The sequence below is a fragment of the Hemicordylus capensis genome, chromosome 3 (genome assembly GCF_027244095.1).
Source record: "Hemicordylus capensis ecotype Gifberg chromosome 3, rHemCap1.1.pri, whole genome shotgun sequence".
NCBI lineage: Eukaryota > Metazoa > Chordata > Lepidosauria > Squamata > Cordylidae > Hemicordylus > Hemicordylus capensis.
The window spans coordinates 84457537-84707084 of NC_069659.1; the positions used below are offsets into that span (position 1 = coordinate 84457537).

Genomic DNA, 249548 nt, shown 5'->3' on the forward strand with positions numbered 1-249548 from the left:
GACAACTTACATATCCCACTACAGTATTGATGGCACTGAGTTTGAGTCTCAGTGTGGGTACAGCAGATGCCATCAGCACTGCAATTTCTGCTATTTCCATTGCATGAGTAGGCAGGCCATTGCACCAGATCTAAATAACTATCAGAGCAGCCCTGGAGGGGATGCATGGGTTCAGGGCTGCTGAACCAAGGATTCTTTAGTATATGGATGTGCTTGAAATGCAATTCGGCTTCTGAATCACTGCACAATCTTTTAAAAGCTGAGCGTTTTAACAGGGGCAGTGGAAGAGAACAAATATGAACATAAAATCTGGCAAAGGAAATGCAAGGAGACCATAAAGGATGCAAAAGGAGAGTCTGAGGAGCATATAGCCAGAAGTGTCAAAGAGAATAACAAAAACTTATTTAAATATATCAGAAACAGAAACCATGCCAGGGAGGCAGTTAGACCCTTAGATGATGAGGGTGTGAAAGGGATAATGCTGAATGAGTTCTTTGCATCTGTCTTCATGGCAGAGGATACTGACCATATACCTTTTCCAGAACTGAGCTTCTCAGGCTTGGAGGCTGAAGAACTGAACAATTTGAGGTGACAAGGGAAGATGTTCTTAACTGTTTTGAAAAACAAACAAAAACAAACAAACAACAAATTGCAAGGGCCAGATGGCATCCACTCAAGAGTTCTGAAGGCACTCAAATGTGAAATTGTGGATCTCCTAGCAAAGATATGTAACTTGTCCCTACAATTGGGCTCCATACCAGAGGACTGAAGAGAAGCTAATGTAACTCCAATTTTCATAAATGGATCCAGGGGGGATCCAGGAAATTACAGGCCGGTTAGCTTAACTTCTGTGCCAGGTAAATTGATGGAAAGCATACTTAAGGACAAAATTGTTAAATACATAGAAGAACAGGCCTTGGTGAAGATGAACCAGCATGGCATCTGCAAAGCAACTCTCCCCACACTAACCTTTTAGAGTTTTTTGAGATGTCAACGGGTATGTGGATAAAGGTGATCAGGTTGACACAGTATACTTGTACTTCCAAAAAACCCTTCACAAAGGTCCCCACCAAAGGTTCTTGAGTAAACATAGCAGTCGGGATAAGGGGACGGGTTCATGTGTGGATTGGTAACTGGTTGAGAGACAGGAAACAGAAGGTAAATGGACAGTTTTCACAATGGAGGGATGTAAGAAATGGGGTCCCCTAGGGATCTGTACTGGAACTAGTGCTCTTGTTCCTAAATGCTCTAGAAGTTGGGGTAAGCACTAAGTGGCCAAATTTGCTGATGACACCAAACTATTTAGAGTAGTGAAATCCAAAGCAGATTTCACTACTGGAAAAGGAGCTGGAAAAGGATACCTCCAAACTGGGGGAATGGGTGACAAAATGGCAAATGCAGCTCAGTTAATCTATGGAATTATCTGCCACAGGATCTGGTAACAGCCACCAGCCTGGATGGGTGTAAAAGCGGCTTAGACAAATTCATGGAGGACAGGTCTATCAATGGCTATTAGGCTGATGTCTGTGGGCCACCTCCAGGCTCAGAGGCATGATCCAGTTGCAGGGGAGCAAGAGCAAGAGAGAAGAGGCATGCACAGCAGCCATTTGCGTGGTCAGCAACTGACCACACAAACTGCCACCGTGCATGCACAGAGGCCATGTGCGTACCAGTGCCATGTGGGGGCAACTGGGGGAGAGTGCAGCCGGCATGCACTGACAGCTGGGGGGAGCACCACCAGTACAGAAGTGGTGGTGAGTGGAGGAGGAGCAGGGATTGACCTGCTGTCTTTTGTGTTAAAGGGGCTGTGGAAGCCCTTAGTTTTAAAGAATTGTGCAGCGATTTGAAAGCAGAATCATGTTTTGAGCACATCCCAGGAGCCAGGGGCGTAGCTAGGGGAGAGGGGGCCCGTGTTCATCCCTCTCTCGGGCAGCCCCCCAGAGTGAGGGAGACAATGAAGAAAATAGGGAGGGATGGAGCTGGAGGGCCCTCAGGAGCTGTGGGCCCGTGTTCTTTGAACCCTTTCGTTCAATTATAGCTACGCCCCTGCCAGGAGCTGTTAGGGCTTCCAAATGGCAAATACAACAGCTTTCCATTGGCCTGGACCGTCTTCTATTATTTGAAAGCCTCATTAGATGTAGCTTAAAATATCTCATGACCAGGTTATTAGCTTCTTCTGCAGGTATCTTAGAACCTACCTCAAGGATTCTCACTTTCCAAATGATGGAAATCTAACTTGATTTTGAAAACAAATTTTGAGGCTGTTGCATGATGTTTGTTCTATAAAACTGTTTTACAGTTTTACCCAGTTGCACACTTATATGCAGACTAATTCCTCTTATTGCAGCACAATGGTGTGCAAAGCCCCACTAAAGAAAACAATAGCAGTGTACTCCGAACTGAAACTTAGATTCAGCAATAATCTTGCCTTGAAAGTTTGTTGATGGACCATTTGTATTCCCTAGGTTCTCTGTTTTGACAGTCTTTCCATAGTTGGTGGCAAACTATGGGCCAATTAAATTGGCCCATTTTCTAGAAAGTGCTAAGATATTTGATTGCTGATTTATCCCTGGCCCCAGGAGAAATACCTCAATTATGAAGATTTATGACTCATCTAGTTCTGTGCAGCCAAGTACCAGGATAAAGTTGAAATATGTTGCTGACACATGAGATGAAAAGACTCTTTGTAATTGCTAACTGAAATGTAGGTTTTGCATGTGTAGGAAAAAAATTGCCAAGTAAGGGCAGAGGAATTTTGCAGTTAATTCAGGCAGACTTTTCTTTCCTGTAAGCAGCCCTCTTGGCACAGGGGTGTCAGTAAGTTTAATCAGTTGTAAAATAGCATGTGGTGCCATTGTAGCATTGCTTAGCTTCTGTGGGGACTTCATGGGGCGGGGGGAGATGCCTGCTGTGTTCCGCTGGCTGACCAGTAGTTGAAACTGGCATATTGGCAGACACAGAGTTATCCTAACAGATGGCCACGAATGCTTCCAGACCAAAGCCTATAATCAGAGCATCAGATATACAGTCCCAGGATGGCTGCCCCTTGTGAGCATCCATGTTAATGGCTAATATGACACAACATCATTAGTCAAGATTATAAACTAAACGGTTTTAAATTAGCATTCTCTGAGTGGAAGTAATATGAGATAATAGAAATGTCATGTTTTTTGGAAGACCCCAACTGAACTGACTTCAAAATTTTCCGTTTGTAGGCTATCATTGTGGTCCAGAGTCTCTATATCTATTTCTACTGTTGCATAAACTCACCCAGCACGATTAGGTCTTTATTCCTACAGGTCATCTTTACTGCAAAATTCAATTCCCCAAATTGCATGTTAAATGTAACCAAAAGGAGCAAATTGTACATTGCATATTAACATTATCTAACCCTGACACCTTTTAAAAATTATTTTTAAAGCAGATCTGCTTCTGGAGATAATTGAAAGTAGAGAGCCAGAGGGGAGCGGAGGGACAGAATCAGAGGAATATAGGAAGCTGCCTTATATCAGTTCAGAGTCTTGGTCCATCTAGCTCCATACTATCTACAGTGACTCGTAGTGGCTTCTCCAAGGTTTTAGGCAGGAGTGTTTCCCAGCCTACCTGGAAATGCCAGGGTTTGAATCTTGGACCTTCTGCACACAAAGCAGATGCTCCACCACTGAGCTACAGCCCAATCCTTTCTGCATCCAAAATCATCATGGTTTCCCCACACATGAGCAAGATTTCAAATGAATGTCGAACAAGTTGTTTTAGTAAGAATATAATCTGCCTACTTTCATTTCACTATCCCTACAATTGGTCAAAATTTGGTCCAAATTGGTTAGGCAATTCACAGGTTAGCCCAATTGCACCTCAAACGTTCATGCATCCACCATTTTGAATCAAGGTGGATGACATCATTACAAACTACGCCCATCATTACAAACTACGTCCCTACACCTGCAGCAAATTTTGTTCAAATTGGTTAGGTGGTTCACAAGTTAGTCGAATTGCACCTCAAATATTTACATGTCAGCCATCTTGAATTGTGGTGGATGACATCATCACAATCCACGCCATTGAGATCTCCCTATGTGTCACTCACTACAGCTGTACCAAATCTGGTTCAAATTGGTTAGACAGTCCACAAAAAAGGCCACTTCCGCCTCAAACGTTTATGCATCTGCCATCTTGAATTGTGGTGGATTAAATCATCACAAACTATGCCACTGATGTGTCTCTATGTGTCCTTACAACTGTACTCAAGTTGGTTCATATTGTCCAGGCATTGTGAAATTAATTGGGGACAAACACACACACGGACACACACTGGAAAGCAGAAAGTGGAGAATTGCAGCAGAGAAATGGCAGGCAGGGAAATGTCTGCCATCTTGTCTCTTTTCTTCTGTCCACTCCTGAAGCATGACACACATTTTTATATGATGAACACAAATATGAATTTACCATATAATATGTAATTAGCCTTTAAAATACACACTAAAGCCAATACAATGAATGTGTTTGAATATGCAAATTTGTGAATACATACTTGGGGGAAGGACTATTAAACTTTGGCTGACATGTTGTGCATCTTTACAAGGGTGGTAAACCAGCTGCCCTGTAGGTTTGTCTCTTGGAGCAGTGTGGGTAGGGGATGGAGATGTGATTTTCACCTTTCTCCCTTCTGTAAATTCTGTTTGAATGATATCTCCCATAATGTCTAAAAAGTAATACTGAAAGAAGAGACAGTTGTTTGTGTTTTAGTGACAACTGAGTATGCAATTCTTAAATAGAATGGCAAATCTAATTTCCATCTTTTCCATTTCCTTCCTCAATCTAAGGAAGCCAATCACTTATATTGCAAAAGAGAAACATTCAGATATATATCCTGTTGACAATAATTTAAATCACAGTATGGCAACAGACATAACTAGAACTAACATTTCCTTCATCTCCTTCAGAAAGTGGATAAGTCACGCTTATCTTCTGCAGTCAATTTACATTTCTTCACTAGCATTTCATGAGTAGCTGTATTGCTGCAGAATGGGGGTAATGTATGCAGAAACTATTATACATATTGCCATATTTTAGTGGCATCAAAATAGTCAAAACCTATTTTTGAATATTAGGTTTATATACCCAGTATATTATACTCTTTTAAAAACACATATCTTTTAACACAGACTAAAAACCTGTGACATGTCTTGCACAAGTAAGATCCCCATTCATTTCAACTGAAGAAACAGATCAACAAGTGAAAAGGAATGCATGTACGGATGGGATCCCTCTACTAATCAGGAAGCTGTGGGACATTTCTGAATATGCATCAGACTGCTGATTACCGGAATGGGACATTTGTATTCTGACATTTTAATCAACATTCCACTTTGAGAAAGCCAAGCAAACTTAACACAACTCTCACACACATTCCACAGTGAAAATGCATACTTCACTTATTACTTAAATGTAATCAGTTCTAAACCAGATCTAGGAGTTGGAATGTAGTAAAGTCAGCCACTAGTGGAAAATAATCAACTCTGTGATAAACTCTATATTCTGTATTATTTAATCTAGAGCAGGAGCGTAAGGAGGCTGGAGTGGGCCCAGAGACAAAATTTTAAAATGGGCCCCTTACTGATATACACACATACTCATTTCACACGTGACTTGCCTCTGGGGGGCCCCTCGAGGCGGGGGGGCCCCAGGCAGCCGCCTCCCCTTGCCTAATGGTAGTTATGCCCCTGATCTAGAGTAAAAGAGTGGTAGTTTCTCTCTAGGGGCAGAGGAAATAGAGACTTGTTATTTAACAAGGCATAGGAAATGGGAAGGAACATTTCTTGCTCTGTGGAGTTTCTCTTACTGAAGTTTTCAGAGCCTTTCTTTTCTTCTTCAGTTTGCAGTTCCTGGTGACTCTTGGATGCTAAAGATGCCTCTTCAGCAGTTTGGTTGTGAAACCTAATGACTCTTCTCTTTATCGCTCATTCTCTGTCAGGCAAAGTAATACTGCTATAATGAGGATGATTACAACCAGGTTTACCAGAGTGGGATTACAGAAGAGAAAGAGAAGGGGGAAAAGATAAAGTGCAGACATAAGAGTCTGCAATAAGGATGCAAATGGAAATGCTAGTTGTATAAATGAATGGGAAGCTTGCTCCCAAAATATAATACTCACCGGGATGATGGGAACCAGAAAGGGCACAGTCAGACATCTTTCAAAGTATGGTGAAAATGGTTTGAACATACATTCTCTGCCCTAAAAATAAAAGTTGTGGTATTAAGTAAGTATATTTTTCAACTTTCACCACCTTTTAGAATATCTGTTTATTTCATCCTGAAGGCCAAACTATACGCTACTAAGAGTATAGTGACGCAGCAGGGAAATGCTTGACTAACAAGCAGAAGGTTGCCGGTTCAAATCACCTATATCGGGCAGCAGAGATATAGGAAGATGCTGAAAGGCATATTCTCACACTGCGTGGGAGATGGCAATGGTAAACCCCTTCTGTATTCTACCAAAAGAAAACAAAAGGGCTCTGTGGGTGCCAGGAGTTGAAATCGACTTGACGGCACACTATATCTTTAAGAGTATGTTAGAATTCCATAATCAGGACTCGTCACATCTTGTCTACCAGAAGGCTTATTTAAATCTAGCCAAGCAGAGCTTCAGGAGAGGGCAATCTTCAGTAGGAAAAGGGTGTGAAGAGAAAGGATAAACTCCCCTCACTCCTGCCATGCTGTCATCATAATCCAAAATGGGGCTAACCTGCACCCTCAGGAAACATTTGTAACGGGAAAAAAGTGGGGAATCCAAGACATAGGATTCCAACATGCTCCTTAAGTATGTCTAGTTTGGCTCGAAGTCTGAACACCACAGGCTCAAATTTTACAGGTGTGCCTTCACTGCCTTAAGGACATATATGTGGCAGCCAGATTGATCTCTGCGGTATTCCAGAGAGACCACATTATGCCACATTATTAAACAGTTGCTTTGGCTGCCGATATGTCTCTGGGCAAAGTACAAAGTGCTAATGGTTATTACCTTTAAAGCCCTGAATTACTTAGGTCCGGGTTACCTGAGAGAGCTCCTTTCTCTACAAGATCCCCACCGCTCATTAAGATCATCAAGTGGAGATCATCTTCAGGTGCCACCGGTTCAACAGGTGGTGATCTGGGATGGGGCCTTCTCAGTTGTCATCCTTAGGTTGTGGAATGTACTTCCCGTGGACATGAGATAATTATCTGCCTTGGAGACTTTCAAGAGAGCTTAAAGACCCATTTCTTTTAGCCTAGCTTTTAATAATATCTAGTTTTATTTTTAATCTTTTTTTTAAAAAAAATTAATTTTTTTTAATTATGTGTTTTTTTAAAACTTTACTGTAAACTGCCTTGAACAACTTTAGGAAGGGCGGTATATAAATTGAATGAATAAATGAAAGAAATATCTGGAAAAAGGTGGAGCAAAAATGACTCTACTTTTGCCCCATGCATGCTCTGCTGCTTGACATTGGCGGGTTGAGCTTACTTGTCCCATTAATTTCTATGGGCATACTCAGTGCTAATTTTCTGAAGCCTGTCAATCAGGCTGAGAGGAAGGGGATGCTGAACTTCAGCATCTTGCCAGCCAATCAGAAGCAGAGGAGGAAGCTCTTCACCCTCCTCCCTCCCCTTTTGCAATGGACACCTCGTTGAAAATGTATCAGCTTCAAGCTTGTGATCCTTAGTTGGAGAACCAATAGCATTACTATAGTGATGGAAAACAGAAGGGCTCTGAGTACCCACTGAGTCCCAGACCTGAATTGGTCTCCTCAGACGTTTAAAAGTGTTTGCCCAATATTGTAGTGATAACCATCTTTCCATTAACTTTGCTAAATCTAAGGTGTTGGTGTTCTCGAATGCCAGGAAGGTTTACAGCTGGAGTATCAACCATATTAAGATCAATTAGGTTTTTAAGTTTAAATATCTTGGTATTTATTTCCAATCAAATCTTAATTGGAAATCACAGCGTTTACATGTGATGCATACTGCATGTTCCACATTGTATGCTTTTCTCCATTTTTTCTTCACTAGGGGTGGCCAGTACATAGTACCTATGGCTCTCAGGGTGTTCTGAGCCAAAATTGTAGCTCAAATGCTCTTTGGGGCTCCACTATGGAGTCAGGGGATACAGTCGGAGATGGATTCTATTCAGTCCAGATTTCTCAGAGCTTTTAGAGTGTCTAGATGTGTTTCCTATGGTGCTTTGTGTTTGGAGTCGGGTTCCTATTTCATTGCCTGTCGGGCTTGGGAGCTTACACTAACTCACTGGCTCAGATTTTGCCTTGGGTCTCAGGGTCCATGATATATTCAACTTATGTGGAGGGACAACTTCCCTAACCCTTGGTTATCTGTGGTTACCAAAAAAGTGTTGATTTGGGGGCTTTCTCCCTCCAGTTTATTGTCTCTGTGTTTTACCAGCACTAAGGCTACTATGATCCAACATCTTAGAGACATTGAGTATCAATGCCTTGTCTCCTTAGCGAATAGATGCTGCTCTCCCATATATCTCGGTATTTCCCTCCCTGCTCGAAATCACCCTGCTAAATATCTCTCCATGCTCCATCTGGTTAAATTGAGGTCAGCCTTTGCAAGAGCCAGGCTGAATGTTTTACCCTCTGCCTTGGTCCTTAGAAGGTTTTGCAAGGATCGCCCTGTTTCAGGGCTATGTTCTTGTGGAGAGGGCTGTTTAGAAACAGTTGCTCATGTGCTTCTGTGCTGCCCTTTGTTCCATGACTCAAGGAAAGAATTATTGACCACCCTTTTTTTTCAGTTCCCAGGAAGGTCTGAATCATTTTATCTTAATTTGTGTCTTGCTGATGTTAATGTGGGTATTACTGAACTGGTTGCTAAATTTTTATATGGGGCTATGAAACTGACCTCTTGTCATGGGGTTTTATGAGGCTGATTGTGTATCTTTTAGTTATTTTATGCTGTATATTTCTCTATGGTAACTGTCTAAAGTTTTAATTTTGTTTGCCTTACGGCCGTAAATAAAATGATTGATTGAGTACCCACTGGAAGCCCTCCAAGTACCTCTGGAGGTACTATTACCTTCTGTTGAGAACCCCGGCTTAGTGTATCCATTCAGTGTTGAAAGGATTAAAAGCAGAACTATCCCCTTTAGAATCTTATAGTAGATATAGAGAGCAATTTATGAGATCATCATGATATATATTAGCTTTTGAAGGCATGCAACATAAAAGACCAAGTGCCCTGGACTAGAGGGAGTCTGAATTGAATGGCTAAATTCTGATAGATCAATGCTAGTGCCCAAAATTGCCATATTGAACACAACATAAGCAGCATGTTATAATATGGAGTATTATAACCAGCGAAGTTTCTTAATTAAGCAGATGTCAAACCACTGCCCATGATCCACTAGGTATTTAAATATTTTATGATTATTACTATCAACACGTTTTCTTGGAACTACTGCATATGGTTGCCTGAGAAAATAAGCTGACTTCAGGCTTATTATAAACTATATATGCATAGATGCAAAAGATGTTGCGTTCATTCTCCATAGTCTGGAGAGACAGCTTTCAGTTGTGAGTATCCAGATGCAAGTACTGCAGGTGCGTAAATGCAAACAACCCCTATCAAACTATTCAGAAAGATCTACAATGTTGCAAACCCCTCTACTGAGAGAATACAGGCAGGTAATCAAAAGAAGAATGTGGCATTACAAGTTCAGAGGACATTGTGTCAGCTGTTCACTGTGAGAAGTGTTAAGCTTGGCTGATCAGAAGAAATATGATACCCATTTTTATGCCAAGCAGATAAAAGCGAGTCAGATTGCAGGAGTGACTCCTCTACTGTGTTGCTATCAGAAGAAGCAGGCAAGCTGCAAGTTACTCTTGGTGAAGCAAGTAGAATGACTGACAGGGCTATATGTACTCAATCAATCTCTGTGCCAGTTGCAGCCCATGCACACTTTTTGCACTGAGGCTGCTGCTACTGCACAGCAACTGACTTTGGTTTCTACATGCACAAATGGTCTGTGTGTAAATGAAACCTAATGCTGTGATCATCACTATTTTTCAAGGGGAGCCTATTTCCTACTGCACTGACCATCTTCACAGTGCTGCCCTTTTCTCTTCTCTTAAGAGCTCGGGGCGGGGGGAGCACTGGGAAGGGCTCACTTAGCAGCACTCCTTGCATGCCTTTCAAGATGGTACAGAGGTTCTTGCTGTGCAAAGTATTCACCTTTGTCTGAAGCTTTGTCTGAAGCTCAACAAAGAGAGCCACACTCAGGGTTGATGGGGGCTGCCACTGGCCCCCGGACCCACTGACCTATTGTATTCTGTGCATGTGCTAGGACTTTCCAGTAAAACATTGCTCACGTCTGCTATGTGTAAATTATGCAGTTGAAGAATTTCAACTCTGCTGTAGAAATTGGAACACTGAGAATCTAAGCGTGGTTTGGTTTTTCAAAATACAGACACAACAAATACTTCTTGTCTTCAGTGTTCTAATAAAAAGCTTGAAAGCATGAGGGAAATTGAGCAAGGCCTTGGGGGGGGCAAACTGTGGCACAGATAATAGGGATTTGTTACACTCATGCACAGATGCAATGCTTCTAGACGATACTTCTGCTTGCAGCCTAATGTAGTAGACTAGAAGCAACCCCCCCCCCAAAAAAACCCCACCCCAAAACTGCAAGGCAGGTGAGACAGGTCTGGTTATAAAATTGCATGGAATTTCATTTGCCGTTTTTGTTGTCCTTCCAGCCAGCCAGTTCAGGGCAATCCTTTTGAGCTCTTCACAGTTTGCTCGAATTTCCGTCATGCTACATAGTTTGTTGTTATCCACAGACTTGGCCACTTCACCCTGACTCCAGATTATTTATGAATAAATTAAATAACATCAGATCCAACACAGGCATGAATAACTTCAAGGAAAATAGTATAAGACCAATGTAGTGCTTAAGTTTCTGTATCATATCAGTGGTGGTGATGGTTTTAAAACCAAGTTGATTATTGTCCAGTACTAGGGATGTGCATGAACTGCAGTTTGAGCACTAAGGAAAATTCAACCAAGAACTTTAAGAAAAAGGAGAGCCGGTCCTTACCTGCTCTCCATTGCCCCATCCAGCTTCCTGCTGGGGCGATGCGCCTCCCAGTAGCCGGCAGGGCCAGCATGCAAATGGCTTCTGCATATGTATGGGCACCATGTGTGTGGTCAGCAGCACCATGCTGACCATGCAAATGGCGCCTGCACAAAATTGCAAAAATGAGCCAATCCAACCAACTGAAAGCTAAGAATACATGGATGAGCACTCTTAGTTTTACCATAAAATAATCTGCTGTAACATTCCAAGGTCTGACTAACAGACCTTGTAGTTTATAGATTCATCCAACTTTTTTCTTGGGAACAAAGTTATCTATCTTTTAATTAGATTTATAGTTATTTTAAATGTTGGGTTTTAAATGATTTTAATGTTTAAATGATTGTAATGTTTAAATGATTGTAATTGTTTAATTAATTGAATGTTTAAATGATTTTAATTGTAAAGCGCCAAGAGATGCAAGTTTTGGGTGGTACAGAAATATGTCAAACAAAAATAATAAATAAATATCTGTAAAACAAATGGCCCAAAAAGTAAGTTTATGGAGAAATTTCAGTGCAATTGTTTCTTATCTCTCTCAAGTTTTCCTTTAACACTACCAGGAAAGCAGTATGAGATAACGAATGCTTCAGAGAATGAATCACTGTAACCTTCCTCTGAAGTGCAGTGGAGAAAAACTGCAGAAAACAATGAGGTGCTGCATGCAACAAGACCTAGCCTAAGAAATGAAACATGAAAGAAAATACATCCAAGTTCTAGATTTAGAGATATATTTTACAATCCTTTTTCTTAGTGCTTATAATGTAAACTATTAAGAGACCTCTGCTAACTAAGCAAAGAGACTACGACAACGACAATGACTACTACTATGATGGATTTATATACCGCTCTTCAACAACATTCTCAAAGCGGTTTACATAGAAAAATTAAAAAATACATAAATAAGACGGCTCCCTGTCCCTAAAGGGCTCACAGTCTAAAAAGAAACATAAGGCAGATACCAGCAACAGCCATGGGAGGGATGCTGTGCTGGGGCTGAATAGGGCCAGTTGCTCTCCCCCGGCTAAATCTTAGAGAATCACCACTTTAAAAGGTGCCTCTTTGCTCAGTTAGCAGAGGTTACATCTTTTAGTGGCAGTTCTCTTATATTTAACAGGAGGAGAGCAACTGTCCCTATCTAGTCCCAGTCCAGCATCCCTCTAGTGGCTGTTGATGGTGTCTACCATATATTTTCTTTTTAGATTGTGAGTCCCTTGGGGACAAGTAATCATTTTACTAATTTTATTTATTTATTTATTTATTTATTTATTTATTTATTTATTTATTTATTTATTTATTTATTTATTTATTTATTTATTTATTTTTATTATTATTATTATTATTATTGCTTTGAGCACTTTTATTTTATATTTGTAGTAGTAGCAGCAGCAGCAGCAGCAGTAATTCTAACATTCTAAGTATGTACTCCACAATTGTGCTCCACACAATGGGCATTGGTGGGGAGGCCCTGGGTTTCAGGGTCTCATGTTCTTGGAAGTGTATAGTAGAAGTGCACGGGTGACTGCCCACTTCCCCACCATGCAAGGACTTCTGCAAGAAATGCACAAACCAAGAACTAGACCTGGCGATGAGACTAAATTTGGAAGGATCTAAGAACAAGTTTATACAACCTTTTGGAGCTTATTTCAAAATAGGTTAAAATCTTACATTTACATGCACTGAGCTGGTGTGACCATGATAACCGTCAGTAAGTGGTTGCCCAAAACAAAAACGTTTCTAGACCGGTTTGAAATTATCCTAAAAGAAGGCTATGTGAAATCAGCTCTCTTTTCATGTGGCCTTTTAGGGTATAATTGATTCCAGGATCTGAGAGTTAACATCAACCTCCTCTGGAGCAGAACTCAGGAAACGCTGAAGCTCTTCTCATGATTGGTGAGAAGAGCTTCTTCTGGGTCTGTGGGGAGAGCTGACTTAGCCCACTCTGCCCACAGACAAGCAGCCATTCATAGCTGGGTGGTGGCTGGATAGGCTGTCCACACGGCTGCCGGCTCCGTCACAGAGATGGCAAGGGCTGCGGGGATCAGGGGCCATGTGGCCACTGGAAGTTCCAGGATGCCCCGCGCAAGTGCAAGTGCACGGGGCATGCTAGAGAGACCCCCGAGCCTGGGAGGCTGTTTGCAGGGGTCTACTCATTGCAGGGGTCTACTCATGTGTTGCCGTGCACCGCAGCGACACATGATCAAAAAATGAGGTTAATGGAGCGCTTGCTCCGTTAACCTCATTTAAAGGAAGGGGGAATTAGGAGAGCTAGTCGCCTTGAGATCACTGGGCTTGCCTGTGAGCCCAGTGGTTCTCATGATCCCTGGAAAGTGGGCTAAGCTCCCTTAGGCTGCTTTTCAGGGATCGTGGGAATAGCCTCCATGTCACTGCCACACTTGGAACTAAGCTTTTTTGAAAAAACAATTAATTAATGTTTGCTTTTGGCTTGGTACTGATGTTGTTTTGTGTTTCATTTTCAAGATTGTGAGCCCCTTAGGGACAGACTATTTTTTAAAAAATGCTGGGCAGGTTCACACATAACAACAGCAAGTAAGATTCTGCCAAACTCCAGTTCCTGTCAAGCGCACATTTTTGGTGTGAGTCGCAAGTTCCACTCCTGGCATGTTGCCGGGTTCACCAACTGCACTTCCCTCAAGGAACCTGACAACCATAAACAGGTTCTGAAGTTGGTTACAGATGTCAGGTTCCCAAAGAGAAGTGCAGCTGGAGAACCTGACATTGGTGGGTTCACATGACATGCCAGGAGCAGAACTTGTGGCTTGCACCAGAAGCACATGCTCATCTGGAACCGGATATTAGCAGAACCTTATTTGATGCCCTTATGTGTGAACCTGTCGGCTGTAAGTCTGTCAGAACTTATGGGATAGAGTAGGATATATAATAAATATTATAAATAAATAAACAACACTGTCTATTGAATTAAGAAAAGATAATCATTCTATACAGTACAGTTCAGTTCAGCATCCAAACAGTTGCAAAATTGCCCACTTTCATAATAATCTTTAGATTATTTTTAGGGAATTCTACCTTTACATGCATGTATTTGATAACATCAGCTTATTCATACAGTGTCAGGCTATTTGTCCTGTAATCTGTTTGTTTATTTAAATTGTTGTTTTGTGTTTCATTTTCAAGACTGTGAGCTCCTTAGGGACAGACTATTTAAAAAAATGATAGGTGGGTTCACACATAACAACAGTGAGTAAGATTCTGCCAAACGTCAGTTCCTGGCATTTTTAAACCACACACATGCATAGCAGTGATGCAGGAAATACACAAATGTGGGACTGTGAGTTAGGTGTTACATGTGTAGCAACCTAAATTAACTCCCACGTCAAATGGCAAAGGGCCATTTCGGAGAATTTAACTCTGATTTTAGACACAGGACTAAATTGTTCAGACAGAAGTGCCTCCACATGCTGGGAGTTTATCGAAGATAGAATATAAATTAGAGTTTCCTGTTTGAGATTTTAAAACCACCTATTGTGGATGTTTCTGTTTATTTTTCATTCTCACAAGGCCAGTAATTTTTTATATTAACTCTAATATCAGCAGGAACATTCTTGTTCCCATTGACCATCACAGAAAGATGATATACAACATTTTATAGTGAATAATAACTACCATATCTACACAGAGATTGACAGACAAGGCTTCCATCATTCAGTAAAAAGGCACAACCTGTTTTGAAAAGTTTCTAGTTTTTGTTGACCTCTACGTTTTACTACTACTGTCTATTTTTATGTCTTGGCTGCATACCAGACTTTATTTAGGAACTCTTTTATTGCTAGGGCTTTGGAAGAATGCCAGTTTTCAGTTACAATATTTGTCATGGTTAATAAATTAGAAATTAATAATGAATAGCTATTTGTCTTTTATTTTCTGTTTTAACAATTCCAGCTATGTAAACAAAAGTTCATACAGTAAAATATAGATAGTAATTTTTAAGAGACTCTCATGATTCTTCCAGGAAGCTCTTATCAGACACGTCCACCACACATGCATAAAATAAGCAGAGAATGCATTATATTTCCAACATTTATGTGAAAGTATATGGAGAGTCATCAATATGCCTGCTAGACATTATTTTATACTGACTTTCCAAGTTGATACATATTAATTTTGTTGAACCCTCAATAAGCATTATACTCCAACTGCATCTGGAATTAAGGCTATTAATACTGTTAGTTTTGAAAATGAAAATGTTTATCAATTTATACGAAATGTTATCCATTTATGTATCATTTTCAATTTATAATCACAGTAATAAGCAAGCAAGTTTGGACAAGCTATACTTCCTTTTTCTTTAGATATTTTTAGAGTAATTTTTTTAGAGCAAAAAAATTCTGCCTATCCAAATGAATATAGAGCATCTTCAGCCAGGATTGCAATATTTTTGCAGGCATTGAATAGACTCCTTTTCAAAAATATATAAGAATTTGAGGAGAATATTGCTTTTAATTACAAGAAGCTGATACGACTAAGAAATAGTCAGTTTTCTCTGTCTATCAGGGCAGGGTGCACAATTCAAATGCCCCAATAGACCAGAACTAAACATGACTTTGTGTGGGGAGCAGTGTCCCTTCTAACAGGGAATTACAGATGTTTTTGACTAAAATTCCCATCATCCCCAGCTGCAATGGCCTTTGTTTGGGAATTATGGGAGTTATAATCAACAACATCTGGGAATTTCTGGGAATCACTGGTGAGTAGCGGAGGTCAATTTTCAGCACGTTAGTTATTACATTATAATCAATTATTAAAAATATTAATAAGAGCACTTATTAGTTACTTGTCAATCCTCACCAAAGATGATCCACAATTTTAAACCGAGGTTATTGGTCAGAAAAAAGGCCTTATCCCTGCCGAGCGAGTGGGGCACATGGAGCGCATGCCAGCTCCAAATAAATGCCAAGTCCTCTCCTCTCCTAAATTGTTGTTGCTTTCAGGCTGCAATCCTAGGCATGCTTACTTGGGAGTAAGCCTCACTGGATCCACTGTGGGATGTATTTCCGAGTAAACATGCATAAGATGGCACTGCAAGGCAGTTTCCAGCTCCTGTGTTGCTGCAGGATATTCCTATCTGAGGGCCAGTAAAATAAGTCCCTGCTGGAGGGATCTGGCCTCTGGGCCTTATTTTGTGCAGGCCTGGTCTTTACACTTTCATAATGTAGTATCATTATGAAATTGATCTTCCAAGGTTGGTTATTTTTTAGCAGCTGGGTCAATAAAGGTCAAGGTTGGTTATTTTTTAGCAGCTGGGTCAGAGCTGGGTGGCTTTGGGCCGGTCGCTTCTCTCTCGGCCTGGCCTGCTTCGCAGGGTTGTTGTGGGGAGGGATCTGGGTGTGTAGTGCACCGCTCTGGGCTCCTTGGAGGAGGAGTGGGATATAGAATGCAAACAAACAAACAAACAAACAAACAAAACAAAACAAAATAACATAAGACACAAAAAGCCTTTCATAATATAGAGGCAATTATGATATTGGTGTTCACCTACTGATGCTGATGGTCCCTGTCAGATAGGGCTGTACATGGATGAAATTATCAGTTCCAATAAGATGCAAGTTATTATAGAACTGTGCATCCAATAATACCACCTGCCCCAATGTAATCATTCAGTGCATCGTTATCAGGTCAATAGATTTTCTAACATGTTGTTGTCTCTGCCAGTAATTCTGTTGATGCCCTGGTGGAGAACTGGAACAGCAAACCACCAGGGCAGTAGCCATGATCATTCCTATGTGTTCTCTCCAACGCGCTTCAAAATTGGCCCCTTGGTATACGGATGAACCTGGGGTCTGAAGTGGCAAAGTAGACTGGAGTGAATATGACACATTACAACACAGAGCTCATTTAAAGACCTGTGCTCTGGTAATACATGCAGCAAATAAGCAATTCTCTTCTGCCCATATTGCATCTGTCCAGCTCATGTCCAGCAAAGTTGTTTAGGATTGCAATAGAGCTAGTACATGTCCATCATCCCTTGAATCAGAATTTAGAATTACCCATTGTGTTGTTTTTAATGAGTTCTTTGTGGATAAAATCTCTCATATCCGGGCAGACTTTGACTCAGACCCCACAATTATTGCAGAATCTACCGCGGAGGTATCCAGTAACTCCTCTTATGTGGTTAGGCTGGATCAGTTTCACAATGACTCACAATGTGATGCACCATGATGTGGAAAAGCTGCTTGGAACAGTTCAGCTTACCACCTGTTCTCTTGACCCTTGTCTGACATGGCTTATACTATCTGGCAGAGTGGTGGTTGTAGAAGCCCTAGTAGATATTATAAATGCTTCTCTGAGGGAAGGCAGGATGCTTGTCTTAAGAAGGCAATCATTAGACCTCTTCTAAAGAAGTCTCCATTGGATCCTTCAGAGTTAAGCAACTATAGGCATATCTCTAACTTTCTGTGGTTGGGGGCAAGGTAAATGAGAGGGTTGTGGCCTCATAGCTCCAGACAGTCTTGGAGGAAACTAATTATCTAGACTGATTTCAAAATGGTTTTCAGGCAGGCTATGGGGTGGAGTCTGCCTTGGTCAGCCTGATGTATGATATCCAACAGGGAATTGACAGAGGGAGTGTGACTGTGTGACTCTGTTGCTCCTTTTGGATCTCTTGGTGGCTTTCAATACTATTAAGCTTATTATTATTATGGACTGTCTGAGAGGGTTGGAAGTGGGAGGCACTGCATTGTAGTGGTTCCACTCCTACCTCTCAGGCAGATTCCAGATGGTGTCGCTTGGAGATTGCTGTTCTTTAAAATGTGAACATTTATATGGTGTCCCCCAGAGCTCCATATTGTCTTCAATGCTCTTTATTTACATGAAACTGCTGGGAGAGAGAATAAGAAGATTTGGTGCATGGTGATCAGTATGCTGATGACACCCAAATCTATTTCTCCATGTCAGCATCATCCGGCGTAGAGGCAGCGATGGGTTGGAAGAGGGATAACAAACTGAGACGGAATCCAAATAAGAAAGAGGTACTTATTGTGAGGGGTCAGAATGCGAAGAATGATTTTGATCTGCTGGTTCTGGATGGGGTCACACTTCCCCAGAAGAAACAGGTACACAGTCTGGGAGTGCTTCTGGTTCCAAACCTCTTCCCGGAGTCTCATTGAGGCAATGGCCAGAGGTGCTTTCTATCTGCTTCAGCTGATACGCCAGCTGCATCTGTTTCTTAAGATAAATGACCTCAAAACAGTAGTAAACATGCTGGTAACCTCCAGACTTGACTACTGCAATTAGCTCTATTTGGGTCTGCCTTTATACATAGTCCAGAAACTGCAGTTAATACAGAATGCAGCAGGCGGGATGGTCTCTGGGTCATCTCAAAGAGACCATATTACTCCTATATTAAAATAACTATGCAGGCTACCAACATGTTTCCAGGCAAAACACAAGGGGCATGTTATAACCTATAAAGCCCTAAACAGCTTAAGCCCAGGGTATTTAAGAAAACATCTTCCTCACTATGAGCCCATCACCCACTGAGATAATCCAGAGAGGTTTGTCTGCAGTTGCTACCAGCTCATCTGGTGGCTATACAGGGATTGGCCTTCTGTGTTGCTGCTCTGAGACTCTGGAATTTGCTCCCTGCTGAAATAAGAACCTCTCCATCTCTGACAACTTTTTAAAAGTCTAAAAGATACATTTATTCACCCAGCTTTTAACCAGACTTGTGGTTTTAGATTGTTTTAAGGTTTTAATTTCTGTCTGAATTTGTTTTATGTCGCTGTTAACTGGGGTGGTGCACAAATAAGATAGATAGATAGATAGATAGATAGATAGATAGATAGATAGATAGATAGATAGATAGATAGATAAAATAAAACAGCCCATAGGAAATAATGAGAAAACAGAAACATTTTTATAAAGATATTATTGTATTTCAGAATGGGATGAAACTTTCAGGCATGGTAGCTCTACCATGCCTGAAAGTTTCATCCCATTCTAAAATACAATAATTTAGTTCGTGGTAGACCCTTGTATGGGTCTTGACACCACCTCAATTTGCAGAAGTCCCAGTCCTTCAGAGAAGCAGGCAAATCTTATCCCCTACACTTCTGCTTTGCTTGGATGCTTAGATACTTGCTTTGCTTAGATCCTTGGAGGCATTAGTAGCCCTTTCTGAGAGAACTTTGTCCTCCAAAGTGCAGGCTGCTTTGCGCCAGTGTGTCTGAGAAACACCCACCCCTTCACATTTCTACTTTTCTTGGATAAGATTGAGGGACAAAGCAGAATTAATACAGAGGATGGCTAGCTGGCAGGCTATGATATGTCCTTCTCTGCAAGCACTGTGGCTGGAAGGGAACAGAGAAGCAGATGAATCAATTGCAGCATGCTTTGAGCAACCCTGAGGCATTGAAGCACAGATGTTAATCACATCTCTCTTCCCTCTCTGCATTTTCCACATCATTAGATTTGAGAACAAGCAAGTATTGTGACATCATCAGCAACAGAAAAAAACCATGTAAAGAGCCATTTGATCATTGGATGGAGTTTGATACACTCCAATATAATACAGAAAACATTGAATCGGGTACTATTTATATTAACAATATTGCATCAAAAATGATACAATGAAAATGTGGCCAGTAGGGACTGTATTGAGACAGATTTGTTTTATTTAATAATAAATAATAATAAACTTAATTTGTTAGTCACCTCATAACAGATTGTTCTCTGGGCAGCTTACAAAACAACATGGAAACATCCAATTAAAAAATAAAATAAAATGCAGCAAATCACAACACACCAAAAATAATGCAAAATGCAGTACAAAAAAATTTAAACTTGTTTTTTAAAGTCAATTTTTTAAAAAATCTAATTTTAAAAGCCTGAGTAAACAGAAAGGTCTTTACCTGGAGTCTAAAAGTACAAAGTGATGGTGCCAGGTGAACCTCACTGTGGCGGCTGTTCCATAAATGGGGTGAAACCACCAAAATATAAAATATAAAATACCACCACATAAAATCTCCATGAGATTTACAATTACAACCCAACAAAAATTAAAACCTAAAATCATATAAAAAAAATTAAAAAATTTATTTCTTTATTTTATTTCTTTAACATATTTTCATACTGCCCCAAACCTACATCTCTGGGTGGTTTACAACAAAAAATGACAACAGAAAAGTGAAAACATCGCCTCAATAAAACAAATAAATGACAACAAAGACATTAAAACACTGGTTAAAATAAATGACAACAAAAAGTTAAAACATTACAACAATTTAAAACCTTTAAAATGTTAAAACTATTAAAACAGTATTTAATTAAAAGCCTGGGTGAACAAGTGTGTCTTTACAGATTTTTTAAAAATTTTCAGAGATGAGGAGGCTCTAATTTCAGCAGGGAACATGTTCCAAAGCTTTGGGGCAGCAGCTGAGAAAGCCCATCCCCGAATAGCCACCAGACGAGAGCCGGTGGCAACTGCAGATGAAACGGACCTCTCTTGATTATCTCAGTAGGTGGTAGGGTTCATGATGAAGAAGACGTTCTCTTAAATACCCATTGCTCAAGCCGTTTAGAGCTTTATAGCCGTTTAGGGCTTTATTATAATGCCCTTATTCAAAACTATGGTGCGACCACACTTGGAGTACTGCGTACAATTCTGGTCACCACATCTTAAAAAGGACATTGTTGAACTGGAAAAGGTGCAGAAGATGGCAACCAAGATGATCAGGGGCCTAGAGCACCTTTCTTATGAGGCAAGACTACAACACCTGGGGATTTTTAGCTTAGAAAAAAGATGACTGTGCGGAGACCTGATAGAGGTCTATAAAATCATGCATGGTTTGGAGAATTTGGAGAGAGAGAAATTCTTTTCCCTCTCACACAACACTAGAACCAGGGGTCACTCCATGAAATTGATCGCCAGGAGGTGTAGGACCAACAAACGGAAGTACTTTTTCACACAACGCGTGATCCACTTGTGGAACTCTGTGCCACAGGACGTGGTGACAGCCAACAACCTGGATGGCTTTAAGAGGGGTTTGGATAACTTCATGGAGGAGAGGTCCATCAATGGCTACTAGTCGGAGGGCTGTGGGCCACCTCCAGTCTCAAAAGGCAGGATGGCTCTGAGTACCAGTTGCAGGGGAGTAATGGCAGGAGAGAGGGCACGCCCTCAACTCCTGCCTGTGGCTTCGAGCAGCATCTGGTGGGCCACTGTGTGAAACAGGATGCTGGACTAGATGGGCCTTGGACCTGATCCAGCAGGGCTGTTCTTATGTTCATATATAACAATCATCAATAAAACTTTAAAACATTATAAACCCAAATCCTGATAAAATAGTTGTATTTTTATAAGTTGCTTAAAAACGGCCAGAGATGGTTCTGGTTTCATTTGGGAACATGTTCCAGAGCCCTGATTATTGTTCCAATTCAATGCACAGTCCTCCTGTATGATACTGCATGCTTACCCCACATCTCTGTATTTACTGACTCAATGACGAAGGCATCACAACTGTTGAGATACTTCCACAGAAGGCAGAAATGAAATTTAATACATATATAGACAAACACATTCTGATTAGGGATGTGCAAACTGGCTCGAGGTTTAACTGGTTCACCATTGAACTGGGCCCAGTTTGGCTCGATCTCGAGACGAACCTCCCAGGCTGGCTTGGAGCTGGTTCAGGGGTTCTAAGTTAAAAGAAAACATTTTTAAAGGACTCGCCACCGGGTCAAGGGGTGCTGCTGCAGCAGGGGAGTCTCTGCTATATCCCCCTCCCCAGATGACCCCCCCTGCTCTTTAAAGGGCTGTTTCAGCACACTTTGAGGCCCTTCTGGCCCTTCTTCTGGTAGTGGTGGCTATTTTGGAGGCTACCACGCATGCACCCTGACCATTTATGTGGCCTGGGGGCTGGGGCACATGCGTGGAGGCCTCAAAAATGGCCATCACAACTGGAGGAAGGGCCGGAATGGCCTGAAAATGACCCTTTAAGAGTGGGGAAAGGACAGCGGGGGAGGGGGAGATGGCAGAGATCTTTCCACAGCCGCGGCAGCACCCCTGGACCTGGCAAGTCCTTTAAAAATTATTATTTTAAAACCTTAGAGCTCCGAACCAACTTGAATTTGAGCTGAGCTGGGAGTCTGTTCGGGGGGCACAAAATCAAACATGCCTGGTTCAGTTCGAGCCCAGCTCAGACTCGAACTGAACTGGGCAGACCGGTTTTGTGCACACCACTAATTCTGATTACTAGGAAATCTGAAAATGCATCTTATTCCTTCAAAACTCACAACATGGATGTCCATTATAAATGGGATGAAATGCTGGATTATGCATAAATCCTGTTTACACACTTGAAGCAGTTTGTGGGAGAGGAGTTAGCCGCAGCCAGAAAAATAAATGGAAAAGTCGGAAATAAATATAGGCTCAGGAAAAAACATCTCCCTCCCTATTTCCAATGTACCAACCCTAACAAGTTATATTCCAAAGGTTATTTCAGGATTTAAAAAGCAGCAAACCATAGCTGTAGTAGACAAAGAGAACTTGAGACAAAATGCATAATTGCGGTGATATATAATTATTGCTTGTTCCAGTTTGAAAGAGCTGGCATGTCACACAATTCATCTTTTGAGAGTATGTAACCACAATGTGGCTATTCCCCTCGCCTTTAACAGTTGTTAAAAGGATTCAAATGAAATTCCAATGAAAAAAGCAATGTGGAAAATGTGAGGCCTTCGCCTGAAAGGCAGGATATAATTTGAAATAATACATACATACATACATACATACATACATGAAGGTAAGGTAATCATGTTCAGGGACAGAATACTCAGTAGAGAGGGTGCTGATATTTCCATGAAAGATAAGTACAGATGGGATTTACATGCATAATATGTAACTATAGTGCTTTAAAGGCAATGCACATACAGGTGGACCTCATTATCTGCAGAGGTTTTGTAACAAAACTGCAGATAAGGAAACCTAAGTCAATGGCAATTGTGGGGTTAGGTTCCTGGAAGGCTTTTTTTTTTAAAAGGCAGAAATTGAAGAAATAATGGACCATGCCATGTTCTTCAGGTCCCCATCTGTCCAACTACACCCCGCATGCAGATTTTCTGCAAAAAATCATGGGGATGGTTTTTAAAGCAAGGAGTCACAAAATGGCTCCAATCAGCAAAATGGTGGCCAGATATGACCTTGGACGTAATTTCTGTCCACCTAGGAACCACAGAAAGGTGAATTTTAACCCTTGTACATCCACAAATAATGAGGCTGGGTGCAAAGGGCACAACCACGGATACGCAAAGCAGCAGGTGCCGGGACTGTGGATATAAGTTCCACCTGTACAATGAACAAACCTAAACATGATCCATTTCATTTAAGGGCCAGAGGACATTTTGCATACAAATGCAGTGGTAGCTTGATGGATCAATTTTTAGAGCAAAATATACTTTGGGAGAGGAGAGCTGATTCTTACTTTTGCACTTATATGGCTGGCATTCATCAGACCAGGACAGTGAGGATAGAAGTGGCTGCTGGCAGATGTTCAGAACTTGATTGCTATATATCCTTAGGGCAGTTTCTAACTGAAACTGAGTAATATACATCCTGATCTGGAATTTAGTCCAGTTGTATTTATATAATTGTTTATTTTACTTATTTCTAGCCCACTTATCCTGGCAATGTTACCATAGTTTTAGTATCTCCACTGCTGTGAGGAGAGCTTCTCATTTCCAATCTAAGTCACACCACCCTCCCCATGATTCCCTCTTCTAATGGGAACTCGCATTGCCACTTGCATTACATTCCACTTCCTCATGAAGAGGAGGACTGAGCAGAGAACATACGCTGCTGGAACAGGAAGTGGCTGTCCACCAATTGAAGGGGAAGACTTCCACCAATGCCACTGGATCCAATAAAGCCTCCTCCTCCTCCATATTCCAAAAGCCAGTCAGGGATCAGTGGTCAAGAACTGGATCCATGATGAACAGATGCTTAGGCAAGACAATGCTGTCTGACTTTCCTGCACTACAGTTCCCTTGTGGTATTGTGAGAATGCACATGTACCAAAACATCACAAACCATTTTATTTTTTTAAAAAATCATTTGCAGGAGAAGCCCAAAAATATTGGCCAAAACATGATTTGAATAGGGTCGGGAGTTCTCATATCACTGTTTTTTATTTGCAATGTTCTTCTAATTTATGCTTTATTCCATTGTTTCCTTGTTTGTGAGGCTCCCCGCAAACAATTATGAGGCAGCCAATAAATAAAACCACCACCATCTCCTCCTCCTCCTTCTTTGAAAAAATGTCTTGTGTTTAAGATTTATTTTGTTGTTTTATACCAAAGTCTCTGCAATTGAAATCTTGTATTTTTAACTTTTGTACACTATAGGGGGGAAAAATCTTCATTTTCATAGTTTCAGTGGCATAGGCTATAAAACAAAACAAAATTCATTGTCCAGTTCGCTTTTGTGGTTTTCCATTTATGTTCCTACTTTCTGTACCTTATGGAAACACTCTTGAAGTGTGACTCTAGTGAAAGACCACAAAGCCCAAAAGTGGACATTGAATCCTGTAGCAATCCTGTGCAAGGTAAATGGGTGTGGGCTTGATTGATGCTGAATAGTAGACCATTGCAATTCCTATAGAAACCACTTCATTTCTAAGGATGTGGTGCAATATCATGGCATACACAGACACACATGCACACACTGTCATGGCTCCTACCAGAGCCAGAGGAGGTAGGAGGAGTTCACTGGAGTGAATCCTTGACTGTAAAGGGATTCACAGTAGGCTGCCACCATCCACTTTATTTTAATGTGGGACAAACCACTTTCTCCATATAAGATTCCTGTGGGGTAAAGTGTAGAACTCTCCATGTGACTAAGGCAGACCAAAAATGAAGAGTAGTATTTCTTCAGAAACTTCACCAACAAGGGTGTATTATTAATTAAAAGAAAAACAAGACTATAAGAACAATGGTTGCTTTATAAAGCAGATTTTACGTTAGAGAAGTTTTCATTAACCAGGCAACTCAGATTCAAGCAATATAGTAAAGGAAAATAGCTTCCCTTACACATCTAACTGAACTGGTCCCTATCTTATTACTTACCAGCAGGGATCTTCCTGCTGTCTCCAGCCTCCAGGCTGTGGCCTTTCCATATCTCCAGCAGCTTCTCAGCCAGTTGCTTCCTCGGGGTACTCTTAGGACAGAACAAACAAACAGAACAAAGCTTTCTCTACTTTTGATGTCTGTGAATATAGTCCCCACCCCCGCCAGTCCTTCTGTTTTGATTTTCCTGGGCTTTCCCCCTTATATTGGAAAGGCCCACCCTCTCAGCAGTTGCTCTAAGTGAGGCCTAGTCCTCCGTCAAATCCCTTCCATCACCACACAGACACACAATACATTTGCATGTGTGTGATATTCAAGACAATATCATGGCTTGACTCAATTTCAAGGAGTTTACTATGGACTAAACTGGCTAGTACATCTATAGATCAAAGGCTTTTATTATTGCTCATCAAGCTCCATGAGAACTCCTCTTTAAGAGTACGTTTAGACACTGCCGGCAATTTCACCAATCCAATTCCAACAGAGAAAGGTGTGCAGCAAGGGTGTGTGTTGGCCCCTTATTTATTCAGTCTTTACATTAACAATCTGATTAAACAGCTGCAAAATGCTGATATCCACGCACCTAAATTAGCCAACAAAAAGATCCCGATCCTGATGTACGCGGATGACACGGTTATTTTATCTCAAACCAGGGTCGGGCTCAAAAGAGATTTAGACGTTCTAACATCATATTGCCAAGAGGAACACTTGAAGATCAATTATAACAAATCTAAAATTATGTGCTTTAAAAATAAACCAAGGAAATTTACATGGACCTTGGATGGACATAAATTAGAACAGGTCAATCAAATAAAATATCTTGGGGTGGTTTTTCAACAAAATGCTGGGAAAGCGGCACATATGAGAATGGTAGCTGACTCAGCAAAACGCAGTGTGGTGGCAATTAACAGATTTTTCAGAACGCAGGGAGCAGGTTTTATTCCTGCGGCTTTAAAACTATATTTAGCAAAGGTTATCCCTCAGCTGTTGTACGGGATCCAATTGGGACCTTATGCGAACTTTGATATGCTTGAAAGAATTCAATCCGGTTTCTTGAGAGCTATCTTTGGGACTACAAGATGCACCGCAAATGTAATACTGCGTATGGAGGCCGGCCTCATAAAGATCGAATCTCGTGCCTGGCTATTAATCATTTACTTTTGGTTGAGAGTCCACCTACGCCCGGTGGGCCTAATTCCTCAGTTTCTATCGTTAAACCCACAACCGCAGTGGTGCACTGTAGTTAGTAAAAAGCTTGCTGCTCTAGGAATAGACCCTGAACAACTGCTGGAGTTAGACTTGGGAAATGCTAAAAGAATAGTAAAACAGCGTTTGAAAGATATTGAATTGCAAAATAACTGTGCCTCTTTGACAGAATTCTATAAAGGAGTAAGAACTAGATGGGATCTTTCACCAGCAAATTATTTGTCCCATATTACACTCAGCAAATTCCAGTGGGCATTTACAAGGGCAAGAACAAATTCTTTTCCCTCTGCACTATTAGCCGGGAGATACAATGGTGTTCCCCTGGAAGAACGCTTCTGCAGATGCGGCAGTGGGGAAATAGAATCTATTGAGCATATTCTATTATCCTGTAAAATACATAGGCAATCAAGGGGGCACTTAATTCTACCTCTGGTCTGTATACAGACAGACCGATCTGCTGAACAAATTGTTAAATTTTTACTCTCTGATGAAAATGTTTTTAATTTTAACTCTGTAGCTAAATTTTGTTATATTGCTTTTAAGATGTATAATGAGAACCTATAGAGTTTTTATAAATTGTTCTGCTATTTGTATGCATGGATTGTTTGGTCTAGGACCGTAAATAAAACTTGACTTGACTTGACTGAATATCATGGCTTATGCCCCACTCCAACTTTTGGAACAGATGTATAGTATTTTACAAATGACAGTTTGATTGATTCAAGAAGTCTTCCAAGCATTTATCTAATTCTGCAACATCTCCTGAAAACATTTAATGCATTTCTGCCAGTTCATTTCTAAAGATATACTGCATTTGAAACAGTATTCATTCAGAATACGGTGTCCTTTTGTCCATTTGACACTGCCACCAAAACAGGCACTGGAGTTTCCCTCCAGGTCTGGCCATTTTGGCAGCAGATGTGATGGCAATTGCAATGCCTCTATCTCTTGCTGCCAAAACAAGCCCCAGCCATCTCCTCCAAATCTGCAATGGGTGATGAAATCCCTGTGGTTGCTCAGGGCCCTCCACAGTCCAACTGGGACAATCTAGTCTGTAAGCAAATGTACAAAGAACAAATTCCGTAGGATCCATGACGATTCACGTATAAGCTGGGTACCATTCTTTTTGTTAGAGCATGGGGAATCCATTTCTGGGTGGTGATGGGCTCCATGCCCTGGCAGATAAAAGTTATGGGGGGAAACAAAATGGACTAATGTTTCACAAAATGCATATAAAGCAGTATTTTGTGCATTTATGTGCCCTAAAAATTATTTAAACACATTTAGTCATTCAGAGACATTTATTAGTTTTACATACCACAAAAAACATATGTGGTACAGTTACAGGCATAAATGCAAGTAGAATCAATCGTAAAAGTAATGAGTAATAATAAAGTAGTTATACGAAAATGTATGACATCATCATCACTAATGTTAAATTCTATTTCATCTTGATGAATAAAGCTGAAGTTGTCACAAACCTCGGGGTCTCCTTCACAATTACACATTTCGGTACACCTCAGACCACTTGTCAGACATGTGCAAGGTGGAGAACTTCTTTGGCTACACGAACAGCTACCAGGGTTGGCTCAAGGGGTTTTGGTGCCCTTGGCCAAAATAGTCCCTGGTGCCTCCAAGTCACAGCCCCGTATCTGATATCACCAAGCCACACCACGACTATGCTGCTGCCACTCCATACAAATATGATGAATATTTATATACCACTTTTCAACGAAAGTTCTGAAAGTGATCTCTCTTTGGGAACTTTTGCTGAAAAGCGCTATCTAAATATTCATTGTAAATATACAGGGGGGGAGCAGGGGCGTAACTGTAATAGGACAAGGGGAGACAGTTGTCTGGGAGCCCACAGCCTTGGGGGGGCCTCCCAGAGGCAAGTCACATGACTGACTCCCTCCAGCCGTGCACCCGCCCAGGCTTCCTTCAGTAGTATTCATCCTCCGAAATCGATGTGAGTGTTAAGACCTGGAGCTACCAGAACAGCATGTCTTTCTCTAGTACCATTAAAGGACTTGCATTGTCCACAATTTACAAAACCTTTTAAAAAATAATAATTTAGGATGATGTTCTATTGTGGCACATAGGTTATATGTGCCACAATTTTACTATGCTTTTTGTTACCACTATTCAGCCTCATTTAAGATTTCTTTACTTCATGAGCTGAGCTTCAGTGAGGGGGAGGCCCATTTTAAAAACTTGTTTCTGGGCCCACTACAACCTTGCTACGCCCCTGGGGTGGAGGTTCGGAGCTGCTGACCAAGTCCTATGCTCCAGAAAAGCCAGGCATTTACCCTCTGCCATTGCTGCTGCTGCCAGGCATAGCGAGCAGCCACCCCAGTCCCTGTTCACCCTCACAAAGCACTTTGGTAGATTGGGCTACTGCTGTGCTTCATCCAATACATTATCCCTTCTCTTTCTCTCTCCTCACTTGCCACAAGCAAACCTCACATGCATTTTCTGGGCTGGCCGCACTGAGTTCCTCTGCTCCCCAATTCGGCAAGATCTGGACAGATCTGGACAGTAAGATCCTCTTGTTCCACTACTGGATTGGTCTCTGGGTTAACCCTGGGCAATGGCTCTTCCTTTTGCATGGAATCACTGGTACTTGAGAGTGATGCAAGTGGCTGGTCCTCAATGAGGTTTGGTGGGTCTGCGAGCGGGGCTTCTGGATCCCTAGCTGCCATCTCATTAGAGCTTGCTTGAGCCTGGCTGCCTGTGACCACACTGACACAGGCATGTCAGGCAACCTGGTTGCTCAGATCATTCCCAATCAAAACAGCAGTTTGTAAATCCTTGTGCACAGTAACTGTCCAGGGACCCCTTACTTTAGGCAAATATTAGCAAGTGGGAGGTGCACCACTGCACTTTCAAATGGTTTAACTGCCCAACTTCTCTCAGGCACAATCATCTCTGGTCTTACAAGGCTTTCATGTATGGAGGTAATGTCAGCGCCAGAGTTTCTTCATCCCCATTCCACCTTCCCATTTATAGTTATGCTTTCCTGATGCTCAGCAGGAATGGCATTTGAATCTGCAATGTGAACACCCACAAGGAAGTCTTGTTGGGGGTTGTTCAATTTATTTGAGGTCGGGGCAGCTTCTGGGGCCCAGCTAGCCGATGGGGTGGCTTGCTTAGGAAGGGCCCCAGCAAGGATCTGCACCTTACTGAATCCTCCAAATACCCTGAATAAAACCGAACAGAAATCACATTAATCAGTGTGTATATTTACTCCTTTCCACCTTTTCTGTGCAACCTGGTTCTGGCTCTCAGTCAGCTTCTAGCAAAATCCTTGCAAAACAATTCAATTTTGATCCCACCCGCTGCCAGCCAATTGTGAAGAAACGGGGGTGACTCTATGCTTCCCTGGGACCTACCCTCAGTAGAAAGATTGCTCTGATCCCAAATCTAGGAGCATCTAAGCTCCTTCAAGGTAGGCTGCCAGTTGCTCTAAGCCACCGACCAGGCTTAGACACTGCTTCAACAACCTAGAACTGTCTGGTTTGGGTCTTAGAGGCACTGTACAGAAAGAGCCACTTTTACGTATCCGAACTTTATTAAGAAATAAGAATTGCACACAGAATAAGGAATTGGGAGAAAGTAGGTTGAAATTGGAAATAAAGAAAGGCACACAAGAATTCAAAAGAAAATACTAAAAGCATTTATTAACTGACTAGCATTGAGCTTTGTCTTAGTCTATCAGTAGGCAGGTGCTTAGCTGAGAGAGCGTTAATCTCTACAGCTTCTCCCAGTGGAACATCCATTTGCAAATGAAAAAGGGTGTGGGGGCGAGCTTCCACCTGTCCTAGTTCAAAGAGTATTCAAATTTCCTCCCCTCTGGGTGGTGAGATGTAAAGTGGCCCTATCTCCTGTGTCAGATAAGATTAGGGAATTGGTGAAGGAAGGGTCTGTTAGAGTAGATTGAGATGATGGAAGTCTACTTTGCTCTTTTTGATGCTCATGAACACTCAATGGCCCTTGTTGAGGCCAATCTGACCAATGGCTTGAGCCTGCCCTGAGAGCTACGCAATTCCAATCTAATGGGAGGACTACAGGACATTGTACATATTATTGGTTCGCATCCATCTCCCACTTTTTCCAAACCTAGTTTTGTGGGTGGTGATACATCAGGATGTGGGATGATATCTCGATTCCACTGAAGTGCCTGTAGGTTTGCTCTTAGAATGGCTGGTGAATGTAAGGTGATAACTATCACCTTATATCTTCAGTATCTGTCATAGTGGTTTGTGGGACATAAAGCTGACAATCAAAGTTTTCTATGGCATCCACGAGGTCTTCAATACTAGAGGGTGTGGTACCCAATTTGGCCAAGTTTTCTAAGATGTAATTGTTAGTCAAATGCCTTCCACCATATCAATTTTCCTTTGTTGAAGAAGGAAACGATATTCATCCTCTCCAACACGCTTCAAAACTGGCCCCATGGTATATGGAAGAATTATGGGGGCTGAAGTGGCAAGGTAGACTGGAGTGCACAAGTGGAGAAAGACTCAACTCGAATCCAACAGATTGCAACATGGAATACATTTGAAGATTTCCTGCTGAAATTAGAACATTCCCATCTTTGAGAACTTTTAAAAAGTCTTTAAAGATGCATCTGTTCACCCAGACTTTTAATTAAATACTGTTTTAATAGTTCTAACATTGTTTTAAAATTTTTAAATTGTTGTAATGTTTTAACCTTTTCTGTTGTCATTTATTTTGTTTTGTTGTAAACTGCCCAGAGCAGTAAGTTTTGGGTGGTATAAAAATATGTTAAATAAATAATAAATAATGCGTGCAGCCCTGGCAGTGTGGAGGCCTTTATAGGACCTAGTACATTGTAAATTGGGGCAAGATCAGTGTACCATTTCATGCCATATCCCACCAAAATTCCAAAGTCTGGTGGAATTGTAGGCTATCTTCTAGCAGACAAAACCAAAACTTAAGTGTCAGGAGAGTGTATGTGCTGTACATCAGAGGAGGGTACTTTATTCCTTGACATTCTAGGTACACTGCATGAAGAATAATCTTAGTGCCTGAGTCCTCCTGGGTGGTTGAAAGGGATGAAACATTGATGCCTTTCCATAGTCCACTAAATGGTGCACAAGGAAAGTAGTCAGGTTGTCTTTTGTTTTGTCATTTGCCAGTAGTTTTTTTATGGGAAGCCACCATTTTACATCCTGCGATGCTGGCATGGAGGACCTGTATTTTGAAGTCCAGGAAAAGATGCATGAATACATTAGCAAAGGACAGGTCAGAAGAGTCACGTATATGAGAAACCTGGAAACAAGTCTTGTATTTTTGCTGAGTCATGCTGATGTCCTGAGATTGACTTTCTGTACCAAAATCTCCTTAGCCTTCCTGAGACTGATAAATTAGAATCCTCACAGCCTGTCTGTTTGCTAGAATAATACACTTGATTGCATTCCTTCCTGCATGCCTCATTAACTACCCTGATCTCTCAGGATTGCTCAGTCACTGGGAAAACAAAAGGGCCATCTCCCAAACTATCTGGGTGATTGTTCTAGCTGGAAAAGCCCATCATCAATATGCCAACCTGGTGTCAAGGTTGGCACATTAACATATACTCTACTCAACTCCATCTTCCTTTGTCCTGGTGCCCCAGAGGGCAGGAATTCTCTTGAATTTTCCAGACATATGGTTTCTGCCTCATTTAAGGAAACTTCACTTTCCCCTTGCCCAATCTACCAAAGTGCTTTGTGAGGGTGAACAGCTGCATTTGGTCATACATTTGGAGTCTCCACTGACACCAAGTTAAAGAACTGCAACTAGGATGGCTTGAGCTCCAAAGCAGATGTGGGAGAGAAGAACAATCAGCAATAGAATCAGAATCATGCTGTTTCTTTTTACACTTCTAGTCCAAAGTCCAAAAGAAGAACTTGCACATCTCTTCTTCCACAATGAAATGAGTGAGCTGCATCTGCATTTAAAGCAGACATAAGTCAAGGGTTATAATGATTTCAAGGGAAAATATATTTTTCTATCCTTTTACCAAAATTATAAGTTTAGTCAAAAACAGCATTAAAAGAAAAAAACATGATTTCTATAAAGTGATAGGAACATAATGCAATATTGCTGAAGCAGAAAAAGACATGCATTACAAAGAAGTAAATACCACTTATCTCAGAACCATGATATTTTCCTATTTTTTAAAAAAGTCATTAGAAAGCAGACTGCAGGTGAGACAGGAGTTCGCTTATCCAGTATTTGATATTTTTAAAAACGTTTTAATGCAACATTATGTCAGACTTGATCCTTCATTAGTCATCCTTCTAGAGAGGCTGGGGGGAAAAACTGCTTTGAAAATGCTTTTTCATCTTTTTTACACTGTCCAAGTTCTGCAAGATGGTTCATGTAGCCACTTTATAATCACCCACATAAATCCTGTGGCATACTCAAGCCTGACTGCACTTCAGTTCATTTGCCCTTACTTGTATTTGTAAATATTCAGGGACAACTTCAAATATTCTATTAAACCAAATGTAACATAGCATGGATGAGTCACAACTGTTATCTTCTGCTGTCAAGCCATATTTTACCCTTTGGAGTTAATGCTTTGCTTGAATAAGCTGCTAAGCTGAGTGAATATTTATTTTTTTAAATGTATTTATTTTACATACTTTATCAGTTTTCAGGCAAAAACTTCAGAAAGCATTGCACACAGAAACAATTTAAAAACAGACATCAGTAAAACTGTAAAAAAAAACACCAAGCAAAAACAAAAGAAAAGCAAAAGCAAAAGCAAAGCAGAAGAAAAGGAAAAGGAAAAGAAAAGGAAAAGAAAAGAAAGGAAAAAGCAGCAGCCAAAAACAAAAGCCAGAACAAGTGAAAGAGTAATCTTTTCTTCCTTGATTTTGTCCAGGTCCAATGCAAAAAACAAACAGAAAAGTAAGGCAAAGTTACACTCCAAAACCCAATACATGACTAGGTCTGTAAAAACAATTCAATCTCCATATAATTTGTTCCCAAGATTTTGCCATAGTATCAGCAACAACCAACACACATATTGTGCTGTGAGAATTTTGGGGAAAATACTACAAAATTGATACATTTTAGTATTATTTCTATGTGTAAACTGCCCTGAGCCATTTTTGGAAGTGCCTTATAGAAATTGAATAAAATAATAATAATAATAATACCCACAGTGATGCACTACCTTGGCGTGGTTGTGCGGCTTGCGTGCTCTGAGGAAGGTGAGAGCTATGCCAGAGGTCCAACCATGCTGGACAGGTCTCACCAGAGGAGCCAGACAAAGAGTGCCTCTCCCATCAACAATATGGTGAGACGTAACTTTAATATATCTATACCGGATCGGTCGTCGCCCGGGTCAACAAGGACCGCGCCAGGTGCTGGAGTCTCTGGACATCTGGTGGCAAGTGGGCAACAGGACTCAGGATCTTCAGTTGAGCAACCAGGGCTGAAGACAGCAAAGTTACTGGAAGAAACGTCGCTTAACCGAAAAAAATATACGAAAAATGCCAACAAGGAAATAATGATCTGCTATTACAAGTCTAGTCCAACTAGAAGAGGTTATTTAAAAAGAATGTACCAAATTTGGAAAGAGAAGCATCCAGATACAGAAATAACTGAACAAAGGTTAGCAGACCAGAGAAGATTCATAATAAGAAATAAAGTATTCACAAAAGTTGAGTTGGAAGAACTGCAAAGAGCAACACAAGCTCAAGATAAGGAAAAAGAATTACCACCAACTGAAACAGTTGCTCAGGCTCAGGTGAAGGAGGTATGGGAAATAGAGGATACCACTGTTGCTGAACTGTTTCAAAATTAAAACCAGGCAACCTCCCCTTTGCCTTCACCTCAAAAACCCAAATGCTGTTTAACAGAAAAGCAACAAGAACTAAAGCAAAAAATAACTGAGCACATGAACCAAACAACCACCAGGGTTCGACTTCCAGCTCTAAAAACAGTTGCCAAAAAACAACTTGCTCAGGTATTAAAAAATGTCAATGCTGCACTTGCAGAAATAACAACCAATCATTTGCAAGAAACAAACCAACTAATATACAGTGCAGCAGCAACAACAACACAAGAGCTTGGATATAGATCAATGGACCTGTAAAAAAAGAAAGTAGTACATCACCTAAATGGAAGATTAGATTAGAAAATAAAATCTCCAGGCTTAGATCAGATGCTAGTAAATTGAAAGATATGAAAGACAAGAAGCTGAAGAATGAAAACACCAAACAGTATCTGATCCAAAAATACCTCCTAGATTCAAGGAAAATTAGAGAAGTCCTGGAAATAATAAAGCAGCAAATAACAGCAGTATCAAAGAAGATTAGCAGATATGAAGCCAGAACTACACAACACAGGCAGAATCTCCAATTCCAGTCGAATCAGAGACGTTTCTACCAAAGCATAGAAGGAGAAACTGCAAGAAACCTAGAAACACCAAATCAAGAAGAAAGAGTGCAATTCTGGGGGAAATTATGGGACAATCCAATAGATTATAATAAAAAAGCAGGCTGGATGAAAGAGGTCAAAAAATGTAACCAACAAATGCAAGATCTAATAATAACACCAGAATTAATAAGTGAAAGAGCAAAGAAAAGTAAAAATTGGACTGCGCCAGGCGACGATGAGCTGCATGGCTTTTGGCTTAAACACCTAACAAGTCTTCATAAACAACTATCCAAGCAGCTCAATCACATTTTGCAAGGAGGTGATATTGAACAATGGCTAACAACTGGGAAAGCTCATCTCATCATGAAAGACCCAGCAAAAGGTGCAGTTCCAAGTAATTATAGACCAATAACCTGCCTGCCAACCATGTTCAAATTATTAACTGGAATAATAGCAGATGAAGTGATGCAACACTTATTAATTAACAAAGAGCTTCCAGTTGAACAGAAAGGAAATTGCCCGAACACCAGAGGCACAAAAGACCAGCTGCTGATTGACAAAATGATTTTATAAAATTGCAAGAGAAGAAAAACAAATCTAAGTGTTGCATGGATTGACTACAAGAAAGCCTTCGATTCATTGCCTCACACATGGATACTAAAATGTTTAGAAACAACTGGTGTCAGCAAAAACATTCAGATATTTATTTAAAAAGCAATGAGCATGTGGAGTACACAGTTAACAATCAATGGCGAGGCACTTGGACAGGTTAGCATTAGAAGAGGCATGTTCCGAGGGGACTCACTATCCCCTCTATTGTTTGTAATTGCCATGACTCCACTTTCACAAATACTAAACAAAACAGGCCTTGGATACCAAACATCTAAAACATCCAGTAAAATCAACCATCTGCTGTACATGGACGATCTGAAGTTGTATGGAAAGTCCCAGTCAGAAATCGAATCACTGCTAAGCACTGTCCATATATTCAGTAGCGATATAGCAATGGAGTTTGGACTAGACAAGTGTGCTGCATTATTAATGAACAGAGGGAAAATAAGAAAAACAGAAGGAATAGAACTGCCCAATGGAAGCAAGATCAAGAACCTGGAAGAGAAAGAACGTTACAAATACTTGGGCATTCTCCAGGCTGATAACATCGCACACACTGAAGTTAAAAGAAAAATTGGAAGTGAATACATCAGGGGAGTTAGAAAAATCCTCAAGTCCAAACTCAATGGCGGGAACACCATACAAGCCATAAACACCTGGGCTATACCTGTTATCAGATACAGTGCAGGAATAATAGACTGGACCCAGGCAGAGCTAGAGACGCTAGATTGTAAGACCAGGAAAATAATGACCATCAATCATGCTCTGCACCCCCGCAGTGATGTCGATAGTCTCTACCTCCCTCGCAGCTCAGGTGGAAGAGGAATGCTGCAAGTCCATCAAACAGTAGAGGAGGAGAAAAGAGGCCTTGAAGAATATATCAAGGAAAGTGAAGAAGATGCACTTCAAATGGTCAATAACGCGAAACTATTCAACACCAATGAAAGAAAGCAGGCCTACAAGAAAGAACAAGTCAAGAACCGAGCAGAAAAATGGAAAAATAAGCCACTGCATGGTCAATATTTGCACAATATAAGTGGAACATCAGACATCACCAAGACCTGGCAATTGCTTAAGAATGGCAACCTGAAGAAAGAAACAGAGGGTTTAATACTGGCTGCACAAGAACAGGCACTAAGAACAAATCCAATAGGAGCAAAAGTAAAAAAATCCACCACAAACAGCAAGTGCCGCCTTTGTAAAGAAGCAGATGAAACCGTGGACCACCTAATCAGCTGCTGTAAAAAGATTGCACAGACTGACTATAAACAAAGGCATGACAAATTAGCAGGGATGATACACTGGAACATCTGGAAAAAATACAAGCTACCTGTAGCCAAAAATTGGTGGGACCTTACCATTGAAAAAGTTGAAGAAAATGAAGATGTAAAAATATTATGGGACTTCCGACTACAAACAGACAAACATCTGCCACACAATACACCAGATATCACTGTAGTCGAGAAGAAAGAAAAACAAGTTAAAAATAATCGACATAGCAATACCAGGGGATAGCAGAATAGAAGAAAAAGAAATAGAAAAAAATCACCAAATACAAAGATCTACAAATTGAAATTGAAAGGCTGTGGCAGAAAAAGACCAAAATAATCCCAGTGGTAACTGGCGCCCTGGGTGCAGTTCCAAAAGACCGTGAAGAGCACTTCAACACCATAGGGGCCACAGAAATCACCATCAGCCAATTACAAAAAGCAGCGTTACTGGGAACAGCCTATATTCTGCGATGATATCTATAACAATTGACAATAAAATTCTGGCATCCCAGGTCCTTGGGAAGGACTCGATGTCTGGATCAAACAAGCCAGTCAATAACACTTGTCTGACTGTGTAAACAAGAAATAATAATATCCATAGAGTCTAAAAAACAGAACAGAATCTGTGTAGTGCTAAAGCACATAAGCCTGATTCATACATACATGTTCATCACTTGATGATTGTAACATCAAGCGGCAACTTACCCATCAGAATGTCATCTAGATATAGTAGAGACAACATGGTATAGCATTTAGATAGGACTGGGGAGATACAAATTCAAATATTTGGTCCACCATGTAGATCACTGGATGACCTTAGACCGACAGCCATCTCTTAGGCTAATCTACCTTGCAGGTTTGCTATGAGGATAAAAGGATAAACGTACATTGCCCCAGCTCCTTGCAAGGAAGGGCAAGATAAACATATAATGCATAAAATAAACATCAGACAGAACTTTCATATAACTTCAAACACAAAGCTTTTTCATTGAATCAGTTCAAACATTCAACTTCCAATTAAAATGTGAACTCAAGTGATGTCTAAACGAGCTCATCTTCTTTTCCACTTGTAGTTGCAGATATGCAAGAGGTTTAGTGTCTAATCTTAGTGATATGATAAGGGTTTTTAAATATATATATTTCTAATTAAGAGTTTTAATCTGCAAATCAATCCATGGTCACATTTAGCAATTTTTAGTATATGGATTTATGTACAACATGCTGTATTTTTTTCCTTTGTCATTCCTTGCCTTGTTATAATTTGTCTATCTTTATCTATTCACACATGGATATATGTGGTTTAGTGGAACAGACATGCTCTACTTGTCTATTACGAAATGCCATTCTTGCCCCATGGTTGCATGGTATGTGCCATCTCAACTAATCATATATTTAGGACATGACACAATTAGACTTATTAAGAAAACCAACCAAATTATTTATTCCTTCAGCTCTTCAATTTCAGAGTAGCATAATTCTGTCATACCTCTTTAGCAGGTTCCTATAGTACTTTTTTGTTGTTTTTCTGTTTACTGTTACTCTTCATTAACATTAAATCTACTCCAGATGCCAGGTGATAGTGACTGCAAGGTGACAGAATATCAGACTACTTAATTGTTTTTAAACAAGCAGCTGATTACCAAAGATGTTCAAAACAAACAAGTAAGCCAGGAACACTTCAACGCATTGCCATGCTATGTATAAGCTTGAAAACCAGATTCTTAGTCTACTTATAGACCAATCTGTTTATACTTCAACACTCATAAAATGTGGTCGCATTTGCATGGAACGTGGAACCAGAGTTGAATGGGTTCCAGTATTACGTGCAAATGTATTACATGCAAATGTGTGCAAATGCAGTTCTGCACAGCAACATACCCAAGGTTTCAGTTTTCTGACTCCAATCTTAAAACGTATTTGTTTGGCCTGGCTTTCCAGGGTTTTAAAATTGGTTTTAATATTTTAACCCGGTTTCAGGGTTTTTAATTATTGTGTTTGTTTAATTGTTGTTTTAAAATGTTTTTAAATAGTTAATTGTTGTTATTTAAAAAACAATTTAAATTTAAACAATTTAACAATTTAAAATTGTTTTTAATTTTTGTTTTAGCGCTTTATTGTTTTAATGGTTTGTTTTAATTGTAAACTGCCCCGAGCCATTTTGGAAGGGCAGTATAAAAACCAAATAAATAAATAAATAAATAAATAAATAAATAAATAAATAAATAAAATAATCTAAACCCTTGGATTGTATTGGTTTTTGTTGCTGCAACCCAAGGTTGGCCACAGTCTGCATTGTGTCTGAATGCGGAGCCGCAGGCTGCGTCCCCTTCAACCAGAGTTGAGGGTGGAAGCTCCTCCCTCAACTCTGACTGTGCTTGGCTGCAGGACTGTCCAGTCAAGAAGGAAGAGCACACAGCAAGTTCCCCCTCCTCTCTGCAGTTTCGCTGAGTGCAGAGTTCGCTATCCGTTACATGCAAATTAGGATGGGAGAGCGGGGGTGGGGAGTAGAACTGTGGGTCCATTGAAACTGCATTATGTGTGAATGCGGCCCGTCTGACCTTTAATCAATCAATCAATCAATTAATTAATTAATTAAAACATTTAATATACCGCCCACTCCGAAGACTCTGAGCGGTGCACAAAAACATGCAAAACAAGACAACATTAAAAATTACATTCTAAATTAAAAACTAAAGTAACTAAAAAAAGGGGAGGGAGGACAAATAGGTAGACTACAGTGCAAAAGCCTGGCAAAAAGGAAAAGCCTTCAACAGAGATTTAAAAATCAGTAAGGAAGGGGCTAAACAAATCTGAAGGGGAAGAGAGTTCCAAAGAAGTTGGGCAGCACCCAAAAAGGCCCTTTCACGGGTCCTAGCACCCTGAACCTCATGGACCGACAAAAGGGCCATAAAAAATTAGATTATAGATGAGATAATCTAACTGGACGGGATGTAACTGGATGGGAGAGGCGAGTCGCTAGATAGACAGGTGCCAAACCCCGCAAGGCTTTGAAGGTCAAAACCAGGACCTTAAATTGAACTCGGAAGCGAATAGGCAACCAGTGCAATGACTGTAAGAGAGGTGTTACCCTGTCATGTTTTCTGGCACCCATGAGTAGGTGAGCCGCTGCATTCTCTTGTAGCTTCCCAATCATCATCAAAGGTAACCCTAGACAGAGAGTGTTACAATAATCTAAGTGGGAGATAAGAAGGGCATGGGTCACTGTCATTAATACCTGCCAATCAAGGTAAGGGCGTAATTGGCGAATCAGATGAAGCTGGGCAAAAGCATTTCTGGCTGGAGCCTCTATCTGCTGTTAAAGCAGGAGGCGTGATTTGGGGGTCCAAAGGGACCCCCAAATCATGAGCAACCTCCTTTGGGGGCAGTGCCACCCCATCTAAAACAAGGTTCACATCCGGCTGTTGGCTGGTACGAGGCTGAGTAAAAGTAGTTCAGTCTTAGTGGGATTCATTCTGAGCTTGTTTTGATTCATCCAAACCTTAACAGCTTCTAGGTATCGTGTAAGCATCCCCAGAATGGTCTGGGATGGCAATATACAGCTGAGTATCATCTGCATATTGATGAAATTTCACCCCACACTGGGAAATGACCTGACCCAGCGGCTTCATATTGATATTAAAAAGGACAGGGGCAAGAACTGAACCCTGGGGAACTCCATAAAGAAGTGGCCATGGGTCAGAGCACCTGTCCTCAATGCATACCAACTGGACACACCCGCTAAGGTAAGAACGGAAGCACTGTAAGACAGTGCCCCCGATACCCAACCCATGCAGGCGGTTGAGAAGGATAGCATGATCAATAGTGTCAAAAGCTGCTGAGAGATCTAAAAGGACCAAGAGATGGACACTACCCTCGTCAAGGTCCCAAAGAAGGTCATCTACCATAGCAACCAGTGCCATGCTGAGGCCTGAAACCTGACTGATAAGAATTAAGATAACTAGTTTCTTCCAAGACCCTCTCAAGCTGGGCACATACAACTCTCTCCAACACCTTCACTAAAAAAGGGAGGTTGGAGATCGGTCTATAGTTGTCAAGGACCTCAGGGTCCAGGGAGGGTTTCTTAAAGTGAGGGCGAACTATCGCCTCTTTAAGTGCTGCTGGCACGGAACCCTCATGAAGCGAGGAGTTAACCATCTCCCATAGCCAAGAATTAACATTCCCACCAGCTGTTCTAACCAGCCAGGAGGGACAAGAGTCCAAGCAACATGTTGCCGCAACCATACCCGAAAGAATTGTGTCCATATCCTCAACCAATTCAAAGGTGTCCCATGTAACGTCACAAGACAGAATCTCCTCTATCTGATCAGATCCTATAGAAGTAGAGTCCAACTCTAGCCAAAGGCGTGTGACTTTATCAGCAAAGAATTGAACAAATTTATCACAGCGGCCAGATTGAACATCTACCAGATCCACTCTCCTAAGAAGGGAGCGGGTAATCCGGAATAAGGCCGCTGGATGAGAGTCAGCTGAGGTGACAAGAGTGGAGAAATAGTGAGATTTCACTGTTCTTATCGTCCTAGAATATTCCTGAATATAAGCAAGTAATTGCATTCATTCATCTTCTGCACCAGTTTTCCTCTGACGACGTTCCAAGTGTCTTTTGGTCTGCTTCATCTCTCTAAGCTCTGCAGAGAACAAAGGGAGCCGGGATCCATAAACCTTAAGAGGACGCTTGGGAGCAATTTCATCTAATGCTTTTGTGGCCTCAGTGTTCCAAGATTCCACGAGCTGCGTTGGAGAAATGCCCACCAGATTACAAGGAATGTCCCCAAGAGCCTCCTGGAATCTGACAGGATCCATAAGATGCCTGGGGCGGACCATCCGTGTTGTAATGCTGTCCCGGTGGAGACAGGGGGCCACCACAATCTGCATATTAACCAGAAAATGATCGGACCATGACAGGGGAGAGATGACAATGTCTCCCATGACCAGATCCGCCTGCCATTGCCCCAAGAGATAAACCAAGTCCAAGGTATGTCCACCCACATGAGTCGGGCCCTAAATGATCTAAGATAAGCCCATGGTAGCCACAGAGCTCATGAACTTCCAGACCATCCAACCCCTATCAGGAGCCAGAAGATTGAAATCCCCCAGAACCAAAAGTCTAGTTCGAATGCTGGAACAGGGACACTGCGGAGCGAGGCTGGTGGCAGCCCGTGTTTGGCTGCTGCTGTGGCCCCTGGCCCCGCCCGCCACATCTGACATCAGATGCAGGGGCCTGGCTAGCCATGCCCCCGCGTCTGACATCAGACGCAGGGGAGTGGTCTCCCTTCCATGCGGCCCCGTTTGGAAGGCTGATCAGCCCATTCTGCGTTGAGCAGCGCGGGCTTGAGTGATCCTCCCTGCCTTTTAAGGCAGGGAGAGTCGCTCCAGCCCATGCTGCCAATGTAGTGTGGGCCGATTTTTCCCCAAATGGGGCTGTGCAGCTCCTGATTGGCGGCGGCTTGGATTCTTTGTACCCATTTGCCCAATAGTGGCTCTGCTCCTGAACAGGGATACAACTGTTCAAGATGCAGCTCCTGATGGCATTGACTCCTAACACCAGTAACCCTATTGACCACTAGGGGCACTAGGGGTAGAGACAGTGAGCAAGGGGATTCCCTCTCTGACTATGCTTTCTCTACTTATCTTCCCATTTGTTAGACTGATAGTCTCAGGTTTCAACCTCTCACCTGGAGGTTTCATTCTCTCACCTTTTCCTACTTCTCTCTCTCCTCTTCCTGTATATAGCTAGCAGTAAGGCATGTAGGTCATATCTGTTTCTCTGGTGGGATTTCCTAAATAAACTACTTTATTTAGAACTTTAACTCCATGTCTCCAGACAATATTAATTAGCAGTGCTATCCTTACCAGTGCATTTCCACTGCAGCTGAAGTAGATAAAGAAATCTCCCCTCCAAGCTCTCTAACAAAAACAATGCTTTAAGATCAAGTGTCTTAAAATAAAAGTGTTGCAAAGTGTTCCAAGAATGTGCTAGTGCAAACCTAAATCCCAAGACTATAAAGATATTCAAATTATGGAACACCCTGATTTTCTTAAAAATTGTTTTTTCATCTCTTTAACCTCAACATCTCCTGAGAAGCAGCAACTCCCTAAGATATTTCAAAAATTGCCGTTACAACATCCTACAAGGAATTGATATGACACTTGTCTTCAAAAAGGCTATGTTCAAAACTTAGGACAATTAAGAACATAAGAACAGCCCTGCTGCATCAGGCTAGATCTATCTAGACCAGCATTGTATTTCCCACAGTGGCCTGCCAGATGCCTATGGTAGGAATCCCACTTTCTAAACCAACATGCCAATCGACCAGTTGATCACCTGATGTAATCCTAAGTATCAACAATGTATAGGGATTATATTAATTTATGGCAGGTGAATATTCTTATGTTTTACTGTGTCTTGAACAGGAAACTGAATGTTAAGGATAAAAAGTATAGTTGATTTTGCTAGGAAACTATGCTCCAACCATAGCAGCTGCCAGTCATGGACATACATTCATCTCAAAGCTTATCTGATTTCTTGGGCCATGGTTCTTCCTAGAGCCTACATTAGTCTGGAAATGCAAGACACCTTTGGCAGGAAGTCTCCCCTAAACTGCCAAGTTTGGAAATAATTGACAAATTGTGAGAGTGGGGGTGCTGTGAACCTTTGCCCCCAATCTTTGTAGACTTTTAAGCTAATTATGAATTCAAATAGAGCCTTCCCAAGATTCCTGGACTGTTCCCTTCATTTCCCTAAGCCAGGGGTTCCCAAACTGGCTTACGGGTACAAGTTCCCAAACGTCCCAGCTATTGCTGGACTATAACCCCACCATCCCTAGCCACAATGGCCAAAGGAATTGTAGTCCAACAACGTATGAGGGCTGCAAGTTGCGAACCCGTATCCTAAGCTACCCTTTATCTCTAAATATCTCAACAAATGCATAATAATCATATGCTTGTTGATGACCAAGATGCCATCTTTGTTTTCTTTTTGTCCTCAATATCACAAACAAGCCTGTGGGCGAAAGAAAGGTTATGTTTCCTCATAGAACTTACAAAATGATGTGTTTTCTGCCTTAATATCAAGGCAGTTGATATTAAACTGCCAACAAAACAACCTAAAACAATACTGAATATTGTTTTTCCTGTAAAAGCTTTTCTAAAAGCAATCACCCCCATTCCTGTCCAGTAGAAAGCCATTTTCTTCCTATGTTGCTAAAAGTGAGTAAAAGTGAGTAAAAAGACCTTCCCAGCTGCAAGGTGGGTAGATGTCATGGAGAATTAGGCATGCAACAAATTTATTATGTATTTTGAATAATTGGATTGTTTGTGCAAAATAAAGTCATACTTCCCAATGACTTACATATACCAAATTTTGTTAGTGGAATGCACCACTTTTTACACTGGAATATGCTCAGTGAACATTTAAATATATACAAATATATAAATATATATTAATATTATAAGCAATTCTGAATATCATATTTCCTGACTAACTACAGATATAAATTTTTGCATGTACAAAATTTGTTAATGCACTGATTTTTACACTGGAATATGCTGGGGAAAACGCTTAATTATGGCGGGGGGGCATGTTTTAGAAGAAAGTCTGAAATCAGCAGATTTTAACTGTTACTGTTCTCAAAAGATTTTTAACACTCAATAATCAGATCAGTAATTCAAAAACAATATCATGCCCAAGAGAAGCAGATCTTTCTCAAAATAATTTTTTTTATGATTCAATAACCATATATTGTAATTATTCAATTTAATGAATAATGTTTCAAGTTAAAATCCTACTCTTATTACCTAGTCCCATAATTATTAAGTAATCGCTTTTCCTACTTGTTCACTCCTATATATGGCATTTAATTCTTGCTCCTGCGCTGAAAATGTATCACATTCAGTTCAGTTAACACTGGTGACAATGACCTGATCTTAAAAGACCATAGAAAAAAGACCAACAGAATAATTAATTGCTGATTTCATTAAATTTTAAAATGAAACAAAAACCTCTGCTGAATGAGAACTCTGCAAGTATCCAGTTAAGTTTTATCTCCTGGTGGAGATCCCATTTTAAGTTACTGTGCTAAGTTACTGTGCAATTTATATTTTCCATTTCACCAGGTCATGAAAGATTCAACAGATTGCTGAAAAAAATTGTTTAAATATGCAAATCTTCAGGGTATTTAGTAATATTTCTCCAAGGATTCTATCCCAGTGCTTCGTGCCTTAACGCTCAAAAGAACATGAATCGGAAGAGGAGGTATATTGCATTTTAATTTACTACACATTTATTTTAGCAGTAGTTAATGCAGACAGCATAATTTTCTTAGAGCTCCTCTGAGAAACATGTGACTCTTTTAGAATAAAGAGGAAAATTGAGATCCATTCAGTCATGAGATGGCACATAATACTAAGATGGTATATTATACAGTTATTTGTGGTTTGATTTACTAAGTGCCTAGGAAGCTACCAATTTCACTTAAGTCGATGGGAGCTGCAAGTGCTGAGTACTCCAGAAAAACAAGTCATTATTGTATGTAGTATTATACAGTAATAGCTATTAAGGCCTCATAAAGTTGCAATTAATGGACTGCAACACGTACCTGTTATAAGCAATGAGTACTGTATTTCTATTAGCGTTTCTACATTATAATACAGCCTTGTAGCTTGCAGAGAAGATTTTGGAATGTTTGTTCAGTATAATACCTGTCAAAACAATTTTAAATAAGAATTCACAGTTCATTCCAGTAATGAAGCTAAGGTAACCCAAATAGTCAAGTTCACAACATCTGATGCAATGTAAGGCAGTCCCAAAGTTATCCAACTTGTTCTGATATTTTATTTTAGACATGATATTTTATGTATTGCACTCTGTTTAGACATATAATCACAAGACAAATGATAACGCAGGGTCTCAGTAGCAGCGAGTCAAAAAAGGGTTAACTTTTCACTTGCCCTCTCCCAGCCTTATTGGTTCTACTGGAGTCTTGTGTTCCTCCCCCGCTTGGAATGAATGAATATATATATATAACATATTCTCTTAGGCGTGCCTATCACTAATCTAATGTGTGGCAGCTTTCGCGAGAGTTCACGAACAGCTTCTGGATAGTGGTGGGGATGGGCAGACGGCGGCCAGGCCAGGCAGTCAGCTGGCGGGGAGGGAAAGAGGTGGCCAGGCTGGTGGGTGGGTGGTGAAGGAAAGCGCCGCTGGAGGGCGGTGAGAGAAAGTGGACTGGGAGGTGGGGGAGAGCGGACCGGGGCTGAAGGGAGGGGGGAGCGGACCGGGGCTGAAGGGAGGGAGATGAAATGAAGATGGGGGGAGAGACAGGGAGAACTAGGAGCTGAGATGCTCTGTGCTGGATCAGCTAGTTTGTGTGCAATTGCAGAGCCAAGGAAGCTAGCTGTTGGGCTGGGGGTCTCCCTCTGAGAAGGCAAGTAAAACCAACCTTTTAAAAAACCAACACTTTGCTGTTTGTTTTGTTTTTGTTTCCCTTGGTCAAGCCACCATGTTTCTCTCTCCCCCCTCCACCCCCATGAACCGTGTGTGTGTGTGTGTGTGTGTGTGAGAGAGAGAGAGAGAGAGAGAGAGAGAGAGAGAGAAATCCCACCCCGTGTGTGTGTTTGAGAGAGTTCTAAGCTTCTTTTTAAAAAAATCATTTTCAAAGCATGTCAAAACTGTTCTAGTACAAACTTGTAAGAAACCCCCTCACCATCCCAACGGTATACCTTCTTATGAGGAAATTAGTCAGTAAAAAAGTATTAAAAGCTTTAAAAAGAATGGGGAGGTGGGATGCTCTGACAAAAGAGATCTGTTTTTGTTTTGGTTCCCGAAGATACACTGCTTGTAGCTCTAATCTGGTCTCTGTGTGTGGGTTTCTTTCTCTCTCTCTCCCCCCGCCCTTATTAAAAATATTTATATGCTGGTTTTTTTTTTAGCAAAAGAGTTCCCAAAATGACTTAAATAGCAAAATATTAGAAAATGGTTATCTCTCTCAACATGTTTCCCCTTTTAATCATTACTATTTTATTTTGCTTTGTGCTTGTAACAGTAGTTAATATATAAATTACTCACATATTGTCTTTTTAATAAGCTTGTAAAGGCTTTTTACATTTTTAATAATTTTAACAATTTGTTTTAATAACTGTTTTATGCTGTTTTTATTGTGTCATGTATTTTAATCAGTTTTGACTTTTAAACATTTTAAATTTTGTACACCGCCTAGAGATGTACATATCAGGCTGTATAAAAATATGATAGATCGATCGATAGATAAATGGACTAAAATACTCCAATGTCTTAAAAGCAGCTTCTCAAATGGCTAAAACAAACATTAAGCATTTTCCCTCCCCCACTAAAAGTCTATTTTTGTACACTTGCTTCAAAATAAGGCTTTGCAAATGAGATCACAAGAAGCTCATTTTAAGAACTGCCTTGCCCATGAAATACAAAAAGAAATAAATCTTTCTCTGAATGTATTCTAGTGTTAAAAGTAGTGAATTCAGCTAATTTAAGTGGCAGGACAAGGTGGGGCAGAAAAAAAGGAATGAGAGAAAGAGCAGAGAGGAGAAGGAAGACAGAAGGTGGCGTGAGGTGGGCGCAAGGCTGTGTGTGGCTCCCCAGAGCGGCATCAGAATCTAATCTGGCCCACCACCAGATTTGAGTTTGACACCTGCTGGCATAGCGCATTTGCAAGAGAGAGAAAATCCAAGCCCCAATATTTTTATATATGGGGGGGGATCTTTTATGGGGGCAAAAATTCCTGTTGTACTCCCTGTAATTTCCTGCTGGATCCACCCTAGTGCATCATGCACAAACTTGACAACAGAAGAATCAAGTGCCAAAGGCAAGAAACTGGAAAACATATGACCATAGACTTCCTTCATGTGGATCTCATTACTGATTTAGGAACATAAGAAGGGCCTTGCCCAAAGCTTATTTAGTCCAGCATTCTGTTTCCCATAGTGGCTCACTAGATGCCCCTTGGAAGCTCACAGGGAAATGAAAGCATGCCCCCCTCTTTTTGCTGTTGCTCAAACTTAGATTTAAATTTGGTTGTTTGGCTTTTAAACAAATTTCTTCTTTCACCAGAAGAAAGAAGGTTGTAGGTTTCTATCCATCATGATTATTTAGAAAACCCGCAACAGTGCAGTGTTGGCTTTCTCCTCTTGTAGCTAGCTTTAGACAAAAAGGTTGTTCACACGACCAAAATAACTTCCCTCACATGAGTAAGGGATCCGCAGTGGTGGATTTAAGCAGAGGCAGAGTAGGCACTTGCCTATGGTGGCAACATCTGAGGAGCAGCAAATTTTGCCGCTCCTCAGATTTTGCCACCTCTCTCTGGGGCAGCGAGGGCAGCAAGAGAGAGCTCCTTCAATCTTCCCTCCTCCCTCCAAAATGACTGCACATGTGGAGAAAGGCCTATAATGGACTGCAGACGGCATGTGCAGTCATTTGAGAGGGAGGAGGGGAGATGGAAGGACATCTCCCTTTCTGCCCTCATTGCCCATGCAGCAGCTTTGCTAAAAGAGTGAACTTTCCCCACAGCCCACTACCACCCTCCCCACTGCAGCTGCTGCCGCCCTGTCACCTGCATGGCATTTTAAAGCTAGAGGGGGAGTCTTCCCCTCACAGCCACCACTGTGTGGCCTTCGCCGATTTTATCCCACCATGCACAGTGGTGGTTTCTAAGGAGAAAAAAGTGGAGCTTTCTTCCTCCAACCCCACTCTCCCTGTAGTGGCGAGGGCGGGAAATCCTTGGCTGGCTATAATCTGCCCCTGGAGATCCACCCACACTCTGCTGGACCATGAAACCACATGACTGGCACAGTGGAGCTGCCTGCAATAGAGATCTGGAGGAGGAAGTCCTCCAGTATCCTACAATGCATTGCACAGTCAGTGGATAGGTTGCCTGTGTCAATATAGCAGCTCCTGGCTTCCTGGCTGCTCTATAGGCAGTACTCTAGTACTCTTCTGGCAGAGCCAGCCGGGCTGCCAGAAGTTGCTGTGAACAGCCCCAATCACACACACAGTTGGGACTGTTGAGGTAAGATGGCTTTGCCCTTCTTACCTTGGTTAAAGGCAAGGTAGAAGAACAGGTTAACCCTGCTCTGGAGCAGCAGGGTAGGAGTGTGTTCTGTGGCTCCACACGAGCTTCTGCACCTGGGTTTTCCTGCTCCTACCCTACTGTGGCTGGTCATGTGAATGACCTTAATATGTTCCATCACTTATCATACTCAGACTGAAACTTTACTTCTAAATTTTAACGATAGCACTTCATTCTAAAAATAGGAACATGAGTAATGCTCATAAGGAGAAAAGATCTGAACGCAAATATCAATTAACCTGATGACATGAGAAGCTGTGAAGGCATATATTAAAACATCTCCAATGACTACATTAGGGGAAAGGCAATGCGTCATCATTCTCCAAGGGTTTAAGATCTCTTATTGGCAGAAACCAGGAGTCAACCATATTAGACACTCTTCTAAAATGACTTAAAAAAAAAAAAACTATTTAAATATACTGCACAATGGCCCTGTCTAAACCAATTTGTTCCACTAGCTATAATGGTTTACAAATTTTTATGTTAAATAGAGCAGAGGATTTCCCTTAAAACAAAAAACCTGACATATATATATTACTACTTCAAGCAACTGAGCTTACAAGAATTCCATTTCAATTAAAACATCATTAATTATTCGGACGGAGAATACAATGATCCATGTGAAAGATATAGTCCATGTGAATGATCAACAATACATCCCATATGTAAGATCAAATCCCTACAGCTGTGTTTTTCTGGATTTTTGCAGAAACTTTCAAGAGGTGTTTTGTTTGAAATCCATTTGATTCTGGTTAGGGACAGCAAGAATACCTAGAAGCTATTCTCACGAGCAGCTGAAACTGGGCTAAGGGAGCCCAGACTGGTTTCAGCTGCTCATGTGCAGCAATGGGAGCTGCACAGCTCCCAGCGGCAAGTCGGCCTATTTGCCCTTCCTTAAACAAGGTTAGTGGACTGAATGCTCTGCTAATCCCATTTGTTGTTGTTGTGTGTCGCTGTTGTGCGGCTCCGTGTCGCAGCAACTCATGAGTACACCCCCGACCGGTTTTCACACATCATTACTTTCAGTGGGAGTCAATCATTTCTCCCAGCTAAGAACTTCTGACCTTTATAACCAGAGATTTGGTCTTTTTCTTTCTGCAGACCACTACTAATGAATACACAGCTGGGCACAGGAAGATCAAAAGAGGCTTTTAAGATGCCCATAAACTCAATAATTAACTAAATAATTTAGGCACAGCAATTCTCTCAAGGAACCCCATATTGTAATGACCTACTGGCCGGCTGCCCAGCCGCTGAGAACCGCTCTCTTCAGAGGGGACGGGAGAGCCGCCAGACGCAGTCCAACAGGAACAAAGACAGAGCATAGTCACAAAACATTGCCAAAAGTCTGCACTGGGAATTCCACAGACATCAGGATCAGGAGTGAACACAATTGTAGTCAGTACAAACAAACAGGCTTGGTTTTGAGGTCAAGGTTGCCCATGGTCAGGGCTGTTCACCATGGACATTGGTTCCAGCACAGATCCAGCTTTCAGGCTGCTCTAAATAGGCTGTGTGCTGACAGTCCCGCCCCTCACTGTAGCTGAATCTTGTCAGGGAGATGCAGCCGGGTCAGAGCTGGAACACCTGTTCTTTCTGGCCAGCCTTTCCAATCTGTGGTGTGCCTCCCTTTGAACCTGTACTCTGGCCAAATGTCACTGCTGGAGATCTGGGACAGGCACCTTGACTTCAAGTACCTCAGAGGCTTTATCAGGAGGAGAAAGGGAGGGAGGCAGAGGAGCCTACAAGCCTGTCAGTTCTGGCTCTGCTAAGTCAACCGGAGTCTCAACCTGTTCCGAGTCTTCATCTGAAGAATCCTCCTCCACACACCCAATGGTGGTTATCACACATACATCTCAGAAGAGCTCTGAGGATCATCACTCAATACAGCAAGGAAGACCAGCTGGAAATAAACTACCATAAAACCAAAATCATGGCCTTGGCTAACAGACCCAGACATACTCCTGGTGCATAGATGGGCACAAAATTGAGCAGGTCTTGTGCTTTAAATACCTGGGGGTGGTTCTCCATGCCTCCTGCAACAGAAAAGCTCACAGCAATTAAGTTGTTCAAAATGCATAGAGGAGTACCTCCACTATTCCTAAATTATTCTGGACAAGATGTGGCTTCTACATACCTGCAACCCTCAAACTGTTTGAAACCCAAGTCGCTGGTGCAGCTTCTCTATGGTGCCCAATCTGACCCCTTCTCCAACTTCACCCCACTGGAGCTTGTCCAGCACAAATTCCCAAGAGCAGTTCTCCAAGTCCTGCGGTGTGTCTTCAATGCTAGCCTACATCTGGAGACAGGTCTGATTAAAGTTTGAATGGCCATACTCAACCACTGCTAAGACTGTCCCTCAGCCCAATGGGTCTAGCCCCCCTTACGCTACAGGACAACTACCAGTCCAATTGGAAACAGACACTTCTGACAAAAATGTCATCTCTGGGACTCCCCCCCCACCCACCCAACTTGTCATGGGCTACAAACAGGTAAAAACCTCATCAAACAGCACATAATGGACACAGAACACCAATCCAATCTAGGCAGGGCCCTGAACTTCCTCATCAATGAAAGACAAAGATAGAATGTTGGTCCTACCTGTGAAGGGTTCTTTTTCTCAGTGTCTGATTTTATCCATAAAGATGGGTTGTGTTCCTATATCATGCCTCAGGAAGACAGGAAAATGCAGTTAAATGTGCATGTGATATCCAGTAGGTTGTTAGGTGGAGCTCCCCCAGACTCCAGTTTCGGACGGTTGAGCCATGCAATAGCATACACTAGAGGAAAGGAGACTTTAGAAAAGAAAATAAGTCAGGGAAACAAGAGAAAGCAGACAGATTAGCAGAAGGAGTAGTATCAGCGGTAAATAACCATCTGTAAACCTGGGAGTCACCACCTCCCACTAGGAGAAAGTGAAGGAAGTCTAAACACTAGTCCGCAGGGGGGCAGATAAAATCAGACACTGCGAAAAAGAACCCTTCACAGGTAGGACCAATGTTTCTTTTCCCACAGTTGTCTGGTTTTATCCATAAAGATGAGACGTGCCCAAGATAGTGAACCTGCATAATAAGTAGGGGAAGCGGACCCTAAACCACCCTTTGGAGGACGGTGTGTGCCATGGCTGCTTGATCAGCATGGAAGGAAAAGATCTTGTAATGTTTAATGAAAGGTGATATAGATGACCAGATGGCCACTTTGCATATGACCTGGAGAGAAGCGTTCCCAAAGAAAGCTGCTGAAGTACTTGCACTGCGTGTAGAGTGCACCGTGATCCCCCCTGGGATGGGAAGTTCGAGGGATTGGTAAGATAGGCAGATAGTGGCCTTAATTCATTTTCCTAGAGTAAGTTTGGACGCCTTTAGACCCAGTGACCTGGGGTGGAAAGACACAAAGAGGGCATCTGACTTGTGGTGAGCGCTGGTACGTTTGAGATATACCCTAATGACCTTGCATATGTCTAGGGTGTGCCCGGCTTTTTCTTTAGGGTGTGTAGGTTTGGAGCAGAAAGAGGGGAGTACCACTTCCTGAGATCTGTGCAAGGTGGAGTTGACTTTGTGAATAAAGGTTGGATCGAGGCACAGAATGACTGTGTCTTTCGAGAAGGTGCAAAGATCCTTGTGGGCTTAAAGTGCTGCCAGTTCAGATACTCGTCTAGCCGAGGTGATGCCGACCAAAAAGAGTACCTTGTATGATAGAATCTTAAGGGGAGTTGTGCTAATAGGTTCGAATGGGGAGTGGTTACGGGCGTTGAGGACCTTGTTCAAGTCCCAGGAAGGGAATCTGTGCACCTGTGGAGGGGCTAAGTTGTTCGCTTCCCTGAGGAAGCAGGAGAGGTGAGGATGCAGCAAGGAGGAGCCTCTGATGTTCAGAGGGAGAACCGTTGCTAGGGCTGACACCTGTCTGATTAGGGTTTTAGGACGCAGTCCCATGGTCAGGCCCTCCTGGAGAAACGACAGGACTTCAGATATACCCACCGTGAAGGGAGAAATTTGTTTCCTGCGTGCCCACCTGGAGAAGGCGGCCCAAGTAGTCTGGTATATGCGACTCGTAGATGGGCGTCTTGAGGCTAGTATGGTTATCTTGTATATCTTGTACGGCTAGCGAGTAGCCTGCTTGAGCTAGTTTGGCGCGCTCAATCACCATACATGAGTAGTTGTAACCATTCTGGGTCCGGATGCTGGATGGGACCCTGACTGAGAAGGTCTCTCTGGCGAGGAAGAAGCCAGGTCTCGTACTGAAAGAGACATTAGATCTGCGAACCACAGATGTCTGGGCCATCTTGGGGCTATCAGAATGATGTTCTCCCTTTCGATTATCAGCTTTTGAATCACCTTGGGAATGATGGCCATCGGGGGGAACGCGTAGAGGAGGATCGGGGGCCAGGTCGCTGTGAGGGCATCTGTCTGTTCGGCTGAGTGCGAGTTGTATCTGGTGAAGAACTGGGGGAGCATGTGGTTCTTCTGAGATGCAAAGAGGTCCACTATGGGTAACCCAAACACCTCCGTGACCCGTTGAAACACTTCCGAGTTTAGAGACCACTCTGCCACATCTATGGTCTGGCGACTGAGCCAGTCCGCTGCTAGGTTTGTCGCACCGCTCAGATGCTCGGCCATGATGGAGGCAAGATGGGCCTGAGCCAGGTTGAACAAGAGGGAAGCTTCCCTCATCATGGTTTTGGATCTTGTGCCGCCTTGATTTATGATGTAGGCTTTGGCAGCCATGTTGTCTGTCCTGATCAGCATGTGATGGTCCTGGATTAATGGAAGAAAGCACACAAGAACCAGGCAAATGGCTTGCAATTCCAGGAGGTTGATGTTCTTTGAAGATTCATCGGGAGACCGTGCCCTGAGCTAGATGGTGATCGTAATGGGCTCCCCAGCCGGAGAGACATGCATCAGTGGTGATTGTGATCCTGCATGGGGGGAGGGGTTTAGCGGCAGTCCCTGGTGTATGGCTGGTGAGAGCCACCAGGGCAGGGAGCGGATGACCTTGGTGGGAATACGGAGCACCTTGTGCATCTTGGATGTGATGAGCTCCTGGAAGGTCCTGAGGAACCTGGAGGGGGCTGGAGTGCCAGCAGGACCATGGATTGCACTCCATGCAAGACACCATGGAGCCCATGAGTTGAGCCAGAAGTTGAAGGGCTGCCCGAGGGCTGCGAAGCAGGGGCCTGATCAGATCCTCTATCTTTGATATGAGTTCCAGAGAGAGGGATATGGTGCCCTTGACAGTGTCAAGAACTGCTCCTAGATGTTGATGTACTACATAGTTCAGTTTCTCTTTCACAACAACCCAGTGAAGTAGGTTAGGGTGAGAAAGAAGTGACAGTCTCAGACTAACCTACTTCACTGGGTTGTTGTGAAAGAGAAACTGAACTATGTAGTACACCGCTCTGGGCTCCTTGGAGTAAGAGCGGGATATAAATGTAAAATCATCATCATCATCATCGTGAATGCCCTGGGAGCCGATGAAAGGCCAAAGGGCATGGCTGTATACTGGAAGTGCTTGTTGAGGACCTGAAACCGAAGGAACCTGCGATGGGGGTGGGGTGTAAATGGGAATATGCAGGTATGCCTCGGAGAGGTCTATAGATGTCAGGTATCCCCCTCTGTGCACTGCCTCCTTGGTGGTACGAAGGGACTCCATTGGGAAATGGCGCTTCTTTATAAAATGGTTTAGGTGCTTGAGGTAGAGTACGGCCCTCCATAAGCCATCCTTCTTTGGCACCAGGAAAAGGAGGGAGTAGACGCCTTGTGATAGTTTGGCCGTAGGCACCGGCTCGATAGCGTGGATCTGGAGCAGATGACTCAGAGCTTGAGACATCAGCTTCTTCTTCTCTGGGACCTTGGGGGTGGGAGTGGTGGTGACGAAATCGGGTGGACAAACCATGAAGTCCAAGCAGAGGCCATTTGTTATGGTGTTTTGCACCCAGATGTTGGGAGAAGACTGGCTCCAGATTGGTGAAAATAAGCAGAGTTGGCCTCCAACGGGCCAGGAGTCATTGTTTCTGGTTCTGCTGGAAGCTTGTTCCTGAGGACTGTTGGGTGGACTCTGTTATTTCCCTGGAATCATTGAGGACTGTTGGGTGGAACCTGTTATTTCCCCGGAATCATTGGTGTCTCTTTTGTCACCAGTTGCCTCTGTAAGAGGTATTGAAGGAATGGTGGTCCCTGGAGGGGTTAGAGTAGGAGTGGAAGCCGAACCTGTAGGGATGAAAATAAGGCTGGGTAGTGTGTCACGAGTGTGGGAAGTCCTTGAGAGGGGTAGGCATAGCCTTCTTTTTATCCCTGGTTTCCACCAGGACCTGATCTAAAGAGTCCCCAAATAATTTGGCTCCCGAAAAAGGGGAGAATGCCAAGTTAAGCTTGGACTTGTGGTCCACTTTCCAGTTTTTTAACCAGAGGCACCTCCGGACCGCTACTCCTGCTGCCATGGACCTGGAAGCGTGTTGAACGCAGTCGAGACTGGAATCGGCTGCAAAGGCGGCTGCCTTGGCTAATTTATTGATGCCCAGTCTGAGTTCCTTATTTTCTGGGGGAACGAGTTGGATGAATAGCTTTGCACAGAGCACGGTGGCCCTGGAGAAAATAGAGTTGGCTGAAGCCGCCCTAATTACATTAGCTGCCCCATCATGTACTTCCATAAGGAGGAAATCACATCTTTTATCTTCCGGTATCTTCAGCTGTTCGTCCTTGTCTTTGTTGATCAACGTTCTGAACACCAATTGTGCCACTGGGGCATCTACTACAGGAGAGACCAAGAGTGACATAATATCATTGGGTAGACTGTACAATTTCTTTGGACATGGAGTAACCAGTCTAGATGCAAAGTGCATCTTCCTCTCAGCCATCATGGTGTCCTTAAACAGAGGGGGCAAAGGGACAGAGGAAGAGGAAGAGGATGTGGATGGGAAGACTGCCTGGTTGAAGGAAGGGGGGGGGATAGCATCTGGAGATGTGTCTTTAATGACCCTGCGTGCTTTGGCTAACAATACCTCAAAGTCTGACTGTTGAAAAAGCCTAACTGAGCTAACTTGATTAGGTTGCTCATCCTCCTGTGATAGTTCGCCTTCCTCCGTGGAAGAGGAGGATGAGGAATCCTCTGACTGGGAGGGAAGAGGATGGGAAGGAGGTGGAAGCATAGGGGCGGGGGGGGGGACAGGCTCCTGAGGAGCTGTAGGTAAACATTATTTATATGTAGGCGGTGGCAGGTGTCCCTCATCCAAAGAGGAGGAAAGTGGCAATGGTTCCACAGGCCGTTTGGACTTGTGCGACTTAGGAGGCCTGGGCAGGAATTGTCCCTTCTCATTGGGTGGAATGAACCCTCTGGTGGGGCTGGATCCTGGTGATGAGGACAGAAAACTGGGCTTATTGGCATGAAGCGTAGTCCTAGAGAGGACGGGGGGGGGGGCAGCCCCCATCTCTGATCTAATAAAGGATCTAAGCCAGGCTTCAAATTCAGGTGCTGGCTGCTTAAACTGCCTCTCTGGCATTGTAGTAGAGTTACTCAGGTTTATGGGCAGTTGCCTCATGGTTTCCAATGCAGCTCCAGCCTGTGCAGAACTTGGGCTGGTAGTATTGGAGCTTGATGACTGGGATATGGGGGGGGGGATAGCCAGCAAGCCGGGGTCCCTCTCCCCCACTAAGTTTCCAGCATCATTCATCGCAGGCGTGAATGAGGCACCCGTCCTGAAATGTGCATCAGTAAAGCCCCCTTGAGTTTGATCTCAGGGCATGCTGGTGAGACCTCTGGAGCCAGGAGGCAGCTTTTTGCCTCCCCTCTGGGGGTCTCCTTGTGAGTAGCCGTGGCACGGAGCTGCGTCGCGGCTACTCATGATTTTTAAAACCAGGTTTGCGGAGCGCTCGCTCCACAAACGTGGTTTTAGGGCAGGGGTACTTAGGTGGGTTACCCACCTAGCAACCACTGGGCTTGCAGCCGAGCCCAGTGGTTTACACAGTGGGGCGAAATCGGGCTAGCCTCCGCTAGACTGATTTTGCCCTATCGAGTGAATAGCCTTAGTGTCTCTCTCCTGCTCTGTGACTCCAATCCTGCTACCACGCATAACATTGCCAAGTTCTGCATGGCAGCATGCAAAATCCATCGGGTCCTGACAGGCAAGACCTAAGCAGCGCTTAGCTTTACAACTTAGTCTTGGCAATCTCAACAGCATTTTATTGTAGCATTTTATGTTTTTTTAAATAGTTTTTACAATTTTAAAGCTTTACAGATTTTAGGACTTTGGGATTTTAAGATTTATGGATTTTGAGATTCTGAAATTTTAAGCCTTTGGGATTCAGGATTCTTGGATTTAGAGTTTTTGGGATTTTAAGACTGTATGCACCATTTTTAAGCCATCTCCGATACCATTAGAACCTACTTTATGCTGGTCGAAGGCCATAATAAAGATAGATCTGATACCGGCACTGAGCAATAGTCAAGAGATTGGGAGTCATTCCAGTGCCATATTTTCCAGACTAATTCTCTGTTCACTGTGGTTTGGCATTCCACCTGATTGTTAACCATAATTAACAGAAATCTGTCCCCTTGCACCAAACCTAGCTTTGAAATGAATTCCAAGCACCCTTTTTTTTTTTGGTGCTTAGAATTTACGAAAAAGAATGTTGGCAGATGTAATGCTGAACCATAGTAAAGAGATGTAGGGGTGCCTGAAAAGTGAAAGGGATGTACTTTGGGGAGGAAGTGCAGTTCTGCACTTACTCCCAGTCCCTTCATCCTTGTTAGCAATAAACGTTGTTACACCTAGAGTATACAAGTCATTTAAATTTTCAAATAAGCAGATCCAGCTGGCTCATAAGGAACTATTTTGTATCTGTTAAAGCCAAATACAGTATAACACGTTGTTTTAATTAGAACTAATCTGCCTACTTTCCTTTCACTATCACTACAACTGGACTAAATTTGGTCCAAATTGGTTAGGCAGTTCACAAGTTAGCTCACTTGCACCTCAGACATTCATGGATCCACCATCTTGATGACATAATCACAAATTATGTGTTTGAGGTATCCCTACAACTGTACCAAATTTAGTCCAAATCAGTTCCCATTTGCACCTCAAAAGCTCATGTGTCCACCATCTTAAATTGGGGTGGATGCCATCATTAGAAACTACGCCCTTGAGCTGTCCCTATGTGTCCCTATACCTGTAGGAGATATGGTACAAATCGGTCAGGCAGTTCACAAGTTAGCCAAATTGCGCCTCAAATGTTCGCATGTCCACCATCTTGAATTGGGGTGGATGACATCATCACAAACCATGTCATTGAGGAGTCCCTTGGTGTCATGGATCAGACTTCTGACTCAGAAGAGTCAGAACAGGAACAGGAGGATTCACCTGCTAGTGAGGGCTTAGAGGCACAGCAACAGGACTTGGCAGGGAGCCCACACTCTGGAGCTGAGGATTCACAACAGCTGTCAGACATGATTTCTGATGGGGAGGAGCCTGGGATTTCACCTGTCTTGAGAAGACGGCTCAAGAGGGAGGCTCAGTGGAAGTCACACAGGCGCAGGAGATCACTAGAGAGGAAGCCGAAGTGCTGACTCAGGGAAGCCTGATTGGCTGCTGGTTCTCTTGAGCCATATATATTTGGTAGTCTCTCAGTTGCTCAGGTGATGTTTCCAATGTCCGCTGGCTGAAGATAGTGTGCCATTGAATTCCCAAACTTTGGCCGAGTTCCAGTTTGCCTTGTTTATGCTTTCCTGCTTTATTCTGTTAATTCCTTGCTTCTGTTGTCCTTAGCTATTTTCATTCCTTTGCTCTGTGTTTTCTTTCACTTATTACTCAGTTATTGTTAGAAGGGGGTACCTAGTTCAGTTCAGGGGACTTAATTCATTTACTGGTTGTTTTTTTTGGTGAGCCTTTTATTTTTCACTCGTGCAATTCCGCTGCCGCTTTCTGTTAACTCACTGGGGAGTGCTGAAGGGGATTGTAAATCCTTTTGGGTTAGCTGAGCTAACAGATTTACGACACTTTGTGTCACTCATTACAACTGTACCAAATTTGATTCAAATTGGTTAGGCTCACTGTTCCCTCTAAGAGGGCCTGTCTCCGTGTGACCACTAGACGAGCTGGCCGTAAGTGGAGACAGACCTCCTCAAGTGACCTCAATGGGCGGTGGGGCACATAACAAAGAAGACATTCTCTTAAATATCTAGGGCTTAAGCCATTTAGGGATTTATAAGTCATAACTAGCACTTTGTATTTTGCCCGGAAACCTATTGGCAGCCAGTGTGGCTCCATCAACAAGGGAGTAATGTGGTCTCTCCTAGATGACCTGGAGACCAACCTGGCTGCCGCATTTTGAACCAACTGAAGTTTCTGGACTACATACAAAGGCAGCCCCATGTAGAAAGCATTACAGAAGTCAAGTCTGGAGGTTACCAACAAATGTACCACTGTTAGAGGGAAGACTGGTTAGGCAGTCCACAAGTTAACCCTCTTGCACATTCAGTGTTCACATCCAAGGTGCTATGTTGGATTGGGGTGGAGACATCATTACAAACTATACCACTGAGGTGTCCCCATGTGTCACTCACTACAACTAACAAATTTGGTTCAAATCAGTTAGACAGTCCACAAGCTATCCCATTTGTGCCTCAAACATTAATGTGTCCTCCATCTTGAACTGGGGTGGATGACATCATCACAAACTACGCCATTGAGTCCCTACAGCTGTTGCAAATTTGGTTGAAATTGGTTAGGTAGTCCACAAGTTAGCCCACCTGCACCTCAAAAGTGTATGCGTCCACCATCTTGTATCAGGGTAGATGACATCATCACTAACTACGCTGTGGTGGTGTCCCTATGTGTCCCTACAACTGTACCAAATTTGGTTCATATTGGTCCAGATATTGTGAAATTGATAGGGAGAACACATACAAAGACACATGGACATGCACACACACACACGGAATGCCGGGTGATCTCATAAGCCTAATGGAAAGTAGGCTAGAAAAGGGCAATATTTCCGAAAGAAGTATGAAGTTTAAATAGAAGATGCAACAGAGAAGGCTGAATTGACACAGATTATATGACTGGCCAGGGAACAAATAAAGCTTGGTGTTTAATTAAAGGCAAACATGAGATTAATTTTTTTAGAAAGAAATATTTGCTCTGCCTTTCCATTCAGAGAATGCTCAAGATGGTTTGATGCACATTTCTATTATATTACTCTAAAACAGTATAACCATAATAGTATGGTTGCCTTTCTGCATCATCAGGTGCTACTCACATATTAAAATAAACAAACATTTTCTATAAAACTTGAATGGCCATCTTAGTTAGTGAAATGGCCACATATCCGAGTAAACTAACTTAATCAGAATAAAAGAGGCAAAACTGTGCAGTTATCTCAGCAGTGGCAAATCTATTGTGACTTTAATAGCACTGCATATGAAAGAGTGCATGCAATAATTCAGCATAAGCAAAATAACACAAATTCAGGTTAAGAGAATCACCAATACATCTCAGAGATGCCTCCTTCTTTTCTGTTTCCACATCCGTCTAGCTTAAGGGCTGTGCCATGCAATACCATGAATACATCTTTCCAGTATGTCACTGGACTGGATGTGGCACCCTAACAGCCATCTACCATACGTTCACAGATGTGCACCTCTCCCATCTGATATACCCATGCAAACCATCCACGTTGGGAGGGCAGTCTAACCTAAAACTAAGGCCTAGGGAACCACAGCACAGCCATCTTAATATAAAGTCCCATAACTCTCTATGCCTCTTCCACACTGGAAACTAAGGGGTTAATTCCCCCAGCCCTTTCTGCCCAGGGAGGTAGCCTTTACCTCTTAAGGAGTAAATCTGCTGCAGCTGTTGAGAGAAACTAGACAAGGGGCCCATATAACTCGCTGACACCTCTAGGAAGATAAGGGAAGGGGCAACCAACCAGGAAATGGAATAGGCTATAAAGGGTGGATGCTGGGAAACTGATACAAGTTAAGGGATGGTCAATTGTTTTGTTCTGATGTAAACAAAGGTGGACCTGCACTGATTATAGGCTTTGCATTCCTTCTAAGACTTTTGTTACACCATGATAGATGACTAAGCTACCCTCTGTGTATAAATACTTACCTGTAACTGGGGGTCTTTGCTCTTGATTTGGGTGAACCCCGAAAGCCTTGCTTGCTAGCAGTAAAATCCCATAAGCTTTTCCCTGTGTGTGTGTGTGTATTATTTGGCATTGTGCACCACCCAGACAAGAACCGGCTTCCATGGTTATATCACATCATACCACCTTTAAGGAATGTTGCTCAGTTACCACATGGGTATGCCCAAACATGCCTCCCATGGAAACAGCCTTACTTACACCATTAAGAAATCTGATTGTGGGTGTTCTCTAATTCTAACTTTGATGGGGCAAATTAAATGGTTATGGATTAAAAGACACATAGGATATGTAGATGCTGCCATCCTCCTCTACAGTAAAATATTATGTGTTTTCATTCACTATTAACAGGCTGTTATAATGTTGATGGTATGAGTGGGGAGTACTTTAATATTCTTCCTCCCCTGTCTTTTCTCTTCCTTTTAACTAATTTGTGCCAGTTACTACTACTACAACTATTACTACTAATATATCGCTTTTCAACCAAGTTTCCAAAGTGGTTTACTTAGAAAAATAAAGAATACATAAATAAGATGGTTCCCTGTCCCAAAAGGGCTTACAGTCTAACAAAGAAACATGAGGTAAACACCAGGAACAGCCACTGGAAGGATGCTGTGCTGGGGATGGATAGGGCCAATTGCTCTCCCCCTGCTAAGTAGAAGACAACCACAACTTTGAAAGGTGCCTTTTTGCTCAGTTAGCAGGGGCAACTTTGCTCAATTAGCAGTTACTGTCAACTATTCCTTACTGTTCTGTTGAACTAGTTTCCTCCTCCTGGAGGCATTTTCAAAAACCAGAACACAGACCAAAAGATGGGGGTGGGGGTGGGGGTGGGGGGGGTGGGGGCTGGGGCTGGGGGTGGAGTAGTTCCTTCACCCTCCACATATACACCAAATCACAATTTTTCAGCAGCAGCAGCAGGAGCTTCCTAGCAGGTATCAAGCAGAATTCCAGTATCCCAGAACACCTTTTGTTTCTTTCAATGCCTCATGATAACACAAGTCAGAGGAAAAGTGGCTCTTAGAACTTGCCTCAACCTACAAAATCTGCATACAAGGCATAAATGTTTCCTTGGATCCCAATCCACTCAAGGTCCTAAGCATTTTGCTTTATTGCTATTCATTATTTTGCTCATATTTATTATATGTATTTGTTTTGAATTCTCACAATATGATATTTCTAGAGTTTATTTCTTATGGTTTATCATTTTAGAATGGCTAGCAGAACTATCTAACAGCTAGCAAAACTGTTTATCAGTCAGATTCCTTTGTTCTATAATTGTGATCATACTAAAAGAGATCATGTTATTTACTGGCAATTAATTAACCATTTAAAGTTTTGCATTACACAATAAGATACATGTATTGGGGAAACAATGATATAAAGAAGTACTAGTATTTGCAGAAAGGTGACCATGTATCAGACCCCACTGTGTCCCCCCTCTGAACTTTTGGGAGCTTTGTAAAATGCATTTGTTTACCAGTAAGCTAAATAATTTTAAATGGATTTATAATCTTAGTTCTATTAACCAGTTAATTGATTAGTCAGTTAAAGTATCACATTCTCTCAACATGGAGATACATATTCTCAACTGAATTATTCATTGTTCTGAAAACCATCTTAATTTCATTGCTTGAATGAAGAACTGAATATACTGGTAACAAAGTACAAGATTAACAGCAGACAGTTATACCCTTTCACACGGCACAGCTTCCACTGAAATGTGATTAAGTTTTTCATCTGCAAGGATCAGAGCCTTTCTTTATAATTTGTATTAACAGCACCTTGTTTTTATGTTCTCCATAAAAACCTAACTAAGAAACATTTTGATTATGTTCTTTTCCTTTGAACAGCAAGGGTTACCCAAGGTTCTAGATATTTTGTGCATGTTACATCTGGTTGTACTTGTTGGAAGTATATTTTTGCCTTCAATGAGCTACAAAAGAACATAGAGGACATTGTTTAATTATCTATTAATGGATAATTAACAGAAATGAGAAGGCAATCACATTTAGTTTAGAAGCTCATTAGATATTTTGATAGTTAATGCATCTACTGCAAATATTTAGGACAATATAAACCAAAATAGTAGTCATGGAAAATCAGAAAGTGTTCGTGCAAATGGAAAGCATGGCTAGAGAGTAGTATAAATAGCTCAGGAAGTAAAAGCTGCAATCTTAGGCACATTTACTTGGGCGTAGGTCCTACTGAGCTCAATGGGACTTCTTTCCATGTAGAGATGTCTAGCACTGCATTGTTAAACATGCTTCTTACATGCATGAACTGTTGAGTGAAATTTCCATTTGCAGAATGTGGTGGGCATTTTAAAATTAAATAGTAACACTGACAAGCAGCCAGGAGGAATGTTTACCAAAACCTCAAAGCTGGGCTTAAACAAGCCCTAATTATTGGAGTAACCCATTACAATATTTTAAATCTCTCTGAAATATATATTTAATCTTAATTCTTCTAGCACCATCACCTCAAATCCTTTGAGAGAAAATTTAACATTTTTCATCCCCAGCCTGAATCAGCAGTTAAAGTTCAACAGACATCACACAAATGATATTCATAATATATATATATAAAGCTGCTTGGGCCTCACTGAGTGACATGAAACTCCCAGACCAAACCAGGAAAGATAAAAAGATGCTGTTTTCACAGGTAGGTTCCAGAGATGCCAGCGTAGAGATGTGGCAAGGCAATGCGTGCAGGCGAGTGCTGATTGACTGAGCTCTGTTTGGCCGGCGGAGGCGCCTGATTGGCTGGGCGTTGGCCTGGGCTGTTGTGAGGAGGGGCAGCCTGGGCTGGGAGGTGGGAGGCAGTGGGAAGACCAGAGGGGGTGAGTGGGTCATGCCTGCCCTGGATTTGGTGGTGGAACTCTAGTGACAGGCTGGGAGAGTTCCGAAGTGAGGACTGAGGAAGAGAGGGGGAAGAAACTGCCGGCAGTGGTTGCCAGCCGGAAGGTGGAGGAGGGGGGAGAGAAAGGTGGCGGCGGTCAGTGGGCGGGGGGAGAGAAAGGTGGCAATGGGCGAGGGGAGAGAAATGTGGTGGCGGGGTGGTGGGGGGAGAGAAGGGCAGCGGTGGGCGGGGGAGAGAAGGGCGGTGGGGGAGCAAAAGGTGGCAGGGGCAGCGGGTGGGGGAGAGAAGGGCGGCGGCGGGCAGCGGAGAGAAAGGCTGCAGTGGGCAGTGGGCGGGGGAGAGAAAGGCGGTGGCGGGCAGCAGGCGGGGAGAGAAAGGCGGCGGCGGGCAGCAGGAGGACGGGAGGGAGTAAAAATAGCGGCAGTGGGGCACTTCTTGGCTGCCCACCGCTGCTCTGTGTAGGGGGAGGAACGGGAGGGGAGGAGGCCTGGAGAGTTTGGGCCAGAGGGAAGGGGAAGAGAGGAGAGACCAAGGCAGGTGGAATAGGGAGGGGGAAACAGCCGGTCCCAAAGCACTGCACAGATGCTCTGTGCGGGGTTGGCTAGTAAGACTAGAGTCACAGATCGATCAGACAGTGGCAGCTGGTGACACTGGTTCCGGGGTTGGGAGGGGAGAATACATTTAAATGGCGAATGGTACCTGGCATCCTGCAGAAAGCCTGATATGCCAAACCAGCTTCCTATAGGATGAGAAGCCCCCACTACTCAGCTGGCCTCTGCAGATGTGTGGTGGCCATTTGATTGGTCAGTACAGTCACTCAACACATGCATTGAGGCCAGCTGAGCAGCGGGATTAAGGCAGCCTCCTGCAGGATGCTACATCAGCCTCCCAGGCTTCCTGCAGGTGCCAGTGGTGGTGACTTTCTCCATTTTCAAAAGGTATTTTCCCCAACCTCGCCACCCCCACAGAACGGCCATCACCAGAGAAATGCTTGTAAAGTGCAAGATGTTTTACTAGTACAATATATCAGTAGCAACCTAAAGAACTGTATATGATCATTCATCTGACTGATAACTTTATTATAGGACAGTTGAATATTAGGTATCTAAAACTCATTCCTTGGTATTTATTGGGAATTGTGTTTGTTTTTTAATTGCTAATCACATTTTTGTGCATAGCCTCTACACTAGAAAATTAATTCTGCATTTCCTTTTCTCCTTTCATCATGTTAAGTATTCACTAAGGGTATAATCAGTAATGAGTTCATTATCAGGAAAACAATAAGTGCTGTATTATGTAGGATACTATGAATTGCTTTGACAACATTATGATGTACTGTACAGTTACTAAGAGATAATTGCAGTGGCTCCATTTGTATCTCATAGGATGGTTAGAAAAAGGAGAATGCTGCTGTGTGCTGGTGAGCTATCCTGTTGGATAAAACAGGATTCCATCCTATCTTGAGGCAGCCTCTGGGAGAGACTGTCCAGAGGTTTGGCATGCAAAGTTAGCAGTGACACCAAGTTCTATTTTTCATTCTCTCAGATTAAGGAGCAGAGGTATCCTCATTAAGCATGGAAAATTAACTTCCACTTTTAGCACATGGGACTAGTGTTCCCTCAAACAGGGATTCCCAGATGTTGTTGACTACAACTCCCATAATCCCCAGCCAAAGGCCATTGAAGCTGGGGATGGTGGGAGTTGTACTATAGTAGTGATTATTTAACAAAACACTCACTTTGTGGTTATTATTCCATCTAAAAAATGTGTGAATTAGTGGCAAAGGTAATCAACACACACACACAATTCTCATGCTGTAATCCACAATTTTCGGATTTAGATAATTATCCTTAAAAAAAACAAAAACAAGCCCCCCTGCAATGTTTAATACAGCCATTGGTAGAAGCAAGATGCACTATCCTTCAGTAAGGTCTAAATTCAATAATCCAAAAACCTTCAGTTGTGCTCTAAAAAGAATGGAAATTGCAAGTCAAGGTGCCCATTTTAACTTCCACGCCATATAAGCTGTAAAGACTTTGTACAGTCTGGTATATGATGACGACTTTAGAAAGGAGGCCCCATGCACCCACACTTTGCCTGGGTCTTTCAGTTCGGCATCCAGGCAGGCACTTAACAGGTGCAGTTTCCCTAATCACTTCCTAGAGATGCCCCTGATGAATTTCTGCCTGATGTATCTCTGATTAAAGCAATGTATGACCACAGGCACACACATGGGCACCCCGCCCCCCATCCGTTCCGGCATGCTCCTCATCCTGGCAAGCCGTTGTTTGCTGCCAACTGCCTGTGGGGAGCACACACATGTGTGAAGGCAATCTGATCTCTGAGGGAAGAAGCTGGGGCAGCCGGCAGGGTCGGGACAGGCTTGCTGGGGTGAGGAGTGCACTTGAACAGGTGAGGGGTACATGCCTGAGCAGAGTAGCAGGCGGGAGCATTCCTTGCCTGATGCCCCACCCCCAAGGCTCAGATGGCCTCTGCACATGTGCAGAATCTGAGTCGTGGAGGCAGAGGCCAGGGCAGCTGGCAGGGAACACGTGGCAAGCAGTGGGCGGGAGAACAGAACATAGGAACAGAAACAGCCATATACTGAGGCAGACCATTGATCTATCTAGCTCAGTATTGTCTTCACAGACTGGCAGCAGCTTCTCCAAGGTTGCAGGCAGGAATCTCTCTCAGCCCTATCTTGGAGAAGCCAGGGAGGGAACTTGAACCTTCTGCTCTTCCCAGAGCGGCTTCATCCCCTGAGGGGAATATCTTGCAGTGCTCACACATCAAGTCTCCCATTCATATGCAACCAGGGCAGACTCTGCTTAGCTATGGGGACAAGTCATGCTTGCTACCACAAGACCAGCTCTCTTCTCTGCTACAGAAGCAAGTAGCAGGGCTGGACAGGGTTGAGGCAGCGAGGCAGCAGTGCAGCAGCAGGGTTGAGGCAGCAAGTCAGCTGCCATGTTTATTGTGGGCAGTGCTGTGGGCACTGTAACCTGAAACTTGCTACTGGACAGACTCTGTTAGCATTAAAAATGGCATTTTTTCTGCCTCTTAAGACCCCACTTTGAGGATCAGTTGTAAAATAACAATCAGTCCCAGGGGGATATACAAAAGGCACTTTTCTGGCATGCAGTCTAAAGGCTGAAACTATGCAAATGGACTACAAAATCATTTAAATAGCACTTCCTCAGTCCAAAAGAATGTGACCAACCCTTTAAACTCTTTTCAAAAGAGAAAAACTTTAAACTGCTCTCTCTAAGCCACTTTCCAACAAACTTTAAGGGGAGGTGTCTCTTTTCACTTAGAGAATGTGTGCTGATGGTCAGGCAAATCGGACAAATGGTTTTGATTGTATATGCAATAGAATATTCAGGACTTATAATGGTGAAATGTGGAAAAGCCTCTTCAGCTTAACTATACTTACGCTATTGCACCAGTTATAATCAAAGATTTCACTCCATATGATTAAAATAATAATATTAAATGAATTGAGACTCTTGGTTAAGTGGCGCTTCCTAATATTTTACTCTGGGTACTATTATTAGAATGGAAATATACTTGTAGGAAGGAGGTGAGAGAACTAAAAAACAACAACTTGTATGCTCAATTTGAAACCATGCTTGTAATATCTGATGCAGGAATGGCAGCTTTCCTCTATGAAACTGGGACAAATCTTTTTGGAATGAATTGTTGCATTAAGAAAAACATTAATCCCTGGGTAGAAAGAACATCTTCTAATTCTCAGATAAACACAGGAAATCCTGAATACGTCAGATTCCTGAAAAAAATCCAGGGATATAAAGAATAAAGTCCGGTCTTCTCATTATCAGATTTTGTGTTTTAAAATGTTTCTAATTTGGTCCATAGCTTTGGATGAACTCTTTATTCCAAGTGCAAAAAGCTTGCAGTTGTTGCCTCAAAATGTATTTAAAGTTGAAACACTTAAATATATATTTATAAATATAATTATATAACATTATATATGTTATATATTTTAAACACACACACCCACCCTCCTCCTGGGTTAAGTGTAGAGTTATAAGTGATAGTTTGCATTCTGAAAATTAAATCAGATGGTGAGGAAATGCTGTTTAAAACCTCATAGAAGTTTTTTGTTTGTTTGTTTTTAACCCTGAACCCTCTTAGTTAACCTTGAACAGATCTTGGCACATCCCTGGGACATATCCCTATGAAGGCAGGAATACTGCTTATAAATTAATTTTAAGACTTTCTCTCATCAGCTGCGGATGATATATTTTGATGTTGACCTTTGGTAGCATCCACTAAATATCAACAAAAGACCTTATCAAATTGAAAACAAGACCAAATTCCAAACCAGAGTAGCTCCTATAAAACCAAATACACAGAAACCAACCATTGTATACCTAATTCACCAGTAAATATTTTTGATCATGATATGTCACTGTAAGAAGGAAGGTTTGAAATCTATTTAATTGTTCTGGACAATGTTACTGAGATAGCCTATTTGGGGGCTCCCAGAAGCACCCCTGCACCTGATTTGGAACTACAGGCTTGTAGTTTCCATTTTTATCTCTCTGAATCCACAGGATTGCAAGTTCATCATTTGGTTCACATGAGCTAACTCATGGCATATGTCACTTGGCACATAGCTTAGAAAAGGTGGCTCTAGGTCAAGTTCAACCCACAGCTGCAGGAGGACTAGCCCTCTGCTTGCCTCTCTGATTCCTATCCAGGTTAGGAAACCAGAGTAGGCAGGAGTTAATTAAACGCTATTCTTCTAAATCCCACCCCACCCCCCAATGTTGGCACATCGGATCAGTTCAAGCTTATCACCCTCATTGGAAGGGATAGATAAGAGGTAACAGGCTTATCTCTTTCTCTGATAAAAGTGTTAATGGTTGGCGGGAGAAGCAAGCTGGTTAGAACATTCCTAGGCACTTCCAAGGTCCTTCCTGGCCACATGAGATAAGCCCTGATACACCCGTTTCTTTTCTCCTTACACAGGTTCCTCAACCTATTCACTTCTTTGTGGTGATAGAGCACACCCAGCATAGTTTGAACAGGATGCAATATATTCTTTTGTTTATCACCATTGTCACCCTTTTCAACAGAAAGTTGTGGTCAGCATTCTGCCTCAGGGCAAGTTGCTGCCTATTTCAGCTCAAGACCACCAAACCATGTGTCTCTTCCTCAGATTAACCCATTATGTGTTTGTGTGTTTGGGAATTAGGTACACCATCTTGCTTTTCCTAGACTCTTGTTCCTGTCCTGCTTGTCGCCTCCAGATCAGCCCTTTTGCCAGGCCGTATCTGTGCAGCATGCTTGGCTACAGCAAGATACTGGTCTCCTGAGATCAGACTCCCTTTGGATTTTTCCTGGCTCCAGGATCCTTGTCTGGTGCTTGGGTCCCTGCCTGTCCCAGAGGAAAAAGGTCCATTGACTTTGGCAAGCTAAAAGGGTCTACACACCCCACCGGACGGACAGGTATAACTAATCTCTGCTCTAAAGTCTTTGGCTCCCCTCCTTTCTTGTTCTTTAAATCCAAAGACCATTTCTCTGGTCAGTCTTGAGTAGATTTAACTCGGATCAGAAGCCAAAGTGCCTCTTCGTGAGCTTCAATTTAGTATTATCAGCCTGGTTAGTTTTGTTAGTTAACATTGTGTTGCTTGCTAATCAAGATTTCTTTCCTATACCCTGAACCCCTAAAATAAACCTGACCTATTTTTGAACTTCAAACTGTCAGTCATTTCCACGACCGAAGCGTTGCACAAATTTATTCAGAAATGGGCTGCTTCATCTAAACTTGCTAGTTCCCCACACAAGACCAAAAGTAGTGGGAGTTATTTGCCAATTCCAACGGAGTAGCGTCATTAACAACAACCTTCCCATGGCCTAACCTTTTATTTGAGCAAAAGAATGTATATAAAGGAATACAGTAATGATGAAACAGCCAAATTTCATCAGAACAATCTAGTTTTTATGGGGGGGGGATTAAGACAAAATTAACAGGAAACTGTATCTAGGTAATGTTTATTACCTAGACACAGTGAACACATCTTGCAATGAGCTAAACTTGCAGTGAGCATCAGTATAATGAGCCCCAAACACAGTTATTTCCAAAGGCATGTAAATACGTATGAGTACATTCCCAATAAAAGCGTAGTAAGAGCAGCAGTAGGGGGTAGTCCCAGCACAGCAGTATGCTTTGCAGTTATTATCACATGAACAAAACTGTCTTCCGCTATATAAAAACAAAATTGAGAATATGAAATTGTGCTATATATATATTTTAAAAAATGTACTCCAACACTTGTATGCCTTATTCCATTTTTAATCTGCCTTCGGAGGCTTGACCTATGTAATTCACATTCAGAGAAAACTCTCATTAACTTAGGAAAATAATCAAAATGGGACAATTCTGAAATGCAGTACAGTATATGGGTTTTTCAGTCTCTTTCCTGTCATTGAACTTAAATAAGAACTCGTGACTTCTCTTCATCAAGGAAAGAATTAGATTATCCGGTGAAACAATAAAAATAAGCTCAGAAAGTGATTTTTCATTGTTTCAATTTTTCTTCTGTGGATTTTGGTAGCCAGTATTCCCACCACCTTGGACCAAATGCGCTCTAAAAACTCAACTCTCTCTTTAGCAGTCTAGTCCCCAAGCATTTCTTTAGGGCATTTCTCTCATTTCTCCTCCTCCCAGCAATGTGTAATTGCAGGGTGAGGAGGGGGTACTGAGCTAAGAATTTCAGGAAATGGAAAAACAACTAAAGGGATATGGACATGAAGAACAAGAAGATCAAGTAAGCGGTAGGTCTGTTATTTGGAGAAGATAGTGAAATAGTAACAGATACAGAAGGCAGAGTTGCATAACACCTATTTTGCATCTGTTTCATCCCTCAAGACAAATGTGGCCCAGGTGGACAACAGATGGACAAATGAAGAAAGGAGGAAAACGTATTTCAAGGTAAGTACTGGTCAAAGACTGTAATAAAGTTTAGCACTTTTAGAGGAAGGTGTAAGGGCTTGACTGTGTGTGTGTGTGTTGCATCACCTGAAGAATAACATGTTCATAGAATATAATTAGAAGCTATGATTAATATTTATGATGCTATTTTTGAACGAGGGTCTTTTAAATGATTTTTTAAAATTAAAATCCAATTAATATTTTAAAAACCAGATATTTAAAATCATTATTTTTAATCGATTTTAATCAACCCTGGTTTGGAACTGCAAGTAGGGTGGAATATGCAGACATTGGTGCATTTGGAGGATATTCCCAATGTTGGCATAGACAGCCCAAAACCGGAAGTTGAGCTTTCAGGCACACTCCGGGAACTGGCAGTGTCCCATTTTCCATGTTTTGTGAAGCCACCCTCTTTGCCAGGTGACTTGCTAGGATCTTTTTAAGAAAGGCGGGATATAGAACAACTCCTGTTACCTGTATAGGTGGCACAAACAAATTAATATTTTTATTTTACAGAATTTATTTTGCTTCTGCCTGTTCTGAGAAGGGATATGGAGAAGGGACACCCTTGCTAACTTGGCAAAGAGGCACCTTTTTAACATGGTGATTCTCTTTATTTAGCAGAGGGAGAGTAACTGGCCCTATCCACCCCCCAGCACAGTACCTCCAGTGACTGTTGCTGGTGTCTGTCTTATGTTTCTTTTTACATTGTGAGCCTCTTGGGGACAGGGATTCATCTTATTTGTTTGTTATTTCTCCGTGTAAACCGCCCTGAGCCATTTTTGGAAGGGCACTATAGAAATCGAATGAATGAATGAATAAATAAATATGAAGGTTTGCAAAGGTCCAGAGTTTTACTCTGTATCCCCCTTGTAGCTCCTGGAATTTCATCAGACATTGCTCACACATTTTCAAGCCTATTTTTGCTTTGAAAACTTTGGTCAGAAAGTGGCATATAAGTATGTGTAGTTGTAGTAATATAAACAAAGTCCAAAAGCTGTGGCTGGTTAATACTTTTATTATAGCTAACAAAAATGATATAAAGTCATTAGCTTTTGAGTTCTTCAGAACTCTGCATTAAGTTGGATGTTAAGCAAAGAGGGAGAGGGACAGGAAGCACCTGGAAGTCTGCACAATTTGCATAGCTCTCTCTCTCTCTCTCTCTCTCTCTCTCTCTCTCTCTCTGCTTTAACATCCAATTTGTTGAAGAGTTCTGGAGAACTCGAAGGCTTGCTGCTCACGGCTTTATGTCACTTTTGTCATGGAAGTTATTAAATCAGACTATGGCTTTCTGACTTTTTTTTCTAACAGACCAACCCCTACCTAATATGTTGCTAAGCAAAGAGTAGCTTTAGTTTTCCAGTAAAACCATCAGATACATTTATAAGCCTCCACAGTGGATTGGGAGAAAGGGATTGGTGTCGAACAGCACGATTCTGCCTTCTCCAACTCCCCCCCCCACTCTTCCTCGCTTACCCCAGAACGACGCCCTTTCAGCTACTCCTGCCACCACAACGCAAAACCCAAGTACTCCTGCACATGCGCTCTGCCTGCTCGCTGACCTGTGGAAAGAAGGGCGCCGGTAGTAGCAGTCGCAGCAGGGTCAAAGTGTGGCTGGACGAAGCGGGTCTCCTGAGACTGAGTTGCGTACATGCAAGAGGACTGCGGACTCGCTCGCTCGCTCTCCCCCCCGCACCTCGCTCGCTCTTTCTTCCCCCTCCCTTCATGTTTTTTTCTCTCCCTTCCTCCCTGAGTTATTTAATTCACACAACAGCCTCCTCCTTCTCCTGAAGGGGCTCTTTCCTCCCTCACAACCCGTCTTTTTGCAGACTCTGCCTGCTGTCCTTTTATATAGAAAGATTCCTCTCCTCTAAAATCAAGAGCATCTTCCGACCAGTAACAGTTGCATTCCAACTGACCTTAAGCATCACAGGCTCCTCCTCCTTATCTGCATAGGGAATCCCCACTGCCCAATCACCATAGTGCCACAAGCTCCTCCTCCCTATCTGCATTTGGAATCGCCACTGCCCAATCACCACGGTGCTTCTGCTTTCACAGGCTCCTTCTCCCTATCTGCATATGGAATCCCCACTGCCCAAGCAGGTGCTTCTGCTTGCAAACCCTGTCAGCCAATTGCCTCCTTTCTACAACATCCCCACGCATGGCCCGTCTTGGAGAATTAATAATATAGATGAAGCAAACGCTTTTAAATATATATATTTTTTAAAATTTGCAGGGTGTGTGTGTTTGGCGGGACCTACATTTTGTGGCGCTGAAGGTATAAATCACTGCAGAGCCATGAGTTTCTTAAACCACCTTGTATTTTTTTCCCCATTTTAATTTTTTATTGGATTTTACCATAGCTTTTACATTCAAATTGCATTCATTTATCTAATTCTACACATAAATAAATATTGACTTCCCGCTTGCCTATCTGTGTGGTTCACAATAATTGTACGTATAAACCATTGCTATAATAATTCAAAACATACATACGCCACAATACTACTCGATTTTACCCAACCCAACCTGCTGTTATTACTATATTTAAAACCCTATTGAAAAGTCCATATTAGAAAAATAATTCTTTAAGTAAAGCAAAAATGGTTCCCAGTCTTCTTTGAAACATTCCAAATTTTCATCTCTTATAAGTGCTGAAACCACCTTATATTTTTGATGATGGGCAGAACAAATAAAAGTAATCCAAAAACCTTTGGTTTAAGATGAGAGTTATGGTGCTTTATATTTTCACTTGTGCTTTAAAAAGAATGGAAATTGCAAGTTAAGAAGCAAGCCATATAAGCTGTAAAGACGTTGTAAGTCTGGTATATGATGATTGCTTTAGAAACGATTCTCCACGCATCCACACTTTGTCTTGATGAGAGATGCATCAGGCAGAAATTCATCAAGAGCATCACTACAAAGTGATAAAGCCATCATCATATGCCAGACTGTACAAAGTCTTTACAACTTATATGGCACGGAAGTTAAAATGGACACCTTAACTTGCAATTTCCATTCTTTTTAGAGCACGAGTGAAAATGCAAAGCATCTTAACTCTTATCTTAAACGGGAGGTTTTTTGGATTACTGAATTTCCAGGCGCTTTAAAAAGGGGAATCTGATAAGACGTTATGAGGAAGGACTTACTCATGGCGGTTAAGTGGAGTCTTCCCATTCTTAGGCAGTATTAGGGTTGTTCATGAAGCAGTTTGGAGGTCCATTCTGGACCTCCGAACTGGTCTGGCGGTTCAGCTGCGGGATTACTTTTAAGGAGCAGGTAGGGTGCTCTTACACACACACACACACACACACACACACACACACACGCATTTCCCCTGCTGGCACTGTCTGCAAAATCATTGGCACAGGGCGGTAGCGTACGCTCTTGCTGTCCTGGTCAGTGTCAGGCCAGAAGTGGCCAGTGTGTGTGCACCCCCCTATGAACCTTAAAAGGTAACACCTGCCCATCTGCTGGTTTGTGCACATCCCTAGGCAGTTTACCTTTGATGTAAAACGTCTGTGTTAAACAGGCAGCCTGCCACCATTTTACATCATCTCACCTCTGCCTTACATTCCCTCTTAAGTACAACTGCCCCCTCATTGCTGCCATACGTGCCTTCACAAGTCCATTCACCATCCTGCCCCCAATGCTTCATATAGCTTTTAAGGACCCCTGTTACCTTGCCACCAGCTTGTGTTTCCTCATAAGCACTCACCCTACCATTCACCCTACCCCCCCAACAACTCTTTGCCACCTCCTTTCATTCCTTTGCAAGTTCATACACCACTCTGCCACTGCCATGGAAATAGTGCTGGGAGGAAATACACTAAGGATGTGCCCGAAACGTTTCAGAGGCCATTATAGAAGCCTCTGAAACGTTTCGGCCACCAGGGCAATTTTGGATTTCGGAGGCGGTGGGGGTGCTCTCTTAAGGGTGGGGGAGGGTGCACTTACCCCTCCCTCCGCATTTCCCCCACCAGCGCTTTGTTGTATCAAAGCCCCGCGGGGCGGCAGCGTACCTCCCTGCTGCCACGTTGCCGTCCTCAGCCGTAAGTGGCAAGAAGTACAGGTGTGTGCCCGTCACATGTGTGCCCGTCGCGTCCAGATCAATGGACTTACTTTCTAGTAATGTATTCCAAGCTTTGCTTCCCCTCTTTTATGGAGGTGAAAGAAGTGGCAAAGGATGAAAACAAATGCCCATGAAATTAAGAGGAGTAGAATGGTTGTTTAAGTATACAAGTGCCAGAGTGCTCATAGACTGACCCTATCAGGCACCTATGTGCAAAACCAGGAAATCACTCACTAGAAATGGCCAGGATTTGCCCCTCCCAACTTTGGCTTCAGAATTCTTAGTGGGCAACTCAGTTTTGCTGTTGTTGTTGTTGTTGTTGTTATTATTATTATTATTATTATTTCTTGTTTACACAGTTAGACGGGTGTTATTGACTGGTTTGTTTTATCCAGACATCGAGTCCTTCCCAAGGACCTGGGATGGCTGAATTTTATTGTCAGTTGTTATAGATATCGTCGCAGAATATAGGCTGTTCCCAGTAAAGCTGCTTTTTGTAATTGGCTGATGGTGATTTCTGTGGCCCCTATGGTGTTGAGGTGCTCTTCAAGGTCTTTTGGAACTGCACCCAGGGCGCCAATTATCACTGGGATTATTTTGGTCTTCTTCTGCCACAGCCTTTCAATTTCAATTTGTAGATCTTTGTATTTGGTGATTTTTTCTATTTCTTTTTCTTCTATTCTGCTATCCCCTGGTATTGCTATGTCGATTATTTTGACTTGTTTTTCTTTCTTCTCGACTACAGTGATATCTGGTGTATTATGTGGCAGATGTTTGTCTGTTTGTAGTCGGAAGTCCCATAATATTTTTACATCTTCATTTTCTTCAACTTTATGGTCCCACCAATGTTTGGCTACAGGTAGCTTGTATTTTTTGCAGATGTTCCAGTGTATCATCCCTGCTACCTTGTCAGGCCTTTGTTTGTATTCAGTCTGTGTGATCTTCTTACAACAGCTGATCAGGTGGTCCACTGTTTCATCTGCTTCTTTACAAAGGCGGCACTTGCTGTTTGTTGTGGATTTTTCGACTTTGGCTCTTATTGGATTTGTTCTTAGTGCCTGTTCTTGTGCAGCCAGTATTAAACCCTCTGTTTCTTTCTTCAAGCTGCCATTCTTAAGCCATTGCCAGGTCTTGGTGATGTCTGATTTTCCACTTATATTGTGCAAATATTGACCATGCAGGGGCTTATTTCTCCATTTTTCTGCTCGGTTCTTGACTTGTTATTTCTTGTAGGCCTGTTTTGTTTCATTGGTGTTGAATAGTTTCATGTTCTTGACCATTTTAAGTGCATCTTCTTCACTCTCCCTTATATATTCTTCAAGGCCTCTTTTCTCCTCCTCTACTGTTTGATGGACTTGCAGCATTCCTCTTCCACCTGAGCTGCGAGGGAGGTAGAGCCTATCGACATCACTGCGGGGGTGCAGAGCATGATTGATGCTCATGATTTTCCTGGTCTTATGATCTAGTGTCTCTAGCTCTGCCTGGGTCCAGTCTATTATTCCTGCAGTGTATCTAATAACAGGTATAGCCCAGGTGTTTATGGCTTGTATGATGTTCCCGCCATTGAGTTTGGACTTGAGGATTTTTCTGACTCTCCTGATGTATTCACTTCCAATTTTTCTTTTAACTTCAGTGTGTGCGATGTTATCAGCCTGGAGAATGCCCAAGTATTTGTAAGGTTCTTTCTCTTCCAGGTTCTTGATCTTGCTTCCATTCCGCAGTTCTATTCCTTCTGTTTTTGTTATTTTCCCTCTGTTCATTATTAATGCAGCACACTTGTCTAGTCCACACTCCATTGCTATATCGCTACTGAATATACGGACAGTGTTTAGCAGTGATTCGATTTCTGACTGGGACTTTCCATACAACTTCAGATCGTCCATGTACAGCAGATGGTTGATTTTACTTGATGTTTTAGATGTTTGGTATCCGAGGCTTGTTTTGTTTAGTATTTGTGAAAGTGGGGTCATTGCGATTACAAACAATAGAGGGGATAGTGAGTCCCCTTGGAAAATGCCTCTTCTAATGCTAACCTGTCCAAGTGCCTCGCCATTGATTGTTAACTGTGTACTCCACATGCTCATTGCTTTTTTAATAAATATCTGAATGTTTTTGCTGACACCAGTTGTTTCTAAACATTTTAGTATCCATGTGTGAGGCAATGAATCGAAGGCTTTCTTGTAGTCAATCCATGCAACACTTAGATTTGTTTTTCTTCTCTTGCAGTTTTCTAAAATCATTTTGTCAATCAGCAGCTGGTCTTTTGTGCCTCTGGTGTTCGGGCAATTTCCTTTCTGTTCAACTGGAAGCTGTTTGTTAGTTAATAAGTGTTGCATCACTTCATCTGCTATTATTCCAGTTAATAATTTGAACATGGTTGGCAGGCAGGTTATCGGTCTATAATTACTTGGAAGTGCACCTTTTGCTGGGTCTTTCATAATGAGATGAGTTTTCCCAGTTGTTAGCCATTGTTCAATATCACCGCCTTTCATAATGTGATTGAACTGTTTTGATAGTTGTTTATGAAGGCTTGTTAGGTGTTTAAGCCAAAAGCCACGCAGTTCATCGTCGCCTGGCGGAGTCCATTTTTAAATTTTCTTTGCTCTTTCACTGATTAATTCTGGTGTTGTTATTAGATCTTGCATTTGTTGGTTACATTTTTTGACCTCTTTCATCCAGCCTGCTTTTTTATTATAATCTATTGGATTGTCCCATAATTTCCCCCAGAATTGCACTCTTTCTTCGTGATTTGGTGTTTCTAGGTTTCTTGCAGTTTCTCCTTCTATGCTTTGGTAGAAATGTCTCTGATTCGACTGGAATTGGAGATTCTGCCTGTGTTGTGTAATTCTGGCTTCATATCTGCTAATCTTCTTTGACACTGCTGTTATTTGCTGCTTTATTATTTCCAGGACTTCTCTAATTTTCCTTGAATCTAGGTGGTATTTTTGGATCAGATACTGTTTGGTGTTTTCATTCTTCAGCTTCTTGTCTTTCATATCTTTCAATTTACTAGCATCTGATCTAAGCCTAGAGATTTAATTTTCTAATCGAATCTTCCATTTAGGTGATGTACTGCTTTCTTTTTTTACAGGTCCACTGATCGTATATCCGAGCTCTTGTGTTGTTATTGTTGCTGCACTGTACATTAGTTGGTTTGTTTCTTGCAAATGATTGGTTGTTATTTCTGCAAGTACAGCATTGACATCTTTTAATGCCTGAGCGAGTTGTTTTTTGGCAACTGTTTTTAGAGCTGGAAGTCGAACCCTGGTGGTTGTTTGGTTCATGTGCTCAGTTATTTTTTGCTTTAGTTCTTGTTGCTTTTCTGTTAAACAGCATTTGGGTTTTTGAGGTGAAGGCAAAGGGGAGGTTGCCTGGTTTTGGTTTTGAAACAGTTCAGCAACGGTGGTATCCTCTATTTCCAACACCTCCTCCATCTGCGCCTGAGCAACTGCTTCAGTTGGTGGTAATTCTTCTTCCATATCTTGAGCCTGTGTTGCTCTTTGCAGTTCTTCCAGCTCAACTCCTGTGAATACTTTATTTCTTATTATGAATCTTCTCTGGTCTGCTAGCCTTTGTTCTGTTATTTCTGTATCTGGATGCTTCTCTTTCCAAATTTGGTACATTCTTTTTAAATAACCTCTTCTAGTTGGACTAGACTTGTAATAGCAGATCATTATTTCCTTGTTGGCATTTTTTGTATATTTTTTTCGGTTAAGCGACGTTTCTTCCAGTAGCTTTGCTGTCTCCAGCCCTGGTTGCTCAACTGAAGATCCTGAGTCCTGTTGCCCACTTGCCACCAGATGTCCAGGGACTATAGCACCTGGCACGGTCCTTGTTGACCCGGGCGACGACTGATCCGGTATAGATTTATTAAAGTTACGTCTCACCATATTGTTGATGGGAGAGGCACTCTTTGTCTGGCTCCTCTGGTGAGACCTGTCCAGTATGGTTGGACCTCTGGCATAGCTCTCACCTTCCTCAGAGCACACAAGCCACACAACCACGTCAAGGTAGTGCCTCAGTGGGTTTATTATTATTATTATTATTATTATTATTATTATTATTATTATTAATTCTATTTCTATACCGCTCTTCCAAAAATGGCTCAGGGCGGTTTGCACAGAGAAATAATAAATAAATAAGATGGATCCCTGACCCCAAAGGGCTCACATTCTAAAAAAAACCACAAGATAGACACCAGCAACAGTCACTGGAGGTACTGTGCTGGGGGTCGATAGGGCCAGTTACTCTCCCCTTGCTAAATAAAGAGAATCACCACTGTAAAAGGTGCCTCTTTGCCCAGTTAGCAGGGGAGTAATCCTGCTACTATGAATATAGCTGGTGGGGGCTGGGGAGTTTGGGGGCTGCGCTGCCCCTGGAATATCCAGTATGCCCTGCGCAAGACTCCCGCCAGGTGTCTACTCGTGAGTAGCTGTGGTGTGGTGCCGCACCGCAGCTACTCACGACCACCCAAACCCCCAAAACAAAATCCCCAAAACATGCTCCACAAACCTGGTTTAAGAGGCGGGCTACTTGAGCAGGTTACCCGCTCAAGAACCACTGGGCTCACAGCCGAGCCTGGTGGTTCTCACGATTGTAGAAATTGGGCTAGCAGAGACTACAATCGTGTGAATAGCCTCTCTCTCTTCTGAAGGAGATTTGGGGTAGAAGACCTGTCTGTAAAGCCTTCAGGTGTTATCCCTTACTGGAGTGGGGTGGCCTGAAAAGCATTTATGGGTTCCCACCAAAATGCTTCATTTCATTTGTTGGCGTTATCTGTAGGAACACACTCTGATCTTCTCCTTATTGCCATTTAGGTGCCTAGTAAAGGGATGCCACTATTTGGGGAGTGAATGGGTATGAACTTTACTATTTGGGGAATTATACTGACTTCAAAAATTAGAGGTGTTTCACTTTTAAAATCAAAAGAAAAATAGGTCAAGCAAACTTTTTTTTTTTTAAAAAAGCAGCAACTGAAGTTGGCTGTGTTACAGACTACATTTCACCAAAGCACCTCTTCATACCTTTGCTGAAGAAAGACTTTATGAAGGTGATTTATGTATGAGTTAAACTGGATGATTGACAGTATCTTATTTCAAAATAATATATTATTCTTTTTGGTTGGTCAAGTCCTAATATTTTTTATCTTGTGCCTCAGTCGCTTTGTGGCATTCGTATCTTGCAGCCTGGAGGGAACAGTGTTGTAAATTACATTTAACATGCAGCACAATGCCAACACGAGAGAGTAATAAGGAAAAATGTTACTTGATAGAAAATTACGCAGCCTATCTGATGGCAGCTGTAGAGGTGCCAATTCTGATGATTTTATCACAAACCTTGCAATAACCTGTGTTTTGTTAAAACCCCAGGGACTGTGTGCATATGTGGAAAAAACCTCCTATTTCATTCCAGAAATCACATCTCTTGGTTTCAGAAAAAAACATAGATGTTTCTCTCTCTCTCTCTCTCCAGAGGGAAAAATCTAAAAGCTTAAAAGCCAAAAATAAGAAGCAAGATATATTTAACATTTCATGGCTTATAGTTACACTTGTGATTTTGGGCTTTTGACTCATATATTTTGATTAAGTACCCTAACTGTAAACAACAGACATAGAGGTCTTTTGTGGCCAAACAGAATTTTGAAAGGATACTGGAGATGTGCTATCGTCCTCCTGATCAAAACACTGACAGTGACTGGGAGTTGCAGCAGGAAATCAGGCAGGCGTCAAGGAGAGGCAGGGCTGTAATCATGGGTGACTTCAATTACCCACACATAGACTGGGTAAATTCACAGTCAGGTCATGACAAAGAGGTCAAATTTCTAGATACACTAAATGACTGTGCCCTAGAACAGTTGGTCTTGGAACCGACCATAGAGAAGGCAACCTTGGACTTAATTCTGAGTGGCACCCAGGACTTGGTGCGTGATGTCAGTGTCATCAACCCTTTAGGGAACAGTGACCATAGTGCCATCAAATTCAGCATACATGTGGGGAGAGAATCACCAAGGATGTCTAACACAGACATTTTGAATTTCAGAAGAGGAAACTTCTCTAAAATGAGGAGTATGGTGAAAAGGAAGCTGAAAGAGAAAATCAGGAGAGTCACTTCGCTCTGGAGTGCATGCAGTTTTTATTCAAAACCACAATACTAGAAGCCCTGTTAGATTGTATACCTCAAAAGAGGAAAGGTACCACTAAGTCCAGGAAGATGCCAGCATGGCTAATGGGTACTGTCAAGGAAGCCATAAAAGGGAAGAAGACTTCCTTCTGAAATTGGAAGGCCTGTCCAAATGAAGAGAACAGAAAGGAACACAACCAACCAAGGGGTGAAGTTAGCACTTAATAGCCAGCTGCCAAGCTCTGTTGTGAATGATGGAGGTTTTGTATAGACTGAATACAACTATAGGCTGGTGATTCTGCTCTCCCCCCTCCCCCCCTAATTTTAAATTATCTCAGGAATTGGAGTTTGCCTCATCATCCCATAAAATTTAGAGATTTCGCTTATTTTGAGCTTTTCTAAGTAGACTGCATTTTGGAAGAGTGGAGGGTTAAGACCTCTAAGAAGAAATTATTGTTGCAGTTATATTCCAAAATACATTAATTCAAGTTCTGCAAAACAATAGGGGAGATTTATTGAATCTTAACATGTAACAGCAGCACGGAAAGGCTGCATCATAATATGGTCCCGAAGATCTGACAAAGCAAAAAGCTCATGCAAGCAAGCAAGCAAGCAAGCAAGCAAACAAACAAACAAACAGTGAGTCTGTTTTCACAAGCAACCAATCCCAAGCCTAAGCAGCCAAGCCTGTGAGAACCGCTGGGATCTGTGTGGATCCGGGTGGTGCTGTGGCACTATACCCAGCTTAAAGGCACAAACGGGCCCTTAACCTTGGCTCTGGGATCATGTGTCAGCATGAGCTGCTTGCAGCTCGTGTCGACACAGAGATGGGCACCTGGAGTGCCTGTGCCCTGGGAGAATCCCCCAGTGCACTGCACTCAAGACACTGTGCACTGCGGGATTCACAGAGGCTGGGATGAATGAGCAGCGCAGAGAGTCATCCATGCTGCTCCCAGCAGCACTGATCGTGTTGCCACACAGCTTATGCACCACTGGGGCTTGAAGGGGTCATTTGGGGGAAAGTAGCTTGGACCCTGCCTTCCACCCCGCCCGACCAGCGACTGCGCACAAGTGCAGTCATGTGAATAGTCATGTGAAGAGAGCCAGTGTGGTGTAGTGGTTAGAGTGCTGGACTAGGACCGGGGAGACCCGAGTTCAAATCCCCATTCAGCCATGAGACTAGCTGGGTGACTCTGGGCCAGTCACTTCTCTCTCAGCCTAACCTACTTCACAGGGTTGTTGTGAAAGAGAAACTTAAGTATGTAGTACACCACTCTGGGCTCCTTGGAGGAAGAGTGGGATATAAATGTAATAATAATAATAATAATAATAGCCCCAGTATCTGACAACCAGACTAAATTACTCATGAGTAATCCCATTCAAATTTATGGGACAAGTCTAACATCTTATTAATAGTTAGAGGGCTTGGAGGGGAGATTTCAACATCTACCCCAGCCACAGCAGAAGTGCACACGTAAGGAAGCACTGCTAATTAATATTGTCTGGAGACATGGAGTTAAAGTTCTGAATAAAGCAGTTTGTTTAGGAAATTCATCAGGGTGATAGATAAGGCCTACATGCTTTGCTGCTAGCTACGTACAGGAAGAGGAGTGGGAGAAGAAGTGAGTCTCTCTCTCAGGTGAGAGAATAAAACCTGAGACTATCAGTCTAACAAAGGGAAAGTAGAGTACAGAAAGCATGGTCAGAGGGGGAATGCCCTTACTGGCTGTCTCTGCCCCTAATGCCCCTAGTGTTCAATAGGGCTGCTGGTGCTAAGAGTCGATGCCTTCAGGAGCTGTATCTCCAACATTAATTTCAAAGGGGCTGCTCATGAAAAATTTAGTTTGGATGTCCGCCAGTGCTTTTAAAATATATATATCTGTATCTTAATTGTAGGCATGATGGCTTTAAATAGACTGATAGAGTAATCCCATGAGCAAGTCCCATGGGTCCTAAGAACATCTTCCATTTAAAGAAGAAGTTACCTTCACACAAAGGGAGAGGGCTGGTTGCTTATGGTTCCACCTGTTGTTACTACTGGCCTTGCCTACTGTAGGTTCTCCCCATCATTTGTTCCAAGTATTGCTACTTTTGGCTAGGGATGTGCACAAACTGGTTCGTGCACTCCCGTTAGGTGGAGAGGAGGGTCCTTTAAGGGGCAGGGAGGGTGCCCTTACCTGCCCTGCTGCTCCCTGCCCAGCCTATGCTCCAGGTTCAACATTTTTCTACAGTGCTTAGTAGTTGTCACAGATTCAAAGAATGTTTGAGTTGCAAGTGACTTTCCATGCTTTGGAAAGTTTGGGAAACTGCTACATGCCTGCTGCATGCCTGACAGAGCGTTGACCAGTCTCTGTTAGACAACCTCTAGAGAAGGAGAGCCCACTGCTGCTTAAGGCATACTGTTCCACTGTAGAAAAAACAGGATATTTCTCCTAATGTCCAGCCTAAATATGCTTCCTTGTAATTTCAACTCAGTAGTGCTGTTTCTGCAGAAGCAACAGAAGTCCTTAGTCTTCTCTTCTCCAGATTAAACATATCCATGCCCAGAAAGATTTGTCATGGGAATTGGTTTCCAGACTTTTCATAATCTTTGTTGCCTTCTTAGTCCTTGAATCTGTTCCAGTTTATCAATGGTTTTCTTAAACCAGTGCTCAGAACATGCCACAATATTTCAAATGAAGTCTGGCCAGTACAGAATAGAGTAAAACAATCATTTATCATGATCTGGACTCTGTGCCTCTTGTTAATGTAGCCCAAGATTGTATTAATTTTTTGAGCTGCTGCATCACATTGCTGGCTCATGTTCAGTCTCAGGGCCACTGAGATACCTAAATCCTTTCCATATGTGTTGCTATCTCCTTCATCCTATATTTGTGGATTTGTTTTTTTCTTATCCAAATGCAGGGAGTTTTCAGTTGTCTCTGTTGAGCTTCAGCTTGTTGGTTTGGATCCAATATTCAAGCCAATCTAGATTGTTTTGGATCATGATGTTGTCTTCTAAGGAGTTAATATTCCCCCTAGCTTCATGTCATTAACTTAACAGATTGCAGCAAGTTTTAACAGGTGGTGGTGGGTGTCACCTGTGCCACGTTCTCTGTGCTACATTGCAGATGGACTGGACAGAAGGTTTGGGTTTTATGACCAATAGAATATTCAGAGCTTCTAATGGTGGAACCCAGTTTCTTGCACCTCACCTCAACTATGCAGGCACTACCATGTTTGAATAATATAAAAGAACAGCCCAATATGATGGATGTCTGCATTTTCCTTTGTTTTTATTCTAATGTGAGCTGTCATAGGAACATAGGAAGCTGCCATATACTGAGTCAGACCATTGGTCCATCTAGCTCAGTAATTGTCTTCACAGACTGGCTGGCAGTGGCTTCTCCAAGGTTGCAGGCAGGAATCTCTCTCAGCCCTATCTTGGAGATTCCAGGGAGGGAACTTGAAACCTTCTGCTCTTCCCAGAGCGGCTTCATCCCCTGTGGGGAATATCTTGCAGTGCTCACACATCAAGTCTCCCATTCATATGCAACCAGGGCAGACCCTGCTTAGCTATGGGGACAAGTCATGCTTGCTACCACAAGACCAACTGTCAGTTTACCTGGGATGTTAAAATGTTTTCTAAGCAAGAATTCACATTATCTACTCCTTCACAAAACAAATATTTGGATACGATTCTTCACATTGCTGCAAATTTTTAGTAAAGTGGAACTGATAAGAAAAGATTTGATAATTTTATCCCGAATGATTAGATGCAGTTTTTAAATGCATTTAGTCCAGTAAATCATTATGAAGCTGAATTTAATATTGATTATATAGTTGAATTGTTATAGATAAAAGGAAACTTACTTGACACGGACAGTTTTAAAAAAAATGTTGGAAGCATCTTTTAACTATTGAACTTTATTATTTCTTTTAGACATCTTTATAGGTCCACAGAAAATAGAAAATACTCCTAATTCTTGGTAGCTGAGGAATAAATCTTCTAACAAGCATTTGTATCAGTCAAGCAAGTTTTAATTTGTTCTTATTCTTGCTTATTCTGTTATCTCACATTATAGATAAATGTGATACACATATGTATCATGTTTTTTAATATAGCCTGTTTCATTTATATTTACAGAGAAATAATTAAAAGATGGAAAACAATACAAGGCTGTACATAATTTTTGGTAAGCTATATTTAAAAACATTTCCAGAGTGATTAATTTAGTATGAATTCACAGCGTAGTTTTAGACTCTGCTTACTGTGCTCACCTAGAAAATAACGTGAGACAGTCTGGATACAGTGGGTAGAAAAGCAATACTTCAGCAATGCACAAATATATGTGTGCTTAAAATGACATATCAATGTTTAAGCATTGTTCTTGATAACTATATTTCAGTGTGGCTATACGGATGTTTCGGGAATTAAGGCAGATAGAGACTGGAGGCTAAAATATTTACCCCAGGTCACTGGAAAATATAGAGTTGCTCCTGCCTTTGTAATGTGATATGCCCTAAGGAATGTGGTTAGAAATATTAAGGAATACCACACAAAAATGAGAAAAATCCACAGGTGCTTTTGTTCATAGAAGACCTGCTGTGGTGGCAAAAGAAAGAAAGATTTTTATAGTAAGTCCTTATTTATTTATTTTATTGTTGCATTTATATTTATTTATATGCTTGCCTGCTCTTATAAACCATCTTACAAATGATTCAAACAGTACTTCATCCCCCTGGATCAGCATGCATGGTCAAGACTTGTGTGCGCCATGACTAAGCAAAGATGTACCTTTTAAAGTGGTGATTCTCTTTACTGAGCAGGGGGAGAGCAATTGGCCCTATCCATCCCCAGCACAGTATCCCTCCAGTGGCTGTTGCTGGTGTCTTTATTATGTTTCTTTTTAGACTTTGAGCTTTTTGGGGACAGGGAATCTGCTTATATCTATGTAAACCACTTTGGGAACTTTGGTTGAAAACATGGTATATAAATATTCATAGGAGTAGCAGTTGTAGTAGTGCACATGTCCTTTCTCCATCCCGATGTGCCAGGGCACTTTTCTCTAATTGCATAGAGGGACGGTTCTTCTGAATTACTCTTCGACAGCACTAGAAATACTAGTTTAAGCTAGTTTAGTAAACTCCTGCACGTCCTGATTGCATGTGGTGAGCTGGGCGGATGAAATATCATGCGTACCTGCCCATTATTGATTGATTGATTGATTGATTGATTGATTAATGTTGTTATCTGACATCCAGACTAACACTGCACTAGTGCAAACATGTTATTTGTTTGTTTGTTTAGTGTATTTGTATAACTCACATCTCTGTTGTCCTAGTGCAATGGTGTTGTGCTAAATAGTTCTGCTAAGTCAGAAGCGTTCCTGACTTAGTAGAACACTTCTGCTAAGTCAGTGTGGCATCAGTGAAACCAGCACATGCACACACACATGTACACTCCTTTTAAAAGATGGTTTTAAAAACTGGCTGTGATCGGGTTCTGGTTTTAATCTGTTTTAGTACTGACTGCTGTCTTATCTTACTTTGTCATCTATTAGCTATTCTATCTTGCTGTCTTTTATTGTGTTTTATTTTGTTGTATTGTGTTTTTATTGTGGGTACTCAGTTTTATTGTAAGCCGCCTGGAACAGCAGTGTGTTGGGGGGCAAGTTATACATATTTTAAATGAATAAATCAATAATCTGTGGCATACCTCATGCTGTGAAACCTTTTCCATACATGTTGCAGGGAATAACGCAAAGCTATCCACTATCCTTGTTACACAAGCATAATGCTTGTGCAAATGGACAGGGACCTCAAGAGACTGAGAGCTGGTCTTGTGGTAGCAATAATGAATTGTCCCCTTTGCTAAGCAGGGTCCTCTCTGGTTTGCATATGAATGGGAGACTACGTGTGAGCTCCGTAAAATATACCCTTTAGGGGGTGGAGCTGCTCTGTGAAGAGCATCTGCCTGCAGAAGGTCCCAGGTTCCCTCCCTGGAATCTCCGAGATAGGGCTCCTGCCTGTAACCTTGGACATGTCACTGCCAGTCAGTGTAGACAATACTGAGCTAGATGGATCAATGGTCTGGCTCAGGATAAGGCCGCTTTCTTCCTATTGTACAAGTTTGAGCATCCACTCAGCCAGGGGTGGAGCCTCAATTCACAGGGGGTTCAAAGAACCTGGGCTGCCACGCTCAGGGGCCATGCTTCACACCCCTGCCACACACCCTGCATCTAATATCATGCAGGGGGCATGGCGAGGGTGGTGGGGGCTGGCGCCGGCAGGATGGACAGGGGTGGTTGCCACTGACCTCCGTACACCACAGCGTTGTTCATTGCACTAGTGCAGCATTGGTCTAAATGGCAGCCATTATTTGCATATCCCTTTTTGACAGTTCTCAAAGCAGTTTACATACAGTAGCAAAAGGAATAAGAATATGGTTCTCTGTTTCAAAAGGGTTTACAATCTAAAAAAGAAGCACAAGGGATGCAGCAGCAAAAGCCCACTTGCAGGACACTATGCTAGGCTGAATAGGAACAGTTGCTATCCCTCTGATAACTATCAGAGAGCCATTATTTTAAATGGCACCTTTACTTAGCAGGGGTTATTAATCCAACCCTTTCAATTTCCACAGTTTTCATGATACACTCCCTACCCACATTCTCAGCTTTTGTGTTCCTCTACTGCCTAGAGAGTCCACCTGTCCACGCAGCACTGTCACACTAGTCTCTAATGAAAACTTCCACAGCTGGAATTAGGATCATAGAGCTAGGAGGGATCAGAAGGCCATCTAGTTCAGCCTCCTGGGGCAAGGCAGGGCAATATATCCAAAAGCAACCCCATCCCTGGCCCACCTATTCAGTTCCACAGCCTGTATGCAGGTATCAGTTTAAGGGTCCTGAAAAAATTATAGAAATGAATTGTAGCCCTACAATTTTGTTACCAAAATAATATAATACATTCTGTTAACAACATTTGCGTTTTCTTGCAAAATATGTCATAGCTCTACCAGATTTATTTTACATATGTGCGCGCACACACACACACACTCCAATGTACTCACTAGAGAAAATAATTCAATTATTTCTCACCCTATTTTCCCCAGTGCCAACTTTTTAAATCTGAACAAATTTAAAATGAGCTAAAAATAAAATGAATTATTAAAATAAATAAAACAGCAGCAACTGCTCTTGAACAAAGCCTGTTGAGAGACTATTTTTTAACTTCAATTCCCATGTTTTCCTTATACCTTTACAACACTTGCTGCTTCTGGAAGCTCACACAACCTTTTTTTATTGCCATCCATCCTTATTAGTACCCTGCATTTCTATAACTGCTTTACAGTTGAAGAAGACCAGAAGAGGAATGAAATTTGTCAGTGCATACAGTCAATCAAAGAGACTCTTATTTTCTTTTGAACTTCTATTATGGAAGTCATTGCACTCTGCCTTATTTACGTAACTTAAGTCTGAACCTTGCAATCGTATTGTGAATCATGTGACTAGCATCAGAGAATAGAGGCCAGTCTGATATAAAAATTATCTTTTCTCACAGCTTTCTTACACTCCTAGTGGCTGGAAATAAGCTGTTAACAGAGGTCATACAAGGTTGTTACATAAAAAGGTCCCATGGCAGTATCTTTGACTATGCTAAGGCACCTTATGACCTTTTCTGTCAGCTCCAGTTCACTGAGAGGTTTCATTTCCTTGCTCCTATAATTTGTAGAAATAACTAGCAAAAATCGTTTTTCAGACTCACATTCACAAAGGCTCAAGGCAGTGGGGGATAAGCATTTCTTACTTTTTATTGTCTGTTGGCAAGACATATTTTGCTCTTCATACCATCTGGTATGACACTTCAAGCATATACCTACAGGAAGAAAAGCAACAGAATTCCTTGGCTTTTTTTAAAAGCAAGAGTGAGGAAATATTCAAACAGACTGTAGGTCCTTTTTTTTTTTTTTTTTGGCTGCGGTGACAACTGGTAATTTATAATTCCATGCTTTTAAAGACTGACAGATTCCATGTGCTTAAAGACTGAACTCTTTTTGTCTTGTTAAACACTATTTAAAAATATAGTCACTCTTGTGCTGTATTGCTTTCCCTAATGAAACATTTAATACACCAAAATTAATCAACTGTGCTTCGTGAAGCAAAGAATAACAACATCTGGAGATAACTTACCAAACCATCTGAGGACTTAGCTTTTTTCCATGGCACAGGTCCCCATAAGAAAAAGTGTTAACTTAAGCAAAAAGTAAGGTAGGAAAATTCTGAGCAAGAAATAAATAAATGCTATAACTAGAAGTTATAGACCCATGACTACTGCTAAAAGCAATAACCCTACAGTTTCCTCTTCACTGTCCCATAAAGATCTAGTAATATGATATGATGCCCATGATAAGATGCTGTCCTATTACAAGTCTCCCTATTCTTGGTATATTTCATTGGCTTCCATTTCCAGGGAAAACTTGCAATGCACTTACATTATATCGCATGATATGTGTTTCTAAATGATGATGTCATGCATTCTGTCTGTCTGTCTCTCTATCTGATTTCTATGACATTCCATAACAGGCTCATTGTGCAGAAAATAGAAAAAATATATTAGAAAATGACAAAGATCTGAATAAAAAGTACAATAATAAAATTTAAAATAATAAAATAAATTAAAAAACAAAACAGTAAAGGTGGAAAATATTGTAATATTGATCAATTGGCCTGGGGAAGGGAAACAGATAGCACATACAAAGTGTGAACTGTATGATTATTTATTTATTTATTTATTTATTCGATTTCTATACCGCCCTTCCAAAAATGGCTCAGGGTGGTTCACATAGAGAAATAATAATAATAATAATAATGATAAACAAAATGGATCCCTGTCCCGCAATCTAAAAAGAAACATAAGACAGACACCAGCAGCAGTCACTGGAAGTACTATGCTGGGGGTGAATAGGGCCAGTTACTCTCCTCCTGCTAAATAAAGGGAATGACCACATTAAAAGGTGCCTCTTTGCCAAGTTAGCAGGGGTTAAAGTGGATGCAAAACTTAAATAGAACAACTGATATGCAACAATGGGAGTACCAATGGAGCATGAATATAAAATTTACAGTAAATAGTATCTTAAGAGAAAATTGGTATAAAATGTGCTTTCATTGGTACATTACCCATGCAACCATTAGAAAGATGGACAGCAATTATCCGGGAGATTGTTGGAAATGTAAGAATCATGTGGGGACATTCTATCATATGTGGTGGACCTGCGCCAAAGCACAACGATTTTGGGAAAAAATTCATACCAAGATGCAACAAATTTTAAATATAAACATCCCCTATTCACCTTACCCTATTCACTTTTTAAAACAAAATTATAACCAAATCTGGTATACCTACCATGCACAGAACTATCTTTATACATGATTACAGCTGCCAGGATTCTTTATGCTGCTAATTGGTGGTCATGGATACTCCCGACTTTGGATGAGTGGCTATTAAAATTATGGGAGTATGCTTCTATGGCTAATCACTGCCTACTTGTGGAACTATTCAGATGAAACATTTGCGCCAACTTGAGAATAGGGGTGTGTCCGAACCGGTCTGGAGGCCATTGTAAAGGCCTCCGAACTTCCAGACCGGTTCGGACTTGGCCGGTCCGGGTCCGGGTGGGGGGTCCTCCTTTAAGGGCGGGGAGGGCTTACTTACCCCTCCCGCCGCTCTGCCCCCTCCAGCGCCCATATTTTACCGAGAAATTGGGGCGCTGGAAACCAGCCGTGAGCGGATTAGGGGCAAAAACTACTACCGCCGCCACCCGCCCTCCCTCCCAGCCACCCGCCTGAGTCCTCACCAGATCATGTTGTTTAAAAAAAGAGAGGAGCTTGCAAACAGAGCTCCTCTCCTTGAAAAGTCTCGGCCCCAACTGGGGCCTTGGGCGCGCGCGCCGCCGCAAAAGACGCCTGGGAGTTCTGCCGGAGGCCTGGTATACTCGGCCTCGTCCCCTGCCGGCAGGTAGACCGGGCCTCTGGCGGAACTCCCAGGCATCCTTTGCGGCGGCGCGCGCGCCCAAGGCCCCAGTTGGGGCCGAGACTTTGCAAGGAGAGGAGCTCTGTTCGCGAGCTCCTCTCTTTTTTTAAACAACATGATCTGGTGAGGACTCGGGCGGGTGGCAGGGAGGGAGGGCGGGCGGCGGCGGTAGTAGTTTTTGCCCCTAATCCGCTCGCAGGGGGGGCGGTGGGGGCGGCTGGTTTCCAGCGCCCCAATTTCTCGGTAAAATACGGGCGCTGGAGGGGGCAGTGCCCCGCCCTTAAAGAAACACCCCCCTTCGGTGCTGGTCCGGACCGCTCCGGACCATGCACACCCCTACTTGGGAACCTTTTATAAATTTCAATATAGCACAAGGTCAGCACCCACACCCGAGATTTGGTTTCTTTTAATACTGATGGTTGATTAGTGAATTACCTGTATTTTTACTTTTTGAATATCAACGGCAAGGGAGAGGATTGATGAAGGGTGGAGGTGGAATTTTGAATTGTCTTTGTAATATGTCTTATGTAATAGTTGGAATTTTGAGTGAACATAATGTAATCATGTTATTGCCTATATTTTCTTCTCTCTAAATAAAAAAAACTCTCATAAAAATTAAAAGAAGAATTGTGAAGTGGAAGAAAAGTGCACTCAGGTGCAGAAATGAAGGAGAAAGCAGGATGTATTCTTGGGAGTCAATGCTCCTATGCATCATCACCTATGCAGGTAACTATTTTTCTACAGGCTTGCTATGACTGTCCATTCCTTTTCCTCCTTGAACATAATTTTGCACTATGCATTCAGGTTAGGAAAAAAATTAGTATTGAGAAAATATTCCTTTCCCACGAATTGGATGACTAATAATGCCCAAAAAATCCAGGAGGGGTTGTATGTAATCTGTCCTCCTCAATATTGCTTGTAGGAATCAGCAGATAAGGTAGAATATATTATGGTCTACCCTAGTAGATTTCCTTCACTTTTGTACTCTTCTGAATTTTTTTAAAGAATTCTTTTGATCTACCAGTGTGTTTTAAATTGACTAATCAATAGGGAATACCTTCTTCTGCTTGAGCCCCACTGCCCACTGAGATCTGCTGGAGAGGTCCGTCTGCAGTTGCCACCGGCTCGTCTGGTGGCCACTCAGGGACAGGCGTTCTCCACTGCTGCCCCGAGGCTTTGGAATGTGCTTCCTAGTGAAATAAGAAATTTATTTTCCCTAGTGAAATAAGTGCTCCCTAGTGAAATAAGAAATTTATTTTCTCCCCATCTCTGACAGCTTTTAAAAAGTCTTAAAAAACACATTTCTTCACCCAGGCTTTTAATTAATGTTGTTTGAATGGTTTTAATGCTGTTTTAAAATATTATTTTTAAATTTTTAAATTTTTGTAATGTGTGTCCCCCCCCATTTTTGTCTTAATGAATGTTTTACTTTGCTTTCATTCTGTTGTAAAAATAAATAAATAAATAAATAAATAAGATCTCTTAGTTAAGGCATAACAAAGTTATATTAAATATGCATCATTCCAAGGCTCACCTAGTTCACTATTCCTGGCAAGAATCCTAGCTAGCATCCGGTGCCAGGTGGTCCACCAGAAATTGGCTTTGGAACAATGTATACAGAACATATTTTTGTAGTCTACTGCATGGGTTGCTGAGCAAGATTTTGATTATCGTGAAGAGGGCACAGCAGATGAAAAAACGTGCTCACGGCCACAGCTGCTGCCTGAGAAACAAGTACCAAAATTAGGTCCAGTAGAATAGCCCTGTGGTGATGCAAGCTGCTCCATCTACTAGTTAAGGCGGTCATTCACACAATCAAAAACTGGGACCATTCACACAACCGGGCAGGCATGGTGGGTGGGTAGGGAGAAACGCTGGTTCAACTCACCTTCCCACACCCAGATGATAGTAGAAATGTTTCTGGGAGTGCGGCTTGCACTCCCAGATGACCCACACTTCTCCACGCAGTGCAGAGCTCTGGAGGCCAGGATGATGCATCCTGGCCTCTGTATATCCCACAATGCACCACACCATGAGCACAGTACATTGACAGGATCCCTCAGGAGATGGGCGTTCTATGCGCCCATATCTGTGTCTGCTCGGGCTGAACACAGCCCAAGCAAACACATGATCCTGGAGCTAGAGTTAATGGTGTGCTGGTGCCCTTTACTTCGGCTAAAAGCTAGGTGGTGCTGCCCCACTGGGATCAGGCCTGATTCTGGATTTCTCTAACCTGGGTTAGGCTACACAGATTTGGGAGCTGTGTGTGTTCCCAGTTTCTGGTTGAATGGAAGCAAGGTAAGAGGAAAACCTGGGTAGAAGTGACTGTGTGGAAGCAAGGTAGGAGGAAAACTTGGGTAGCTTTTCCTTCACCTACCTTGTTCCCACATAATCACTTCTACCCAGGTTTTCCTCTTACCTTGTTTCCACTGGAAACTGGGAGCACACTCAGCTCCCAAACATGGGTAGAACACAGTTTTTGGTTGTGTGCATGATTTCAAGGTATAATAAATCTACATTAAATATGTACTATTGTTTAAGAATGTAAGTGCTGTGCTGATCATTCTTCTGCCTATCCTGCAGCTTTATAAGGCATGGGCCTTATCAGAACAAAAAGATTATTTACTACAATCATTGCCATATGCTGATTATTCAGATGCTTTCTGCATATGGCTAGTGTGGGACATATTCAGGAGCAATGTTAGTGAGTGCCAAGATTGTTCCTAGGAATTCTTCTGCTTTTGTCATTGCTCTGGGAGAGCATAAGGTTTCAATAAGTTACACCAATATAAATTGCAGCACAGCAGCAGCCTTCCTAGCTAGGCTACCAGTTGCTCTCTTTCCCATTGAAACTAACTGGTTTTGAAAATAATGTTGCTTAGATCCTGCCCTTTCTTTGTTTATGCTCTACTGTTCCTCTCCCAACAACCTTTCTGTCCTTCCCTCTTTTACTTGCCTTCCTCCACCTCTCTTCTTGTTCAATTCCTTTTCCTTGGTCTCTCCTGAGTGTACCAGACAACTGTAGCCCAAAGAAGTGGTCTACAAAAAGTCTATAATAACTCACTTAAATCCTTGTGCCTGACAACAATGACTGAGAGGGCTCTCAGAGAAAAAAGAAGCTAACTTCCTGTACTCCTTGTTGGGCAATACAACCCACATGTGGGAACTCAAACAGCTGTCAACAGCTGTCAAGGCAGGAATGTCCTCAGACAGTCTTTTGCTTCATCTGAGAAGGCCCAAGAGATACTGAGGTGAATCTCATGATCATGGAGGACAGCCATAAGGGGGTTTGTGGGGAGTCCCCACAGACAATCGGAGGGCAGCCCTGGGTGGCCAGATCAGCCGCCCACATGACTGCCAGCTCCGTCACGGAGCCGGCGGGGGCTGCAGGGATTGGGGACTGCGGGGATCGAAGGTCTCTCATCCTGGAGAGACCCCTGAGCCTGGGAAGTTGCTTGCAGACTGTGTGCCGCATGTGTGTGCAGACTGTGTGCAACCAAAAAGACAAGGTTTGTGGGAGATGAACTTCCAGTGCATCGACCTTTTGCACCAACTGTCCTAATGACCACTAGGGGCATTGGGAGTAGAGACAGTGAGTCAGGGTCTCCCTATCTGTCCCTACTCTGTGACCCCTGAACTGACTCTGCAGCACTTCCTGTGCTGAGTCACAATCCTTCCTTTCCTCCTAGAGAGCAGATGGAAACCTCTCTCTCTCTCTCCTTACCTATCCACTATGTAGTCCTTTAGATTAGATATAGGTCTTTCCTGTCTAAGTGTATTTAACCAATAAATGTTTAGTGTTTAGTCACACAAGGATCTCCATGTGTTTTCTCTAAAAAGCTGCAATATCCAAACCATCCTCTGCTACCTACTCTGTAACTGGAGTGTGTGCTCATTCCTTAGTGCGCTGCTGTTTTACCTATTGTGGGTAAAAATCAACAACCTCTAACAAGGTTAACGGAGTACTCGCTCCATTAACACCGGCTAACGGGAGAGGTATTTAGAGTGCCTAGCTGTCGGGAGCTGCATGGCTCCCGTTGCAGCACACGATCGCCCAAAAGTGAGCTAGCGTGAGAATCTTTTGGGAGATAGTGAGAATCGCCTTACTGAATAATGGAGCTACCCTTAGAACTCTAAGCTGTCATCCCACATTATTGGTCACCTAATGGCGCAGCGGGGAAATGACTTGATTATCAAGCCAGAGGTTGCCAGTTCGAATCCCCACTGGTATGTTTCCCAGACTATGGGAAACACCTATATATATATCACAGCAGCGATATAAGAAGGTGCTGAAAGGCATTATCTCACACTGCGTGGGAGATGGCAATCATAAATCCCTCCTGTATTCTACCAAAGGCAACCACAGGGCTCTGTGGTTGCCAGGAGTTGACACCGACTCAAAGACACACTTTACCTTTACCTTTAAAGTAAAGTTGTGCCATTGAGTCGGCACAAATCCAGTGCACAGATGAAGAAGAAGAGGAGCTGCTCTTCACACTGCTACCAAGCAGCAGCAGCATAGGGGGAGCAGAATTTGGTACAGACCAGCTCAGGTGCCAAAAGGGCTGCCCTTACCAGTCAATCATAATAGATCCATAGTGAACATTTGGACAAGTCCTTTAACAGTTATATTCCTTGCAATAGGTTATCTGCCAGGATTAATAGCTAAGACACAAGTTATTTTATGATTGGCCAAGGAGGACATTGGTCAAAGAGTGAATATTACTCTTATATGAATTAATATATATGAATATCAACATTGTCACCTCACTTAATGACAGATTCACAGTCCAGGAGGACAGTCCATGTTGCAATCATATTCGTAGTCATTACCCCATAATCATCTGGGAGGAACTTTGTTTGTAAGCCCAGCTGGCCGTTAAGCCATAAGCAATGGCCTACTTATTAAGGCCCTTTAAAATGACTTTTTAATGCATTGTTCCTTGAAGTTTGACAAGACAGATTCCAGCATTACAATAACTTCCTACTTTCTTTAAAATTCTGCACTTTGCTCTGAGCTTAAAACAAGAAATCCCTGCGGTATCTATTAGAGAAATAGATGGTGTGTGTAACCACTAGTAGCCACTTTAATGTAGAATAAAGGATTAACATTTACAACAGAATCTCTACCATCCAAATGTTGGTTTTACTCCACTGTGATCCCATGTCAATATAACCCTGTTTAAATAGCAACAAGAACACTTTTTATAGGCCAGAGTTCTTAGATTATCAACTATATCGCTAGAGGGTATCAAAAATCTATTTCAATTCATAGCAAAAAGTTAACAGGGCTGTGAGCTCAGTGCCAAAATTCCCATTTGTTATATTATGTGCAACATTTTAAAATACATAAGAGCTATAGGAAGAATGTGAGGAGAAATATTACAGAGAAAACCTCTTGATACTAGGGATGTGCACAAACTGGTCTGGCGGTCCAGAGTTTGGGCCAGTTTTGCAGCGGGGGTGCTCATTTCCCCACGGTGTTTCCTCTTTCGGCGCTGTCTCCAAAACCACTAGCGTGGAGCACCAACATACCTCCTTGCTGCCCTGGTCAGTGTCGGACTGTAAGTGGCTGGTGCATATGTGCACCGGGCATTTCCGATCCGATGCTGCCACCCTGTGCCAGCAGTTTCGGACACAGCGCCAGCGAGAGAAATGCGGAGGGGGGAATGAGCACCACCCCCCTCCTTAAAGGTAACCCCACCACTACTGAACCAGCCAAGAGCCAGTTCATGAACATCCCTACTTGATACCTATCAGCAATAACTGTATCAGCTAAAGAGAAAGGTCGTTCACACGACCAAAATCCCTAGTGGCTAAGGAGGGCTGGGAGGAAGGCAGAAGTAAACCTACCTCCCCCCATACAATTAACAGCTTGTCCACACTCCATTGTGCTGCACGCCCACACGATCATCACAGTGGAGATGGTCTGAAGGGACTCTGGGGGAAGAAGTCCTCCAGTACCCCACAATGCATTGCATGGGCAATAGAGAGGCTGCATGTGTCAATGCAGCAGCTCCCAGCTTCCTCTATAGGTGGCATTCTATGGTTTCAAGGAAGCTGGGCTGCCAGGAGCTGTTGCCCACAGCCCTGATCTCACACATGCTTGGGGCTGTTGAAGTAAGATGCGGCTTTGCCCCTTTTACTTCAGTTAAAGGAAAGGTTGAAGAACAGGGAAGCCCTGCTCTGGAGCAGCAGGGTAGGAGCAAGTCCCATGAGTCCACACAAGCCTCTCCACCTGGGTTTTCCTACTCCTACGCTGCTATGGCTGGTCATGTGAACGACCTTAGAGAATATTAGTTGCATCAGAATTAAAGTATACCCAGTTATTAAATAGTAGGCAATGGGCCCTCATTTCTAGAGCAGCATTTTGGCTGGAAAAAACATATCATGAATGGGCTAGAAAAATCTTACATCACTTGCCTTTCAATCATTGGTTGTTCAGATAGCATATCTTATGCACATAGAATGAGAACCTATAAAAAGCATACCAGACTGAGAACATTTAAAAATATTTGGTCTCCTTATTTAAAACGTGTTTTAGTGGGCTGGTTTGTTTATATTCAGGTTGGTTGTTTTGACAAAGGATTTTAGGAGAGGTGTTTATTTGTTTGGGGGTAAACAAAAAAACAAATGCCACTACTAGTAGTACTGCTACTATGAATATTTATAAACTGCTTTTCAACAAAAGTTTTCAAAGTGGTTTGCCCAGAAAAATAAATAAATAAGGAGATCTCCTGTCCCAAAATGGCTCACATTCTTAAAAGAAACATAAAGTAATCATCAGCAGCCACTGGCGGGAGGCTGTGTTGGGACTGGATAGGGTCAGTGGCTAAAGAAGATAATAACCCACTAAAGAACTGATAACCCACTAAAGAAGATAATCATTACTTTAAAAGGTGCCTCTGCTCAGTTAGCAGGTTAGCATTTTACAACTGGAAAAGCTATACTGGTCTATGACCGTAGTAAAGATTGATTGATTGACAACCTGAAAAGCCATGAAGGCCTTGCCCCAGTGCTCAAAATCTGAACAGCAGGACAAAATTAGGGGATGAGAAAGACAGGGAGTAAAAAGGCTCAGCAAAAGAAACCAACAATATAAGAAGCTAAAGCCTGAGAAAATAAAGATTATTCATTTGAATATACACCAAGACATAGCAAAAGAAACACCAGTAGCAAGAGAAGTCCAAGGATACCAGAGAAAGACGAGTAGAAGAACAAGCAGAACTGAGGTCTGGGATGGCATAACAGGATAGCAGAAGAATGAAGAGAATGGAACATATAGCTGAAGAAGAGATAAAAGATAAGGGGGTATGAAGGCTGAAGTGATTTATGTGTAGACACATAGGCTGGCACCCACAAATGACTTAAAGTGGTATGCCTGCTCTTACATTTCTTACATTAACTGAATTATTTCCATTTATTTTGATGAATGTTGTCTGGTTTAAATGCAAGCAAATACACTTTGGTTGTGGACTGCACCTATAACTAATATTTCAGAATAGTCTTTAACAATATCTACTGTATTTCTGCCCTACCCCACAATTAAAACTGCTTCAGATATAAAACCAATGGACTTGAACTATCCCGTTAGGTGGTAAATAGAGAGCTGAATATAAAAGAGATAATTGCCTATTTACCAGATCAACTCTAACTGATTATGCATTGCCATTTTGGTCTGTTGGGTATATAATATGTTTTTTAAAAGCCTAATTACATATTTGGCTGATAGACAAATAGCTCTAGTGGGAGTCATATGGTTTATTAAGTATGAATAAATATGTATTTCCCTAAGATGGAGCAACCATTCTCAAGACTGCTTGCTTTCTACAAAACTATAAAGAATTAAAAGAACAAGGCACATAACCTCATCCCTCCCCTGCATTATCTGCTAAGGATTCTGTTGATGCTCTGGTACAAAGATGGAATAATGAATTCACTAGAGCAGTAGACTCAATTGCTCCTAAGTGTCCTCTCCGACCTGCTTTAAAGACAGCCCTGTGGTATTCGGGTGAGTTACGGGAGCTGAAGTGGCGAGGTAGACTATTAGAGCGCAAGTTGAGGAAGACTCACCAGTCTGATTGGGCACAACACAGAGCACATTTGAAGACCTATGCTCTGGCAGTACGGGCGGCAAAAAAGCAGTTATTTTCTGCCCGTATTGCTTCTGCAAATTCACATCCAGTTGAGTTGTCTAGGGTTGTGAGGGGGCTAGTATGTACCCCTTCCCCCTTAAATTTATACTTGTGTAAGAGATTTTTGGCTCCCCAAATCCCTGCAACCAGGAATAATTGAGAGCTCCAAAAATCCTCACGCTAACCGGGTTCTTTTGATGGCTCTGGCTGCCAAGAATCCCAAGACTCAAGAAGACACGAGGAGAATGAGGGGGTTAAATCAAAACAGATTTATTTTCTTACCAATGTTCAGATGAATCACAGCATACAGCATGCAGCAAAATTACTTCTCTCACACAAAGCAGTCACAAAACTAACAGCCTTGAGACACTGACAGGACAGCCAGACCCTTGCGGTCACAATATACTATACCCCAAGGGAGCCTCGACTTGTTCCTCTTTTTGCTAGATGCTAGGTGCCATCAAATTGATTGATCGGATCAACTTCCTCCTTTCCTCCTCCTGTGTGCTGTGCCTGAGCCACCCTCCCTGAGGGAGAGAGCACGGCTCTCCTTCTATCTTCAAATTAGGGTTTTAAGTATCCTCACCTTTCCCACCTACGCATCAATAGTGATGGGACAAAGAAGGGGTCCTGACCATCCATGACCTTCTATTAACCTGTCCCTTTTGACATTTAATACTATTGGTCAAAGGTGGCCTGTGCGTAAGGGAACCGAAAGGTACAGACTCTGGGCAGCACCAAACTTTCCAAGCGTGAAGTTTGTGGTTAGCATACTCTTACTTTTTAGACTATGCTTTTCAGTGAAAAATGAGGAAGTTTGCCTGAGTTGACAGGCTGGGTCTCTAAGATTAGACAAGAGAGAAGGTGGAGGCTTTCTTGAACAGTGGGCGGGAAATTACTCACTTTGCACTCTGTATAAGCTCTAGATGGGGGCTGTTTTTGACAGCATGGAAGATTTGCTGGAATAGGGGAATTTGGCATGGTCAAACATGGTCAAACAACAGGGGAATTTGGCATGGTCTCATTTCTGTTCAACCGTGGGAGGTCTAGGGACTGGCCCATAAGGAGGATATCTTAATTTGGATGCATTGTGTGGGGTTTGGAAATCCACCTTTCGTGACAGCATTCACTCATGGGTTCATGCTAAGATCAAGGCCTAAACTGTGTCAAGCAAAACAGACTCATGTCAAGCAATATGGCTAACCTATCTATGCACTTATGCAATATAAAAATTAATCTTACACTTGGAACCATCAGTCACTCACTGTGATATCTCTAATGACTTTTTTGCAGATAAAATCTCTCAGATTCGGGCCAAGCTGGATTCCACAGTTACTGCAGAGTCTACTGTGGAGGTGTTCAGCAACTCCTCTTATGGGATTAGATTGGATCACTTTCAGTTTGTGACTCCTAAGGAAGTGGACAAACTGCTTTGGACTGTGTGCCCTACAACCTGTTCTCTTGACCCTTTCCCAACTCGGCTTATCACATCGGATAATCATATTATCAGAGAGGGTTTGGTTAATATTATAAATGCTTCTCTGAGGTAGGGCAGGATGCCTCCTTTTCTTAAGGAGGCTATTATTAGACCACTCTTGAAGAAAACTACGCTGGATCCCTCAAAGTTAGGTAATTACAGACCTGTTTCTAATCTCCCATGATTGGGCAAGGTGGTTGAGCGGCTGGTGGCCTCTCAGCTCCAGGCAGTTTTGTATGATGCAGATTATCTAGACCCATTTCAAACTGGCTTTCGAGTGGGCTATGGAGTCGAGACTACCTTGGTCGGCCGGATGGATGATCTCCAACTGGCTATCAACAGAGGGAGTGTTACTCTACTGGTCCTTTTGGATCTCTCTGTGGCTTTCAATACCACCAACCATGGTATACTTCTGGATTGCCTGGGGGAGGTGGGATTGGGTGGCACTGTTTTACAGTGGTTCCGCTCCTACCTCTCTGGAAGATTCCAGATGGTGTCACTTGGATACTGTTGTTCTGCTAAGCAAAAACTGAAGTGTGGAGTCCCACAAGGCTCCATACTGTCTCCAATGCTTTTTAAAATCTACATGAAACTGCTGGGAGAGATCATCAGGAGGGTTGGTGCTGGGTGTTACCAATATACTGATGACACCCAGATTTACTTTTCCATGCCGACCTCATCAGGAAATGGCATATCTTCCCTAAATGCCTGCCTGGAGGCAGTAATGGACTGGATGAGGGATAACAAACTGAAGTTGAATCCAAATAAGATGGAGGTACTGACTGTGGAGGGACAGAACCCGAGAGATGGTTTAGATCTGCATGTTCTGGATGGGGTTACACTCCCCCTGAAAGATCAAGTACGTAGCTTGGGAGTGCTCCTGGACCCAAAGCTCTCTCTGGTTTCTCAGTTTGAGCTGGTGGCCAGGAGCACTTTTTATTAGCTTCTGTTGAGGTGAATGACCTTAAAACAGTGGTACATATGCTGGTATCATCCAGGCTTGACTATTGTTTTTATTATCATGTATTTTAATTTGTGAATTTTAAATATTTTAAATTTTGTACACCGGCTAGAGATACACATCAGGCAGTATAAAAATATGATAGATAGATAAATAAATAAATAAATAATCAATCAATCAATCAATCAATCAATCTAGCCCAAATAAATAAATCTGAATAAAACAGCTCCCTCCATCTTCTAACTTAGCCCTCTACTACTGCCAGTTTGCTATGCAGACCCAAAAGCTTGTGTCACAAGTTGCTATCTCCCAGCTGAGCAGGACAAAGAGTGATTTAGGCAAGGCTTTGCATTTGGAAAAGGGCATTCTGAATCTCTGGGAGTCTAGCTGAGGATAATAAGCAAATGGGTGCGTATTGATGGGACATTTGATTACTATTATTATTATTTTTTTGTAATGTCATCAAGGCATCTCTACTAGACAATGGGGTTTGACTTTTAAGGCCCTGATGCTCCACCTAATGACGCAGCAGGGAAATGACTTGACTAGCAAGCCAGAGGTTGCCGGTTCAAATCCCCACTGGTATGTTTCCCAGCCTATACTGGGCAGCAGCAACACCTATACTGGGCAGCAGCGATATAGGAAGATGCTGAAAGGCATCATCTCATACTGTGTGGAAGATGGCAATGGTAAACCTCTCTTGTATTCTACCAAAGACAACCACAGGGTTCTGTGGTTGCCAGGAGTTGACACCGACTCGACAGCACACTTTACCTTTAAGTGTGATGTAGTGATTGGACTAGGATCAGGGAGACCCGATCTGAAATCGTTGTTAAGCTGTGAAACTCCCTGGGTGACTCTGGGCCAGTCGTTTTTCTCTCAGCCTAACCTACCTCACAGGGTTGTTGTGATGTACACCACTATGGGCTCCTTGGAGGAGAAGCAGGATATACATGTTAAAAATATATATCAATCAATCAACCAACTATCTGATCTCCAGAAACATTTGGTTACTGGCTTCCTCCTTCAATGGCCTTTGTAATCTCAATGTTATTCTTGAATTCAGAAGCACCTCCTATCTCAGAAGGTGTTTTAACACATTACCATTTTTCTATGTGGAAATAATCACTATATAGAAAACCTGTAGTATCCGATTTGTAGTATGAGTGTTCTGAAAGTGCAAGTAGGATAAGCAATTTGTGGACTAGTTTTCCTGACTAATTTGTAGACTCATATTGGGAAGTGCTCATGAGATGCTTCAGACATTATACTAAACAAGCATTTTTCTTCACTTAGTTTATTTGCATGTGGGGAGCATGTTCATGTACAAAGAAGCAACTGTCATATGCCTAAAGCAAAACAAAAAAGCAGATAGGAAGGGGAAGCTCATGCCCTTCCCATTTATTTATTTATTTATTTAACTTATAAACCGCCCAAACATTCATCTCTGGGTGGTTAACAGTGAAATAAAAATAATTAAAACAAATACAAAAGGTTAAAACATTTTAACAATTTTAAAACAGCATAAAATTAAAACTACAAATTAAAAAACCTGAAAAGGCTTGGGTGAAGAGATGGGTCTTCAATTTTTTAAAAAAATAGTTAGAAATGGGGAGGATCGTATCTCAGCAGGGAGTGCATTCCACAATCTTGGGGCAGCAATCGAGAAGGCCCATTTCCATGTGGCCACCAGATGAGCTGGCAGTAACTGGAGACGGACCTCCTCAAGTGAACTCAGTGGGCAGTGGGGCACATAATGAAGAAGACGTTCTCTTAAATACCCAGGGCGTAAGCCATTTAGGGCTTTATAAGTTATAACTAGCACTTTGTATTTTGCCCGGAAACCTATTGGCAGCCAGTGTAGCTCCATCAACAAGAGAGTAATGTGGTCTCTCCAAGATGACCCAGAGACCAACCTGGCTGCCGCATTCTGAACCAACTGAATTTTCCGGACTATGTACAAAGGCAGCCCCATGTAGAGCGCATTACAAAAGTCAAGTCTGGAGGGTTACCAACAAATGTACCACTGTTTTGAGGTCATTGATCTCGAGAAACCGACGCAGCTGATGTATCAGCTGAAGCTGATAGAAAGCACCCCTGGCCAGCACCTCAACCTGAAAAACCAGGGACAGATGTGGATCCAGAAGTACTCCCAGACTGCGAAGCTGTTCATTTTGGGGAAGTGTGACCCCATCCAGACAACCCTGAACAACTCTGCCAGATGTGAGTTTGCAGAAGCAATATGCGCAGAAAAGAACTGCTTCTTTGCCGCACGTATTGCCTGAGCATAGATCTTTAAATGTGCTCTATGATATAATCTGCCGGATTCGAGTTGAGTCTTTCTCCACTTGTGCTCCAGCCACCTACCTTTCCACTTTAGCCGCCGTAGATCTTCTGTATACCAAGGGGCCAGTTTTGAAGCAGTTCTGAGGGGATGCTTAGGAGCAATTGTGTCTACTGCCCTGGTGAGCAAGTTGCTCCAATTCTCAACCAGGCCATCAACAGTATCACTTACAGAGCCAACATTAAATCCTTCCAAGGCTTCTTGGAATCCTACCGGATCCATTTACTCTGTTCCCAAAAGCGTATTCAGTCCCTGTGTCCTGAAAGTGAAGCATCTGGGAGCCAACAGGGACAAGGGTGTGTGTGTGTGTGTAAGTCAGAATGCATTGAGGTGGTCATGAGACTAGGTCCTATGTCTGACTGGCCATCTGCCATTTAATCTGACCATCTGCCAATCAACTGAACACATTAAGCAAAAAGCATTTCTATTGCTTCAGTTAGAAGTTTCATATGATTGTGAGCCAAATTACTGTATAATATGTTGTATATAAGCTAAAGACGTTGTTATGATTTGTTATCCTTGCAGGACACTATAAAATTTACCATTTGGTTTCTTTCTTGAGAAAAGAGAAAATACAATTCTGATAGTTGCCTTCTTTGCTAGTGTTTTAAAATAAGTTGTGTGTGCCATATGACAATGAGGTTGCCATGGAAACATCTCATTCTTGAATTCTGCTATAATTAATGTAGAAGAATTCAGTCTGTGAGCAATAAAGGTCCACCTTTTTGGTAGGTTTGTGTGTGTGTGTGTGTGTGTGTGTGTGTGTGTGTGTGTGTGTGCAATGGAAGAAGGCATGTAAATCTGAAAACAGACTTTTCAGACAAAGTCTGAATACTAGCAACAATGTAGAAGTACTACAATACAATCTTCATCTTTGCAAGCAACTATAGATCTTACAGATTTTGTGGAGAATATACCCATGCTTCTTCGACTGAATGGAAAGTAAAAGGAGGATGGGGAGCAGGAGATGAATAGCAAAAAGTACGGCCCTTGGCTATTATTAGCTGCAGAGGTGCGCTATGGAGTTCAAACTATTGAATTTCCTCGCTGACAGAAAAGGAAAGGTATCACTGTGCCTATTTTATTTAACTCAGAGAAAATGCTCCAAGCAATAGTGGAGGTGGGAATTCAGCTACCTTCTATTATTAGTCACTTTTGCAAATGTGTTCAGGTGGGAGAGAAATGTAATATATCAGTAAAATAATGTGCCCACCTGTACATTAAAATAGAATATAGAGGGAACCATATATTGAGGGCAGCAGTGGAAGCAACAAGAGGAACACCATGAATTCAGAAGCCAAAAGCAAGTATTTAGAACAAAATACAGGGCAGGGGCAATGGTATGGTGGGAAAAAAGGCAACTGACAAAGCATTCATTAAATCCACTTTATGGTCTATGCATAGTTACATAGGAAGCAGCCTCCTATTGAATCAGCTCAGTGTCTTCTATTCTGGCAGCAGCTGCTCAGGATTCTTTGCTAGCCCGACATGGAGATGCTAGGGATTGAACCCGGGTCCTTCTTCATACAAAGAACTATGGCCCCATCCTCTGAGGTATGCCCCCATTCCCACCCATTTGATTTTGAAATAATTACACTTCCACCTGCAATATGGCTGGAGTTTAACTCAGTATAGCTCCCTAGGCTGGTATAGGCGAAACTAAGGGTTGTCACTGCAGTAAAATCCTTTTATGAATTACATCCTAGATAAAAATCTCCAAATATATTCTTTTTTTAAAAATCAGAAACTCAGATATTCACCTGTTACAGCAAAATTGCCCTAAAAGTCACTGCAAAATCCTTCATTGGGGCCTAATCCCATGCATGCTTACTCAGAAGTAAGTCCCCACTGTATTCAATGGGGCTTAGGCTCAAGTAAGTGTGCATAGGATTTCAACCATAGTATCCTTCCTTGGAATATTCTTAGGAAAATGGGCATCTCAGAACACCTCATTGTTCTCATGAGAAACCTATACACAAGACAGGAAGCCAGAGTCCAGATGGAATATGGTGAAACAGACTGGTTCCAGATTGGCAAAGGAGTAAGATAAGGCTGTATACTTTCTCCTTCTTTATTCAATTTATATGCCGAACATATATTGAGAGAAGCTGGATTGGAAGAAGATGAGCGTGGTTTTAAAGTTGGAGGAAGAAACATCAATAACCTGTGCTACGCTGATGACACTACTCTAATAGCTGAGAATGTGAATGATCTGCAAGCTCTAGTAATGAAAGTCAAGGAGCACAGTGAAAAAATGGGACTACAATTAAATGTAAAGAAGACAAAACTAATGATAACAGGTACAGCAACCAGCCTCAGAATTGACAATGAAGACATTGAAGTGGTGGATAGCTTCTGCCTCTTAGGATCTACCATCAACAGTAAAGGATCCAGAAGAAATAAGCTGCAGTCTAGCACTTGGTAGGACTGCAATGAAGGCCTTGGGAAGGATATTTAGATGCTGTGATGTGTCCACACCTACAAAGATTAGAATCATTTGGACAATGGTTTTTCCAATGATACTCTATGGATGTGAAAGCTGGACTTTGAAGAAGCAAGATAGAAAAAGCATTGATGCTTTTGAACTTTGGTGCAGGAGAAGACTTTTGTGTAGGGATGTGCACAAAACTGGTTTGCCCAGTTCGGTTCAAATTTGAACCGGGTTTGAACCAGGAGGGTTTTTGGTTTTGCTCGGAACCGCCCCCCCGCCCTGGTTTGGTTCAAATTTGAACAGTTTCAAACTGGTTTGAACAGGTTATAACTGGTTTGAACCTCCAAAAGTGGGTGGGGTGGTAGCTGGCACCCATGGGTACCTGCCTTCCAAACCCCAAAGCAATCGGACACTTGTACGATTTTTTATGAATTTTTGAAATATATATTTATTTTTTCTCGTAGGGTATAATGGGACTCGAACCAGCCCATTATTCCCTATTGTGGAGCACTGATGGGTGCCAACAACCACCCAAACCCAAAAGCAATTGGACACCCCTATGATTTTTTATGAATATTTGAAATATTTTTAATTATTTTCTCATAGGATATAATGGGACCCAAACCAGCCCATACCCCCTATTGTGGAGCACCTAGGGGCACAAAAGTGGGGTGGATGGTAGGCACCCAGGAGTGCCTACCACCCACAAAACCCCAAGACAATCGGACACTACTCTGATTATTGGTGAATTTTAAAAGTATTTTGGAATTCCTCATAGGGAATAATGAGGATTGCAGCAAATGTATAGCTTCACGTTGGGGGGCGGGAGGGTGTCCTAGAGTGGTGGATGGCGGGTGGTAGTTCCCAAGGGGGGCAAGGAAGCTATCAGATTTATTTGAAAGGAATTGGGCAAAGGGCTGATTTTTAAGTGATTTTTGAAGTTTATGAGTCTTTAAGGTTAGCAATGAGAGTGGATTCATGGTTTGCCATTGAAAATCTTATACGATACCAAAGAATCTACACTCAGAACACTTCAGAAACAACAAAACCCAGTACCCTATGGGTTAGCAACCCATGGGGGTAGTTGGCACCCTTGCTCTGGGCCACCCCAGCACCGCTCAAGTGCAGTTATGGGGCTACTGAAACCTCCATTCTTCCCTATGGGGAAAAACCTTAAAGCTACTTGTGGGGTGCTGGGGTGGCCCAGAGTGAGTGGTGGTGTAGTGCATAGAAGGTGCTAACCACCCCCATGGGTTGCAACCCATGGGGTAGTGGGTTTTGTTCTTTATGAAGTGTTCTGAGTGTAGATTCTTTCGTAGCATATAAGATTTTCAATGACAAACCATGAATCCACCCTCATTGCTAAATTTAAAGACACATAAACTTCAAAAATCACTTAAAAACCAGCCTTTTGCCCAATTCCTTTCAAATAATTCTGATAGCTTCCTGGCCCACCTTGGGAACTACCACTCACCACATTCCACTCTAGGACACCCCTTTCCCACCAACGTGAAGCTATACATTTGCTGCAATCCTCATTATTCCCTATGAGGAATTCCAAAATACTTTTAAAATTCACCAATAATCAGAGGAGTGTCCGATTGCCTTGGGGTTTTGTAGGTGCTAGGCACCCCTGCGTGTCTACCACCCACCCCACCTTTGTGCCCCTAGGTGCTCCACAACAGGGGATATGGGCTGGTTTGGGTTCCATTATACCCTATGAGAAAATAATTAAAAATATTTCAAATATTCATTAAAAAAATCATAGGGGTGTCTGATTGCTTCAGGGTTTGGGTGGTTGTTGGTGCCCATGAGTGATCCACAGTAGGAAATAATGGGTTGGTTCGAGTCCCATTATACCCTATGAGAGAAAAATAAAAATTTCAAAAATTCATTAAGAAATCATATGAGTGTCCGATTGCTTTGGGGTTTGGAAGGCAGGTACCCATGGGTGCCAGCTACCACCCCACCCACTTTGGGAGGTTTGGACCAGTTTTAACCAGTTCAACTCAACCGAACCACCCAGGAGGAGAGCTGGGTTGTGGTAGCAAGCATGACTTGTCCCCTTAGTTAAGCAGGGTGTGCCCTGGTTGCATATGAAAGGGAGACTAGAAATGTGAGCACTGTAAGATATTCCCCTCAGGGGATGGAGCCGCTCTGGGAAGAGCAGAAGGTTCCAAGTTCCCTCCTTGGCTTCTTCAAGATAAGGCTGAGAGAGATTCCTGCCTGCAACCTTGGAGAAGCCACTGCCTGTCTGTGAAGACAATACTGAGCTAGATAGACCAATGGTCTGACTCAGTATATGGCAGCTTCCTATGTCCCTATGTTCCACCCCCAGTTTGGTTCGAATTCAAACCTGCAGCTCAAACCTGATGGCTCATTTGGTTTGAATTTGAACCATCGAACTACCCTGGTTCAAATTCAAACAGGTTCAAATTCGAACCGGTTCACACTAGGGATGTGTATAAAAATAAAAAATAAAAATAATTTTCAAAAATTCATTAAAAATCGTACAAGTGTCCGATTGCTTTGGGGTTTGGGTGACAGGTACCCCTGGGTGCCAGCTACCATCCTACCAATTTTTGGGTGTTCAAACCAGTCCAAACTGATTCGGATCTGAACCGAACCAGGGGGTGGTTCGAACAAAACCAAAACCGAACCACCCCCTCCTGGTTCGGACCCGGTTCGGATCCGAACCGAACCGGGCAAACCGGTTTTGTGCACATCCCTAGTTCACACATCCCTACTTTTGAGGATACCATGGACAGGCAGGAAAACAAACAAATGAATCATAGAACAAATCAATCCAGAATTTTAACTTGAGGCAGAAATGACCAGGCTCAAACTATCATACTTTGGACACATTATGCAAAACCCCAGCTCCCTTGAGAAGTCCATAATGCTGGGAAAAATTGCAAGAAAGAAAACAGGAGGACAACTAGTAGCAAGGTGGATAGACTTGATTACTACAGCAATGAACGCACCACTGAGAGACCTTAAAGGCCAAGCTGAAGTCAGATCATCCAGGAGAGAATCTATCTATGTGGTCGCTAAGAGTTGACACTGACTTGACGGCACTCAATCAATCAATCACTCAATCAATCAATCAATCAATCAATCCTTGGAACTTGATGAATTTAGGGACATACATGGATTCTTCCTTAGCTTAGCCATGTATTGTTGTCTCTTTTGCACTCAATCTGCCACAAGGGCTGCAAATCTTAAGTATGTTTACTTGGAAGTAAGGCAAATTAGAATCAGTGGTACTCGTATGTTTAGTGCATTGTATTGGATTGCAAGTTCACCCCCCTCCATTGAACTCTGCCACCATAACTGCTGCTCTGAATATTGGTTCAAATCCAGCCATGGAAATGGAGTGAAGCAATAGTGGCAGTTCCCATCTTCCCAGCCAGTGACCACCAGTTACCATAAATCCATTGTTCTGGCTAGATAGGAGACCATTCACACAATCAAAAAGTGTTCTGCCTGGGTTTGGGACCTGTGTGTGCTCTCAATTTTCGGTTGTGTGGAAGCAAGATAGGAGTAAAAGCTATCCAGTTTTCTTCCTAGCTTGCTTCCATACAATCACTTCTACTAGGTTTTATACTGGGTAGAACACAGTTTTTGATTGTGTGAATGACCTCATTAAGTACATCATGTGCTACAAAATGAGATGCTTCTGTTCTTGCCAGGAGGGACTGCAGGGCTTCATGAAGATGTGGTTCATACATGTGCCAGTCTGAGCATATGTTCCTTTATAATTTTTTCCTAAGGCCTCACTGGATCATATTTTTTTTCTTTGAATATTTGAACTCATGGAACATTTCAGAAAGCACTGAATATTTTCCTTACATTAATGCAGATAAATCTGTTAATATATGCAAAGAAACAATGATTGTTTCCAGTCTTTAGGAGAGGTGGCAACCCTACACACAAAGAAAAACCATCTGTACACTCTTGTGCCTCCTTATATTTCCACTGCTGTATAAAACATGTAGCAAAGAGGCTGTGAAAACGAACAGCTGTTTCCAAGAATTAAAATATTATTGGTTATAGGTTTTTCATTAGTGCATCCCTTTAGACCTCTAAGCCTTTGCCTGTTATTTTTAGAAATCTCAGACCTTTAATTAATTACTCAGAGATTCCTGGTTTTGCTAGTAGGATATATGAATTCAGATGCACTGACACCAGCAATAATGTTATTTCTGTTAACACTGGTGATAACATAAGCCAAACTACTTTGCATTTCAAATGAAATCTAGATGTCAAAATATTTTGAATCTATGAAATCACCATTGTCAGTTGCAGAAACATCTATTATTAATGGAATCACCAGAATGAAAATATCAGATTTTGACTATCTGATACAGGCAAATTGCAAAGACTTTGCTTTCTAAACCATTTCAGGTTTGCACAATGACTTTCTGAAGCCAGAATATCAATGTGAAAGGACATTGGAATAATAACCGCAAGAATACCAGGACGCCAAAACACAGACCTTGTTCATACATGCACTCTTATTAGTGATGTGGGAATACCACACATTCAAAAACGTACTTTATTTAGCACAGTGCTTCCTGGATGGTAGATCTGATTCTCCACATTAGTTTCCTTTTTGATCGATTCCCATGAGCAATGGATTGCTCACTGGGTAACAGCACAAAGTATTTAAGAAATGTAGCAACAGACTAGTCTGTCATGACCCTTATGGACAAACCTCCTTCATCTGAAACTGTCCCTGCATACCTACAGAACATTCTTCCATGTTCAACCTGAATATTCTGTTAGAAATTAAATCAAAACCATTTGTCCAACCCACTTGCAATTTGGAACTAATTTATTAGGGGACTAGTGGCACCACCTATCCAAATTTTGTGCGGATCCATTGAAAAATGACTGAGATACAGTTTGAAAAAGTACCCAAAAGAAAAAAAAGAAGAAACAAACCTATTGAGCTCATTTTCCACTTCTAAGTTCAAATGACTTACAATTTTCACTGCTTTGCTGGTTGTACAAATTAGACTTTATGTATCCACATTTTGCCTTGGTTTTTCAGCTTGTTATTGGACTGGGGATGGATGCTTCTAGGTAGAAATTCAACAGGTGGAGTTCCCCAAGCACTTGGCAGAGATGCAACTGATGAGTTTCTGCTTGATACATCTATGCAAGACACATATGCAAAATACCACCACCTTTCATTGCAGTACTATAGTCTTCTGACACGTAAGTAGCACATTAGTTTTATGATGGCAATGACAGTGATCCTAGAAAATGGCGAGGTGTAAGTAGGAGAGGCTGATTTGCAGATGACCCGATTAGAGCTGAGTGTTATGAGATAGTGAGCATGTGAATAGCTGGGAATAATGTATTAAGAATTGAATATGAAGGATCTCATGGCTGAGGAGGATGTTGAAATTTGTTTTAGTATAATAGCATGGCAAAAATAAAGACTGCAGGAAGATGGAGAACAACATATGCCAACGGAAATAGAAATTCTATGAAAAGTATAGAGTGTGTTGGATTGAACAAAAATAAACTTGGTTTGGGTCAGAAATGGAAGTAGAATGAACAATAATATTGAAAGGAATGGAAACTGTTCAGTTATTCTTGGAATCAATAGAGAGGTCAACAAGAAATGTCTGCTCTGTTTCCACCACTAGAAGATTATATGGAACTGCTGTATTTATAGAGATATAGAGATACATATACCAGGTGGTATATAAATATGATGAATGCAATGAATGAACAAATGAACAAATGAATGAATGAATAAATAAGTTTTATTATTTCAGTATTGATAATTGGCCATGTAATGAGTGAATTCTATTTTTAAAAAATCTAATGGGGAAGGAAGAAATTAATGACAGCAAGTGATTCAGATGGAGATGGAAAGCAATAGGTGAAGAAGGTGAGATGGAGGGAATAAGACTGACAAATCAATCATATATTTGTCCCCCTTCTGGTCCTCCTCTGTCTGTGGCCTGCCCAGACTTTCCAGTGCTGACTTGCCCATTCTGACATGTCCATTCTGACAACTGACTTGCCCATTCTGACAACTGAGCATGTTCTGCTGTGTCTTAAGCACACTTATGAAAAATGAATTTTTCACTGGCACCAGTGATGTCATTGGTCCAAATTGACCCAAATTGCTTTAAGGCATTCACAACCTACAATTATACTGAGGAGGAGTCTATGGAACACCCTTTCACAAAACCTACCTTCCCCTTAGATGATCTTTCACCATTGGTGGGAGTGTGGACCATGCTCCCACACACAGCACTGATCTCAGGAAGCTGGGACAATGCATCCCAGATTCCATGTATCCCACAATGCACCGCACAATGAGTGTGGTACATAAGGGGATAGTCCCATGAGATGGATGCTCTAGGCAGGCAGGCAGCACCAAGATCCACACAGATCCTGGCATTGCACATGAGCAGCCTAACCCAGGCTGGGCTGCCCTAGCCTGGGATAGGCTGCTCGTGAGAACAGTCTTATTGGCTGCAGTCATGCTGGAGTTTTCTATAGGCAAAAAACCCTGGATGAAATCCCTAGTTACAAAGAGAACCTTCTGCTCTCATTTGGGAAGATCCCCAAGAAGTATGTTCTTTGAGCAGTGAGTGGATAATGCAAAACACTTACTGATAATGACAAAGCAATAACCAGATGCTTCTGCTAACTGAGTTTTACAACATTGTATTTGATTGAGATTCCAGCTGTAAGAACACACATTGCTGTTAAGACTGCTCCAGCTTATCTTCAGAATGTAGAGATCAGAGATTCAGTTCTAATGTCCACATAGTGAAGCTCTTTTAACGTGCTTTTGCCTCTTGTTTTTCCTCCAGTTCATCTTAAGTATTGTTATTATGATGCCTTTAAAAAACATTATTCTAAAATAACCTAGCTAGCTAAGTTATTCTTCAAACATTATAATTCTCATAGCACACCACTACTATTCTTTTCTGGCCAGTTATCATTTCATGGGTCAGAGTCTGGAATATAAGAAAATGCTCACAGGAAGAAAATACAGAATACCAAGCAAATCCATGTGCCTAACTTAATTAGGCTATCTCACCATAACGCTGCTGCTTCTTCCTACTGCCATGAACTCACAGCCTGTTTATTGCAAAGGTTAAGTAAGCATGGTGACCAAAAGGTGACCTTTCATAAAACAGTATGTTCATCAAACCACAGAGAAAAATATGGTCCTGAAATAATAGTCCTTGAATTTTTGAAGGAATAGAAGAAATCATAAAACATTAAACAGATGTTTATGAGGATAGTCCTATGCATTCTTCAGTTATATTTAAGGAAAAATTCAGTTAGGCATTGATATAAACACAGGGTTTATTAGAATAAAGCTTGGGTTTATCTATATAAATGCCTAATTGATTTTTTCCTTAAATATAAATATGTAGAAGGAAAAGGGGGTAGGGGGAAAACGAAAATGGGGGAAAAATGATGTAGGACCAGGAACACTGATGACAGCCTGTTCACAGCTAACATATGTAGTCATTGGACCAAAAATGGTGCAGAACTGAAGCACAGTACATAATCTGCACCTGCAAAATGTGACTGAACTCACTCACTTCCCAAACCTAGGCCACAAACCAGATGCTAATTCAGCACCTGGAGATTATGCAAGTACCTCTAAATTTATTGATCTATTTAACATATTTATATCCCGCCCAAAACTTCCATCTATTGTAAATGCTATGATGTAAATACCATGTTACATTAGGGGAGGAAGAAGCTGTGGTTTCTCATACCCACCACTGTCCATTCCTGTCATCAGCTCTCTCTTACTTGTCTGCTAGAATAAGCAGAATTCTGTGTGTGCTATGCAGCAGGCAGGGAGTGAGATGAATGACAGACTTAGGGAGGAGGAACAGGTGAGCAAAGCTGCAGCTTCGAGGGCATGTGAAGGTAAATGCATGATTGGCTTGTGACGCAGTTACTCTACAAACCAGCTCTTCTCTGGGTTGCAAAATAGGTGTGAAAGTCCCATGTATATAGAACAGGTGGCCTGTGGCCAAGGAGTGACAGATAAACAAGGGGAAGGAGTGAGGTGCAAAGCAATCAGCTGATTATACTTATTCCCTTTTCTACCTACAATGCCATTAACTAAAATTTTTAAAAAAACCTGCGCACATCTAACACTAATACCAAGTCCTACTAACCTGCTGCTGTGCCTCTCACACAGAGGGATCCTCCCAGCCCCCAACTTCAACTCCACATCTCCTTTGTCTCTCAGCCAGGGGAAGCCCTTATCCCCATCTCCCTCCCCATGTTCCTATCCCTTATTTTGTGACAGTTTCTCACCTATCCCATGCATATTGTACAAATGCCTTTCTATTTTCTTGGACACCTTCTCACATCTCGCTTTCTCCACACCAGCAACTCCCACCTCCCCAATTGCCACTCAGGGGAACCTCCCTGCCTCTGCCTAGAAGTGCCTACTTCTCCATTGAATCTAACACTTAATGATGAAAGGAATGTTTATTACACATAACTTCTGGTTTAGTAGTTGAGAGTGTCTTGCTGCGATCTGAAAACACTACAGATCTCATGCAGTCTTTTCTTAGATCAGTGTTAGCTTTCAGCTCTGATACGTGTCATGGGAATATGATGGGATTCGGTGGGCAGCTAAAGTTAAGTCCATTACTTTACCACCACTGAATTACTTATTATTGGACATCAAAGTGTCATGTGCCAAAGTGGACACAAAATGAAAGTAATAGTAAAATAATCAGGGATCATTTTCAGGCAGAAATTGGTTCACCATGGCAGTTCATATAACTAAATTATCCTGCAATGATCAGAAAGAAGATATAATCTGAAGGAAGCTGAGCTTTTCTTAGAAATCACAATTGCCAGGAACATTTGTTTACTTCATAGTGACATATCAGCTTATAGCGCACCGAGACTTACAAAGGAAGAAAAAATACATGGCTGTCAGGAAGTGTTCAGCAGTCCATTTGTAGCTCCAAAAATCACCTTGGGACATCAGCCGAGAACATAATAATTTCACTAAGGATGGGTGGACCATCCCAAATTTCCAAAATGAAATCAGAGCAACCAGATTATGTAGTTATTTATTCAGAAAACATGTATAAATACCTTTCAAATAAACATTTTCAAAGTGGTTTGTGGTTCAACATGTATAATTTACAGCTGCAAAAATATCAAAACCAGCACTGAAAATGAAAACTATTAAAAGGAAAGAATAAAAAGCTTTTGCCCAGCACTGAAAAGATAACCATGTAGGTGCCAGCAAGCCCCTCTGGGGAGAGAGCTCCATTAACAGGTAAGATACCTCAGTGGAAAATGTTCTCTCTCCGATCACCATCAGGTGGCCAATTACCAAAGGATGATCTCTAAAGACAATCTTAATGTACAAGCAATATGATAAAGGACCAGACCTTCCTTTGGGTATCTAAGTCTCAAGTTGTAAAACGCTTTAAACATCAAGACCAGCAATTTGAACTGTGCTTGGAAATGGACAGGAATGCAAATTAATGTCCCAAATGTTCTCCAGATACCCAGAATATCATTCCAGGCTTTGCACTAGGTCTGGAACAGGCACCTAGGCCCTTAATGCGGTCTTCAGGCCATGAACAGGATCCACCCCATCAGATTACTTATTAAAGGTGGCAGGGGCAACATGCAAAGCTCTATTCAGATACGGAGGCTATTCACACAATCAAAAACTGTGTTCTACCTGGGCTTGGGACCTGTGTGTGCTTCCAGTTTTTGGTTGTGTGGAAGCAAGGTAGGAGGAAAACCTGGACAAAAGTGATTATGTGGCAGCTGTAGGGGAAGAATGGCAGTTCAGTCCCCAAATAGCAAAGCAAAACCAGTTTGGTGAGAAAGCAGCAAAGCAAGAGGTCTTGAGACAGTTCTTTAGTACTGAAGAACTACCAGGATTTGTTTAGAAGTTACAAAAGGATAGGAAAGCTGAGCTTAAGGCTGAAAAGGGAGAGAGAGTAAAACAAGCAGCCACCTCTGGAGAGACAAACTGGAGCCTAAATCTGGAAGAACAAAGAGTGGGGGAGTCCAGCACTTTGATCCATGACCCTACCCCCACCCCAGTGGTCACTATGAGACGTTGCAGTTGAGAGCTGATGCTGCCAGGGTCCTAGCTCCAACAGAAGCAAGGTAGGAGGAAAAGTTACCCAGGTTTCCCTCCAACTTTGCTTTCACACTATCACTTCTACCAAGATTTTTCTCCTACCTTGCTTGCACACAACCGAAAATTGGGAGTACACACAGCTCCCAAACCTGGGTAGAACACAGTTTTTGTTTGTGTGAATGGCCTCCCTGAATGTTGCAGGAGGGCACTGGATGCTGCTTCGTATGGCCAGTAATCCTGGGTACACTGGGAGCAATGGCTCCCTCCCGAATCCATTTCAAACAAAACCTGGACTCCCAATTGCTGACTACCTGATCCTAACTGGATCAATGGGTGGTGCTTCCAAATCTTGTGTTGCGTCTAGCATCCCAGAATAGAACAATGTGTGATCTAGAGTTCTTGTTACAACTAGAAACCACCTTTTTTTGTTTTACCCTGGTGACAATATTATACAGATGGGAAAGAAGGCAAAGGAAAAAATGTTATGTTGTCTGCTTTAATCTGCTTTAGAGAAAAGCAGAAAATTACATTTCACCTGAAGTGTGGCTTGGAAGGGCAGCTACTGTTGGTCAGGTAGGTTAAGTAGTGCAGTGGTAGGTGTGCAAGGTAGTTTCAGCTGAAAAGCATTTGTAATATGAATGCAATTCCTCTTCAAACTCTCCAAATGCCACACACACTATGGACTTTGCTAGAGAGATGCAGGAATGGGGAACACTACATGGACGTCAGGTTCCACAGAAACATTGTGGCATTTTTACTGCCTGTTGAAATGCCTGAGATGAGCAAAAGGAGCAGGGGAGAGCAAAAAAATTGCCTGTAATGTTCCAGCAGTGGTCCCTTGACCTTTTCAAAATAAGCTCATTTGCTTTTCAGGATAGAAAGCTTTGAGATCATTGATCTAAATTCTAATATACCTAAGAAATGGTGCATAACTATATTCAGACCTCAGCAGAAAAATGCTGTTGGTAATTGACTTTGCTACGCTGCAGACCCGAGTGCCCTTGATTCTAGTTTGTGAAGCTCAAGTGCTCCGTGCAGTCAGCTATTCCACAATAATGTCTGTGTCATCAGGTTTTTACCATTCACTTGCCACCATCTGCTGCCAAACACCATCCAGTCACTCAGCCTGTCTCACATGAGTAATCAGGGGCTGATGGCACATCATTCCCATAAATTAGAGCAAGTCAGGAGGAAGAAATTGTTCTGCGCAGTGATAGCTGAGTGCGTGCTTGGGTTTGTGGTGATTGGAAGAGCTATTTGTGGTGAAGAGCTAAATGTATTTCAAATTGCTGTAAGCTTAAACACAACATTCTTTCATACATATAGATCTGTCACCGTTTTAAAGATTCCATAGTCCGTGTCTTGTTTCTCAGCATTTCTCTGTACATCTACCAAATATTACAGAATGTCGTTGTCAAGTAAGAATTGCCACATTGTCCGCATGAGATGTTCAATTTTTCTCAGCATATTGATAGTGTGGATGTGGTGTGAGCTTGGAAGTTCCCAATTCAAATCTCACTTCAGCCATAATACATCATGGAAGCAGGAGTTCCTAACCAGTGCTCCTTCTAAGGTGTGCACATGTGTGCACACTCACAAGTTTTTTGATGTCTGCTCAGTTAATTTTAGATCCCGCTCAGGTTGAATCAGGCCCCACTCTGAATGCATGTGCACACATACGGCCTTGATACTGCTGCCCAGAACAAAACTCAGTTCTATCACAAGGCCACGAGAGAGCAGTGATGTAGTTGCAAATTCAGAAGTGCAGGCACTCTCCATGACAGCCCCCATGGCCATGCCCACCCCAACAGCCAGAGAAGCTGAGAAGTACCGGTGCTCCATCCCTGCAGGTCCCCCCTCCACTCAACCCTTACACAAGAGGTGATGAATTCAGGCAGAGAGTGTACATGGGGTCCTCTGTCCATACCACGGACATCACCCACCAGCCTGCTGCCACCACCACCATCACCACTCCTCTCACTTGACTTTTTTCCCTTCACCTGCACCTCACTTGCTAGCCCCACCCCATCACACCAGCATAGATTCCACCCCTCCCCACTGCTGGCCTTGCCTTCTGGGGCACAGAGACAGAGAGGACAAATTTGGTGCCGGAGGGCAGAGACTGTGTGTGTGTGTGTGTGTGTGTGTGTGAGAGAGAGAGAGAGAGAGAGAGAGAGAGAGAGAGAGAGAGAGAGCGAGAGAGAGCAAGCACAAGCAAACACTGCTGGTGGCTTTGCAGCAAGGTGGTAATGAGGAGAGGCCAGCCAGCAAAGCTGCTGTTGCTGGATGTAAGCTCCACATTCCTCACCTCCCAGAAGGTGAGGTCAGAAGCAAGGGAGAAGAAGGGTGGCATCTGGGCTTTTGATTTGAGGAGCAGGACTGATAAGGGGATGGGACAGCAACAGTGCCCCGGGGAGGGGGGCTGGCAAGGGTGCAGAGCAGCTAATTGTCATTTGTCTTAAGTGGTGAATGGCAATGAGCTGGTGCTGAACAGCTGATGTCCAGAGTAATACTGTGCGTGCTACAAGAAAGTGGCAATTTTCTCCAATCCCCCCCTTCCCTCTGTGCCTCCCAAAAATATGTCCATGAGGGTTGTATGACCCTCATCCCCACCCCCTCATGCAACCCTCAAGGACATATTTTCAGGAAGCATAGTGGGCTTCAGGGAGAAGTGCATATTGTCTCTTTCCTGTAGTAGGTGCACAGCATTAATCTGGATGTCAGTCAGAGAAATTTGCCTCCTTCCACAGGTTTCATTGTGGCAACCTTCATGGATGCTTCCGTGCAAATGTTACAATTTAGATTCATTATTTTATTTATTTCTTATTACAGTAATTTATAACATGCCTTCTACATTAAACTGCACTCAAGGCAAATTGCAAATTAAAATAACAAATCACAAATAAATAACATAGTAGACTGGAAATTAATATTAGTTTAACATTCTATAAATGAGGTAAATATATCAGTGACCCAATATGGCATCTCCTTCCTTTCAGCACATCAGAATTTGTGATCCCCCATCCTCTCTTTGGCATTAGACACTTAAAAAAAGGGTAAGGAATTAGTTGCTTTCCTTTGCTTATTCTTACTTCTTCCTTGAAAGCAAAAACAAAAAGCCTTTGTTTCCCTTCTGAGAGTAGAAAAAGAGTCATAGAAACATGGGAAGCTTCCATATACTGAATCAGACCATTGGTCCATCTAGCTCAGTATTGTCAGTAGCAGCTTCTCCACGGTTACAAACAGCAGTCTCTCTCAGTCCTATCTGGAGACGCCAGGGAGGGAACTTGGAACCTTTGGCATGCAACCAGAGCAGCCCCATTCCCTATGGAAAATACCTTACAGTGCTCACATGTACTCTCCCATTCAAATGCAAACCAGGGCAGACCCTGCTTAGCAAAGGGGGCAATTCATGCTTGCTACCACAAGACCAGCGCTCTTCCCCTATGATCATGAATTTGAGGGTAGGAGAGGGTAAACTCAGTGAGAACCTTCCCCTATGACCATGAATCAGAGGGTAAACTCAGCGAGAACCTTGTGAGAACCCACAGGAATCCAGTCTTCCAAGCCTGTTTAAACATGGGTAGCCTGGTGTTTGCACCTTTATGCTTACTAAGGTAGGATGAAAATAGCAGCAGTCCTACTTCAGGTGAAATAACCATTTCCAGCAGTCTGTGGCAGTCTGCGGCCATGTTTGTCAGAGAGTGCTGTGGCTAGAGGGGCCAAGCAAAGGAGAGCTGATAGTGAGGGCTGCTTGTCTCCCGGGCTTCCTGTCTACTGGGAGTGCAGTGCATTCTGGGATACCTCCTTTAATCCTTGGAAGACCCAACTCCCTTTTTACCTACTGGAGATTGTGGCTGCAATGTTTGTCTGGGTGTGGGGTTTTCAGTGCCAAACTGAGATTCTGTTTGTCTGTCAGGAATGGAGTAGGAGCCCTCCTCTGCAAACCACCCCATATGATCATGTGAATGGCCTCAGTCTCATTTTTCACTCTTTCCTGCCCCTATCTGCTGAGTGATACTTTTACAAGCTTTCACTTCAGTGAAAAGCTAGGTGTTCTGTTCTAGAATTTTCCAAACATACTTGTGAAAATTCACCTCTGGATTTGGGAAGGGCTGGCTCCAGGTTTCAGTGGGGCCTTGGAAAATTGCCTTTCAAGGGCCACCTCCTACCCAGATAGGCTACAATAAAATAATTCTGTTGCCATGAAGGCTACAGGCACAGAGCTTATCTCAGGGATCAACAGTGGGCTCTTCTGAAGTTCCTGGGCACCAGCAGCTACCTCAAAATGCCAACCCTAGATGCCAGCCCTGGGTTTGGGAGCAGACAGGCTTTTGATGTCCCCTGTTGGTTTTCAACTCCTAGGGGGGAAAGGCCATAAAGGATGTGGAAGCTGGACTGTTCCTTTCTAAGAATCTCCAGCATAATTGGGTAATGTGATTAAACAAAATGGCTTCTGTTTGATTTCTAGAAAGTTTGCTGCCTGGAAAACCAAGACTGCAGAGCTGGACTATTCACTGGACAATAAATATGTTGCCCCTTGTACTTAAAGATATGATTTACAATCTTAAAAAACAACACCACACATTTGCAGAATCAATGCTAAAGGAAAGTAGGCTACACAAAACTCTGGGAGACAGGCAATTAAGGGCTTGCACATACTGTAACAAATGTTCAGTGTATTGTTTCACAGTGTTCATTAAAAGGTAATTGATTTGAATCAGGGAATCAATTCCATGATTCTGTTCAAATGCAGAAAAAAAATGTTAAGACTGTTGGACACGAAGTGTTATGAGAGTGAGGCAGGAAGCAACAATCCCTGGTTCAGATATCACCTCAGCCATGAACTCAACCAGAGATATATGTTTGTAGGCCATGGTCCTATGTACATTTCCTTGGGAATAGTCCTGTTGAAGTCAGTGGTATACTTGTGTGTAAGGAGTTTCCTATAAGTCTAAAAGTTAAAGTGTGCTAGGGTACTGGAAATAAGAACTATCAGTTAAGTGAGAAGAGTAAGCATGTGGACTCATGCACTTCTGAGTGGAGTGGTAAGATTGTTTATCCTATTAGCCAGCCTAGTAAATAGCTCAAAAGGGAATTTACCCCACCTTAGCTTCATAAAATAAAATTTAATAACAAGAACAACAATAATAATAAAATTTAAAAACATGTATATCCCATCATTCAATCAAAAACAAACACCCAAGGCAGCTTACAACAAGAATAAAAATTAGGGACGTGTGAATTGATTCGGGTACAAATAGATTTGTATCCAAATCTAGCTGATTCAGGCGATTTGGAGACAGAACAAATTGCCCCTGTGGTCCATTGACTAAATTCGGGCCAGATTCAATTCGTGATTCAAATCAATTCGAGATTCAGAACCCTCCCCAGATTCCCAGCTTTCATTTTAAAAAGATCTAAGCTCTAGCCCTTGTAGAAGTGGAGCTATGGAGCAAAAACCCCTGCTAACTTGGCAAAGAGGCACCTTTTAACATGGTGATTCTATTTATTTAGCAGAGGGAGAGTAACTGGCCCTATCCACCCCCAGCACAGTTCTTCCAGTGACTGTTGCTGGTGTCTGTCTTATGTTTCTTTTTAGATTGTGAGCCCCTTGGGGACAGGGATCCATCTTATTTATTTATTATTTCTCTGTGTAAACTGCCCTGAGCCATTTTTGGAAGGGCAGGATAGAAATAAAATAAAATAAAATAAAATAAAATAAAATAAAATAAAATAAAATAAAATAAAATAAATGTGTGGTTCACTATTTTTAAGTGTTTTGATTCTTTGGTGTATAATAACCTTTCCTCATAAAGAATCCCTATAAGGATTCATTGCACACCTTCATTTCGTCTGTTCATTTTGACTCTCATTGGACAGTGTCAACTGTCAACTGACATGTGCTAACTACACCCCATAACTCCATAACTTTGCTCCATAACTTAACTTCTACAAGGGCTAGAGCTTAGCTTTTTTTAAAAAAAATGAAAGCTGGGGATCCATGTTAGGGTTAGGATAGGGCAACTTCAAATCTCCATTATTTCCTATGGTGGAAATATACAAAATCAGTAAAAACTAAAATATATATATTAAAAATCAACCAAGTGCCCCTCTGCCTAGAAATCTGGGTGGTAGGTGGCATCCCTGGGTACCTACCCACCACTCAAATTTGGTGCCCTTAGAACCTTTATAAGTGGCCCAAATTGATCTGAATCTGAATCAAATCAAATCAAATCAAATCAAATCTGGGGAGATTGGGCTTGGGGGCAGATTTGGACACAAAACAAATCAGGGGTGATTTGATTTGGGCACAAATCAAATTTAAAAATTGATTTGTGCACATCCCTGTTAAAAATAATATCTAGAAGTGAAGCAATAAGCATAGGGATACACACACCCCCACCCCCCACACACCCCAAGGAGCAGTAAATCATATATCTTTCAGGCCAAAAGCCTGCAGGAATCAAAAGGTTTTTGCAGCATGATAAGATGCCATGAGGGAGGGAGCCAGATGGATCTTCTAGGCAAAGTATTCTGTAGGTGCAGTCACTGAAAAGGCCCTCTCCTCTGTTCCCAACAACTGCACTCCAACAGTGGTGGAGCAATTAAGAATGTTTTACCCACTAACCTAAGGCATGGGGGCAGGTTTTTGTGAAAGCAGATGCCCCGAGGTTCATGCCCCGGCTGAAAGCTGAACCGGTTTGGGTTGCTGCTGAGCCAATTCAGCTGTTCAAGTGTAGTGCCGAGGGTGGGGGGGGGGGGCTGCTAGTTGGACCTTTACAAGGGAGTACAGCACACATATGGTCTCCGCACATGCATGGACGACACCATTTGTGTGGTCAGCAACTTGTGTGGTCATGTGTGTGCTGGCACCACGTGCTGGGTTTTCAGGAGAGTGCCACTGCAGAAGGAAGCTGTATGGAATAGTGGGCAAGCAGGTAAGGATCTGCTGCACTCACTGCTGCCCCAGAGTGTGTCAACCTGAACTGGTTTGTCTTTGAACCGGGGCGGGAACCTTGGTTTGTGCACATCTCTAGCTTTTATAGTTTCACGTTCCAGTGGATACTCAGTGTTCTGTATTTGGAAAGTGGTGTGGAAATTTTAAAAGATCCCAATAGCCAATCAGTACTTCTTTTTTTTAAAAGAGGGCTTCATTCTGAAATGCAGTGCTTCAAGTCAAATACCAAGACATACAAAGACAGAATAGAATAGAAAAATCAACTTCCTTTCCAAGACTCAAACATAGCTTTTTGATTGGTGATATGGTTCAGGAATTATTCTGATTTATCTGGCAAGACTGTCGTCCAAATGAATGATAGGTTTAGGAGACTACAATTTATTTTGAAGGGTTCATGTAAATATGGAACTGCAAAATTGAAAATTATGACTTTGGGGCTGGTAAGAATTTACTGCACTTTAGAAAGCGGCATCAGAAATAACTGAATTTCAAGAAACTTGATTAATGTCATACTTGGCTGTGACAGAAAACATATGACCCCTGGGATGATCTAATTTAGTACTGCTTACACTGACTGGCAGTGATCTCCTTGGTTCTTCTTGGCTGTATCTGATTTGTCTACCTAACTTGATTATCTCCATTCTTGGCCTCCAGCTCACCATCTTCCAGTTTCTATGCCCAGGCTGACCTTGGGCTCCACCCCTAACCTACAGCTCACTGCCTGGCTCTGGTCAGCCCACCTTGTTCCTGACCCCTTCTTTCTGATTCTGACTCTTGCCTTCTCCCCTGTCCCTGAGTTTCAGATTGCCTGCCACTGCTGAATCTTCCCAGGCTATGGACCCTGGACCACTGTGAGAAAGCAGCCCACCGCTCAGTCCTGACAATTCCAATTTTCACATGCAGTTCTCAAAAGTCTGAAATCACAAATATTGTTAGAGTTTTTTGCTCTTCCATAGATTTAAAGCTCCAGGGCTCAGTACAGCTGGGATTTGTATTGACAGGCAAATGACATAAGAGGCATGCATTTCCCTGCTACATACTAAGCCATAAAAAACTGTCATTCTTATGAATGCACTTTGTTTCTTTAACCACTTTACCCACCATCATATATATAAACACCTGTCTGTTTTCATTAAAGTGTTCAAAGGATCAAGCTGGTTGTGACACAGGAGATCTATGATCAGGATTTCCTGAAGCTTCTATTTACAAGTTAGCCCCATGGAAGCTTAGAAAGTCAGGGAAATGGCACTGAGGAAAACCAAAAGGGAAACAAAGTGCTTTGTTCCTATACTATTTCCACAGTTTCAATAATCTCATAAAGGTCTACGGTGAAAACACACAGGTGTCGTATAGATACTCATATATTTACTCCACAGAGTTAATAGTGGGGTGTATGTGATTAAGATTTGGGGAAATGGATTAGGGAAAGGGATTTTAAAAATCCACTGCTACTTCCTGAATCTTCAAAGCACTGGCTTGGGGCTGATCAACAGAAAATAAACCACAAGAGATCTTGATCACAGACCTCCTATGTGACTGCATCAAATCTATGATCCTGAGATGTGCTGAATTGGCATGTAGCAGCAAAGTGTCATTTGAAAGCCCTAGAATTGACATAGGTGAGGGGATTTCATGTAGATTACCCATAAACCTTGGAATTGAGTCTAAGGATTTAGATATATCAGGCCAAAGCAGGTAAACTTCTTTATGATATCAGCATGAAAGTCAATGACATCAGAGACTCTGTGACAAATCTGCATGGCCACGGCCCAGTGACCTTAGAGCTGCTTAGCCAGAAAAGCCTAAGTATATAATGGAAGTGGTGAGAAGTAGACATTCAAAGTGTTGGAGAAGTTAATGATGCTCAGAGCCTGTTGTGCCTATTGCTAGTTTCTATGGATTGGATCCTAAGGAGTGCAAGCAGAAGCAAGTTAATAGAGTTAATATTCTCACTCCTGTCTCAATACAACAGCCCCCTGCCCCCCTAAAATGATGTTTCCCAACTGGTGCCATGCCACAATAGTGATAGAATACTGGCCAGTGCACCACACAGATTATCTGAATCAGTCTCTTGCATATGCAACCGTAGGTCCTACAACATAGTCTTTTGTCCAGGAACATGTCTGCACCAAGACTAGCCATACCTGAGGGTAGACAGTACTGTTGCCAAAAATGCCCTATCGCTATGGCAGCTGCATATGGTTACAAAGTTTGCATTTTAAAAAAAACAAAAAAACTTTACTTTTGGTGCATGCTGGGGTCACATTTGTCAAGATTTTCTCTCTAGACACATGAATTAGATTTTTCTTTATAAACTCAGAAGTTGAGATTTACCTGTCAAAGACATTTTTAAAGTCCCCAAGGTAAAACTTCCATGTAGCTGGGGCTTTGTATGCCTACATAGATGAATGCAGCTGACATTATTATTAATGCCCTTTGTTTGATTTTTCAGCTTGCAAGAGATAGTAACACAGTTATTTTCCCCCTCTACTATGTTTCATACACCATAGAGCACAGTAAATTAATAAGGATTCCAAACTCCGGAGATAGTGCTTTCATTACAGTTTTCGTGAAACAAATACTCATAAACTGAAAGAGAGAAATCATTCTGCACTGCTTGGCACAGAATGAGTTCAGCTATTCAGAAAAGGCAGACGATACATCCCTGGCAGGATTGTGCCACCTCCACACAGAGGATTGCATATTTGAATTCATGTTAGAATTCAGTCTCCATGAATTCACAGAAGAAATAGACAAGAAAGTGGGATTGTGCCCATTGACCCCATTCAAACTCAAAACGTTCAGCAGGCAGTCTGAACAGAGCCTATGTGTGATTAAAGACTCTGTCTTTTGCAAAGCCCATGATTATAAAGAGTGCCTACATGTGTACGATCATTCATGCATTTGGCTGAATGCATGGTGCAATTTTGCTTGCTCCTCCCCTTCACATGTTCACCTGAGCACGTGAAAAAGGCTCTTCATTTCAAAATCTCCCATCACTTGAAAAGCTTACATAGCAGAGAGGATTTATTTAGTTAGTTTCCACTAGTCTAGCCTTCAAGCTGGATAAACTAACCTGGCACCCTAATAAACAGGAATGCATTCAAACATGTGTACTCCCACATGCATTTGAAGGGATATAGTCCCATGGAGAGAGCACCGTATACCCATCCTGAACATTTGAAGTGGCACTTAGACCAACCTGGCTGTGAACTGTTTCACCTGAATTGCTTAAAGTATATAATAAATATTATATTTGATAGAGCTTTGCTTTGATGGGATTGGGGCTGATGCTATCAGATAATTCTGAGTGGTTGCCCAGACAGCCTTTGGAAAGGCTGTATGGATGAAGAGGATGAGGCTGTATGGATGTCAGAAAAAGCCAGGCAAGCAATCTCCAAGAGGAAGAAGACAAGGAATCTGATGGGCCTGGAAAGCCAGGTGTGAGGTGTGAGACACATGAACTACAACATAATCTCTGAATATGTAGGATTTATGCTCACTGAGAGAATCAGCTGGCTGGTTTTGCTATGAGAATAAGGGAGAAAATGATAGACAAGCCATCAGGCCAGGTAAAATGGGTCAAGAGAAACGATGGCTGCATTTGCATATAATGCAGAACCGCATTTGAACAGGCACATAAAAGTTGAAAAGTATTGCCTATTTTTGATAGAAAGGGAGGGATATGGATTTTCTTGGAACTGGGGCAGAGCCCAGGGACCATCTTTTCTTTCCCCAGAGAGGGCTGCTACTTTTTTGTTCATATCTTATCAGCTGCATCATATGCAGAACTTCAGCATGGGAAGCTTTCCCCCATCTGTAACGTTTAATTCTGCAAGACTCCATCGGCAGTCTGAAATGGTAAAGTCCAGCCAGAATTGCACCACTTTGAATGTTTCAGCTCTGAAATGATGAGACATGTGTTAAGCACCCCTTAAAGTCTTGGTAATTCCTATACAGTATTGTGATTTTTAAAAAAATACTGTATGTGTTATGCCCTGCTCAGTTCAGAGGTTAAGTAGTCTGCATATCCATAACTAATTATCGCAGCTGTTCTGCTGTATAATTAGCCATTCCAAAATTCATTCCTGTGCAAGCCTTTTGCTCCATCTCCCAGAAACTGATTCAGAATTTATTGAATATTTCTTTCTCTCTTTCTCTCTTTCAGTTCACAATTGAAAAACCATTAAAACATTGACACAATTAAAACAATTTAAAAATACAAATACAAATTCTAAAACCTGAAGCTTTAAAACTATAAACTAAAAGCTTTATATCATTTTCACATTCTATTGGCATACATTTTCCCCCATGAGATTTGAAAACAATTTTTTAACACTATCAGGACAAACCAGATGTGTAAAGAAGCTTTGCTTGCTAAGAGTAGTTTCAATGATGAACAGTGGGAAACATTCTTTTCAAGTTTATTCAGTAAAAAAAAGTTCCTATAGTTCTGAGGTGAGTTCACGAATTTCCTGTTAAATTCCAAATCTTCATTTCTGAATGATAGTTCTGAGCATTCTTATCTTCAGCTGAAGTTCCACATTTCCTCATTCTAATATTTCTAATTTCCTAATACATTTAAAATCAGTATCAGGTAGTAGTCTAGATATGGATGACCCTTAATAATATACAACTTCTTTAGCTCTTAGCTAGATTCTCTGAGTCATTGTGGATAGTTTTGCTTCAGAGAAACTGACTTGCAAATATTCATTCTTTCACACTGAATTAAATATCCAACAAATGTAACTGACTGAGACAATATTGACACAGTCCCAACACTGACACAGTCCCATGAAATGGGTCGCTCTATGTCTTTCATAGTCAGCGCTGTCATTCACTTGAAAGCTAATGAAAGATGTTGCTGTTAACTTTTCCTCTTCTTTATTAAATATGACCATAATCCATCCAAAAGTCCCATTGATTTCAGTGGATAAACTATCCCACATACTGAAGTTTATCACATTAAAAACAAACAGTGGGTTGCATCCAAAATACCACAAAAGCAAGGAAGGTCATAGAAGCAGATTTCCCCTTCCACCCCTCTTCACTGCAACTCCAGCACCCCTGAAAAGCCACATCTTCTTCAAGGAGAGCTTTGCTCATGCAAGGCTTCTCCTGGTTTCCAGGGATTTCCTCTGTAGCCTGAAGCCACATCATTCCTTGTGCCTCAGGAATGATTTTTTTAAGGAGGTGCTGTGGCCTGCAGTGGAGAATAGTGGGGACAATCTGTTTCCACAAGCTTCTTTGTGCTTGCCGTACTTTGGAAGCAACCCTGTGGGATTTAAATGTGATTAACTCTAGCTGGATCTTGCTCCATACTTCAGGTGTCAAGCACCAGGACCAATCATATATAGCCACTGTAATATTTCTGTCCTGCTCAAGGTGTGGCCCAGCATAAGGAGCCCAGGATTAGTATAGCAAGGCAGATCAGATCTTGTCTGGTTCTGTTGATCAGGTAAATCTTGGTCAGGTCAGGTTCAGTCCAGCAAGGATCAAGACTGAGGTCAGGTCTGCTAGAGATCAGGAGCTGGAGCACTTCCCAGCCTCAGAACTGAGCATCCACTCAAGAAAATAGATCACAAAACTGCCTTGGGATACATTTTTATGGAAGATGGTGTGTGTGTGTGTGTGTGTGTGTGTGTGTGTGTGTATACAGATGGACCTCACTGTACGTGGTACTGCTATTAACAGTTCCATGTATCCGCAGTCCAAAAATAGGCACCCAACCTTGGCATATGGAGGTACAGAAAGGGTTAATACCCATGTATCTGTGGTTCCTAGGTGGCCGGAAGTGACCTACAAGGTCATTTCTGGCCATCATTTTGTTTAAAGGAGCCATTTTGTGGCTCTTCTGTTGGGGGGGGGAGGACCCCCCCATAGTTTGTTCATGAAAAATTGGCTAAATTGACAGTTTTGGGGGACATTTACTGGGGAGATGGAAACCAACGGAGCACCATATGGCACCTTCCATTATTTTTGCCATTTTTGGGACTTCTGTTTTCAATGTAGAAACCTAACCCCCTGATTCCCATTGCCCCAATTCCTCATTATCCATGGTTTTGTTACCTGCTGAAATCTGTGGGCATGGAACCCCCATGGTTAATGGGGTGCACCTGTATATATAGATATAGATAAAATGAAATGGGATGCTGCTTCGGCAACAGTTCACTCAGACTGAGGCCGTGAATAGTATAAAACCAGGACTCCTGTCTCAGGTGCCTCCCTTATCTTCTAGGAACTGCAGAGACTTAAATGGGCCAGGAGGACCTATTATGCAGCTGAAAGCAACTACAGGAGGAAAAGGTGGTGCCTCCACTGCAGAAGGCTGAGGATCAAGGGAATCCTTGGCTTTTAAGCAATGGTGTATCTTCAGGACATGACCGAGGCAGTGGCTCAGAGTGGTCCAGGGCTCACTCTGCTGTGTCATCCCCCAAACTCTCCACATGCACCACAGCAAAGGTGGTTGCAGGGTTGGGTTCATAACAATTTATTGCTCCGTTTCCATATAAATAAATGCTCTTCTTGTATTAAATGCAGAACCAGACGCCTTGATCATAACTTATGCCAGTTAATAAATGCAGAAGATAGGGAGAACAAACAAACAAACAATCTTTATTTGTTAGCCACCCATAACAAATTGTTTTCTGGGCAGCTCACAACACAGTATTAAAACATCAAGTAAAAAACCACATGAAATCACAACACACCAAAAACAAAACAAAACAAAGCACAATACAATACAATACAATTAGGGGGAAAAAACTTTTTAAAAGCCAGTTTAAAAAATCAAATTTAAAAATCAAAATTTTAAAAATTTTAAAAGCATGATTGAACAAAAAGGACTTTACCTGGCATCTAAAAGAACAAAGTGATGAAGCCAGGCAAATCGCACTGGGGAGGCTATTCCATACATGGCATGCAACCACTGCAAAGCCCTTCTCCCTCGTAATCACCCACTGCACCTCGTTCAGCAGGGGCACTCGGAGTAGAGCCTCTGAAGAAGATCATGTTCCAAGTCAGGACATATGGGACAAGGCATTCTCTCAGGTAACATGGTCCCAAACCATTTAGGGCTTTAAAGGTTAAAACCAGCACTTTGAATTGGGCCCAGAAGTGGACTGGGAGTCAGTGCACCTGATGAAGCACTGGCGTAATATGATAAAAACATCCAGTCCCAGTTAATAACCTTTTAGCCCTATTTTGTACCAGCTGCAATTTCTGGTCCATTTTCAAAGGCAGTCCCACGTACAGTGCATTGCAGTAATCTAAGCGAGAAGTTACCAGCGCATGAGTAACTGTGGCCAAGCTATCGCTATCCAGGTACGGTCACAGTTGGCATATCAGCCGAAGCTGATCAAAGGTGCTCCAGTCCAAGCCATAGAGGCCACTTGAGTCTCTAGCAACAGTGCTGGATCGATAAGCACCCCCAGACTGTGAGCCTAGTCCTTCATGGGGAGTGCAACTCCATCTAGAACAAGCAGAACATTATTCACTGGGGCACAGGAACCACCGAACAACAGTACTTATGTCTTGTCTGGATTGAGTTTTGACTTGTTCAGCCTCATCTAGTCCATTACTGCATCCAGGCACTGATTCAGGACAGTCACCAGCGAACCTGCATCTGATGAAAAAGAGAGATACAACTGAGTGTCATCTGCATAGATGACCTATGGATGAGCTTTCCCAGTGGTTTCATGTAGATGTTAAGTAGCATAAGGGAAAGAATGAAACCTTGCGGAACCCCAAAGCATAACTGCTAAGGGGTTGAACAGTGACCCCACCAGCACCACCTTTTGGAAACAGATCTCAAGGTAGGAGTGGAACCACTTCCAAACAGTGCCTCCCACACCCAACTCGACCAGCCTAGCCAAAAGGATACCATGGTCCAAGAGAATTAACAGGGTTGCACTCCGCCAGTCTCTCGCTCTGCAATCCAACACAGTGACCAAAGCAGTTTCTGTTCCAAAGCTGGGCCTGAAGTCTGACTGAAAAGGATCTAGATAGTTCATTTCCTCCAAGAGTGTCTGGAGCTGGTCAGCCACTGCATGCTCAAGCACCTTACCGAGGAAGGGAATATTGTTTGCCACAGACCTATAGTTGTTTACATCCTCTGGGTCCAGACTGGGTTTCTTTAGGAGTGGTCGAATAGTAGCGTCCTTCAATGGTGCTAGGACCACTCCCTCTCTCAATGAGGCATTTAGAACCTGGTGGACCCCGCTAAAAATTCCCTCCCTCAAGGATTTAATAAGCCATGAAGTGCAAGCTTCAAGCACGCACATGGTCAGAGAACTGACCTCTGACCACTACATGTCACAAACCAGGTTGTTATTTGCGTGCACATATAACCAAGGTGCAAATATACCACAGTAGCTGCTTTTCCTAGTGATGACTGAAACACCCGCTCTTTATTGCTTCTATCACAAACAGGCTCCTCTGTGCAATGCTATGCTTTCCCACATTTAAGGAGCATTAATGCAGCATTCCTCCCCGCTCCCCCCACCATGATCGCAAACCTTTCACTGAAGAAGTCATTTTATTTTTATTCCAAATACATCATTAGACATTATTTACTAGTCAAGTTGTTTACCAAAATGCAGTCTAAGTTCAGTATTTATTTGGCATTTACTGGTGATATTTAATGCTCTGTCGATTACTAATAGAGTAACAAATCTCATTTTCAATTGTATTCCAGGGATTCATTGAACTTTGAATATTTTGACCTTCATGTGGAAACTGATGCATCATTTTCCACATGAATTAGGTGGCAACACTATTCCACAGTACTGCTGAATGATTATACCTAAGTCGGGTGTTCAATACAATCCTGAGGGGACTTTTTGGACAACAAGGAAACCCTGGTTTCCTATCTCTCTATGTAGCTGGATAGTATGCATTTTTACTCAGATGTAAGTTCCACTGATTACAATGGGACTTACTCTTAAATAACTGCATGCTAATTGCAACCCAGAGCCATAGTAGCTTTCCAGAGGCATCTGGTGGGTTACTGTGTGAAACAGCATGCTGGACTAAACGGGCGTTGGGCCTGATCCAGCAGGACTTTTCTTATGTTCTAGAACTGGAGTGTGGTGAAGAAATAGGGTTCTTGGTTGCACTGAGAGAGCTCAATGTGTATCATTGTCTATCTATGCAGAACTTCAAATGAACATCTGCAGTCACTCCCTCACTACTATGCTGTGTGTACAGTCAGTCAGGACTGAATGTGTGAACTGGATTATTGTGGCCAGGCTATTCATTTCAAGTTAGGCCCTTCCATGGCTCCCCTACGAAGATCCACAAGCTTGATCAGGCCTTCAATGTGTTCTCCCAGGAAAAGAGAGAAGCAAACAACAGGCACTCCTGCAAGGCAACAGATCTCCTTCTTTAATTTATTTATTTTTACATTTATATCCCACACTTTCTCCAAGGAGCCCAGAGTGGTGTACATGGCTATGTTTATCCTCACAACAACTCTCTGAGATAGGATTGGCTGAGAGATGAGTGACAGCCCAGAGTCAGAAACAGTGAGTTTCATGGCTGAATGGGGATTTGAACTCAGGTCCCCTGAATCTTAATTGAACACTCTAACTGCACCACACTGGCTTTCTAATCCACATCAGATCCCTAAAGAGAGGCACAGCATTCCTGAGATGTTTTCAGCTGTCTCACAGCTCTCACTCTCTGCTCCTATCCCTGTCCTATAGTGCCAACTGCTATTTCTCATAGAGTGCAAATTGCTATTTCTCACACCAACATCTGGCCCTTCCATTCAGCTTGATGAGTGCCCCCTTCCCCAAGTAGATATTTCATCCAAACACTGAGAGGGCTGCCAACCATCTGCCAACCATTAACTTCCACTGATGAGATACCAACCAGCAATTTTGGACTTTTGACCAGCAATCTACCTAGTAAAGGAATGGAAACCATACCAATATTATGATCATTTAGTGTAGACCTCTAGACGAGGGGCGTAGCAATAATAGAGCAAGGGAGGACCATTGTCCCCAGGCCCACAGAGTCTGGGGCCTTTCAAGGCCCCTGTAGCCTGCCCTGATCTCTTTCCCAGTCCCAGTCTGGTCCCTGCACAGCCAAGAGCCAACCTTTTTGTGCAGTGCAGGCTTGCTTGAGAGGGAAAGGCTCCCTCCAGGCAAGCTGCTACAGCTCCTTCCCTCTCCGCCTCTCAGCTGTTCAGTGGCTGGGCGAGACTTCCAGAGAAGCCTCTAGTGCAGGCCTCACTGAAGCCTGAATTCTAGTGCTGGCAGCATGGAAGGGAGGGAGGGAGGGAGGAAGGAGGCAGAGCGGCCAGTGCTGGCTGTCCTTGCCCACCACAGCTCTGTGCAGACCCTCTGCCCTGCCCAGCCCAGCCCAGCCCAGCCCAGCCTTTGCCTGTTCAGTAATGGAGGTATAATCTGATTTCCTTTTTGTGGTTACCCCCCCCCCCCCATATTTAGGGATCGGCTTGCCATAGGGCTTTGATATGGGGTGGAAAGGTAGGGCAGATTGAAAAGACTCTGAATATTTAATTTGAAACCGATTGGGGAATTTGTTGGTGTGTTTTTAAATTAAAATAAAATATCAAAAAAGTCCTATAAGTGGCTTTTTAAATGACAGAAAATTACAAAAATGTCTGGAACTGAAGCCCCCCCTTAGACCCTCATTCCACCCCCATATGGAAGAATCTACCCCTTGCCTTCATAAAAAAGGATAAAACACACCCTTTCTGCCCCAGCCTTTAGATCACCTGGAATGACTTGGTATAGGGCTTTGGTACTGAGCAGAGAGGTAGGGCAGAGTAGGAAGAATATATATATTTAAATTGAAGTGGATTGGACAAATTGTTGGTTTTTACTATGCTTTTTGAATTGAAAAAAAAAACCCATCAAAAAAGTCCTATAATTGGTTTGTTTCATGGAAGAAAATTACAAAATGTTCTGGAATCTATCTATCTATCTATCTATCTATCTAAATGCACTGTGCTCATGTTAGTTTGTAACCCAGAAGGACTGAGTGAGAACGATGAAGCATGTGTTGTGCTTTTTATTTTATTTTTGTTCTTTAGAAATGCACTATATGTCCAAGCTGGTTGGACATTTCCAAAAACCTCACTCACACTATTTACAGTGTATGTCATCAATCAGTATGATTCTGTAATGGTATGAAATGTTCAGGAGGCCACATGCAGATTTGTCCCCAGCACATGCGGATTTGCCCCCAGCCCTGCCATCAACACATGTGGATTTGCCCCCAGCCCCGCAGCCCCCCCAGGGATGGCCCTGCACAAAGCAGAGAGCAGAGAGCGAGGAGGGAATGTGCTGGGTGACCAAGTGTGGCAAGACTCGCGGTAGGGCCTGATTTCTTTTCCAGGTGAGGGGGGCAGGGGATGCGGCCAGGCTGTGGGAACTGCACCGCCGCTGGGCAGGGCTTCCACCAGCCTGCCCAATCTCTATTCTGTGCAGGCGCAAAAGGCAACCAGGTCAGGCTGTTGCAGCCTGCCTGCCTGTCTGTGCAGCGAGGGGCCCATTTTACAATCTCATCCCCAGGCCCACTAGAGCAGGGGCATAGTAACTTTGCTACGCCCTTGCTCTAGAGCATAGTCATTTAGTAAGATATGTTGATAGTTCACAAAAAGTCCCATTAGTAAGATAGGAGCTGCCTACAAAGTTGTAGTTCATAGCTCTGGAAATCTGTCATCCAAGTATGTTACATTACCATATTCTTATTTGGCTCATACAGTATTTTCCTTGTGATCAGATTAATCCTTTATTTTACACCCAAACAACTGGGGAGAAGCTCCTTCTGTTCATTTTCTTTTTTAAACTTGGTATTCTGTTTTACTTTCCCTCCCCCACAATCCAAACAACCACCTTTTTTTCCTAAATAAAAGTAACTTACACTTATGATAATTTAGGTTTAGCACAACTCTTCCTTATGGCATGGAAATTAGACATAAGAAAGCTTTCTCCCCTCATCCTTCTATTGACATTAACTCTTATTAACATTAATATGATTATGCGAAGATGCAAAGAGAGATTAGATACCCATTATTCTAAAATTGGCACATCTATCATTATAAAATTGCTTTTAAACAATGATCCCTAGTTTTAATTAAAAAACTCAAAAAACTTCCTTTGAAGATTTATTTTCAGATCCTGGGAATGGTGTATCATATCGGTTACTGCATTTTGCTCTTAAAGTAAAGGACTATTATAACTGATGCCAGTGTCACATGTTTCCTTCTTCCAGTGGTGCAGCTAGGTAATTTTGAAGCCTGGACCTAATGAGCTTATGGGACACCCCCCCCCATTGCAAAATAGGCATCTTCTACACACAAACACACACACAAACACACACACACACACACACACACACACACACACACACACACACACACACACACACAGTATTCTTGATCCACTGGAATATATTAGTGCATCTGTACCCATGGGAGAAAGGGTTTTCTATAGGCACAGGGACAGGAAGGCAGGCACAGACTGAGGCAGCAGCACATAAAGTGCTCTGCTTCAGTCAGCTCCTCCCACCTGATGAACCCCTGAAGGATCCACACTCCTTCTTGTTCATTCACCACAAACCCACAGGGCCAGAGTGCATTTGAGGTGGGGGACGGGGACTATGCAGGCCCCAAAGAATCCACAGACCTTGATGATAATTGATCAGGAACTCTCAGGTCTGGGACAGAGTGCCTTTGCAAAAAAATACACCACCAATGAATCGGATAGATTCTTACACATTCTAGACCATTCACAAACCGACTGGGACACAGTACATGTCCCTTGTTCCATACATCAAACACATACTTACCTCTGCTAACTTGGCAAAGAGGCACCTTTTAACGTGGTGATTTCTTTATTTAGCAGAGGGAGAGTAACTGGCCCTATCCACACCTAGCACAGTACCTCCAGTGACCATTGCTGGTGTCTATCTTGTGTTCCTTTTTAGATTGTGAGCCCTTTGGGGACAGGGATCTATCTTATTTACTGTATTTGTTATTTCTCTCTGTAAACCACCCTGAGCCATTTTTGTAAGGGCAGTATAGAAATCAAATAAATAAATAAATAAATAAATAAATAAATAAATAAATAAATAATTTTTTTTAAAAAACCTAGATTGCAAACTAACTTAGACATATAATCCATTTATAAGGGAACAGTTATAATTATTTTTTGTAATTACATTACAATTATACTAGTGATCCTGGCTTACATGCTATGCAGCATTACACAGGCGGTTCAGAACCACTGGTACCACTGCAGATGTCAAACATGCCTGGTTCTGTTCAACAGGACTCTTCTACAATCACATATCACAACGTTACTTCCATTATTCCCAGTGCATGTAGAATCACACATGAGATTGCACAAGGATAAGTAGTAGTTTTTAAATGATTTTTTTAAAAAAATAAAATAAAAATCAATGCATTAACCAATCCACTTCCAGTTAAATACATAGTCCCTCCACCCTGCCCTACATCTGTGTATCATGTCAAAGCTCTTTTCCAAGCCCTTCTTGGAGATCTAAGTGGGGGGGGGGAAGGGGAGTGCTTTACCCTTCTTTATGAAGACAAAGGGCAGATTCCTCCACATGGGGGTGGAATGATGGTCCAAAGAGTGGGGGTGGGGGGTTCAGTTCCAGAAGGTTTTTGTGATTTTTTTTTTTTTTACCACAAAACAAGCAACTTACAGGCCTTTTTTTGAAATTTTTTAAACCCTAAAATTTATTTAAAATCAAGAGATTGACCAGACTATTTCAAATTAAATATTCAGAGCCCTACCACCCTGCCCAATATGTGTGCCCAATATCAAAGCCCTAGGCTGAGCTGGCCCTGAAATATACCAAAAGGTGGAGGGACACACATCTTCTGGATGCCTCTAAAGACAAGGCAGGCACATGAAACAAGGAGGCAATGATTGGGCAGCAGAGCAGAGGGCTTGATCAAGTCAGGGGCAACTATTTCTGGCCCCTTTGCCTCCTTTAAGCCCAGCCTCTGCTGCTGGACAGCCTGCAAACCGATGCTGCTACAGAGTCATGAGGCAGGCAGAGGCCTCTGGGCAAGCCCTGCCCACCCACTAAACACCTGATTGTCAGTGTGTGTGTGTGTGTGGGGGGGAGTAGCAGCAGCAGCCTGCCTGCTGGTAAGCAGGAAGAGAACATCTCAATGTTCAGCCAGGCTGCCAAGAGGAGGCATTGTGGAGCTTGTGCTGGCTGCTGTGCAGTGCTGGCCACTGGCAGGCAGGCTTCTGGACCCAATTAGGTCCTTGACAATTAGGTCCTTGGACTTGTGCGCCGAGGTCTAGGCCTAATTGTCAATACAACATTCTGAGGCTATTCACACGATGGTAGAAAATTGGGCTAGCCTCCGCTAGCCTGATTTTCTACCATCATGAGAACCACCGGGCTCAGCTGCGAGCCCGGTGGTTCTTAGGCAGGTCACCCGCTTAAGTAGCCCGGTGCTTAAACCAGGTTTGCGGAGCGAGTGCTCCATAAACCCGGGTTTTGAGATCACGACTTGTTGCGGCATGGCTCCGCGCCGTGGCAACTCATGAGTAGGCCCCTGACCTGGAGGCTCAAAAGCAGCCTCCCAGCTCAGGGGTCTCTCCAGCATGTCCTGCGCACTCACGCAGGGCATGCTGGAGCTTCCAGGGGCCGTGTGGCCCCTGAACTCCCCAGACCCTGCCAGCTCCATGATGGAGCCGGCAGTCATGTGGGCAGCTTCTGCGGTTACCCAGAGCAGACTGACTACTCGTCTGCGGGGAGAACAGGCTAAACCCGCTCTCCCCGCAAACCCTCCCCAGGCGGCTCCCACTAATCGTGGGTACTGCCTCTCTGGCTACTTAGCAGGATCAAAACATACTTTCTAGGACTCTGCATCATGTTGGGATACTAACTGGACCCAATTTGATGTGGACCCTAGCAGACAATTTCCCCCCCAGATCAGGTCTGATGAAAAATTTCCCAATAGTGCTCAATCCAATTAGATCTGAAAGAAGGGTATCCAATATATCATGTATTGGATCAAATTTGATCAGTGTGGAGTGGATGCCTTATCTGGTAGCAGTGTGGTGGGCTCTCCTGGTTACTTCTAACTTGCTTGAGAGGCAGCAGAGTTTAAAAACTCACTTTGCTCCCCAACAGCTGGCCTATAATGCCCCAGGCAAAGAAACAACATCATGAAGTTGCATTCTTTCCCTCGTATATTACTGGGGGGGAATAGCTGCTCCCCTGTGAGAAGTAGGTAAGGCCAGATGAAGCCTCCAATATATCAGCTTCATTCCATGTGGGCATTCGCTAGTGCATCGATGAAATAATACACTCAATTGGACTATGATCTGATTTGATCCTGAACTTTCAAGCAATACACAGCCTTTGTTCTTTCATATGTCACCTAATGTTTTCCCTTTGCACTTCATAACCTATCTCTGAAATACTTTCCCCTCAACCTTCCAGCAGTACATTGATCTGTGGCAATGCCTAATTAACTATGTTTAAACATATAATATTTTATGTAGCGTAATAGTAAAAAAAAAAAACACCCTCATTGCATTGTATTCTCATTGTATTGAGAATAGCAAAGAAAACCACTTTTATTGGTTTTCAAAGATATGATCATTTGTTTCATGCTTGTCCTTTCTAGGCAGCTTACAACAACAAAATAAAACAAAAAATTTAACACATTTAAAATTTATATAAAATTTAAAGTTAATCAATAAAATTCAACTAGAAGCATAGGCTAAAACTTCAAATAAAAAGCTAGGCTGAAGAAATGTGTCTTCAGTTGTTTCCTAAAAGCCATCAGGGATGGAGCAGCTCTAATCTCAGCAGGAAGAGCATTCATAGCCTGGGGCAACTACAGAGAAGTCTCACCTTTGAGTTGCCACCAGACGAGTTGGTGGCACTCAGACGAACCTCCCCTGATGATCTCGATAGGTGGCAGGATTCATAACAAAGAAGGTGTTCTCTTCAATACCTTGGGCCAAAGCTGTTAAGGACTTTATAGGTAATAACCATCACTTTATATTTTGCCTTGAAACCTATTGGCAGCTAGTGTAGTTATTTCAAAACAGGAGTGATATGATTTATTTGGGACAACCTGGAGATCAACCTGGCAGCAGCAGTCTGCACCAATTGTCGGCTCCACACTTCATACAATGGCAGCCCCACATAGAGTGCATTGCAGTAGTCAAGCCTGGAGGTGACCAGCATGTGCACCACAGTCTTAAGGCCATACTCTTCCAGGAAAGGGTGCAGTTGGTGAATCAGCTGAAGCTGATAAAAAGCACTCCTGGACACCACCTCCACCTGATATATCACAGAGAGATGCCCAAACTGCAAATCTTTTTCTTCTGGGGGAGTGTAACCCCATCTCGAACCGGTAGACCTATTCCATCTCCTGAATTGCAGCTCTCTACAATGAGCACCTCCATCTTGTCTAGATTCAGCCCCAGTTTGTTATCCATCATCCAGCCCATTACTCCCATCAGGAAGACATTTAGGGAAGTTATGCCATTAAAGTTATTACATATAGTAGTTGGATTGTAAGTCCCTTGTTAGTTTTCTGTTACTATTCAGTCACCTACAGGTAGCCAACATGTGTTAAATTCACATGTGCCCTAGCAGTGACATCTGGAGGGTGCAGCACTACTGCTAGACCACACTTATGTGGAAGGCATCATCTGTGTGAACCAGCACTTTGGCATGATAGTGTGACCTGTGCCTTAAAGGTGCCACACACACATGGGTCACATGAATGTGCCTTATACCAAGTCAAACCATTGCTCTATCTAGTTCAGTATTGTTTACAGTGATTGGCAGCACCTTCCAGGATTTTGGACGGGTGTTTCCCAGTTCATCTGAAGATGTCAGGAATTGATCCTAGCACCTTCTGCATTAAAGCAGATGCTCTCCCACTGAGCTATAGTCCTTCCTCTAAATAATGTAGGAAGTTGCCTAATACTGAGTAAGACCATTGTTACCATGAGAGTCTGTTTGGGGCTCCCTGGAGCACTCCTCTACCAAGTTTGGGGCTACAGGCTTGTAGTCCCCACATTTGCTGCTCAGATCCCATGGGACCAGGAGATCTCCGTTTTGGTTCACATGAGCTAATTAATAGGGCATGTCACTTTGGTGCTCAGCCTGGGATGATAGCTCTCAGGTCAAGTTTAATTTCTGGACTGCTGGTGTATCTCCCTGCACTCGCCCCCTTGATTGCTTTCAGGTGAGGAATGCCAGAGTAGACATGATTGAATCGGCCATATTCTTTTCAAGAATCAGCCAAGTAGTCTCCCTATGTTGGCACAATGGATTAGGTCATGATATCACCTCTTCAAGAAGGTGTGATAGAGTGCAGGTCATCTCCTCTACTAAGGAGTATTTTCATGGTTGGCTCAAAGCACAGGAAGCTGGCTTGTTTACATTTATAATGTAAACATTCTAAAAAAGAGAGAGAGAGATCAACTTTGATGCATCCATCAAAGACACTTCAAGGGTCTTGTTGACCTTTCTCAGCCTTTGTGCAAGAAGAGGTCCACTCCTCACAACAGAATAGAACAATGCCTAATCCTGACTTTTGTCCTTATTGTCCACCTTTTCATGGTGCGATCAGCATAATGCCTTCAGGAAAGAATTTTCTTATAAGAGATAAAGACACAGTCAACCCATATGTCTCCTGTGTCACTCATGCCTCAACCCCAGATTCATCAGGTGTTTCTTCCTTGGATCCACCAGCTTTTTACTACATCTTGGCACAGGCACTTCCATCTTGCCCTGCCTTGACTCTTGCTTTCCTTTTTGCTTTCCTTTTTGCTTCCAGACCAGCCTTCCGCCCCCCACCCCCACCTGGTTTGCACAGCACTCCTGGCTGCGAGATTCTGGTTCCTTTTTGGATTTTGCCTGGCTTCTGGACCTTTGCCTGGTTCCTGGGTTCCCACCCCTGCCTTTCTGCCTGCCTCAGAGGAGAGAAGCCCCTTGGTAATGACCAAGCTGCAAGGGTTCAAAGCATTCCTCTGGGAAGGATAGAGGTAGTATATAACCTCTGCTCTCAAACCTCTTACTCCCTTTCTTCCTACTCCTTCTAAAATACAAATCTGTCTGTTTCTCTTTTGTCAGCCTTGAGTGGACTTCATTTGGAAACTCAAGCCAAATTTGCTCCTTGTGAGTTGTAACAAAGTCCTGTTAATCTCTTAGTCTTGCTAGTTAAATATTGTTGCTCCTTAACCATTTCTCTCTCTTCCTGTACCCCTAAAAACCCTTCAATAAGCCTTATTTTATTTTTGAACTTTAATCTCTCTGTTCAGTTCTTTCTGCGACCAAAGCTCTGCACAAATTTATTCTGAAGATGGGACTGCTCCATTTAAGCTAGCTAATCCATCCCCCCACCCAAGCCTAAAACATAACTCAGGGTCCTCGCCAATTCCCCAGGAGAAGTTCCATTAACACCATCTAGTTCAGTATTGTCTACACTGACTGGAAGCAGGTCTCCAAGGCTTCAGATAGGGATCCTTTCCAGATCTACCTAGAGGTTTCAGAGATTGGACTGGTGACCTTCTGCATACAAAGCATGTGCTTTACCACTAAGCTAAAGCCTGCCTCTGTGACATCATTAGAAAAATGTAGCACTATTACAGAAATGCACATGGTGCCACCAGCTTACACAAACTCAGTCATCTGAAGAGGAATTGAAAGGCAGGACACACTGGCTTGAAGGACAAGGGAGATATTATGCCTGAAGATCCTGATTCTCAGGAGCTGCTTTGCAGAGGTCATAAGTCGATATGGCATGGAGGTGGGTTCTCAGAAAGTCTGGTAGATGTTCTGAAGCTCTCTTTGCAGCTATTTTGAACACACACTTGGTGTTGCCATATCAGCTCGAAATTACTGTGATAAGAGCAGTTTGGACACACTGGTTTACAGATTGTGCAGTACTCCACGGATCCAAGAGTGGGACCTGTACACTGCTTCTGAGACACTGAACAGCTCATCCTTGCTGCTTGCTGCTTGTAAATGTGTTGTTACTCTTGCACATCTTGTCCGTCTATTAATTATTATTTATTATTTTACACAGTCAGACAGGTGTTATTGACTGGTTTGTTTTATCCAGACATCGAGTCCTTCCCAAGGACCTGGGATGCCAGAATTTTATTGTCAATATTGTAGCTGTTGTTATAGATATCGTCGCAGAATATAGGCTGTTCCCAGTAACGCTGCTTTTTGTAATTGGCTGGTGGTGATTTCTGTGGCCCCTATGGTGTTGAGGTGCTCTTCAAGGTCTCTTGGAACTGCACCCAGGGCGCCAATGACCACTGGGATTATTTTGGTCTTTTTCTGCCACAGCCTTTCAATTTCAATTTGTAGATCTTTGCATTTGGTGATTTTTTCTATTTCTTTTTCTTCTATTCTGCTATCCCCTGGTATTGCTATGTCGATTATTTTGACTCGTTTTTCTTTCTTCTCGACTACATTTATATCCGGTGTATTGTGTGGCAGATGTTTGTCTGTTTGTAGTCGGAAGTCCCATAATATTTTTACATCTTCATTTTCTTCAACTTTTTCAATTTTATGGTCCCACCAATGTTTGGCTACAGGTAGCTTGTATTTTTTGCAGATGCTCCATCATCATCATCATCATCATCATCATCATCATCATCATCATCATTATTATTATATGGTGTCTTATTATTATTCACCAAGATTGTCACCTAGAGTGGCTTATGCTGTTTCAGATCTGTTTCAGATCACAAAGCTACACATGATGCATGTGTAGCAGCCTTTTCCTAGCCCTGGTAGTTTAATCATATAGTCCACATTCCAGGCTCTGCCCTTCAGAGAGAAGGGCCAGAAGGAGCTGCAGGTGGATTCAGAGGCTGGCTGAATCCATGGCTGGTAAAGATGCCAGCCATGGAAGCAGCCCTTCTGTTGATCTACATACTCTTTTGGCCCCTGGCAGTTTATTCACATCCTGAATTTTAATAGTGTGTGAAATGCGGTTCCTATCTGACAAATGAAAGCTCAGTCAGGATTTGATTTAAAATTAAGATTTTAGAGTGTAACACTCTTTCAAATACACATTCATATATTTTTCTCCAATCCCATAATGATGCCAGTGTTAAGATGAATCATTGCAAAAACTGATTTAGTGACACTTTAGTCTGAGTATAGAGTGCCACCTAATGGATGATAGAAACAGTGCACCTTTAATAATTCAGTTACAGTTAAGATCACTTCATAAAACCTATATTATAAGAAGCCATGTTTCCCATTCTTACACAGTATACAGTGTATCTTATACTTCTTGCTTAATTGGCTCAAAATGTTCTATTCCTCTTTTTCCTGCCTACTAGCCACCCCCCCACCCCCACCACACACACACACAGAGGCACATTACATTTGTCTAAAACAAGAGCCAGTGTGGTGTAGTGGTTAAAGTATCAGACTAAGACGGGGAAGGGCCAGGTTCAAATCCTCCCTCACCTCAGAAGCTCACTGGATGACCTTGGGCTGTTTGTGCTCTTTCTCTCTCTCAGCACAACCTACCTTACAGGGCTATCGTGAGGATAAAAGAGGAGGAGAGGAGGAGAACTTTGTATGCTGCTCTCAGGAAGGGCAAGGATAAAATGTAATATGTTATCACTCCAGTTTGTTTGTAAAGTAAAATGACATACAAAGGAATCTGAATGCAAAACATATAAGAACTCTTTCTTCACCAAAGCATTTGTGCATCATACAGATATTTAAAGAACATCACTTCCCACTTGTGTCTGGCACAGAGCTGCTTAGCTTCCACTTCCACTGATTATCTAGGCTAGATAGTGAAGAGCAACCAGTCTAACAATTAGACTACAATGGGGACTGAACATCTGCCTTAGTTATAATATACTTCACATGCACGAAGAGTCGTTGTTATGATCAACTGTTCAGAGATGCATAATGAGTGGGATGTTAATAAAGAACTTTGTGCTAGTTCCTCAAGTATTTTTCAACTCATTAATTCATTCATTCATTGCATTGTGCTTCTCATGTACCACAATTATTTAAAGGCCCTGTCCTATTTCTGTGAGTCTTTGTGGAATTGTGATAGCACTTGTTTGATGCTGTAGCAGTCCCATCCCCAAGATCTTGTTTTAAATAGATGTAACAAAAGGCAAATTGAAACCTTTTCTCCATTTGACAAATAAGGAAGAAAACAATTATACAATATCAACTACTGAAGTACGACCAGGACCTAGACATGGCTTTGGAAATTTTGGCATTTTAGACCAAATCCCATCCCCTATCCAATCTGAGATGATGGTCTTGCCAAATCCTTTCTTTATCTAGCGCATTCTTTTTTTAAAAAAAAATGCCTGGCTTTTCTTTTCCTTTAGGCCAATGGGAGCTTTCAAATGGCAACTTGTTGGAGGGGTGGTCCAGATTGAGATGGTGTTGGGGGCAGTGGGTTAAAGCTTCCCTGCTGCCATCCCTTTTGAGTCACACACACCCCCCCCACCTTTCTGCTGCTATTTGGAACATAAAAACTAACAACATCAGGGCCAAGCATGGTATTAATGCAACATGTGGTCTGGTCCTTGAAATATTAGGATTTTAGTAAAATTTTACATTGAGTAAGCCATTCAAAACAAGATTGAGGGATGATTGCTCATTTCATGCTTTTGTTGCAAGAGGCTCATAGGTTCAAAGCAGGAGCAGTTCTTCCATGAAGCCGGATTAGGCAATGGCCTTAGGCAGAAGATTAGCAGGGAACCAGCTGGGTGATAAAATAAGGTGACATGCAACCCGCTACTGTGTCACCTTTGCTGCCCACCACCAGTGGAGCAGTTCTTTGCAAAGAGCTGCTTCAAGACAGTACCTCACCACCACTCTTAAATGCCATCCAGTCTGCTATACACATGATTGGTGCAGACAGAGGTGCACCTAGGTAATTTTGGAGCCTGGACCTAGAGGCCTTTGGAGGCCCCCCCCCCAATTGCAAGTTAAGCTACATTTTTTAAAACATAGGTTCTTGAGGGCACAAACCACACCACCCCGGACAGACTAAAGAGGATTTAGGGGTCCCCAAAGGGTGTGGAGGGTCTGGACTTTGTCCCTGAAGTCCAGGGGTAAGAGCGCCTCTGGGTGCAGAACTCTGAAGGCAGATTAGGCCAAAGACTATGTCCTGTTAGGTGATGTTAGAACACCCATCATATCTGTACCAGTGTATGTTGTGACACTTTTAAGTACACCTTCCTTACATCTTCATCTGGGTTGTAAAATGTCCAGAGACATAAGTTTTGGGCAGTATAAAAATATGTTAAATTAAACAAAAATAATAATTCCTGGTCCTGGTTCTCCTCCACTCCCTTTCCTTCTACATCAGAGTGCCACCTCTCCCCTCCCCACCGCCAATGCTAAGCAAAGAGCAGCACTGCACAGGGCAAATGATGGTCTCCACACAGTGCTGACGGAGACTGTGTAGAGTATTCAGCTTTTGGCAAAGCTTCGCACAGGCCCAGTAAACAATTAGTCAGAGAGTCACATTTAGGGCTGATGGGAGCTGGCACTGGCCCCCAGGCCTTACAATGAAGTACACTGATCTAGAGTGTCTCCCCTCTTACATTTCCTCTTCTGCTCCCTTTCCGTAGCCAGCCCAGTGCGCAAAGGAGTCTGGTGGTGACCCATGACCGGGCTTTCTCTGTGGCTGCCCCAGGGCTTTGGAATATGCTCCCTCCTGAAATAAGAGCATCTCCTTCTCTGTTTGTTTTCAGGAAGACCCTCAAGACCTTCCTGTTCTCGCAAGCTTTTAATTAGAATTTTAATAATTTTAATAATTTGTTTTATTTTGTTTTTATCGTGTTTTATGTATTTTAACCTGTAATTTTAATGTTGGGATTTGTACACTACCTTGGGATTTACATAAAGGCAAAGGTAAAGTGTGCCATCGAGTCGATTTTGACTCCTGGTGCCCAGAGAGCCTTGTGGTTGTCTTTGGTAGAATACAGGAGGGGTTTATCATTGCCATATCCTGTGCAGTATAAGATGATGCCATTCAGCATTTTCCTATATCACTGCTGCCCAATATTGCTCCAGCAGGCATTTGAACTGGCAACCTTCTGCTTGTTAGTCAAGCATTTCCCTGCTGTGCCACTATCAGGAGGTTTAAAATATGATAGAAAGAAAGAAAGAAAGAAAGAAAGAAAGAAAGAAAGAAAGAAAGAAAGAAAGAAAGAAAGAAAGAAAGAAAGATGAGGTGGAGGATGACAGTGTTGATGGTAATTGTTTTGGGGTGGGGGGGGAGTAGGTGGAGGTGGGTGTGTGAATGTGCCAAATTAGGCAGTGGCTACTGTTGCTGCTACAAAGAAAAAGCAGGTGTAGGAGGCACATGAGAAAGGGGGTTGGCATTTGGTGTCCTTAGGCTCACTGAGGATACCAAATGCCAAATGATCCCAAATAAGTGGTTGTGACATTCAGCCACCGGCTGGGTCCAGTACTCGATGAAGTGAGACACTCCTTCTTTCACCTCCATTTATCTTTCCTGTGTTCTATTAAAATGACACACCCCAGTTCCTTCCTACTTTCAGACCTCTCCTCCTTTCTTGTTTTTGTATTAGACAGGGAACAGGAACAGAATCAGTGTGCTGTTGTGCGTTGCTTCCCCTGCTGGCCATCTAGGGGCAGCTGAATGATTCATTCCCCTTGCTGTGCTGCTGTTCAGAATTGGCACACAATCTGCTGCTTGAAGTGGCCCGTTTCATCCTGCTTCTTGATATAGAACTGGCCCTGTGTGAGTCACATACAATCCTTCTGCAGCGGGAGCTCAGAAGAAGGCTTGGTTTCCTGCAACTTACCAGAGAACTTCCAGTTCCAAATAAAGAAGGCAGGAGCGACTGGCCCCTGTATGCACCACCCCTGCAGAGGAAGCTGAGTGTGGTTGTTAGGAGGCCAATGCAGATATTCAGCTTTGAATATCCAAAGCTGAATAGTCCGCACAGCCCCCCCGGCACTGCAGAAAGGCAACCACCACTCATGTCTATTCAATGCTGTGCTTTCCCCAGCCCTTTAAAGAGAAATTGAGCCTTGCCAGTCCCAGCAATGTCTAAGAAGGTATGTGGGAAGTGCTACGTAGTAAAGTCCTTTCAAGCACTTTCCCCATAGAGTTCTCTGAGGAAAGCATGGAAAACGAATTCCCAGCACCCCCTGCGTGCCTCCCCAGAAATCACTGGGGCTGGCAGGGCTCTTTTTCTCTGTAAGGGACTCCACTGGGGCTAGGAAAACCACAACCTTGTGTGGAGGTGAGCAGTGGGAATGATCACCTCTGTGCAGTGCCAGGAGGGTTATGAAAATGATTTGGCTTTGGATATTCAGAGCTAAATATTTGCACAGACCTAGTAGCTAGTCTTGCAATGGTAGGAGGAAGGGAGGACTAGCACCATAAAACAAAATAAAACAATTTTTAAAATGCAAAAGGAGATGAGAATTCTCGTAAAATGTGCTCAAACGACAAATTGCTCAGTGTATTTAAATAACAATAATGTATATTTAGTTCAGTACACCAGCTGAAACAGCTCTTTTATATTCTTTGAGTGGCCTATTTTGTGATCCATGAAGATACTTTGCCCCTGAGTTAGGTTGTTATTGAAAAATGTTTTAACAATACATTATTACTTTTGAGCATCTCTTTGAGGCTCCACTCCTTTTTATCTCATTCTTAGAAAGGCCATGATTTCTCACAAATAAAGTTGTGAGAAAGCATCTTCAGGAATTCCTTTGAAAAGCAGCTTGAGCCTAGAGATGGTGAGCTACAATATTGTCAGTCATCTAAATTTTGTCCGAATATCCATAGAGTATTCCCCGCCCTGAGAATTCATACCTAAATGGTAACCCTGTCAAAAATAAAACAAAGGTTTCCTTGTGGTAGCTTCATCACCTTAGCTGTTCCTGGATTCTGAATTCACTCCTAAGAACATAAGAACAGCCCTGCTGGATCAGGCCCAAGGCCCATCTAGTCCAGCATCCTGTTTCACACAGTGGCCCATCAGATGCTGCTGGAAGCCTACAGGCAGGAGTTAATAGCATTCCATCTCTCCTGCTGTTACTCCCCTGCAACTGGTACTCAGAAACATCCTGCCTTTGAGGCTGGAGGTGGCCTATAGCCCTCCGACTAGTAGCCATTGATAGGCCTCTCCTCTATGAAGTTATCCATTTCTTCTCTTATAGTGGGCAGGTTTTTGGAAAGTAGAACCAGCAAATTACTGGGTCTGGGAGTTCCACAAGATTCTCTGATCAGCTGATCTCTGAAGTTTTGGTAATCTTAAGATCTGCCCTATCTGACAAAGAAGACTTTAGGTAATGATAATCTCATAGTACAAGATGGTAGAGCTTGCTTTTTCAGAAGAGGGTTGGCTCACAATAGGAATAATGCTATTATTGATATCCCGTCAATTTTCCAAGCTTGGGGAAATTGATTTCTCCCCATTGCTCCTCACAATTACTTATCTGCCCATTGCCATCTCTGCAAAATGTTATGCATGCCAGAAGCTCCCTTGCTGTCTCATCCTGCTCCCACCATGAGTTGGAATAATCTGCTCCACTTGAAAACCTTGACTTGACCTTTCCATCATGACAGAAATGTGTGCTATGCCTGCATCCCTCGTGGAATTGGCAGTGCTTATTCTCTGGTTATATTGTGGCTTCTTTGGTCATTTGAGGTTAAGAATTTTAGAAGAAACAGTGTGAAGGCCTCCAGGGCAAAGGATGAGGCTTAAGATCACAGAAGGAAAAGTCGAGTCATTGCTTTATAAATGCCAGGTGCTTATTCTGCTGCCATGCCAGGCTCTTAATAAATCAGGACATATTGAAACAGCAGTTATAGCCAGAGCTGAACCAGCTGAAACAGTACAGTTGGAAAGCATGCCTGTTCCAAAAAGAGAATTCCTAAGATGCCTGCTGTTAAAACTTTCTGCAGCATCAATAGATGCTTTAAGAAAGACAGACACCTGTTGTGAGAAGGCCGGTAATGCTGGAGCTTGACCTGAGCCTGGCAGCATAATCCTTTGGTAGAGTGTGGCTAGGGGGAATAGCCTGAAGTCTTGTTGGGCTTTGAAAGAAAACTAGATAGATCAGAAAAGCCTAGAAATATGGGTCTTATTAGTCTCATTTTCTGTACTCCCCAGATGAACATTTTATGTCCACATTTACAAAGCAGCAGTGATGAAACACTGACCATCAGCTTATACAGAAAGTTCCTACATACTTCAGACCTCCCCTCTTCTCCTTCCAGAACTGCAGCAGTGAGTCTTCCCTCAGCATCAGCTTCCTACGAGGAAGTGAGGTCCCATCCTCTCCTTGCATTACATAAGCAGTGATTCAGCAGACAGTAGCAACCTCTTCTCCATGGTAAGCAACAAGGCTAGGTTTGCTGATGCATAGAACCATGTTGGCCACTTGAGCTGTCCCCCCAAGCACATTACAAGAGAGTTAGGTCATGTTTGGACATACTGCCAAACCAGAGGTAAACATGCCAGAGGTTGTGATCGTCTGAATGCACGAAACCGTGGTTTTGTCACCCAAACGCGGCTCCATTTTCGCTTCCAAACCTGCATTTGAACCCTTGGTTTGTAGTGAGTTTTGCTGCTGAAACCTGAAGTTTGAAGGCACCATTGTATTGTGTGAATCCTGCTGCCACTAAAACCTGGGTTTTGTATGCAAGCTCCTCTCAAAACAATAGAGAGGTTGGCTTGGAGCTGCCAAGAAATGCATCAGTTCTAGGGCAGCTGCATTTTTCGCTGGCCACTTCTTGGAGCTGATGCTCTGCCCTCTGCCTTCTTACTCCTCCTGCCACTGCTTGGCAACAGGGATGCTGTGTCCCTAGAGCTCATGCATTTAAAGGGACAGAGCCACATTGGAGAAAGCCTACTTTCCCCTGCATGTTTTACACCTCACGTGTTCCTCAGAAAAAAAGGATGGGAGGGCAAGATGGAGACAGCAGGAGAGGTCTCCAACAATTAATCACTGCAGTTCTTTATGCACATTAAGCCTTAGTAACACAAATAACTGAACACATTTTAGACCACACACATCTCAATTGCCCTCAGTTCCCCCACCGGAAGAATGAGGGTTTCCACTCGGCTTTATTTTCATGCAGGAGGTTTCCATCCACACGAACGTCCCACCTGTATTCCATGTTGCTTGTGTAACACACTTTAGGAATTTTTGGTTCAAGAGATTTTACCAGTGTGTCAATGTGCTGGTGTTGATGTGCTATTGAGGCCTAGTCCAAGGGATCCCTCTGATGTGCCAATGCACCCTTGGGCTTTCAAAACCAGGGAGGGTTCGGCCAGTGGATGTGTGAGGAGACGCAAGGAATCATACCAGGGATGTCTTTTGTAGGTTTTCTTGAAGAAAGAGGCTTCAAAAATTACAATGAATGTTGGGTCCTGATAAGCAAAGACTAATGCTTGTACAACATCCACAATTTGACATCCACAAAGTCTACTTAGCAAGGGAGAGTTGTGAAGGGAAAAGGGGGAGAGAGGGGCAATTCCCTTCCCTCCATAAGCACCAGCTGTCAAACAACCATTGTTTTTCTTTCCTAGTCCTTTGGCCATCAAGTCTTTTCTTAACACTTCAAAGTGGGGATTTAATAGGGTAATGGGAGAGGGGTGATGTCATAAGCAGGTTTCCCCACATGGGGTACATATGCCAGGCCTTTGGAAGAGTGATATCAGCGCATATCATAAATAACCATTTTGCATATTTGTCCTCATTCTTCCCAAGGCTAGTGCTCTAATACATTAAAGTAACTAATGTGCGGCTCGGGATTCTAGTAATCTAGCTTTCAGAGCCGCAGTCCCCAACAGGCAGGGGAAGTATCATCAGGTACAGCATGGTGTTCCTGTCAAGGTGTGCTCATGTGTAGGTGCAACAGCTTTTTAAAATGTCTGCTTGGTTAATTTGGATCTCTCTCAGGAGGGCCCCATTATGTGCATACTCTGCCCTGATACTGATGTCCAGAACAAAGGTCATTCTGTGCACGTATGAGAAATAGTAGAGGGAACACTTGTACAGTCTTATTTTTAACCAGTAAAAATGGGAAGAAAGGGGCCCTATTATCTTATCTTCCTGCGGGAGAGAGGGAGGGGGCCCCATGTCCTTTCCCCTCAGCTGGGAATGACAGTTTGTCTTTTCCCAGGGAGAATGAAAGAGGACCCCCCTGTTATGAACGGTCCATAGCATATCAGAACCAGAGATACCAACTCAGAAGTATGTGAAATATTGGCCTGTGTATGATTTCATGTTATATTAAGAAATGAAATAATACCTGAACTCGAGGTGAACTGGCATACTGCTCCCTGCTCTGTGAAGGGAGGAGACAACCCAGCATTCTGTTGTTAAAATGGATATGCAAGGAATACAAAGGCTTGGCCTGGGCTACTCATATGCTAAATTGCAACTGACTGTGAAAGAGGCCAGGGGCTGAGTTCCTCTCGTAGCACACACACACACCCCCCGCCAAAACAAGGAGGAATTTCATAGCCAGAAGTGAAAACCATTTTTTCTGGATGTTTGAGCCCAATGCAGCAAGCAGATTCCCCCTAGGAAAACTCAACTTGCTGGTTGTAGACTCCAAAGGTGGGGTGTGGGTTAGCACTGCAATCGCTACTGAGGCGATTCCCCACGACAGCACTTTTTAAAATGCAGGATAGTAAACTGCATGCAAGAATCCATCCTTCTCTTTGAGTTTGGATGCATAAAATGCAGTTCACTCCTCCTGGCTTGACCAGGAACATAGGAACATAGGAAATTGCCATATACTGAGTCAGACCATTGGTCTATCTAGCTCAGAATTATCTTCACAGACTGGTAGCGGCTTTTCCAAGGTTGCAGGAAGGAGTCTCTCTCAGCCCTATCTTGGAGAAGCCAGGGAGGGAACTTGAAACCTTCTGCTCTTCCCAGAGCAGCTCCGTCCCCTGAGGGGAATATCTTACAGTGCTAACATGCAGTCTCCCATTAAAATGCAACCAGGGCAGACCCTGCTTAGCTAAGAGGACAAATCATGTTTGCTACCACAAGACCAGCTCTCCTCTGTGGGCAGGTAACAGTTCCAAGAAACTACAATTAATTTTCATGAGATCTGCCCTAGGCTACAGGAGCAGCTGCGCAGAACTGACACGATGTTACTTTTTCCAGTGGACTGTCTCTTCTCAGAGGCAGATCCAGGGTATGCGTGCAAGGGTACAGTTGTAGCCCCTGTGAATTTGGATCCAGATCAGCAGTTCCACAGCAGCAGCAGCGTAAAAAAAGAAAAAAAGGGGGTTAACTTCACTTCGTGCTGCTAGTCCTCCATCCCTCAAATACCCTTTTGTGAGGAAATTAGCCACTTCAAAAGTATTAAAAGCTTTTAAAAGTATAAGAGAGAAGAAAAAAGGCTCTAACAAAATGGATCTGTTTTTGGTTTTGGTCCTGCCTTTTGTTCCTGAAGATATTAAATTGCTTATAGCTCTAATCTGGTGTCTCTATGTGGGTTTCTCTTTCTCTCCACCCCCACCCCCCAATTTATATGCTGCTTTTTTAGCAACAAAGTTCTCCAAATGGCTTAAATAGCAAAATATGAGAAAATGGTTCTTTATCAACATGTTTCCCCTTTTAATCATTATTATTTTATTTTGCTTTGTGCTTGTAACAGTAGCTCATATATAAATAACTCAAATATTGTCTTTTTAATAAGCTTGTAATGGACTAAAATACCCCAAGTTCTTGAAAGTAGCTTCACAAATGGCTAAAATGAACATTAAGCATCCTCTTCCACCAAAAGTCTATTTTTATATACCTGCTTCAGAATAAGGCTTTGCAAATCAGATCACAAGAAACTCATTTTAAAAACTCCCGCGCCAATGAAATGCTTGGTTTTATTTAAATCCTAAGAAATTGGGGTAACTCCATATATGACATTCTGCTGTCCTGCTTGAAATCAAATGACATTCTGCTGTCCTGCTTGAAATCAAATTGGTGGCTTTTCCTTCTCTAGTATATAGACACACACTATACACTCACTGTATATACACTGTCGTGTATAGACATACACTTACACTATAGTTTCATATGCATTTTGCTTAAATGAAAAGCAAACTGGGCTGTCTGCTGCTGTGATAGGTGTTTAAAAATGCTATTTGAGTTTGCTTCTGATATTACATGTTGAGGATTGGAGTGCATGTGACTAAAAGTCAACATAAATATGTGTATATGTTATAGACACATATATATTATTATGACACATATCCTGTTCTTCCTCCAAAGAATTCAGGGTAGTGTACATGATCTTCCTCCCCACTTTTATCCTCACAACAATCCTGTGAAACAGGTTTGGAGGAGAGAGTGTGTGTCTCACTTAAAGTCTTGCAGTGGGTTTCATGACTGATTGGGGAATACAAGTAGCCCAATCCTAGTCTTAACACTCTAATCACTACTGAGACCCGGTTTTGGAGAATGCACGGGGAGAGCGGAGATGCACATGAGCAGGGAGGGAGGGAATGCACACAATTGCTGGCTCCGTGGCAGAGCCGGTGGGGGCTGTGAAGCTTGGGGCCCGCGCGGCCCCCTGAAGCTCCAGTATGCCCTGCGCAAGTGTGCAGGGCATACTGGGGAGACCCCTGGAGCTGGGAGGTGGCTTTTCACCTCCCCTCTGGGGGTCTACTAGTGAGTAAACATGGCATGAAGCCACACCGTGGCTACTCACAATCTTTAAAACCAGGTTTGTGGAGCACTTAACATTCTGGTTTTAGGGCAAGGGTAGTTAGGCGGGTTACCCGCCTAGGAACCACCAGGCTCGCAGCCGAGCCCAGTCGTTCACACGATGGGGAGAAATCGGGCTAGCTAGATTTGAGTTTTACCCCTGGCATAGTGCATTTGCAAAAGAGAGAAAATCCAAGCCCCAATATTTTAATATGGGGGGATTCCTATTGCACCCTGTGTAATTTCATCCTGCATCCACCCCATCCTTTCTCCCACCCACCTGGTCAACAACTCACTGCCCCCTTGCCCAAATTTCTCAATTGCTGTTCGGCATCCTTTCCCCAAGACCCCATTACAATCTGGAGGTGTCCCTTGCCATCCTAGGGTGTCAGTAATTGTGCTTGTGAATGACCATGTAGTTTGAGAGTTCTTGCAATGTCAGTGGTGCAAGTGGTGTGAGGAAAGGGTTAAAATGTTTTTGCCCTTCTGAAGGCAGTCAATCAGTGTTGGAAATGCACCATTGCACTGAGCATGCCCCCTCTAACATAACAGCCAATGGTTGCCACTTTACTGACATGCTGATGCCTTGCCCCCAGTCTGGCAATACAAGCGGAACGGGATGCAGCCTGGGTGGACTAGAAAGAGGAGGGGTTCCTCTGTCCAGAAGCTGGAGGTTGCCAAACTGCAGTTGATCACTTGTCCACGGCATGATCCCCAGCTTCACAGATTAACCACAGCTTTGTCTACCTGACTCTATTTCCGAACAGGGCCTCAGTATCAAAAGGTTAGCAAGAGATGCCATGCCAACAAAGATAAATAAAAGAACAAGTGGTGTAAAATATCACACAGCAGCTATATCAAGCACTACGGTGTCCTTAGCAACTTTGTACTAAGCCCTTATATCAACAGACAGCTTCCATAGCAACTGAGTGGGGATGTGCATGGAACTGTTCATCCGTTCTGGGAGTGCCCAGCCAGTTCCATGGACTGGCGTTCAAGCCAGTTCAGAGTGTGTGTGGAGGGTCCTACCTGCAGCCCCGGTCAGTGGCAGCCCAGAAATGGCTGGTGTGCACGTCGGCCATTTCCAGGGTGCTACTGACTAGGGCTGCAGGGAGGTATGCTGCAGCCCCATGCATCCGCTTTTTACACGAGTGCTGGTGGGGGGGGAGTGGGGGGGGCGGGCAGGTAAGCAGCGCCTCCCCTCCCCCTTAAAAGGAAACCCCCACCCTCCTGGGTATGCATGGAACCAGTTCTGTGTACATCCCTACAACTGAGCAGGAAATGTGCCCTAGCAATGGCAGAATACCCCTTCTGCATCACTATGATTTCCTTCATCATCACAAGGAAAAACACTATATCTTTGTTGATGTCACTAGCAACAGCTGTCTCCACATATATCCCATTTCATACCCAGCAGCTATTCCTCTTACACCCAAAAAACTGGAAGGAGGCATAGCCAAGTGCAAAAGCATATGTTTTGCATGCAGAAAAGATCCAAGGTTAAAAGGATATGACATCTCTGGTTAAAAGGATATGGGAATGATATTTACTAAGACCTTGGAAATCTGTTACTATGAAAACTATAGCTGGTATTGCTAGATAAACCAATAGCCTGAGTTAGTACAAGGAAAACTCATATAAAGCTACACTGGCAAACCCAGGAAGGCCTGTAGCCCAATGGAAAAGCACAGGCATGCATTGCAGGCAGTTCATTCTGGGCATCTCCAGTAGGGCTGGGAAACACCTTCATATGAAATCTTGGCGAGTAGCAGCCAGTCAATGCAGACAATACTGAGACAGATGGACCATTGGTCTGAACCAGTATCAAACAGCTGTATATGTTAATATATGTTCATCCAGTAGCACCCCTTGAAAGATTTTTGCTGGTTGTCATTGGAAGTGAACAAACACACAATACAGCAATAAACAAGCATTTCACAACCAGCATCAAGTAAAGGGCCATGAAAAGCACATACCACATTGTCCCAGAAACCTCCAACTTACTAAAACCAGAAAACACTCAACACAATAGATGCACTCCACCACAAAGCACAACCCCTATCCTTCAGTCCTGCAAAGGAAAAACACTTCTTCAGGTTCTCCCAAAGACTTAACTAACTCCACAAGATGGATCCAATTTTGACAGCAGCAGCTGTTGCCTTCACCACAACAAAGCAACCACAAGAGGACAAACAAAACAACCCACAGGAGGATGCAAAGGGTAGAGAAAACCGAAGAAAGGCATGTTGTGAGAGGCAGGAGCAAAATAAATTGCACTCATGGGTGGCAGACCATGAGTGTGAGGAGAGAAAGTGATTCATAAAGTGTGAGGAGAGAAGGTCAACACCCCATAACCCATACTGGTCTTTACACCAAACATTGGTATGTGCCATAACACAACTAGGATTCAAAGAGCACCAGGGACCCTGTAGCCCCTCAAAAGATTGTGAATGCTATTCTCTATCAGCCAAATGTTACTATGCAACACAGTTCCAGCACTATATCAATGAAGAAGCAGAATTTTGTGCTAAGTATTCTGGAGTCAGCGGGCTTTTCCTCCTACCTTGTTAAAGACCTGGGTGTAGCTGGTGCGAGACTTCCAACCTGGCAGCTGCTTCACACACAATCTCTGCTGCCACTTCTGACTTTGTTTTTTACTCACACACAAGCAGAAAACAGGAGCTCGTCCAGCTCATCATGAGAACAAAGCAAGCCTATTATCATATTGTGCCTCATACATGGTGGAGTTAAGTTATGATAAGCACTATGGCCTAGATACGTAAAAACCAGCCCTGCTCACTACATGATTAGGGTAGCTTGAATTGCCCTATCTGAATCTCTCTCTCTCTCTCTCACTCACTCACTCTCTCTCTCACTCACACACACACACAGTAAATACCAGAGTAATGTAGTATTTACAGCACATTCAGGGGATGGTTTGAACAAACGGGACCCCTCCATTGCCGCCCCAAGGCTTTGGAATACACTCTCTGCAGAAATAAGAGCCTGCCCATCTCTGACAGCTTTTAAAAGGGCTGGTAAGACACATTTATTCATCCAGGGTTTTAATTAGGTTTGTAGAATCTGTCATTGTTCTAAATTGTTCTAATCTGTAATATTTTAATTCTTGTTTTAATTTGTTATTTTATTGTAAACTGTCCAGAGACATGAGTTTGGGGTGGTATATAAATATACTAAATAGATCATTATGTGATGAGAAGCAGGGCAAAGATGTGCTGAGAGAAGATGTGGGATGCGGTCATGTATAACCTTAATCACATGGTAGATGGTGTTGGCTTGGACATATTGTCCAAATTGGCCTATGCAGAGTCAACAATTAAATCAACAGTAATATGGAAAGCTGATACTAAGACAAAATGAACTTTTTACACACAGGATTCAAGGCCAATTTAGCATGTTGCAGCTTCCAGAGACAAACAGAAGGGCAAATGGATTCTTTCTTCCACTTTGTGAAAAGGGAAGTTGTGTGTCCTCCTACTAATGGAGCTGACACATTTCTCCATGGGGGAGATGAGCACTTTGCACATTGCAGCTTGTGACAGAAGGCAGAAATATGAATCTACACTGACATCAGAATTTGTAACTTGTGATTTGACCCTCTGAATTCTGTTTCTGGTCTCATATTATTTGTTTTATTTATATTTTCACTTCATTTTTCAACATGAACCCCAAGGCAGTTAATTACATGTTAAAAATATCATAAACACAATGAGGTTAAATACCACGTTTGATAGCCTCTTTTATCTGAGCATGTAATAATAATGCTGCCAACAACAACAACAGCAGCTTTATTTATTGGCTGTCCCATAACAATTGTTCTCTATCTGGTTGGTTGAACTTGGACATGTTAGTTACATAGCAGCCCTTAGCAGCCCTTTTTGTACAACTGCTAGTGGGCAGTGAATGTCTATAGGGGTAGTGGAGCAAGATTGTAGTGGTAGGGCCTGCCCCAACCTAACCACAGTTGGTCACATAAATATGAAAACAAACTCTGTAGAAGCTTGTTCTGTAGAAGGTCTGTAAAAGGTCAGGGACCCTCCAATAACTACGTTCCCTGATTGCATGGACAAATCTCGGCTCAGAGTTTGTATGAGTATTTGGGGCTGTTCATATGATCAACTGAAGAAGTATAGCTTGAAGGGGCCACTGCCATGATTCTGCTTTCCCCTGTACATTCACTGAACTCTGAGGGTCTTGTAAACAGGACCAGAGATACATTGGTCACACAGTGTGAACTAGGGATGTGCGGTTCGGTTCGGATCCGGACCGGTTCGTCCGAACCGGTCCGGATCCGGCGGCTCGATCCCGGACCGAATCAGGCCCTCCCGGGGACCGAGCCGGACCGAATTCGAGCCGGTTCGGTACCGAACCGGCTCGGGTTTCCCGAACCGGTTCGGGAATGAAATTGAGTCTCACTCAGTGTCTCTTTAAAGTGTGTCCTCCATTTTGTGTCTCCTTCCCGAAACTTTTGCTCCTCCTTGCATCCATTTTGTGATGCTATTTCCAGGCATTGTATTGGCTGCGCTATTGATCCTTGATTCGCCAGAATGAGTCCTTTGGTCTGGTAGGCTGCTTGGCTGTTGCACTGTTGAGAGCTGGCACCCTGTTGGCCGTGGGGGGAGTGCAAAGGTGGGGGCTCCCAAAGGAGGGAATTTCAATCCTATATAAACCCAAGCCTCTTCTCTGGAAACTTCTCTTGGCTGCAGTTGTGGGATCATCTCTGAGACCTGCTTGCCCTTTGCTGGCTGCTCTGGTGTCTCTGTGAGTCCTGACTGTGTCCTGTGTCTCTCTGTGTGTGCTCTGTCTAATCCTTTGTCCACCTGCCCTTTGTGACTCTCTGTGTGTCTCCTCTCTCTGTCTGTCTCTTGTCTGTATACTGTGTGTTACTTCACTTTACTTTCTTCTTAATTTCCCCCAATTTTCCCTGTTCCTTGTCTGTCTGCTTTTCTCCCCCCCCTCCCCCCCTTTCCCTTCTCATCCTTTGGGCCTACCCTCCCCCTCCCCCACTCCCACCCACTGCATCCTCATTGCTTTAAATCTTCTTCCATTAATTATTGCTCTTTGTCCTGCCTTGTTGTTGTCCAACTTTTTGATTTTCACATTGCATTCCATTGGTTTCAGTTATATATTGCTTGCTGGTTTTGCTTAAATTGTACCATTTTGTTTGTTTCTGCTGACTGCTGCTGCCCTGCGAGTTGGTTCCCTGAATCCCTCCCCCCCACCCCCAGAGGATTCTGTTGTTGTTTCTTGTTGTCCCATATAATCAGTTTTGGTTCCCTGCTCCAAACTTGCCCCTCCAAGTCCAACCACACCCCACCCCAACCCCACCCCATCCAGCCTTCTCCCAAGTTTGCTGCTGCCAAACCGAGTCCAGTTTTCTTTGCTTGGTTCCACTTATTCATTTGCTATTATTAATTTGCAGCAATTGTGGTTTCATTGTCTCTGTTCACTTAGTGGCCCCCCTCAGAGTCTGTGTTTGGTTCCCCCTCCCCACACCCCCACCCCCAAGTTTTTTCTGCTGGTTATAGTCTTTCTTTTAATTTTTTTTTAAACTTCTGGCTTGTGTTCTCTTGATATATATTGCTTTATATATTTTGCTACCCTCCTCCTCCTCCTCCCCCCCCTGCCTGCCCCCCCCACCCTCCCTCCTCCCAGACCCTACCCTAGCCCAGGCCCAGCTCCTCCCCCAACCACCCCATCCAGCCTAATCGCTGCTGCTGCCCGAGTTGTTCCAGTTTCTCCTTTGCTGTTTGTTGTTGCCCCCTCCCCTTCCCCCCAACACCCCTCTGCCACACACTAGCCCCCAACCACACACACCCTCTCTGCTCCCCCCACCCCACCTCTTTTTCTCCTTGCCCCTGACTCTCTCCACTCACCCCAGGCCCCCTGCCACACACTAGCCTCCAACCACACACACCCTCTCTGCTCCCCCCACCCCACCTCTTTTCCTCCTTGCCCCTGACTCTCTCCACTTACCCCAGGCCCCCTGCCACACACTAGCCCCAACCACACACACCCTCTCTGCTCCCCCCACCCCACCTCTTTTTCTCCTTGCCCCCGACTCTCTCCACTTACCCCAGGCCCCCTGCCACACACTAGCCCCCAACCACACACAGCCTCTCTGCTCCCCCCACCCCACCTCTTTTCCTCCTTGCCCCCGACTCTCTCCACTTACCCCAGGCCCCCTGCCACACACTAGCCCCAACCACACACACCCTCTCTGCTCCCCCCACCCCACCTCTTTTTCTCCTTGCCCCCGACTCTCTCCACTTACCCCAGGCCCCCTGCCACACACTAGCCCCCAACCACACACACCCTCTCTGCTCCCCCCACCCCACCTCTTTTTCTCCTTGCCCCCGACTCTCTCCACTTACCCCAGGCCCCCTGCCACACACTAGCCCCCAACCACACACAGCCTCTCTGCTCCCCCCACCCCACCTCTTTTCCTCCTTGCCCCCGACTCTCTCCACTTACCCCAGGCCCCCTGCCACACACTAGCCCCAACCACACACACCCTCTCTGCTCCCCCCACCCCACCTCTTTTTCTCCTTGCCCCCGACTCTCTCCACTTACCCCAGGCCCCCTGCCACACACTAGCCCCCAACCACACACACCCTCTCTGCTCCCCCCACCCCACCTCTTTTTCTCCTTGCCCCCGACTCTCTCCACTTACCCCAGGCCCCCTGCCACACACTAGCCCCCAACCACACACACCCTCTCTGCTCCCCCCACCCCACCTCTTTTCCTCCTTGCCCCCGACTCTCTCCACTTACCCCAGGCCCCCTGCCACACACTAGCCCCCAACCACACACACCCTCTCTGCTCCCCCCACCTCTTTGGACCGCTGCTACTGCTGTGTCCTCCCCCCACACCTGAATCCCCCCTCCCTGCTGCGCTGCGCTTCTCCTCTCTCCTCTTTCTCTCTATCATCTCTCTTTCTCCTCTCTCTCTCTTTCTTTTCTTTCTCTCTCCTCTCTTTCTCTTTGTCCCTGCCCCCCTCTCTTTTCTCTCTCTCTTAGTCTTTTCTCTCTCTGCTCCCCTTCACTTTCCACCTCCTCTCCCACAGCTGCAGCCGCACACAGTAGCCTACCCACCTGGCGGCTGCCATCGGTTTTTTTTTTCTTTTTATAGTTTTTGGTTGATTTTGTCTCTGCTTGGGGGTGAGTTGAGCGACACAAATAGTGTTGTCTCCTCACTTCTGCCCCTCCATCGTTGTTGAACTACCCCGGTTGCCTGTGTGCCTCGTGCGGCCGCCCTGCTGTGTCTCAGCCCAGGGTGGCTGGCTGGCGGCGGCGAATCCGTGACCAGCAGTGAGTGGCAGGAGAAGGACCGGAAGAAGAGGGGTTAGTGCGTGTGCGATTGTGCACCTTTTGTTGCCCCTTTCTCTCCCTAGCTGGCGGTTTTAAATAGGGACACCCCTATTCTGAAATGCATTTGGGTGTGGGGAGGAGGGAGGGAACCTTGGAGAGGAGATGTACTGTTGTAAAACTTGTGTCTTCATGCCCATGCCCAGTAAAGAAATTGCTGCTGTGTGTTGCGTTGCATTGCATGCGTCTTGCAGGTGGTTTTTGAACAGGTGCCTTCCAGAGTGCTTCCTTGCCTCTGGGGCAGTCTGAGTGGGGTCCAGGGTTCTGATGCGATGCTGCCACTACATGCTGGGCCCATGCCATGCCAGAGTGCTTCCTTGCCTCTGGGGCAGTCTGAGTGGGGTCCTGGCTGGGCTCTGATGCTGCCACTACATGCTGGGCCCATGCCATGCCAGAGTGCTTCCTTGCCTCTGGGGCAGTCTGAGTGGGGTCCTGGCTGGGCTCTGATGCTGCCACTACATGCTGGGCCAATACACACGTATGATGATGATCATGATGTTCAATCCATGAGGCTGCCATCAAGTGTTTGCTGCTGCTTGCTTGCCATGGCATTGGGCAGGCAGAGTCACAGAGTGGGTGGGTTCAACCTCTGTGTTGGTGTGACTGGGTTCTGGTTTTGGTTGTGTGCAATTTAGAGTCACTAAATAGGCTGCATTGAGTTTGATGCTCCCCCCACAGGAGCATTACTTGAGAACCACCCCCCAGAACCCACACTTTGTGTTCCAGTTCACTAAATAAGGGTTTCCTCCTTTGATCTGCAGGTTCCCAAGCGTTGACTGCATCCCTCCCCCACCCCCGGTAGGTGCTGTGCCCTCCCCCCATCCACTCTCCCCCCCAAAAAAAGCTAAAAACTTGCCACCCACACCACAACTACTCCACCCAACTGCCCGTGCCACCCTCCCACACCGGGGTTCCACCCTTTAACCCCCTATTTTTCTAAAAAAAACCCCTCCCAGACCCATCTCCCCAATTGGCTTGGTGGTTGACTCCCAAATTCAAAAAGGACACCCTCCCCCTCACTTCGATTGGCTTCCCCCCCCATATCAAAAAGTCTTCCTTTCCCCCCAATTGGCTTCCTTTTTTGAAAACAAACTTCCCCCCCGCCGCCTCCAAATCAGCTGCCTTTTTTTTGGCCCCTAAGCCCCTCCAAATTATTTTTTTGACCCTGTCTGGCCTTCCTCCTAAAGTCTCCCTCCTTCTGACCTAGCAGCATGTCTGAGCGCCGTGTGGCGGGCAGGGCTCGCTCAAGGCTGGCAGGCAGAGGTGGGAGAGGCCAGGTGCGGGGTGCGCCTGCGGCACGGGGAGGGAGAGGACGCGGGGAGCCTGAGGACACCCCAGTTCTCCCCATTGGAGAATTCTTTGCTCCGGCCCCATCTTTGGTGCGCAGGATTCAGTTCCCCACGCCTGCTGCCGCCAATCGCGGCAGAGGCAGAGGCACTGTTAGGGCTGTGGCGGGTCCCTCCTCGCCGGCGGCACCAGGTGCTGCTGAGCTACCGCCAGTTGTTGAGGTGGAGGAGACTGTGGAGTTGGAAGAGCAGGTAGAGGGCGGTGAGGACCGTGCGGCTGGCAGCGATGCAGCCAGGTTCTCCCTCCCTCTGGGGCCCCTTCCCCCTATCCTTTCGCCGCTCAGTGGGGCCCCCCCTCGTGAAGCCCGACACTCTGGTGGGGAGCGGTCTGGCGAGGTGGTGGAGGAGAGGCCTGCCTCTCCGATGCCAGTTGAGCCGGGCCCTTCCTCCGCTGTGGAGGGCGGAAGGGGCGGGTTGGGTGGCAGCAGTGGGCAGGCAGCGGCGGCCGCCCCCCCCCCCTAGGACTGCAGCCACCCTGCGAGAAACGGCCTAGGACGGCGCCCAGGGCGCAGGAGGCCAAGGGCAGTGGTGCATGGGTGCATTTTGAGGTCCCTCAAGATGCCCCATTCCACGCCCGCTGTGTCCACTGCAGGATGCTTGTCAGCCGTGGAAGGGACCCTGCGCACCTGGGTACGACGCCTATGTGGAGACACCTAGAGCGTCACCACCCAGGTCTCAGGGGACAGGCTGGCAGCGCTAGTGCGCCTTGTGCATCTGCCACTAGGGCGGGCAGCGGCAGTGTGCCAGCCAGCAGGCAGGCTACACTGCCCGTCCAGCGGTGGACGCAGTCCTCGGGCAGCCAGCGTATTGTTCGCGTGGACCATCATCACCTCACCCGCCTCATAGGGGAGATGATTTCCACCGATGACCAGCCGTTTCAGGTGGTTGAGAACAACGGCTTCCGCCGTATTCTCCAATACCTGGCTCCCGAATACGTCATCCCCTCAAGGACGACGTTCAGCCGGAACGTGGTCCCCTCCCTGTACCGCCGGTGCAGGGAGCTCGTGTCGGCCGAGCTGCATGCAGCTCCGGCCGGGACAAGCGTGCATTTCACGACTGACCTCTGGACCAGTGTCAGTGGGATGCACGCTTCTTTCCTGGCCCTCACTGCCCACTGGTGGGGACCGGAGAGTGAGGGGACCTCCGCGGGCGATGCTTCCGGGTCCGGCGCGGCTCCCGATGCACTACGGCACAGGTGGGCCGTCCTGCACGTGGAGACGATGGACACGAGGCACACCGCGGAGGAGGTGGCGGCCGTACTCGACCGCCAGATAGAGGAGTGGATTGGCGGGTGTCCACACCTCTCCCGCGGCTTCATTGTCACCGACAATGGAGCCAACGTTACCGCCGCTGTCGAGACAGTCATGGACTGTGTGAACATACGGTGTATGGCACACACGCTCCATCTGACCGTCAGGGACGCCCTTGGCCTTAAGGAGCTGAGGGCGTCCCAGGAGAAGGGGGCCCGCCCCATCGCAGGTGCTGTTGCTGCCACGGCTACGCTTGTGGATAAGTCCCGCAAGCTGGCCGCCCACTTCCACCGCAGCGAGAAGTCCAGGAGACTGCTTCGCCAGAAGCAGGATGACCTTGGCCTTCCTCGCCATCTCATCCCTACGGATGTGGAGACGCGGTGGAACTCCACCTTCCTCCTGTTCCAGCGCCTGTTGGAGCAGGAGAGAGCCCTTGTCGCCCTGGCGAGGGACGAGTCCTTGGATGTCTGCGACTTCTCGAACGCAGAGTGGAAGCAGATGTCCGAGGCGGTGTCGGCACTCGAGCCCTTCCAGCTTGCCACGAAGGGCTTGTGTGGCGACACCACTCCCTTGAGCCAGGCGCTGCCCACAGCTGTTGGTCTCGAGAAGCTGATGGGTGGACTCCATATCTCTCTGTCCACGCCAGAGGGTCGTGCTCTGGCTGGGAGGCTGAGGTCTGGGGTTGACAAGCGGCTCGTTGATGTGCTGGGAGACAGGGAGGAGTATGTCCTCGCTTGTCTCTGTCACCCAGCCCTCAAGGGCAATGCCGTGAGTGCCGACGACTTGCCCAGGTGGAAGGGCATCCTGGTCGAGAAGGTTAGGGAGGAGGAGGCCGCTAGGGCCCGCAGAGACCAGGGTGTTGGTAGTGGTGCGGGGGCAGCCCTCGCGGCCCAACCCGCACCCAGCAGCAGCATGGGCGGCCAGCCGGCGTCAGCTTCCCCTTCCCCTCCCTCTTCCCAGTCCAGCAGCGCGGCATCCCAGGCGGCGCCATCGCAGCAGCCATTTGCTACCGACTCGAGATCCGCCCAGTGGTTTCAGCGGTTCTGCTATGGCGCCATGCCTGGTATGCGGGAGGCTCGACCTGCCAGGCCCCCCTCCAGTGCTGAGCAATGCGTTGCGCAGTACTTGGAGGAGCCTGTGGAGGGAGACGGCGTGGACTGCGCACAGTTCTGGGCGAGCCGCCGCCAAGTCTGGCCGGACCTGGCGGTGGTGGCTGTGCGCCTCCTCTCCTGCCCCCCAACCAGTGTCCAGAGCGAGCGGGTGTTTTCACGTGCCGGGGACGTGGTGACACCCTCTCGCTCCCGCTTGGACCCTGGTCTGGTGGAGCAGCTGGTCTTCCTTAAGGTGAACCTCCCCCTGTTGGGCTACCCCAAGCTGCAGTTTGAGACGGGCGAGTGATTACCGTGGGTTGCCCCATGGTTGGTCACCTGCCTGGCTCGAACTCTGTGCTTATCCCTACCCTCCCCCCTTCCACCTCTAGCTGAGCTGACGTGACAGATGCTGAGCCGTGCCAGCCAGTCGCAGCGTGTAGTGTGCCCACACAGAGATGCAGTTGTAGTAGTAGTTGTAGTGCTGCGACTGGCCAGATGTTTACAATGCCCACGCCCACCTAAAAAGAAACCCAATGCTGACCAGCACAGGCCCTTTATCTATCCACCTGTCAGCATTTGGGGACCTGGCGTGGGCACGGCACACCCCCCCAAAGTAGCACAGCCCACGGAGTACTAGACTTAGCGGCAGCGGCGGGTATACGTTCAAAAATGCAGTGTAGATATGTAAATACTGTATGTAAATAAACATGTAAATAATTTTTTCTTTAAAAACCCCATGTCAAAATCAAGCCTCAAAATTATGCAAAAGAAAGAAAAAAAGGTGACAAAGGGAGAACAAAATGATGAATGCCAAATGAATTGATTTTATTGAAAATGTCACCAGAAATCTTGTGTGGGGGGCTTGGTTTACATGGAGAAGATGATTGGGTGATTTTTTGAAATGAAACGAATGAATTATTATCATCTTATGTTCATCTTGATTGTGGTCACTGTTGATGTTGGCTGATGGCAAAAAACCCAAAACCATCAGAATAGCAATGAACTGGCTGCCAACACAACATATTGATTGATAACTGTGCAGGGGGGGAATTGGGTCTGTGTGTGTGTGTGTGGTGCAGGCTCAGTCTGTCTCTTCCTGTTGTGTGTCTGTCTGTCTGTCTGTCTGTGTGAATGGATGCCTAGCACTGTCTCTGTGTGTGGATGCTTTCTGTGTGTAGTGTGGTGTGTGTCTGTCTACATGTTTTTTTTCCTCCCCCCAATGCCTCCCTCCATCCTTCCCCTCTCATCCTCTCCCCTTCCTCTTCACCACCTTCCATCCTCCCTCCCTTCCAGCCCACCACCGCCTCACCTGCCCCCAACCCCGGTCTGGCAGATGATGAGAGTCTGGTCTCTCCCACCGAAGCACACACGTGAGCACGTGTGTGCACAAATATGTGGCTGACCAACTCTGAGCCGGACCCTCCCCCCTTCAATCCCCTCTACATCCCTCTCCCCCTCCCCTTTCCTCCCCCCTGCCTCCCAGCCTCCCTCCCTGCCTCCCTCCCCCCTCCTAGCTAGCAGCGCACACATACACACACAAAACACCTGTGGTGGCAAACACCACCAGCACACATGCACTCACACTGGTGCCACCACCTCTGCCTTGGGCCTCTGTGTCCTTGAGCAGATATGTGGTGGTGGACCAGAGAAGCATTTCTTTCCAGCAAGGCAAAAGGCATGCACTCACTGCACACACACACACACACACACACGAAGAGGTGAAGACGAGAAGAGGCAACTTCTAGAACCAGCAGCAGCAGGTGAGTGTCGTGTAATTGTGTTGCTTCCCAAGGCCACTGCCCATGCTCAATGCTCAGTCTGCTGAAACTAAAGAACTAGCTACAATCACCCTTCCTCACATGCAGCTCAGCTCAGCTCAGCTCAGCTGCACAGCACACTGACTAACTAGACACTACAGCTGGTGGTAGAAAAAACAGAAGTCTAGATTCTAGAAGATGTCCTGGTGGATTTTAAACTTTCAAATCTGTGCTAGGATTGCCTCGCCCGCCTCCTCCTCCTCCTCCTCCTCCTCCTCCTCCTGCCTGTAATTGTGCCCTCTCCCCTTGCAGTTGCGCCGTCGTGATGGGTTGGTGATGTGCGTGCGCCGTCTACTTGTTAGCTCTCTCCTCCTCATGTTGGCTGGGCTTGCCAGGCACTGGCTGGCAGCAGCTGTTGGCTGTGTGCTAGGCTCAGGCTGTGGCGCGCGTGACTGGACTGGGAATGTTATTGTAGCGGCAACACTGGTTGTGGTGGTAGCAGTAGTAGCTGTTGTTGTTGCTGGGCTGGTGGCTGCTGGCCTGTGCTGACTCTGCGCACTTGGTCTGGTCTGGTCTGGTCATTGGGATGCAGATGTAGGGTGTGTGTGCATCATCCATGGGGAGCATCAGAGCAGAGCAGAGCAGGTTGGCTGGCTTCTGTCTGTCGGGCCTAGTCAGTGGCAGGCACTGAGTGAGGCGGTGGTTCCTTTGGGCATCACGTCACCCATCATGCAGAGCGGCAGGTCTGCTGCTCTGCTGCTCCGCCTCCTGCTTCTTCTCTGTGTGTGCTGCTCTTGTGCTTAGTGTGCTGCTCCGCTGCTGCTGCTGTGCTGGCAGGCAGCACAGCAGTGGCCTTTTTGTTAGATCAGAGAGTGGGTGTTGTCTCTCTGAGTGTCCTCCTCTTACTTGCTTGGATAGGAGTGGTGGTAGTAGGTAGGCATTAAGATGGACTGACTAGGTGTTACGTGTTAGGGCGCCCAGAGAGAGGGGCCAAAAAGATGGGGTGGCAATTGTTGGGTTGCTCCTAGTATTATTGGTGAATTTCTGAAGAAAAATTTTTTTTCCATTGGCTAGAATGGGGGTTCGGGGCTGCCCCAGACCCGCCTCTGTGGGGTGGCAGCACCGCCAAAGTGGGTCCGGGGCCATGGCAAAAATGCCCTCAGTCCCTCCCAGCAATCCCCGTAGAGATAGGAGTGATGGTTCTGTTGTTTTTCTGAGGTGTTCTGAGTGAGTGTGGATTCTGTGATAGCAAATGAGAGTGGATTCATGGTGTCTCATTGGAAATCTCATAAGCTATCATAGAATCTACACTCAGAATACCTCAGAAAAACAACAGAACCATCACTCCTATCTCTACGGGGATTGCTGGGAGGGACTGAGGGCATTTTTGCCATGGCCCCGGACCCACTTTGGGGGTGCTGCCACCCCACAGAGGTGGGTCTGGGGCAGCCCCGAACCCCCATTCTAGCCAATGGGAAAAAAAAATTTCTTCAGAAATTCACCAATAATACTAGGAGCCACCAATTGCCTTGGGATTTTTGGGGTGGAGGACACCCATGGGTGGCTACCACCCACCCCAGCTTTTTTGCCCCTAAGGGCTCCACATTGTGAGTTATGGGCAAAAATTTATTTTTTGAAAAAAATTTGTAAAAAATCAGAGGAAGGTCCAATCGACTTGAAATTTGGGTGGCAGGTAGAACACAATGTCCCCTTCAAAACCAGCCACTTTTTGTGATCCGAACCGGTTCGGTTCGGATCCGAACCGGTTCGAAACCGAACCGGACCGGGGGGGTGGTCTGGCAAAACCAAAACCGAACCACCCCGGTCCGGTCCGGACCCGGTTCGGACCCGAACCGAACCGGGAGAACCGGTTTTATGCACATCCCTAGTGTGAACTCCTCTTTTATAAGTGTAGTCCTATTCAGAGATTACATTGTATTTAAGTATCTGTACACATGTACATGTTTTTGTGTGACTTATGTAAACCTGGGTCCAGGCCTCCTTGAATGCAGGGTACAGGTAGAAATGTACTAATGTATGTACATTCAACATAATGTTTTAACTGTGTGTATATATATATAGATCTATACACGCATACACTATACATAGATTGTATGTGCATTGAATATAATATGTGAATAGGGCTTAATTATTGTGTTTATGCAGTAGGTTAAAACTAAGGCAGACAATTCTAAATAGTGGTGTGGATTAAAATATAGCAGACTGTACTGTGATATCACATTATGTTGGATAACTATATCATTTTTATCCACTTTGGTTTCAAGGGACATACAATAGGGAATCAGGCAAGCATATAAAGGCTTGTAAGAAGACAAACATATTCTTTCATTGGTAACAGGACTATCATATCTGTCTGAGTAGGAAGGAAAGAGAAGGATTCATGCAGGAAAAGGAAATGGGAGTTTAAAGATATTTGTCTATCACAGACTATCAATTTCTCTCACAGTATTATACATGGGAGGGGGACATTCATTGTTATAAATGATTTTTGACCTTCCCATATCCTCACACTCCGAATAGGCAACAATGGTACCTCCTGTCATCAGTTCTCACACCCATCCTCTGAGGTAAATCACTATTTTTAATTTTATAGATGAAGTGATGGGAAGAGGATGCAGAAATAGCAACTTCCTCAAGGCTAACTAGTAAGTTCATGGATAAAGTTGGTTTTCCAGTCCAATTGTTTACCTATTAGATCATACAGAGGCTCTGAAATTAACTGTAAATGATATACGTGTATGTATATGTAACATTATACTATTTTTCCCCCAGTAATAATATTTCAGATGAGACTTGTTAGTTTGGATTCTCCTTCCCACTGCTTGCCTTATGTTTAAGGTTATTACAAAAGGTTATGGAAAACAAAGACTTTTAAAGTGCTATCTTTTTGGCCATCTTAACCACTTCCTAAAATTCAGATGATAATGCTTTCCAGGAATAGACTACGAAGCTATTAATAGCCACCGTTTTTATTGGAATGCAGTAGCAAGCCTTTTAGGGTCTCCCTAGGTCATTCTCCCAGTCCCCTCAAGCTCTTACCATTCAGGGAGTTCAGCTCTGGAGTCAAAGGTCATTAGATCAAAGGTCATTCCTAAACCTTGACCTCTCTCACAATGGTGTTCAGAACAGCTTGGCCAATTTCCTCTGGGTTTTATTTGGCAGGCACAAGACCAGCTTGGGAAGCAGCCTTTCCCACAGATGTTGAGTATAAAAGAAGCTATTTATGAGTGGGAGTTATACATGCTGATTGTGATCAGAATAGGGCAGGTTTGTTTTTTCAGCATATAACACAGGGATTGTTGTTCTGCTAAAGCACTGAATTCCGATAGCTAAAACTCCAAGATATGATTATATCCAGAGATTACATTCTTTGGTTTCACCTGGCAGTGTCATGTGCTCAGCACTCATCTGTGATTCATAGTGTTTGGAGAGACTCCAGCTGTGAGACTCCTAAAGTCTGTTTTCAGAATGACCAGCAGTCTGCTTAACAGGCAAACACTAGTTCCATTTACTGTGTTTTACCATGTATGTGTCCATTTGTATGAATACTACTGATATTATAACCAGTTCTTTTTGCGCAACAGATGTTTTCATTGGTCCTAGTTTCTTGCACTGTAATTTCATTTATCTGATTATCACAATGATATCCTTTCCCCCACTGCTGGCATATGGGTATCCCTGGCCTATGGGAATCCCCGAGTAACTGTGCAGTAGCAATATCTCACCCAGGCAGAGCAGAGGGAATCCATAGCCAGCAGGGATGTGAGCAGAACAGTACGGCATGCACATACATACTGATGTCATCAAACCATGTCAGCCAAGCAGAGATACAGACCATTGTGTTGCAGGGAACTTCCAAAGAGGTTCAACAAGGTGTGACAGTGGAAGTGTTATTGGAAGGAATCTGGTCTCATAGAATTTGGAGTCAAAAGATGTGGATGGGAAAATGGGCAGGAGATATGGGAAGCAGTGAGTTCCCAAGGAGACCAAGGGATGTGTCGAACCGGCTCGACATCAAACTGGTTCAGTTAGACAGTTTGGGGTTGAGCCAAACCACCCCAGTTCAGCTCGACTCTGAATCAAACACCCCCCAGCCATTTGGGAGGGTTTGCAAGTTAAAAACTTTTTTAGTATTTACCCCCTCTGGAGGGCTTCTCCAGGCCATGCGGGGAGGGTCCATGGAGGTTCATGACCCAGGCCATGCAGAGGCCTATTGAGCATGCATGGCAGCCTCCAAAATGGCCACTGCAAGGGGGAAAGGCCCAGAACAGGCCAAAGAACGCTCAAACTGGTTGGTTTTTGGCAAAACGGAGGCCGGCGATGGGAGGGGAAACCTCCATGGCCCCCCTGGCTTTGGAGAAGCCTCCCAGAGGAGTAAGTACTAAAACCTATTTTTTAAAAAACCAAAAAATGCTAACGAACCCCCTGAACTGAACTGGGGGGGGGTTTGATGGGGGGCAAAACCAAACCAGTTTGGGCTCAAACCAAATTGGGCCAGCCAGTTTTGTGCACACCCCTGAGGCAGATGGTCTGGTTTCTCAGAGAGGGACAGACTAGAAGATAAAAGCCCTCTGGAGAGTAAAATAGAACGTGGTGCTGTTGACTCCTTCTAACTGTTGTTCCTGAGACACTCTGAAGGGAGGAAGCAGCCAGGTGGTGCTGGACCGAGGACATTATGCCCATCAAGGCTAATTCACATATTGCATTTTCTGAATCATTTTCTGAATGAAAATGTCCTCAGTGGGACCCCCACATGTGTTTGGATACCATCTTGATAATGTATTGGATCAGATGGTCCACCCAGTGGTGTATGGTGTAAAACCCCAATTCTAGATTGGTAATTGTGATTTTAATGGGAGAGGTAGGGTCTGCTTTTCTGGGAGCATGTTGTGGACAGATGGACTTTTGGACTGGGCAGAAGTATATGTACATCAGTTTCTGTTATGTATGTGAAAATTTCCTCACATTTTCCAAAGCCTTGTTCAGGGTACAGACATGTCCTCATTCAGGCTTCATCTGCACCTTTATATCAATAAGAAACAAGGAACTGCAAATGACAAATCTGAAACCGAGTACAACTAGTTCCAGTTGTATATCCCCTGTGTGCAAAGTAGGTCAAGCACAGGGTTTGAAACTCTGAAGAAAGTCTTGGCCAAAATGTTTTGAACTTCTAATTTCAAATAATTGTAGTCCAACCTTCATTCTGACTTGTGTACTGCATTTGCTTAGTCTCTCTACACAATAGGAAAGATCCTCTTTAAATCGTAGGCTAGGACAGGGAGAGTCATCCTACACAGGGTTGGTACCAGGTTTTGGAGGACCTTGGCAAACCCCACAGGGCCTCTACAACGACATGTGTGCATGCTAAATCTGTCCTGTCATGGTACTTACCTGGGCTATCTGGGAATAGCAAAATGGTGCCAATGGGAGGCAGAGGAGGAGCACAACAAGAGAGGAGGAGGAGGAGGAGGAGGAGGATGGTCTGCTACTGTTCTGCTCCCCGCACCATTACCTGGTAAATTTCCTCATTGATTCCTGGTTTACTGGGTAACCATGGAAAGAAAAGGCAGCAGTAGACTCTCCAGGGCTTCAACTAGGCAGGTGTGGGCCTTTTTATGGGCATGGGCCCTCAGCCTGTGGTCATCCTGGCTGACCACTTGTGTCACCATGATCCTGCAGAGGTATCAGATGTTTCGGGTGGCTTTAACATGGAGGTAGAGTTGTGTAAACTAGCACTTGAAACTCAAGAAAATGCATTCAGAAAGAACCAAGGACAAAATAGCTATTACATATAGCTAAGGCATATATAATTCGCCTTTTCCTCACTATAACAAACATAATGTTTCTGTGCATCTTCACTTCCTGGTTTTACTTAAGATCAGAAACAGATGTATCAACATACAGGGAGTGGGGAGGGGGAAGGAATATTTGTGTGATATTTCTGGCATGCCTGTATCTAGGAAATACTGTGCAAGAGAGTGACTCTACCATTTAGCTCAGTTTGTAATCTGGAAAATTACTTGGGCTTCCAAGCTTTTAAACCTGGAATAACAACATTTATACATCATAGTTCAATAGAGCACTTTAGCAGGAAGCTCTAGTATCTCCAGCATCCAGAAACACCAAGTCCCCTTTTGTAACTGAATCTTATTTCCATGACCTACTATGAACCACAGGAAATTCTACCATTTTTAATAGTCTGCTTTATAACATCATGTGCCGAGCTCATGCTTGACACATAGAATCTCTAAAGAAGCAATGGGTGAAACGTGCAGACCTTCAAGTACTAACTTCACCCAGACTTTTGGCATACCAAACATGACTGATTTATTCATAAATATTAACTCAGGCTAATAGTCAAAACAAGATTTTTGAAGAATTAGATGCATACTAATATATTGCAACAAAATGCATATATATATATATATATATATATATATATATATATATATATATATATATATTCCAGCTGAATCTAAGAACTTATTTTTAAAGCCCTATTCATATGTTATGTTCAACATTCATACAATCTGTGTACAGTGTACACAGGTACAGAACTGTATGCAGATATGGTTATCCATTGTCTGTTGAATGCAGGTAGAGCCTATCTCTAACATGCATTTGAGGGACCTGTACCCAAGTTCACTTTTAAAATGAACCAAGTATAGTCATTCACACAAGAGCACATATGTGCATATAGAGATCTGTATGCAAGTACAACATAATAGGGCAGTTCACACACTGATTACTAACAGCTGTACCCAGCTGTGGATGAAGCAGGAGAAAAAGCCCCCTGACTCAACTGTTGCTTACCACATGATCACGGAAGAAGCCTCCAATCTTGTTTCCCCTTTACATATGATCAGATATCTGAAGCATGTATGGCTCCCGAATGAAGATGGGAAGCATCTCCTATCCCGGTAATCATTGTGTGAGCCAACCTCTTGTCTGAATAGGGCTTTAGTGTAAGATACTTTCAGCTTTACTCAGAGCTATTCAAGTGAAAGTGGGGACTCACCAACCACTGGCGGAGGAAGCCAGCTGGCGGCCCATGTTTTTCCTGCCGGTGGCCTGCCCGTCATGCCCCCTGCATCTGACATCAGACACAAGGGTGTGGCTGGGGCTCTAGGCACGGCCCCTGATTGGTGGTGGCCTGGGTTCTTTGAACCTGTCTGTGCAATGGTGGCTCTGCCCCTGACACTATACTGTCATGACAAGAGGAGGGAAGTGCTAAGTCTATAAAAATATGGGCAAGAGACTTAGCACTTCCCTCCTCTTGTCATGACAGTATTGCTGGTGTAGAGTCCCCACTTTCACATGAATAGCACTGAGTTCCGTGATCATATGGTAAGCAACAGCTCGGTCAGGGGGCTTTTTCTCCTATCTCGTTCAGCAGCTGCATACAGCTTTTAGTAATCATTGTGTGAACTGCCCTATTAGGTAAAGTAAAGGTAAAGTGTGCTGTTGAGTCAGTGCCTGCCTCCCTTCAGCCACTCTCCTAAACTCTTTTTGTTGAGATTTTTCCATAGACATTGAGGCTGTTCTCATGTGCTGCCTAACCCGGTCTAGGGACACCCAGCCCGAGTCAGGTTGCCGGAGAACCGCCAGGCTCACACCTGATCCTGGCAGGCAAGCACCGTCTACCCGGCTTTTAAGTCCGGGTGTTAGCTGAGGTTAAGGGAGCAAGCACTCCCACTGTCATGTGGTGCATTGTGGGCTTCACAGAGGCCGAGACAATGAGCCACAGCCTCAGATCAATCCCCCCTGCTCCATGTTGCACGGAGCAGGGCTGATAGTGTGGGACTGCATTCCATGCTCCCACCAAGGAAAAACCTATTGTCTCGGGGAAAGACTAGGTTTGGGAAGCCTTCTCCGCCACCCGCCACCCAATAGGTCATATGAATGGCCCCACTGTCTCCATTATTTGTATGAGACATGCTTCTCTATTTGGATGTATCTATTGGGGGTGGAGTCACAGTCTTTGTCTGCCCTTCACTTGTCTTGAATTCAAACTGAGAGGTTCTTCCTCTCTCTGCATAAGTGACTATTAGTCTGTCTATTGTTTTCTTAGGCTATGTTTAGTTATAGTTAGTAATAAATATCAAACTCTTGTTTCTCAGTTAAAGTTGGCTTCTTCTTCAATTACTAATAGAGAAGAAATAATTACTCTGCAACACGTTTTTTCTCAGTTGAGTATACTTCTGGTACCAAAGTTTGGTTGGGGAGAAAAACACTTGAAGTGAAATGCCATGTGGACGTAAGCCCATGGATAGGGAGAAAGTTCTGCATTCTTCACCCACACACTCCCTTTGCTTATAATACTGCACACCGATTCCACCTTTTCTGGGAAGCTGTTCCATATTTAAATACATGGAACTACTGCTGATATAACTTTTTAAAAAAAGAAAGATTGTGAACCCTTTGGAGACAGGGACCCATCTTATTTATTTATTATTTCTCTGTATAAACTGCCCTGAGGCAATTTTTGGGAGAGTGGTATAGAACTTGAATGAATGAATGAATGAATGAATATTTGAGAGTACAATCGTAATGGCGGCAAATATGTTTTTAAAAGAAGAAAGTGGGTTTGATTCATTATTAAATGAACTGCCACAGCCCAGCTCTGAAAAGGGGGAAGCTTCTCAATTTTCACATGTAAGTTGGTGGAAATTAAAACTGCTACACCTTCCAGGGGTCTACCCTTCCTGCCACTTGAGAGGGCAGGGAATGAAATAGAATGATATCAAATGTTACATCCTCCAAACACCAGGTCTCCTGTAAAAAAAATGATATCAAATTTGGTTAAATAGTCTACAAAATATCAGTACTTTTGTTTTTAAGGCCTGCAGTGTTCCAGGAGATCAGGGAGACTCTCAAATTAAGAATCTCTGGCAGGAGCTTGAAAATTATGTTAGTTACTTGTAAATCTTTCACCCTCATTCCATGTAGTTATGGGCGGAAACGTAAATGCTAGGATAGGTGCAAATGACCTTGAATTATATGCACATTTTCATTGCTTCCCTCCAGATTGGGATGAGGGTTTTTGTCTACTAACTCGCCAATCTAGGGATAAGATCAGTAATATTGCTGGGTCCTGTCTCACTCAAATGGCAAGCCATATGGACCTTTACATTCTGAATGGGACCCACAGAAAAGGATTGGCCAGGAGAGTTTACATTTTGGTCTACATCTGGGAAAATATCAACTATGGATTATATCTTAGTTTCTCGTAATGTTTTAAATGATGTTGAACATTGGAAAGTGGACTGTCATTTAGATAGTTTTAGAGAACCTTCAGGGAAGACCAATGGATTTTTATGTAACTTATCTTCTTGCAGATAAGATTGTATTTGCTACTTTGTGCCATTGCATACAAGATCTGTCAAGCAATGGCGAAGGCCCCCCACTATCAGTTAGGTAAGGATGTCTCTGATGGGTAATCTCCCTCTACCTAAATGCAACTGTGATATCTGACAGACTGTACCAACTGCATTGAATGTCAACTCTGTATATAATGCTGAAATCTAGTCAAGTACTGTAATAAAAATATTGATTGACTGACATACCTATTTTAGTGCAGAGTGTATTGAGAAGTTAATATATCTCTGAGTTATCAAAACTCTTGAACTTCCTTCTGTGTATTTTTTTTTAAAACCAAACACCTTTCCAAGAACTTTGCAGCTGAGCAGCACCTTTTCTGGTACTTGTTCTTCCCTGTTGCCTTGGTGACATTGAGAGATCCAGTCACAGATCTCTCACATCGTGTCTAATTTGAGCCTTGGAAGGCACTTGCCAGTGGCCTTAAAAACACTGCCAGGGGACTATCAGCATTAATATCAGGTGCCAGTGGAGTCTGTGAACTCCTGTGAGTTAATCTGTCCAGCTGTAACTTGCTGGTGGCTAACCAGTTTGGTTCTAGGCATATCAGGATGATCGGTCAAGAGTAAGGGATTCCAAGATTGCTGCTGAAATGTCTAATCCGGTGTCATTTCTGTATTTTTACTAGAGACAAACAGGGACATGGACCATTATATGCCAACTGATGGATTCAGATATCTGGTCAGCAGCTCATTTTGCAAGAAATCCCCCGTGAGAAAAGAGAGTAGGGATTCCTGGCCAGGTTCCAGCCCCCAGACAGGTCTATTGCTAAAGGTCTCATTAATCCAGATCCCTCTTTTGCTCATATGCTGGCAATAGTAGGAGCTGATATATTGCTCACAGGAATTTATTGATCCCTAATGCTGAATTTAAGTTATCTGGGCTCAGCCTGGGTTTATTTTACATTCTGTGCAGTGCTTAATTCATTGCTGGTGCCCAAATATTCAATTCAATAATAATCCTGCTGAGTTTCTCCCCATATTGGCATTTCTGCATGTTTATAATTTCATATTACAGTATTATACATTATAATTATACTTATAGTAGTATAATGCCAGGTGCAATCTAGTCCAGTTTGTATAAGCCTTCCATAGATTTAATTCGACCATTTCTGAACAACAAAATACATGAATCTGGCAAATAAGCAATGCCCCCTGTGTTTACATCTCTTTCATTACAAGCCTAGTGCCTTGTGTTGTTTCTAAGCCTTTGCTGTTAATAGGCTTGCTCCAGCCAAGAAGTTAAATATAACTTCAATATCTTCTCTTTTAATAAGTGATTTATGTAACAGGTCACGGCAAAAGAGCATGGCGATCATAAGGCAATTTTTAAAACTTCTTTTTTTGATTTCACTAATGATTTCCAAAATATGGTCCAGAACAGAAATTCTTCTATGTGACATAATCACCACATCACTCCAATGAATACTTTCTGTCGCCATCAGCATAATACAAGGCTGCATTTAAACCAAATTGTGTCTTTTGATTGTTGTAGCAGCATCATGAACTTCCTAATTACTTGTGGGAGAGTTAGATTAATTATTGCCTTTATATGTCTGCTTTGGAATATATCTGGAAGATGATAAAAGTTGTGCCTGTGGCTTTGTGTGAATCTCTGCAGTTCACAGCTTGAACAACAGACATTTGCTTCACTGCATTTTCAGAAGCCTTTATTATGAGATCATCTGGGATATATTTGATTCAAGGAAGTCCAGCATTGATTTAAATTAATTAACTTCCTTCCCTCAGTGTGCTTTATTTATTTGCAATTCATCAAAAGCTAAAGGTGGCTTGTAACAAATTTCAAAACAGAAGGAAAATGCAACTTTAATTAGAAGGATTTTCAGTTGCCACAACCGTTTTACTCCTGACAGCTACAGCTGAAGTTACATTATATGGTTGCTGCTTTTATTGCTGAGGTTTGCCATTCCATCCAGAGACATTGGGCTGCAAGCCAATACCCAGCTGACATTGGTGGTATTGCCCTGCGGCAAGTGGGTTGTGGGTTGTGGCTACAGGCCACAAACCTTAAGCCACTTACTGTGCAATAGCCTGCTGAGGTCTGTAGGATTGTTCTGAACAAAATTGCTTTAAATGTTTCTGCCACAGATAGTTGCATTCAGGCAAGACTGGAAACGAGAGTCATGGGGAGCAGAATCCTGAAGTGTTTGAAGGGATGGAGGTTTAAGACTGGCAGTCTGCAAAGCAGAAGGCAGGCCAGCTTTTAATCAACAAGACATATTGCAACAGCAGCTACTCTCTTTGGAATAGCTCAAGCAACATTGTTAGCTCTGTCCCTGGTCACTGAAAGGCATTATCTTGCTGCAAGGTAGTGAATAGTAAGTCTTAGTCATTCTTCAAGGGGCACGGCATGATCCACTTGTTGGGGACTTCTCCTCCTCCAGGCTGGCTTTTGTTGAGGCACAGAGTTATCACCACATGATAGGATCTAGAAGTTAGTAGTGTTTCTGCTATGCCAGGGAAGGGGAAGACAATGAGTCCTGTCTAGGATCTTGCTCATAAACTATGGCTGATTAGACCTGAGATCTATCTCCCTTGGGGATTTCCTTGTCAAGGACTGTGCCCATGGTTCTGTTTCCAGGGATCCACTTTTGTTGGTACGTGGTGGAGTACTCTTACAGTTTGAGGTGAATGAATAGCAGAAATAGGGACAAATTCAGGTTTATGTTTGCAAGTTCATTATATTCTCTTCTGTATTCATCAAGGAAACAGAATGTAACTTCCAGGCACGGATGACTCCAAGGGGTAGCAAGGGTAGCGGGTGCTCCCCACCCCCCAGTTTTCCCACTCCTCCTTTTGCTGCTCCATCTACCAAACTAGAACTTTACAGCAAAGTATCAGACAATATAGTCATAGTATATTACAATCCTATAGTTGGAATTAATTATTCTCAAAGGTCTCCATTGTTTAAAGAAGCCTCATGCACTCACTCACTCCTCTGCAGCAGAAGCCATTGCAGCCAGATAGGGAAGAAACTCCTTTAGCCTCTCAGAAGCCAGGACAACCTCTAAGCTTTCTTCCTGGCAAGGAACCGGGCTGTATGAGACCATGGCTGTATTTGGATGTAATGTGAAACCGGTGTTAAACAGGGCAGAGGTGGGAACTCCATTACGTTCGAATGCATGCAACTGCAGTTTTGCAGCAAAAGTGACCTGCAGTTCGCCTCACCAAATTCCAGTTTGAACCTTCAGTTTGCATAAAGGTTCACTGCTGAAACCAGAGGTTTGGCTGCCACAGCATTACATCCAAATATGGGTGGCACCATAACCACGGTTCTGTGCAGTTTCTGGAAGCACAATAATAGAGATGGTGGTGAAGACACACCTGGGAGAATACCCACTCCATACCTGCAGCACCTCTCACTGGCCTCTCTGAGCACTTGCCCTGCCCCTCCGCTCTCCAATCCAACAAAGTAGTTGCCCGACAACAGGGACACTGCCACATCTCAGTCCAAGCTTATTAGCCTGTCAAATGGCAAAGTCACACAGGGGCATGTCCTCTTCCCACTCTGTCTCTTATGCCCACCTCCTGGCAAGCAGGAGGGAAAGGGGACGGGACGATAGGAAGGGTACTAAGTGCTTTGCTTCCCAAAAATAAAGTGACAAGAATGTATGTTCACAAGCATGCCAGGTGGTAACATAAGCAGGTCACTCCATTAGAGTGCAGGGATGGAAACATATGGCTGGGCGGGGATACCCAGGGTTGGAATTAATGGGCAGCCCCCACCAGGGATTCTTGAATGGCTAAGGTCTATTTTTTGTACAATAATGTTGGGGAACACAGGAAACCCAGCCCCTTCCCCTTGGGGGTAGCTGTGCAGTCCCTAGGCTTACACATGAGAAGGGCCGGTAGCAGGATCAGCATTGCCCCAGAGAATGGAGCAAGTCAACATATGTGATGAAGACAGATGCTAATCCCAAGCGGACTGCCCGCTCATGAGAGTGTAAGGCCATGGGGACACCCCCTCACAACTCATGAGAAGAACCATCTGTGAGGACAGGGGTGTCAAGATAATAATGTGTGATGACATCCTCTTCTCCTATGGACTGCTCCCTCTTGAGAGTGTCAGGCCATGGGAGCCAAATGGCAGGTGCTGCCCAGCCTGGTTGCCCTATATAGGAAAGCTGTGTGGACAGGTACCCCGGCAATTGCGCTCCCTGTCTTGGCGACTGCCCCCAATAACCTGTCAAAGTGTTCCCTCTGCCAGCCCGTCCACCAATTTGGACATGTGCACCCTTGCTTGTGACTCCAAAGGGTAACATCGCTCTCCTGAGGTTACTGGAAATCAGGGCACCCCGTCCTGCAATTCCCCGCAGCAGCAGATCTGCATATGGTGCAACGCTAGTACAACCCCGGGAATTTTGAATGAGAGTTAAGATCAGTCCCTGCACTCTGTGTTTCCCTTGTCTGCACATGCGGTGAGGCTCTGGCACATGCAAGGCTTCCTAGGGGATGAGGGGGTTACAGTGCTGTCTGTCCCCCTCCCCCCCGGCATTGCCGGCTCCGATGTTCCCTCGGCAGCCAAGGCCAGGGAGGCCCCAGGCAGGGTGGTCCAACGAGCAGCCAGGTGAGATGCTGCAAGACCAAGGAGAAGGGCTAGAGGAGCTGGGTGAAGGGCAGGGACGAGTGAGGGAGGAGGCAGCAGCAGACAGAGGTACAGCTGACGGGGATAATGGTGAGAGCAGCCTGATATGGCAGGGTGGAGGTCCAATTAGCAGGGGTGTGGCATTCATCAGTTGTCAGGAGGGATTTAAGGCAGGCTCGGCCAGTGATGAGGGGCAGTTGCAAGGCAAGTGGTGGAGGCCTACGGAGAGAGACTGCCATGGCGACCCCAAGGAGCCTGGAGGAGGAGGAGGACTCTGGTGAACCAACCTCCCTCCCCTCAAAAACTCTGAGGCCCTGCTGGCGGGAGATGAGAGGGAGAAGTAAAACAAGAGAATGGCCATGGAGGGACCAGTGTTATGACAAGTGAAAAAGTTATATCATTAACCAGAGAGAGTGGGTGCCCCACACAAGCAGGTCCCTCTTTGTTGGGTTAGCTCAACTCATGAGTGAGCAGTCCAACAGAAGACTGAGGGTGTTTTACCCTAAGGTCCTCACCAGTAGACTGGCCCTCTCATGAGAGTGCAAGCCCTCTGGCAGCTAGCTGCCAGGGGAGCTGGAGTGTGTTATGGTCTGGATGGACTGCTTTGCCATGGTGAGCCCTTGCAAGAGCATCCTTGGTCACAGTGGGCCAGGACACAGGATCTTTTGTCCTCCCTCATATACATATCCTCACCTAGGAAGTCATCATGTTCCCTTCCCTTTCCTAAGTAACAGGAAAATAGTGCCCTCGCCAAGATCCTCCCACCCCCAGAAATTGTGTTTGTGCAGAACAGTTTTGTGTCCAGGTTCTTAGGAGGATGGTGGTGCAATCGCTGTCAGAAGAAGCTCTGGCATTGCATTGCATACAAAGGGATTTAAATGCCCTCTCCATGCCAAAGGTAGGTGGAGCATTTCAAAAAGGCATGGTCGCACTCAGCATCTCCCCTTTAAGATTGTGGCCAATGGCAGCCACTCCTGTGATGTGCTTCTGCCTTGCCCACAGTCTGGCAATGCCAGGTTGCTGGACCACAACTGGATGAATGTCTGCTATGTGGTTCTAGGTTTAAAAAAATTAACCGTGGGTCCACTGACCTCCAGTTTTTCATTATGTGAGAATGAGGCCAACATGTGCAGGGGAAGCAGGGTCATTTACCCTGCAGATTTCAGCTGGCCTAGCACTGACCTCTCTCCCCACCTCAGTCTTTTCTGCCACACAGTTGCTGACAGGAAAAGGAAATTAGCCTGGAAAGTGGACTGGAAGGTTTGCCCTAATCCAAAAATACAGTATTTTCTGAGTAGAGTCTGGCTGATTTTCTTAATGTTTGAAAATATCAAGCAAGCTTCATTAAGAAAGTCTAAATAAAATAACATTGATTATGTTACCTCTATAAGTATTTAATGTATAGAAAAATCCTCAGTCCTCTAATAACATTTTGGCCACCCCTTTGTTTCCCCAAACTAGTTGTTCTAGAGTCACCCTTGCCACCAAGAAAGGTAAATTTGTAACGTGTGTGTGTGTGTGTGTGTGTGTGTGTGTGTGTGTGTGGAGAGAGAGAGAGAGAGAATTTGCTGTCATTTGCTTCTTACTTATACATTTATCTTCACCACAATTGTACTTCATGTAGTATTTTTATGTGATATAGACAGATTGGCAATTGACATGTCTCTGTCCCACATCTGTTTCTCATGGGCTGAACTAAACACCAGCAGAGCTCTCTAGCATTTCACATAATTAAATTTGAATCAACACAACACATGAATAATACAGAGTGCAAATACAATACATTTGGCACAAGATAGCATTTGAGTGGCTAGTCAGTTAAGCAGCAAATGTACACCCTGATCCTAATAATATTTACTTTGAAAGTATTTCCAATGGAAACAGCTTCCAAGAAACTGTAACAAAGTCTTAAGCCTCAGGAGCTCAGCCTTGACATGTGTTTTTTAAAAAACTTTTTTTAAAAAAAGTTGCAACCATAATAATAAGGCCATTCAAACAGGCCTTATAGGAATGTTTTTGTGTGAATTACTCAACTTGGTTGAGTGGTTTGTGGAGGAGTGGTCATGATTAAATTGGTGTGATAGAAATAACCTCCCCTGGTAGAGTCTGTACTGGTAAAAGGGAGCTATTTTTTTTAAAAAAATGGCAATTCCATTTTTTAAAAAGTAAAGTTGGTTCATGTTTAGTATATTTTAAAGTTTAACTAGTACCTCAGATGTATTTCTTTGAATCATATAGATCTTCTAGCAGCGGGGAAGTAACTTGCCTAGAGAGCAAGGTTGCTAGTTCGAATCCCTACTGGTATATTTCCCAGACTATGGGAAACACATATATCCCCTGCTAACTGGGCAAAGAGGCACCTTTTACCATGATTATTCTCTTTATTTAGCAGGGGGAGAGTAACTGGCCCTATCCACCCCCAGCACAGTACTTCCAGTGACTGTTGCTGGTGTCTATCTTGTATTTTTTTTTTTAGAATGTGAGCCCTTTGGGGACAGGGAGCCATCTTATTTATTTATTTATTATTTCTCTGTGTAAACCGCCCTGAGCCATTTTTGGAAGGGTGGTATTGAAATCGAAATAATAATAATAATAATAATAATAATAATAATAATAATAATAATAATATCGGGCAGTAGCGATATAGGAAGATGCTAAGACGCATCATCTCATACTGTACAGGAGGAGGCAATGGTAACCCCCCCCCCTGTATTCTATCAAAGGAAACCACATGGTTCTGTGGTTGCCAGGAGTCGACACTGACTCGATGGCACCACTTTATTTTACTTACTTGCTCATAGTGTGTAAAGAACAGAATAAGCTCTAATTTTTTTTGGAAATATTTATTTTTGACAATTGTTTTCTTTGCAGGTATCTTCCCTTTTTGTTTTCTTGAAAATAGTATTTGAATTTCCTTTGACCAGTTAGTTTGCCAACAGTCTCATGATCAACCAAGCCATACATTATGTATAACATCATTTTCATGGCATATGGCCCATAATGATTTGGAATGAATTAGGCACTGATTAATCTACATCTTAAGCCCCATTCAGACACTGGGCTGGTTCAAATGGGCAAGGCTCAACATGCAAAGAGGGGCAGGGATGCGCCAAGATTGCACTCACCCCAGTGTCACTTCTTGCAGAGAAGTTGAATGAGCTCTTTGCATCTGTCTTCACAACAGAGAATAATGACAATATACCCTCTCTGGAAATGAGTGCTTGGGCATAGAGGCTGAAGAACTGGGCCAGTTAGAAGTAATGAGGGAAGATGTTCTAAACTGTCTTGAAAAACTGAAAGTTAACAAATCGCCTTGGCCAGATGGCATTCACCCATGAGTTCTGAAGGAACTCAGATGTGAAATTGCTGACCTCCTAGCAAAATTATGTAACTTGTACCTACAATCAAGCTCTGTACCAGAGGACTGGAAAGTACGAATACAAATATGAAGGCTATTTATATACCGCTTTTCAACAAAAGTTCCCAAAGTGGTTTGGGTACAACACTAAACAGAGTGTAACGATCTGCTTGAGGGGCAGAAGTCCTGGGTGTCTGCTCGGTGCAAAGAGCTCCTGGCTTTCAGGGAACAAGTTTGTTCCCTCGAAGCCAGGGTGGCTGACATGGAGAAGCTTAGGGAGGCAGAGAAAGGTGTGGATGAGAACCTTCGGGGATCTGATAGAGACATCCCACTCCCAGGCTTCCGCCTGGGAGACCTCCCACTCCTGTGCTTCAGCTATTATGGAGAATGAGGGTTTCATGGAAGAGGACACTGGTCTGAGGAAGAGGGAAATATTCTCTTCACAGGGACTCCTTTGGGTGATGTGCCTATATCCTCTCACACAGAGGATACACCTTCAGGAAGTGCAAGGGGCCTCCTAGTCATGGGTGATTCGATCATTAGGGGCATAGAGAGATGGTTATGTGACCTGCATGTAAATCACATGGTTACTTGCCTGCCTGGTGCAAAAGTTGCTGACATCACACTGTGTCTAGGTTAACTGGTAGACAGTGCTGGGAAGGAGAGAGCTGTCGTGGCACATGTTGGCACCAACAATGTTTGGAAATACAGTTGGGAGGTCCTGGAAACCAGATTTAGGCTTCTAGGTAGCATACTGAAGTCCAGGACCCCCAGGGTAATGTTCTGTGAAGTGCTACCTGTTCCATGTGCAGGGCAAGCAAGACAGGTGAAACTGAGGGGGCTCCATGTGTAGATGAGACAGTGGTGCCAGGAGGAGGGATGTAGATTTGTTAGGCACTGGGATACATTTTGGGGCAACAGAAGCCTGTACAAAAAGAATGGGCTCCACTTGAACCAAGATGGAGACAGACTGCTGGTGCTTAAAATAAAAAATCTTGCAGAGCAGCTTTTAAAATGACGCTGGGGGATTGCCGACAGGAACTGAGTGGTATCTGCTTCAGCCAGCAAAATCACCTAAGGTGTGAGGGTGCATAAGTTTCAGTTAAAGCAGAAGGGGTCAGAGCAGAGCCAGGAGTTGAGCAGAGGTAAACACATGACAGCTGGCCAAAAAGGTCAAATGATGGTAAGGGAGATAGCACATGCCAATACCAACAAGAGACTTGGTGTATAGGTGTCTATACTGTATACCAATGCCAGAAGCCTCAGAGTGAAGATGGGTGAGGCGGAGTGCTTGGTCACTAATGAAAACATAGATATAGTGGGTGTAATGGAAACCTGGTGGAACGGTGAGAACCAGTGGGACACGGTTATTCCTGGATATAAACTCCACAGAAGGGACAGGGAGGGGAAAATTGAGGGAGTAGTGCCACTACATATAAGAAGGGATAGATTTCAATAAGCTAGAAAACCTAGGTGAACCAGAGTCCTCCACAGAATTATTATGGGTGACAATATGAGGACTGAAAGGAAATGTGTTACTAGGGATGTGCTATCACCCTCAGGATTAAATCACTGAGAGTGACCTGGAGTTGGAGAAGCAAACAAGAGAAGCATCAAAGAAAGACAGGGTGATAATAACGAGTGACTTCAAATACCCACACATAGACTGGGTAAATTCACATTTAGGTAATGAAAGAAAGGCATGCTATGATATTTCTAGACATGCTAAATTGCTGTGCCTTAGTACAGTTAGTTGTGGAGCCAACCAGAGAGATGCCGACCTTGGAATTAGTCCTGAGTGGTGCCCAGGACCTGGTGCGAGATGTCAGAGTTACAGAACCATTGGGGAACAGTGACCATAGTGTGATCCAATGCAGCATATATGCAAGTAGAAAATTGTCAAGGAAGTCCAGCACAGATGCATTGGACTTCAGAAGAGGAAATCTCAAAAATGAGGGAACTGGTAAGAAGGAAGTTGAAATGGAAAGTCAGCAGGGTCAAATCACTCCAGAAAGCATGGAACTTATTTAAAACCACAATACTAGAAGCTCAGTTGGAATGTATACCAAGAAGGAGGAAAGGTACCACCAAGTTCAGGAGGACACCAGCACAGCTAACAAGTAGAGTCAGGGGAGCTATAAAGAGGAAGAAGACTTCCTTCAGAAAATGAAAGTCCTGCCCAAATGAAGAGAACAGGAAGGAACATAAACTCTGGCAAAAGAAATGCAAGGAAACAATGCAAAAAGAAAGTTTTAGGAGTACATAGCTAGAAGTGTCGAGGGGAATAATAAATCATATAATATATATGATTAGTATATCATATATCAGAAGAATAAAACCTGCCAGGGAGGCAGTTGGCCCCTTAGATGACGAGGGCATGAAAGAGATTATTAAGGAGGTTAAGGACATTGCAGAGAAGCTGAATGATTTCTTTGCATCTGTCTTCACGGTGGAGGATACTGAGCATATATCCTCTCCAGAATTGAGCTTCTCAGGTTTAGAGGCTGAAGAACTGGGATAGGTGAGGTGACAAGAGAAGATGTTCTAAACTGTTAAAAAAAAATAACAATTCACCAGGGCCAGATGGCATCCACCCAAGAGTTCTGAAAGAACTTAGATGTGAAATTGCTGATCTCCTAGCAAAAAATATGTGACTTGTCCCTACAATCAGACTCTGTACCAGAGGACTGGAAAGCAGCTAATGTAACTCCGATTTTCAAAAAGGGACACAGGGTGGATCTCAGAAATTACAAAGCTTAACTTTGGTGCCGGTTAAATTGATGGAAAGCATACTTAAGGACACAAACATATAGAAGAAAAGACCTTGCTGATGGAGAACCAGCATGGCTTCTGCATGGGCAAATCTTGCCTCACGAAACTTTTGGAGTTTGGGAGTGCCTACAGGCATGTGGATAAAGGTGATCCAGTTAACATAGTATACTTGGACTTTCAGAAAGCTTTTGACAAATTTCCTCACCAAAGGCCCTTGAGGAAACATAGCAGTCATGGGATAAGGGGACAGTTTTATGTGTGGATCAGTAACTGGTTGAAGGACAGGAAACATAGGGTAGGAATACAGTTTTCACAATGGAGGGAAGTAGGAAGTGGGATCCTCCAGGGATCGGTACTGGGACCAGTTCTCTATAACTTGTTCATAAATGATCTAGAAGTTGGGGTAAGCAGCAAAGTGGGCAAATTTGCAGATGATACTAAACTATTTAGGTTAGTGTATTTTTTCTCCCTCTCTCACAAAGCTAGAACAAGGGGTCATCCCATAAAACTGAAGGTCGGGAAATTTAGTACTGACAAGCAGAAGTACTTTTTCACACAATACATAATTAATCTATGAAATTCTTTGTCATGGGATGTAGTGATGGCCATCAGCTTGGACGGCTTTAAAAGGGGCTTAGACAAATTCGTGGAGAACAGGTCTATCAAAGGCTACTAGTCTGGTGGCAGTGGGCCACCTCCAGCCTAAGAGGAATGATGCCTCTCAATACCAGTTGCAGAGGAGCAACAGCAGGAGAGAGGGAATTCCCTCACCTCTTGCCTGTGGGCTTCCAAGAGCCACTGTGGGCCACTGTGTGAAACAGGATGCTGGACTAGATACGCTTTGGGCCTGATCCAGCATGGCTGTTCTTATGTTCTTATATAAGGCCATCCTGATGTGCTGCTGGAACATCCGTCAATCATGTGCCGAGGCTGTTCATCTGAATAGGCCCTAAATGTGGTCCTCAAACCCCTATGTAAACAGGGATATGGACTGCATGTTTAGGGGCCATTTGGATGAACAGCTACCTCTCCCCGCCATGTGATTGAAGTATGCCCTGACAATGTTGGAATATGTTTCAGTGATGTTGGGGCAGGTGCGCTCTTGGGACGTCTCCACCCCTCTTTGCATGTTGCTGCTATGTTCATTTGAACCAGGCCCATTATGTAATATGCATGTACTTCTGTATACAAGTATATGTTTTTGTATGAATGACTGTACCTGTGTTCATTTTAAAAATGAACCTAGATACAGACCTTTCAAATGCATGGTGCAGATAGGAAGTACTTCTGTATCTGTGTTCAGCATAATGTGTGAGTTACAGTACCTGTGTACAGATCAGCACCTGTGTACACTATACACTCATTGTACAAGTGTTAAGCATAATGTCTGAATAGTGCTGAATAGTCTGAATATAGTGCTGCCACTATGAAGAGTCTTTAGCCTAAATCTTTCTTGGAACTTTTGAGAACATTAATAAATAGTTTTTAAGATTCATCTATAGCCCTTTTCAGATGTTTTACACAAAACTCTGTAAACAATTACAACAATGAAAGCAGATCTGGAAGGCCATTTATTACCAGTGGACTCCCACCCAAATTATATAATATATTTAATATATTTTCATAAGGATCCAGTAACAATTAGATAAGAAATAATAACTTCCAATAATTATCTTCAAAATAAATTATTGTGGTTCACCAGGAAACATATTAAATTCAGTGCAAAGAAAGATTTTCCAGGGACCACCTGGGCCTACCTGACTCCAGATTGTCATCAGACCTGTTAGATAGCTCTATCCTGCTCTCTTTCTGGTGTACTAGTTACCAGTAATGACTAACTTATTACAGTATTTATCTTCCTGTATCTTCTTTTTTCTAATTGAACTGTCTCGTGATGTTTTCACACTATCACTATGAGATCCATTTATTTTATTTTATTTTATTTTATTTTATTTTATTTTGCAGAATTTGGTTGTCCGCTGACAAAAGATTCTTCCTTTGTCAGGGAGCTGGACCAGATCTCAGACTTTAGAACCGTGTTATTTCACGAACTAAAAAGGGAAGCTTCCAAATTGTCAAGGCTCCCAAAATCCTCATTGGTAATTTGCTGGAATGAGGATGCTGCAATGCACAGATGAGGAAGGGACTCCAGTGTTCATATCTTCCCCACTCCTAGGTACGAGAGTTGCTGGGGGAGAAAAGATTTTGATGGGGAAAATACGCTGGTGGGGGGGGGGAGAATAAATGCCACTTTCTCGTGCCACTGTTCCAATCAAATCCACAGTCTACTGTGGCTACATTTCAGTTTAAAAGAACCACCAGATTTTGGGAAACTACTTATATGTTTCTGAAGACATGCCCTTGTTTGGCTTTAAATATACAGAGATCACATTTATTAATGATAAAGAGATTATTCACTTCTGCTTGTTTTCTCCAAGTGACTAAAACTTTAATAAATACATTGTTGGATATGGAGTTCCAGTGACATCAATCTTTTGCACGGACTATTCTAATGACCACTAGGAGCACTGGGAGCAGAGGTAGTTAGTGGGTCTCCTTACCTGACCCTACTTGCCTCTACTCTATGACCCCTGCTTTGACTGTTCTAGTACTTCCTGAGTTGAGTAAGTCCTCTTCCTTTCCTCCTAGAGAGAAGATGGAAACATGTCTCTTTCCCCCTACCTATTCATTATGTAGCTAGTAGATAGGATTAGGTTTTTCCTATCCTGATGTATTTCTCCCACAAATTAGTTAAGTAATTTATACTCTACAGTGATCTCCATGTGTGTTTATTATATAGCTGCCAGAACTAAACTCCACACTCTGTAACTGGAGTGGTAGCTTTCATTGGTACTGTGCTACAATACTTTGTACTTTCCCTAAAGGGAAAGGTAAATAATCATGAAGCCTCAACATAAATGTGGTGCCCCTCCTTCATATTCTAGGAGCCAGAATACTCTGCAAAGGAACAAAACTTAATTGAACCTGAATGAACTGGCAAACTAGCGAATGTCAAGTGTGACGAAAATGACTAAAATTTCTTACAGGCACTGGCAAGGGGAAAATTATGTAACTGCCCTGATGCAGTTTTGCAATTGTCAATTCTGATACCTTTTAAGGGAAAAAAGTCACAACAATCAGATGTTGTATAAGAACCATTAAAAAGCCTTTCCTTCATACGCATCTGCCTCCATTTGCTTTGTCTATGATGCAGAGATTTCATGCTGATTTATAGCTATGAAAAAGGAAATAGCTCAGATCAAGCAAATATATTAATAAAATTGTCCAAGGCCATAACCCCATTATATGTAAATATATATATGCGATGTGGGATCTTTCCAGTGAGTGGAAACAATTAATCTGGGAGCTGAAGCAGGCCCAAATACAGAGAGTGTTTGAGTACACAGTGATCTCACTGCCAGGAAAGGAACTGGGGCTGGCATCTACCAGGCTTTTCCAAAGCCGTGTCCTGATATCACTCTAGCTATTGCAAAACTGTGACTCTGAGCCGTAGAGTCAGGCACAGTCAGGAAAGAGACAAAGGAAGCAGAAAGAATGGATGCTGGGGAAGAACCAATTTGGGTGGTTGGGGGAGTAGGTAAGTAGATCCAGCTAGCTCAAGGAGGGGTCAGGCAAGAGAGGAAGGAGAAGGTGGAAGATAGTATTCTGAAACCCCTTTTTGTTCTAAGCTGAGGCTGGGTGGGGAATATGTTAGAGGAAGGAAGTCATGTGATAGTGAGACTAGGACATTATACAACAGCTACACTGGTGTATTTTCATGTGCTGCCAGAAGAATGTTGATATAAACCTAAAATAATTTCAGGTTGGATCTCAAAGAGCTGCCTCAGATGGGCACCAGCTTCTTCATATGATGAAGCTAGGAAATGTCCCAAGAGTGTGCCTGACACAGTATCGGGAAGTCCTTTACTCACACGAGAGGTGTGTTGATCTGAATTGTGCCTCTACGCAGGCTCCTCTAAAACCCGGGGCCTTGGAGGATTGCCTGGAAATTCTGGGTTCTCATAGTTAGTTCTGCAGGGATCAGCAATCCCAAGTAACTAAGCAGGATTGCCATAATTGTGTGAATGCAGTCACATTTAAACAGTTGGATTGTGCCATATAGCATACTCAGGTTCAAAGGTCATGTTTTTGGCTTGTGATAACTGATGTGGTCCTCAGTGTGGAATACATTTCCATCTCTTGTTGTAGTGTTGAAGGAGAGACTCAGCTGAGCCCAAGACCAGTGTTTGCATCTTTGATCCAATATACAGCAGGAATTTATAAATGAAAGAAGGGGCATCACTAGGCACAGGCTTGGGTGCCCAGATCCATGTGACCACTCTCCTAGAGGGCCCCATGATGTCCCCCAAGGGAAAAGAGGGTCCCTTTTATATTTCCAGAATGGCTTGGACTAGAGTTTTGAAATTTGGCATAGCTATAGGACAGATTATCAGGACTCTGTGTATTGATTTTCAAGCACATCAGTTGATCTTTAAAAAAAATGATTTTGGAATTTAAACAAAATTCAAAAAAGTCATATAAGTGTTTTGTTTTACGGCAATTATTTTTTTTTAAAAAAACTTGAACTGATTTTTTCAGTTCCTCCTCAAACCATCATTCCACCCCCATGTGAAGGAATCTGCCCATTGCCTTCATTAAAAAGGGTACTTTCCCCTCTTTTTTATATTTCTGTAATGGCTTGGCTTAGAGTTCTGAAATTGGTTTTAGATGTAGGAAAGGTTAGCAGGATTCTGTGTATTGATTTTGAAATGGATTGGTCAATCTGTTGTTCTTGAATGATTTTTTTATTTTTAAAAAAATCTTCAAAAAAAGTCAAAGTCCTATAAGTGGCTTGTTTCATGGCACACATGGAATCCAAGATGGCAAAACTCTGTGTATTTTTATTTCACGGAAATTGGTCAATCCTGTGATTTTTAATGAATTTTTTCCTACTGTACTAAAGCTGCCAGAAAGAGATCTCTATCCATAGAGCACTTTATTTAATGAAAATGGAACTAACTATTACATCTGAATAAGCAAACATTTTTTAAACAAATGCACTATGCTCAAGTTGGTTTGTGATCCAAAAGGTGTGCATGGGAACTGTGAAGCAAGGGGTGTGCACTGTGATTTTAATTTTCCCCCTTATGAATGCACTATATGTCTAAGTTGGTTTTGTGTTTGAACTGTGGAGCAAGGGACGCGTGTTGTGTCTCAGTAGTTTGTGAATGGTCAAGAAGCTATGTGAATCCTTTGTTGCTTGCTTAGTTCCCACCCCCACTAGCAAATGCATTCTGGCCCAGATCTGTGGGTTTGTGTGAATGATCAAGAATGTATGGATCCTTTGGGGGTTGTGTAGTCCCCCCCCACCCAAAAAAAATGCATTGTGGCCTCAGACCTGTGAGTTTGTGGTAAAATGAATACATACAAAAAGGATGCTTATTCTGTGTGTGTGTGTGGGGGGGGGGCAATAAACTCATTAGGTCCAGGGTCCAGCTACTTAGCTGCACCTCTGAATGAAAGGGTCGGCATAAACACTTTCCATTTTGGATCACTCCATAGTTACATTTTTCCAAAGCTGAAATTCCATGGAATAGAACACATGTAGGGAACACCCATCTTCTGAGTTCCCTGGCATTTGGAAGTGAAATTGGTACATACAAAATAATATTTTCATGGAGGCACCTAGTTTATGGAAGTTTATTTCCAAGGAGGCCCACTTGCTTATAGTTTTTAGGTAGATCACATTAAGGATTTTTACATTTTTATTCTACAGAGCTCAGGGAATAGCAGGTTACCTTATCTACTTTTGATTTGTTTATATCTTATTCATTATTCCTATTACTTGACGTTTACAGATGGAGTTCAAAGCCTGTCTGTAAGGTTGTTTCAAGCTGTTTCCCATCCAGACACTGACCACATCCACCTAATTAGCTTGGTTGCTGTAACATATGCTTTCAGACCAGACCCCAGGACTATGTGATGTTTGAGAGGTTTTTAAAAAAATGCAGTTCATAGTGTAAACCATCTTGAGGGTGCTGGGTGGGCCACAAGGTTATGTTTAATTGTGAAATAGATTAATAAAAAGCCATAACATAGCAATAACGGCATAAGTGCTTTTCCTGCTAAAAGTAGGTAGTGCACACAAAAAAGCATGTGCATTGTCCCTTTGTAGGAAAAATGTGAAGTATGAATCAGCCCTTACTTGCTGCTTATTCTGTCTGCCTTCACAACACAGCATTTTACTTCCATGGACAACTTGAAATGATTTAGAAGATACAAGGCCAACGAAGCTACGTTCTTTGTATGCAAACATTGGAGCATTAGAGAGGAAAACAGGAAACTGAGTGGAGACTTTGAAAAGAAACAGTCTGGAGAAGATGGAACCAATATGCTTTTATTTCATGTAAAGATGCAATTCGTTGTCAAAAGGGAGTGATAATTCATTGTAAGGAGAATCTAATCTGAAATGCCTATTTTCCTCTCTCATAGATATATAGCCACAATGGGCACTCCTCCCTATTTCAGATCTTTGTCTACAGATGATGACTGTTGTCCCCCACCCCGCATTTTTGGAACATATCTTTGGTTGTGTGTCCTCGGTTCTTGTTCTGCAACTTTAGCAATCAACAAGTACTAACTGAAAAACCGAGGCAGCAAAGTATAAAACACAGGTTTGGGCTCTAATAGCATTGGATATCAAGAACGGCTGACATCCAGACTAGCAAAGCGCTGCTGCTATGTGAGGTGCACCAGTGCTGCTGATGGGTTTGACTAATGCAGCACCAGCACTGACATGCAGCCCTCAAAGACATACTTTTGGGTGGCACAGAACACTTCTGGGGGAAGGGGAGGTCACTGAAATTTGCCCCCCATCCCTCTGCAAGCTCCAGTGCTGTGTTAGTCAGGAATTCGTCAGCAGCACCGGCACACCTTATGTAGTTCTTCGTTAGTCTGGATTAGCTATTAACAAAACAAACCATTAGTTTAACCAACCAAAGGATTGATCTTTTCACTGATCTGCAGGCCTAATATTAGTGGCCATTTTCCCCCCAATTGGTTATTGCATATGGTGAGTGACAAGTTAAAATAATAAAGAACAAATGGTATCTGCATAGCAAATAAATATCTAAAATGTTAAATCTAGCTGTTGTAATGACTATTTTTAAATAGGGTTTGGGCTTTAAAAAAATTTAAGGAAATAAGGTTTAAAAAATCTTTTTTGTATATTATTGGCAGGTCTGAACTTTTCACTTTAACTGGCAAAAACACAGAACCATAACAACTCACTGTCAAAAGAGTTACACAGAGGGAAGAGATGGCAATAAAATAAACATCTATCATTTTAATTATGTTTTGTTATTATTGTAATTTTAATTATATTTTAATGACGTCTTTATGATATCTGTAAATTGTCTTGTGGTATCTGGATGAGAGGCAGTATATAAATGTGAAAATAAATCAAATACATACATACATACATACATGTGCAAATAAATCAAATACATACATACATACATACATATATACATAAATTTTATCAGTGTTAGACATTGTAAATTAACTTGTATCTTGCAACTTAGCCTGCTTTGACCCATTTCTGTTTTATGTGTTTTTTATTAGCTGCCTTGAGTTTGTTAAAACAAGAAAGGCAATACATAATAAACAAAAACATATGTTGATTGACTTCCAGCCCAGTGATATTGGTTGACAGCCAGACTCAATTACTCCCGAGTAGGCCTATTGAAATTATACAGTCCTTTGGAGTAGCTCCTGAGTAGCACTATTGAGTAACTTAATCTGTATATCAGTCACTGACTTCCTAACACTACCTGGTAGTGTTTCTCATTGTAGTAAGTACTGAGAAAAAAAGACACAAAGTTGTCACTACAAAAGTATTGGTATGGATGCTGACATCCTTTACTAGACTGACTGCTGACTAATATTTCAGGATGATCAATTTCAATTCATGTTTCATCAAATGAGAGCTAATTACAGGAAATGTTCCGATAGTTGGGATTCACTCTCCAGCTTTTGGAATGTGATACTCAGCAGAGCTTGGAGATAGCAAGTAAGAAGAGTAACTTGGACAAGGCAAGTAAGAAGTAATTTTAAAGCAGTCTGCAGTTTGAATTTAGAGAGACTGAGAAAGACAGGAAAAAGCTTTGGAGATGTGAGCTGGCTGGAGGTAAATAAACACTTTGGGTTGCAGGGGCTCACTCTGGGGAATCTGCTGTCTGCCTGTTTGCTTCCATAGTGCTTTGTATGTTTGTAAATGAAACATGTATTACAAAGACCACAAATATCCCGTGTTCTATTCCAAAGGGAACTAAATCCTGTTGTGCTGCTCTGGAGCTTTTCACTGCATAAAAGTGAAGATGGGAGTGTATAACATGATCTATAGTAATACCAAGCAGAAATGAAATACCAAGGATTCCTGACAGAACAAGTCCTTTTTCCCAGAATAACATTTTAAAGCTTAAGATGCTCCAGAATATTCAGAAGATTTTGGAATTGCCTAGCTAAGCCTTCCTGTGCCAAAATCACATATATGTAGAATTTGCTAGATTATTTCCTCCTCCCTTACTTTATGATATGGGATTAGCAGAAACAAAGAGCCTTGAGTGCATCCAGCATTTGTATTGTTGTGAAAACCTGAAACCTTTTCTCTTAGAACAGGGCTACACAACTTCAGCCTTCCGGATGTAGTTGGACTACATTATTCTTGACTATTGGCCACTGTGGTTGGGGATGATGGGAATTGTAGTCCCACAACGGCTGGAGGGCTGAAGTTGTGCAACCCTGTCTTAGAGACAAGATGGTTTATCCAAGATTCCTACCAACGGTGTGCTGCCATATTAATATTCTGTGTGTAGATGTAATACAAATGTTGAAAAATTTGAACCCATCACCAAAAGAGGGAAGACTAGCTGCCTTTCAGTTTTCTGGTGGCTCGAGCTCATATCAAGTTGTAAAGTCTGAACACGTGCTTAGTAGTGTAAGCTACTGTGGCATCCCTAAACTAATGCCAACTATCTCAGTTTGGTTCAGCTTTTTTTAAACCTGCTATAACTTTGCATCTGCCATCTCCATCACTTATGATCTAAACAGTATGCACTATTAATATTGGAGACACTAGACCTAATGTGTTGCTTTATTTTTGTGTATATGTCCAAAAACAAAGTGTATAGACAGGGAAATAAAATACCATTAGGCAGTAAAATTACTTTGGAAATCTAATTTGTTATACATGAAAGGGTACTGTAACTTTGTACTTAATAAGAGCTATTCATGTGAGAGGCTCTTTTGATGAAACTGCCTTTTGCTGTATAAGACCATCTGGTTGGTTCCCAAGCCAGCTCTTTCATACTGCAGTTGCTGAGAAGCAATAAAGATGATGAGAGGAGAGCTGGTCTTGTGGTAGCAAGCATGAATTGTCCTCTTTGCTAAGCAGGGTCCATCCTGGTTTGCATTTAAATTGAAGACTACATGTGAGCACCGTAAGATATTCCCCTGAGGGGATGGGACCTCTCTGAAAACTGCATCTGAGGTTCCAAGTTCCCTCCCTGTCATCTCCAAGATAGGACTGAGAGAAACTCCTGCCTGCAGCCTTGGAGAAGCCACTGCCAGTCTGTGCAGGCTATTCTGAGCTAGATGGACCAATGGCAATGGAAGGCAACTTCCTGTGCTCCTATGATGGACCCAGGTTCTCACCAACTATTTATCTCATGCTCCAGGTTCTAAAATGTAAAAAAGTGATCCTCAAAACAGTCAATTGAAGCACCATTAAAAAAAACACCCCAGGATCACATAGTGAATTTTGTAACATTTTTGAGATAAAGCAGCTCAGCTCTGATATGTGGAGGTCAAAAGAGAAGCTCTTGAGAGCCATGTGGTCTCAGGTCAAAAAACGGAGATGGCATAGAATGCTCTTGTCGTGGTTCTTATTCTCATGTTAATTGCTGTAGCCATGGAGCCCTTAGGCCTTGCACAACTGTAGTTATTATTATTATTATTATTACATTTATATCCCGCTCTTCCTCCAAGGAGTCCAGAGCAGTATACTACATACTTGAGTTTCTCTGTCACAACAACCCTGTGAAGTAGGTTAGGCTGAGAGAGAAGTGACTGGCCCAGAGTCACCCAGCTAGTTTCATGGCTGAATGGGGATTTGAACTCGGGTCTCCCTGGTCCTAGTCCAGCACTCTAACCACCACACCTTTGCAACTGATGCTGTGGTAAAGCCAGGCACACATTTCTTGCTCTTTCAGGGAAGCAAGGAGATGCCCTCCGGGGGAGGGGGGCATAGCATTGGCTTCCATAGAGCATTGGCCTGTGAGGACTATTGGGGCAACCCAGTCCCCTACTTTTGCAGGGGTATAGGGAGCTCTTGTCCTCAGCTCCTGAAAGGACCATCAACGGCCTAAAACAACACTACATTGTAAATCTTATATAACTTGTTTGTTTATTATCAGTACTGTAAACTACTTTGGGTGCCTTGGTTGAGGTGGAAGGCAGTAAAAAAAAAATGCAGTTAATCAATCACATAACCCAGATGTAAGTGATTCTTCACTTATTTTGTGCTCCTAATCATACATACATAGAATAATTAAAATACCTCCTGCTCCTTGTATCTCAGGCTTCTGGTCTGCTTATCAGCTTCTTCACACAGTCCTCATCTGACTACTTGTTTCACCGCTGACTTGACTACTTCTTTGACTGCCTATGGAACCATCCAGTGGTTTTAAAGCCATCCAGGCTGGTGGCTGTCACCACACCCTGTGGCAGAGAATTCTATAGGTTAGTTATGTATTGTGTGTGAACCGGTGCTCCCTTTGGTCAGTTCTAGATTTCCTGGCCATTAGTTTCATGGGATGGCCCCTGGTTCTAGTGTTGTGAGAGAGGGAGAAACATTTCTCTCTGTCCACTCTTTTAACTCCCTGCATAGTTTTATACACCTTGACCATGTCTCCCTTGAGTCTCCCCCCCCAGCTAAAAAAGCCCCAGATGTTGTAGCCTTGCCTCATAAGGAAGGTGCTCTAGGCCCTTGATCATCTTGGTTGCATATGGTACAGTGTCATATGTCCCCCCTGCTCCCATTTTGAAGATGCTGAAGATAATGAAAAACTCAGACTGCTCACAGCTCTGGAATAAAGGCGGTGTATAAAGACTATAAATTTAAAACATTAATTTCAAGCCGGGGGGGGGGGGAATCCAGTAATTGGTGCTTCTGCTACAGAATTTCTCCTTTCCCATTTGTCTACCAAAGGATTTTAGTTTAATCTTGTCTGAAATACCATGGAATAGTTTATTATCTTCAGCAAAAAATACAGCCACCCTCTTAAATTATGGTCCTGATGAGTGAGTGGCCGGGTGGCTCATATGTAAACTTTGCCAGCATTTCCATCATAAATTCTGTTGAGGAGGAAGGGGGTGGGTGTAGAATTTTATTACTTCAGCTGACTGAGCCCAACACTGCAGTTTTGGAAAACGTTTTTATTTCTTCTTTCTTTTCTTTTTTTGAAACAAAAATCAGTGTAGAACAGTTTTACCACTTTCAGATGGAAGATAATGAAACAATGAATCACTCTACCACAATAATTTCCATTCCATTCCACCCCCCCCCCAATTCCTTTCTTTCAATGCAAATAGGACTGATTAAGATGTGATGCTGGCCACAAGTTATGCTCCTGAAAACCCTGCTACCCATATCGGAGCACCATGCAGCCAGCATCACATTTGAAACGCTTCTTGCCCAATGCAACACCTATGCTGGTTGAGAACTGCTGGTGTACAAATGCTATCCTGTATGCACAGGTCCATGAGGCAAACACTTCTATTAATTTGATGTTGCCCACATGTAAGCGTTTTCCTGTTGTGCTACATTTTATTTATTTACATTTTATATTTGGCCTATGGCTGCAATAAAAGAATGTACTACTACATTTTCTATCCCGCTCTTCCTCCAAGGAGCCCAGAGTGGTGTACTACATACTTAAGTTTCTCCTCACAACAACCCTGTGAAGTAGGTTAGGCTGATGGAGAAGTGACTGGCCCAGTGTCACCCAGCAAGTCTCATGGCTGAATGGGGATTTGAACTCGGGTCTCCTCAGTCCTAGTCCAGCACTCTAACCACTACACATGCTCAGATTAATATGGTGAGTTTATATGACCTTAATTCTGCCCAGAGGCAGCGTATTGTACTCACTGCCCAGGATACAAATATCAGCTTTAGGCACCCCCAAAGGTTTAGGCATGTCCACTGGGATTTTTGATTCTCTTCTTCTTTCAACATCAGTGCCCCCTCCCACTCAGATCAAATCATTTTTAAAAAACACCCTACTTTTGATCATCTCTATTTCAAAATTGATTTCCCATGTGACATGAGGAGCTGCTTGAACATACAGGAATAATTAATTGTACAGTTCTTTGGATCTCAGCTACTTTGTTGTGGAAGTCTACATGGAACCAGTCTTGTGAATGGTTGTGAATGTTTAACATGTGGTAGTAGTTGTCATCATTGTTGGGGCAAGGCAGCCAAACACATGTTGAGCTATTGCCAAGCAGAGAGTGATGGGTTGTCACTCTTCACTATTCCCAAAGTTGGGATATTGGAGAAATTTCTCCAAGATATGACAGCAAACCTCACTACATGATGTAAATGTGGTTATATGAATCCATTCCTTTGGAATGGATTGTTTAGCCCAGATACCAGTTCAGGGATAGACTTTTAATCTGGCATCCAGAGCATATTTTCTTGGAAGCATGTCAGATGTTCCTAGTTATGTTTAAACATGCTTAAGACCAGGCAGTACAGGACATTTCCAAACACCTAAGGAAATTTAGCAGCAGTGGGATAAGAAGATGGGCTCTCTTATGAACTGGAACTAATTAAAAGACAGTAAATAAAGGGTGGGACAAAACTGGCCATTTTCATGATGGAGAAACTCCAAGGGTTTGTTGTTAGAATGATTTGCAGAAGGACTGGAGCTTTTAGACTTCTTCATAATGCACTGGAAATGGGTAAGGACTATGGCTGCCTGGAGAGAATAGTTAGCATACAGGGTGAGGACTGTCTGCAGCCTGTGGCTGAAACATTAAAAACAACAACAACAACAACAACAGAAACAGGCATAAATAGAAATGGCCATGTTTGGAGATAATCTTGAAATAGTCAGCATAATACTGCCAGAGAACACTTGGGAAAACTCCAGAACAATTTCTGGACAGATAATTCTGTTAGGAACATAGGAAGCCACCATATACTGAGTCAGACCCTTGGTCTATCTAGCTCAGTGTTGTCTACACAGACTGGCAATGGCTTCTCCAAGGTTACAGCAGGAATCTCTCTCAGCCCTATCTTGGAGAGTTGCCAGGGAAGGAACTTGGAACCTAGATGCTCTTCCCAGAGCGGCTCCATCCCGAGGGGAATATCTTACAGTGCTTACATGTGGTCTCCCATTTAAATGCAACCAGGGCAGACACTGCTTAGCTAAGTTTGTAACAGATTACTGTCCTTGCCATAAATACTACATCCATCCTTACAGACAGTGCAGTGCTTCTTCAGGTTTTGAAGGTCCACAGGTAAAGCCCCCCCTGTGGGCCTCTCCTCCTCCTCACCACCACCACCACCCAGTCATTCACCATCTCTATCTGAGCTGAGTCCCCACTGCCACACAGAAAGGCAGGTGAGTGAGTAGATAGCAGCGCCTCCTTCTCCTTGCTCCCACTGCCACTCACTCATAAGCCCTATTCAGATAAGATGTTGCCCTCGCAGTCAGATTTCTTTATGCTTGTACAAGTTTTTGTGTGAATGATTGTACTTCTGTGCATTTTAAAAGTGGACCTGGGTACTGGCCCCTTCAAATGCTGGATAGAGATAGGAAGTGTACTGCTGTATCTGCATTCAACAACAACGTAGTGCCTGCATACAGGTACCTGCATATTTGCATACTACTTGCATACAGAACATGTTTGCCCTGTATAAGATTGTATGAGTGTTGAACATAGTGTGAATAGGGCTGGAGAAGTGGGTGAGCAGGCAGCAATGGCAGGAAATAATAGCAAGGCTAGGGGACTCTGGTGTAAAAAAAAAAAAGGGCTAAAGGTTGAACTGTGGCAGATGCCTAGTGAGTTGAACCCTGATTATTTTGGCCTTGTTTGCAGATAGCATCCTCTGACTTCCAGATGCTGGGGACTAACAAGAGGGGATGGATATTGCCATTGTGGCCAGCTTGTGAACTTTCTTGTAGCCTTATTATCTTTTTAAATGATAATGATGATGATGATGATGATGAACCTCAACAGGCTTATACCAAATCCCACATGATTTTATGCAGATTTTTACATTTGTACTCTTTGTTGCCTGCTTTCTCAACTGCGAAACATGGTTGTGTGTCTTCTTGGATGCATTCCGTCTGGAGCTATGGCCACAGGGACCATCCTTCTTGAGACAAATTATTATGTTCTTTTGTATTGCAAATAAATAGTGAATTATTTATTGCCTTAAAAACACACACATTAGGACAACATGGCACCAAGAGGGCCAACTGTTAGGCTTTTAGAGCCCAGACAAAGCTAGAGCTGACTTACTGCACCAGCCAGCTTTCCCCACACTCAGATAGATGCAAAAAAAGGAGACCTATAAACTAACAGATTTGTTCTACTAAACATAATTTTAAAAGCCTGCATATTTTTGAAATAAGTCTCAATTTTATTATTATTATTATTATTATTATTATTATTACTTCTACTACTACTACACTTTTTTCTGCTTTTCCTCTGAGGAGCTCAGGTTATTTTGAGCTCCTCCATGGTTATTTTTATCCTCGCAACAACCCTGTGAGGTAGGCAGGGGCAGATTAATCTTTTGGCCACTCATATGCAGCCAAAGATTTGCCACCCCAGGGGCAAGAGTAAGGGGGCTTGGCGGGGAGGGAAACTTAACTCTGATTTTTTTACCTTGAAAAACGCTGCTGTGTAGTGGTGGAGGCTCTGCCCGCCTCCTATCATCACAGGAGATGAGGTTGGGCACTGGAGGATTTCCAGTTGTCATTCTCTTCCAGTCAATGGTTGACATAATGGTATGTCAGCTTAGTAACGTTACATGCATGCATGTTGCGCAAATGATGTTACATGGGAGTAAGCCCACTGGAAATAATGGGCTTACCCTCATTTAACATAACTGCACAAATTTTGCATTTGTGCACTTATGTACATGCAAAGTTACTAGGCTGACTTACTGTTGTGCAGTGTCAGCCATTTGGGCCAATTCTCCTCTTCACTGATTGTTTCATATTGTAAGATAAAAAGAAAAAACTGGAGGGCAGCACAAAATAATGGTAGAGATTGTGAAAGAAAATAGAGGGGAGGAGCCTCAACAAGTGTTAGAAAACCATTTGCTGAAGTGAGCCCAATATGTTTTTTAAAAGCTCTTCAAGGAGGGGAGGACCCTTTTCTTCTATAACTTTCATGGAATGGTGTCTGTACTGTCTCCTAGATATAAGGGTTTTACACCACAGTGCACTGGGCTTATGTCAACAACTGTTCCCTGATACTTGTTGAGGCCCTTTCTTCATATTAGTACCTTGAAGACTGCTGACTCCCAAGTGATTCTACCCATCCAACAAGATATGCTGAGAGGGGCTCTGCTCCGTATGCTGACAACCTTGTGGGCTCAAGTGTTGTGCACCTGTGACAGAGCCTTCTCTGTGGTTGCTCCAGGCTATGGATCTCCCTGGGGAGATCTTTTCCCTCAGCTCCCTCTTACCATAGGTGATTACAGGCTGTTTTGTTCAGGCATATTCAGGCATTCGGTGATAGAAAAAACAGCTGAATGCCTCCTTTGTGTAATTTTATTGTGTTTTATGGAGTTTTAAACAGCGGCTGACATCCAAACTAATCCTGCGTGTGCGCAAGCCCCCACACTAGTCCCAAAGCATCGGAGCTCTTGTGCAAGAGTGCATATACTTTTAGAACCCATTCATGTTCCAGAAGTGTTCTGTTAGGCCGGAAACCTGTCCTCAGGCCTTCAGCTGCATGTTTCTGCTCTAACGTAAGATTTTCAGATTATGAGGTCATTCACACAATCAAAAACTGTGTTCTACCCGGGTTTGGGAGCAGAGGTGTATCTAGGGAAAATAGCGCCTAGGACAAGCACTGAAATTGCACCCCCCGTCCAAACATCTGACACCCATCTTTCAGATAACTTTACCATAATATCAGCTGAAAAATACAAGTCAAGCTCATTAATCTTTTAATATTTCAAAAACTATTTAGCAGTGGATGTAGACAGACCAAAACATGTTGGAAAACTACAAATTTCAGTATGCTGGGGCTCATGAAATACCCAAATACTATGTGGAGGTGTACTTGGAAAACTAAACAGAAGTGCCTGTCTGATTCTCTACTATGCATTGTAGCATCACTATTACATAAGTATTAAAAATAAATGGAGAATTTGACTTTTCCCAGATACTCTGAAAATAATGAAAGGATATGCAGAGTAAACTGTGTCACTGCTTGGAATGTATTCTAGTATTTCAGAAAGACAGTTAAATGAGAGAAAGAAACTCCCAGTGGGCCTTAATACTAAGGATTTCACACTGATTCAAAGACAAACTCACCATTAATAGCCATATTATTAAGACATCACATTTAACTCACTTATCACAAGAAGCAAAATAAGAGCAAATGAATACAATCTTAGCTCATAAGTTTCAGCTCAGTATTCACAAGCCCTGATTCTCTGTACATAGTGCCAAACTGAATATGTGTACAGTGACTTATATTATATTAAATTTAAAAAGTTTTTTACCTGTACCCCCTTTGGGGGGCTTCCTAAAGGCTGTGGGGGGTGCCTGCAAAGATTACCCCTCCCCCCGCTGGCCTCTAGGGCCTCGCAGGGACCATTTGAGCATGTGCGGTGGCCATTTTTAAAAATAATTTTTAAAAAACAAATAAAGTCTGCTGAAAACAAAATGGCCACCGTGTATGCTCAAATGGCTTCTGCGAGGCCTGGCATGGCCTAGGGCCTCACAGAGGCCATTTGAGCATGCATGGTGGCCATTTTATTTTTGGCGGCCATTTAAAAAAATATATTTTAAAAAATGGTGCCTCCCTTCAAATGGCGCGCGGGGCACATGCTCTGCCTACTTTACCCTAGACACGCCCCTGTTTGGGAGCTGTGTGTGCTCCCAGTTTTTGGTTGTGTGGAATCAAAGTCAGAGGAAAACTAAAGTAGAAGTTATTGTGTGGAAGCTAGATAGGAGGAAAACCTGGGTAGCTTTTCTTCCTGCCTTGCTTCCACACAATCACTTCTACCCAAGTTTTCCTCCTACCTTGCTTCCACACAACTGAAAATTGGGAGCACAAACAGCTCCCAAACTTGGGTAGGACACTCTTTTTGAGGTCATTCACACGAGCGGGAGGGTGGGGTGGCTGCTAGCCAGTTGGCGGGAAGGCTGGTTAAACTCACCATCCCCACAGACGAATGTTTAGGTGTGCCACTGTGGGCATGAGGAGCTCAGGAGGCTGGGATAACATGTCCCAGGCTCCGGGAATCCCACAATGTACTGCATGCTGAGCACAGTGCATTGGGGGATTTCCCCAGGAGTGTGTGTCTGGGCTGGAAGCAGCCTGAGCTTGCATACAAGCAACAAGCCTGGGTGAAGGGAGTGCTCACTCCCTTAACCTCAGTTAATGGCCAAGCTAAAAAACCCAATCCCGGTGGCTCTCATGCGCAGCCTAATCCAGGCTGGGCTTCCCTAGCCTGGGTTAGGGTGCATGTGAGAACAGCCTCTTTGATTGTGTGAATGACCTCATTGCATAGCTAGTGGTGTTAGGAGTGCCCATACTGCATTAGGCAGGATTTCAGTCGGTGTTTGTTTTGCATTTATAAATCAATTCTATATTGGCTTGTTTTATTGTTTTAACATGTTGTAAACTGCCTTAAGGCTTAAAAAAAAAAGGCTGTATGTACAGATAAAAATACTTTAAAAATGTAAGAGGAGTCTCCCAACTGTGATTCACACTCCTCCATGGTCCCTCCCCACATGTATCTTGACTGAGCCAGGAGACAGAGTGCCAGCCCACCCTTCCAATAATTTCAGCAATATAAGAAGCTGCAATATAAGAAGCTGTCATGTTCATTATTGCTGGTGTGTGGAGTTAATGCAGGAACTGGTTGCTTAGACAGACTGTTTCCATGGGCTCCACCACTAACTTTAACCTGTGGCTTTACTGCCTTCCCCTCCTTTGCCATTCTTGCTCTCTTGCCTATAAAAATATGTGAATCTGTCCAAACAGCAAACGCTTGTGTTTTTCTTTGTGTTCTAGGAATCCCCTAGATTAGAAAATGTAGCATTATAAGAACATGACCAGCACGTACGTTGTTTTCTCCTCACCTACACAGTGCACTCCAAGACATCAGCAAGCTCCTGAGGTTGAAGTGATATGAGGGTGAGGGCCCCAGAATCTCTTGCTCTACAAACGAAGTCCTGAGATAAGAGTGCATGAGCAGTGGTGCTTCACTACTTTTGTTTGTTTTGCTGGTGAGCCTTTGTTCTGCAACAAAATGGAGTATAGAATGCACAATATGAGTCTTCATAAGAAGGCAAAATAAGATTTATAACAGCGTAAAAAGAATATTCCAGTTACATACAAAGCAGACATGATTTTGCATTAGAACAAAACAAAACAAGGTAGGTAGAGGTGAAATGGGAAAATCATAATATACAATTATTTCCCTTACAAAACATGCTCCTTGTACTGTCTGCCTAGAGCCACCTAATGGCGCAGCGGGGAAGCAACCTGCCTAGAGAGCAGGAGACTGTTGGTTCTAACTCCCGTTGGTGTGCTCCCAAGAATATGGGAAACACCTATATCAGGCAGCAGTTATATAGGAAGGTGCTGAAAGGCATAATCTCATACTGTATGGGAGAAGGCAATGGTAAACCACTCCTGTACTCTTCCAAGAAAACCACATGTCTCTTTGGTCACCAGGAATCAACACTGACTCAATGGTGCAACCTAATTGTCTGTCTCCCTCCTTCCTTCTCCCTCAAATATTTATACCCCACCCCTTCAGTGTACTACTGCTCAGGGCAGCTTACAACTTATTTATCTATTAATAAAATAGATAAAATATAGGACAAAATAATAATAATAATAAGTTAAAAGACCAGGCTAAAATCACCAATAAAATAAGTTTTAAAACTGAGATTAAAAGTTATCAGTAAAAAGCTAAACACTAAAAAACCTTCCAGATAAAAGCAGAGAATAAGGTATTTTAAAAGCCTCTCTAAAAAGATGTGTCTTCAGTTGTTTCTCAAAAACACTAAGGGAGGAAGTATGGTAAAGCTTTTCCGGGAGAGCGTTCCAGTTGAGGGGCCACAGCTGGAAAGGTCCTGTCTCTAGTTCCAGCCAGCCAGATCTCCATTAGTGGAGGGACCATGATTAGGGCCTGAGATGTTGAGTGGAGGGCCCTGGAAGGTTCATATGGACAAATGCAGTCCAATAGGTACCCCGGTCCCAGGTTCTGCAGGGCTTTAAAGGTTAAGACCAACACCTTTAATCTACCCTGGAAGCAGGCCGGTAACCAGTGAAGCTGCAGTAGGATGGATGTAATACCCGTGAAGTGACTTGTGCCCATGAACATCCTAGCAGCAGCATATTGGACCAGCTGAAGCTTCTGAACCATCTTCAAAGGCAGCCCCACATAAAGCACATTGCAGTAGTACAATCTGGATGTCACCAAAGCATGAGTGACTGACATCAGCTCCAACTTCAGCTCCAACTTCTCCAAGTAGAGTCGCAGCTGGCATATCAGCTGTAGCTGGTAAAAAGCATTTCTGCACACTGCTGCCACCTGTGCCTCCAAGGACAGTGTTGGGTCCAGAAGCATCCCCAAGTTGCAGACTTTGTCTTTCAGAGGGAGTGTGACCCCGTCCAAGACCAGATTTACCTCATTACTTAGATGATCTGTTTTACCAACCAAGAGCACTTCCGTCTTACGTGGATTAAGTTTCAGCTTGTTTGCTCCCACCCAGTCCAGAACAGCCTCCATATCCTGATTCAGAACACCCATGGCCTCCGTGGTGTCTGCTGACTTAAATGATAGGTAATAGCAAGATGAAAGGTAATTATCTAAATGACAGAGAATTGAGACCCATCTATTTCATTAACAAGTGAGCTCTGCTAATTGTCTTCCTCAGCTTACTATTTTTAAATGGGGTGAAAAACTTTGGTGATCTGATACATGGAGACCTTTTGATGCCTACTTTCATTGAAGTGGGGTAGGGTGGAGGATAAAGGAATATGTCCTGGTGAAGGAAGTAAAAACTCTTAATGAGGCTGTACACACGATCCATGTTTAGAGCCTGGGAGGGTACTGCGGGCAGAGCGGGCTTAGCCCGCTCTCCCTGCAGACGAGCAGTCGTGCAGCCCTGGGTGGCTGGATCGGCTGCCCACATGACTGCCAGCTCCATCACAGAGCCAGTGGGGGCTGCTGGGATCAGGCACCACTTGGCCCCCGGAAGTCCCAGGATACCCTGCTTGAATGCGCAGGGCATTCTGGGGGGACCTCCAATACCGGGAGGCTGCTTGTAGGCTCCTGGTCGGGGGTCTACAGGTGAAACTCGGAAAATTAGAATATTGTGCAAAAGTCCATTAATTTCAGTAATGCAAATTAAAAGGTGAAACTGATATATGAGACAGACGCATTACATGCAAAGCGAGATAAGTCAAGCCTTAATTTGTTATAATTGTGATGATCATGGTGTACAGTTCATGAAAACCCCAAATCCACAATCCCAGAAAATTAGAATATTACATGGAACCAAGAAGACAAGGATTGTAGAATAGAACGATATCGGACCTCTGAAAAGTATAAGCACGCATATGTATTCAGTACTTGGTTTGGGCCCCTTTTGCAGCAATTACTGCCTCAGTGCGGCGTGGCATGGATGCTATCAGCCTGTGGCACTGGTGAGGTGTTATGGAAGACCAGGATGCTTCATTAGCGGCCTTCAGCTCTTCTGCATTGTTTGGTCTCATGTCTCTCATCCTTCTCTTGGCAATGCTCCATAGATTCTCTATGGGGTCAGGTCAGGCGAGTTTGCTGGCCAATCAAGCACAGTACACTGTATACTTTTCAGAGGTCCGATATTGTTCTATTCTACACTCCTTGTCTTCTTGGTTCCATGTAATATTCTAATTTTCTGGGATTGTGGATTTGGGGTTTTCATGAGCTGTACGCCATGATCATCACAATTATAACAAATTAAGGCTTGACTTATCTTGCTTTGCATGTAATGCATCTGTCTCATATATCAGTTTCACCTTTTAATTTGCATTACTGAAATTAATGGACTTTTGCACGATATTCTAATTTTCCGAGTTTCACCTGTATTTGTGTGTCGCTGCGTGCCGCAGCAGAACACAAGCAGGAAAACAAGGTTAACGGAGCGCCTGCTCTATTTATGGGGAGGGTGTTTTAGGTGGGCTGACTGCCTTGGGAGCACTGGCCTCGCCCATGAGCCTGGTGGTTCCCACAATCACTGGAAAGTGGGCTAAGCTCCCTTAGCCCACTTTCCAGTGATCGTGGGGATAGCCTCAATATGTTAGAAATAGCCAAACTGTCATCTCTAAACAAGTTTTGCTGTTTGTAATGTACACACGCACGCACACACACACACCACTTTGACAACACTGCACACTTACTTGAAAATGCTGCACATGATTATTTTCAGCCAGTTGTGTAAGCCACTTCCATTAGAGCTAAATAAAAACCGGACTTCTGGCTATTCATATTGTTTGTTGTGTGGATATGACCTTTGCAATAATGTGTTGGGCTCTGATGCAATGGATGCTATTATTTTTAAGATCCTTCTATTTTGTGCAGGGTATTAATATTTCTTTGTTTCAAATGAAATATGTCCTTAGATCCTGAGCACTTGTTATTAAGAGATCAGTTTTGAAACATAGGTCTGTGCACTAGTTTGATCTGAATAAGTTACACCTAATGCTTTGATGCAGGAATACACAGGATGCTCACATCTATACAGGAAAGTGCTTGAGCTCTCATGTACAGAAACAAATCTGTAACACCACATGTGCAAAGGTGGGTATTCCTAGTATCAGAAACCTCAGATACTAGGGGCCAAAACAGATGTGATGCAGCAGTCTGTGGATTTAATTTGCAACACAGATCTGGCTCAGTTTTAAAGAAAAAAGGGAGGATGTATTTGATTTGAAGTTTTTGAACTGCAAAAGGGACATTTGGATGAGGAGTGTAGAATCCTCTCCATGCAATTTGCCTCCCATAGCATTCTTATTATCAGCTAAGTTTGATACTCAAAGTAATCTCAGCTGAATAAAAGTCACTTAAGGAAAGCGAGCTGTGAATGCCTCTCACCTGTGTGCTTCTTTTGATGTTAAAAACACACGTCATAGAAACACACAGGCGTTAAACTACAGATGCCATCACATCTAGCTAGCACTTGGAAAGAAAGCCCATTGATGTTATGGAAATACATTCCAGCTGGGTACAATCAATGGAAAATTAGGTACATTATGACTTGTTAGTGGAAAAATGTATTTGTACTCAGGTGCAAATGGGTATGGATTCCATACATACTCTAAAAAAAACCCTGTACCCCTAAACATGCTTAGTTGGAAACAATTTTTATGGAATATGTGATGTATTTCCAAATAGCCACATTTGAGGACAGGGTATAAAACAGGGGTGCACAACTCAAATGCCTTGGTGGGCCGAAACCAGCTGTGAGCAGGGGCCAAAATCAATTTAAGATCCTAAATTTAGGACATTATTAAATTGATATTTAATTAATAAATCAAATTAAAATGAAATTTATTAAAATGCATTTAATTAAAATTAAGTTATCTGTTAAAGCTCTGGCAGGCCAAGATTAATTAAACTGAAATTAAATTGAATCTAAATTCATCAATATTGTCTTGCACCTGCATAGATTAAGTATAGACTTGCTTCCAGAATAACAGAGTCACTGACCCTTTGCTACTGGTGAGTCCTCAGGCATCTCCTCTCTTTACTTACTTATTTTGTGGGGAGTTGGCATCAGAATACATGCTGGCCACAACAGTTGTTAGTTTTTTCACAGATGTGTAGAGCCTTCCTGCCTTTGTGTTCTTGCTGGTGGCTGCTACTCATGTATCCACAAGCTTGCCTGACTCTCAATAACAAGTCATTAGCATACCTGCCGCCTCCTTTTTTCACTTTTCAGGCAACATCAAAGTAAAAAGTATAAAAGTGAATGAATATGTAATTAATGCAGTCCAATTTTGTGAGAAGAAATAAATGCTAAGTAGCTGAAATAATCGAGGAACATAGGAAGCTGCCATATACTGAGTCAGACCATTGGTCCATCTAGCTCAGTACTTTCTACACAGACTGGCAGTGGTTTCTCCGAGGTTGCAGACAGGAATCTCTCTCAGCCCCATCTTGGAGATGCCAGGGAGAGAACTTGGAACCTTCTGCATGCTGTTCTTTCCCATGGTGGCCCCATCCCCTAAGAGGAATATCTTACAGTGCTCACATGAAGTCTCCCATTCAAATGCAACCAGGGTGGACCCTGCTTAGCAAAGGGGACAATGCCTGACACTCAATAACAAGTCATTAGCATGCCTGCCTCCTCCTTTGGGAACCCCGACAAATTCCCCACTAAGACATTTTTGTAAAGTCCCTCTGCGTTCCAGGCCCCAGAGGGGCTTGGGAGTCCGGGCAGGTGGTGCACTGCTTGCCTCCGCCCACCCTGGCTCCTAAGCTCTTCTGCCTCCATTGGGTGTGTGCTGGTAATGAGGCACGTATGCACTCTCTGTCTACATCAGGACACATGCACACACCTTTTGCCAGAAAGCTCCCAGCCCTGAAGAAGACAGAGGGGCTTGGGAGCAGGGGTAGTCGTGAGCATTGCCTGCTACAGCTCCCACAGCAGCCCCTGATTAGAGCAGAGCAGCTCAGGAACTAGGTGAGTGGCCATGGGAGGTGAGTGGCGCCACACCTGCAGCAGCATCACACTCGCCATCACTCCTGCCAACCACCCCCCATGGGAGAGGAGTGTTAGCAGTGGCCTGCTTCCATTGCGGGCAGGTCAAAGTATGCTTGCGGGCTGGATGCAGCCCATAGGACATATATTGTGCAGCCCTGGAATAAAACATGCAGATGCTTTTATAACCTCAGTATTGGGATTATAAGCATTTACTGGTACAACAATTTCCTTTTTCTGGAAACAGATTCTTAGAGGCAAATAGCAAAAGGCAAAAAATCCTGGTTGACATCCTGATTAACAAAGCACTTGTGCTTTCAAAGAGATCCAGCCTGATAGAGCGCCGGTGCTTGTATGTGCACAAATTTCAGCTATATTCTTTTCCTCCTAGAGGCCTTCTGTGTCACCTGAAAATATTTCCTTGAGGGCTGCATGACCCTCAGGGACATATCTTCAGGTGGCACAGAGTGTTTCAGGAGAAGAAGAGGTGGTTATCAAAATTTGCCCCCACTATTGAACCAGCAGTGGAGCTGTATTAGTTGAACATTTCAGAAGTATTCAGGGGCATAACTATAATAGGGCAAGGGGAGGCAGTTGTCTGGGAGCCTACTGCCTTGGAGGTCTTCCTGAGGCAAGTCACATGACTGACTGCCCCAGCTGCGCATCTGCCTGGGCTTGCTTCAGTTGTAGTCATCCTCCCAAACTGATGTGGTTGTTAAGACCTGGAGCTACCAGACCAGCATGTATCGTCCACAATTACCACTATTCAGCCTCATTTAAGATTTCTTTGCTTCATGAGCTGAGCTTCAGTGAGAGGGGGCATTTTAAAATCTTGTCTCTGGGACCACTCCAAACTTGCTACGCCCCTGGAAGTATTGGTGCTTCTCCTGTTGCACTGGTGCTTTGTTAGTCACGATATCTTTTATTTGTTTGGCACTGCTGCCCATGAAAGTTTGTGTTATAACAGAAACCTTAGGATACAATACAGGAGATCTTTTGTTTGAATCCCATTTAAATGATTGTGCTCTTTTGCACTTAACATTCAGAGATAAATTTCTTGGTACAAATTTTATTTAAAAGAATGTATTCACCAGAGTAATTCTTATATTTTTCTGCTATGCCTATAGTATGTCCACAATTCTAGAATTTGCTCCCTTTCTTTGTTAATGTCTATTATACACATTTTCTTGGCTCATAAAAGCGAATTTGGGTGATTCATTGTTTACCAACCAGGCTTGGATCAATTTCAGCCCTTAAATCCCTGTATCTACAAGATTTGCCTGTATCCACAAGAACTCTGGTAAATTGAATTCTCCAAATGAAAGCACATACTGTGCAGTGATTTAAAAACATTCTGAAGTTTTGCACATGTAACCTGGCTATAAATGTTGAACATTACAACATAGCCCAAGGTAGGGCTGGGTTGGGATAAAGAGATATTAGCAAACCTTTTTCATTCTTTAAAAATAACATTCTTTTATTAAAATGTTCACATCAAATGAAATAACCCACACACACATTCCAAAATTCATAAAGTTTATTATCTAATATCATATATTGCATAAATACTCTATCCTTGTTATATGTCTTTTTTTAAAAAAAGTGATAACTTAAAAGATCACATTAGACAAGAAATATAAAAATAAATAGGTTCATTAAATGCATTTATTACCAATTATAACCCTTCTCAGAAGAGAAAGAATATAAATACTTATAAAGTATGTATCATCTATAGTAATATATTTTACTATATACAAATGGAGAGCTATATTCTCTCAGTCTATGGACTGGCACAAACTTTTAAATACACGTGTATTGGCATACTGCTGTGGATGGACCCGCTATCCCTCAGCTTAGTCTTCCCTGCCTTACAAGAGACATGAACAGTGTAAAAATGTTGGGTGCCGTGGATTTAGTCCAGGAGCCAGGCCCACAAATTGTGTTCACTGGTACCCTCTCAGGGAATGAATGCTCATAATGACTTTTGACAATGTCCACCCCACTAGAGATAGAAGATACATGATAACACTGTTGCACTTGCACCTTTCTCTGGGTTACTATCCCTACTTTATTCTTACCTCCCCCCCAATAATTAGGGAAAACTGCAGTCATTTTTTGCACAGAAGAAAGAATTCGAATAAGGTTAGGGTAACAACAAATTGGTGTACTCTCCCAGTGGAGTAATCTTTGGCGGACTTTCCTGCCAATTTCATCTCCATTCCTCTGACAACACCAATAAAATATTACAGTCATTTTTGTGTTTGAAACACATTTTGAAAATACCATTTCAAATTTGGCTGTTGCAAGCCTGATGGTCAGGACAGTAAAAACATGATAATATACTGAAAGCACTGGAATGCCATCACCTCTTTTCAATCCCTAGGAGTGTAGACCTTGTCAAAAGTCACAATGAGATTTCGTCCCCCCAGAGGATACTAACCATTCCAGCTTGGTCATGTACTAATTACAAGATTTCCTGTTCATAATGGAATTGTATCAATCTGTAGCAATCCACATGTAAGTGTTACAATTGGCCAGCATATGTAGGCTATATCAACAGAATGGTCAGACCATAACAATAATTCAAATGGCAGCAAGGAGGAGTATATTTTCACAAAGAAATGAGACTATGATTTACTCATGAGACAGACTATGAATACTACTACTATTTATATACCGCTCTTCAAAGTTTCCAAAGCGGTTTACATAGAAAAATAAAGAATAAATAAATAAGATGGATCCCTGTCCCCAAAGGGCTCACAATCTAAACATGAAATATAAAAGGTAAACACAACAGCAGCCACTGGAGGGATGCTGTGCAGGGGCTGGATAGGGCCAGTTGCTCTCTCACCTGCTAAATACAAGAGAATCACCACTTTGAAAGGTGGCTCTTTGCTCAGTTAGCAAGGGTCATGAGACATGCACGTGCTGCCAAGCTAAACTTACAGTGCAATCCTAAACATCTTTTCTCAGAATTAAGTTCCACTCAGTCCAACAGGACTTACTCCCTGCATAGTATAGAAACCTTGCAGGACAATCCTTAGCATGTTTACTTGGAAGCAAGCCCAGTAGGGCTTTCTCCCAAGTAAGCATTCATAGGATTGCAGGCTTAGTTTCACTGGACTGCTTTGAAGCAAATGAGGTGTGAACCACCAGCACATACACAAAAAAGAGCACATTCCAGGCCAATGAGAATGGTATGCAGCTTTGGAACTGCTACCTTTCTAACTCTGCAGGCTGAGCATACCGACAGCAAGGAAAAGACATCTCAGTAAATCAAGAGGTTTTAAGAGCACTACATTCTATTCATCAGGAGATTTATCAAGCAGCCATTATTGTACTTGCTCATTTATGGGTGGAACATATGGCTTTAGTTTTAAATAAAACTATTATCTAAATGATAGCAGCCATGAACAGTATAGTTGAAGGTTCTTTTTAAATATTGATTTATATTTTTTTTGCTCTTTGTGAGGTAGGCAACACCTGACCAATAATTAAGCTTGGAGAAAAACTGTCTTTCCTTCCCCAACTTTGATCAAGATAAGTATTTTATCAGTACCGCAACACAACTCCTGAAGGAAAAAAGAAAACATTGACATGTTTGTTTAAACTTGCTTTGGCCGCTGCCTATGTTTTGTTTAACTTGTAACAGACTTAAAAGAGGAAATTGTAATGCCTCAGGGTTTTATCTGCTGAAGATGAAATAGCTAGTGACATTGGTTTGTCATTTTATCAGATTTTCAGTTGACAGGTTTCTTTTTCTTCCATGATGCAACATAATCTAACATTATTTGCACTGGCCCATCTCAGTGAATCCCCGCTCTGTACATTTTTCATGCAAATTACAATTTTTGCCTCTCACCCTTGTTTTCAGTGCTTTGGTCTGGGGGACAAAAAAAGAGACCTTTAGCTTTCCCAGTCTGTCCTGGTTTAGCTGCAGATTGTAACATTGCAAAGGTCTATTAGAGGTTTAGGTCTCTTTGAAAGGTCACAGCTTTCATCTGACATTGTGCTGCCATCAGAGGAAATACATTTTAATGACCTCTTTTTAAAACCTTTCCCACATGACTTAGAGCATGATGACCAGTCTCCCAGCTGCCACTGTGGGCATGGTGTGTCTGCACACGGTCGGACATCACTTGGTTTGAGTTCTTTTGCACAGTCTACAGCAGGCTGTCCATTAATGCCTCTACACTCTACAGATCTTCTCTGCCGGCCTGATCCACATGACTTTGAACATTCCCCCCATTCTTCAATAACCCATTCAGATAAAATGGTCTCTTTGATTGCGTTGAAGGATTCAATCTTTTTACTGGGAGGCTTCTCAGACTCTGTTTTCTTCACAAAATAAGTATATTTTATTTTAGATTGAAATGAATCACCCACAGAAAGGACCTGTATTGTTAAAGGTTCCTTCAGTGGACTGAAGCTGCGAATTCTTTCCAGAGAAGCAGATGAGCCACTGTACCGCAAAACGTTGCCTTTATGAGTAATGTCTTGTTCCAATGTCGATAATGTATAGTCACCATTGAGAATATAGGCACCATCAGCAGCTTTTATAGCAAGGTAACTACCTTCATGCTTTGTACCCTTATGATTTCTTTGCTTAACTTCTATGTTCGTTGCTCCAGCAGGAACAATAATAATATCCTGATAACCAGGTCTACAAGGAAGAGAGAGAGACAGAAAAAGAACAGTTGAGTCTCCATTACTTCCTTATTTACTTGTAGCCACATCAAGTATGTAGGTAAGTAGGATATTTGGGTTGAATCCTAAGAATGACTTGCAAACATAAGAATTTTGCAACCAAGGAGGGTCAATTATCACAGATTTCACTTTTCTGCTATAGACTCCTGTGCTCCCTAAAAATATGAGGGTCCCAAGAGCAAATGGTTTGGGGGAAAGTACAGGAGGCTGCAGAGGGAAGCAGGGGATTGGTGAAAAATCCACTTTCCCCCACTTGTACACTGGCACTTCTTCTGTTTGCAAGTAGTTCTTAAGATCCAACTCTTTGTAGCTCCAAAGCTAGAGGTTCCTATATATTACAAGTTATAGCTATTCACAAAAATATAATTTTAGAAGGGGAAATTCCATTCCTGAACTGTATATACATGCTCTATAACTTTAACAAAAGCAATATTTACACATTAAGGGTTTTTTTTAAAAGCTTATTTGAAGACGCACCTGGAACTAAAAAGCATGCCAGACATCTTCTTGCAGGTGGATCCATTGCCTCCACAGACACCACATTTATCAAACTTCTTACTGGAACCTATGACGCGATCGCATCCAGCTTTTACACACTGCCCCTGGACACACACTGAAGTTGAATCTGGACTACATAAGGTTCCATCCACTACCTTTAAAGAAAGCAAGGAAGCCATGATCAGAAGGTGTATATCTGTTTTTATCAGAAATAGTATCACACAAACATTTAAAATCAGTGGGCATAATCCAGCCAAAGTGAAATAAAACTGTATTGTCACCTCACATCTTGCTTGTTTATGACAGTTCATTATGCCCAAATGGAAATGGAAAAGGCTTAAGATTACAGGCCAGGAACAGCCCCATCATTATGCTGCCAAGAAGCAGAGTTCCATGGATTCATCGCCAGATGTGCAAAAGTGTGCTGTGTGTGTGGTTCCTGGAGCTATTTTTCTACATTGAGAACTTGGGGCTGCACATGAAGTTCCTGATGTTCTATCAGGAACTGAGGTCCCAGGAAAAAAGGGTGGTATAAAAAATGAAAATAAATATCAGGAACTGCATGTGTGCAACTCCAACAGAAGTTCAGCTTGTACAGACTGGCAGAATACCAGTCATCTGTTTTTGAATGTAAGGAGCGCATAGCTAAATCTAATCTCTCCTTCTCTTCTGCTTCCCTGTCAAAATATATGCCTCTCCATTCCCCCTCTTCTGCACTCTCAGAAGTGACAACAGAAGCCATCAACTGAGCAACAAGGTGCACTGGCACATCAACAAAGTACTGCTGCTTGCCTGTCTTTCTAAGCCCTATTCTTATCTTCTGCATTGGCAACAAACAGACCCTGATCTTCCAAGCACTGTGTGTGCTAGAAGATCAGGTTCTGTCTTCCAGCATCTGGAGCCCAATTAATTGCTTCAAGGATTAGGAAGTCAGCATATTGCCAAGTAATATTTTGGTATGAAACACAATCTATTTCTTACTTTATATTTGATTAACCTTTCAGCTTTTTGTGATGACTAATAGCTTTAAAACTGAAATTAAAAAGTATTCTATCTCTTTTAGAGGTTTAGTAATAGGCATTACTAGGACATAGAGATTGAGACTGAAGGAACAGCTAGATAATACAGAAATCCGGGCACTTTTGTTTAAAAACACCAACAATCACTTTTTAAGAAGGTGGAAGTCAGAAAGAAACAGAATGGATGCAAGGGGTGGTTGTTGTTTTTTTACACTGGTAAGATTAAGTTACCAGAGAAGCTAGGGAAGTGAAGTCACTGGAATAGAAAGTTAGCTTTCATATGAGCGCATGCCTTTCTAATCAACCCCAGGAGAGAATTTATTCCTGCAAAAAGCTTTTTACCCGCACTCACTCTCCTACCTTAGGCTGAAGAACAAAGAAATAGCCAGTGCCTTTTGCAAGGCAGACAAGCTTGCATCTGTCTTTGGGAGAGACTCCAGCAAACTTGGGTATCCATTCCACTGCAGGCCCAGCTCCAAAATGGGATTTGGAAATATCATTGTGAGCCTCACACTGTTCCTCCCTGAAAGTTTTGCCTGTACACAGAAAAGACATTTATTAGGCATTAGAGGTCCATCTTTAATTTTATGATATTATAGCTACATTTTTCCATTTTAAAAAGTAATTGCAGCTTACCACTGTTGTCTGGACAGTCTTCAATATTACAGGATCTGTACTGCACTCGCTTCCCTTCACAGTATTTTCCTCCATTTTTTGGCACTGGATTGTCACACTCTCGCATAGAGTACTGCACTCCACCACCACAAGTCCTTGAACAGTCTCCCCAGAGTCCCCATGACCCCCATCCTCCATGGATAGGTGCCTGCATTTACAAACACAGAAGCAACTTGCATGTTACAACGTTTTGATAAAGCATTGTGCATCAGATACAAGTTTAGTTAAGCTAAATTAAGACAAATATTTACATGTACCAACATTAAAAACTGAGTGCCTCTCAAGTTTCCACTTTTCCTTAGCCATTTATGGTTTTAAATAGTTTTAATGTTTTCAATTGTTGTAATGTTTTAACCTTTTTATTTGTTGTTTTTATTGTATTGTTGTAAACTGCCCAGATTTGGATTAGGGGCAGTATATAAATATGTTAAAACAAATTTAAAAATATTTAAATACATATATACATTATTACTCTTGCTACAATTTATTCAGTCAAAATACTTACATGCTTCTTGTCTGTCTTGTTTACACACTTGCCATTCACACACCACTTGTCTTCTCCACAACTGGTGCCATCTGCCCAAGGAAAATGTTTGGTTTGGCACACCAGCAATCCACCAGAGGTGCCAGTACACCATAAAGTTGCACATGTGCTGGCCGCATCAGGACAATGTTTGGACTCCTCTCCAAATGTGAACTGGCACTGCCTGTTTGCATCATACATTGTTCCAGGTAGATCAGAAGGAAGCTGTAGAGGCTTGTGAGGCTTGTCCAGCAAACACTCACCTGAAAAGGGATGGAGGAAAACTTTGTTAAGAAGTTGGGTTGTGTTTCTTTTAAATAAGATTGTATGGTCCAGTGAACAGAATGTCAGAATTGGATTTGGGAGCTCTCAGTGGCAATGCCTATTCAGCCATGCAAACACAGGGTGGCTTTGGGCAAGCTATCTTTCAAGATCAAGTTCTCAAATATATAATGAATGCAACACTGACTAGCCTCAGAAAGGTGTTGAGAGAATGACTGAATTAATGGCATGGTTCAGATGCAATGCTAAACCATGGCTGAGTACTATGTGAACAAGACTGAGGGAGTTGTGTACTCTCCCCTCCGCTCTTGATCTCCAGAGAAAGAGTGTGAACATTTCTGCCTTTGCTTAAGGGGAAAAACAACAACAACAAAACAACAACACAGCTCCTCGTTACATACAAATTTGGAGAGGCAGTTTATTAAGCAGCTATAGCTAGAAGCAGATCTGACTTGTTCTAACTATACTTAGTTAACAAGCCACAGTTCTTGGAATAAATACATAATAGGGAGCTGCTGCTTGTTCTTATGGCAACACAAACTTCTCTGGTGTGCAAGAGAAGTGGGGAAGAGTGATTCTGTTATGCTTGTCCAAATAGTACTAAATCATAGTTTAGTATTATGTCTAACTACACCAATGATTCTAAAGCATTTGGCACATAAACTATGCAATAAAAATGGCGGAAACAGTGGCAGTCAATATTTGATAAGCTTATTTTTAACTATTAAATGGGAGTTGCTGTTTGAACATAAGAGCCCAAGGCCTATTGAGTACAGGAGGGGTTGGCAGAAAGTAGATCAGAATCTACTGATAGATCTTTGGGCGATTACAGTAGTAACCAAGCAGTGTGGGATAGCAAACCTGTCTGGCGTCTCCTTTGGGAAGCTCCAAACCGGCTCGGGTGCCTGCAGCCGAACTGGTTCAGTGGGCCGGGGAGTGGTTTCTTTAACAAGCAGGTCCTTACCTGCTCCACTGCCGTCCTGCTGCTTTTCCAGGTGCGGCACTCACCCTAGCAAAGGCCATGGTAGCTGCAGCACTGTTCCCTGCAGCCTGCGTGTGCGGCGTCAGTATGCACATGGCCGCCACGCGTAGGCTGCAGGGAACAGTACCACAGCAGCCTTTGCTAGAGTGAGTGCCATGCCTGGAAAAGCATCAGGGGGGCAGTGGAGCCGGTAAGGACCTGCTTCTTAAGGGAACCACTCCTCACCGCCAAATGCCTGCATGAGCCATTCATGCACATCCCTAGTTTGGAAACCAGTGTTCCCTCTAAGGCATGCACACCTGTGTGCTCACAAGTTTTTTGATGTCTGCTCAGTTGATTTTAGATCCCACTCAGGACGAATCAGGAAGGCTCCACTCTGAATGCAGGCCAAGCCCAATAATGTGTCCAAAGAAAGAAAGAAAGAAAGAAAGAAAGAAAGAAAGAAAGAAAGAAAGAAAGAAAGAAAGAAAGAAAGAAATGCTGTGCAGCTTCTTCTATGTTCCTGCCCTCCATTCTCACCACCTTGGCTACATGGTTCAAAACCTGAGCCGAACTGTTAAATTTACGTGCATTATCCAGTATCTGGTGTGCCAAATCACTGAGTTCAGACATCCACTCCAAAATTTTGAGCTCATCCTCCAAATGGAAGCCTGTCAGATTAAACTGACCATGCATCCAATCCAGATCAGTGATGCTATCATCAATAGAGCTCACTATTGTGAGAATTTCCCCTTGGCAATCCTCCACCCATGAGTTGCAAAAACAAAGTTTACCCCTACTCCTTTTGATTGGAACCTTCTTACCAGTAGATAAGGTAACTTGAGAACAAGATTTTTGCAGACAGAAGCATGTTTCATTGACCATATATAACACACAGTGTTAGGAAAAACCCGGAACTTAATGTATGTAACAAGGATAATACAGTGCACACATTGCCTTGATACTGCCACCCAGGACAAAGATGGCGGGGGGGAATCAGAAGGAACACTGGTGGGAACCAGAAACAACCCTTGCCAGTTGTTCAACAACAGCAACAACCCTGCCTCCCCCCCCCGTTTTTTCCTAAATTAGGCTGCTGAAATAAATAATGCTTGGGGCAAAGCCAGGAGTGGATTATTGTGCAAAAGGATTATGAGCTTGGCCATGGTACTGAAGACAAATTCCTGGGCTGAGTGTGCGCATCCTGTTCCTTGATTTGAATGGTATGTCTACCCACTCTTGAGACACTTTTTTGCACCTGGCTCTGGCTGGTACATATCAGGATTCTAGCAAAAAATAAAAGTAGATCCTGCAAGCCTGAAGGCTGCCCACGACTGTAATATAGCATTCACTTTTCATTGGTGGCTGCTGGCCAGAGGCTCCCAGGAAATTTATATGCAGGGCACAAAAGCATCATCCCTTTCTTGTTAGTCCCCAGAATATGCAGGTCCCAATTAGCTATCATGACTAAATAGATGTTTGATACAATTTTAGGCTAAGTAAGATGCCTTTTTGAAATTCTCCCAGTGGCAGGAGAGACCTTTGAAGAGCACCCATGTGGATGGGACAATGTTTAAATAACCCAACCATTTGCATGAGTCCATAGCCAATGATGTAAGCTTTGCCCGTGGAATCAGCACCACCTGCTCCTGACTTGGTGCCAGTTCTGTGGGAAAGATCCACACAATTTCCACCCCCCACACCCATGTGGCTGGGTCAATTAAATCCTTTCCCAGTTAGTGGCAGCAGTACCCATGCAGCAAGGAGAAGACCTAAAGTGTATCTAGCAGCAGTTTTTTATTTGAATTTCTTATGTAGGGTTATTCTAATAAGTAGAAAATTAAAAAGCTAAAAATAAAAGCGATATAAAAACCCTAAGTTCACAGGAGATAAATAGAAAGCACTTCTTACCATGACCGTTATCCAAAAACGTAGTAATCATGTAAGCACTGCACGGAGACCATGGCTGGCTTCGATCCAGGTTGGAAAGCATAGATGCCATCATATGGGAGTCTCTGCTTATGCCATTAATGCTGGCACACTGCTTTGCATCATCGTGAGGCATATTAAATACATGGCCTTAAAAAAAAAAAAAAAAAAAGAGGAGAGGAGATAGCATAAAGTAACCTGCCTACATAAAGAGAGATTCTTTGAAATAATGTTGTCTGCACTCAATCTTGATGTGTACTACAGCAAAGCAGTAATACCTTAGGATATTTTGTTAGCATACATGGTGGTATACCCCATTCCAAGCACACAAATAATGATAGAACAAGCTTTATGTCAGGGCCACAAGGCAGCCACAATCAAAATGCAAACAAAAATTTGAACATAAGCTCATCTATCTTGCTTAATTAGGTTAATTAAACATTGGGGTTTTTTTCCTGCAAGCTGAGTGCAAATTCTGCTTCTTACACATAGCACTGCTCTGTGCAAGCCAAACGTAGATGAGGAAGAATTACAAGGAGCATTATTGGCAGATTGTATCCATAATGATAATATGACCAAGGCTGCAATCCTATGCATGCTTACTTGACAGCACATTCTACTGATGGGGCTTACTTCTGATTAAACATGCATAGGATTTGTGCTGTAAGGCTGTGATCTTAAGTGCAGTTATTTAGAATTCAACATATATCAATGGGACTTTCAGTTAAGGCTGCAATACTGAATAAACAATCCAGACACAGTTCTGGCCAAACACAGATTTACCACATCAGTGAGAACTAGGTCACAGTTACTGGGATAACCATGCTGATTTAATACTTAAAATATAGACCAATATGCATAAGGCATGTATTCTAGAAGGAATATGCTTGCCACAGATCTCCTTTGAATTTCAATTACCTAATTCATGAGTGGTTGTAAAAGCAGCTTGCAAGCCATCATCTTCTATGACAGAGCAACTGCGGTTTGGATCACAAACTGTTCCCACATCAGCCATCCCAAGAGTATCACATGTCTTGGCACCGCAGAGATCCTATATAAGGAAAAGAAGAGCCAGTTTCATTATTATTTAGGTCAGGAGCTAAACCTTGGCAGGAAGATCCTTACTTTGGCAGTGCATCTTTCCTTACGGAAAGAGCATCAATGCTCAGTATTTCAACAGGTATAAAGATAACTTTGCCTTGGAAGATACACAAGATATTGCACAAAGGAATAATATCACTTTGCTACACTAATTATTGCAGTCATGCTGCAAGGCATGTATGATAAAGCAGTTATGTACTGCTCCTGGAGGAACTTTTTAATCTGTTTTGTCAACAAGCCCACTTACTTCAGTCTATAAATTCACATTACAGTTTCCCTCCACCTCTTAGTGACTTTTTCTTACAGTTGTATGGCAATGGAGATCCATTTGGAACTTTGGCATAGATGTGTCTGCTTAACAACCATAAGGCAACAACATTCACAAATTAAACTCTTATACTATATATGCTGAGCTGCTTTTTGTAGTTTCCTCATAGGAGAAACTACCAAAAGTTACTTCATAATAGGTAAGGCAGTTGCACCAACCAACCCAGCAATGACTGAATCTTAATCTTTCCAAAACTGCACATTGGCTACAGCACTTAAAGGTGTGTGGGCTAGAATCACAACACACAGACCTTTTATATTCTTTTCTCTTACCTGTCTGGTGAAAAGAATTGCAGTGTCATAATGTTCAGCAAGCCGGTCACTGGGAAGATTGTGCTGCTTTTGCCAGCTGCAGAAGTTTCTTAAGGTGAGAGCAGCATTTGAGGATACATCAGGCCCTTTCTGCTCATCATAGATGACCATGATTTTCACCACCACCAGGCTAATGGAGTTCCGAATACTGGGATGCTTGTACAATTTGGCTGCCACAGACAGGAGTGTAAGGAGATAGTGCTTCAGTCCACTGCCATGAAACTCTGCCATAGATTGGTCTGCTACAAGCAAGGTCTCCACATAGCGAGGACTTGACACAAATCTTTTCTTCCTCATGCTTCTATTTCCTGTATTTTTTTTAAAAAAATGAATAGCCCATTGAGAAATTATTTACTGTGTCACTTTCAAGTTGTAACAAACAGAATGTTCCAAAGTATTTAACTAATTAGTAATGATGCAACTTTTTATTTATTAAAAACAGATACAGGATGGGAGCCTCAAGTGGGAATTCAACAGTACTGCTTTTTTTGTTTGGCTGCTTCAACCCAGGCACTCATTCACAAAGGCTGTGATAATTGGATTGCTTACTCTGAAATATTCCCACTAAGGACTGAAACATAAATCTTCTTGATACCCTGTGCAAACTTGGCTAACCTCCAGATCCTTGAAACAAAAGGCTAACCATAGGATCAGGTCCAAAGCTCCTCCAAGAGCAAGGATCCATATATCCTACAATGAACGTCAATGCGTACAAGGAGTAGGGCTTTCCCTACTTATTCTGGAACTGGCACACCTCCATGATGATGACAGCCGATTTTGCGGTTTGGAAACAGAAATCCTTGCTTGTTTCTAGGAGGAGTTATTCCTCTGGCAGAGGAGGCTCATTCTCCTGATGCTGTTAACACAGAGATGGGCAGACTTCTGCCGGAAGTACCGTATATCCCTTCCCTCCCAGCACTCTTACTATGCTAGGAATAAACTTCCCTTTGCACAGAGGAATTCTCACGTCTCTCTCCATCACCTGGAAAAAAGTATTTATCGCTCTACTTATCTTCCTGTATTCTACCAAAGACAATTACAGAGCTCTGTGGTCGCCAGGAGTCCACACTGACTCGAAGACAAACTTTACTTTTACTTGTCTTCAGGTAGAGGGGAGTCTCATCTTCCTATAGCTAGGTGTCAGTATACTGCAGACAGACAGGAGTCCTATCTTCCCCATCCACACCATTCTCCTACCTCACCCAATCACATCATCTCACAACAGAGTAAAAAGCTTCCTTTATCTTTTTTCCAAACACAGGGATTCACATGAAAACCAGGCCTCACTGGCTGATATTGTAAGAAAATGAGGGGATTCTCACAATCAGGCAAAGGCGGGCTAAGGGAGCCTAGCCCGCTTTTACCTGATCTTCTGCTGCCACAGGAACCACGCAGCTCCCGGAAGCAAACCCTCCTAATTCCCCCTCCCCTTAGACGAGGTTAGTGGAGCAAGCGCTCCGCTAACCCCGTCTTTTCAATCATGTGTTGCTGTGGCTCTGTGCCGCAGCAACGCATGAGGAGACCCCCGCTGGGAGGCTGAAATAAGCCTCTCTACCCTTCGGGTGTCTCCAGGATGCCCTGCGCACTTGCGTGGGGCATCCTGGAACTTCCGAGGGCCATGCAGCCCCCGCCAGCCCCATGATGGAACTGGCAGTCGTGTGGACGGCCAATCCAGCCGCCCAGGGCTGCTTTCCTGCTCGTCTCCCTGCAAACCCCTTCCTGGCGAGTCTTACTGATCGTGAGACTCGCCTCAGTTAATGTGTTATAGAAGGCTCTGCAGCAATGTGACTGAGTCAACTCCTCCGTGAATCTTGTTGCACCAGCAGGTGAAACTTCCCTGCTCTGCCCAGCTCTAGAAGCACTCTGCAAGAGAGGAGACATGTTGCTGACCCTCAGTGACTGGTTTCCTTTCTCGTCAAGTGCCTCTGGAGCATGGGCAAAGCTGGGAAGTTTCACCTACTGGTGCAACAACATGTATGGAGGTGTAGCGGAAGACTGTGGGGGGGGAGTTCCGTGTGGGCCCCTGTCACATTTCCACAGAGCCAAAATGTGTGCTCTCTTATGAGTGTCCTTAAGTATATTCTTCTCAACCCTGGAAACTGCTATACAGCGTGGTATCGAAATCAATGGTGTCAGCCATTGTTTCCTAACTGAGGAGAAGTTCCCCCATCCTGATTTTATTCCAGAATTTGGTTTCTATGTGAACCCTTGCATTTTTTTTTTAAAAAAAATGTAATTAAACAAAATAAGAGGTATATATATTGAGCCTGGAATGAAGACTCCATGCATCTGTCTTGGCGTTATCCTATGGGATTCACAGGACTTTAGTTTCTTCTCAAGGCCTTATGGATTATGTCACGCTGCCTGGAACTGGATATCAAAAGCCTTGACTGAGGTTATTGAGCTCCTCGTGGAAGGCAGAGTGCAGGAAAAGCAGCTTGTGCCAAGCTTTGATTGCCTGTGTGACCCAGTTTCTCTGACCTCACTGCACTACTTTCTTTGCTTCGGAGACTGCGCCCTTGTCTTACATGCCCTTCCCCTCCATCTTCTCATTGACTGTCTGTGTGAGTCATGTTAAACAGCTTTCATTCACAAATTCTTCCTGGACTGTTAATTTCCTTCACCATCTCTACACCTGTGTCAAGGGAATGGTTTTAGATATCACACTGTATAGCAGTTTCCAGGGTTGAGAAGCATATACTTAAGGGTACAGTAAGCTTGATTCACTATTGATTTTTGCCTGTGTAATTTGTAGTGGAAATTTCCTAGTTGTACAGCCATGCAAATTAATGGAAGCAGCAGCAGTCTTTAAGTTATCCATACTGGTACAGATGCTGTACTTGCCTCCCTGTGGAGTCAGCAGCTGTGGACACCGTGTGTGTTCACACGCACATGTGCATGTGTGTGCAATTCACAGGGAAAGGAAAAAAGGATACACATTCTCTCCAAGGACATTACTTCCCTGATCTTCAAAGAAGCCACATGGGGTTGTTAATTAGTTTTAAAAGCCAACACAGGAAATCCTAATCATGGATCTCCTGAGTCACACCTACTTTGGCCTTGTTCTTTTAAAAATATCACTGAAGTTACTTCAAAAAGCATTCACTGCTGGATTTAAGCTTTCAGAAGTCCAACTGCTTTGTGAGGCCAAGAACACTGTTTCATCCATTGGGATCCACTTATGTGGATGAAAACGTCACTGCACCAATTTGTCTCACTCATACTTTAGGACTGATAATAATGCCAACAGCACAATCCAATCCATATTACCTGAATAGAAGATGACTTTGAATTTAAGACAACCCTCTTGAAAAACAGAGGTTAAATACAGGTTATATCTGTATGTACCCTAAAAGAACAGGGCTCTAAATTTAAGAAAAACCCCGCCCAATTTCTAACCCCAAAGAACTTAGAAGGAAAACTAGTCTTGGATTCAGGTAAACTTAACCTAGTATTTACCTAGTAAATTTACCTCGTATTTAGAAGCAATATTGTGTTCACTGGGGCTTGCTCTGAGGAAAGTGTGCAAAGGATTGTAGTCTAAAGCTGCATTCTATGCACACTTACCTAGGAGCAAACCCTAGTGAATACATTTTTACATGCACTGAATTGGAACCAACTTCTACTGATACTGAAGTTCATGGAACTTCCGCTACAAGTAAAGGTCAGACTGAAGGTCTCCAATTTTGGAACCAAGTCTGCACAACTGTTCACAGATAGCAGACTTAAATATTTAGGACCCAAAGTACACTTCAATGGAATTTGATCTAGACATATGTTACATCCCAATCCTAAACAGATATACTTGGAAGTTAAGTCCCACTCAGTTGGTAGTAAGTGTGCCTAAGAATGCAGCTCCTCAAAGCCCTAGGGCTATTTTAGTTGAAAAGAAACTGAATCACACGGCCATGATGGATACCATGGAATTGCATACCTATCCTCAGCCTGAACACTTTACATTAAGCTAAAATCCCATGCACACTTGCTTAAGAGCAAGTCCCTAACACAGAACTTGCTTAGAAGCAAATATTCAGTGAAGCTGCACGTTCTGTTGCTTCCAATGGAATTTTCCTTCCACTTGGGTGCACTCCTAATTCCGAAGTATTCCCACTTTAAATTTTTGAGATTTCTCCAAAATAAGAGATTTGAGAGGCTACTTTAAAAAAAAAAATCATCACATTGGGCCCTTACAATAGTCTTTGGAGGAAGAAGCAGAGTTCATTCTTACTACATGTACGAACTTTAAAACTACTCTTAAGTAATAAGGGGCGGGGCAGAGAAGTGAGTAAGCGATTTGACTGCAATCCAAAACGATAGGCTCTCAAGAGTAACCTCACAGACGTCCATGATACCCCTCTTAAGTGCGTCCCATCTCTAACTCATCCCAGAGGGCTATTCTAGAGTAAATGGCCACAGGATCGCATCTTAAATCTTGAAGCCTGTCGTTTCTTACAACGAGGGAATGGTTACAATCCACACACCAGTTACTCCGGAGCAGTCCCAAACAGTACACAAAGACTCCTCCAGTATAGGCGACATGCAGATTACAACTGAAAACCGCTGGAAATAGTGTCCATTGGACCACTAACTTCCAAAATCAATACACCTAGGCTTGAAGAGTAAAAGGCACTTTGAATAGCTCATCCGGCCAATTGTTCCTTGTTAAGTACTAGTTCATGTGTTTTTTATTTGTATTTTTTTTTTAACACAGTGCAACAGGATGTGAACCGCAAACCACTGAAACGAGCTCTATAATTTCACTGCAAGCAAACCAACTTGGTTGTGAGTTAATGTTGGTCTTTTGGATCACAGGTTTTGGAGTGCCCAATCGCAAGCAGTTAAATAGAACCTTTGGGTCACGCCGGGCGCATGCGTGCCACGCAGCATCCCGCTGACGTTCCCCCGCTGAACGCCTTGCTTGGGTTCGGTGGTTTCCAAGCAAGGGCAGCGAAGGGAAGCCCAGCGCGCTGCGAACCGGCTTGGTCGGGTCTTAGAAGTACCTGAGCGGTGCACGTGCTCGGGCGGCGGCAGCTGCTGCCCTTCAGCCGCCGAGGGGAAGGTGCTGTCCGTCACCCCGCACTTAACACCGCCGCCCTGGTGGAGATGCTTCCGCAGGCGCCGCCGCAGGACGTGGAGCTGCTCTCCTCCTTGCGAGCGGGAGATGTTGGCTGGCTGGATGAGGTACTCTGCCCCGCGCAGATAGAAAGCGCCGCGGATCCCTCCGCAGAGGCTGAGGGCAGCGGCAGAGGCTGGGTCCCCGTTGACGGTGCCCGAGTAGAAGCAGCCGGCCAAGGCGGCGCCGACGGGCTGCTCGGACGCTTCTTCTGCTTCCTTCTCCCCTCTCGGGGGGCGACTGCCCACGTATTGCAGCGTCAGGTCCGGCGCCAAAAAGCTGCTGTCCGGCTGCAGCTCCAGGCTGATGCGCTCGCCAAAGGCGTCGAGGCGGTAGAGCCGCCCGCCCGCCGCCGGTTGCTGGTACTCGGCAGAGTCCAGGCTCACGGGCACCACCAGCTGCTGCTGCTGCTCCTCCTGCAGCCGCGGGCTGCCCTCCGCGGCCAGGCAGAGCAGTAGCGCGCTCAGCACCAGGCTTGCTGCCTCCCTCTTCATGCTGCACACTCGGCGCGCGAGATTACGAGAGGCAAAGGCGGCAGAGAAGCAGCACACGCGCCCCCCGAAACTAACTTGAGGCAGCACCTGCGTTTCTTCCCGGGACAACGACGACTCCTCCGACCAGGGCTGTCGCCGCACCGCTTCCAATAGCTAAGGCGGCGGAGGCGGCGGCTGCAGGGCTCGGCTTCTCCTCACGAGCCCAAAGTTAACTGGCAGCTGCCGTAGTTCTACCCGCTGCTGCGGCCGTCGTCTCCGCCAGGCGGCTGCTGCTGCTGCGTCCCGAGAGAGGCAAGTCCCCGCTTTGCGAGCGCCTCGGCTGTTCGCCGTGAATGCGAGCCCCAGAGCGGCCCGCGCTTCCCTTTATGGCACTCGGCTGCTGGGGTGAGCACCCACCACCGCCCCCTTTGCTGGTAGGCGGGACCCCCGTGAACAAGCTCTTGAGCTCACTTGTGCGTAACTCGTGGCGGCTGGAGCTGCTGCTTGCTGGATGCCTGCCTGCGCCTGGCGAGCGGCCACTCCCTCATTTGGGGCGAGAGGGAGCGCAGCCCGGGCGGGGGAGAGACCTGCTCCGCACACGCACATTGAGCTCCGGCTCCAGAACTTAACAGGGCCAAGAAAAGCACACGAGCCGCGCTCCCTTCGCTCTGCCCCTCCCCACAACTCGCGCCCGCTGTCTCCCCTCTGCCAGAAGCTCAGGTTTTCCACGTAGGAGGCGCCTGCTGTCGTTGCTCAGTGTTCCAAGGGAAGGGAGAGGAGGACACGGAGGGCAGAAGTTCCCTTGAATCCCGTCCACCCGAGCAGATCTCCTCTGTCCCTGCCTGCAGCCAGGTCCTCCTCCTCCTTCCCAGCCCCCTCACGATTCCCAGCCGTTTGGGCTTTAAGGAGGATGCTCCGAGAAAAGAGAGTCCAAGTCTCTTTCCACCCAAGACTATTAGTGAGTGAGTGAGAGATCTCATTGACTAAATAGTACGATAATAAAATTATGGGTGTCTCCTAACTTGCTATACGATTCTGGAAAGATCCCTAAAGGAAGTCAGCAGTGGCACAACTTACCAAGATATATTAATTTGAATTGGAACACGTGACACAAAAACCGCAATCACTACTGTCCTGCATTGACATCTATCCTGTAAAACTGACTAGTAGTTGCCAAAAGGGTTTAACACTTTTATTGACTTTACTGCACATTTTCCACTGCTTAAAACAAAACACTTTCTCTCTAACCAGTGGAGAAGGGTCTGGGGTCTTTCTCCTTAAAATAGCATGTGCTGCCATTTCTTGCTTTGTCTGATCCCAGACTCTTATTTTTTCCTTTCCTTACTGCTTGTCTCTCTGGCAAACCAGGGGGACCTTTGGAATAGGAGAACCAGTAGGGTGATGAAAAGGTTTCTAATTACACTGCAGTTCAAAGGAACAGCATGTTCTCAAAGAGATCCTCAAGCACACGGTTCGTTTTAAGCAATGAGTTTACCTATAGCTTACTGTTCTTTCACAGTTTGGATGAGCACTATAATCTGTTGCACACCTGTACTTCTGTAAAGTTGTATTCTCTTTAAATCACTTAAAATATTTGTGTATATGCAGCCAATAAACTGCTATTAAAGTCTCAACTAAACCTTAGCAGTACAGCTAATCCACTTAATTCTTTATATGCAACAGTTTTGAGATGTCTACTATTTTGACTGAGTGCTTTGCAAAGTTTTTGCCTTCCCACCCCAAATAAGGTAGTTTTCTTTTAAAGACCAAGGGCAAAGAACAAACACACACATCAAGGATTAGCAGTACCCCTGTGGGTATTGGTGGACCACTGTCATACTTCTGAATCCAAAGTTCTCTATTGCATCACTTGCACATGAGTTTAAACTTCAGAGCATTTATTTCATTCCTTTGGCCTTTGCACAATGACATTACAAAACTGCCTAGCCCCAATGACTTATTCCCTAGATCCAAAGGTTAGACCATTCTGCAGAAAAGTAAGCTCCTCTTTTATTTTTGCACTTGGATATGCATTCTGTATGTTCAATATGTTTGTCTATCCATATTAAATATTGTTTTAGGTAGAGTTGTATAAGTTTCCGGCTTTCTTTCAAAAGAATACTTTATAGTATAAACTAAAGCCTTATCTGATGGTAAATGAGATTATAAATTCTTGCTTTCATGCTATATAAACTGTCAATCAATTGTCCAGGTAATTCTTAGTATCCTTTTAAAGCCCAGTGTAACAATGTTCAATCAGCTATGGTGGCGCAGTGGGGAAGCAGCTTGCCTAGGGTGCAAGAGGTTGTTAGTTTGAATCCCTGCTGGTGTGCTTCCCAGACTATGCCTAGTACATATATTTGTAGTCGCCTATATTGAGCAGCAGCGATATAGGAGGGTGCTGAAGACATCATCTCATACTGTGTGGGAGGAGGCACTGGTAAACCACTTCTGTATTCTACCAAGAAAATCACATGGATAGACAAATCTACATGATTGCTAGGAATCAATGCTGGCTCAACGGCACAATCTTTCCTTTAACAATGTTAAGCATGGTCCAGAGAGCCACTAATGTTTCAATAAATGGAGAAAGCAGCATTACTGGAAACACAGACTAGAATAATTCCGTACTCAGATGTATCAATCGGCTGAAAAATATAAAAGATTCTGCAAAGCACTGGTCACGATGGACACTAGTGCAAAGCTTTGCTATGAGGAGAAGTGTCCCCCACAAAAAAAGAAAACTAGCAAATGCACATGAAACACTATGGAAAGTATAGCAAAAGTGAAATGGCAAACTTATTTCAAAATGGGTGTGGCACTTCCACATCCTCTGAAAAGTTCCAGTAAAACTCCTTTTGGCTTGGAACATACAGTACATTCTCTATGTATTGTTTGTAACATAATTTGGGCAATTTGTTTAGCCCGATCTTGAACATGTTTACTTAACAGTAAATCCTACTGAGTTCAATAGAACTTCTCAAATGAGTAAAGACTGACTTGATTTCAGACTTAGGCAGCTGTCATAAATATGTTTTCTTCTAGGAAGCAAGTGTGATCCTAAACATGCTTAGCATTCAGCTGCCACGTAGTTTATTACTGCATAGTGAAATGTGCTTCCTCAAAGTAAAGGCAACCTTATTTATAGTTTAAGAATTTCTTTTTGTCCATCATGAGCTATGGTTACAATAATATTTAAATTGCCTTTGTAACACCTAAACTCATCAAAATGCCAAAATAAAATATTGTAAACTCATCCCTGCATTGGTTAAGCTTAAACTTATAGACATCCAACAAGTCACTCATCAAAGTTGATGAATAAGATTATTTTGATGCTGCTATATAATACTAGCTCTTTTTGAGGCCTCATTCTGAAAGAACCAGATTACCTTAAAAAAAAAATGCACCAATTTAGCAGTTTGTCCACCAGGTGGCAGTCTGTTATTATAAATAACTCAACTGGAATTGTTGCTGCAAAATATACAGAACAAGTTCTTTTGGAAGCCTTAACTTGCACTCAGCATTTTATTAGAACAATTTCTTTTAACACTGCTGTATTGTCTGTATAGTAGCTGAACAGCCATCTTCACAGACTAGACACATCTCAGTGGCACTCTTTCTGCTTGGTGCAATTTTAACTATTTAAGTTGTGGGGGGGGGCGCACCATCATAATGTGCTCATTTTAATATGCATCACAAACTATACATTTTGATTGGACAAGTAAACTGGTCAACACCAATCTAGTAAGCTTTGGACTTGTACTTGATCTGAATAAAGTAGGTAGCCATAATACGAATATGATGGATATTTATATACTGCTTTTCAATAGAAGTTCCCAAAGTGGTTTACGAAGATATAAATAAATGAATAAATAGGCTCCCCGTCGTCCTAACTCTCCCAAACGGCTCACAATCTAAAAAAGAAACATAAGACAGATAGATACCAGCAACAGCACTGGAGGCATGATGTGCTGGCAATGGATAGGGTCAGTTGCTCTCCCCCACTAAATAAAAATAATCACCACTTTACAAAGGTGCCTCTTTGATTAGTTAGCAGAGGAAAATAACACCAATGAGTCCCAAACAAGAATTTGCAAGTAAATGCAGAACAGTTCCTGCATGTGATTTTTCTCCTAAACACATGTGATAAAATGAACATTAATTGTGTAACTTACCTGTAGTGTGCGCTTGTATCAGAAGTCATCATGACATTAATTGTATTACTGAATGAATAGTGTGTGTGACTGGGAGGGGGTGGAGGGAACTACAGTGTCGTCATTTTTTTAAAACCTCAGAAATAGCATAATAAATTAGCCCTGTAGCTTATAACTGATAAACCACCTCTAAGGATTGTCTGGTAAAAGCAGGCTGTTATAAGCAGGCTCTCTTATAAGAGATTTTGGTGTAAGTTTGGAGTACTGTGCATTTTCCCTGTGATGCTAGTACATGATGATGGATCTAGTTCTGCACTGGAAGAACTAGCCCTGTTGATAAATTACAGTAAAGAAATGTGCAGGCAGCAGGGATTAAAGTGGAAGCCACTGTGGTGTTTTCACTTCACTAAATGCATAATCATTTGGAAGTTTATTCTGAACATCCTAAATTGCAAAAATTGCTAAATTGTATTTTCTTTTTAATGTGTTGACAGAACACTGAAATGAGTGAGAATTAAGAATATGTACTGTAGTATCAACCACCAGGTGGCTCACTTATATCAGGAAAAATGACAAATCTACTGGTTTGAGTACATTTAACAGTGTTGCAGATATGACCATTTTACATTTTTGGTTTTGAAAATGTGAGTTTCTGTATTGAAGGGGTAATATAGAAGTTAGTTTGAATTTTCAATTACTTCATTTGTCTTGCTTTAGGTCAATAAATCGAAATGATTGATAATGCAATGGGACATCTTTTTACAGTTGATAGACAATATTCCAGATCCAGAGACTCTTTCATACACGTGACTTGAATACATGAGGAGAGATCTTCCCCTGCCAAATAAATGTATGATGGGATGCTGACCTCTAGGGTTGTCACTATCATCTGTTGAGATGGAGGTGCCTGCATGAGTCAGCTTTGTCAGAGTGCCGATCCTATGTTTGGTGGTCTGCACAGAGGATAAGTTATACTTCGGCTTCTGACACTATCTCCCATGTTGTGTTTTTAAATATGTTAAATATCTGTATCAGAAGATGGCACACAGCTGTCTGCAAAACTAAATGCAAAGTGTTTTGATAGATAGCTCAGAATCTGTAGGGAGTTATGACACAGAGTTCTGTGCTTGGTTTGGTGCTATGTGATGCATTCATTTGACAGGGAGATGTGAAAAGAAGGTAGTAGGCCTGTAAATAGGCAAGTATTCAATTCCGTATTCAGAAATCACCAGAACCTGAGGGGTATACTCGCGTGAAATAGGGGCCGTAACCCAGAATTTGGCTTTTAAAAAGCCAAATCTGGCAACCAAAAGCTTATCTTTATTGGTTTCTCATCTGCGGATCCCCAAGGACAATTGTAAGCTCTGCTGACCAAGAGACTCTGCTGTGCTCTTTGCTGTTACTTTGTGGGCTACCTACCTATTTTCTGGCTAATTGTAACAACTTCCAGCTGGGTCTTTTGCTAAAAGGAGGGGCTGGGATGGGTAAGCTGGCTTGCTTCGAGCCAGGCTCGTTTCAAATGGTCAGAGTTCAAACTGAACCAACGCCTGGTTCGAATAACTGGCTCCTGGGCTGGCTGAGGGGATATACTTATAAAGGGAAATCTGGCAAGGATTCCCTTTTACAAGAGAGCCAGTATGGTGCAGTGGTTAGAGTGTTGGATTACGAGCCAGGGAGACCTGAGATCAAATCCCCATTCAACCATGGAACTCACTGGGTGACTCTAGGCCAGTTGCCTATCTCTCAGCCTAACCCACGTCATAGAGTTGTTGGGAGGACAAACATAACCATGTACACTGCTCTGGGCTCCTTGGAGTAAGAGCAGGATATAAATGCTAAAAATAAATAAGTAGAGGGCACTCCCTAAAGTAAATGCAAGGGGCAGCGTGAGAAAAAAGGTAGTCTTTATCTTTAAAATGCAGGCAGTGTGGACAGCGGCAGAGACATCAGAGGTGGCAGCGGGGGCTCCTTCAACCCCCCTCCAGCCTCCCAAATCATAGCCCGGGCCGGCTGCAGCCCAGTTTGGGCCTCTGCGCACCTGTGGAGATCATTTCCGTGACCTCTGCGCATGTGCACTGGCCATTTGTATCATTACAAAAATGTGCAAATCGTATTTTGCAAATGGCCTGTGCACATGCACGGAGGTCATGAAAATGGCTTCCGCGCATGCGCAGAGGCTGAAACCAGGTCAAAGCTGGCCTGGGGTGTCATTTTGGAGACACTTGCGGGTTGGGGTTGAAGGTGTCCCCGCCGCCACCTCTGATGTTGCTGCCTCCCCACCACCCCCGACACCTGCATTTTAAAGGTAAAGACAACCTTTTCTTTCACCCCCCCCCCCCATTTACTGTAAGGAATGCCCTGTACTTGTAAAGGGGAATTCTCAGCATATATCCCCCGAGCCAGACTGCAAACTAGTTTGGCCTGGTTTGATGGCCAGGCCAGACCGGATCCAGTTTGGCCGAGCCCAGGTCAGGTTGATTTGAATCTGGTCCAGATTTGAATGGCTGGCTCACGCACCTCTACTGGCAACCATTGTAGCTATAAAGGTGAGGGCTGTGCCAAAGCCCTTTGGAGGTGGGCTTTGGGATGGGACTGAGGGCTGGGGCAAACCATTCTGTTGCTTTGAAAAACCTCTATCTTTATTAACTAGGAGGCTATTCACACGATTGCAGAAAATTGGGCTAGCCTCTGCTAGCCTGATTTTCTGCAATCGTGAGAACCACCGGGCTCGGCTGCGAGCCTGGTGGTTCTTGAGTGGCTAAGCCGTTCAAGTAGCCCGCCCCTAAAACTGGGTTTGCGGAGCAAGTGCTCCGCAAACCCGTTTTTTAATTGTGAGTAGCTGCGGTGCGGCTCCGCGCCATGGCTACTCATGAGGAGACCCCTGGAGGGGAGGCAAAAAGCCGCCTCTTGGCTCCGGGGCTCTCTCCAGCATGCCCTGCACACTCGCGCAGGGCATGCTGGAGCTTCTAGGGTCTGATCGGGCCCTGCTCCCACCAGCTCCGTCACGGAGCCAGCAATCGTGTGGGCGGCTGATCTGGCCGCCCAGGGCTCCCGCCCTGATCGTCTGCGGGGAGAGCAGGCTTAGCCCGCTCTCCCCGCTTGGCTCCCCCAACCGGGTCTCACTGATCGTGAGACCCGGCTCTAGGTCTATGCAGGTATGTGTTTTAGTGTATCTGGAGATGGGTGTGTGTGTGTTCACTGTCTCTGGGGCTTTTCCAGTGATGGTAGGGAACAGAGGAAGATGTTGCGTAGGTAGGGTAGCAGGCCATTAGAGGAGGAGCGAGCTCAGAAATTTAATAGTTGTTACCCCTTACCAGCCCCCCTGTCAGCTCTTTGACCTTGGGGAGCAGTAACAACCTCCCACAAAACCTCACCTTGTTTCTTTGTAATGCGAGGTCTGCAAACTAAAACAGAAATCATCCATGATTTGATTGTAGATGATGGAGCTGACCCGGTATGTATTACAGACACCTGGATGGGGGAGGCTAGTGGTTCAGTTTGGGCACTTAAAAACATCCAGAGCCTCCCCATCTCTTAAAGCTTTTTAAAAAGGCTCTAAAGACACATTTATCCACCCAAGCTTTTTAACTAGACTTGTGGTTTTAAATTGTTTGAAGGTTTTAATTTCTGTTTTAATTTGCTTATGTTGCTGTAAGCCACCCAGAAACAAATGTTTGGTAACAAATAAATGCTATCTGCTCTATTTAGAGAAATGGCCTCTCGCGGAAGCTGCTTTGGTTGAGCAAACAGAGATTGATGTATTCTTTCCACATCACTCCCTCAAAGTGGTGTGATTGGAAGGGAACAGAGAGGCTGAGCAAAGTCATTGGCTAGCTGGAGATGTTAATTTGAAGGTACTCTTTCTCCCCTTCAGTGTTTTCCATATATAGTATGGAAGATAGTCTCATTCACTCCACTTTGTCAGATTCCCCAAATTGTAAAGTTTGAAAAGAACAGTAGGAAAAAAGCCCCAATAGACAAATCTCTCTGAATTGATTTGGACATTGTTGCTTTGACTTGGACATATTCAAAGGTATTAGCTATTTGAATCAGATTTAGATTGGTTTGAATTGGAAAGTTATCTGAAGCTCCTCACAGCCCTTATAATATGCTTCTAAAATTTGCAGATGGTACCAAATTCTGAGATATTTCTGACCCTTTTGAGAGAAGGGATTACAATTCAAAATGATTTTAGAAAACTGAAAATTGACACAAATAAACCAAAGGCTCAATTGCTCCTTGAAAAATTGCTGTCAAATGCAGTGTGGAAAAGAATGAGGGGTTGCAGCTGAAGACAGATTGAATATGAGTCAATAATGTAATAGCAAATGAAAGCAAATACCGTGCTGGGTTACATTAATAGGGGAATTCCAGATTAGACATGGGAGGTACTTGTTTCATTCTAGCAGTAATTGGTGAGGGTTTTGCTGCAGTACCATGTTCAGCTGTGCAAACATGTGCTAAATGTGCACCAGAGAGCTGCGACCAGTCAGAGCTCAATTTATATAGCACCCTTTTAAGTTCAAAGCACTTGCACATGTACTCCATGAGATAGGTCAGTGTTATAGGCATGTCACAGAGGGAGGTGAGGGCTGTAGGCCGCAAGAGTGACTTGCCAGAGGTGAGATTTTGTTTGGGGTTGTAATTTTTATCCCCCAGTTAATTAACAGAGCACTAAAGAAGCTACCCACTCCAGTTAGACTAGTTGCAGAGTTTAGTTGTTGCAGCTCTTTATAGAACACAGATGGAGATTCTTGTAGAACTAAATACTAAGCATTTATTGGTGAAGTACACTTTGAATAGGAAAGACCTAGCCCTAATCTACAGAACTACATAATGAATAGGTAGGGAAAGAGAGATATGTTTCCATCTGCTCTGTAAGAGGAAAGGAAGGGATTCTGACTCAGTACAGGAAATACCTGTAGAGTCTTATAGAGTAGAACAGGTAGAACATTAGGGAGACCCTTACTCACTATCTCTTCTCCCACTGCCCCTAGTGGTCATTAGGATAGTTGGTGCAAAAGGTCGATGCACTGGAAGTCCATCTCCAACAGATTTAAGCATGAGTATTATGAATGGTTCTTTCCGCTGAGGGTTAGGGTTAGAGCTGGTATCAAGGATTAGGATTGTTAGAGCTGGTGTCAAGGATTAGGATTGTTGAGTAGCAATCGAAGGACCCAGTGCAGAGAGCCCCTGTGCCCAAAAACGTCATTGTGATAACAAAGTGACTCTCACAGCCACCCAGGTAAGAGGGCTCCCATGCAGGACAGTTTGCCGAGTTCAGAGGAGCCTCACCACCATGCTGCGCCACTACAGACTAAGAGGTGCCCTCTTATTGCCCCTATTAGGAGTTTTTTTTAAAGGCAGGCAGGGTTTTCCCCTTTACAAGCATGTCCCCTTGAATCACTGAACTCTTCCGAACCGCTGAACTGTTCTGAACCCAGGCCGGTTCTAATAGAACCAGTTCTGCACACCTCTACTAGGATGTTTTCCGGATTATACGCTGCCATGTGTCCCATAAGTGCGTCTTTCCTCCGTCTTTCCAGTGTTTTGACATCGCGCTTGCTGTGCTGTCAGCAGGGTGCTGTCCATATTTCTGATGCCTTGTTTTGAATTTTAATGATGCGTTATGGCCCCATAACGTGGTAATAGCATTGCAGGGAAGAAGCTGTATTTTTCCATTTTAGGGAGGCTTGCAATGGAGTTTATGCGTTGCAGCATGTTGCAGTATGGGGAATTCTTTGCTCCCCCCGCCCATGCTTGCTTCTTCCACCACCTCGCCATGGGGAGAGAAACAGGCAGGGAGAAATCTTGGCTTTCCCCTCCTTTCCACAGATCGCAAACCTCCCTCCTCCTGCACTTGCTTCCAATATAACTTGAGCTTGTCAACATAGAAGGGGAAGGGAGACAGAAGGGGAGTGAGGAGATCAGAGTGGTTTTAGTATTATTATTTTTCCACCGGGGTTCTTTTGGGCAGTCCCATTTTAATTTGCTACTTTGGCCAGAGAATCATACTCGTGCAGCTGAGCAGATTTCTGAATCCAACCCTTTCTCTTTCACTTTTACTGAAGGGGAAGCCCATTGAACTAAATCATTTATGTCTGTACAATCCCACTTGCTTACTACAAGGCAAAAGGCAGGGAGAGAAAACAGTCACTTACTTAAAAGGAAGCCCATTGAACTGAATCATGATTCATTTACTTCTGTGCAATCCCAGAGCCCTCACTGGAGATGCGCTCTCGTCCCCTCCACCTCCTCCCTATTGTTTATTTTTCTGGAGGCATTCCAGTTCCTGTATTTCCCCCTTCCTTGGTCGCCACAAGATTTTCTTTTTGTCACCCCCCCCGCCCTACCTGCACCAAGCAGTTCCCTTGTTTTGTCACTTCAGAGGATCTCCTCATGCACTCCACTCCCCCTCTTCTTTTTCTTTTCCTTCTTAAAATTTCCCTCGTTATTGCTTGCTCAAAACTGGAATGATGCAAGACAAAGTTAGATTTCTGTTTTGGAACGGTGCTCCCCGCTGCTGGCGGATTTGTGCAAGGTAGCCAAGAAGTTACATTTTTTTCCATGTCTTCCCCCGCTCCCCACCGCAACTCCACTGGCCCAAATGGAGCAGGAGGAGGGGCAGATAAATCATTTCAAGGAGAATATGGACAGTCCTGTCTCAAAAACAAGTTCAATGGACAGAAAACATGCATGTGCACCAGCCTACAATGAAGCATTGGATAACTCTTTGGTCTTGGTTTTAAACTGTTGCACTATTGCATCACGCTTTGCAACACTTTACCCGTTGCAAATCTTGTAGTCTGGAAAACGCCTAGGAGCCCCTTTTACTAGTTATGGCTGGCAAAGAGGCACCTTTTAAAAGTGATGATTCTCTTTATTGAGCAGGGGGAGAGCAACTGGTCCTATCCATCCCCAGCAGAGCATCCCTCCAGTGGCTGTTGCTGGTGTTTCTTTTTTAGATTGTGAGCCCTTTGGGGGCAGGTTGCCATTTAATGTATTTATGTATTCATTCATTCATTCATATCTATGAAAACTGCTTTCAGAACTTTTATTCAAAAGCGGTATATAAATATTCGCCATATTCGAATATAAGTAGTAGTAGTAGTTATGGCTTACTCACCAATTGCAACTCTCTCTGGAAATAACAGGCCTGACATTTGTTACCAATGTATTGGTTATGCCCAGACTAAACTATGGCAGTGCTCCCTACAAGGGGCTGCCTTTGAAGACAGTTTGAAAGCTTTCGTTTTGATGCAAAATGCAGAGTGCTGTTGAGGGCTGGACTGCCAGAGTATGTTAAACCTTGTTTCACCTGCACTAGTTAGTAGTTCACTTCTGGGCTCAGTTTAAAGTGCTAGCTTTAGCCTTTTGTTTTTACCCTAAGGGACCCGATTACCATAGTGATCTTCATTCATATGAACCTGCCTGAGCTTTGAAAATGGATGTGGGGGTCCTGCTCTCTGGCCTAAAGCGAAGAGAAGTCTAACTGGTGGATACCTGAAACAGAATCTTCTGTCTCTTGTACCCACCAATCTGCACCACAGACATGGAATTTTTCTCTCTAGGGAGAATTAGATTGATTTCCTCTCTTTCTGTCTTTAGACGGATAGTAAAAGTCTTCATGTTCCTAAAGGGTTTTAGCTTCTGCTGTGTTTAGACTGCTGTCTATTTATTTTAATAATGTTGTTTTTATTGTAGTGTTGTAAGCTGCATTGGTATTTTACATTAAAAACTGAATATAAATCAACACATGTTATAATGAATAGAACATATAATAGAACATATAAGAAATGTGTCATGTTCTATCGTCTTACATCAACCATTTTTCTAATCATCATCATCATTGTATTAAAACTATTTTTCTAATCATTATACTAAACTTCCCCCCCACACCTTATTTTATAGCACTTACTGTAAATATATTTTGTTTCCAGTTCCCAAGTAAGACATATATTGTATCTTACGACTTTGCTAGCACGGACAGAATTTTGAAATTCCGGAAATAGTGGCATTTAGGGAGCTAATTGTGTGATGGTAAAAATGTGTGAAAAACCCCTGTTCTGCTCAAAGCAGTATTTTAAGGAGGTTTTCCCTAAACAACTGGGAGATGAGGAAGATAAGAACATAGTTATTAATATTTCTATGTATTCACTAACTTCTATTGAAAAGGAAGTTCTGAATCTGGGTTTAAATTTTGTACCAGCACTGGAATATTATAGTATTCAAATGAGGATTAAACTGGTTGGATTAAATAAATTGATTAATTAAATTGTTTTGGTTCATCTGAAAACTTTATCACTATCTTAAAAATTTAGGGCAGAGTCGACATTTGTGCCATATAATGGGGATTATCCCTAAATTTCAGAATTCATTGTGTAGTAAACTGTTACTCATAAAGTACCTATAGAAAAAAAAATAGTGTTCTAGCTGTTATAGTTTTCCTTAAAAAGTACTTTAAAGTTAGCTGAAAACTGTATTCCTGGAAAGAGAATGCACCCCCATTGGCTGATGAGATTATGGCATTACTTTCCTGATCTTTTCTGGGGCAGATGCGATTATGACATTACTTTCCTGTTATTTTCTGGGGCAGATATACTGCAGTTTATTCTGTGGGCTTTTCTCTGCCTTCTTCTTTGCTGCCCCACATTTTTAAGGTGAGAAACTACATGGGTGTGTGTGTGAGGGATTCAATCAACTTTGCTACCTACTAATAAGGGATTTGCAGCTCTGATTTTGGTGGGGTATATGGGGTGGGGTGCGGGGGGCTAAGGAACTCTCTCTTTCTTTGATACTGCACACCTTTGGCAGTGGCAGCTCTGATTTGGGAAGATACTGGAAGAGGACTGGGGAACTTTCTCTACCACTGTCTCTAGTGATCCTGGGAATGGGCTTGGAGTGTGTGTGGCAGGGAGGAGGAAGGCAGGAGGCAAGCAACAGACTGCATCTGTGCAAGGGTTTATTTACTTAGTTATACCTAGTAAAGACCAAGGAAGATCTGTTTCCTGAGTCTCTCCTATGCTCCTAAAGGGAAAATAGTTTGAGCTGGGAGGGCCAAGATGATCAAGATTGGAACAGAGCAGGAGAGGGCTGGCTAATAAATGTGTGGAGAGTAAAGTGCCTTTTACCTTTGGTGGTGATGGGGAACTCTGATCTTATGGTACTTCCGTTCCAGAGATGTCAGGCAGATCTGTGGCATCACTTAAATTAAGGTAGGGATAAAAGCACTCCATCACCACTGCCAAGAAAGATTCCACCTACCTTGGAATCCCTGCTCTTTAATCCTGAGTTATATGGAGGGAGGGCCCTCTACAATTAACGTTAATGCAAGAAACGCACTCTGAAGTTAATGGTGATAGAAAAAGGCAGTCTGCACATGTGTTGGCAATGGCACCACTGTTAGTTATTCTTGGGCTCTGACAGTGTGTGGGAGGAATCCTAACCTTATGGTACTTCACTTGGCCTCCTCCAGTATCCCCCCAAATCAGAGTTGTCACTGCCTCATACACCAATGGCCTGCAATAGCAGAGAGAGAGTGTCCCGTAGTTCCCCTGCTCTAGTATCCCACCCAAATCAGAGCTGCAACCCGCTTATTAGCTGGTAGCAACATTGGATGAATCCATGCCCGCCCTTCCCCATGCCATGTAGTTTCTCACAGTAATTTTGGGGCCTGATAGTTGGCAGGAAAGAAGAAGGCAGAGAAAACACACCAGAATAAACTGCAGTACAGGTGAACCCTATTATCTGTGGGGGTTCCGTTCGCTGTTACAACCATGGATAATGGAAGCTCACATAAAGGGTCATTGAATCAATGAGACTCGGGGGGGCTAGGTTCCTGGAGGTATGGAAAATGGCAGAAATCAGCTGAAAAAGGCCCTCAGAACTGAGGGGAAAGGTACCCTACCATGGTCCACAGGTCTCCAGGTTTGGGGGCACTTTGGGGGCAATCTCCTAAAAGTCCCAAATGCGGCATTTTCACATGGAAAATTGTATTAATTTTTTTAAAAAACAAATGAGCCACAAATAGGCTCCTTTCCAGAAAATGGTGGCTGAACATGGCCTGGGAGGTAATTTCCAACCACCTTGAACCTGCAGATATCTAAAATTAACCCTTTGTTGACTCCTTTCCTCCATGTATGCCAAGGTTAGGTGTCAATGATCCGATTGTGGCTATGCGGAACCGTGGGTGTTGGGTGTGTGAATACTTAGGTTTGCCTCTATATCTGTCCTAAAGAACAATGGGAAAGTGATGTCATAATCACATCATCCAATGAGGTGCGTTTTTAGTCTCCACTGTTGCTAGGCTAACTTTAAAGTCTATTTTCTTGAAAACTATAAAAGTTTCAACAACGATTCTTGCGTCACTACCTACTGATTATGTGACTGAATGCAGTTATGGGACTGGTACAGAAATCTGAGTTGGGAAAAATCCCTATTTTGATGTCCATATGCAGTGTTTTGAAAGTGTGACCTTAAGATATACCCAAAAATTAGAACATAAAGGTATTAAATATAGGCAATAATTATATTAAATATTGGCAAATAATTCCCAGTATTCTTTACAGAATAATAAAACAATTGTTATAAAATAAATAAATAAATAAAGGGAGTCATATTGTCATTATGAACAAAGATGATTACTGTCAAGAGGTTTTAAAAAAACTTAATTAGATAATAAAGTGGCACATAAAAAATTAAGTGATGATCCTAGTAAAAAGATTAAGGTATGTGCACAGGAAGCCTTTGTCTTTCTTTGTCTTAGGAATTTCTACATTTCTAAGTTGCTAGAGAAAAATAAGTTTTTTGCTTTAAATAGGTTGACTTGTTCAGTCCTATAAGCCATGCTATCAAAAAAAGTCATATATATGCACATAACATTTGCATGTATGCAAAAAAAAATCCTTTTTAATTAAGTAAAGGTGGAATCTGGGGAATATTGCCAAAAATGCAGTTTGAAAGGGCTGTAGTCAGCTTGGAAGCAGTAGAAGGAAAATAAGATATCTTAAAGTGAGATATAAAAAGTGAGAATTAAGTTTTTGATGTAATGAACACACTTTGGTTAACTGAATAATGAACTGGTTAATAAATAGGAATGTTGGCCCAAGTTCATGGGAATAGAGTTTCAAACAGGAAGATACTTAGCTGCTTAGTATCTGGGAGTATATATACGGAAAAGAGTTTAGAAGACATTTCCTACGTTTTATGAAAACATTCCAGCCAATTAATGAAGGAAAGCAAGTTGTCATTTGACTTGAACTGTTCCTTTTGACATTTCTCAGGAACTGGAGTTGCTCTCATCATATGGCTACAGATCAAGAAATCAATTCAGATTGGTTTTATATGTACACATGACATTTTCTTTTCTTTTACCATCATACCTTTTCTGGAAGCAAGATGACATATATTAGGAGATGAGATAATTAGGGATGTGCAAAAAATTTCGGGCACAGATCGATCTGTGCCCGAAATGAACAATTTCGGGTGATTCGGGGCCGAACCGAATCACCCTCGATGTCCCCCGATATTTTTCGGGGCCGAGCTGAATCACCCGAATTTCGGGCCGAAAAATTCGGGTGATTCGGCTCATGACTGATTTTGGGGGATTTTTTGAAGTTTTAGTGACTTTGGGGCAGTTTGGGGGCATAGAATGGGATCTGGGCAAAAAGAGTGGGGTGGGGTGGTAGTTCCTAATGGGTGCAGGCTACCACCCCAATTTCAGGGGGATAGGGCAAAGGGCTGATATTTGGGGGAATTTCTGAAGTTTTTGTGTCTTTGGGGCAGATTGGGGCAGAAAGTGGGGCCTGGGGCAGAATAGTGGGGTGGGGTGGTAGTGCCTAATGGGTGGAGGCTACCACCCCAATTTAAGGGGGATTGGACAAAGGGCTGATTTTTGGGGAATTTTTGAATTTTTTGTGTCTTTGGGGCAGTTTGGGGGCAGAAAGTGTATCTGCCCCAAAAGGTTGGGGTAGGGTGGTAGTGCCTATTGGGTGGAGGCTACCTTCCCAATTTCAGGGGGATTGGGCAGAGGGCTAATTTTTTGGGAATTTTTGAAGTTTTTGTGTCTTTGGGGCAGATTGGGGGCAGAAAGTGGATCTGCCCCAAAAGAGTGGGCTGGGCTGGTAGATAGTGCCTAATGGGTGGAGGCTACTACCCGTCCCCAATTTCAGAGTGATTGGGCAGAGGGCTGGATTTTGGTGAATTTCTGAGGTTTTTCTTCATAAGGTGCAGTGTGCTAGATTGATATTCATAGTAAATGAGAGTGTGAAAGAGTGAAAGTGGGGTCATGAGAGTTCTTTAATTGAAAAAAATCTCATTTGCTATCATTGAATGAGAATTCACACCTCAGAAAATAAGGGAAAACATCCCTTCAGAAAAGCTTCTGAGGTGTGAACCTCAGAAATTCACCAAAATCCAGTGAAGAAGATCAGAAATCAGCTTTTATTTCGATCAACGACCAGAACGACCTTCTTCTTTTGCAGTGAAGAGGCCAAGTTTATGTCTGTCTCTATTGGAATTTGACTGTTCATCTTGTTGGTATTTTTTCTCAAAATCTTTTCATAGCTTAGATTCCTATCAAAGGAAGCTGTATCCACAGGTATAGATAGTATGTGGAGATTGAAACAAGACTCTAGACAGCTGCTCTTCTGATTTTCCTCACATCAAGTGCAGTATTAACATGGCTATAACTAAAAAAAGGTAGACTTCAAATGAAATGTTGGCTAGAAAGCAACTGAATGGGTGGTGCTTAGTTTGCCACTTAAATAGAACTGGGAATTGGGAAAGAATTTCATTCAGCCCACATTGCATAGATGTAAATGATTTCTGGACAAAATATTCCAAGTACAGTGAAATGTTCACTATGGGGTACTTTCATTGGACAAACAGAACAAGTTCAAAAATTTCACTCCTGAATGCCATAAGGTCTGGTAGGCACTCTCTCTTTCTTATGTCAGTGTGGTGTAAGCCTCCATGGCAAAAGTGGAGTTTGTGCTATGGATAAGTGTGTTTGGAACTAAAATGTGGCTAGTCCTCAGATCACATTCTATAGTGGTCATGGAACAGCCCAACAGGTTTCACAAAGAGTAAAGGTAAAGTGTGCCGTCGGGTCTGTTTCGACTCCTGGCGACCACAGAGCCCTGTGGTTGTCTTTGGTAGAATACAGGAGGGGTTTACCATTGCCATCTCCCATGCACTATGAGATGGTTCCTTTCAGCATCTTCCTATATCACTGCTGCCCGATATAGGTGTTTCCCATAGTTTGGGAAAAACACCCGCGGGGATTCAAAACAGCAACCTCTGGCTTGATAATCAAGGCATTTCCCTGCTGCACCACACAAGGAGTACTTTGTAGTAAGTCGTCATTCAAGCTATTTCAATTGACTTCCGTAGATTGAGGTGTTTCTTTTGCTAAAACAAAAACAACAAAAACCCCTCTCTTTATTCCACTTGCTTCAAAATAACTAAGACTGGTGCATATGATCTCTCATCTACTCTATTTTATCTTCTCTTCAACCCTGTGAGGTGGGTTAGGCCGAGGAACAGTGGCTGGTAGCCAGAGCATGGCACTGTGGACACACCAGGAAGATGCTTTTCTGCTGCAGGAAGCTTTCTCACTGCTGCTGCACCCACATGCACAGCAGAGGGAGCAAATTTCACCAATTTGTGCTACTTCTTGAAGTGCCCTGTATCACCCAAAAATATGTCCTTGGAAGTCATGTAGTCCTTAGGAACATATCTTTTGTTTCTAAACAAAAAGGAACAAAACTTCCAATGTCCTTAACATTGGAAGTAACACAGGACACTTCTAGAGGCAGTACAAATAGTTGACATTTGCTCTCACTCACTGCGTACTCAACACCCGTGCAGTTAGAAAATCTTCCTACAGCACCAATACGTCTTCCCTTTGCATCCATGGCGCCTTGCTCTGTATGTTAGCCAATTATTGGTCCAAGGTAACAGTATGCTTCTTGGATGAGCAGGAAGCATACACTCTCTTCAGTACTTCACAGTGCTTGCTTCTATGTACATATGACTTAAGGCTGGAATCCTAAACCTACTGAACAGGGAGCAAGCCTAGCCCCACTTAGAATTGAGTGGGTAAGAATGCAGTAAAATCCCCAGATTGCACTGTACATTTTCTAAATAGTTTTGTAGATTTAAGTGCATTGCGTATCTTTTCTCTCACCAAATCCAGCATTTCCCCCCCTCTTTTCATTGTCGGAATAGTTCATCCAAATTAATTTCTAATCTATTGAGCTGATGTGATTAAGGTACACCTGTGTTGATGACTTGTATATGATGGAAATGTGGGGGCAGCATTATGTGCAACCATCTTTGGCTATACTGGCACACATTAAATGGTTTCATATTTAGCATTGGTGCATTTGAGGAAGCGCATTAGGTGTGACATGAATGATAAATTCCAGGTAAGTAAGTACCCAGTTAGTCTCTTGCCTCTATTGGTCCTTCTGAATTGATTTTAGTTCAACACTGTGTGATCAAAAGTTATATTTAACAATTTTTGTATCGTAACTGTGAAAGGATGTGTTTCTATTTGCTTTAATAGACTTTGTCAGTTTATTTTTACTTTGCCTCAGAGCATTGCATATAAAGGTTTTCTTGCATACAGTTGAAGATAAACACCATTTAAAATGTCATTTCCATAATGTCATCCAACCTGAATGCAAAGTTTTGTTGTTCAATAGTTTCCCGTCAGTGTTCTAAAATGAAAAGGAATGGTCTCAACTACTACAAAATTCAAAATGTCCTCCCCTCCCCAATTCACTTTACTAAATTTGTAAACCTTCCATTGTGAAGTTTTGTGAAAATCACCTGAAGAATAAGTGTGTGCTGAAATTTCCAGAGAGTGACAGCTTGATTTTCCTGCCTTTGCTACCACTAGACAATGCAACCTGTGACTATGTGACAACACAACTGTGACTATGTTCAGTGGGTCCTTTTGGTCTTCTGTCTGTAAGAAACAACTATTTATCTATGACATATATGCACATGTAAACGGAAGTCTGTGAACCTTGCATACTGCATAGATCAGTTTATATCTGGGGGAAAAAATAAGCTGACACGCCATTAACAAACTATTCAGGCCTGTGACACAGTTTATTACTTTAACTGAATCCACAAAATCAGTTAAGATTTACAACTGGTCACTTACACATATGTCATCATAGTTTTACAGAACCAGGTATAGGCCTTAAATGTTTCATGGTACAGTTCAAATTGCGTACAATGACTGACACTGTAGTGTTCTCCAGTGTTAATTCTGAAAGATAAGGCATTCTTCCAAAGAAAACAAAAGATAGTGAAACACACTTTAGTTACCTAAGGTGTACTTATATTTTTGATAAATGTATAAAACATAGTGCAAGATACTATAGAATATATTGGCCATACAAATATTTGTTAAAGAAGTGCTTCATATAAGGCCAGGAAATGCAAGTTTCCATTTTGGTTGGTATTAACAGCAGATTTGTCTGAAAGACTTGGGTAGTTATAGCACCATTCTACTTAGCAGTTGTTGGTTCTTGGCTGGAGTACCATCCAGCTTTGGTCAATTGTCCAAAGAATATGGGTAAGTTCAAGAGGCCCCAGAAAGAAACAGAAGAAAGCAAACAATATGGATTATATATGAATACTGCTTGACGTAATTTGGCAACTTTAGCATATGGATAACATTCGGGAGGAGGGGAAGGGAAATTGGTGTGTGTTGAGTACAACAAAGCAGATTTAGGTTAGGTATAGGATGGGGGGAGGTGTCCTAGCTTTTGAAGAGTTAGCCAGTGGAAGACATTGATCATTCAAAATGGTTGGCTAGTGGAAGACATTGTGGAGTTTCCTTCATCAGACATTTTAACGAAAAAAGTATAATCCTTTAAAGCAGTAGTAGCTCATGTGGGGGCAGGGCATGTGTGCCGGAAGTCAAATTCAGAGTACAAGATAACACCACTCTAGTGCACAGGCAAGACTGCAAGCCTGATTTCATGCAATAACTAGGAATGTGGATCTTCCTGCTCCTGTATAGCAGTGCCTCAAAACTCTGCTATCTATGCCATGTTTAAGTGTAATACGTCCTTTCAGTGCAGTAGGAATGGCTTTAAGATGTCTTCCAACAATAACATGTGCATATTTTTTTAGAATTCTCTAAAACATCTCAGCCTGCCCCTTTTAATGGCATACTGCATGTCTACTTAGGAGTGCATATATGCAGTTTTGACAGTACTCACATTATTCCTAATGGGAGTGCTGTTGCAACTGCATTTATGCACCGCTTAGTAGGCATGATGCAACCCAGCCTTTGCAAGGAGCATGGGATTGCT

General features: G+C 43.1%; 1 protein-coding gene and 3 long non-coding RNA genes across 4 annotated transcripts; 2 read left to right on the plus strand and 2 right to left on the minus strand.

The window, feature by feature from the left end:
- Positions 1-29571: 29571 nt before the first annotated feature.
- LOC128349037 (uncharacterized) lies at positions 29572-96923 on the minus strand. Its single transcript, XR_008318510.1, has 4 exons — positions 96847-96923; positions 92051-92183; positions 45327-45429; positions 29572-32384 (listed from the first exon to the last, which is right to left on the minus strand). It is a non-coding gene; the product is annotated as an uncharacterized LOC128349037 (long non-coding RNA).
- A 14618-nt stretch (positions 96924-111541) lies between these two features.
- LOC128351423 (uncharacterized) lies at positions 111542-176405 on the plus strand. The gene is made up of 4 exons (XR_008319770.1): positions 111542-111564; positions 149591-149813; positions 169595-169646; positions 176340-176405. It is a non-coding gene; the product is annotated as an uncharacterized LOC128351423 (long non-coding RNA).
- Positions 176406-190610: 14205 nt separating this feature from the next.
- On the plus strand, positions 190611-194463 carry LOC128351422 (uncharacterized). The gene is made up of 2 exons (XR_008319769.1): positions 190611-190712; positions 193353-194463. It is a non-coding gene; the product is annotated as an uncharacterized LOC128351422 (long non-coding RNA).
- Positions 194464-212656: 18193 nt separating this feature from the next.
- On the minus strand, positions 212657-229404 carry ADAMTS1 (ADAM metallopeptidase with thrombospondin type 1 motif 1). The gene is made up of 9 exons (XM_053307326.1): positions 228472-229404; positions 223433-223779; positions 222650-222782; positions 221714-221881; positions 218542-218822; positions 217998-218184; positions 217722-217897; positions 216322-216497; positions 212657-215800 (listed from the first exon to the last, which is right to left on the minus strand). Exons 1-9 carry the CDS (start codon positions 229076-229078, stop codon positions 215068-215070), a joined length of 2808 nt encoding a protein of 935 aa, XP_053163301.1. The 5' UTR covers positions 229079-229404; the 3' UTR covers positions 212657-215067.
- Between the last annotated feature and the right edge of the window lie 20144 nt (positions 229405-249548).

Coding starts and splice junctions, on each gene's coding strand:
- ADAMTS1 (XM_053307326.1), bottom strand. CDS start 229,078: ATGAAGAGGGAGGCAGCAAGCCTGGTGCTGAGCGCGCTACTGCTCTGC. Junction 221,882..222,649: donor TACAACCACTCATGAATTAG/GTAATTGAAATT, acceptor TTTTTTTTTAAG/GCCATGTATTTAATATGCCT. Junction 215,801..216,321: donor GGCATGCTTTTTAGTTCCAG/GTGCGTCTTCAA, acceptor TCTTCCTTGTAG/ACCTGGTTATCAGGATATTA.